The sequence below is a fragment of the Xiphophorus couchianus genome, chromosome 22 (genome assembly GCF_001444195.1).
Source record: "Xiphophorus couchianus chromosome 22, X_couchianus-1.0, whole genome shotgun sequence".
NCBI lineage: Eukaryota > Metazoa > Chordata > Actinopteri > Cyprinodontiformes > Poeciliidae > Xiphophorus > Xiphophorus couchianus.
In genome coordinates, this window is record NC_040249.1 from 12,893,653 (window position 1) to 13,182,010 (window position 288,358).

Consider the following 288,358-nt stretch of genomic DNA (forward strand, 5'->3'; position numbering starts at 1 on the left):
AAAAAACGCAGAGTGAGTTTGTATCTGACCCTTTTAACTCTGGTATATCAAAATAAGGTTTAGTACAATCAATTATCCTTTAAAGCCTAATTAGTAAAATGAGTCCACATTTGTGTACTCACAGGCATAAAAGCGTGTGAAAACCTTGGATGTTTGTTAGTGTTTAGTGAAACATGGAGCAGATCACGGTTTAGGGTTGCTTTTCTTCCTCAGGATCAGGAAAGCTGGTCAGAGGAGGTTCATCTTCCAGGATCATCATGGAAATCTTAGTTTAAAGCATATTTATGTGTTAGACACAATCAGAATCCACACCTAAAGCGAAAAGATAACCTGTGGCAAGACTTGTAGCTGTTACCTCAGCGAAAGGTGGTCCTAAACATGATTAACTAAAGGGAATAGAAAAACGTTTTTAAACCATGGATGCTCTTATTTCCAATTCAAAGTTATACACTACTTTGTGTTAGTCAAAACTCAAAAGAATAATTTGAAGTTTCTGTGGTTGTAATTGGACAATATGTGAAATAAAAATAAGCAGGATGATGACTTTCGCAAAGCAATGTAGGTACCAAGCGGTGAAATGTTTGTTACTTAAGATTATGTGTTTTGCTGTGAAAATGTACATTTATTTAAGTGAAGTGACATTTTATAAAAATTAGAACACAGTTAAGATCTGCTCATATGATCCCAAAATTTAGGCCACAAATCAGTGACCTCAGAAATTCTACCTTCATGGTTGCATGGATGCATGAAATGACTAAGGTTTCTGGGATAGATGGTTTACTATTAGAAGAATTGGACATCACTGGCCTCTGATCTCTCCAGCAACACTGAACTCCTGTTGTGTTTGACTCCTCAGGCTCTATTACAGGGACCACACTGAGCTACAGTTTGTTCAACATGGAGGTCCTTTCTCAGGGCTGTCCAAACCAAACAGAAGTTGTGTTCGACTCTCAGTGGGGGAATCGAGCGTTGAGAGGAATTAACCTTCCGGCATGTGTGAGACTGTGTGTGGTACAAGTAGCAATTGTTTTGGAATTTCTCCTTGTTTAACACCTTTAGATGGTTTTAGGTCAGACTTGGTGAATTACTTATTGTTTTCATGAACTCTTCTCCTCGCAGAATCACAACGGGGGCTTGTGCCTGTCTTCAGTAGTCATTGGGCGAGAGGCAGGGTACGCGCTGGACAGGTGACCGCCAGTCCATCACAGGGCGACACAGAGACAGACAACCAAACAAACACACCCCCACACACACACTTAAGGAAAATGTACCAACTTACCTAACAGTCATGTTTTTGGATCTATGGGAGGAAGCTGGAGTACCTGGAGAGAACCCATGCATGCACAGGGAAAACATGCAAACTCCATCCACAAAGAATACCATCCCTGCTATTTGCAGATCTTTCTGAAGTTTGGTGTGTGTGGACTTTTTTTCTGCACAATTATTTACAACGCTGAACAGGTTACCAGTCTATCAAACAATATCACAGAAACACAAAGGACAAGCCTTCATGAAAGAATTGCTTTCTAAATACTGACAAACTTCAGCTGATTTTTTTTCTATGCCGTTTTGCAGTTTCTCAATTACATGTTTTTGAATATTTACTTTCTTTATCATTATACTTTATTATAAATAACCAAATTTATGGAGTGTTACACGTATTCCTCCTGCTGTAACATAACTAATTCTTCCACGGTTAATCTTTGTTTTTAATTTTAGTATATTTATCCTCAGATACCTACATGTGACTTGAAACATTTTTTTTTAAGAAATAACAGTAAAAACAGGATATACTCTACGTTGAGTACTACACAGATCGCCTGCAACAGGCATTGGTTTTGGGCCAGACTCTGACACTGGTTGAGGGGTTATTAAGGACCTGGAATCCCACTATAGGAGTCTCACCCACTCTGCTTATATTGAGTGTGAGAACGAGCATGAGTGAGTGAGTTTGTGTCTATGGAGACTGTAGTTATGCTTGGGGGTGTAACTCTGTGACCCATTCACATGATTAACAAAACATTCATAGAAGCAGAGGAATGTTATGTTTTTTTGTGTAGGGGTGCACACGCCTGTGCACCCCGTCACGTGTAAGTGTGTGTTTGTGTGTCCTCGTGTCTGTGATGTTGGCCCCCCCTACAGTGACCCCACAGAGTGCACCATTCTGTCCACAAACAAAGGGCCAGCTGTTCACTCCATTTCACCTATGGACCGCTCCAAAACCGCCAACCGTTTGCCACAGAGTTAACCAAATATTTCCATTTCTGCTCTGAATTTGCCTCTACAAATAGTTTTGAGTTTTGGATTTCTCTGTCCCCTCTGGCTCTTTGATTTTGATTCTGAGCCCACAGGTGGTCATGTAATAAAAACTCAGAGTACAGCATGGGACCCTTAAATTTACCAGATTAGAAAAACTGAACAAAAACAATAACTGTCTGATAATTTCACCTCAAGTGACGTTTTAAGGTTTGGTGTGGAAAAATGAACAGACAGAGCTGCAGCTTGCTTTGGGAATATTTTTTCATGCTTAATTGGCTCATTCGGATTTGCTTTAGTTCCCTTCTGTCGTCAGTCTGTGGTAAAGCAGAGAAAGACATATTGTATTCAAAATCCCGCTGGTGGACTGTTTTTCTGAGCATGAATCAAACCACTTGACAGACACAAAGGCAGGCTGACACAAAATGAATAAAAATTTACCAGAGCTCCAGATTCTCTGCCCAGATCCTCCTTACAAATCAGATCTAGATCTCAATCTTAACCTGGTTAAATAAAGCAAAATTAATTAAATGAAAAATTTAACTGTTCACTCAGTGGAAAGCTTAGACTATTTAAGTGAATTTCTTTTAAATGGACATCAGCACTTAATAAAGTCTCTCTTGGTGACTTCAGTTGCTTAAATCAAAATTAGCTGATCCAGAAGGGGTGGAGCTAATAGCTCACCTGAGAGGGACCAAAGTGGACTTCTAACAACTAAAAATACCTTCAACCTTAAAAAGTCGTAGCAGTCTTTTCAAAAATTATTTACTGGACCTTTAAACCATCATTATGTGTGCATAGAAGTGGATCAATATTTACAGAGGAAAAGAAAAGGTGAGGCAGTGTGGCACCATTGATTCCTCTATGAAACAAGTACTTTGAATTGAGTATGGAAAAGATTTCCTATCAGGAGTACTGCCAAATATAAATGTAGATGATTGTAAAAGTTAAAAAAATATCACTTCTAAATCAAACACTTTGACCAGAAATTATTTACAATCGCCATTCACAGTATGGGTCTTTAATGGTTTTGTATTTCTGTGAGTATTTTTTAATTCCTTTGGTCTTTCCTGAAGATTATAGTTATGGTTATTTTTTTGTCTTTAGAACTCAGTTCCTGTTTTATTTAGACTTGTCTCTCCTGGAGCTCACTGTCCCATTTCCTTTGTGTTGTCCCCTGAGTTTCTCTATCCCCTTTTGGTTGATATTTTGATTCATTGTCTTGTTGTACTGTATTCTATTTCTGGTTTATTTTTTCCTTTGTGTTAATTTTGTTTCGGTACACTATTATGACAGTCCATGCATTCAGTTAAAGAACTCCTTTGAGGCATTTCAGTAATCCTCCTCGGTATGGAGTCATTCTTGTTGAATTTTACTAAGCCTCCTGTAATTTCCATTAATTGCAAAATTTATGTTTATTATTATTATTATTATATCTTATTATTAATAGAACCTCACTTTTGAGCTTCTCTTAGGCTGAACTTTTTACTCTATATTTAAGAGGTCATTTACGTGTTTTTGTCAAACTTTATTGTCCTCATAAATTCAATTAGCATTGTGCTACATTTTTTTCTTTTTAATGATTTATATATTAGTCATGTGTCCAAAGTTACGATTCTTTGAAAAAGCCTGGAAGGAAGCAGTAGTATTGAAGTTGCTGAGAGTTTGGTGTTTGGCTGGAATGCAGATCAATCTATAGAGAAGGTGCTTTGCTGTACTGCTTTGCTTACTCTGGCACCCATGATGTTCATTATGGGTAACACCATGTGCTGTTGCTTCCTGAATACATCCCATGAGTCCATGACCTTCACCCCTTTGCACAGGCTTCCCCAAAACACCTGAGGTCGGCAGCCAGGATGGAGGAAAGTACACTGGGAGGCCGATCAGAGAACTCTTTAATGATTCTAATTTTCACAATGGTGATTGAGTGTCACTCATGTATCATTGTGTTTAAAGAGATAAGAAATGTCCAGCCTATGTCAAAAATAAACTTACAATTCAACTTGAAGTTGCTGTGGTTTTTCAAAACTACAAAAAAACTTTATACCTGGGAAACTAGTCTGTTTCAGATGTGAAACAAATCAAAAGAGTCCAAGTTTTCACTGTGTTTATTTTTACCATGAGTCTTGAATAGGTGGTGCAATTACTTGTATTGAATTTAATTACAATTACATGGACTGAGGTTTTACCAGAATGTGACGTGGTCCCTGTGTTTGTTGTCATAGTTTAATCATCTTTAAAATTACATAATCTATAAAGATCCGCATCTATAAAGAGTGGAGATACTATACATATTATGGGACTACAATGACAGGGGCTTTTCAAAAGTCTTGATCGACGTGTCCTATTGACTCATGCTTTAATTTGAGTCTGTCGTCATCATTTAACAAGACATACTGTGATATTTCTCAATAAATTTACTCTCCTGGTGGAGTAGATAGCAGTGATATTCATTTCCCAGTTGTGGGGGGTTCAGGTCTCCCGTTGTGTTTCGAACTCTAATTGAATCTGACCGTTGCTCGGGTGAAGATATGTAAATGTGATTCCAGAAGTGAGAAGGCTAGTAGTGGTCACTGACTGATTAGTGAAAGCCAAGAACCCTCAAAATGGAGATAAAAAAATATAGATGTTTTTGTATTTCCAAGTCGTGTTGAATCAGTTTGACATTTCATGGTTTTGGCAATCATTCGCAGAAGACAAAACCATTTCTGCCAGAGGGATCTACAGTCTCTGGTGGTGTAATGTATGGGTGGCCAAAAGACTAAACATACAGTATGTCAATCTCTTCATGCCTGCTGTTGAAAATCAAGGCCAAAGCAGCAGCGGGCAATCACATGGGACTTAAGATTCAATAATATCAGTGAAAGAACTTTTCTGAAACCTTTTTTTTGTTTAAAGAAAAAGAAAGCCTTCAGTTTTCACCGTAGCAGTGCAGTATATTTAAAAGTCTCCATAAAACAAGTAAGAGATTGGTTTTAATTTATTAAAAACAAAAGGTAAATATGTTTACAATGCAAACTGTAACTTCAACTAAGTGTTATGCACAACAGAAAGGTGTTGTAAGGTGTTGTAATTGATGATTCAGTGCGGAAACAAGACAAGATTAGTCATCTTTTTCTTTTTTATTTATCTGATTGGAAATTTTAAATCAAGGCAAACAAGTTCTTATCTGACGTTCAGAACCAAACCAATGGGGTTCCTCAAGAGTCAGTTCTGAGTCATTTATTATTTCCTTTTTTACATCCATTCATTTGGGCAGATTTACAGATTCTATCATATCTATGCAACAGGTGGGTGGATGGATGGATGGATGGATGGATGGATGGATGAACTGTCTGCTTCTCTTCCTAGGACTTCACACCTCCAAGCTCTCAGACATCATTCAGCCCTGTTCACTTCAGAGGTCTTTACCCCATAGAACCAGAAACAACTATACTATATAAATCTGACTGGAAATTGAAAACCTTTTTCTTTAAAGAGTAAAACAGCGAACATGTCTGTTTTACCTATTGAAGGAATTGAGTGTAAATGTATGCTCTCACCATTTGTGTCAGAGCTTTGCCCTGGAAAAACCCATTAAAAAGAACTTAAATCATAGTAAACTGACTGTATGGAGGCTTGAGCAGGAGCTGTGATCTCACTACCAGAGTTGTGGGGCCACATCAGGGAGATAAAGCTGTAAAGGGACTACGGATTGGTCCGTGACAGTGTCAGGGGTGAGACATGTGGCACACACCAGAGTATGTCCGCTAACACCCTGACGCCTCCTGCGCCGAACAGAGCTCATTGTTTCATGGCTATGAGCCTTTCATTCAGCTCTTCTCTGGTCCATCACTGACCCAAAGAGGACTCCCCTACCCAAGGGTGACTAATGGTAAATGACAGGCAGACAGGGATCAAAGCTGCTCCAGATAGCCCCCCTGCTACATTTGGGGCAGGGGTGGAGAGGAGACGATAAGTGAAAAGACAGGAGCAGTATGCCTGGTCTGGAGCTGAGCCAAGGATCTGGCATTGCAGGACTTTATTAGCTTCATCAGAGACAATACGCTCTCCACAGTGGACCTCCACCATCATGCCAGATTATCTCATCTCCCTTTATAGCTTGGTATCCCAGCGCCACAATGCTGGAGTCCTGGAGCCATGTGGGAAATGCATGCCTGGTTAATGCTGTAGATTTAGAGGTACATCTGTTGCGCTAAGTTGCTATTATCAACCCCAGTTTGAATTTCTAGGAGTACAGAATCACATTTTTCTCCAGCATTTGTCATTGTTGTCATATCAAAGAGAACTCATTTTGTGCAAGATGTCCATTTCACAAACAAAACCATTTATGTCAATAAGCGTGAAAATACAGTCTGATACAGATGGCTTTGTTAGCCACAAAAAAATGACCAAAACCAGTAGCTCTATGTGTACCCAGCTGTTGGAATGAAATTATGTACTTTTGTTTTTAAATTGTTCCTCTTGACACATATGTTGGCACTTATAAAATCACATTTCATGTAATTCTGAACATAGGGAAACAAATTTCATAAAAGTATATGTATATTAAATATGTTTGATGCCAGTTTGAATAGTGCAAGTGTACTGGGTAAAGAGCAAAACATTATTACTGTCCTACTGTGTCAGGATGGGTTATAGGGACCACAAATTATTCCTTGAATAGTTAAATGCAAAAATTCTTGAGAGCCACTCTAAAACACAACTGCCTATTTTAATAAACAGCAAATATACATTGATATGCATTAATACAGACAGTGGAAGTCGTCTTAGCACTACCAAAAAAAGCTAATGTCTACAGTCTTTTTTATGTCTGCACTACAGGCGACGGCCAATCACACCAAGGAAAATAAATGACACTCCTGAAAAAAACAGCCAATAGTATTTCAAGTAGCATTGAGCCTAGGTACTTCAGCTTCCAAAGCTGTATTTTTCCAAAACAATATTTAAGATACTTTCTGTCACGATTTGCAGTCAGTGGTGGTGAGGAAGACGCTGAGGACCCAGGTTGGAATGAAGAAGTGATGATTTAATGATGAAAATACAAATTCAAAAAGTCCTAGCAGCCCAGATTGAGAGGGAGGCTAAAAGCTCAAATACTGGCACCAACTGGTTACAAAATAACTGACAGCAGGCACGACGTCAGACTAGACAGCTTGACACGACTAGACAGATATGACAAGGACCCAACAAAGAACAAGGAACTCAGGTGGAATTAAATACAAAGAGGGTACATAAGGTGACATTCCACAGAGAAATCTGCATTAGTGTCTCCTTTCTAATGCAGGACTGTACATTCAGTGCTGTGTACAAAACACATGAATGTCCCCAAGTGGTAAAACCGCTATTGCCTAAATTATTTTAAATGTGTGGGGTGAGCTTAAAACTGCTCCAAACATTTGTTATACCAAATTGAATGAATCTTATGTAAACTTTATCTGGATTTTAAAATCAACTTGACTTAATTAATTTTTTTATTTTTATTTTATTGCTTAGCCTTGCATTGTTCATTGTGTCTTTTCTGTTTCTTTGTTTTCTATTGACTCTTGCTTTTTGTCTTGGTTGCTCCATGTTAGCACTGCTGCTTTGCAGCAAGAAGATTCAGAATTCTGTTTTGAGATTTTCCGCATGTAGTCCGCATGCTCTCCTCAAAATAAACTAAATCTTATTTGTCTAAAAAACACACACCATATCAATTTGTGGCATGATATTGGTGAAGGGAACTAAAACAATTACCTTGGCCTGAAGTTAGTCAGTAACTTTATCTTCTATGCCTGGGTGATGAAAAGTTGCTAGGTAAGGTTTGTTCTATTTTAGAAAATATGTAATACTTTTGCTGATCTGCATGGCATCGTGTTTCTGGTTAAATAATTTTAGAACAGAATCTGTTTCACAAGGATGAAGTAAAGATTTGCAAGATACTCAAGAGATATCCTCTGATGAACTTCTCAACTCTACAGAGGACCCCCAAAAACTGCTTAAAGAAAATCACAGAGGGCTGAATGGTTCGTTCCAGAATGTGAAAATCGCTCCGAGGGGATTTACAAACGTAATAAGGAAGCTTTATCCTGAGCTGACACTACTTTGATGCCTGCCAGTAGTTTCCACTGCAAGGCCGGGGTTAAGGTATAGGAAGTGCTTGGTGACCTCTTTGGTCTGCCCCTCGAGGCAGGTTTTACGCTGAGCAGCATCCAGCGCTGCACCTCGGTGGCATTAACTGCTTGCATGAGCTCTGCTTTTAGAATGACCCTGATGTGATGGATGAATGAAAGCCACCTTGAAGCAGTCTGGGCCCGATTGTGTTTCTCTTCAGCCGCCATGTTGCCAGTACAAATCTGGAGAGGAAAAGACAAACAGGACAAAGGCTAGTGTGGCTTTCAAAAGAAGACATTGTTGTTGGTTTGACTACAAATACATATGATGTAATGAATAGACCAGCACAGTGTTTTTTTTTTACTATAAATAAGATGCAAAAAATAAGCTTTCACTCTAAGTGTAGTTTTGGCTGCAGTTTAACATTTTGGTCTGCATCTTTCATCATACAATTGTTTATGTTTATGTAATTATTTTCGTTTTGTGTGGAGCCGTAGTGTAGTGTTTTTTTTTAATGCTGCATTTGATCCGAAAAGCTTCAAACGTGTTCCCACAAATCCTGAGATGCAAATGACAGACCCAGAGGATTGCTGCGGTGCCTTGAGGTCTGAGTGCAGTTTTGATGGGGTGAAATTCAAAAGAATAATCATGGTTTTGAGGGGAAGAAAACTGAAATTGTAGCCAAGCTGGATCCGCTCTGAAGTGCTTCCGTATGCCTCCTGAGTCAAAGGACCCGTTTCATTGTTCAGCTGGTTGAGAATGCCTCCTGAGTTCATATCAGCCCTGTTATTATCCACCCAAATCAGCTCCATTAAGCCAACCTCTCCTTATTTCCCAAAAATAGACCCGGTGAAGCTCCAAAGGATGACTTCATCTCAACCTCCATTTGCAACAACGAAACTGTTACTGTGGCCCCAAGGCTTTCTCCTCAAATAGCATTCAGACACTAAGTGCCTCCTTTAATAGTAGACATCAGCTGAAGAGTCTTTGACAGCGAATATTTTGTGTTTCTCTGCAGCGCGGCTAACCACAGCTAGCAACTTAAACAGAATGTAAGATCAGATCCGCAAGGAACCCAAATGGCTCAAAGTGCCTGTCTGGATATGTTATTAAAAAGAAAATATTTATCTAGTTTATTTCAATGTGTCAAAATGGTTGAATTTAAACATGTTGATGCTATGATCTCCCTGAAAAGAAGGCTGTCAATTAATCCAATGATGTTTGGCTACACCTGATCTGGGAAGCAGAAACTGACTATATGAAAAGAAAAGAAAGCAAATACATTTGCTTCTTTAGTTGTATTTAGTAGCTGAATATAGACTTTTAAGAAATATGTGTTATAAGGTTTAACAATGCCTAAACCTGCATGATAATAGATAGAATATTTATTTAGTTTTTTATGCCAGATACAACAAGACATATACCTTGAAATAAAAATGCCATTTTTTTTGTCAGTCAATAGAACATTTGGCTTAAAATCTTGGTGATCATATAGACATTATTTCATAAGTGTCAGATGAACCTTTGTGTCATTGTGGGTCAGCAGTTTTTACCTTAAGTCATAGCCACAATAACTATGTGACGAGTGAGGGTGTTTTGACAATCAATCCGTTCAAACATCTAATTATTTCACTGTCTATCAAAACGGTTCACATTTAAAGTTTGACAGTAACTAGCAATATATAAATGCATTGAAATGTATGCTATGTTATGCATTGTTTTAAAGTTTTCTGGATTTTAAAATAAACAAAATTACATAGGATTTCTTTTGACTTATGAGGAATTTTCACTTTTCTTGACAGCTGTCATATACACAAAACGAAAAATAACTATGAGCAAGGCCATTTACTATAAAATCCTACTGGCAACATGCCATGCCACCCCATCTTCATCTGTACGACTGATCATTACAATTAATTGGGCTAATAGTTTGTTTTAATGAAAGCAACAATAAAAGTTTTAGGTAAAAACATTTGAGTTGTTTTTTTTTTTTAATTGCTGTGTTTATAGCTGCTGTACTTGATTTATTTTAGACAAAACAGTGTCAAAATGCCTCCTGCAGTCAGTCTGGCCAAAGCCCCACATCCCAGGCAGCTCTTGAACTCTGCACCATTACGTCATTACAACGCCATTATAAATGATTAAAAAGTGTGTGATGAGTACCACAGCGCCTTTCTTCTAAAAACCTGGCTGCTGCACGATCCCCCAGAGGAAGGAAGCAGGACTTTAGGAGAGATGACAGCTGACAGATGCATCTCCCTTGTGCCCACTCGTGCCTTTTTGTGGAATTGGACCAGGTTGAGGATCAACAGCCATTTGTTTCTGTTTACTTCAAAGAATATAGAAAAGCCAGGTTTTCAGGACCTTCTTCAGCAATCAGATTAGACATACATTTGGCCTTGAAAATTGAAAAATTGTCTCCTTTGTTTATACTATCCAATCAAGGCTCTGTTCTTCTGCTTGGGAACATTTTGTAAAGGCTTTAGCGGTGAACAGATCACGGGAATCACTTGAGCTCCAGTGTGAATGGCTGATTTGCCAAGAGCTCCAGAAAGGTGATGTAGTTCATCTGTTTTGTTTTCTTCCTTTAATTCTGTAAGTGATATGACCCACGATTAATTTGGATTCCTGAATCCTCAAAGTAGGCTTTTTTTTTTTTAGTCTTTGTGTTTTACTTTTTTTTTTTTATCTGTTGTGAGGCCGCTACTCACTGAAGGAGCTTTATCAGCCTCGATTTCCTGCTGGGAAGGTTTCAGAAAAAACCTGAGTTGAGTCTAATGAGTGCAGCTTGTTGATTTACTCTACTTTGAGATCCAAGTCCTTCGTGTCTCTTCAAGTAGGTGTGTTTAATTCTTTTTCTTAGGTCGGCTACGAAGGGAGAGAGGATAAAGCCAGCAAGTGAGTTTTATTCTGCTCTCAAAACATTCATACACACTTTGCCCACTCTCACCAGCTGGCAGCCTCAGATTGTGGTGCATGAGGGCTTTGTGACTGGGGCAGCCCGCTGAGTGCACTCCAAAACACACCCATGGTGCTTCAGGGGAGAGGAGCTGGGAAAGAGAGGCCCAAGAGAACAGAGACTTTCAAAATGAGAATGGCTGACATAGCTTTCTACAAAAGGTCTAAATTATTTCTCCAACATGGTTATAACACACAAAGAAGGAAAGTATTCTGCAGGGTTAGAATCGGTGCTAAGAAATAAAAGAGGCATTTTTTGAGGTAAATCCAAAGTGCTGCATTCATCATTTGAAAAAACAAGAAACCTCATAACAGACCTATGACTTCTGCAACTTCCTTCAAAGATTTAAACAAATAGCTATCAGTTACATGGACTGCAGGAAGTATATAATATTGCTACAAGTCAGTGTTGACTTTCGTTTCACACACGGGACAGAGAGTTTTACACATGCTATCTTTTTGGTACAAAACAGCTGTTTTTTACAGCTGGTGTCCAATCTGATGAGAGCAGAGAGAGTGAACAAAAACAGTTAAAACTCTGAGAGGAAGCTGAAGAGTTTGGTGATAACGGCCAGAGGGATCACCACCATGCAACATGTCTCACATTAACTTTAATAAATAACACAAATTTATATTCTCAGGACTTCCGTAAAGATCCTGAGAATATAGGAAAAGGTCAGGTGTTCCACAGGGACGTATAAATCTCTTTGTTTTTGTTGTCTTTTTCTTTAATCAAACCACAAAATGTCAGTTGTTGCACTGTAAAAGCAATGTATCGTAGAGCGAAACATAAAGCAAAGAACTGAATAAATGTGCTTGTGCAAAATGTTTTGAAACATCTGTGCACCTCACCTAGGAAATAAAATTATTGTCAAAACTAAATAAAAAAGCAAATCTAAACTTCATTTGAGTATTTTAAGAAGTAAATTTATTAATTTTGCCCAATGAGGGGGACCAGCAAGCAGGTATAGATAACGAATGGATTGGTGTGTTGTATCAAATTCTGCTCCATGGAAGTTTTGCCCGGTTCTTAGACTTGTGCATATTGTTAACATGTAACTGTATTTGTGCTGTTTGATTTGTTTCGTGTTGATTGCTTCGGTCTTTGTCCAAAACACTGAAACAGGTTATCTGCTTATCCATACAGTAACATAAGCCCTGACTGTATCAAACAATTTGAATTGTATTTTTAGAATAGTAAAATATTCTTAAGTAATTTCACTCAGGAGGTGAAACATATAATAATAATCATCATGTCAGACAAAGTCCTGGGTTTACTATGGAAACCCCTGAGAAAAGAGCAATACAATCACACATTTACTGGGTTACACACTGAAGCAGGAGTGTTTTATATTCCTCCATTAAACCTGAGAATGCAAATCTTTCTTTTCGGTAACATACACTTCATCACCAAGAGAATAAGTGGTTTTAATTAAATTGTCAGTAATTATTAATGACAACAGTAGGTTTTCACACAAGCTACATGGTGCACGTTTCACATTACATATAGATAATTTTACAAACTTATACCATTAATAAGAAATATTACCAGTAGTACACCTACTTTCCTGCTGTTATCATTTCTGTAGTGCTGCTGTCACACTGTTTCCTGTCTCGCCATATATGCTTCCACCTCTGGAAATGAGAACAACAACTTATTTTTTTTTAACTTTTGTGTCGAGGTCCCAAGTGCCAGGATAAACATGAGCTGAATTAATCATAAAGACGGTCAGGCAAAAAGGTTCACTTTTTGTTTCAAGCATCTAACATGCCACTTGAATGAATCTTCATCAGTGCTGGCAGCAAAATGTAGAATAAGTAATAACATTATTAGGTTATAATCATAGCAAAACCAACAGGGTTCAAAAATCAAACAGTTTAGAAGTGTAAGACATAAAAAGGTGACAGAAAATGCAACTGACAGTTAAACCAATCTGGGCATTTTCTGAAAGTGTAGAAAAAATAGATCACCCTCCCAAATCTATAACAAAATCCTTCTGTTCTTGCAGCCGTGGTTTGGGAATTTTGAAAATAACAACCTTTCAACTGGTGTCAGGCATTTCTACCAAACACACATTTCTGTTTTAAAAATATGGAACTTTATTCTTGTTTTTGCCACTTTGAAGAAAAGAACACATTTTCTGCAAGGTATTTTATTGGCTTCAAACCAACCAGGATTAATTTGGACAAGCAAACAAATAATGTTGTGATTCTGATGAAAAACTACCAGAAGAGCTGATGAGGAAAAATGAAACTGAGGATCTGAAAAGAAATGAGGAGCAGGAAGTGTGGAGCGGAGGAAGAAAACAACAAAATAACTCAGATGAGTGGACTCCAACAAGCCCAAGACATGAACCAAAGCCAAACTTCAAGCTAAAAAATTAACAACAAACCATTCACTGCCATAATGTGACTTTTCAGTGCTAACACTTGCTTTAATCCTTAATCTTAGCAGAATATATGAACTGAAATGGTCACTGTAGTATCATCATCACTGTGTGCAGTTTTGCAAAGAAAAGGCTTTTGTTCCACTTTAACTCTGGTGGTTTCCATGCAATATTTAAAGGCAACCTTTCTGTTATGATGTAAAGTCAAATTGCAGTATTTTCCTCCTCCCTGTACTCATTAAACAGGCTTTAAATTTCCACCCTCTGTTCTCTCTTGGGTCTTTACCTGTTAAAGAGCAGTAACATCTAAATTTGTGGAAAACATGTCTCACACGGGGGAAACTGTTCCCCATTGCCCAGCCGTTTTACAGCTAGCCGAAGAACACAGAATAAACATAAGAACTGAAAGTACAATATCAATTTAAGCGCTCAGAGCAGCAAGACCAACAGTTCAGCTAATTGGTGGCTTCATAAAATTATTAAGTACAAAGTTATATCTTTACGCACTCATCGTTTTTTTTCTGAGATGTCTTGCTGGTTTTGAATATCTCCATCTGATATATCATGTCCAAGCATGTCCTGTTACGGTGCTCTTGCTGCAGACCTCCCTTAAGAGACTGTTTAAGTCCTGAAAGTTTCTGGATATTCAAGCACAGATACACACAGGTATATTTACTGAACACAGACAAGACCTTTTCTGAAGAAGACAGATATTAATACCAATAACAGGATTTCTGCATGTATTTCAGGGCTTCTTGAACTTTTCAAGTCAACCTCCTTCAGTAAAAAAAAAAAAAAAAAAAATGTTCCAGCTCATATCCTCCACCTCACTATGACTGTAGAAAAATCTAGGTCAACTTTAGTTAAGCCAAAAGGAAAGAAAAGTCAAAATTCAATATATGTTTTTGAATTTATTTTACTATTTTCTTATCTTTTTAGTCACAAAATTTGGACCAAATATTGTATGTTTGTCCTTGCATTATGTTTATTCCATAGAAAAAAAACAAAATGTAAAAAAAAAAATAGAAAAGCAAAGAATTCTCTGTCTTAAAACAATAAAAGCACCAACACCTCTACTTATAAAATCTCAATATTACTCTGTTATGTTGACTATATTTATTATTGCATATGTCTGAGCCTGGAACATCTTCCTGCCATCACCCTAATTTCTTGTTATCTCCACAGGTTTTCCATCAGATTCAAGTTGCAAAACTGGAATATGTGTACATAAGTTACACTTGAAGTAAATAAATAAATAAAATCAGAATAAGAAAACAAAGACAGGTCTTTTTTGTCATAATACTGCCCCTCCCCTCACATGAGTATTTTTTGCTGTGAAACAAATAAAAGCTGTTTATGTGTTTTAAATTCACTTCTATTAATTTCACAGAGGGTAAGAAAAAAGTTGGGAAATGCTGATATATCCTAAGCAACACAACTCCCTGTATCCTGCACCATAAGACTCACTCATTGAAAATAACATCTAAGGTTGTTGCAGTGGCAGTCTTTTCAAAAAGTGACATCTGTAAATTATTTATATCACATGACCTATTCAATTTTGGAAATACCACAGATTCTGCTGTCGATAAATGGGTTTGAGGTCTAATTTAATGTGTCCATTTCTAAAGGCCTCCTTCCATTTTCACAAACAGAGCTGTAGCCCAGATGGCTACAAAAGACATTTGATTGATCGAGTGTATGGGTGGAGGGAGGAGGATGATGAATTTCTTGAAATGTTTTTGATTGTCAGCTCATAGCTCTCTGGACATGCGTGGGAAAATGTCAAGAAGTTTGGGCGAGGTCTCATGCTCTCAACCATCCTCCTGACGCCATACAAATATGCAATTACCACAGTCAACATAAAAAAATAACCATGCTCTTATTGTTTTCCTTACAAATGAATGATCAGTAATTTTTCACATTTTTTTTAAACAAAACCCTAATGTACTTTGCTTTAGATAAGTGGTTCTGCCAACCACTTTTTATGTGATAATGAACATGTTTAAATGTAAATAAATCTGAAAATATGAAAACGTAAAAAAATAAAATAAAATAAAATAAAAGACAAATTCTGTGCTTTCTGCAGCTGTAATCCTGACTCTTACACCATTAAATATTCCCGAATAAGTGGCAGGTAAATGCAAACCATGAACTCATAAACACACAGATGTATTAATGACAACTTGCTCCTCAAACACATCTCAATCTTCACCACTCCGCTCACTGTTACTGCCTGCTGCCTTCTCTTTGTGCTCTGAACAACGTCTTCCCATCTTAAAAGAAAGCCTCTCTGGGCCTCCTTGACATGCATTGTTTGCGCAGGAAAATATAGACCCCAAGTCCCTGGCCTTGGTCCTCATCTGCTTTCCAGTCATTGGCAGGGCTGCCACTGTGACTAATGTCTCATAGATTCTCTCCTCTGAGTGTCTTGGTGTTAGTATGTGGTTACATGTTTGTGTGTGCATCAAAGACCAAGGAGAAGTGTGACTAATGCCTACAGAATGGTATTTGTACATTAGGGGGCCATTAGTAGTTAAGTCTACTGATGAAACAGTAGGGAGTGGGACAGGCATTGTTGTGGCCACCATCACCTCTACAACCACCAGCCTCTGTCTTTCTTTCAGGCATCTTTAGGATGTAAAAAAAAACAAACACAGCAAACATTCATCTTACCTTTAGAATTTTGGTGACATTTTTTTTTTTACGGAAATGGCAAGTGGTGTCAAAATTTCCACATATAATTCAAATACAAAGCAAAATTTTTATTTATCAAAGCAGAAAGGTAGTTTTGCAATCCACAAGTCTGACATAATTAACCTGTGTGATTAGTAACCTTGTGCTCCTTTGTGAACCATATCTGGTCTTTCCCATCAAATTCATCAGTAGGTATTTTTTTTTGTTGAAGTTTTCAACTGTGGGACTCAGAGTAATTGAAGTTAAAAGCCTTTAAATTGTGTGAGTATGTAGATTATACAAATTGTGCAGGAGGGAGCAACTAAAACTGGAGTTTATCCTGTGCATCAACCAGGACCAATTACTCACAATTTCACAAAACACCAAAATTTTTTTTAGGATTTTCCAGTATGCAAGGCTTGGCCTCCAGTATCCACAATGTGTATATGGATATCCAGATGTGTGGGAGAGAAAGAGAGACATATTAACAAAAGGTAAAACAAAAATACCATACTACTCCAAAACTAACTCTCTCTTCCACAGTCTGACATTTACAGAGTCTTGGAGCATAGGGGGATGTAGCAGGTTGCTTTGTGGTGAGTATTCCTGCCCACTATGTGTATGAGGTTTCCCCTCCACTGAAGAGAAAAGCTCCATTGATGTAAGATGGTGCATCTGCTCTGAGTCGAGTGCAGAGTTGGGTCAGAAAGAAACTGGGATTTTCCACATATAAATAGGTGCATTGGTTTTTGTCTTTTTATGTCCCAGCCTGAAAAAAACAACATTATTTGACAACAGCATAGTTTTATGTTTAGGTGAATTAATTTCAGAAATTATTTTTTTTTTGCCATTTTTCTTTCCAATACAAAACTCTTTTCACTCCCCTTATTGTATCCTGGAAAAGTGTTCACACTCATTGAACCTTCTTCAAATTTTGTTGTGTTACAGCCACCAAACTTTAATATACTTTACTGGGAGTTAATGATCAGCGATGTAATTTACTTGGCGTGTCAAAATGAAAATGGCTGAATAACTATACCTGTAACAAATTTTAGATTTTGTATTGTAAAAAATTTGAAAACGCATATCTGATTAACATTTTACTTCACAATTACTTTATATGTTGCATTACTCTGTCACATTAAATCATAATAAAATACATGTTAGGTTGTTGCTATAATGAACCTCTTTGTCTGCCTTTTCAGGTTTTTCTCACCAAAGAACTGGCCAGGATAATGTCCTGGTCAGTCTCCATTGATAAAGTCGCTCACTTTATTCACTGGAGTAAATTACTGTGTTCAATAAATGAGCACTCAGCTTCTTCGCCCTCTGTGGCGCAGCATATTGTGACAGACTGGCAAATAAAGGAGCAGCCCATTCAGTGACCCGCCATGGTTGATCTTCATCACGCTGATACTGACCTACTTAACTATCATCTCTGACTGCATGTCAAAGAAATCCCTGCCTGACACCCTGATAAAGGCTTAGCCATTAATCAGGATGGACAAACAACCTTAAAACAACTCCTGGCCAAATAAAAGAGAGAGATTAGAATAAATCTGCTGTCAGTAGCAGCAGCTTTTCTGTGGGCTGTCTTTCAGAGCATAGTTTAATTTCCTCACAAAGGTGGTCAGAGCATAAACACACCCTTATACGGAGACCATCAAAGTTAATGTCTCAACTCGAATCAGACACAGATTGATGGCGTGGAGGCAAAACGAGGCTCCTTCACCTTATCTTTAACAAGAAGAGAATGTGGGAAGCAGTGACCCGGAGCAAAGGTCTCATCAGTGCCTGTCTCAGTTTGAGGCCGCCCTGCCTGTCAAAGTCACATTTTAATCGCAAACATAATTTGAATTTACACTAATGAATACAAATGACTCTCAGGACTCCACAAGCTGAAAGTAATAAATTATTATCGCTGCTAACAATTGCATTTCTCGAGCCTTTTTTCAATTAGACGCCCCTGTGGAGACGATCATAGAAGACCCACTCAAATGAAGACAAACGATGCCCCTCGCGCCGCCATGAGCCTGCTCCTCTGATTTAATAGGTTTCTAATTTAGAAACATTTTCAATGTGGCGAGGCATTTTGTTCTCCCTCCCAAACCTTGATGAGAAAGTCCCTTAATTGGAAGCAGGTGTTAATCAACCTTGCTCTGATGTGGCTTGTGATTTAGGAGGGAGTTTGACAAAGAGAACATCGTCCTTGCCACTCAGTGACACAGACCATTCAGCTCACAAAGGGGTCACATTGTAATTATCGTCAAGACATGTTGTTCCTATGACTGAAATTTAACTGCTTAAAAATATCTTTCATTGGTAAAATACCATTTAGCCAAATTTTAATTTCTTTCATTGCATTCATGTTTGCGTTGTGTCTTACTAAGACACAGAGAATCCGAAAGCTTTCGCTGATGACAGTTACTCATTTCCTCGCGCCGCTTGGGGAGGTCAATTACAGGGATTTGTGGTTGTGGAAAGGCAGATTCTCTAGAATGTCTTGGTCCTCTCGTTGTTGCAGCACACAAACCAAAGCAGTAAAACATCATATTGTTTTACTGCTTTGACCTAAAAGACAAATAAATAACGCAAATTAAAACATCTTTAGTCTCTTATTGTGGCGGCTGTGCGATATAAAATAAGATCACTGCTTTTACGTCAGCACACAGTATTGCATCTTTCAAGCATCTTATAATTGTTCTCTTTCACGAAGACTTAAGATGCTTTTAAACCAAAGTCCTTCAACTTGTATGCTACCATTCATCTCTAATTTAGCCAAAGAAGGACATAAACATTCAGATGAATAATGCATTTAGTTGAGTTGTTTAGTTTAAATACATTAGTGCAGCATTTCTTTCAGACTCGCTTAGGGAAGAGTTTAACACTCTTCTCAAAGTGGGGTTTTGTTGAGATATTAAGATATATAAATGTAGTAAATGAGTCTTTGGGTACCTTTACACATGACTCTGCTATTATGTAAATAAATAAATAAATAATAAAACAAACAAAAAGGCAAACAAGTAAAAGACAAAAATGGATTGTCTTTGCTGAGTTTGAATAGAGCAAATGGTTTCCTAAGAATTATGACAAAGTATTTGAGCTCTCCAAGACTTTCAGCAATATTTAGGCTGCATTGGTTTATTATTGTGGATGCAGTGGACGAAGAGGGGAGCTTAGGAAAAGCAGTGGTAATTTATTCATTATGTGGTTTCACTCATATCAATACATTTGGTGATCGGGAATTTGAACCAGGACTGCAGAAGTACCTGTATTTGTGGCAGTACTGCAAAATGCTACCAGGTTAAGCATTTTTTCCCCTAATTTCATTCAAATGAATATGTGAGTGTGATTGGATGAATGTGACTCCACTGTAAAGTGCTTTGAGTGATCATTATGACTATGTATACACTATGTATATCAGTCCAGTTTGCTAAGTAAGTAAGATTTATAGATGTTATATGCACATATTGTACACAAAGTACATTTCTCATTTTTATTCATTCCATACATATTTGATTTTTGCTTCAGAAACTTCTATAACATAAATAACACACAATGGTTCTAATGTAACTTTTATAAAATGTCCATGTTGAATTTATTTGCTGTTTGTCTTTTGATATTAACAAATGCTTCTTTGTAATATCATTAGGAAAAATTCAACAAGCTACTTGGAGATGATTATTTTCCATATCACATCTATGATTTAGATAAGCCTGGCATACACCTTCACGCAACTTGCTGATAAGATAAAGGATTATAACAGCATCCGTTTACACATATGAAAGGTTTGCTTCTTTTCAGAGATAGAAAAAAGGTGTGTGTGTGTCTGTATGTTGGTTTGTCAGCTAGCTCTCATAACAGAGGAATCTACTTAAAGGGTCGATTTACAGAGAGCATTGCCAGCAGTGATATATATAAACGCATTAGTGTCCATTTATTCTACACCTTGAACTCAGTGTAAAAGGATATAAAGACAGCTTTGTATTCAATTTCTTGGTGAACAAGTGACCACAGTGTGATGTAGATGTAATGTATAGAATAGGGAAAATGTGTTAGTTTTCAATGTATTTGTGACTTCCACCCTGTTTGCCAACCAAGTAGATCTGTATCACATGACCTTCCATCATCTTAAAAATTGACTTCAAGAGAAAAAGCTAAAGATAAGTTCACGAACTAAAATATAAACTATACTACACACATTCCCTTTAGCCCTAAAATTCATCCATCCATCCATGAAGAGGCTGGCGCCTATCTCCAGCAGTCATTGGGTGAGAGGCAAGGTACACCCTGGACAGTAGCCAGACCATTGCAACAAAACACAGAGGCAAAACCAGACACACACACCTAGAGACACATTTTTAGAGAAACCAACTGACCAAGCACTCATGTTTTTGGAATGTGGGAAGAAGCCAGAGTACCCAGAGAAAACCCAAACACGCACAGGGAGAACATGCAAACTTCACGCAGGCAGGGACTCGAACCCAGGTCCTTCTTACTGCATAACAGCAGTTTCAACAGTGATTTATATTGCATTTAATTATTAATTAAAATTTTCAAGAAATTTCAATGTCTAATTGATCAACTTATAGAAATATTTCTTAAATTAATTCTGTTGTGAAAGGGGACAGTGTTACATAGGATTTTGTGTTCAGTTATGCAGCAGCTCACAAATCATGTGCCGTTTCCTCATCAGCAAATAGAGAAAAAAGAAAACCTGCTTAAGTGTGTGTTACATGATGATCCCAACAGAGAGCAGGAGGAGATTTACTGAAAGCATATGCTCTCATTTCTGCAAGTTTCTCTGGATTTTAAATCACACTGTGAATGATGAGTCTTCTGTTAATGGCTTTATCAACAACTTCCTCCCTAGTAAAAAATGTTATTGCTAAATTGTGAGAATGAACAGGATAAGCTCAGATTACATGATTTGAAGTAGTCATCCTCCCTTCCTATATTTTCAAGGCAATAATTCTTAATTTCTCCAGTGATTTGAAGTCTACTGTTTGATTAAATGACTTATCCAGAAACAGGAATATCCCCTGAATATATTTAGCTGCTGTTGCTCTAGCAATAACTCACAGCAATAACGAGGCAGAATGAAGGAGCGTTAAGAAAAGGGTGACTGGGGGGATTGTGTATTTCTGTAAAATAAGTGTTGGTACATATAGTGCACAAGAATTGCAGGACTAGACATAAAGAGGAGAGCTGAAGTTAGCAAGTAAATCAGCTCTATGGCTTCAACGGCATCAGCTTTATGTGTGCAGAGTATGTAGTGTGTTTCCAGGGGTTTCCATGCTGTCACAAAAGGCCCCTGTGAGACTAGCTTATTTACCTTGCAGTAAAACCCAAGAGGGAGTGTACCCTGCAGTAAATGTGGAGAAAGGGGGTGTAGAGGAATTAGATTTAAGGCTGCCCCCGACTCTCTGTTCTCTGTGTGGCGTTGGGGAAAATCCTCTCTGCTACTCTTGTTCCGTTGTTTAACTTGAGTTATGTTGTGTGCAGGGAGTCAAGCGAGGGAAAGGGTGGTATAATACAGACAAACATGTTTCAGAATAGCTTTTAATTAAAGAGAGAGGTATTACATTGTTCTCAGTTATTGGTTACATAGTGGCTGGTAGTGTAACAAGATTTTTAATTTAGCATAAATAAGCAGTTGTGCAATTAATGATCACATTTCACAATGCCTTAGCATAAGCACTTGCTAGACTGTACAAGATGCACTTTCCCATATGAATGCAAAATGTGTTTCTGCTTATTCTATCCAAGATGTGAGGCAGAAAACATACCACCAGGATCTCACAGAGAACTTGCACATAACTTAGCTGTACAGTGAATTGGGAAAGTCTTCATACCCCTTGAGCTTTTTCACAAAATGTGAAAAAGTAAAAAAAAAATCTTAGTATCTTATTTAGATCAGAACAAAGCATCTAATGATTGTTATGTAGAAATAAAACTATATGTGACAAATTTGATGACAAAAAATCTGAAAAGTGTGGCATACATTACTCTGAAACCCACAAATAAAATCCAGTGCAACCAATTGCATTTAGAAGTCACCTAATGAGTTCACCTCTTTGTATACTGATCTCGGTGTCTTCTGTGAACAATTCTGAGGTTTTGTCAGAGAACATTAGCAAACTAACAGCATCATGAAAACCAAGGAACACAGCAGACAAGTCAGGGATAAACTTGTGTAGAAATTTAAAGCAAAGTCAGGTTTTAAAACAATATCACAAATTATAAATATTTTGTGAAGCACTATTTAATCCATCATTAAAAGATGGAAAACATGCGACACAACTGCAAACCTAACAAAACATGGCTGCCTACCTAAACTGACAGGCCTGGAAAGGAGAACATTAGTCAAAGAAGCAGCCAAGACTAGCACAGTAACTCTGGAAGAGCTAGAGAGATTCATATCCAAGTTGGGGAACTGTCTCGAAAGAACATCTATTTGTTGTGCACTCCACAAATCTGGCCTTTATAGTACAAAGAGATGAGGATGCAAGAAGAGAGCTATTGTTGAACGAACGCCACGATAAGTCCCATTTCAAGTTTACCCTCCAAGATGTGTCAGAGATATTTGGAAGAAAGGTGCTCGGATGAAACCTACATTGAACTTTGTAACCTATATGGAAAAAATGATGTAAAAATACACAACTGCATAGACTAAAGTCTGGACTGGAGGTTCACCTTTCGGCAGGACAGCAACTCTAAAGTTGTATTAGAATGGTTCAGATCAACTCATAGTCAAGTTTCAAAATGGTGGTAGAATAAAATATTAACTCAACTGGGCTGCTTAACAATGCATACCACGTTTTTAAATGTTTTCAATGAAAAATAAACCATGCATCATTTCTTCCCCTTCGCAATCATGCACTACTTGTGTTGCTCTATCACATGAAATTCCAAAGCAATACAATGACATTTGTGGTTCTAACATGACAAAATGTCAAAAGAGATCAAGGGGTATGAATACTTTTGCGATGCACTGCATGTGCATCAGAAAGGTTGATTGCTCTGCATGGCCACACACATGGCTAAAGTAAAGTGGTCCACGTGACTTTCCAGCATGCTCCAAACACTTTGGAAGATGTTTTCAAGGTAAGAAAAATGACATTCTTAATGCGCCTTCGTTTCGGAAGGAGTTGCATTTTTTACATTCCATATTTTTATCATTTTCAAGTAATTCAGTCAAACTGCAGGCTAGCACATCTGTACTTCTTGAGTCTACATGCAATAAAGAGCTGGTGTGTGTTGGTTAGCAGCTGAATGAACAAAGCTCACAAGCAATGACATCTGAGGTTGAAGTCCAACCCAGCAGCCATGAATCGTCTTTGATCTCTGACTCGGAGGTGTAAGTTGTGTTGCGCCGTACAACATCTAAAGTGGCAAAATGTAAAGTTTGTAAACCTCATAATATTTTTTGCATTTTTGGCTGAGTTTGTATTAAAATAGCTGTTGAATACAGATAAAGGATGTCATCACTTAACAAGTCTGGTTAATCATTTAAATTACAGTGAAATTTATACTTTACAAAAAAAAAAAAAAAAAAAAAATCTGGATACCTTGTTTGTAACACTTCCAAATTTTAGTAAAAATTTTCTGAAAATTTTATGAATTCACTGAAACATTTGTTACGAATAATCATTCTTCATCTGTATCAGAATATGCAAGTGGTGGTAATGTGATTCATCGTGACAATTTTCTGTATAAAACAAAAAAACAGAAGCTAAGAATAGGCGACGTGTGAACATCTCACTGCTTTTAAGTTAAACTACGAACCAAAATATGAGATGTAATCCTCCTCCGGTATGAATTGACAAAATGTTCATCTCAGACCCAGAACAGGCTGAAAACTTTACATTCACTCTAACCACCACCAGGTGCTATGTTAAGTTTCTCGTGTTTTGCCCTTGGTCACTTATAACAAGTGGTGTGGGTTTATCGTAAAGCAAGTGGGGTGTGTCTCTCCAAGGCACTTGATTCTTTTCATCTCCTCCTTCACAATGAAGTGAAACATAATTCATTTATTTTCTTCAGCTTACACACCCTTTTTCCGGAGTACAAATGCACTTAAATAAAATCATGTTGCTTCATAATTTTAACAAATGCGTAAAAGAAACATGTGAAGGTCTAAAACCTGGATGACGTTACAGGTAGATAGAAGATTTGAAGTTTACCAGAAGTTGAGATTTCATGCTGTCTGAGTTCAAACAAAAAGAAAAACTAACTTAAAACAGAAGGCAACTGATAAGCTGATATCATTAAAGCACCGTGAAGACATATGCAGAAAACAAAACAACTAATGAATTGAAAAGGAAAGTTTTCATTATAACAAAACTGACACTACATAACAAGATTTTACAGTTAACTAAAGGGAACAACCACCAAAGGAAGAAGAGCCACCTGTAAAATGTTTTGCTGTGATTGATCTCTCACAGCCTTTACTTTACAGGTAAATGTTGCTGAACTTGACAGGGAAACATTCAAACAATCTTGTGGTCTCTGGGACTTTCTGGTTGCCACTGGTTTCCTTGAAGTTGTAAAATTCCCTGTAAAACCTCCAACCAGACTTTGTAGCAGAAAAGATACTGTTCCTGTAAAAAAAGGGGGGAGCAAAGGCCATGTCAAGCTTTTATCTGCATGATAAACTTTAAACTTTTATCCTTTATTCCTTCTTTTTCCACCAACCTTGGTTTGAATCATGCCATGCCGCTGTAGCCTCATCTCTTTTACAATATCGCTTACATTAATCTAGAAACAGAGTAGCAAGCTGTCATGAACAACTCAAGCAGAGATTTGAACTGTCTGTAAGAATCTAAACACTAAATAAACGTTAAATATTAGATAAAAAATATTTGATTAATGTTCCACTTCTAAAATGCTCTATAAACAATCTGAAGGGGAAGTCTACTAGACTGCAAAACCCAATCAAGCACCAGTCAGCGGTGTGTGATTTCTGTGTTCTGTAACGTTTTGACCATCAGTATCAGAGTTTGGATGACTCAGATTTAAGAATGATCATATAAGAAGATATAAGTGCCATTATGTTTTCAGGGATTTTCTATTATTAAAATTCTGACCTGGACATTCCTAATTATTAGTAAGAACTGGCCTTCACTTACAGGCAGGTCATTCTCAATGAGATGGAGGATAATGTCGGTGCAGATGAGAACTCCTGTCCGTCCGATACCAGCGCTGCAGTGAACGGTGATCGGCCCCCCGTGGTGCACCGCTCTCATGTAGCGGATGAATCGAACCAGCTGCTCAGAGCTCTGTGGAACGCCGTGGTCCGGCCAGTGTGTGAACTTCAGGTGGTGAACAAAGTGCGTCTCACCAGTCTGAAATGACACAAAGCTCAGTCTCCCTACACTGAAATTCATCGCTGAACTCAATCAGTACTGGGCTGCTTTCTCACCTCCATTTCCACCATGCGGATGACCTTTATGTGGAAGTATTCCAGGAACTGTTGATTCTCGAGGTGCAACTGGTACCTGCCAGTGGTCAAAAGTGTGTTCTGCTTCTCTGGCCAATACTTGTGACATTTAATCCGTCCTCGTTCTACTTCCTGTGTCATCATGGCGATGATGTCAGATTTGTTTTCCCAGACCATTTGCCAGAAGGCCTGAACAGTGGAGGGCAGAGGGCCCTGGCAGGAGATGTAGAAGAACTCATCTGCTTCGACCTGTATGCGAATGTAGCTGGCATTGATGTAGTCCTGGTTCTCTCCGATGGCTACTCGTGTTTTATCATCTGCAGAAGTAGAGACAATACAGCTGTTGATTGTTCAAATATGAAAATGAATTAAACTAGAACTGTGAGCAGTTAAGAAAAGAGTCATCAATTTTGATCCACCTTCCATACCAAACTATCATCTTGGCAAACATTGCTGCTGAACAATGTAGATACAACAATCTGAATTTTACAGTAGCTTTTTAGAGTCAGGACATTGTGAATTTGAGATCTGGTTCACACAGAACAAGGTAGATGAAGGAAAATTATTTCAAACATTCTTCACAAGCTTACAGTTACTCTCAGTCTAAAATTTGCTTTCACCTGAAAAATCTTTTGTGAAAGTTAACTTTTTGCTTTTAGCATAATTATGTGTTCAACATGCACCTGTCTCTGTGAGTAGCCTCTGATTAACGTCCTGAAAACATGTGTCCAATTTTTGACAGAAAGCAAAAAATAATAAACAAAAAAGACAACAATAAGACCATGGCTTGTCTGAAAGGTGATGATCCAGTGATTCAGCTTTTGTTTTGTCAGTGTGATTTACTGTTTATCTACTTGTTGCTCTAAGTCAAAGCAACACCCAAATCGTTTTTGTCAGAGTTTTTTTTTATGGTTTAAACTCCTGTATGAGAATTATTGGCAAAGTTAAATAAAATAAGCAATTACAAAAAGGCTCCATGCTCCGCTAACATAGCTCCACAGCTTTGCATCAGTGGCTTTGTACCCATGATTAATATAAAAAAATGCTACATCCTTCAACATTGCTCTACAATCTCAACACTGGGTATCCAAATGCTGTGATATAAGCTCTTATTGATGGGACTGGTCATGGACCCATTGAGGTTGGGAATGTTACAGGTCTGGACATCCTGCTTGTGTGGTCATGAAAAAAGTGAAATATACACAAACTGGAAATTTGTCTCTTTTGAAAAAATACCTCCAAGCCGGGAACTAAAACAGAAAATTTCTATTTTCTTAACCAGTTAACAGGCATATGGCAAGATGTGGAAGTTTTAATTCCACTGGGAGTCACTTCTCCTTTTATCACACTCATTCATCTCAGTGTTGACCCTTCTCACCCCCACACACAGCCAGCGTGTGAGAAGAAAAACCGTCTGGACAGCTCTCAAGCACATCCATGTGTTTGGTAGCTATGCTTCCCTAGATAACCATCTGAGGCTACGTTTTTGGATATTAACACTCAATAACATAAGAGAAGTTATCTCCTTTAATCATTTTGCTGCGTATACTTGCAGTAAAATTTTTATATGATCGTGTTTTTTCTAAAACAATTTCCTTCTTAATTTATTAAAAACATAAATCTGGATAATTACAGGAATGGTCTTCATTACATGTCCATCAGGCTAAGAGAAAAGTGCACTGTAGTATTATTACTTAATCTATTACTACAGCAGCCTAATGTTTCTATTCTATTCTCCATACTGAATGAATGTAGTGAAATCATGAGACCCACCAAAGAAATCATTCTAAAGTTTTTTTGACACATCTATACAACGGGTACTAATAAGTTTGCCCAATACAACATCTCCACCTTGTCTGTTAAAAGGCTTCTAGTAACACTCAGCAAATATTATAGAAATTTGTGAACAATAATAACGTTAATAATGTCATCTAAAGCAAAGGAAGTCGTCTTACAGGGTAAGATATCTCTGTAGCGATTCTTGTCTCTGTTCTCAGGAGCTTTTCCAACCAAGCAGTTGTCCGAAGGTTTCAAATGCTCCAGAGCCTAAAGTTAACACAATACAAAAAATAAAAAGAACAAATAATACAACTGAATATAAAAGAAGTCAAAATATGTTCATGAGCTTGTTTGCTGCATACTGCCATGCTTTGAAATGTTTTTATCTTAAAGCACACCAGAAACTCTTTGACCAGTTCCTGCTGGTCCAGTTGATGCTGCAGGATCTTTATGAGAGCTTTGACTCTGGAGCCTGAGTACTGGCTGGTCGTGGCAGGAGTAATCAGTGCTAGACTGGCCAGTTCCTCCTGTGACACCAAAGGCGGACCTGGGGAGAAGAAAAAGGATTTTCTTTTAACACTCATGAAAGATAATGTGCACGATAAATTAAAAATTATAGTAAAGAATGAAAGATAGCTTAGGCACCTGTTTGTGGTGAGGAAACCTCCTGACACGCTGCATCAAATACGTCATCATCTTCGTCGCTGCTCCAACCATCTGATTGGGTTTTCCGGATATCCTTGCAAGACTGGTCCAACAGTTTGGTCACAATTTGTCTCCTAGATGAGCAGGTGGGGAAGAAATTAGGCCACAAACTTGTTTTCCTGTAGAGTGGACTAAAATGAACCAAGTAAAAGCTTCTTTACAGAACTACTGTTCACATCAAGTATAGGGCATGCTATGTTTTTAACGTAAAAGTGCTTTCAGAAATTTAAAAATATAAATATTATATAACAGTTATATAACACATAAAAAGAATAATTAATTAATGAAACTCAAGTCATTTAATGAATAATTAAAAATGCTTAATCATACTAAAAAGATACATTTGAATGATTTATATAGCAGGAACATTCAGTGTCTACCTTTGCCAAAGGTTTTTCCTTTTTCTACAACAGAATACATGGCTATTTCCAAAAGTATTCATACTTCTTAAACTTTCTTGAAGTTTCCATATGTGTCTTGGCTGCTTGTTATATTAATACTCTCTACTGGCCTGTTGTCAATTTAGGCTATGTCTTCATAAATGTACTGTTTTTGGATAACAGATTGATCACATGTGAGATGTTCAAACACCAGCTCTGCTTTAAACTACCCCACAACCTGACTGGTCTGCTTCACAGAACAGATTAATACTGAGCTTTAGTTACACACAGATTGAGTCAATTTAGCAGTTTTCTTACTTCCAAAGGCCAGCGGCTGAACTGAATCTCAATTAGGGTAATTAAAGTAAAGCTGGAAAAGTACAAAGTTAAACAACACTTATTAGATTTTTATTTGTAAGACATTTTGAAACCATGTTTCCTTTGCTTTCAACAGAACAATTATTTTCTACATTGTATAAGCTTATCCTCAAAAATCATTCTATAACATATTGAAATTTGTGGTTGCAATGTGACAAGATGTGAAAAAGTTCATAATTATTTAATTTCTAATATGAGATAAAAAAAAAAACAAAAAACAACCATTTTAATTAGATTTAAATCAGTAATCAATTATGATTTGCTTTATGTATGTTTTACATTTACATCATAACAGTCGATTTCCCTCTAAATGTGGACCTCAGACTTCAGAAAGTCCTTTCATCAAGCAAAGCAAACTCTGGTGACAAGTCAGGTGTTTTTGTACTTTTCTTCTTTTTATAGGAATCAATTCACATTGAGCAAAAGGTCGCTACATCTTACTTGTGCAGATTTAGAAAGGTTTTATTTAATTTCATTAAACCTGTCTATATAATTAGACTGATTATGTATTTCTGTATAAAAAGATTACCAATTTATCTTAGAATATGTTGAGATGGCTTTTGCTGTGAATTGGCATTATAAATAAACAGAACTGAAAAACATTTAATTTTAATTATTTTTCTTTTGTCCAACATTCAAATATATAATTCAGTTACATAACTTTTCAAACAGAATACATGTTTGTATTCTGTTCAGCTCTTTCATAAGTGTCAGCATACTGTCTTTTTCTTGAAAAAGATCAGTCCAATAAACCTATACTGAAAACTATTCTGGTCAGGTTAATGGTCAGCATTATTTGTTGCTCTCTGCTGTCCCCGTGTGGTTAAAAGCGGAACTCCAGTAAACAGAACAAGAACAGGAAGCTTAAGAAGGTGGAGAGAAGGACAACAGAGACGACATACAAGGACCAAGGACAAGTTGGAGCTGCCGATACCTGTCAGACGCTCCATGTAACATTTCAGTGACATTGAGGGATGGGCAGCAAGCTTGATGAGAGGGAGTGTTGTTACAACTCTCCTGTCCCACAGACAAGCAGCAAGAGGAAGCACCAGACAGGAGGAGGAAGATGTTAGTGCATGTTAGTAAAGAGGAATGGAACGTTAACTATTTTAAACAGACAGTTAAGTTAAATTATGAATTTAGGATTAGAGCATTTGTGTTATCAGTGTTACCTCCTGAACTGAAGTCTCATCCCTCATAACAGTAACTCTGAGAGGCGGAGGAGGCGGTGATGTGAGGATAACTTCAGTTTCATTCACCACAGGCTCTAAAGAGGCATCTGAAAATATATAGTTTCAGCTGTCAATATTACTCAAGATAACACTTTATTAAGGTTCAACAGCACCCTCCACAATTGTTGGAAATCTCTGTTCCTTTGTTTTTCCTGTGAAGCAGTCTGAATTACCCTAAATGTGAATCGTGTTGTGTAAATAAACCTGCCTTGCCTAAAAGTTTTAATAAATTAATCACTTGTGCTTTCAAAAGTTAGAAAAATTTAAACTTTTGGTACATTTATTCAGCTGGGGAATAACCTTCAATATTTCATAAAGTGGGATCACATAGAAAGAAAGATTTTTAAGTGTTCCTCTTTGCACAGTATCTCTTCCACAGTCTACTGTCCTTTCTGAGGCATTTCTCTCCAAATCACACATTTCCGATAATGATGAGGTCTGTGGACTGCGATGGTTTTTGTGTCTAAGACAATATGTTAGTTTATTCGGACATGTATATCACAGTACTATCCACATGAAAGATTAAATGAATGGGATAAAACTGGGATTTGGCTCTGCTATATAACATCCATGGAAAACATGAAGTGATTAATACTTAAAAATTCCTGAACACACTAATAAATCAAAAAGTAAAGTATAAATAAAAAATACACATTTCTTTTATCAGACAGTAGAAATAAAGCCATTAAAACTGACGCAGTGATATTAATGAAAATATTTCTTACTGAATACATGTAATTCAGTGAAAGACTAATTCAAGGCTTCCACATATTTACAGTAAAAGTGGAGGGAACTTGCAATGCAACATTTATCTTATTTAGTCAAATTGATAAAAAGAAAGACAGAAGCTGGATATCATACCAACAAGGCGCTCAGCTTCCCTATCCTGCAGGCTTTCAGGAGCTGAGCAGACATCAGAGTTGGACATATGAGCCGGCTGCTCTGCTAAAATAGCTTCAGTGTGAGCAGACATGTTTGGCGGAGTAGGTGACTCAGAGTAGGTCAGGGGCAGGATGTCCCTGCAAATAGTGAGCTGCACTGTCCCCTCAGCCTTCCGCAGAATATCCACCACTTTACTGTGGCTCAGGCCGGACACAATCACACCGTTCACCTGGTCGTGAAAAAGCAATAATCAGAAAACACAAAGGAGAAAACTAAACGGCGGTTCTGCATGATGGTTTGTCACCTCTAAAAGAATGTCCCCAACTTTCAGCCGGCCGTCTTGCTCAGCTACTCCACCTGAGCAGATTTCTCTAACTCGGAGCATGGTACCATTAGCTCCACCGACCAATGCGAAGCCGAGGCCTCCGCCTTCGGGTTTTTTGAACTCCACTTGCATGATGCAACTCTGAAGAGCAAAATTGATGAAATAAATGCTTTTTAACGTAAATTTAAGTTTACAAAACTTCATACATCAAGGCATGTGCTAACAAAAATTCCCAAGATGAAAATACTTTGCAATAAAGAGACACTAACAAAATTCATCTTTTAAAAGTGTCTGCAAACTGTCTGTGATTATGTTGACCACAAGATTGAATTTTCTGTGTCTATCTTTTAAAATCATATCGTACTTTCTTGTGTAAAACCTTATTATTGTTTATGCACATTATTCAGTTGATTGAATACAAGTTTTTCCACTTAGAATTTAAAGGCCCTTTCAAATCATTTGTTGTTCACAATAACTTAAAAGGCTCTGACATGAAATGGAGGGTTTAAGGTCCACCCACCAAGATGACACCCATGTTATACAATGGCAGGCAATAATAAACTTGTGAACTGTAATTCAGGACTATGGAACAAGGGTGATGGCATTCAAATGATAAAAGCAAAGACACAATATGTTAGAATGATCAGAATAATATGCAGATTTTGTGCAGACAATACGACTTTGAACACCGATTGTTTTTAAAGCAGTAAATGCATTTGCAAATGGAGCCAGATAGAGGGAAAATCCCTGACATATTTTACATCTTACACATGGCCCGTAACATGATCTCATTATAAGCCTGGTATGATATGTAAGTGATCCATAACTAGGGGGTGGCTCATGGTTACATGATTATTGCAGAGCTATGATGTGAAAGAGGCTGTGTCTGGATATTGTTAATTGGAAATATATTATGTGCTAAATTATCAACCTGATCAAATCATATTAAAAATATAGACATGCTAATTTCAGTCAAGATATTCCAGTGCAAATCTCTTTAGACTATGGCCTTATGTCTGAAGTAAGATGTTGTTAAAAGATATTCAATGAATCTCTGAGTGACTTGGATGACTTGTGGTCAGAATATTAAAGCAGGTTTCTCATTGTACTGTAGTTAAAAAGGACGAGAGACACTGAACAGTCCTGAACCTCACTGGTGAGCAAATGTAATACTGAATAAATATATTCAGCTATTTTACTTCACTTTAGAGTTTCCACAGAGTTACCTGAAATTGATTTTATTGACCTTGATGATGTATTGGTCTGGAAAGAAGCCTGATCTTCAACAAATCAGATAAATGCTCCCCAGAAAATCCTCTTTCAGGCTGACAAATGATAAATAGTTTGTTACAGGTTCTTCGAAAGATGAGCTAAAAATATTCAAGGAGCAGAAAGAGGTACACCAGCAGCAACTAACAACTAGAGAAAGACAAACAATACTCCAGAAACTTACATCCTGTCCTTGGGTGAGAGAGCGACATCTCAACCTCTCTGCAGTCCTACGCACAGCTTCAGCTGAAAGGCAAAAGTAATGGATGAAGTAATGCAAAACTAACCAAATCAGAAAGCATTCTGAAGGTATGATAAGGCTTCTTTAAAGATGATCTGAAAAGACTGGAAGTCTGGTTGGTCCCTTGCGTTAGGCCTCCTGTTCTCGTCTATGAAGCCCTTGAAAAACAAACAACACACCAACCTCCCACCTCTTCGGCCATTTTCAAAAAGAAGTGTTGATGGATGCGTCCTCTCTGCGACAGATCAACAAGGCTGATCTTTTCAGATCGACCCTCTGCACTGTCGTTTACCGTTCTATGTTCTGTCACCGGGCAACTGAGCTATCTGTCCAGTAGACCACTGCTTGCATGGGTCCTAGTGTGTGTGTAGGTGTGTGTAGCTGAGTGTGATGCCATTGGCTTTGCAGTCCAATACTCCAGTGGAGGGCTTGCTAATTATTAATTCCACTGTGTGAGCCCAGGATCTGTCTGTCAGCATTCAGAGCTCACACACACACACACACACACACACACACACACACAAAGAGGCAGAGAGACCTGAGCATCGAGCTCAGCTTCTTACTGATGGTGGGACAATAAGCTGAAAGCAGACATGAAATCTTAATATGAACAGAAAATGCTAATGGAGGGTCGGAGGAGATAAATGGAGAATTAAACGAGGGAAAGGAAAGAATAACTTACTATCTTCAACAGCAAACTCTCTCTCAGACGAGACAGTTTCCTCAAAACGAGCAAAGAACTTCTTGTCCTTTTTCCAGTCAAACAAACCTATTAATTAAAAGAACTATTTGAATATACAAAAGCCGTTGTCTTTGCAAACACAACAGGAGCACAGCATGCATAGACGAGCCAATATTCTGCGTTAAGGAACTCTTAACTGGTAATGATTGAACTCAAATAGTCATCTCTCAGCTCAACACAAACATATCTGGTTTCTAAGCAGTCCTTCAGTGCATATGATGCATTGCATACAAACTATCCTGCCATTAACTTTAAGCTATTTAACTCACCGTTCCACTTAGCTTTGGGAGTAACTGGTTGGTCTTCCCTGAGACACAGAAACCAAAAAGCCAAAGATTAATTTAAAAATATAAACACTGACATGGGACGGTATCTTTGTTTTCAGCCTAAGATGATCACATACCGAATAATTTTGAGTTTGACCTTACGAGGAGCGATCTCGCAGGCTTTGACTGCATCCTCTAACGTCATTCCCAGGGTGCACCTGCCACAGATGTACAGGATCTTGTCATTGGGCTTGACGCTGCCCTCCTCACTGGCTGGGGAGCCTGGCACCACCGCCAAGCAGTAGATGCCCTGCCATTTGCTGCCAATGCCACCTGTCAGCTTTATTCCTGGGAAGGACACAAGCACACATAGATTCAAATACCACTGACCGATTAAACTGGTGTGTCTAAGAAACTAACATTTATTGTATGGGCTCCCACCCAGCTGTCCTGAGGGGGTCTTGTGGAGAACTACGTCAGGCAAGCTGTCGCAGGGAGGCGGAGCCACCAGATTGCTGACCGCTCTGCCAAGGGTCATATTCAGCCTTCTAGGTGATGACCTGAGTATAGTCATGGCAAAATCATCTGCCACACAGGTGACATCGTGCCCATTTACCTGAAAGAAAAGTCATGGCACACATCTCATTCCTAGAAAGAGTTTTAAATGTGCAGACGTGTGCTTCGGAGCGTACTGTGATGAGCCTGTCCCCGGCCCTGAGTCGTCCATCTGCCTTGGCAGGGTTGTCCAGTATTTCCTGTATGTAGTAGCAATTATCAATCTTGCTACGAGTGATGGTGAACCCAAAGCTTCCGCTCCTGGACTTGGTCAAGACCACTGTGAGCTCAAACTCTTTAATCATTCCCTAAAATGTAGAAACATTGGCAATAAATACCTTGTTCAGAACCATCTATTTTTACAACTGTGTATTACACCAATATATTATTTGTACACTCACTAGTCACTTTTTGGTAAATTAATCAATTTTCAAAAATCAGGCGATTAAATTGTAGCATCTCAATGTATTTAGGCTTCTGGTCCTGATCAAAATCCCTTCCTAAAGTGGGAATCAGAAAACTGAGAAAAAGGAACGCTTCAGCTCCTTTCCCACATCGGAACCTGTCATGAACGTGCAAGCTATCTAGCATGGCCACCAATGACAGCGGATGAAAATGAATATTTATTCATTTTGTCCTGTAAAGGTAAGTTGTTTTTCCACCATTACTACAACTGGAACTTATACATGAGCATGGTTGACAGTGCTCAGATCCTCCTGCTGGTTCTGATTGGTTGTTACTGACTGGCAGCAGTGTATTTTTTGCAGACAAATGTAGGACAGCAAGGAGAAGAAAGAGCAGATTGATTTTTTCACACTATCTCTCTCATGTTATGCTTTTAAATAATATCTAACAATATAATCACGTGTTATAGATTTTATTTTTAACACTGAAACTTTGAGAACTGAATAGCAGTGAACTATTTCTTGCCTTCCTCCGACTCTCTTCCTCCTCCTCATCCAGTTCTTCATCAAAATCATCCTTGTATTCCCTTCCCTTCCTCTCCGGTTCTTCTCTTAGCTGGGGCTGAATCTGGGCAGAACAGGTCAGCACTGTGGAAGGCAGTGTTGGAGTGGGCGCTCCAGTGCAGGGAGGCACTGAGGAAATAATCTGGGCTGTGATTGGCGTTATGGGCGGAGGCTGTGGGGGAAGCACCGCAGGCCGAACGTTCTTGGATGTCGCTTTGAAGTGGCTGGGAAGAAGGCCCTGTTGTATTGGGTGATGCTTTGTTTTCGGGGGTTGTGTTGTGAGTGGCTGGGCTGGGTAGACAAGGGGGCAAGTGGTTGGTGTGTCGGATGAGAAGTTAAGTGGCGCAATGTTGGGAGTGGTGGGGACATGATGGGAAAAGTTTGGAGTCTGAAAGCTGTTCTGAGTTTGAGAGTCGTGGGTTTCGATGGTCGTTGGTGTAGTGTGGGAGGGAATGCTGTGGGCAGGCTCTAAGGTGGAGCTGATGGTCAAGTACTCTTCGTCGGCCATGATGGTCAGTCCATTTCCCATAAGGCAGTAGGTCACACTTCCATCTGATTCCTCTCTGACCCCACTGCAAATTCACAAGCACAAATGTAAGTCAGTTAAAAAATATCTCTATTTTTTTTATTAATATACATAATGTGAAAAGACACATAGGGGGGGCATGAGAGCCCCTCATATATCAGGAACTGCCACTGTTCTGAGATATAAAATGGCAAACTTTTTTATTTAGTACTGAAAGCAAAATGGGAGCAATATAAAAACATTAATTGTAAGCTGAGCCTGGTATAAATTGTAAGAGTACCTGGTATAAACAGGTTTAGAGGCAGTTTTTGCATAAACATCCATAAGGATCAAAGCTGAGCTCAGTGTTGCTGAAGCTTCCTCTTCTTCTTCCGTTTTCCTCCTCTCAGCTTCTCCTTCCTCCTGTTCTTCCTGTTTCCCAGCAGCTGATTGTGGCTCTGGTGGAATCGGTGGCGAGGTGGGAGGAGGTGAAGAAGGTGAGGTGGGTGATAGTGGTGAGACTGGTGATGGCGGAGATGTGGGTGATGTTGGGGAGGGAGGTGTTCGAGGAGGAGATGGGGGAGGAGGGAAGTCCTGATCCATATCATTCTCCAGGCTCATTTCACTTTCTGAAGGTGGTAAAATTGTTGGAGGATCTGGGATTTTCTCTGTGCTGTTGGTCAGACCCTCTTCCTCGTTGGGGAGCAGCAGCTGCTCACGTATGTTGACATCACTTGGAGATTTAAGGAGCTGGCTGTAGTCCTCTCCGAGCCGGATGTCAAGAGATCTGGATCGAATACCACGTATGGGGGCAGGACTCTACAGGGTTGGACAAATAGTTGGACCATTGCTATAAATTACTTTATGCATTGCAACTTTTTTAGCCGTGATATTTGAACTTTTATACTACCAGTGTGTTGTCATCTACTTCATAAAGTACTCCAGGAGGAGGCCGACAGATCACTAGGTGGACTTCAGATGGGGCTCCTCGCAGCAGGAACAAAACTCTCTGGAATGAAGAAGAAAAGGGTGATGGTCCAAAAAAAAAAAAACCTTAAGGGAGAACTGAATCAGTCAGACACAAAACCCAATTAATCATATAAATATGAAATCTCACCAATTTGTTCTGTATATCCTTAGCCCAAGTTTACTGGGATTTTAAGTGAACAACAGTGTGGTTTGCATTTGTGTTCATCCCCTTGTTAAAATTCTAAACAACCAATCTCTTCAGAAAAGAGAGTATTTAAAATCAGACTCAATACTAGAGGTTGCAAGCCTAGTTATAAAATGGTCCAGTCAAAGTCCACACCTAAATTTAACAAAGTAACTGTGACAAGATTTCAAAGCTGATCTTGCCTTTCACACTTCCAGGATTCATTTCTTAAAATCAAAATAAATGCTTTGGAGTTACATCCATTATTTTTTTAAAAGATTAAGGTTATCAAAAAAATTTAAGAGCATATATACTGTGATGCAACAAAATTGATTATCATCGTTAATAGATTAACAAATAGGTGTCTCTGTGACAAGGGTGTACAGAGAACAGGGCCATTGATCTCACTAATAACATATTATCGAAGCCAGAGAAAACACTGCTGTTATGCAACAAGTTCACTGATGTATTACATTTAGAATCCATGAACACTATAGTCATGATGGTATTTTAAAAGTGGAAACTCAACCTGGTAGGAGAGATCTTTCACATGTTCTCCGTTGACAGATAAAATGATGTCCCCCTCTCGCAGCTGGCCGCTCTCTTGAGCTGGCTGACCTGGGAACAGGCGTTTGATGCGAACCACGCTACCACGGTCTGCTCCCGAGCGCAGATGTGATATGTAGAAGCTGAAGCCAAGACCAGACAAACTCTTTTTCAGAACCACTTCATGGGTATTTTCTGTGAAAGAGAGAAGACGTAACAGAAAAAAAAATTTGATTTGAAACAGTCCATCTGTAAATTTTTAAATGTATATTTTGCACATTTTCTTTTAATATTCCAACTAAGAAAACTGAAGGTTTATAAAGACAGTGAACTGTTCCTTTACTCAGACAAGAAATGGGCAGCTTCAAGGTTTCAGTGAATGCAATCTCAAGGGACTGAGGCAGCATCAGTTCTGGATGCCTCTGACAACTAGCACAATGTAGCTGTCAGATGAGTCACAGTCACCCCTGGGCCCTGTGTCTTGTGTGTAAGTTTTTTTTTTTTTTATCTGAGATGGTGGATTTGCCCCTTTCTCTTTTCTCTCACCATCCGTCACAAAGCTGTAGTCCTTGGCTCGACCACTCAAGGTTGTTTCCATGGAGACCTCTGTCCTGGGGGTCGACTGAGTGTATGATGGACTGTGAATCAAGGGGAAGCAGGGAGAGTCAGGTCTGTGCTCCAAGACAACAGTAGGCTCCCTTTCCAGCAGCAGGCTCACCACCTTCAAGGAACAGATTGACAACTGTAAACCTCTTCATGTCTTTAAAATGCACCAGAAAAGAATCAGTCTGAAGCACAAACAGTGGGTAATTAGTAGTACAATCTTTAAAACAAAAGTCTGACACTGAAGTTGTTTGATCTACGAAACAGATGATAAAAACACTTTTTGCAATAGCTAACTGTTGGCTAATGGGGAGAAAACTGTGGCAATTTCAATATTTATTAATATTAATAAATATACATAAAGCAAGCTTAAAAAAAATTTAATTTAACCAACATGTTTCTTCTGGCTGGAAGTAATATCAATGTTTTGGAAAATCTGAGGAGGGAGATTAAAGATTATGTTGGCATGAATCCTTCCAACCTCAGAAACTGTCAAAATACCAGCGGAAACGTGCAAAAAAACTGATCAGCAATTACAGATTGGAATACTGTTATGCCATTAGGAATATTTGCAGCGACAATTGGGAAAGAGTTTCTGACGTGACTGGGTTTTTTGGGGGGGGAAAAATATCCTTTTTTAAATGGTAGTTTGGCATTTGTTTTATTGCCTTTTGAAGGGCCTTGTCTTATTTTCCTATCTGACACAAATTTCTCAGTGGAATGGAAATACATGTGTATAGATCAGCATGAATAGTTTTGGAGATATAAAAGAAATTAAAACAAGCTACTTAATGTCATTCTGTTGTAGAAGTTTAATGAATTCAGGTGGGAGGCAAATTAAAAACTGGTCTCCTCTACTTAATGTTCAAAAACGTTTCAACCATCATCAGCCAGATATTTGAAGAGCCACTTTGGAGAGTTAAAAACTCTGAAGCCTGTGTTGTGGTTTAAAAGAATAAGCATCCTAATGCTTTGCGGTCTTAAGGAAAATTAATTATCCATTTAAGCCTCAAACTTCTGTCTTTCAGAAAATATTTTGGATTTGAACATGTTAGCGTCCTTTCAAAGGTAATAATCTACTTTTTAGGGGAATATACATTGAAGTTGCTCTTTTATGTTGTTAGCTGTACTAACCATCCAATGTTGAATCTGGCTCTAATGTAAATTATGAATTCCTATCCCATTAGCAGGAAGGCTTGAATAAATATTTTACGGGCTACTCTTGTAGCTTTTTATGTTCTTATCCAAAAAGAGTTTGAAGAATCAGGAGAAGCAAAAATTGGAATTGAACCTCAAAGCCTGACATTGAAAATCAGTCAGAAAATTTGACTGTTTCAGCTCTAAAATGATTCATAACACAAACGTGAATTGAAGCTCTTCTTTCCTGGAAAACATAACCAATTAAGAACATCATCAGGTTTACATTTTTTACAGAGCTTGTGTGCATATTTTTGTTTGTGAATACCTCCCCAGTCCTTTTTAGACACTCGACAGCCTGTTGGTGAGTCACTCCCCTCAGGTTGGTCCCATCAACCTCCAGCAGTCTGTCTCCTGCCGTGTGCACAAAAACAAATATCCTTACAATTAGCAGTGTCAACATATAGATGGTTTGCATCTGTGTCAACAAACAGAGATTGTTTCTTGTCCAATTTTAATCTCTTGAATGTGCGAAATACATTATATACACAGAATTATGGGGAAATGTGTGTTTGTTGAAGGACAGCAATCAATATTTATATCTAAGGAAATGCACATCGAGGTAGGAACCATTAGGGTAGTTAGTCTCTAATTTCATATAAATCAGAAAACATTCCAGTAATTTAATTTCTATTCTAAACCTTCAAGCTAATTTTTTAAAAACAAGCTATTGAAACTGACATGAAAGAGTGATAATTCACAACTTAGAGCTGAAAATTTTGAATTTTAAACGTGATCTATTTAAATATTTTGTTTCGCAATTTTATTTCACTGTTTAACATGAAAGATTAAAGGAATACCAGTCTGAATGCGTCCATCTTGCTCAGCAGCTCCTCCTGGCACCAAACTCTTTATATAAATGCCTCCAAATTGCACATTTGTGTTTATTCCACCCTTTTTGGAGCAGAGAAAAAAAGATGTAATTATTCAATGTCATGGGCCTGAACTGAGCCTAACCATCCAAACTCAATAAGCATGGAGGCGTTAGGATTTCTGCACTGTCTACCCTGCTACATTTAGGCTATTCCCCTTAAGTCTTTACAGTTATTTTTCTAGTTAGAAGAACATTTCTCTTACTTCTTATTCCTTAAATGTTTTTAAACCTTCTCCAAAATAGTTAAGACAATAAAATCAAAACAGATTAAAAGCAGAAAAGAGGTAACTCACAGTGACACTTAATCCAAGGCTCCCACTGCTTTTCTTTATATCTATAGTAAAACGATCTCCTGTTTTGAGGCTTAAGATGGACGGAGACCTTGGAGACGCGTCCTAGAAGGGAAGCAGAAAAGAAAAACAGTTTCTAAGAAAAACAAGACTGCCCACTTTTTGTCTGCAAAGTAAAAGTAGGACACAAAGAAAGGCCCAAAACATTATCATCAAATAAGAATTTTTAGAATTGACTTTAAACCTCTCAATTTTACAATTTTCAATTAACATACATACTGTTTTCTTATTTTCTTTTATCTGTTTTGAAATGACATTTGTTATGAAGCTGAGCTCCATTCAATTCAGTTTATTTCTATTTAGTTCAACTAGTTTCAGTTTGGCTCAGTTCCAAACCAATTTAATCCATCAAATTCAAATTACTACAAAGGCCATTTTCAGATAGTTTACAAACAGTACAATTCGATACAATCCACTCATATTGGACAATAGAGTATAAATAAAGTCTGTAGCTCATTTAACACCAATTAGCAAACAATTATCTGTTTAAGGAAGGCCATTTAAAGTGCATTGCATCACTGACTTTACTGCAATCCTTTCTCCCAATCAAGCATGTTTACTCAAGTATTGTTTCTGAAACCAGAGGATGACGCGGAGCTTCATCCAATTATTAGGAGCACCTAATCAGTTTAGCACTGGAAACTGTCTGACCTGTTAAACATCTTCCATGGAAATAAAGTCAATTGCCCCTGCGAAACAGTGCCTCCTACCTGAGCATCTTGTATTCGGACAACAGGAATGTGGAGCTTCCTGTTATGCTTCGGAGTGGCCATGCTGGACAAGATGATGGCCTCCTCCAGCTCCTCCACAGGGGGGCGAAACTCTGTGCCACTCAGGGTGGTCTGTGACCCAAAACTCCTCTCTAATGACAAACCTAGAGTGCTCTGACTCAAGGAGCCCTGTCTGTCCTTTAGTGAGTCTGCAAGGAAAGAAGCCAAGAGAGATTACACAACTTAACCCTGAAGTTGCCGTACTATAGAGATTACAGAGAAAACACAGCAGAGTAACTCTTACGTTTAGGCTGTGAAACGATGAGCTCTACTTCATCAGGACTGTTCTGAAGGATGGCAGCAGCATCGCTGAATGTGACTCCTTCTAAACTGGTCTTGTTAAGAGAAATGAGACGTCCACCTAGAAAAGCAGCATATTCCAAATAGATACTGGTGAAAAGTTGAGATGTTTATCACACTGCATCTTTGATTTTTTGTGAAGTCTTACACACAGTGCTGTGAAAAATGATTTATTCCCTTTCAGATTGTTCTGTTTTTGCCTTTTTTGTCACACTTAAAGGTCAGAATGTGTTTATAAAAAGTATACAAAAGAAAAATTCAGTTTTCCAGTTATGACTTCAAGTAAAAACAAACCAATCTAGCTCTAGTTCTTCATGAACTGGATGGCTTGACACAATTGAAAGAGCTAAAAATTCTGTTCTAAATTTTGTAGAAATATGTCAATCATGATTGGGTTATGCATCAGGATAAATCAGCAAGTTCACCTCCGAGTGTCTCGAAAATGTCTTGATTTAGCCTAGTCAAAGTCTGGGCACAGATTCCATTGAGCTGCTCTGGGATGACATTAAGAAACTGTTAATGCTGAAAATCTGCTCAGTATTTATAAACTAAATAAATTCTGCAAACAGTATTAGGCCAAACTTTCTCTAATGCAATATGCAAGACTTTTAATCAGTTATCCAAATATTTGATGGCAGTTGTTGCTGCCAAATGTAGCAAAACCAACTGTTGGGTTTGGGAAGCTTTTTTCACAGTTGGTTTGAATATGTTTATTTTTTTCAGTGGGCCTTTCTTTCTCTGGCTTTTTGCATTTACTCTTTGCTTATCTTTGTCTCACATTAAAATCAGCTACAGGATCTAAAACAATTAAGTGTGACAGAAAAAACCCCTGAGAAATCAGCATCAGGATCAAAGATTTTTTCAGGTTTTGCTTATTTCAGCAGTAAATCAAATGTTTCCAAGTCTCATTCCTCCTTACCAGGTTTGATTCGTCCATCTTTGTCTGCAGGGCCATCAGGCACAATGGAAGCAATGAATATCCCCAGGTCAAGTTTTCCTGTGTTGTCCTCTCCTACTATCACAAAGCCTGAAAGAAACATGGCAAGGAGGCAACCTGCTTAGGATTAAACTGCAAAAACCACAAACACTGTAATCTTTTCATTTTTTTAAATATTCAAGTGTGATTAGGAAATGCTCACCAAAACCCAGTTTGGGATCTTTTTTCAGTATCACACAAACTATCTCTCTCTCAGGTGGTGTCCGTGTTGGAGTATCAACTAGTAGAAAAAAAAAAAACGTATTTACTTATAAATGCACTTACTATAAATTGGATTATTTGTTCTAAAAAAAAAAAACAACAAAAAAAACAAGGATTGAGAGGATCCTTTAATAAAATAAAGATAAAAAACATGTTTATCCTAATGGAGATGACCAGTTCAGACTGAGTCTATGTGAAGTAGATGTGTTTTAGCAGAATTATGGATTCTTCTTTTGATGGATTTGTCTTCCCGATGTCTGTGTTGGAACTCTACAACGTTCCTATACTTAATTAAGACCAACAATAAGGAGAGGGAATATTATCATCAAACAGGAAAAAAAAAATATGATTGTTGTGTTGTTTTCTAACATGCAACTATAAACTAAACCTAATCAAGCAAACTTCATTACAAAGCTTGACTTGACAAACGTTTGTACTTTGGTTGTTAAATATGTGCAACTGTATGCAAAGAAAAGATTTATTATTGTCACCTCTTAGAGAAGAAGAGGCATCAGAGTCCTGCTTTTGTAGTGAGACGCTGGACAGCCGTCTGGGAATCCCTGGAGAGCTACAATATACAGTATATGAGTATATTTATTTATATCACAAGAACGCCAGTGACCAAAGAGACAGTTCTTGTTATCATAATCATAAATTACCTCCAATTCTGTCGCTCTTTCCCATCCCTGAGGTCTCCCGTTCCAGGCAATTCCTTGTTCAGATCTCTGCCCATCTCTCTCCTCATTTCTCTCTGCTGGCGCAGTCGAGCTTCCAGCTTGGCAGTAAGATCGTCACAGGACTTGGAGAGGGCGTCGGCCTGGCCAGATGTCAAACCTACATGGTTCAGCATGCCCTCTGAGCAAGATATCCGCTTCAGGCTCATGTTACGGGCCCGGTATGCAGATATGTTTTCATCTGGAGAACAAGAGACAAATTGTTTTTATTTTTGTCTTTGTTGTGACATTCCTGTTCAGTTTTGTTTTGTGTGTGGGTGTGTGAAACAACAGTGGAAAGTACGGTAATATATTTGGCGAAATAACTAAAGCCGTCCCACCAGGTATCATCGTGTGGTTGAGCTGTCGAGATGTCATCTCGCTGTGAAATTTGTGCTGTGCTGAGCAGAGGTTCAGGAGGTACTGTGCAATTTTAGAGGTTTCTGTTACAAAGATGTGCTTTTTACCGCTGGGTCCACCGCACTCTATGATCAGCTTACGACGCTGAAACACAAACACGGGTCAGGGTCATGACTATGAACTGTAAATATAATTGTTTTGAAACACTTTAAGTGAAGATTAAAACATAACAAAATTATGACGTATTGCAAAAATTCTCATACACTTCAAATATTACTTGATACACCAACAGATGCTTTATGAACAAACACAAAGTGTAATTCATAAATGCAAATTAAAAACTTGGGAAATGTGGCATGCAAATGTATATAGTCCCCTTTAGTTTGACTCCCCTGAAGAAATTAGTGGGATAACTATTAGCCACAAATCTGGTCCTTTATGGAGGAATAGGAAGAATAAAAATATGGTTGAAAGAACACTGCTGTTCACAGTCACTCTTCACTCAAAGTCAAATGCAATAACACTTTATTGATCCCAAAGGGAAATTAAATTTTTTTTGAAACTCGTATTAATTCAAATTCTTCAAAGAGTTATTGTAGCTAGTGATGGCTGTTGGCAGGGAAAATCTCTTGTAGCGGTTTGTATTACAGCAAAATACAACTGGTGAAACATTGGCAGTGATTAAAATCACCATATATTGCCACAAATACAGATTTGTCTGAGCATGAAATGTACTACAAAGTCCCATTCTCAGTTCACCACATGCAAGCATGTTGAAGCAGGAATAATTTTGTTGTAAAACCAAAAATACTTCCTTTGCAACATTTTCTAGAAACAGTTTGAAACAAAACCTAAGTGGAATGTCACTTATTATTTTACCCCAGTGGATATAGAGTCTGTTTCCCTCCACAGAAAGCGTCTGGTGACAGTACGCAGGTGGTTCTTTGTCTCATAGACGATGATTCCTTTGGCGCACACTCCCAGAACTAATTCTCCTATCAATGGTCTTTTCTCTCTTCCTACACGGTGGAACATAACTCCATACTCCGGCAACTGTTGGACAATCTGAGGGGGAATTATTATGAAAAAGTTCACACAATCACCTTTCAAATTAGCATGTCATAAGGGAAAAGTAAGGGAAGGGTGCATTTACCTTTAGGTACTCTGTTTCTGCCTCTTCAGGCAGCAAATGGGCATGACTTGCATGATGTCTCGGCAACTCCTCTCTGATGATGGGCACAGCGAGCTTCTCCAGCATTCTCTTGGATACATAATGCTCAGGTTGATAATAGTCTTTACCATACAACTAGACAGATACAAAAAAAACACACTATTGGTCACACTCTGACTCATAAAGTAGGTATTTAAAATATTTTATTATTTTTCTGTGTTTCATCTGTACCTCTGCCATATAATCACCAAACTCAGCCTGCAGAGCGAGAGCAGCCAGGAACAAGCCTGTCTCCTCGTTACAGTAAAGTCTGTCCTCCAGGATATCTTTACGCAGCTGTAAGTAATACTGGTGCTGAGTCAGTCTGTGCCTAGACAGTGAAGGAGCAATTATTATTCAGGCACTATTTACTGTCACTAATTAACAAATTAAAGCAATTATTGATGTCATTTCTGGGATATATATTGATGAATAAATACAGCATAAAATAAAGGATAAGAAACTGAGTTTAGAGACCTGAGTTTAAACTTTCAATGAATGTCCTATTAAATTATGTCAAAAACCTGCACATTTTACACATTTCATGTGCACAGGTTGAGAAGGTTTACTTGGCGTACCTGAATTACCTGAATTGCAGGAGGATTTTTTTTTTCTTTTTTGCAGATACAAATGTCTGTATTGGTCTGAAAACCAATACAAAATTGTTTTGTAAAATTTTGCCTGTCATCTGCATGTTGTCTCTAATTACATCAAATTCTGTTCTCTGTTGTTTGAAATTGTCACAATGCTTCCATTTTTAAGATTGGTCTCTTTCTGTGTCCTGCTTGGATTTTGAGAGCATTTCTTGTCATTTTTTCCAAGCTGATTTTTTTTCACTGACATTTAATGTCATTGAAGCTTTGCTACTCAAAAGCAAATAATGCTGAAAAAAGGCATCAACTCTACGCAAAAGTAATGAACTTGAAAATGTTGCACTTACAGAATGAAGGCAATATCATCAACAAAATATTTGACTCGAAGAAACACCAAGAAGGAAGACATCTGCCCTTTTTTCCAACTGTCAGGTGCAACTTTGGAGATTTTTGTATCGTGTTCCAAAAAGAAATATTCATCATCTGCAAAACAGGACAACAACAAAAACAATCAAACCCTTTCTTTATCTCTCTGCAATTACTACGGTAATTTCTACAAAACAAATGTTCAATTAGAATCATATTTATGACATTTTAAATATAATTTCTGATTTGGTCACTTTTATACAGACAGATTAGGTCCAATTTGACATGTCCTCTTACCATCTAGGAAGGAAAGACCAAAGTAAAAGTGCTCCACCAAGTTTGCGTGAGCCACCACCATGTCAAACACATCTCTTGCCCTGGATTTAATGTCACAGCGAACAACCACGTACTGTCCGTTAGGCAGCACTACAGTCACTTCTCGCTGAGAGGAACTTGAATGGCCCTTTTTGGACTGTGGTGTGCAAACACAGAGAAATGCATGCACATAGAAAAAACAACAACAACAGACACACTGAGAAGGTTGTAACAAACATGCAACTAAGCATGTAGACAGGTCAACGTGCGAGAACAACAACTTAAAGAGTGTGGAAGAACATACAAATACACCGATAAGGGGTAGAGAGAGAAACAGGAAGACTTGAAATCAATAATTTACCACGATAGATCCTGGAAGCTCAAGAAGAATTTGCTGCTCATCTGGCATTCTCATAAACTCCGGACCCAATGCCTGAAGTATACAACATATAATTAAAAACCTTATAGAATAATACACCTATTTTATGCTGTTTTTCTTAACTGTCTGTTGCTAAATTAAAATTTTCCCAGTGTTAACAAGTTCGATCTCAAAAAGGGTCATATTCCCTTGCATCTTTTGCTCCTACAAAGCATTTTAAGTCTATTTATCATAACAAAAGAGCTCCTGTTCTTACCTTAGCTTTTCTCTGGCTCAGGCTGAGTGAGGATTCACTGAAGGTAATGGAAGGACTGTGAGATCTGCCTGATGCTTTTGGAGAGAAATCGTGGTGGGGGCTCCTACCAATCCAGCTGCAGTTGCTGTCCCTGCGGCGTACCCTCCGAGGGAGCCTGATGGGACAGAGGCAGGATAGGAAGGACAGAATGAGTAATCGTTGTGTGGACGAGCTGAAAAGTCAAACAACAGCAGTGAGAGTCACGTCCCTCCAAAGTCAGCGCAGACGATGAGAGAGACAAAATGAGGAAGGGAAATATTTACTTGCATTTCTGCTTGGAAAATGACTTTCACTCATTCTTTCTGTTAATGCTACATTAACTTCAAACTTTTGAAGTAACATTTTAATTTTCATTGCTCTTTGGTGGGTCAAAATTACATCAATATACTTACAACTTCAAATGATTTTCTAAAAAATTAAAAAAGATGCAAAAGTTTATACATCTCCAAGGAGCATTAATGTCCCTGATATATAATCATTAACAATTGATTAAATATTCCTAATTGCCCCTTGACCACATGCTTTTTGTAGCCACCAACAAGCTTCTGACATAATTCCGGTTAATTGTTTGATCAATCTTAATGTTGTTGTAGACCTCCTTTAAAGTTGTTGGTTTTCTTTGAGCATTGTCCAAAAATTTTCAATATGAGATGGAGGTTTTGGAAATGCCATAATCTTAATGTTAGTTCATTTCATTGTTTTTTTATATAGAAGTACAGAGGCATATAGACCCCAAGATAACTGTAGAAACTGTCAAGCATGGTGGTGGTAGCATCATTAACAAGTTAATTGATTGTAGCTTAAACACAGTATGAATAAATCTGACTCACATAAACCTAAAAAATGTTCCAACCTTAACTTTGATGAAAATGTCTTACTATTCAGGAATTAGTCATAAGTCTTACCAGAATTATGCCAGAAACTTTGTGGCTTTTGCAAAGAAACATTTAACCAAATATTTTTGGGATGCTATTAAAATTTGAAACGTTTGAAAATAACTTCCAACTTGTGAATGAAAATCTTGTATTTAAAAAATACAAGTGAATGGTTGTGTTATTTTATGCAAGAAAATAAAAAGAGTGGAGTAAAACCTATAAGGTCTCAAACAAATATAATATTCATGACCGCGATGAGTATATGTAAACGTCTGACACAAGCAGTAAGTATGCACAGCTTACACAGAGATAATGAAAATAGTAGAAACTCTCTGTCTCCCAGTGAAGATGTGCTGATGGGTATGATACATGCCTGTCTAAAGAAGACTGGTACAACAGCGTGGGTGAGCTTCTTGGTCTTTGTCTCCAAGGTCTTTGAGGTAAACTCCCTAAACCAGAAAAATTAAACAAATTACTTCTATACATTTTACTTTATGTCATGTAAAAAAAAATCAACTGTGAAATTACGAGATAAGCAAGTATAAGATAGTAACTTAGAAACAATAAAGAACAGCTCTAAAGCATCTTTTGTGTTGTGTGTTTACCTGACTTTGAGTCAGAGTCCGTTGAGTACCTCCGCCCTTCAGCGCTTCCTTCACTGAAGTCCGATAATGGCCCTCTCTTTCCTGTCAGGCAGGTAGGAGATGAAAGATGACAGCAACATTTGATTTTTGTCAGCCTCCGAGCTCCTCTAAGACACTTATGTGTATGAATGCAACTGAAGGATGATGAAGGTTTATTCTGGAGCATCCTGCATGCTCTGTATCTGATTACTGGCTCCAACTGAACTCTAATCCCAGGCTTGCTTGAGGTTAAGATCTTAATCCTGTTGACCTCTATTCTATCTTGAGTCAAAATGTAACTGTAAGGTAATTTCTAGGATAATACACATGTGTGAGTTAAAGTTTTCTGCAGTTCAAGGCACAACTAAATAATTTTTGTATCATTTGAACTGTATACAAGAGAAGATTATTTATCAGAAGCTAAAAAGGCATACTCACTGTGAAGTCTCTCCCTGATCATTTGGCTCCTGCCACTCAGAGGAATGTTGCTGTCTGGCAGAGAACCATCCACCTAAAAATGAAGGAAAGCTGTCATGCCTTTTGATTTTGGACACATAATGTATAAAATTGGTTGCAGAGAAGGTGCAAAGCCAGAAAGGAAGAACATGCAGTCCTCTGATATCTACGACTCACTGATTCGTGAAAAACCTCCTCCACGAGCTGTCGAACAACTTTGGTGGGCGGCAGCAGGTTGGAGGCCTTATGCTGGGATTCACAGGCCTCCAGAATTGATGTGAGATTTACCCTGCGGTGGGCCAGGTCCTCACACATGCTGAGGAGGATGCTGTTTAGATGGTCACTCAACTGAACTGGCTGAAAAGGTTTTAAAATACCATCACAAATGGCTAAGCCAGTGGACTGTGGAACCAGGAAAAAGGAAAAGTTTTGTTTCAGGGACTCTCACCTGATTTTGAGGTAGCTGAAAATCAACCGACCAGTAGAGAGTCATTCCCAGCGAATATACCAACATCTGTGTAACGAAGTATATTTGTTGAGGAACAACACAGCATGTTTCTAGAACTAAGACAGAGATAACTGGCTCTAAAAAACATATGTTAACTGTCAGGATCTGTGTTTTTCTGTGTATTTATTTAGAGTTTTCTGTGTCCCCGAGTCTTCGTGTTGTCCTGTCTTCCCCTTGATTGTTTCCCAGGTGTGTCTCATTTCTGTGATACCCTCCCGTGTATTTAATGTCACCTGTGTCTCAGCGTCTCTGTCGGGTCCTTGTCAATGTGTCTTGTCCATGCGTGTAGCCTGTTGCTACCAGTGCTGAGCCCTAGCCTTCCGCTCTACTGTGCTGCCAGGTTTTGTGGACTTTTGGAATTATTTAAGTCTATTTTCATCATTAAACTTCCATCATTCATCTCATCTGGGTCTGCTGCGTCTCCCTCACCGCTTCCACCACAACAGTTCATGACATTAACTTTATAAGGAATATGTAGCTATCTTTCCTTGGATTTGACATTTATTATACTTTTAACTGTTTTTCTAAGTGGACTTTCAAAATATCCTCAGAACCACCAGTGTGTTGAAAACAGTTATTTATTCCTTATATGGCTTTGAATATGCAAAATACAAGGCGCATTTGGCAACACTAGGTTGTCTAAGTCAAGTTGTTTATCCGAAAGACAGATAAATCTGCTAAGATTTCTCAGAAAAAGAGATAAAAAAGGTTTAAATGAGGTCAATTGGCTAATTCAGAAATTCAAAAAGCTTTCAGTTGATTAATGATTATTCATAACTTTAAATATTGATTTTATGCAGTGGACTGATTACATGTTTGAAAAGCTGAACTGTAAAACAGTTTCAGATATGAGATGGTTGTTAAGCATTATAATGAAAGACATGTGGGCCAATAATGAAAAATGTTTTGGACATCTAAATACCATTAAAAAATAAATGAAATAGATTCAATTTATCACTAGTTATAATACATAATTGTGATAATTTCTCCTCTGGAAGTAAATTTTTTGAAGAAGCTGAGATCTGAGGGTCAGACTGAATGTCACAACTGAAGAAGAAAACTTGTCCAATTGGGTCAGAGAGAACAAATCAAACATTTGAGATCTGTTTGTAATTAATCTCCCCTTTACACACACGTTAAGAATCCTTTGAGCTGATCTTAACACGTGTCACCAAGAGGACCTTCCGACTGTCATATAAATAAATAATGTTTTTTTGTGGTCGTTCTGGTACTGAAGGCTAAATGCTGTTTGTGGTTTTTAGCGACATCTCTACTTTTTCTTTTGTTTTCACTCATCTATCTCAGAGAATAGACTTTAACACACTTTTGTTAGTTTATAAATCACTGAACGACTTAAATGCCCTGCGACAGTCTGGCGACCTGTCCAGGGTGTACCCCGCCTCCCGCCTGGAACGTAGCTGGAGATGGGCACCAGCAACCCTCCCGACCCCATTAGGGACAAGGGTGCACAGAAAATGGATGGATGGATGGATGAACGACTTAAAACCAAAATAATTTTAAGACCTGTTGTCAATGTGTCAACCTTCCAGACTTTTCAGGTATTCTGCTCCTGGTCTAAATTGCTTACAGCTGGCTTTCATTAATAATAACTGTAGTTTGCTTTCCAGCTTTTTACCACTTTATTTTGCCACTGCATTGTAACGTTTCTTACTTGTTTGTTGTATGTTTTCATAATGTAAAACACTTTAATTGCCTAGTAGCAAATATGTGCTGGCCTTGCCTTGCTAGCTTTCTAGCTTTGAGTAAGACTCATTCTATTTTTAAACTATTTTAAAAAATAACTCATGTTCCTCAGATGCATAATTTAACCAACAGAATCAACAGGATGATAGATTTCATCAAAGGAAACTCTTATCCACACAGATGATGACCAGCGACTTTTAAACAGCTGTATAATGATTTGCTTTGTTGTTATTGGCTGGTTTGTTTGCAAATAGCCTAGAAATGTCCAGCCATCATATTGTTAAGGACATAGACAAGTTCTGTATCCCAAAAATTAAAATGTTTATGTATGAAATCTGTGCTTCTGCCTCAAAGAAAAGAAAAGACCTTGTGAAGATTCTGACATAAGTTGGTAAGAAAGCCTTGCATGGACTGAAAGCTCAATCAGACAGGAAAAACTCATTACTCGAAAACAACATAAAGTCTAAGGGAGAAAAACTTTCATTTTTGATTAATATAGACTAAGCCCAGTTTTGCATTTTTGGCCATATTATTGAGACACTTGGATAAAAATGGGGGAAATTTGCAAGTTTGAAGACACCCTCATCATGAGGTATGTTGGTGGCAGCATTTTGTTGTGGGGCTGTTTTTCTGCAGAAGGAACTGAAATGACATTATGAAGAAATATTTAAGCAACATGATGACATCAGCAGTGAAATTAAAGATTGGGTGCAAATGGGTCTTCCAAATGGACAATTCAAAAAGCATACAGCAAACGTGGTTACAAAGTGAATTAAGGGTAACAAAGTCAGTGTTTTGGAGAAACCATCACAAAGCAAAGCCCTGATGTCAGTCCAATAAAAAATATTCTAGGCAGAACTTGAGCAAAGTGGCCTAAAATCCGGACTAACTTACACCAATTTAGTCAAAATTCTAACAAACTACTGCAAGAAGCCATGCAAAACGTCAGATCAACATCTTATGCTTTTATAAAAATATGTATGTAAACTATTGAATGTAAGTAAAGTTAACAGTATTTTCTAAAAAAATATCTGGCAAATTATTCTGTCATTTAGAAAACAAAAATAACTTTGGTAACCATCCCTGACCCAAAACACAAACAATATTTCTGATTTTACTTGAAAAAAGAAAATATATGTTCCTCTTAATGCAGTGTATGATTACTGCATGTATCAGCTGTGTCTTTGAAGTAATTTTGTAAGTTCTTGTGATTTTTGTGTGAATTAAAAATACTATAATGTATTTAAATTATTTTAAAATTAATTTATTTCTAATTATATTAAATAATTTATTATACATCCAAAACCACAATTTAAAAAAAATTATGTTGCCTATATCAGCCACTAGGCGGCGTATTTACTCCTTAGTTGACCTTCAGTTTCTCTTGTCCTGAGATTTTGCATTCACAGGAAAACCACATCTGCTTATGAGAGCCCTGACTTGGTAATCAGTTCTGTCAGTTGTAAGGTGAAAAGGTCCTGATATGAAAAAAAAACAACAAGCAACAACAAAAAACAGCAATTGCTACATAGCTGCTGCTTCTAACACGAAGGTCTTTTAATCTTTTAAACGAGGTAGTAAGGCAGGGATTAGGACTCAAGCACTGACCCTATCAGTGGCAGGTTTGGTTGACCCAGCACGGTCCTGCAGCATCTCGGGAGCAGCAAACGCAGATACCTCATCTGATAGGCCACAGTTCTTAAAAGCTAAGGAGCCAGTGGCTGACAACAGCAAGGAGGTGGGGCTGATGATGCTGCACATGTTGTTGTGACCTGAAAAAGACAAGAAGTCCAGGAAAATAGTATGCACAAAGATGTCATTCCACAACTAAGTGACTGTGGGTCGAACTCATTTCAAAACAACACGGGAACGACAATAAGGTGTGGTCACAGCAAAGAAGCGTGTTAAGTGAGCCAGTAATGAGGAGAGGCTATCGGAAACGCTTTACCCTTATAAGAGACATCCATTAAACACTCTGCAGCGCCCAGCAGCAGGGACCAGATCTCCTCCTCCAGCAGAGGTCCCCCCCGGGCCTCCAGCACCTCAGCTAATGTAACAAATGTGCTGCTCATTCTGGCCACATTCCACACACACACCTGGAAACACAAAGAGCACAAATAAAAGCTGAGATGTCATTCTTAACATAAATACCTGTAAATTAGATCAATGTTTTGTAATGTTAAATGTAAATGGAGCTAAATACAAAAATAAAGAACCACCCCAAATTGGAAAAGCACTGGAATGATTATCAGGTTTTCAGCAGATACATTATTTAAATCAGAGTGATGCAGTAAACATGCATGTTGTAAACCCCCACAGATCATTAGTTTTTATTAAGATGCACTACAGCAGAAACTAGGATTAGTGTTCTGATATTGTAAAGAGAGAATCCTTAGAAATAAGATAAGAATAACAAAGACTCTGTTGGTAAACACATATGCTGGATTTTCCATGGATCTCAGCACTTTAATGAAATTAGACTAATCAATTACTGAGGTAGCTCTTTTCAAGTAGCATTCAGTTGTCATGCTTGCTCCATCAGATCTTTTTTGTTACTTTCACTGAGTTTACCTACATTTTTCATTGCAATAATACAATTGTTGGTCTGCTTTTAATGTAACAAAGTAACTCAATTACTTTAGGCCTCAATTAATCCCTCTCTTTAAAATGAACTTGTCCTTGAGTTACAGGATTAAATGTGTGGCAGAATAAAACAAACACACTTATCACTAATTACATTGTAATGCTAAGAGTTACAACGTGAACATTGTATTGAATTGAAATCCTACTTTTTAGTGCTGCCGAGTACATTGCTATTATGATAACGTTTACCAAAGTCTCCTATAAGAAGTACTAAGGGGAGCCAGTGTTGTACCACCGTTTTACAGCCATAGTTTGGCTCTAAACCATGTCATTGTAGCTCTGACTGTTACGAGTAGTCAAAGAAGAAAATAGGAGGTTCACAGGTGTTCCCACACAGTCATCAGTGAAAACCTCTGTAGCTGTGCTTCTTCAAAATGTTATTTTGAGGATCTAACTTTTAAGGAATGCAACAAGCACCAAAATGTGTACTAGATTTACTAGCTGATCTTCAAAGCAAGTTCTGAAAGCTTGTTTTGCACTTAACTTTGAGCTGCACAATGTATATCAAATCAAAGTGATCTTCTTATTATCAGTATGTGCAAACCTGCAACAGCAAAGGATTGTTTGGATGCTATCTTTAATAACAATTTAAATTTCAAGGTTCTTGCATTCACACTTTACGTCCCAGTAATATATTTGGCCAGCTGGATCCACTTCCCCTACTCCCAATCTCCTCACCTCATACTTTGTTGATGGAAAAAAAGGAAGAGCAGGGAGACTCTAGCTTAACTGCAACTGAAATTTCCATTACAGCATTCAAAAATGATACTGCAATAGCATGCGTTCCTAATGTCATGTAGCCCTACCAACCGGCATTAAAATTTTATTTGAAAGCATTATTATAAATGAGAACATTTACAACTAGAATTAGTATTTAACTAGAGTATCTAACTAGAGTATCTAACTATTAGTATCTAACTAGAATTTTGAATTAGAACTAGTCAGGGATTGTATTGCATCCAATTGATTTTATCATGTAATTCTAAATTAGAGAAGTAGAGATGCAACTACAAGGCCAATACCAAGTTCTGTCTTTCTATAACATCTGGGAGTTTGAGATTTTAAATTCCTTTTAAAGAAAAAAGTGTGACACAAAAGATAAATAAAAACCCTGTTTGTATTAGATGCATAGTTTTGGATGAAGGGGTCAGAAGAAATGTTATTTAGCTCAAAAAAACTTAATCAAATCCCATTTTGCTGGTTTGCTGATTTATGGACTGCTAACAATTGATGTTCTTCAATTTTACACACTTACACACACTCAAATAAAAGGTCAGAGCTGATGAAGGAAAAACAGGCTGATTGTTTCCTGGCCTGTTGATTGCTGCATTTCCATATCTGTACAACTGAATATGAATTAGGCTGGTTTTTCTTATAAACAACCTGAAGATAGTATATTGTTGATAAACATACTGAATAGAAGTGAATAGGATTGAACTGCATCTGATTCAACAGAGTTGAATTAAACTAAACTGAACTGAAACAAATCATATTAAAGTTTATTTTCTTCTTTGTTTAATCTCAAAATCTGCAATACATTTTCTATTTATGTATCTCTATTTCTCAAGAACTAGATCATATAATCAGACACATCTGAAGTCATCTTCAGGTGTCTGGAAGACATTTTTTGTGGCAACTGCAACAATGCTTCTTTTATAAGTTGTTTACCACAACTAGCTCAGTCATTTCTCTAGACCTCTGTAGCTCTAAACCTGTCTATTGCAAAAACACTCGATGAATGTCTGATAAATAAAATAGGAAACACACATTAACACAGACCGAGGTATATAGAAGAGCTAAAGTGTGCTTAGAGTAAATTAGGCCAACATGCCTCCTTGGATCCAGCTCTCCTAAAACTCAATGTTACAAGTTACTTATGGGATGAATCACATGAGCATCTAGACTGTTTATTTTTTGCTCTGATAAGCACTAACATAAAGGCTTTACTATGCAGTGTCAACACTGGGTGTCTCATTCTGTCTCAAATCTACATTAACCAACAGATCACCATTATAAAACTGTAAATAGACCAATTGCAGCCAATTGCCAGAAAACACACTGAAACGAAGGTGACACAGTAAAAATAAAATAAAATAATTACCTGGCAGCATATGTAACCAGTTTCTGATCTTGTGTAGATTATTTATCTTCAGTGCTCCCACCACAGATCCAAAGCAATCTCTGCGATCATCGCAATGCCGCTGTGATGTCCTCCCAGTAAAGGCTGCTCGCTCCTGGCAGGTGATTCATCAATGACATTAACTATACATGGAGCCTGAACCGTTTGCTCTCTACACCCCAAGCAGATCTTCTGCCGAAGAAATCAAACTTTTCTCTCTCTCTCTCTCTTTTTTTTTTTTTTTTTACAGCAATTGCCTCTATTCTTAGCCTCTCTGCTTTTAAACACTTGATTGGATTAACATCGCGGTTTGACAGCGACAGGTCAGAGCCACCAATAAGCGGGTGGTATGAGATCAGCTACACCGATTTAACTAAATCCGTCTGACGCCCAAAGGTGCGGTGGATCCCCGGGGATAGATGCGCTGCTACGCTGACGCCTGGGAAGGACGAAGCATCCCGCTGCTGCAGGGCAGCTCCCCGACGATGATCATAACACTGCGGGCTCTCTTCGAACAAGGGGTAAGAAAATGTAGTAGCTCTGCCTTGCTGCTGGGAGTCCTGTCCATGCCGCTGCGCTCAGCGTCTCTCTGCAGGCCCCGGGATATCTGCACAGAGGCAGGATTTAAATTAAAAAAAAAAAAAAAACGATCCGGGGTTACGAGGTATGTGCAGGGAGCATGTGTCCTGCTGCTGAGCGCGGAGTTAACGCAAATTTACCGAATGTCCTCCTTGGCACCGCTTTGGAGTCACATGCGCAGAGCATGGCACGGCCGTTGTAGCGTACAGAAATGATGCATGAGCTGTAGATGGTGCCCTCACGTTGTTCTACTATGCTGTTCAGATTTCTGCAGAGCCAATGAATGTCCTTGTCCTCAATTTAGACCCCACTCTGAACAGATTTAAAAATATGCCTTTACAGATCAGACCATTGAAAATATGACATTAAATTGAAATTAAAGGCAGGTGATGACTGTAATGTTATTAGCCTGCAAATCTAATAAGAAGTTTACTGACAGCTCTTTGATGTTATAAAGTGTCCACATAAAACGCTGTAAAACCAAATTGTCTTCTTGAACTTTTTCAAATGTTGACACAATCACAAAAGTCAATGTAGTTTATTGGGATTTGCTTTGATAGACATAAAGGTGTGGTAGGTTTTAAGAACTTTTACAAATAAAATATCAGTGCGAGATGTGCATTCGTTTATGACAGAAGAACCATTAGTCACGCAAGAAAGAAGCTTTTGTTCAGCTCAAGCCACCACATATTGGGGACCAAGAAAACATCTGGTAGAAGGTGCTCTGGAAATGGAACCAGGATTTTACTTTGTAGGCTTCATAGAAAATGCACATTACCCTCAATATACCATTCCTCTAGGAAAACATCGAGGGAGTAGTAAAATCATGGTGTGGGAATACTTTTCTTCATGATCTCTGCTAACCAGAAAAAACACTGCTAACCATTGACAGGAAGATGGAAAAGGTAAATACAGGGATACTAACAAAACCTATTGGAGGGCCTTTAATGTTACTTTGAGATCTTGCAACAGATTATTAGCTTAGTAAATATAAGCAGTTTAATGTGGAAAACCCCAAAAAGATTAGGTGACGCTCGTTGATCTTTGCTTAATCAAGAATGACTTAAGAGATAACAAGAATGGAAACATTTCCAGAACTTTCAGTACAAAAAGTGAATAACAGTGACCCAGGAACAAGCTCTAGCAAGGGACGTTAGACCACTAGATATAAAGGTGTGCATTTATAACTTACAAATATGTTCATGGGTTTGTGTGTAAGTTAGGATAGTTGAAAATACACAGTAAGCTATTCATTTATAGTGTTCACGTGTCCAATTTCACTGTCTTTGCAAGTTTCTACCTATATCATATATGATATCTGAAGTACCTCCTAGGAGCTTGAACAACACTAAACCTAACTTTATTGCATCCCATTTCATGAGTTGCAAGAAATGTAAAACCGTGCATCACTTTGAACACACCATCCTGACAGCATCATGCTGTGGGAATGCTTGTCTTCAGCAGGCGCAGAAGCTGGTCAGGGTTGACGGGAAGAGGGATGGAGTTCCAAGCAGGACATTTCTAGTCACAAACCTCTCAGAAATGGCACAAGAACTGAGGCATGATGCCGAAATTCACTTTCCAACTGGGCGATGTGCCTAAATATATAGACAGGCTGCAAAAGAACAGTTTACATAAAACATATCTATATATTAGAATGGTCCAATCAAAGGGCAGACCTAAATCTGATTGAGAATGTATGGCAAGACTTCAACATTTTTTGTTGACATTACACCATTACCCCTATCTGTGCATGAGGTATACAAGACATGAAATATTTCAATGTCCAAACATACCACAGAGACCTCAAGTTGTAATTGTGACACTTAATCCAACAATGTAGTTATTGTAGGGGGTTGAACACATAATCAAGCCACACTTTTCAGATTTTTATTTGTAAAAATGTTTTTTGAAAATCATATATTGTTTCATGCAACAATTATGCAGTGCTTTGTGTTGGTCACATACAATTTAAAGAAATTATCCTGGAGTTTGTGGGTTTAATGTATCAAATTGTCCTAAGAGTACAATGCCAGAGTTTTTCTCTGAATTGCCCAATTGGAGGACATTGACTTTCAAATACAGGTTGCAGAGGGATCAGTTTTCCCTGGAATTTCGTATTTTCAGACATGATAAACATGTTTTTGACCTCCTGACTGCTCAGTGATTCGTATCACTTCCTCCCGGGTCGTCTTTGTCAAAATTGCCTGACATATAAAAATTTGCATGCAGTGGTAATATGCAGCCTCGACTTGTAGCATAATTGGAAACAGGAAGTAACTATTCAAAGCGGAGCCAGACACAGAAAGATTAACATAACCTATCAAGAAGAGAACGGAAGTAGACCAAAACATTGTTTCATTTGCATAGATGGGCAGACGGAAGGAAGGCTGGAAGGATGGATGCATGGAGGAGGAGGCGGTGGGTGTGTCTCTGCCTGTGTGTGACGCGCTGCTGGGACGCATGCCCTGTGTGCGCATTGCGAGTTCTGGCCTGTCAGTAGCAGCCGGTTGGAAACGTAGGCAATGAAATTGGTGAGGTCACGTATTTTTAAGCCGCACGACGGGATAGACCATCCTTCAGCCGCGGCATAAACAATCGGGGAGCCGCTCCGGATCGGTTCGAAGTTCGCCGGATGGGCTTTAGAACAGGATCGATCCCTTGTTGATTTGATGACAGAGGTAAGATAAGGATTCACACCTCAGCTCCTCAGACTGCGCTGCTCATTGTTTGGGCCGTGGGGGGAGGGTCGTAAATCGTTGCGTGCATGCTGCTTCAGCCCCTTACTTTTACATTGCAGCTCCATTTATCCCCCGATTAATGATTATTCCCGCCGTTGCATGATAATATAGCTGCAGCTTTCAAATTAGCCACAGGCTATACAGTCAGCACCAACAGCGCACTCTGTCATATTACCATATGGGTGCCATTATTATCGCTGCCATAAAAATGTGCCTGTGTGCGGCGTCCAGCCGGCTTAATCTGGCTGCATCAGTTCAGTATGCATGTCTGTCTCCTGATGCAGCACTTCAGTCATTTTCCTTCAACCGACTCCATCAGGACGAAAAGGGGCTACTGCTGTCAACTTAGCTTTTACAATCAAAGTAACAGTGGGATTTATCTTGATTTCCTTTCAGGATAAAGGATTTAGAAGCAGGAGATCTCCTATTTTTATTTTATTTGCTAGGCTAATAATTCCTACGAAAAAAAGAACAGTATTTTTCAAGAATATTTATCGTTTTTAAATAGTTTCAAGCAGTAGTATTTTGTGAACAGTTATAACCTACATCATGTGCACACCGTCATTGATTCTCTCTAGGACACTTGAGCCACAAAAGGTCATTACAAAAGAAGCTTTCTCTTCAGAAGGTTGTATTGAGAGTATTAATGGAAAGTTAAGTGGAAGAAAAAAATGGAGTAGGAACAGGTGCAGAAGTGGAGTCACACAGTATATCAAATGACAATCATCCTCATAACTTTATGCATTATCGCAGTTGTGAAAGAATGCTTAGATGTAGTGTTTTGGAGGTTATTTATTTCAGGGCAGATGCAATCAAACCAGTTGGATGGAAAACTTGGCAACCTGGTCTATCAGTAGAATGGCATTTCTGTGTTAATCCCCTTTTTATTGTGTTTTGTAATATTACATTTTTTCCTAAGAAACTAAATGAGGTATTCATTAGCTGTAAGCTATAAGTGAATCAACAATAAATGAGTGCAAAGCATCACTCTGTGTTATGAATCTACATTAAGGAATTGCAAAAACAAACTTCCTCATGTTATTCTAATTTGTTAAAATGCTTATGTAAATTATGTGTTTTAGTCATTGGTTTTATTCAGCATTTTATATAAACCAAGATTTTAGTCAGTTTTAAGCATTAAATTTACAAAGCAACTTTACAGTATATTTCTGTTTTTGCAGCAAACATTTCACATGATTTACCTCCTTCCATTTCAAATTAATTTCTGGGTAAACTGAGTGGCTTGCTGCATCATGAGAGGAATTCTGTGTGTTAAAAATATGGGTATAAAATAGATAAAAAATGAGAAGTCAGAACATAAAATAAGTCTAGTAATGTAAAGCACATTATCTTGAAAAGACTTGAACCAGGGAGGCTGTGCAGGAGGCTGAAGGTTCTGCTTTTGATGTTTGCTTCATGGCAGCATGTCAAAGTTAATGGAAAGTGTTTGACGAGACATGTTTCTGCATCCACTCTGAAAAAATCCTGGACTGAAGGTGGACACTCCAGTGACCCTTTAAGCTCCCGTCACCGTCCTTTGCAGGGCCTTGTTGTATGTCATATTGCAGCTGGAGTACCAGGCTCAGATTGTGTATTCAAGAGATGTTTTAGAGCACTGATGTGACTGTTTGTGTGTGACTGACCCAAAAATGCAATCTGAAAGTGTGTAATTGATTTCAGGAGAATTTGTTGATGCAGCATGCAGCTGCTTGCATCAGTACATATGATCTCATTAATATTTACGGCTGTGAGTGTGTCTGTTGGAATTTATGGCATCTAAAGCTGCAAAGTGAGAATACCTCTTTGTAATGCTTTAATTTTGATTCCTTTCACTGACAACCGCAAAAACAAAACATCAAGCGAATTCAAGACATCACAACTCCAATAAGCCCAGCTGCTTTCCTGTCTGTATTATAAAAAGAAGCTGCATGTCTATTTTCATTTCTGTGAGGGAGGTGGATGTTATGGACGTCTTTGTGACGTTGGCGGAACAGAAGGGGAGCTGACTCACTTCGTTCTGGCAATTATTTCCCTCATATGGACTCGGTGTCGGCTGTGTGGATGAACGAGGAGGGTGGTGGCATTGTTTATGCAAGAGCTGGAGAAAATGAAAGATCTGTTTGAGCTTCTTGTAATCAAACAGTCAACGGTCTCCACTGGCACAAACCTTCGTTTTGTGTTTTAGGTGCGGCCACAGTGCCTTTGTGCAAATGCAAATGTACCTGTAAAAGACCCCGCTTGTAGAAGTGAGCTGTCTTGGGCTGCACTAAAAAAACTCAGAGGAATTATCACCATGGTTGGTTTTCCAGCGTGGCACAGTCACCTGGAGTTCTGTTACATGTGATGGAGCAGAACTCTGATTTGCTTGCTGTTCTGCCATCGCAAATGATGACATCCAATCTTTACTCCATGTGGGTTTCCAGGATTTGCTGAGAAAGGAAACTGCATTGCATCAGTGTGAAATGCAGCAGTGTCTAAACAGTTTTCTTGAGTGCAGGATTTTCTTCTTCTGTTGCTGTTTTTTGCTACTTGCCACTCACCTCAGCAACTCCTACGATATCCGTGGAATCAGTCTCGCTCTGCCGGATACTCAAACTTGTTTCCTTCTTCACAGAGGACATTTTTGGATGCACAGAAAGCAGTAATCGAAGACTTTGCCATGAACAAAAACAAGAGAGACAGAGAGTTCTACAGTGTAGACGTTGGGGATTCAACATTTACAGTACTGAAGCGATACCAGAATCTAAGACCCATCGGCTCAGGAGCACAGGGAATCGTCTGGTGAGTGGTTCAGCATCCTCCTTGTTCTGCTAACACCTATGCTGTGGAAAAAAGCTTAGTTCAGCCACTTAAAAACCGTAAAATCATGCTCTGGCCCAATCACTGATTGTACCATACAAAGTGCCAGCTCTAGCTGACAATAATGCTTTTCAAAGTGAAAAAACACACTGTTGGCTATTTTCAGTATCATAATATCAGAGAAGAAGTCGTTTAAAAGAAAACTGTATATTCTACATGTTGACATGTCTACGGTTCATTTTAGCTGCGAGAGAGAGCATGACTTTCAGCAGATACTAGGAAGCCTCAATAGTCAAGTTGTTTTTTATCCTTTAAAGCCAAAAATGTTAGAGGTATTGCCAACCTTTTTGAAATCTGTGTCAAAAGAAGAATCTAAATGTATTTTGTACCTTATGCTGAGTCTGCTGTTCAGTTTAGTTGTTGCACAAATCATGGTATTGGGTGGTAAGACCAGTCTAAGATGGCGACTCCATGAACTTTTTTTATTTTCACATTTTACAACAACTACATTGTCTCACACAAGCATGTTGACATTTAATTTCCGTATGTAATAATTGACTGTTCATATCAGTAAGACTGAAGAGAGCAGTTCTTCAGTCTTCTTAAATTAAAGTTTCTAAAGAGAAATTTGAATTGGCTTAAATTTAAATTGGTCAGTCAAACCTATACGAAAACAGTGGGAAAAAAATTGCAACAAAAATCAGAATGGTACATCTCTATGTTTTATTTCTTTGGGCATATTTGAGAGAGTAAAGGCCTTGTTGTCAGCTGTTGCCTTTTTTTGATGCATTTATCTTGCTGTCTTTGCCCTTCAGCTCTGCTTATGACCAAATCCTTGAACGAAATGTTGCCATCAAGAAGCTGAGTCGACCCTTTCAAAATCAAACCCATGCTAAGAGGGCGTACAGAGAGCTAGTCCTAATGAAATGTGTCAATCACAAAAATGTAAGTGTGCTACTATTTTAACATGCAAAATATCTGTGTCCTCTATTTCACAAGTAGATGACACAGAGAAAGCATTTTGTGTGGTCTGAGCATGTTTATATGGATGTGAAATCACAAGATAGTTATTTCTCTTGATTTCTATTCACAGATCATTGGCCTATTAAATGTATTCACGCCACAAAAATCGCTAGAAGATTTCCAAGATGTGTAAGTAAATAAAAATAGCCAGTGCAGTTACGGGAATCAGACCTTGCTGTACCTGTTGCCAAGATGACTCTCTGCCGGGATCATGAACCCTTTTCTTTTCTATCAGATACTTGGTAATGGAGCTGATGGATGCCAACCTGTGTCAAGTGATTCAAATGGAGCTGGACCATGAGAGGTTGTCGTACCTGCTCTATCAGATGTTGTGTGGCATCAAACACCTCCACGGTGCCGGGATCATACACAGGGTGAGCAGCAGCTGGCCACGAATACACAGCCTGAAGTCGGGCCAATGTTCTGAGGTGTAAAGTCCTGAGCTGGTAAACTTGCTGTGATACGTGACACTGAAGTGTAAGGGCAAGCAGTCAAATGGCATGATTACTGGATGAATATAGTCCTTTAACTACTGACAAAAGCATTTAAAAAACTCTAGGTACAATGTAAAGTAACTATTTGGTATTGTAATTATTGCTGCTAAAAATATGTATGTATAAAATGTTACCAGACCAAGCCTAAAATCAGAGTGGCCAATCTCAAATGTCAAATGACCTTGAACAAACTACAGAATTTCCTGCACATTTTGTGTAGCTGACATCAGCTGATACAGACTACTAGCCTCCAAATTGACAATGACAGGTAGATGTATCATTTTGCCATATGGATCAGTAACTAGAAGGGCACTCAGAGAGCATATCCTCTTTGAAGGCCAGGGCTGAGCCCTCACAGTTTGAAAGAAAACAGACCAGTTTTCCTGAACCAGAAACGGCATTGATTCTGTATAAGTGAGAATCTCAGCTGCGTGTCAGATACAGCCCCTTTCTAACTGATTACCCTGATTATTGACAGGATCTGAAGCCCAGTAATATAGTTGTCAAGTCTGATTGCACGCTGAAGATTTTGGATTTTGGCTTGGCTCGGACAGCAGCCACAGGCCTTCTGATGACGCCATATGTGGTTACACGCTACTACAGAGCACCAGAAGTAATCCTGGGCATGGGCTACCAGGCCAACGGTGAGTGATTAGTTTAACATATCTGTTGTCCAATGTTTCTATTTTGGGAACCGAAATGTATATACATATATATTTATTGAACTAAATCTAGCTGTAACTCGGTGATCCACTTGATGCCTGTTCTAAAAACAAAAGCTAATTGTAGGAAAATGCTCACTAACAAGCTTGTATGTGTAACTAACCTGTTGTAATGCATTCCTTACTTTTACTGACTCTGGTTAATGTGGTCCACTTCATTAGTGGACATATGGTCTGTGGGCTGCATTCTGGCAGAAATGGTTCGCCATAAAATCCTTTTCCCTGGAAGGGACTGTATCCTTCTGTCTGCTGAGTATTTCCTCTATGTTAAGAGTATTCATAAAGGCTTTATTGATTGTGTTCAATTTTTTCTTGTTTGTTTTGTAAAACTATTTGGTTTGAAATTACATAAAAATGCTAATACACAAGTCAATTCATCTCCAATTGGTAGTTGTTGGTTGCACATAAATTTTGACATGTACAAGGCCTCTAGCTTTTTTTCTCTCGTGCAGCTTGCTCATTGCTGAATGGTCTACATTTTCATCATTGCACCTTTGCCATTGTCTTTGGTTTTCTCTTACGTTATTTGTTTTTATGTAATTTTTTCTCTCTTTATCATTTATTTGCATGTTCACCTGTCTGTCTTCCTAATGTCCATCCAAAGTGGATGTGTGGTCAGTGGGCTGCATTGTGGCTGAGATGATCAGGGGGAGTGTTTTGTTCCCTGGCACTGATCGTATCCTTCCCCTCATTGATCAACATGTCATCATTTCATTATGAAGACGTCCACCACCATCATGAATGCTTCTTCTGTTATGGTTTTCTATCCATCACACTCTCCCTGACCTACATTGCTTGTGCTATTGCACCCACCTATGAAACCCTGAAGTCACCTTGAAGATCAAGGGTACTAGTGAGTGAGTGGTATCTGCTTTATTTTGTGTTGAATGCCTGTAGAGTTGCTTGAAAGTTTCTGAAACTCTTACAATTGGCCGTGTCTCTATATAAATAAGTATTTGGATGTAACAGCCAATGGTTTTTCACAAGCCCCTTAAATGTAATTCAAGTGTTCCCAATTAAAACTGGAGGAGTTGGGAGAAAAAGTCATTTGGTCATTGTAACTATTTAGGCAAAATGCATTTGATGGGGAGAATTTTGTGCATCTAAAGAACTTATAATGTTTTTTCATTATGTCCTCACTTTTAATTTGGGTTTAAAAATGAAATAATATACGGTTAATCATTACTATTAACTTTCTGCTCTTAATATTACACTGCGTGTGTTTTTCTGTATCTATATGAACTCACAGAGTTGCATTTAACTTTTTCACCTCAAAGCAAAGTTAAATGTCAAGCTGCTCTTCCGGTAGCGTGTGTTTGTGTGAGGTCTTTTCCTTTAACATTTCCACATCAGATATCGACCAGTGGAATAAGGTGATTGAGCAGCTGGGCACTCCATCTCAGGATTTTCTAATGAAACTGAATCACTCAGTGAGAACGTATGTGGAAAACAGACCACGGTACGCCGGATACAGTTTTGAGAAGCTCTTCCCAGATGTGCTCTTCCCTGCTGACTCTGATCACAACAAACTGAAAGGTATGTAACATCCTCTGTATAATACATGCAAATTTTAACCATGATTTTTCTTTATTTTTTATGAATACCATTGCACCATGTCTGCTTGTTGTATCTTGTTGCAGCAAGCCAAGCCAGAGACCTGTTATCCAAGATGCTTGTGATTGATGCGTCAAAGCGCATCTCTGTGGAAGAAGCCTTGCACCACCCATATATTAATGTTTGGTACGATCCTGCTGAAGTGGAAGCGGTGAGTGGATCTCTGGAGAGATGAGCAGAATACACAAGCGTTTGTTACATTGCATAACGTGCCATTTCTCTTCTTATACCAGGATGCCGTTCAAATCAAATTTGCTTTTCTGTTCTGGTTTTATTTTTAGCCGCCCCCAAAGATCCCAGACAGGACACTGGATGAAAGAGAGCACACTGTGGAGGAGTGGAAAGGTTAGACAACCTGGTTATCTTTCTGGCTCTGCACTTAACAAATTCACTTGTTGTTGACTTAGTTTGAAACGCATAAATAAAGATGCATCAATGTTTCTATCCCTGAAAATCCTCCAAGCAAACATTTTTTGCTTGCCTTTATCATTTAAACTTAGTTTAAAAAATACAAATAATAGTAATAATAAACAGTTAACAGTTATTTTAAGGTAAATTATATTAAAAAAAACATGACATTGGAATGGAAAACTATTTCTATCTTTGAATCTTAAGTGTATATTACCCATTTTCACAATTTTTAGTAGTGCAGTAGTAGTAATTGAGAAATAGGAGGAATTGGAAAGCGTGGCTTGCCTTTATTTCACTCAATAGAGTAGAAGCACTTCTTGCTACTAAAAGAGCAGAATATTAAGCACTGTGAAATGGGATAGAGAGCATATTTTCAAATGATTCCCCCAGTTGAATTACCCAGATTTCTGTCTGGATTTTAACTGGGACACATGCTATTCTAACAGATTTTCTTCCAGATGTCTTATATTTAGCTCCATCTATATTACCATCAACTGTCACCAGCTTCCCTCTTATCACTGAAGAAAAGCATCCCTGCAGCATAATGCTGCCACCAACATGTGTCACTGTGGGGACGGTGTGTTCAGAGTATCGAATAGTAACTCCTCCAGTTACCATGAGCCTCTTGGCTTCTTCTCTGGTTAATCCTCCCCTTAGTCAGTCTCTTAGTCTAGGTGGATGGACATATCTTGATAGGTTTAAAGTTGTAAATGCTATTTATTTTGGGATGGTGGATTAAACATTTCTCTGTTTGGCATTCATTAACCTAACCCTTCTTTAAACCTTGCCAAAACTTTATTTCCAACCTCTTGGGTTGCTCCTTGGCGGTGGTGGCTCTCATGTGAATTGTACCCTGGGGAGCCCATCATTCTGCTGTTCCACAAACAGTTGGATGTGAAAATGATTTGAGATTTCAGGGCAGGATAAAATGCAATACTGTCCCACAGAGAGCAGGTAACCTAGTATCCACATTCTCAGCAGCAAGCATGAGATCCTAATCAACACACCAGAGTTGCATAGAATCAAAAGAAAACGTTTTAAGGGCACATTTGAAATATTATCTTAATTTTGTGTGCTACCCTATCAAATGCTACCATGGCAAACTGCCCCCTTGATTTACACTACTGTTTTTTTCTGTTAAGTTATCTAACAAATCTCTGAGATATTCATATAACTGCTGTTTAACTGAGATTAAGTTACACAAGTTGATGTACAACTAAGTCAGACGACTTCTGGAGGTAATTGGTTTTACGAGATTATTGGTTCTGGGAGAAGGTAGTTAAACGCAAGTGCATGCCACACTTATGGGATTTTTATTGATAAAATAGTATGAAAACATTTCACTTCCACTGTATAATTAAACACTAATTTTATCCCAAAAATTCCAATAAGTTATATAGTATTATGTGATTGTAGCATGAGAAAATGTGAAAAAGTTGAGGGGTGTGAAAACATTTGCAAGGTATTATATGTATTAAAAAGAATAACTGGATTATTTTTTCACATTTGGACTTGTTACAAGTTCTAAGCATTTTAAAAGCCTGGTTTATGTTTTTCTACTCTGAGGAATAGGATTCTGTCTTGCATAGGAAAGACTGTGACTAAATATCAGTTTCAATCGTGCAGCAAGATGAGCTCATCTCAATGCCTGTCAGGTGATAATGACCCTCTCACTCATTTTTAGAAGGGTCACACACCAGCATGCCCAGTCCAAATTAGAATGTGATGTTGTTTTGGGATGAGCAGTATGTTATGCACCCCAACCTTAGGTAAAAGACTTGATGTTCCTGAATATACCCATTGACAATTTCCATTAAACCACTGAGCTTACCTTGACCCTTTGCTGCACTTTTTGTTTTCCAGAGCTAATTTATAAGGAAGTGATCGAATGGGAGGAACGAACAAAAAATGGAGTGATCAGAGGTCAACCCACTGCTTTAGGTGAGTAATCCCTATAACATGGGTTAGTTAAAATATGGGAGATTTAAAGTAGATGCACAACCATGTTAACTATGTAAACTTATGTCATTGAGATTAAATATTTGGCAAAGATTCCTTATTTTGCAATTATATCAAACCAAGAATAATGTGCTGTGCAGCCCCAAGGTAAATGTAAAATTTTACAATGACACTGCCTAATATATATTTATTTTGATACAACACAAGAAAGGGATTCTTTCTTCTTCAAAACTGCCACAGCTGATAAATATTGGTAGTTGTTTGGTGTATTTTAAGAACAGGACTTTAAGCTCTTTTTATTCTTTCCAGTTGTGTTTGAGCCACGATTTCCACTCTGAAAGAAGAACATGCAGCTCTGCTGAAAGCTGCAGAATTTTGTCACATTAGTCTCTGCAGCTGAGTTAAGCATGGTTTTATGGTTGTGCTGAGGAATGCAGAATCTTTTTTTGTTTTTACAGCATTTTATAAAGGCACGCTTTTTATTTTTGAAGATTTATTCAGTTAAATAAGTGCAATAAATTGTGGTATAATTATGAATGAAGTAATTTCACCAGTTTTTGCTCATTGTAACATAACCTACTTATGAGAAAATAGCTGGAAATGAAAACATTTGTAACATTTTTTTTATGGTTTTATGAATTTTTAAAAGACCGTAACACTTTTAAGTCAATTTTTTTATTTTCTTTATGTTCTAAATTTTGCAAAATTTACAATTTTACATTTAGATGTTTAGCTGCTATGGTCCCCCTCTATAGTCTGAGCTCATCAGAAAATGGCAGTGCTCTTTATATTTCAGTGAAACCTATGCGTTTGCCTGTTTTTCGCAGCACAGGTGCAGCAGTGATCGACAGTCCTCCTCAGCCCACATCTTCCTCCTCCTCCTCGGCCAACGATGTCTCCTCCATGTCTACAGAGCCGACCGATCCCGGCAGTGACCCCGCTTTGGGCTCGGAGACAGACAGCAGCTTGGACAGCCACACCTCCCTCAGTGCGCTGGCCTGCTGCAGATAACTACACAAGCACACATCTACTGTACATGTTCAAAACAAACCTTTCCTCATGAGCGTGTGTGTATGTGTGATGGGAGAGTGTTAAGGTAATTGTTAGTTTATAGAGTTGAGGATTTGATGTACAGTTTGTTCTTTGTCCCTCCCATCCCTCTACCTGACCTGTTCTGCTGTAAATTATTGTGGTTTGAATAAGGTGATATCATGATTACTGTATTTTTGCTGCAAGAGGCAAAATGCGAAAATGTTTTGATGTGAAACTGTGATGTATGTTATGGGAAGGATATGAGTGTACTTTATCTACTGCTGTTTTTTTTTTGTTTTTTTTACTTACTACTGCAGTCAAAAACCATAATGTATTGACTGGAATATCATGTTGAATATATTTTTTGCTTTTTTGTGAACTTTGGAAGGAACATATATCAGTTCTCTCAGACAGTAGTTTATAGCACATTTCATCTTGAACTGTAATGATGCAAATGAATGATTTTATTTTCAAGCTGTTACTAAGTTTTCTTGTAGAAAACAGATCTTGGTGTGTCCAAGTTAATATATTACTTTTTACAAACCTGTCTCAGTGTGTGTATCTGAACATTCTGATGACAGGGTTTTATTTTTTACTATAAAATAGTATAATTATAATTTTTCCTTATTTGCAGACATAAATGTAATTTGTAAGTGAAATGTCGTTAGATGGGAAGAAGGGGTGAATGTAGAGCAAAAAAAAAACTGATTTATAAGGAGCAGGGAAGTGCTTGAACCCTTGACTTGAAATTTTGATTAAAAATTCAACCTCAAGAACAATTACTTTGTATGTGTGAGGGCAGGGGATAATTCATTTTAATAGCATTGATACCAATATTAGTACTTGCTCTTTTCCCAATATTTATAAATGTTTCATCTTCTGAAAATCTAAAGGAAAGGGACTTGTTACCCTGAACCATCAGGTGACTCTATGAGCTGTTCTACTAAGTCAGTTAAACAGAAGCACAGTTCTCTAGGACAAATTAGATGCTCTTGCTCATTAACTTGAATAAGTAAAGCATCATAAAACAACTTCAGGTATGTGTATATTAAAGGCATTGTTAAGGGTACATATAAATGGTCCGTTTGTGATTTGGTTAACAATTATTTCTTAATGGCAGATGTACTCATTTTGTGTTTTTCTCAAATTTTCAATGTAAGATTGTGCAGCTCTGACACTAATTTAATTGGTGGCTGCTTCTATAGCATCTGCACATTGTTACCAGACAATAAATTTGTCCAAATCTGTAATGTCTTCAATGACTAGAGTAGGGTACTATAATTTAAGACATCAGAAACTAAGTCCAAATACGTCACTCCACCCTTTTCCGTATAAAGTGCCCTTACTCAGTTCAGTGGTTCTCAGATTCTCCTCAGTTCCATGACTTCATACCATTAACCACTCAGACACTTTCATTTTTAAATATACAATATAGTGGTACATATTGACTGAAAACAAAAGCTAAGAAGATTTTATTTTGTTTCACATTATTTATTTCAAGCTAGAAGACATCTAGTACATAATGTACATCGGATTTGGGGATATTCATATCCATTTTGTTTCTGTTTTAAGTAATATAGTTTTTGAACTAGTGTAGCCAGAGATCTGTCTGCATTTGACTGAAGATGAGTTTTCTGAGCATCATAAAGTGCTTCTTTTCCAATCTCTGCCATGGTGAGCTCTGGATATGTTTCATGGCTCAGATTCTCAATGGCTCCAGCTTTTAACCCTTTAGTACCATCTCCCTAAATGCACTTTGTAGATTATGAGAGTCGTCCTGAGTCATCTGTTCTTTCATTACAAGTCAGGCACTACCTTCAGTAAGATTTTACTCACATTTGGGTGCATCTCAATAAATTAATTGACTTTGAAAAGTTAATTTATTTGAGTAACTGATTTTAAAATGTGAATCCAATGTGAACATGCAAAGTCATATATTTCAAGCATTCATTTCTATTCATTTTGAACTGCTTAAAGCTTTAATAACTCACATTTTCTATAAAATTAAATTATTTTAGACACATTTTTAAAAAGGTTTTCATAGAGAAATTGTCATTTTGTCTGACTGATGACAAGCTTTCATTCAGGAAAGTTGAGTGGAAGAAATGGTTCAGTAGAAAAAGATGAAGAACCAAAACACAGCCTTGGGAGGTAGTATTCATGCACAAGGAACACAAGTCATGTATTGAGTCCATATATTGCATAATAACAGGCAGTTTCAGTATGCAGAAATTTTCCTATTAAACATTCTTCTTATTGTCATATGTAATATAACATTTTTTGACAATGTGAATTTTGGGTTTGCGTGAGCCGTTATCAAATATATCAGAAATGAACACTTGAAATACTGCATATTTCTCTGTGTTTAATGAGTTTAAAGTTTTGAATAGAATTACCCTTTTGGTGATATTATAATTTATTGTGATGCACTAGGATATTGTTTAAAAGGCAATGCTGCCAAAACAGTCCTTCACAACTTCTCTTAGCATTAGTGCAGGTACATTTTGAAGAAACAAAAAATGCTATCTAGTACCTATTGTATGATGTAGCAGTCTACTTAGAGTTCGACAAACACTGTCAACAAAGCCATCCTCAAGTGGCATGATTTTTCGAAAGGTTAGCTGAGTGGCTTTTGACCTATAAATCTGAAATCACCCAACTAAGAAAGTTACTGTTAAAGTCTTACATTTTTCTTTCATTCGAAGTCAAGATGAAACAGGACTTAAAATTGTATGGATGGTAATGCTACAGCACTTTAGGATTCCTTGTCATTCAGGCAGAAATTTAGACTGTATTCTTGAGATATATTTTATGGAATGACAAAATTCATTCTTGGTCCAGGGAAGTTCTTGTTTGGCACCAGTACTGGTCCGCATAGGCACATGACAGCCATACTGAAGTGGAAAACATGGCTATCAGCATTGCACTAGAGGTAAGTTTTCTAAAAAGCTTTGAGACTGGTTGGTCCTCCCAGTAACTGAGTGCCTGCAGGACCAAATAAAGGCAGTTTGGTCAGGTCTAGTTGGTCCTTGCTGCTCCTGTTGTTAGATCTCCAAAAGTCTTAAAGAATTCCTCCATTTCTCTCTGGAGGAGAATGTTTCGGTTTTCTGCATCCTGATGTGCCCGCTCTGAATTCCTGAGTCGGATCTCCAACATGTGACACTTCTTCCTCTCCTGGTCCAGGTCCTCTTCGAGGCGGCTTACCTGGCACTGGTATTTCGAACAGGACTCCTCCAGCCTCAAAGGAGAGAGAAAGATGCATTATTAATTTAGCAAATTTGATGATATTTGAGTAAGTCAGTATAAATTGATAAGTCTTACTTGCGAATGCGGGTTTCATAGTTCACTTTCTGTGTTTTCAGCTCCTGCTTTAGTTGGGTCAGCTTGTTTGGGATTTCTTCATTTGTTCCTGCAACTTCCTCATCATTTGTACCATTTCTCACCTCAGTGTTTCTCTCTTCATCTTGTTCTAGCTTTGTTGACTTATTGCTTCCTTCTGTGTCCAACAGCGAGATCTTAAAGGGTGTCCAGATAGACGAAGTGTCAGCAGGCAGGCTTAGGCTGGAAGGAGCTACATTGTCATAGGCAGAGAGTCTGTGAGATTTGTGGAGAACTCTGTGAGAGTGGGATGTTTGAGGGGATTCTAGGTCATAGTCTCTTTGTGTGTCCTTGAGTTGTAGAGTGGTTTCTTTAAGAGACTGGGTTGAATCCTTAAGAGACAATGTAGAGTCTTTCACTCTTTCACCGGACGAGGTCGTGCGTCTATGTGCTCGGAGGGATGACAGACCATTCATCAGCCAGTTGCTCCCACCAGATGCCGACACGTCCCCTGCTGAGCCTCCCATTTTCCCCTTTGACCCTCCAGAGACTACATTGCCCTTGAAGGAGCACCTCCATGAAGGTAGAGCTTTGGCCTGTTTGCTTGGGCTAACAGCAACTTCGCTTTCCCCTTCAGTTTTGATATTTTCTTTTTCATCTGCTTTTTCATTCAGTGTGTTTACATCATTGCCCTTAGACTGGCTGTTCTCATCCTTCTCACATGCAAGAGGATTTGATGTAGGCAGCTCACTGTCCATCAAAACACTGGAAGGTGTGTGGTTTTCTTTGAGATTTGTAGAGTTTACACTTGTAGTATTTGGTAGGTCAGTTTCTTCTTGTGAAACCCATTGTACTTTGGATCGTTTGAGCTCATGTTGGGGTGGGAGAGATTTGATGTCAGTTTTGGAATCCTCATTTGGGTATAGTCGCAAGTGTTCACTGATCAGGACAGTCATCAAATGTTGCACTTGGGAACTTCCTAGATACATTAGAAAATATCAATACTTGAGACATGTAGTGAGCATTAAATGGAAGGTGTTAAAGAGATACAAATTGGCTTTCACATATCAGGCATCACATTATGACCAACTTCCTAAACCTTTTGTTGCAAAAACAGTCCTGACACCTCAGGTGTAGTCTTTGATCACTACTTACAATAATGTGGTTTGGCTGCCCATACACCTATTGCCAGTTCACCACAAGTTGTTTGTCTCTTGGACAACATTTGTTGCTAGCACATCAACTTTGAGTACAAAATATGTGCCCACCCAATAACAGGTGCCATAAAGAACAGATAATTATGCAACCTGCCAGTGGTCATAATGGTAAGCCGGATTTGTGTAGCTTATGCTAAATAATCTCCAACCTTCCATCATTGTAACAGGATCCTCCACTCTTGGCCGAAGAATATTAGGTCCAAAAACGGTGGCCAAGTTCTGAACGCTCATCTTATTGTCAATGGACTGCAACTGAACCTCATCCAAAAACCTGAAAAGATAACCAGAAGAACAGCAGTATATAGCATTAGTTAATGTTTGCTGTATGCAACTGTTAATCAACACACCAAAACTGCTTATTAGCTAACCACAATATTTTAGCTATTGATAAATAACCAATCAAGAATACTCTGATGTCTTTTGTGCGTGACATCAGAGTATATATAGCTGCAACAGTAAGCACAATGGCATAGGCCTATATTTGAATCATAGCTGTACAATGCAGTTTGTAACAGCTGTTGCATGGTTGGCTAATTTTAGTAGCAACCTAGACATTTGTAGATTACCTCACCAGTGTTTTATAAGGAAAGCTAGCATGCTAATTTTACCATTTTAACTCACATCTGAATGTAAGCTGCAGATAACATAGAAGGTGATAGCAGTGATTAGCTACTGTTAGCTAACATACTGTTTGAAGCTTTCAGTTCAAAACTAGCATAACAGCTAAGGTGAGTAACGTCTTTTGTATAAGCTAGTTTCTGTTTGTATGTTTGCTGATGTTAACATTTTTTAAAATATAACTTATAGATCCCTTATGTGGCTCAAAGCTTTAAAATGATGAATTCTGGACTTAGTTTTTCAACAAAACCTGAGTCTTTTTGTGATTGGTATTATAGCCTACACCAAGTGGCTGGCAGAATCAAAATTATTTCAGAAATGTTAAGGCCATTGTTTCTGCTACAGCTATTGAAAGAAGGGTTGAGTTATGTGGTTGGTGTGTGTGGGCTCAGCCTGTTATTTAGTGATTCAGAAGACAGAATAGACATCATGAAGTCAATGATGTCCTCTGGTGACAATGATGTGGGTGTGAATGAAAGTAATTTCTCAGATTTCTAAATCATAAAGTGGCAACAAGACTATTGCAATCACAACAAAATACTTTCACAGATGCATAAGTTAAACTTACTTGCAGATGTATTTCAAGAGGTTGTAGTTGACCTGAGGGAGGGATTTCACCTGTTTACTTAGTTCTGTGATGGCCTTTAACAAAAGAATCAACCAAATGACATGTTCATGTCCAGGAAAACGTTGAAACAATAAGATGAAAAGAGTTCAAATGAGAATTGTACCGTTTCTTTGTCCTTGCTAAGAAGCTGAGCACAGGATAGAAACTGTGTGTATTTGGAGAATGGGATTATAGGCTCTGGCAGCTCTCGTATGTACAGCTTTAACAGTGATGCCACTGTGTGGACGTCTGTGGAACTGTAGGGGGAAAATGGTGTACATTTTAAAATAACAACTAACATGCATAATGGAATAACATGTTGTACGCATAATATGACCCCTTCTGCTCTCTCACCTGTCGAAAACAGGGATTTTGCCACGGTCAAAAACATCCTGCAGTTCTCGAACATGATTGGTCTGCCCAGGTGCTCTGAAAAGACCCTCCTCCTTGAGTCCTTGTTCACGTATAAAGCTCGCACACATTTCGACTAAAACGGGGACCACTCGCTGAGGGCCACACTGTGACTCATATGACATTATCGCCTGTAGATGCTGACCGAAAACACCTGCAGTCACACAACACAAAAAACTAAGCTAATAGATTTATATTTTCTGTTATGCGCACTCCAAAAGAGTGTTGTTTAGTGGATTAATAGAAATGTGTGTTGATGTAATCACACCTCCACCAAGTGGAGCCCAGATGGCTCTGCGTATGGCTCTGACCCATTCTTCCATGTCACTCTGTGAGTTGGCCATTAGCAGGAATGATTCATGACCTGTGTTACTACGATCCTTTTCTCCAGCTCCCCCTGAAAACACAGATTAGAGGGAATAAAAAAGATAAAATGGGATACAGTTCCTAACACTTTTTATGTCTCTTGGACATTTTATCACACTTCCACCACTCACTCCATTTTTGGGATTTTATGTAAAAGACTAATACTAAGTTATCAGTCAATCAATAATTATCAGTACCAGTGTTTTCAATAACCTTTGAAAACCAAGTGCCCATGTAAAGTACAAAGCATGGCATGAGCTCAGTCTCTTTCTTGTTAGTTCAGTCAGCAGGAGATCATCCTGTTTGACATTTCGCTTTGGCATTTGTTTTATCTCACGACAGCTTTGACTTCCCTTTAAGTGCCTTTGTGAACATAAAGGACTACCTAACTTTGGAAAGAAAATAAAACAAAATTTGGAATACAGGCATAAAAATTTTTTATTAGTGGTACGGCAGGCCAACATATGCTTTCGGGAATTGGATTTTTACATATGATTATGTGCACTTATTGTTATGCCCTGCATTGCGGTTTATAGTGTGCTTTGTGTGTAGGGGAACCAACCTAGAAAGGGTTGTGTTCCCTGGAGACAGCAGCAGCTACTGCATCATGCCTCTCACTCAGTTCTTTCTGTCCAGGAATCTGCCCTCTGTATTTTCTCACTCTACTATCTCCATAATACAAACACTGGCTGCATTTCCTATATTAAAATTGGGTGGGATTTTGCAAATATAAACCCACATTTTACAAATTACTTTCTAAGCATAATTTCTGTGCTTTTGTATGCAATTTACCAAAATCACATAGAAAAGCGTGTGGTTTTCATGCCACTGTGAGGCAATCTGAAACCTACACTTAGTGGAAGGTTGTGAATTATTGGGGAAAGGTAGGAAAGGTGCACTTTGACAGTAAGAATCTTGCAAAGAAACACCATTAAAGGAATATTTATTTCAAGTTCATGTACGAACCAAAAGCATACCTGTGTAAAGACATAAAAAAAGGCATCAGCTAATATGTGGAAAAGATCCAAAGGTCTTGCAAGGCATCTGTTGTTTTAGTCCAGTGTTAAGTGAAACGAATAATAGGAAAGAACTACAAATATTTAGAATTAGAAATATCATTTACACAGTTTAAAAATAATTTTGTTTTGCAAATTAGCTGCAATGCAGTTTGAAAAAAATGCCCATGTGTAGCTTACCTTACCATATCTATTCATAAAGCAGTTAAAAATACATATGGTAGACCATAGTGCTGCACAAAAGGTAAAACACAAGACAGAGACCATGAAAATTTAAATTTTAAAAATACTATCAATTTTGTTATGTTTTCAAATAGGGTTAAAATACATTGACTGAAGGAGCATGGCATGTAGTGCAAAGCATTTTGGGGTGCTCTGGACTTGATAAAGTACTACACAAGGACAGGCTGTTTACCATTTGTCTTATGTGCAAAGAAAATTTGATCCACCACTTTGGGGCCACAAAAAAAAACTAAAGCAAAGTTATCAGAGCAGGAGCAATATCGCAATGAGTTAATATATATTTTAAAAATCTCCAGAGCTTTGGTCAAGACAGAATCTCTGCAAATTAAGATTCACCAGCATCACCTGGTCAGCTGAGAAATGGCCTGGATGACTTAGAAATCATTGAGCAAATCATGAATACCTCTGTAAACATAAATGACCAGAGGTATTCTGGTCATTTCAGAATTATTACTGGTGACAAGAATATGATTTGCTGTGTATTAAGTGGGATAATTTATACTAGGTACAAATGTCATACCAACAATGACCATCTACTGTGGCTGTCAAAAACAAACCACATTCATGTTTCAGAGGAATAGATTAAGTAGCCGGCAATACAAATAAACACATTCTACACATTTCAGTACCTTTTGCAATAGCAATAACAACTGAAACCGTGGTTTCTTCATATGAATGTGGAATTTTAGATGTTTTTGAAATAAAGTCAAATCCCGCATAAAATCTTAAAACAAATATCTCTATTTATATTTTAAAATGTGTTTTGAACAATAATTATGAAAAATGATAGTTGGAATCCTTGTTCAAGTATCCCTTAAATAAGGATTACTGTACAACTTTACACAACAGACATGGTACTCTGCCAACTCACCTGGAACAATTTCAAAAAGATGGCGACCTGGCTCATCTTGATGGGCTGAGACCTCATTGACCTGACTGCCCTGAAGAGGAATGCAGCCCTGTAGGAGAAATGAAACAGCAGTGAGATAGAGGGAAAGACAAGCAGAGGGGTAGACTTGAATGTGAAGTGCATGTTAAACATTGTGGAGTAGTGAGCATACAGGATGCTGGGCAACTGTCCAACAGCGAGAGGTAATTGAGATTAAAGCAAGAATGACTCAGGGGAACTTCTCTTCATCTACTTATCCCTGGGGTGGTTCCGGATGTACCGTAAGATGGCTAAAAGTCAGCCTCTTATATGACAAACCAGTTTCTTAAAGCATTACTAATGAATAGGTCTTAACATAATACAAAACACTGTATGTAACATTTTAAATCAAAATCAAGCTGTTGTATTACTTTGGATGAGCATGTACACTCTTAAGCTACTTGTTTGTTATAGGACTTGCTAAGTCTTTTGTAGTATTCTTTTCTAGGATCCACACTGCATGATGGGTCCCCTACCATGCTTCCATGGCAAGCATGGTTTTCTTTTGAGGTGGAATATTGTTTTTGACAAATAAGTCTTTTGATATTGTTGCTCAATTTCTGTTTTTTATCAAACCGTAGCACATCTTTGAAAAGGGATTTGGAGTTGTTGTTGCCAAAGCTTGATGTTTTGTTTGGAAGATAAAACCTTTTTTTTTCCAACCATGTTTCTTAGCTCAGACGATGGGGAACACGTAACATTTTACTAAAAAAAGGCACTTTAATTGTGGTGTATCATGTTTGTACCCACTGCATGTGATTTTTTTGTTGTTGGTATTATCACCTGTGCCTTGCTTTCATCTTGGTCTTTGTAAAAGTACAGAGCTTCAGACCTCAGGACAAACCATCGCAGCTGCCAGTTTTTCATGATACTTCTCTGCCTCTTCAGCCAGCCTGCCTTCAAGGGTTTCTCTTGATCCTGAGGAGAGCAAGGCCTGGAGAGTCGAGACAATTCTCCAAGCACCATGCTCTTGGATCGTGCTGCATGGACACAAACATTGAGGTAACATTGAGGTATTAAGATAATCAGAATTACAATAAGGACACAGTACCCTGAGGAAATTGTCATCCCATTTGAACTTTTTCACTTTTTATAGAATAAGTTAAATCAAGTCAGTTCTATTTCGCATAGCCCATTGTAGCAACAAGGCAGATAAAATTCTTAACACGCTAAAAAACATAACACAATAAACAAACAAAAAGGAAATGTCACATTAATGAAAAAATAAAGAAAAGTAATAAATGAGAAAATTGATGTTCTCTCTTTATTAAACAAAGGCAACTCTAAACAAATGGGATTTTAGCCTTGATTTAAAGGACCTTTGTGTTTCTCAGTTGGTAGAGTTGTGTAATTTTCTCTACATTTGTTTTAAATGGACATAGCGTTGGTACTGGATATACAACCACAAAGTTCAATGCCTTTTGTTTGGAATTGATCTGATAAACCAACACAGAGTAGCATATAACTGTGCAGTGAATGAAAACATTTTTTTCAAATAAAATCTTGCTGGGGTATCTGGACAATGCCAGATACCACACCTTTAACTGAAATCCAGGCTTTACATGTTTTGTAGATTTTATTTGTTTCCTTCAAATACCAATAAACAAGCTTGGAGTTGCACCACTGCAGACAGGACACCTCTGCTTTGGATCATATTGTTCTTCACATGGCACAGAGTAATTACAAGTATGGATTATATATTAGCATCTATATGCCGAATCTCTAGAGCAAAAAGCAGTGCCAGTGTAATAATCCCCAGGGAGTCATGGAGAGACATAAGCAGAATGCAGTGGGAGAGGGAAAGAAAAACGGGAGGAATCAATGGCGTCTTTTTTTGCTTTTAATTGCATCCTGCATTCTGCTGAGGACAGCAGGGAAGGTATCTGTAAGGGCCTGGACAGAAATCTCTCTTTCCATTTCTCCCTCCTGCCTCATCCAGTCTCGTATATCAGCTCTGTGTTTGGACTTCAGTTTCTCCTCTTTCTGGATGTCCTTTCTTTTTGCAGTGTCATACATGCTGAGAGGAGAGAAGACTGTAACGTTCACAGAGCAGTCATTAGTAAAACTGTATGCTGACATCAGAAGCAGGCGGAGCATGACCTATATTTATAGCAGACATGGCCACATCTTGGACATCTTCATTACAGCGACAGAAAATCTAAAGGAGGAACTGATTTTTCACAATCAGTGAATACATCATAGTGAACTGCAAGTTCATATGAAAGTGTGAGTTTATATGAACACTCTTCAGTGTGGAAGATTTTGCAGAAGAAGGAAAACTCCAAAGTTAGTTATTTTCATCATGAGTGAGGTGTGTGTGAAAGATAGATTGCAGTGATAATTTCTTTTTTTTGTCTATTTTATTGATTTTTTTAGTGTTTTTCATCTTACAAATTACAAATCTGTCTGCGGTTTTGGGTATGGAAATGGGTCATCTGCCATGGATCTGACTTCAGCAGCATGCTCGATTAGTGAATTTAAAATCTTCAAGGGTTTTCATTTTTAGCCAGATGAAAAGTAAAGATACTTTAATGGAAATGCCAGGAGGAAGGGCAACAACTACAAGCCACTCCACTTAAAACAGCATGCATGAATGATCCAGGAACCACCTGCAGTGAAGACCACACCAAGTATCTATACTCTGCTTCATTACAACTTCTGAGGCAGGAGCTGTTCATCTGATTTACAGCTTCCATATCCATCTCTGCACATTCACACTGGCCTGCTTTTTCCATTTGTTCGCATACATGGATTTTCCTCTGCATTAGAGGAACTATGTTTGACAGTCAGCTGTTGTGATTTTAGAGGAGGAAGAGAGTCAAGAGTTGCTCCGATCTAGAATTTGTCACCTGTTAAGAGCTGCAACCAACCAGCTGGGGTACACCCTGAAAAACACATAGGATGTGCAGGGCATTGTTGAAGGCTGCCAGCAGCCATGTTTACTACAACCCATGTACAGCAAAATCAAATTTGATGGGTAATAATTTAATCAATTGTGGGAGACATGACAGATTAGATCACCCCTGTAGTAGAGCATATTAACTATTACTGAATACTGGGAAAAACTGAAGGTTCAAGGACTTTGGAAAATAAAATTAAATAAAACTCTGCAAATTACAGTTTACAATGATGACCTAGGATGCAAACTAGCATAGTGTGCAGATTTAACTATAGTATTGAAGCACTCACACTGATGCCTTTATCAATGAAAGCACTAACAGCCGGGAATATTATAAAGACATAACAGATGGAGCTTTGCAGAGACAGTGAGAGGAAGACATGAGAAAGCAGGAGTGACAGAGAGAGTAAAAGGAAGAGAAAAGGAGGAGGGATTGTGCTTACCCCGGCGTGCCTGTTTTATCTTGGGGCTCAGCATGGTTACCGTTGCTGTGCTGCTCCCTCTCACAGAGACATGACTGCATCCCTCACACACTAACCCTCACACACAAACACACTTAGCGCCTCTTGCAGTTGCCTCACCCTGTTACTCCTCATCCTCTCCCGGCATCTCACTCTGATTTCATACTGATACATGCAATCACTCACGCATACACACTTACAGGCACTTAAGCATGCACTCTCCTCTCCCTCCTCTCTTCTCGTTTCTCTGATTCCGTCTCTGTCCCACTGCCCTGATGTGCCGTTGTTCTCCCATACCTAAAGCCCAACCCACTGCCTCTCTTTTCGCTCCCTATCGGTTTCTCCGCCTTTTGCCGCACACTTGCAGTATCAGTTTCTCACCTTCTATAAATATGTCCGACTATGTGTCCTCTATCTTGTCACCTATTTCTTAATTTTGCTCCAGTCTGTTTCATAGCCTCTGCTCCCTGTAATCTGTCCATGGAGATTTGGTCTGATGCTTGCCTGAAGTAAAACCTCAGATCAATATATTTATATTAATGGGCAACGTTCTCAGCAGTAAATGTTGCAGAACCAGTAGACATGGCATTGTTCTCACTGACCACTTTGCATTCTCTGTACTACTTCAGTATAAGGCAATGCTATCTGAATGATGGATTTTTTCAGGTGAAAGTTGTTATTTCACCAAATTTTCATTGAGAGAAAAACTCAATGAAAAACTAAATTTCACACTGAAAACAGCTCAAACTTGCAAGTATTTAGCTTTTTTTTTCAAAACCAATTAAGCCTATATAAGGAATGCAAAGACTTTAAAACAGTTCTGTATCCCATACTTTTTCAGTAAACCATTCAAAAGATCTCAGGGGACATAAACCTTCTCCAAATCAACAAAGCACTTGTAGATCTGACAACCAAGCTCCCTTGACATCACTGCCTGAAATGGACCAGCGCTGTTGCTCATCTTGTCAATTGATGGACACAGTAAGAAGAAGGATCTTCAGATGGGAAATTAAATAGTTAGATTGTCACAAAACAAACAAAATACATAAAAAAGTGACTCAGCAAGACAAAACTATGGTTATGTTTGGCAAAAATAAAAATTTAATTTAGATTTAGGTTGAGAACTGGCTTTAGTTATGTTACGTATTTTTATCAAAACCAACATGAACTAAGTATTTCAGTCCTCGCTGCTCTTTGAGCTCCTACTTTTCTTTTCTCTATGTTTTAGTCTTTACCTTTCATTTGCATACCATACATCATCTAGGCAGTCAAAAATTCAATTATTAGCTTGATTTCAAATAGAACGAGGCAAAAAGGTTATCCATAAATAAATTTTGTTTTGTAGAACAGACATTTCCACAAACATTGTTTGTAATTTATTTTTTTGTATAAAATATTTCTGTGCAACTGTATCATCAATTGAACATGAAAAGAGGGCTACTCAGTTTTGGTAGGAGATGTGCTCTGTACATCACTGACAGCCAGGACCCTGACTCATTCAGGATGAGGTTTACAGTCTGACAAAAACTGCTACACTTCTCAGGCGCTCTGTAGTCTGTGTGGTCGGAGCCACAACACTCAGGGGAGTGATGTTCTTGTTTCTTTCTGGTTTGCTGTCAATGGATGTGTTAAAATGTTTAAATGTTTTTCATCAGGCTGGCACACAAAATGCAGCACATAGAAGCTATTAGCACAAAAAGCTTTCTAAGGCTTCAGCACTTTGTAGTTATTAAAGACAAATTACCAATCACACTAATTAAAGGCTTTAGAGAGGAGTAAAAGCAAATTAGTACTAATACAACTATTGTGAAGTAATTGCCATTGATTTTAGCAGATAGGCTAAAGCAACAAAAATCCTTACCTGACATAATTATTTACAAAACCAAACTAATCTCTGTGCCTCACCTGATTGTTGTTTTGAATTTTTTCGGATCTGAAGAGTTCTGGATGACTTCATGACACTGAGCTCGTCTGTACAGTTATGTCCTTTTCAAATGTCGCCATTTCTGAAGCCACGACAAAAACACATGCAAATCCATTAGTCTCGGGGCCCAAATAATGTCATTTCCAACATTGTGTTTCTCCAGCCTATAAACAAGCTACAACTCAAACTCAAATGATGTTCACACAGAGAAAGAAGCACTATAGTCGCCATAATTAACACAAATAACACGTGGCTAAGGAATGCTGATGTGAATAGACTCTAGCAGAAGGAAGTAGAGACGATCATGCGAGGATTACTTGCCATGTCAGTTCGGCTGGGTTTCCCAGACAACTCCTATTCTTAAGAAAGGCTCTGTTTGCAGCTCAAGATTGCTCACATAGTTCTAGGTAGCCTCTTTCATTGGAGTTACCCATCTGTATATATAAAAAACTAAAAAGAAAATCTAAACGTGAAATGCTCTCCTACAGTGTTCCTGCACTGAATCATCCACAGAGGAAGTGAGCTGCGCTGATGGAGAAGTGAAAACTGATGACTTGAAAGAAAATTACATAATGGGTTTCTCCCTCTGATGTTATTACTGCACACTTCTCCTGGCTCCAGATGAGCTAAAAAAAAAAAGCTCTGCCTCCTGATGCTTTACAATTCAAAAGGAGAGTCTAGCATTTGAGAGGTTTGACCAAGTATGAGACAGACTCGAAACAAAGTGTATTTAAAAAACAATACATTTTAATAAACATGATTTCTATCACATAAAAAACATCACCATAAATAAAACAGTCATTTAGGAAAAACACAGGAGGCACAATATTGAAATGAGAAAATACATTGCACTGTCAACGACTTGCAAATGTATTCATACAACTAGAACTTTTACATTTTGTCATGTTACAACTACAAACCTCTACTTTAATTAAATGTGATGTAACAGACTGACACAATGTAGAGCACAAATATGAAGTGGAATAATTATACATTTTCAAAATGTTTTGCAGACAAACTCCTGAAAAGTATGACAGTGTTTTCCTCCTGAAGACTCAGGAACACACTAAGACAGGGATAGTTCTAGAGATTATGCCACCACCATAATACATGGTAGTTGCAGCATCATGCTGTGGTGATCATTTTTTTCACAGAGAAAAAGTAAGTTGGTCAGAAATTGATGGGAAGATTGATGGAGCCACTTACTGAGCAATCCAGGAAGAAAATCTCTTACAGGCTGCGACTTACAAAGGTTGGTAGCTGTTCACATACATCTAAGATGCTAAGCGCGTTGTAGGTGCCCACTCAAAATCTGGAAGTAAATCCAACTAAAGATCTGTGATATAGTATGAAGGTCACTGCTCACAGATGACATGTCCATCCAATCTGAATGAGCCACTTTTTAAAAGGACAAAAATGTCAAGCTCTAAAAAGGCAAAGCTATACATGTACCAAAAGACTTGAACATGTAATTATAGGTGAAAAATTATTTGACAAAATAAAGATTTAGGTAGTTGAATAAAAATGCACACCACACCAATAACAACAGAAAAAAACATACACTTTCTACTTTACAGTTTGTGTTCTATCACATAAAATCTCCATAAAGAAATCTAGTTTGTGACTGTAATTTGACAAAATGTGAAAAAAAACCCCAAACATTCAAGTTATAGGAATACTTTGACAAAGTACTATATTCATGAACAGAGAAATACTATAAAAAGTACTTGGTTTCAGTCTTAAATGTGCTCAGCTTCATCACTTCACATGGATGAGAGGCAGTACAGCAGACACTAAATCAGCGTATGTGACGTAGCCACTCACACAGTCCAGACACACCAGTCTCTGAGGGGTGTGGGGACTATCATCTATAATCTGGAAATATGGTCCTGTGAGACATGTAGGAAATGAGTGTTTGATTCACGTCCCATTAGCCAGAGCAAAAAAAATAAAAAATGTGAGGGTAGAAAAGTCTTGAAGCAGATGAAATTAGAAAGACGTCTCTTAGTGCATCTTGGTCTGGAGTTTACCCAACAGTTCATATAAAAACCTTCTTTAAAAAATAAAAATTACATTAAAAGTACCTGTAAACAATGTCACTAAAAATGTTTAGTTAGTTATTTGGTAAACCACAATCAGCATGTCAGCTGGTAAATCTACTTTTTTTCAATAAATGCAATATTTTCTAAACATACTTTTCCAGAGATATTTGTTCTGCTTAGTCTACTTTTAAAAGTATAAATACAAAACTTTCCTTGATTGTATGGCAGATGATTCTACAATGGTCATCATGGAAATATGGACCCTGCATAATGGACCCTCTTCATCTACAGAGAGAAAAAAGGAAGGAAGGACTTGAACAAAGTGGGGATGGAAAAAGGTAGGAAGAAAGAACAAAGGAATGAAAGGACAAAGAAGAAATACAGAAGAAAAAAACTAAAAAGAAATGGAGATACTGAAGGAATGAACAAAGGAAAATCTAATGAACAAATAATGAATGAACAAAACCAAAAGACAAGAACGAATGTCTTCAAATTGATGAATGATGAATGGAAAAAGTTTTTTGGTAATAAAATGAAAAACTAATTCTGTATATACATTTTTTATCATCTGTTCATTTTTCCCAGATGTATCCAGACTTTCATGGTTATAACGCATTTATTGTTTCAAAACATTGATGCAATGCATAAGGTGTTGAGATGCAATCATTAGTTCTTGTGTTTCTTGAAGATTCTAGGTTTCAGTTTGCTAGTTCCTTCTGGATTTCCTTATTACTTCTTTGCTTTCATATTTTGAATCATGCATGAGTTTGGTTAAATTTGCTTAATAATTAATTTTACTGGTTTCTGTTTCTGGTCCATTCATGCCATCCGTTTTTCCCAGTACGACAGATTCAGCTACTATTAGAAAATCCTATATTAAAAATATTAAATGGCACTGGAAAGAGGGAAACATTGTCAGTACAGTGTTGGAACAATCCAAGGCTTTAAATCTGCACATGAGAAACAGTACTAAGGTCAACAGGACAGCTTTAAATGGGCCAAACTGGCAGTGTTAAATATCTATGGCGGTTTTGTCTTCTGTAATTTGTCTGCCACCCACAGATCGACGTCCCTCCAGGAGAAAGGCTGCTACAACCACCAACCGTTGTCCCAGTGACCTCTGCTGCGCAGTGCCCTCACTGTGTCTGAAGTAGGTGGTTGTTCTGGCGCCGATGGCGTCAAACTGTTCTGTCAGAAGCCACACCTCCCACAGGAGCGTCAGTGCATTCATAATAATCAGAGCCATAACCCAGAACTCCTCCCCTAACAACGTGAGCCACAGTGAGAAGCTGGGACTAGACTCAGACGAGCTGCCATACAGGTAACTTGCCCCCGAAGCGATAAAAAGAAGGTGGGCGGTAACCATGGAGAGGATGAAGATGAGGAAGAGTCTGTGGTTACCCTGACCAATGCAGCGGTTGAGGAAAAGGCAGTGGTGGTCGTAGTCTTTAATGCACACTTCACACAGCTTACAGTGTTTTGTATAGTCAGGCTGGAACAGCTGGGAGGAACACAGGGGCAGGGTAAGAAACAAAGCAACAGAGAAGAGATTCAATGTCAGCTACAAGTCCAGATTGTTTTACCTCACAGTATGGACAGAACCTGTGAGGGCTCTGGTTGTTTTCCACCAGGTCAGCAATGCAGGAGAAGCGGGGATCTGCATCTGCTCTGTCTAAAACCCCGGGATCTTGAGTCAGAACCTTGTAGAAGAGACTTGCTAGTATGAGGAAGTGGAGCAAGGACACCTGAGCCAAAGTGCTTATGGGCCACACACATTCGCAAGGTCAAGGATAAAACTACTTATTTGTTATATGCAGCTCAGTAGTTTGCAAATATGTATATATTTCACCACAGAAGCACTTATTCAGACCTCTTTTGCCAAAAGAACAACAGTTATTCTTCTATGATTACATTTCATAAATATGGAGCATACAGAGCAGAGAGTCTTTCTTTGACAATCAATTTTTACACAAACCAGAGATTCTCCTCTGTCCTCTCTTACACTTTTTTTGTGAGCTCACCCCACAGATTTTCTCTAGAATTTCAGTCTGGGGACTTGGAGTCTCCAATAAGAACAAAAAAAATCGCTGTATTTGTCAGTAGACACTTATTTGAAGAAATAATTGCTGAGTGTCAGAAAATGACTAAAACAGACCATGACCATAGAACAAGAATAATTTTTATCTCTGGCAAATCCATCATATGAAAAACTGAGTAATTTTCAATTTACAAGCAATTTTTATTAAACAATATCCTGGTGTTTCAAAGACTTCATGATGCCATGAAATCCAACAAGACTTCAATGTATTTTAGAAGTGAAACATGTCTGCATTATCACAGATTTTCCACCATACTTAATAGTGCTAGACAGGATGCTTCTAAACATTCATGCCAAACCCACCTGGTACATTTGATGCTGAAAAGTCTGTATATACTACTTTGTCAATCAAAGCACATAATTCAAGTAGAAGTCCAGTCAGAGAATAGCGAATACGGTCACATTTGTTATTGCAGCAAAGAAAAGCCATTTTTATAAAATGGGTGTTATTCGTGAGCACTCAGCAGAGTGCCATCCTACTGACATTTTCTGAGTTCCACTGCTCATCATTTCATGATAAATTTGGGTCCTGGTCCAGCCTTTGTAGATATTTTCCAAATCCAAATCTAAATATTGGTCTAATGAACAAGTCCAAGCAAGCAGCTATTTTCTTACTTATGGATATCCCACATGTGCCTTCTATGTACGACACGTTCTGTGGGCTTTCCCATTTTCAAAATTTGGCCAAAAGATCAATTATCAATTTTGCACAGAGAAAGTGCTAAATCCTTAAGGCACAATTCATGCAGAACAAACAGGAAAATAACTAAGAAGAAGCTTTTGGAATAAACCTAAATATACTCCCTTTTTTAAGGATATTAGGCATCATTTTTCCGTAGAAGCACAGCAGGGAATGGATGATGCCAGCCAACAGTGTCCCCAAGTATATTGGATTAGCTAGCCTAAAGACAAAGACAGGAGACGTCAACTGGGAGTTGACACAAACAATGCAGTATGGTTACCTACATGCTGATAGTTTGTAGTTTACATGCAAATACCTCTGGTATGTGGTCATGCGGTAGTACTGGGTGAAAATGCTTCTAGCCAGCCATGGGAAGAGGAACGCACAGATGAGGCCTCCATAGCCTCCAAACATGGCAGCTATCAGCAGGATGGCAGCTCCACTTAGAAATGGAAAAAACAGGGTCCAATAGTACAGACCTGGAGAGAAATAGCACAAGCACACATGGGTCAACACAGAGAAAGGACGTTTAATGGTAGAATTCTATTACTACCATAAGCAATATTTGTTGTTCATTGCTTACAATAAAACTAATATAATAAGTACCATGAGACTCTCTGGGCTTGTGATGTATTGGCTCATTTATGTACTGCTTTAACAGTTTGCTGAGTTGCTGATGCCTGAAAACATCATAAGCAGATTTTAATCAGCACCAAGAACTCAAGAAATGTACAAAAACGGTTCATTTGTTTTTACATATTGTTCACCTGAATGTCTTGCCCTGCTTGCAGAGATCCAGTGGTGTGAGGCCGCTGTAGTTCTTCTGATGAAGCACTATGCAGCCAGTCTTCTGCAGCAGAGCCCAACACACTTCTACTCCACCCCTCTCTGCAGCAACATGGAGCGCTGTTGCTCCCTGCTGGTCAACTGCGTTCACAACACACCGCTGGACAAGAAAACCAATAACCCCACCCCCACAATTTATGCCACTGCTTGAAGATCTGACATTGTTAAATTTTTATGCTATATATTTATAGTTTAATGTTTGTTTTAATTATGTTAAATTTGCAGCATCACAGGCTACAGCACAAACATCAGAGCAAAAAGTTAAAACTGTGTAAATTTAGAATATTTCATACCTGATCTTTGAGCAAATAGCGAATCATGTCAATGTTGCCGGTGGATGCAGCGAGATGCAGAGGCGTCACCTTGTACATATCCGTGTCAGAGAATCGGAACACTCCTGTCTCCCACAGATAGTGCACAGCGACTCTTAGAGAGGTGAGCAACAGTTAGAGCATACAAAAAAATAAATAAAAACTATTTGTTCTGAAACGTTTCTTCCGCTTACATGTTGCCCCCGGTAACTGCATGATGCATGGATGTTTTGCCCTGCAAGTCCACAAGCCGCAAGTCTGCACCATATTGCATCATTTTATGCATGTTGTAGATGTTTCCCTGCCTGTTGATGGAGCACATGCAAATATGTGTATCCTGGGTTTTCGTTTGAGAAGGTAAAAACAGCAACTTGTGGAAGATTCATATCGCTTGAATGGTTCGACATTTTGTCCTGTTACAACTGCAAACCTGAAAGTTTTACATTGAAAAAAAAACCCCAACAAAATTCATAGAGGTGAGATGGAAAAATTACTTGATAGTATAAAAGGTTTTTATCAAATGTTCTTATTTTCCATCATCTCAGACAAATCAGGCCTACAGCATGATATGGTCACCATCACGATTTCACTGCAGGAATGTTATGCTGAAGTTAATGTTCAGTACTTTGCATGTACTGCAAAAATATGACCAGAGCATCTTCTTCTACATGTTTATCATTTCCTTTGTGTGCATCTTGGGTTTTTGTTTTGAAAATACTAAACATATCTCATATGTTTAGTATTTTCATTGGTCTTCAAGATAGTTTGTTCACTAATCTTTTCTATGAAACGTCTGACAACATTCGCTTCAAATGTTATAAAGGTTTTGTTTATTCAAGATTGCACTGATTTCCGGTCACACATATGTATTTTGTGCAAATGCCAGTAATGTCAGTTTTGGTCTCATGTGCCCAGAAAAACTTATTTTGCTTGTTTGAGGTCTTCCCTACACAGTGTACCACCTACAAGAAAAAAAAAACTGAATCTGTAATTTCCCAACTATGAGCTACTTTGAGATAGATTATCATATAAAATCATTGTAAAATACACTTAAGTTTGTAATTGTAACTGGAAAATGTGAAAAACGATCAACAGGTATGAAAACGTTTGCAAGGAAATGGGTGCAGCTTCTGCTCACCTGCAGGTAAAATGAAAAGCTGTCTGCCCTGAATCACACGTCATATTAGGGTCCGCACCAGAACTGAGGAAGAAGTCTACAAGGGAGCGGTTTCCATGGAGAGCAGCATAATGAAGAGGACTGAATCCACCCCAGCCTAAATAAACACATGCACATCACAGTCAGGATGGAAGACGTCCCTCTTCACTGAAGTTACATGGACTTAAGCATGCTTTAGTTCAGTTTGAGTTTGTGCTGTCCATCTATCTACCACAGGACCGGTACCAGAACATCATACAGGTTAACTACAGCAGAGTTGGGTTTCCTCCTGGCACCATCACAAAATCACACATGGAGAACCACCAGGCATGCAGTTAACAGTGAGAAATAACAGCTGTGTTGGTGTAGTAGTCCTAACCTATAATGTAGATTATGCAGACATTTCACACAGATATAAAAAGTATTTTTTTCCCTAGAAATTATAAGGAAGAGGTTAAACCCTCCTGACAGAAAAACAGAAGAAAGTGACTTCCTCATTCAAAGCAATGCATGATTTAATACATTTTAAGTTTACACTGCATCTAATGTTACCTTACCTTTGTGCTTGAGGATTGTTCGTTCATTTTGCACGAAGAGTATGCACTGTTCAACATCCCCTCTTTGTATACAGTCAAATATGTCTCCACCACTAATGGTGCACAGAGGCATCGCATGCATTGTGATGGGGGCACAAAATTTGTCCTCCACGATTTCCATCGGCTTGAAAATGGAACGACACTGAAATCAGATCAGCAAAAAACGCGCCATTACATCACGATGCAAAGCGAAACAGAGGATCATCTTTCCTCGTAATCACCCAGAATCTTTTTTTGTGTGTTAAATGTAGACCGCTCCCTAAGCCCCCCATTGGTTGAAACAGGTCACGTGACTTACTGCTACTGAGCTTGAGATCACTATGCACTAGATGACGTATACATTATTATGCTAATGAGATACATGCAAACGAAAACAACAGCCTAAACAGCATATTTCGGTTCACTTATGGAATAGAATCAATTTAGTAGTAGTTAAAGTGAAAGCCATTATGTTTCATGCTTTTACTTACATTTTAACACATTTTAAATTATGTATCACAAACTACAAAGACGGACTGCTGAGCTTCTAAAAGGTTAGCCACGACACCAGCCCCTCATTGTGAGGGGTTTATTTCACTTAAACAGCTTGAAAAGCAAACATTTGTAATGAAACAGCAGGTGTGGTTCTGTGAACTCAGACTCTCTAACATTCAGTAATGGGCAAATTAAATAGGTCATTTTAACTGACTCCCTCTCAAGTTGTTAGGACAAAAACATGGCTCTGTTAATCTACACCTGCCGAGTTATAGAGTCATCTTCTGTAAAGAAGTGCTAAGGAGAAAATAAAAAAAAATCAACGTTACAGGTGAGTGAACCTTTCCTAAATGTCCCATAAAGGTTACTTTTTAATCGTTTTGAACTTTTGCATGGCCTGGAAGTTCCCAAAATGCAGAGGTGGGGACTCGAGTCACATGACTTGGACTCGAGTCAGACTCGAGTCGTTAAAATCACGACTTGAGACTTGACTTGAAAAAATGCTCAAAGACTCGGACTTGACTTTGACTTTCATGCCATTGACTTGGGACTTGACTCGACTTGAAGCTGTTTACTTGAAAAGACTTGATATTTTTTACTCAAAGTCTTAAAATTTAAAACACATTATTTATAAAGTGGCGTCATTAATTAATTTCACTCATTCCGTATCAATATGCGCAGACCGTCACTATGGTTTTCCTCTCTCCTTATGTATGTATGTGTACGTAGCTGCAGCACAACCAATCAAATTAACAGGATTTGGACGTTTAAAAAAACGCGGCAAAGCTACAGAGCTCAGGGAACGAAATACGAAATAACCGCTCGAATATGCTTCCGCGAGTAATTTCTTTTGGCTACGTAGGTTATGAACTTTCGACTAAAAAACGAACTGCAACTTGTAAAACATGCAAGAAGAGAATATCGGATGGAGATGCCACGACGTCCAACTTTGTCCGGCATTTGAAGCTTCACAAAGATCGGTAGGTGGCGCTTTTCTTTTGCTGTAAGATAGCTGACTTTAGCTAACTTCGTGTTAGCATGTGTACTCCGGGTTAAATTGGTGATTGTTTACCATAAATCCGGTCCTTCAAATGCCTCCACAAATAATGTGCACCGTTTTAGCTCAGGAAGCCGGTGGATAGTGAGCGGGGCTCCGGAACAGAAAGCAGATTCTGGACCTGAACACAGGGAACAGTCTCTCTGTCCCATCATGATGATGAGCCGGGTCTAGTATCATCTAAGGATGGTTGGTGTGTTTGAAGACATCTACGTTGGGAAATTATATTGACAATATATTGTTTTGGCAGGTCAGAGAAAAGAGGAAAAAACTGCTGTTATGGTTCTTTGTATTGTGCTGTGGAAATGTCAGCATTTTCGTCTTTTTTTTTATTGAATATCAAGTTTAACAGAACTGGGCAATAAAGTGGTCCAATTTAAAAATGTTTTTATACTTTGTGTTCAGCTACACATGTTCTATCATTTGAGATAAATACATATTTTAAAACAAACAAATGGTCTATTATTTGAATTTTTTGTATAATTGCAAATTATAAAAATAAAATAAAATAAAAACGACTCGAAATGACTTGAAATTAAAGGTTCCTGACTTGAGAATTGACTCGACTTTTGCCTGTCTTTACTTGAGACTTGACTCGGACTTGAGGACAAAGACTTGAGACTTACTTGAGACTTGCAACACAGTGACTTGGTCACACCTCTGCCAAAATGTACCGTACTGTAAAGTAATTGTCAAAGAATGTTACCTAAAAGTTCTCCAAAGTGTGACAGCAGTAGGTACTTTCAGAAAGCACTTATGCCTTAAATTCACTGTGAACCTCCCAGGAACATTTAAGGATTGTTTCCTAAAGGCCCTGGGATGGTCAGATTTTGAGTGTTGTAGGGAATTTAAAGAGATCTTACTGATGGTCACAGAAGGTCTCGTTATAAGGTGCAAACCCACAGGAAAACTTTAAGAAACCTTCCATATGAAGTATTTTCCATATGGACTGAAAATACTATGAAGGCCACATTATAAAATTAGTAGGCAGGATTTAGCGAACCATTGCAGGACATTTCTTGATAGATCCTAGAAGTTCTGGTGTCAGTGCTGAAATCAAACATCAGGGAACCTTATCATTAAGTGCTCTGAAGTTTGTCCAAATATTAGAAAATGTTGACATTTGGAGCCCATTTTCTGAAGGTTTTCATCTGTGCAGCCCTTAGAAAATATCCCCTGAAGATTTTAACAAGGTTAGCCTGTGCCACACAAGGTGTCTTCAGTAATAATTACCTGCTTGAAGTCTAAGAGACACTATTTCAGTCTATTTATTGTCAGACTGGTGTATCATTTCTACCCACAGGATGGCGTTGTTTACTCACATTTCCTCTGTCACTTTTTGTTTCGTTGAAGTTCAAAATTCACTAATTTTCTTACAAGATCCAAATCTAGGTCAGTTGAAATGTTTTCTGTTACTGTTAAATGTCATCTACATGCCCTGGCTTGAAAATTAAACATTACAATTTTTTTTCACCAAGTTTGTTACTGATCTTTTAGGTGATCAGTAAGTATAAGTTTATAAAGTCCTCTCAGCAAGACATGTCGTTGTTGCTCAAGATCTGTGGTAACAGTTTCGTTCTTTAGAGCTCCTATGCAAAGTGTTACAGATAAAAATACACGCTCAGCTACAGTAAATCATGTCTGTCACACCAACTTAGAAGTCAAAATTGTTTCAGAAGAAAGTATTCAGTTTCACATCAAGCTAGGGAAGTGTGTTGTATTTCTTGATTTCTCTGGTGATTGATTAGATCTTAATGTGACTCATTAAAGTGTGACATGGCAAGCATTTAAAAACAACAGCTCCTCTTTGTCTTGCAGGGAGGGCCTCATCCAACCAGCCAAGCAACAGTCTTTCACTTCTGCTTCTCTGAGGAAGTGAGAAAGCACATGACCTGAACCAGCTGACACAAGTTACAGTGCTTGTTCAAAGTCTCTTAAGTGCAGATTAGAAAGGGGCGTGCTTTTCCGCAGCAGGGTCTTGTGGCGTGCGTTACTCGTCATGCAATAGCAGGTCCTGGCATGTCTTTCCCCTGACATGGGAACACAGGCAGACCACTCACTCCTTCGGAAAAACACAACACATATGATTTGATTCTTTAGCAGCCGGGAAGCCTCTTTATGGCTCTGACACAACTACAGGTAAGGATTTTCTGTCAGTTTCATGAATGGTTTTTCTTGTGAAATGTGTATCAGTCATGCAGTTATTATGTTTCGCAGCATTCTTGCATTTTCTGATTCATAAAACAAACCAAAAACAATAAAAATAAATGTATATGAAATGAGTTATTACTGGGATTCTTTAAAAAATTGTTATTCACATTCTTTAACTTGGTGCATTTTATCAGATTACCTCTTAAGTACAAATTTCCCATCATTGTGGGTCATAATCCTGCCTTAAATAGAAAAGTTGCAAAGTAATACCATGTGACGAGGAAACAGTGTTCCAAATCTGTTTGGCAGCAAGTCTCCAAATCTCTTTACCTGTTCATGTAGTGTAAAGCTCACATTGGCACCCATAGGGAAGTATTCTTCTTCTTCTACTAAACGACACACTGGGATAACAACACAATCTGTACCAATGTTGTCAAATGATCCTTGTTAAAAGTTGCCTAGGACGCTTTGGTATACAAAGGACAAAATAGAGGGTTTTTAGAACTAGGGTTTACTGGTGTTAATGATATTTAAGGTTTAGGAACAGCATGCTGATTCCTCATAGAGGCCACCTTTGTGAATAAGAATGGCACATGACTGCCAGAAGCCAGTTTGTTATCTTATTTATCAGTTCCAACATGTGCTGAGAAGAGCAGAAAAAGAGGTTCGGTTTGGGACAAATTCAGATGAGGAAGTGAGACAGATCAAGGAAATATGATTAAGTGTATCTCCAAATATTACAGAAACTCGTGGCACCTAAAAATAGAACAAACATTTTCAAGACTTCTCCATATTTTCTCTCCAGGACCAAACTATGAAGAGAGAGAGGATCAATAAGGAAACAGGAGAGCTGAGTGTTTCGGGCGAGTTATCTGTATCGGTGGAGGCGAAAGAAGAGAAGGTGGAGGGTTCTTCTGGAAACCCTCAGCTCCTTCAGGTGCTCAGAGAGCAGCTACAGGCGCTGGGGATTTACACGTACTCTAGCCAAGACCACAAAACCAGCCATCATCGTTTGAAGCAACTAGAGCAGCACCTGCCTAAAATCCTCCATCTCCACACACAGGTATAATGTCTCCATCTTTGGTCTCACATTTTAACCTGTTTGCACATTTCAAACCATTATATTTGTCAACAATGTGACTCATTCTTTTGCTACTCTGAAAAAGAATCCTACTAGATAATAATTTATATTATCTAAATGGATAGACAACATTTATTAGCTTAGCTTTCAAAAGGTTAAGTGGATGCCACAAAACAACTGGGTCTCCAGAACCACATAAAATACCAAGAAGCTGCATTAGATGCTTGGCCTTCAGCTGATTTCAGCACTAGCCTGTACTGAACCTCTACAATATCTCTCTGCAAACTTGAGACAAACTTCTGTCATATGAAATACGAGTATTGCATTACACTCATAGCTCCAGGTCTACCTTTGATTAGCTGTGACAACAGAGCATTCTCTTTGCTCAAACTTAGTGACAGCTAAATTAAACCTCACTCTTGTTTTTTTCCCTCACTCCTAGATTCATGGTAATTCCATCTCTGCATATGTAACACTGCTGAGCCAGTGTTACACATGCAGATGTAATCAGCCTTTGGTCTGTGTGCAGCTCTGTGTCTGCACTGGTGAATGAAAAAGTCTCATGACCAGAGATTTGACCTGATTTTATGGCCTCTCTTAAGAACAGCAAATTCAGCGTAATTTAATATCTTTCTATAGGATTACAAAGACGACTTAGGATGTCATGAATTCTTTATTATCTAATAAATACTTCTGTTTTACTGTGCTTTTCCCAAAATGACCAATTTAAATAAATATATTCAGGTCATCAAACGCCATTAAATGTGCTTTTCAAAGACATATTTGTACCTGCTCGCCAGCTTCTTGAAAACCTATTGGAAAACATTTTGTTCGAGAACTGCAGAAACTGTAAATGTACAAGAGAAACTATTTAAGAGATTGAACTGTCAGCTTTTTATACCTATTTATAGTGCTAGCCAGACATTCATACTCTGCATGAATATTACACTAGCTTATGCATTTTAATTAGGCATTTAAATTACGCATTACTGAATAAGGATACAACACACAACCTTTGAGAAGGTTAAAGGTTCACTGCACAAGTAAATACTTATTTGTGTTTTCTCTAAAAAATTGTTTCTAAGTGTTAATATCCTAACCTTACATCTTTTTAATCTTATTGTTTTAACATACATTAGATGAAATGTTTTCAGTTTTAGGTCAGTTAGGATCACCAAAATGATCTTGATTTCCTAAATGCAGAGAATTTGTGTTTTTTTTGTTTGTTTTATTCAGAACGTTACATACAATTGCTAGCATTTGTTAAAATTGTTTAACTCTATGATTCGGGTAATTTTTTATTAAATGACCCAGTTAGACCGAAGCTTTAATGTTCATGCTAATATGCTGTGATCTAGCCTCAAAATTTCCACATAATCTTCTTTCTCATTACAGTGAACCCTCGTATTTCACGGGGGTTACATTCCAAAAAGAACCCGTGATAGGCGAAATCCGCGAAGTAGTAACCTTTTTTTTTTTTTTTTTACAATTATTATACAATGAAATACTCCATAATACATTGAAACCAAAGAACAAAACCTTTTTAAAGGCCCAAGCATTTGTTTAACAAATAAAAGTACTGTATAAACATTTTTTTTTTTTTTTTTTACAAATAACTACTGTACTGTAAAATAATCATTTTAATCATCAATACGAACTGAAGGCTTCAAATTGCGGAGATCAGCACAGCCACACCGCGACCCAAGTCATTGGATTAGAACGGGAGAAAATGAAAAATGATTATGAAAAAAAACAACAAATTACAGTAGGACAAATAGTGACTCACATGTATTTCACTGCTCTTCTGACTGAGCAGTGATGCTGCATCCTGCATCCTGACTCCGCTCTGTAGCATTTTTTTCTTCTAAAGCCCGCTGTGCAGGTGTGTTTTTTCGAGAGAAGAACATAGTTATCGGTAGATGTTGTCGCTCTTTTTTCTTCTGGGCAAAAAGATTCTTGAAATTGGCAAGCTGTTTTACGTACGTGTACATATTAAACCGCAACATTATTGACACACAGGTAGAGAAGAAGCTGAGAGACTGTTTAGCCAATCAGAATTCAGAACACAATGCACGATGCAAATCCGTGAAGCAGAGAGACCGTGAAAGGTGAACTGCGATATAGCGAGGGTTCACTGTATGTCATTTCCCCTTTTAGCCAAACACTGTGGCCACATTAAACGGCTCCCCCACGCTTAAAAATAATGTGACATTCATTGCAATAATAGCTGTGTGGAAACTTCTGATCACCACTGCTATTCCCTGACACCAGTTAGTTGGGTGCTAATTATGGACACTGACAGACATCCTATTACAATGACACCTGGCTGTAGGGGGGGACATATCATATGGTTGCCGGCTCATGAGGGTTGTTGGTTATTTTCCATGTGCAGGGTTGTTTAAAGGTGCTCTACCTGGAGAATAATGGTAATTCATTGGCTGAAGCTGAAATTGTAGAACATGTTAGTGCTGGTTTTAAATGACATTTTATTAAAACATACAGTCTGTTGGTGTTTGTTGAGTATTCTGGTAATGTGATAACAAGTAATTTAAAATACTAAGGCAACTATGAGGCACATTTAAGCACTATGCCTGAGCCATTCTGCAGTGGAAGAAGGCCCTGTTTTAAAGTTTAGTTTTGGTAACTGTTCATATATGGGTCAGTGGATGTTAAACTGGAATGGGCATGTCAAGATGATGTACTGTGGAAAAAAAGTGTTATTCTAGGAATGCTTTGCTGTGAAACTTTTGCAGTCACTACTTATGTGAACATCAGTATGACACATAGCAGTCCAGTCATCTCAGCTATGTTTATGACCAAGTTTCCCTCTACAATTTAATAACAGTCTTCAGAAGTAGGAAGATTTCTGTCCGCAACATGACAAAAATAACTCAGAAATGGCTTTAGCAATGCCTCACAAAGGGTTCAGTTGGACTCTTAATTCTCCAGACTCTAAATCAATTTGACAGTCTGTAAAATAAACACTAAGGAAGGTGGTCATCATCATCATCTAGTTTATTTGTATATCACATTTAAACAACAAGGCAATTCAAAATTCACTACATGATAAAACATACCACAATAACCAAACAAACAAAAAAACATGACACTACTTTGGAAATATAAAAAGATGTAATGAAAAGTTGCCTGTGTTCTTCTCTCAACTTCATCCTAAATGTTTTTGATGAAGTTAAGGTCAGGTGGTCAAGTTCTTCCTCACCAAACTCACTTCACAGGTCTTTCTGAGCCTTCATGGTTATGCACACAATCCCCTTTGCACTAAGCTTCTTGCCACACTCCAGCAGAACCCACAATGCAGCTGCTCGGCCATGGAATTTCATTCCACTGAGTTCTTTAAACACATTTTTAATAAATTTTGACACCATGCTGGTTGTCATTCGTTTTTTTTTTTACTGAGATTAGCTGATTTTACCACCTGGTTTGGGACAAGACAAATACATTAAAGCAGCCTTCACTTGTCAAAACCACTGAAATTATGATTTGAAGTTTAACATTACCAGTTTTTTTTCTTTTCTTGCATCAGTATTTGCTACAATGTGGACTAGTATGCTACTCCAATGACAGAAATCAGAAATAAAGAACTGAAGTATTTACATATTTCACAAGAATGTCTTTAGTGGCTTATTCTAATGTGCTTTCTCCTCTCTTATCACAGGTTTGTGAAGAAGGCGCCAGAGTTGATGGTGCAGATATAAAGGGCCTTGCGGCTCTCACTGCTGACTCTGTCATACATAATATCTACAAAAGGCTAGAAGGACGACCCGCAGGTACTACCCTGTGTTCATATCAGCAGATGCGCTGCTGGTAATTCAAAGCAGAGGGTCTTTCTCCCTGCTTCTCTATTTTCCCCTTGTGCCTCTAATCTTTCTATGTCAGTCATAATTTTGAAAATGGACAGCAATAAAGAGCAAGACCATCTTGCAACTTTTCAGTTTCATAATGATGTTCTGTCCAGATCCACTTTAGTGGGTTGTATTTGTGCAAGTTTGTTTATAGATTGGGTAAGGTTCTTTAGGGAAGTGCCTGGTTCTGTTTTTGATACATGTCTCAACAAAGGCGAAATTTTGTTTGTTGTAAATATTTGACACAAAAAAACTAACTCTTGTGTCCTAATTTTTGATCCAGCTGCTCAAACACATCCGAACTGGTGCTTTGTCTACAGATGACAAGAAAATAAAAGTTACTTTTTCTACAATGTTATATGACTTTCATTGAAATAACTACCTGTGTTCTTCTGAGTACCAGTTTGTTAAAATAAAGTCTTGTTCATGCAAAGGTTTTAAACTTTCATGCTAATTTATTCCCTTATAATGACTAATTTATGTGTAACTGTGTGACTTGTTTTAGTTTTGTGGTCAAGAAAATCTTTTTAAAGTTAGAGCCCCACTGCCTTTTGGTTTTGCGTTAGTCTGTTGTGGTTTCATGTTGCTGAATATCTTTTATTTTTTTAGAGCAGGCCCGTGAAGAGGTCGTTCACTTCCTCAATAGACCAGATGGAAACACAAGTTGTAGAGCAGAGACATGTTCTGGGTGGCACCTGTTAAAGTCCCTTCTGTTGCTCACATCAGACTCTGCAGTAAGTGATGCACACCAATTCTATTCTGTTATTACAGATAAATTACAAAAAAACAACAACAAAAAACCCCCAATCCATTCTGAATGTTGCCTTTGCTTTTATGTGTTTGCAGGAAATATTATCTTATTTAAACCCAGAGCTGCCTGCTGCTTTGGTGAAATGTCTGTACCTGCTGGTGTGCCTTCCTGCAAAAAAGGAGAACACATCCATAGAGCAGACCTTCCAGAAGCCTCTAACACAGGTCAGTAAGCAGTGAAATGACACTCATCATTTGTATATGTTCCACTTTAAACGAGTAATTTTTCTTATCTTCTTTATCAACAGTTGCTTAGGTAATACCAATAGCTTTTCTTCAGGTTTATGACGCTTTCCTACTAATTTTCAGACAATGGTTTTACTATTCAATCACTATAAAATGAACATAAATTAGTGAACAAAACGTCCAAACCGGGGTTTTTTCTACAGATGACGAAGAAATAAAAGTAACTTGATACACAATGGTGCAAGTAATTTTTTTGTACCATTGTTTTGCATCACTCTAAATCAAAAACTTAAGAGATAAATTATTACTGCTCCATGTTGTTTCCCAAAGGTCAGTTTTCCAAAGGAAGGTGGGTGGATTACATGAAAGAAAGTGAATCCTTCAAGTCCAATTACATCTTTGATGTACTGTCCTTCTGCTCTTAATACATTTAAGGACCACAAATGTTCTTCATTTAATCTTTTTTAACTTCCTTCATTATTTTAGGACAAATTTGACTGAAAGGTTTTTGCCGTTTTTTTATAGTATTATTCTTTTCTATTTTTTCCTTGTCTCCACAGAACAGAGGTTCATCCTTTGACTTAAGACATATTTTAAATACTTTATTAACTGATTCAAAACAATAGGTCAAAATTACAAAATCTTATTCTTTTTGGGAGGCCTTTAGAGTTTTAAACAGTACTGTTGTTTTGTTTAATTGTCTCAAACTCAGATCACACCTAAAATATTCTGGTTTTAAGATAGATGGCACAAATATTTTACCATCTATCTATAAACATAAATATGTTTAGCATAAATAAAGATATTTATGCAAACTATCAATATTATACATTTCTTTTTTACTTATGCATTTAAATACTGAAGGAATATTCTCTCATAGATAGCATACAGTACGATGTGTACTTCTGTTTTTGTGTGATGAAACATCAGAAATACCAATTAATAGTTTATTTCTGCAATTTTGACAGTGCTGATGCAGGTTTAAAATGAATACGAAGTTTATTGTATTCCAAATTTGGGCTCAGGAAAGTCCAATTTTCTATGTTGGAATTAAAACTTTTGCTTGGGTTTTACAAGCTGGACCTCAAAAATTCATAATTCTAACAGTGCAACACAATTTTTAAAAATATATTCTCTGGATATTGCACAGACATCTGCTGTACTTTCCTAGTAATATTTTTCCATCTGCATATGTTTTTGCAGATTTTCCTTCAACTTTCCAAGTACCCACACAACGTGGAACAGCTGGTAGAGACTGAGGAGCTGCAGTGTCTCATCATCGGACTCACATCGTTATGCGATCAGACCAGTCCACAGTGGAGGCACCAGGCGTCATGCGTTCTCAAAGCTGTCTCTTCTGTACCAACAAACAAAACGGTTCCAAGTTTATTACGTAAGTTAACCAAAAACAAATGATGATACGTAATGTTTTGTTGTTTTATTCATTGTCAGTTAGGTGTTAACTGACAAAAGTTGAATAAAAATATGTGATTTAAAAAGGATGTTATTGTGCTTGGTGTCTTTTAGAGGTGAGGTAACCTTTCTGAATACATACATATTATATCATATGAATACATATATATTGTAGCTAAATCTGCTCATTCACGAACTTTGTCTTTTTTATTGAAGGTTATTATGAAACCACTCCAGCTTGATGTTTTATTTTCCTAACTTTTCAGCCCTTTTATGTGGAATAATATTTAGGAGCCTAATGAAATGTATTATTGCTTAAAATTTTTGCGTTTTTGCATTTTTCTCCAAAGGCAAAAACTGTGTTCGAATATGTATCCAGAACCTGGTGCACATCAAAGCCAAAGTTTCAGGATCACTGCTAGCTGAGGTGGCCGTGGCTGTGTTTAGCTTTGTAAGAGACACTTATCACCTGAATCCAGCTCTCTTTACTGAGTTTGACACCAACAACGGCTACAAGGCCCTGAAAAACATCCTCAAACGGTAAGATTATATGTTGTAGACAGAAAGGAGGAATGAATGGAATTTTAAAAAAAGATCAACTCCACAAAAATAATCAGGCTTTTGTTTCTCTAACTAAGCTATGCAGTGCCTTGCAGAAGCACTCACACTCTTTAAGCATTAAATGTAGCTGTCTACCTAAACTGACAGAATACACAAGCTAATATCAGAGAGGTAGCACAGCATCTCCAAACAAAACATGATGGTGGCAAGATAATGGTTTGGGAAGCTTTTTTCAACAGTGAAGTTGATCAGAAGATTGATGGAAGTGATAACAGGGCAATTCTGGAAGAAATCTGGAATATACAAAGACTTGAGTCTAAACATAACCAGAACCACAATAAAAGTATATTTATGGGTTAAAGTTAAGCAGTCCAAGTCCAGAACTTAATTCAACCGAAACATTCAGAAAGTTGTGACTGCAGATGCTTCCCATCCAATCTGACTGAGCTTTTGCAAATATTCACATTTTAGTCTTAAACATGCAAATAAAACCACAATCATGAGGTTTTATCAGTATAAAATTACCCTGAAGGTTTTGATTTTGAACATATAAAAATGCAATTAAAAATGATAAGGGGAGGGAATGCTTTTGCAAAGCACTGCAGTAGACAGCAAGATCAAGATGAAAGAACTAATTGGTATATTGCGTTTTAAATGTGCAGTTATTTACAGACAGATTTGTCAGCATCCTGAGTTAGAATGATGACATTTTTATTCATCCTTGCTATTAATTGGTCTTTTTCCCCTCCTGACTTTCCAATAATAAGCTGTGAAGAAGGCGTGCCCTTGGATCAGTTTCAGCCGGTGGACGAATTGTTGGCTCTGATCGCAGATTTCACTCTCCTTGGAAAAGCAGAACTGAAAGTGGCTCTTTGTGTGCCCAATCCCCAGCCTGCAGGCTTCAAGTTCGATCCGCCACTCACTAAAGGTTGGTCAAGTTTTTCTAAGACCTTCTCTATTGTTATTCTCTTGCCAACTCCATCTTATTATCTCTGCTTGTTTCATGAGGATAAACTATGAACTACTCCTTACAAATTACTATGTAATTAGTATCACATGCATGGCTCAGCAAAGATGGACTCAGGGAGGGGGAAGCCTACTCAAAGGAACCACAGACTTCATCCCTACTTTGCACTTTTGCCCTCGTATAATACACCTAAACTGCATCAACCCCCCTCAGCTGATTTCCCACAGACCCTGACTCTTCTCTCCCCGTACCGCTGCCCCCTTTGCAGTCTGCAGCCTCCCTCAAGTTAACAGGAAGCTGAGGTGATTATGTCTGGGATGATGAAGTGGAGGCTCCCCCTCTAACTCTGTTAGGATGCCCCACATCCATTCACCACTGGCCTACAGCAGCCAGTCATCTATCATCGACGCACACACACTTCCATCCAGCACTCATAAATAGAGCGTTTATAATATACATACACAGATCGAGCCGCTCTGTAGCTATCCATCACATCAAGGAGCAGATCTGTTTCCAGCAGAGGGACCTGGTGCTGTTTTTAAAAACTTAACGTGATACAGTTTTAAGAGTGGAAATGAATCCCATTATTAAATAGATTTATGTTTATTTACAAGCAAAAGTTTGTTTTTTTGCACGTTAAATGTAGGACTTTTTCTAAATATTTTGACAAGGCACCAGACAAATGCTATTAGGGCAGATTATAATACAGTCTTTGCATTTATGGCCGGAAATCTGTTTGTTTTGATGCAATCAGAGCACATAAAACTTAGCTCATCTTTTTGATCCTGCATGCTGTGTATTATAAAGACCTTATGTATTTGTCTGTAATATTAGCTGTTTGACCTTATCAGAGAAAACTCTTACAGAAGAAGTTTGTCTGAGCATGGATTGGTATTATGCAGGTTGAATTAGGTTATCACACCAATCTAAGAGATGCATATCAGTCCAGAGTGAAATATATATTATCAGTTTAAAAAAACCTGAAACTTATTTACAAAGCAAAAGTTAACAATACATTTAAAAATCTCCAGGTCTGGCAGTAAAGAACCTTCCTGCCTTCCACCTGCTGCAGGCCTCTTTGCTGCGTTCCCAGGATTCTCACTTCTGCTGTCAGCTGCTTCGAACCCTGCAGACAATCTGGGAGAAGGACCCGGCTAATTTTTTTCTCTTAGAGTGGACTGTCCAATCGATGGCCCAACTAGCGACCCGTGTGTGCCGTAAACCGCTGCCTGTCCAGAAAATCTTCTTTTCTATGCTGGAAATGGTATGGATTTTCACCATGAATGACTTGTTTTAGTTTTTGAAATGATTTGTTTTAACCACCTTGTTGTCTTTCAGGTGGTGTTTAAGTTGAGCTATATACCCCATGAGACACTGCGAGCGCTGCTAGGTGTACTGAAGCAGAACTGGGCTGGGACCGGTGGAGCAGCAAGGACAGAATTTAATGTGGTGACAGTTCAGTGTTTTCACAAGTGAGAAATTAAATTTTTTAACAGGATTTACAGAATAGCATACTGTATTTGAATAGAATTTTTTTTTTTATATATACAAGTTTGTTCTTTGTCTGGATTTTTGTCTTTTTCTTTGAATCAGGTAAAGTAGAATGAAGTTATCCTCGGAAAAGTATTTTATTTCTCCTTGTTGTTATCTCTCTATAGGTATAGTAAAAGCCGTCTCTTTCTCCTTTTTTGTAGAATGATTGTACACAGCACTATGCTAACAGAGGTTCTATGTGACTGGGGGTTACTTGAGCTGCTGCTTGGAGAACTTCGCAGGAGGGCTAAGATCCTGAGAAAGGCTGGTAATGTTTCTAATGTAATCTTTATACATAACAGCTGAAACTCATGCTAAATATTTATCTTTTATACACAAATATTAAAAAAGCTTATCCACACTTGTTTTAGCTCACTAAAGATGTGAAAGTCTCTTAACATTATAAACTGAAGCCAAAAGTAATTTTTCTTAACTGCTCGCACTTTTAAATGAATTTTCCTTTTTTCTTTTCAGATCCTTTGCAGCTGCAGTCTGTGGAGGAAAATGAGAGACAGCTCACTACATGCATGCTTCAACTTGTTTCAACCCTTACTTTGCGATCTATTAAAAATACAGGTATGTTGTTTCAGTTAATTTTATTCAGACATTTTTTTAATAGATGTATGAAGTTCTATTTTGGATTTGATATATTTCATGAAAGTGTATACAGCTTTCTTAAAATTGAAATAAATCCTGCTGCATTCATTTCATTTATATTATCTGCTTATATAAATGTATGTAATTTTATTTATTTTTCTATTGATTTATTATTTTATTAGTTATAAACAGCTTTGTTTGATTAATACAGCTTAACAGAGTTTTGAGTTGTACAGGTGAGCACAAATTACTGTGTGTAACTGTGTTTTATTTTATTGTTTTCATACAGATAAATACAAGTAATCTTATCCGCAGAGGCATTCTGTATGCCCTTTAGGTTTTTTTAATCCATTAAAGTGTAAATAATTATCTCATGTTTTATCTTTTTTCTCATCTACATATAATAATGTGTCATTTTTAATTCAAGTGTTTTCCATGTGTTTTCTAGTTTCATTGCGGGATCTCGGGATGGTGCCCTACATAAAGATCTTCTTGGATGACGATCAGTATCGGGGTCCGACTCTCAGCATTTTGGAGCAGCTCGCTGAAATCAACCCAGACGAATTCATGAGCACAGCAGTCGGAGCCCTCTGCTCCTCCACGCAGCAGGAGCTCAGGTTGAAGCTGGACCTCTTGCAGGTATGCAGCACATGCACAGACAAGCAGAGATGACAGCTCACACACACACTTATCCAGACGCACTCAGATGCTTGGAGATCTCAGCTGAGCTCTAAATGCAGTTTCGGTCCACATTCAATTGTAACAATTTGTAATGCACTTAAAGCATGATAAGCTTGTGAATTTATTTTCTGAGCATGTGGGACTTTGATTACATTACAGACAAATGCAGATTGATTTGCTAAAACTGATTTAGCTGTTAACTCTGAACCGATTTGATTAGGCCGGCAGCCTTGTGCTGTGTAGCTCTGAAGATTACCACCTCTATCGGATCAGTGAATGGGACAAAGATCTCATTAAAGCCTAACTAAGTTACACACCTACTGTATGTGTCCATTTTTATAGATGCCAGCAAAAGAAGCACCCACACATGAACGCTCTTCTTGTCTTCGCGTGTGCACACTTGCACAAGCTGGACTGAATGTTTGTGCGACTCTTCGTGCTAACGCAGTTATAGCAGGTGGCAATCAGATTGGCTACGACCTGGGTTGGCGAGTGTTGAGAGCCATTGTGATTACTCCAGTTTCATTTAATCACATTTTTCCCTGCGTTCTGTCTCGCACATTACCTACCTGATGGATTAGCTCTCCAAATTCAATAAAGATAATGTGATTTTGTTCACAACCAAAAACTAGTTACTAGAAATGATTTATGATTTATCTGTATGTTTCATCTGTTTTTCATGACACTTTTTTAATTGACTAAGAAGATACGCTACGAGCCAAGACTTAGAGAAAAGCTTAGTCTTCTTAAATTTCTTTTTCAACCAAAAGAATGAATTGCTTGATTCATATGTGTTGTAACTGTGTTTGTCCATTGCTCTGTCTCATTAGTCTGTGCTGAGAGTGTTGGAGAACCCCAACACCTGGGACGCCTTTAGGAAGGCAGGAGGCTTCAGTGGACTGCTGTCTCTGATGGTGGACATGGAGGGAGCTCTGTCTGATCCTCCTAATGGAGATGTGTGGAAGACTCTGGGGCATCAGCAACTGCTGGAGCTGCTTCTCCTCATTCTGCACATCATGGCTCTGGCTGTCCATCTTCACATTGTAAATGCTCACCATTTTCAAACTGAGGGATTTTATGAGAGGCTCTCAGATGCTCTTCTCCAACTGGGCTGCTTCCATACTGAAGGCCAAAAGTGGGAAGGAGAAAAATGCTCCTGCCCTCAGACGTCAGATGAAAGCCAGACTTCAAGTTTTTTTCAGTTTGTTGAGCTGGCAGAAGCCTTGGCAGCTCCTAAGAGTTGCTCCGGTTCACCTCAGCAAAATCTGCCCATCGCTCTTCAGATGTGCATACGGCTGCTGTCTTATCTAGACCAGTTTGCCACAGGGACCTACTCTCCTCAGGCCTTAAAACTGGGACAAGAGTCTGATGGAGACTGTGACGAAAATAGCAAGACACTACATGGACCAGAAGGACATGAAGGAGTTAATTCTGGACCTCCATCAGTTCTGTCAGGTTCAGGTCCACAGTCCACAGAGGAGAAACTAGGAAGTTTCAAAAACACAGCACCCAGCAGTCCCACCATGAGTACAGTGACCCAGTTTAGGTAGATATTACTAGATTCCTTTAAATTTATATGTTGTATTTTTTAACCAAGCGGTTAACAAAGACTGCTTGTTTATAATGTCACATTGAGAATAATTTATTTAATTTTTATGCTTTACAGTAAATTCACATGTGATCAGGTTATTCTTCATCCAGGAGCAGTCACAGTGATCATGACTCTCCTCCCACATGTGTTTGCTCCAGAAGACCCACAGGTAACTGCGGTAGCTTTGGTTAAATAAGATACGATTAACACAGTCCTTCTAATTTACACAAATAATTATGAACTAAATGTGAAATCAGGTGTTTCATTTGTAAACAGCTTGGCCTGTAGCATGATTGACTAAAGCCTCCAGTTATGTGGGCAATATTGTTTCTAAGGAGTTTTGCTTATTCCTCTAATGTTTAACCAAACATGTAATGATCTTTTTTTTATTTAACCAATAAGGTTTCATTTAGATTTAAAACTTCTTTTCAAGGGGGAGCTGACTAAGATATACAGCAGTAATCAAAACATGGTTACAAAAATGACACAATTGAATACACTCTGACAGGCAAAAAAAAGAGAGAAAAAATTACCTAAAAATAATTCAGTTGAAATGACAAGAAGTCTAAATTAATTTGTTGAATGTTAGTTTTAAGGGATCTTAGTTTTGATTTAAGCACACTCAATAAAATAAACTTGCAAAATTGCAAAAAGGCTTGAATTCAATTCAGTCTTTCTTCCTTTTTGCAGCTCTCTATGGAGGTGCAGTGCTCGCTGGCTCACCACATCCTATCTATGGTCAAATCGGAGCGAAACCGACAGATAATGTGTGAGGGGGGACTGGTGTCCACTCTCCTGACTCATTGCCGCAGCATACTGCTGTCTCCCAACCACCATCTGCATCTACCTGTGACGCGGATTTTTGAGAAGCTCTCCTCCCAGGCCATCTCGCACTCTGAGTTCAGGTGAGACACAGCCTGTTACTATGGTTTAATGTTTGAGTGTTTGTGCTGAAGTTTTCTGTATTTACATCCTCTCAGACAGTTCCTGTGCTTAGGAGACCCTCTCATGTGTTTGGCAGACGAAACATCCAAACAGGTTCAGACAGAAAACAACCCAACACTTCAGGCATCACATTCAAAGGGTAAACATTTCACTTAAAATGAAATGATTGTTGTATAAGATTTAGAAGGCCTAAAAGGCAAGTGAAAATATTTCTGTCATTGATCTGTTTTTTAAGTCTGACAAAAAGTTGTCTTTTCTTGACCTTAAAGTATGTTTTAATGCACAGATATTTTTTCTTGAACAAAATCTGAGATTGTTTGAATAAAACATTTGGAAGTCTTTTGCACTTTGTACTCATCTCGACATCTGGCAGAATAACAAACGCTGAAAAATAAACGTGGTCTAATTAGTCTTTTGTATGAAAGTTTTTGGACACCTGGGTTTTTAAAAATTTCCCTTTTTTCTGTATTTCCTAAGGTTTGTGTATCTACGTGCAAGGCAGGTTAGGTCATTGCGTTAATATCTGTCCTTGAGGGGATTATTTATAACTGTTCCTTCACTTTTAATCTTAATAAAAACCAAATACACATTTCATAACCAAGAAAACTCCAGGGATATTTGTTAAGGAAACAAATCACATTGGGCTACATCAGAGATGGGTTCTTCAAAAACAATTTTTCTCGCTTGCCTCTCAGAGCTCCTGCAGACATCTGGTCCCTCCTTAAACTTTCTCTTCTTTAAACCAGATGAGAACACAGATGCTGAATCTTCTAGGAAAACACTGAAACGGTCCTTCAGCTTGTTGCAGCCTTCGACATCATTCGGTTCTGCCATTCCTGTCCACCAGATTGTCAGTCTGGTTTCCATGACGGCACCACGCACCTTCAGACCACACAGAGTGTCTTCCTCACCTGCCTTTGTAGAGTTTGATATGAGCGAGAGTGGATATGGGTGAGTTGTTTACAAAAAAATGTAGTTGCAATAAGATCTGCAGCAGAAAATCAATCATTTAACTAATGTCATGTTTGCTTGTAGGTGTCTTTTCCTTCCCTCTGTAGCCACGGTGAAAGGCGTGACTTCTGATTCTATCGCAACTGGTGGAATTGGAGGAGGTAATTAATAATTCACACTGTTGAACTACTTTGTGTGTTATCTAGTGATATATAAAATGTTAAATACTCTCTCATGTTCAAGAATGCAGAGGCTTTCCGCCAACATCCGGCCTGTCATTTACCTGCTGGTTCCAGATCAACAGGTTCAGCTCAGCTTGTGACTCCCACCCGATCCGTCTGCTGACAGTGGTCCGCCACATGTCGCGAACTGAACAACAGTATATCTGTTTGTCAATCTCCTTCTCAGCCTATGATGGCTGTCTGGTCATCTCCACAGAGGAGGAAGCATTCACATACCTAGGTAGGAGAAGCGGAAGTTGGTTTTTGTTTGTCTTTTTTTATTTGTCAGAACTGTCAGGAAGCCCAAGTAGACCCATTCACTGTTTCTTTTGTTCAGATATGATGGAGCCAGAAGTTTGCTCTCCGACTTCTTTGACCTCGTCGCTCAGGTTCCGCTGCTCCAGCATGTTGGTCCCTGGCCAGTGGCACCATTTGGCTGTCGTCATGGCCAAAGATGTGAAGAAAAGCTGTTTGACCTCAGCCTACTTCAATGGAAAGGCAGTGGGAACAGGAAAGGTAGATGGGAGACGTGAGAGAGAGCTGATAATTGAACAAATGAATCTAGTGTTTTACATCATTTAATTTCATTATACCTGTTTTCCTCAGATGAAGTATATTCAGCCATTCCCAGGTCAGTTTGTCTCCATGGACCCCACAGCTGTGATTGATGTGTATGGACTGATAGGGACTCCAGCGATGTGGAAAGATCATGCAGCGTTGGTGTGGCGTGTGGGTCCCTGCCACCTGTTTGAAGAGGTGTTGAGCTCAGAGACTGTGGCTGTGGTTTACACACAAGGCACTGCCTACCTAGGGAACTTCCTGGCTCTGCGTAACATGGGTGAGTCTGTGTTTCCCAAGAGATCGGAAACAAGTCATTTGTTTATTTTGAAGAAGTACCCGAAGTTAAAATCTTTAAATGTGCTTTGTTTTTAGTTTTTATAGAGTGAGAAGGCATATTTGTGTATATTCATGACAGTCAAGTCTAATCAGTTACTTTCATGTTTATCTGTTATGTACATTTATTTTAGAAAAAATGCAGCACAAGATCAACAACTGAACATTGTAGTTTCCAAACCTGTCTTGGTGTTATGGTTACATGTTTAGCGGTTGTTTCCAGGCTCTGATCCGAATGCCGAGTCTTCGTTGCTCAGACTTGTTTATGAGGAGAGGGTCTCTTTTGGCATCAACCCTGCAGTTTCCACTTTAACAAATGTGGTGCAGATTAGAGAGGATTACAATGAGGTGGATTGCAGACTCATTGCGAAAGAGGTACAGCTGAGGCGAATCCTTTCTGAACATAATTCTGTTGTTGTCATGAAGAATAACAGTAATTTTATGTAATTACAGATGGGGATAACATCTCGAGATCACTCAACACCTGTTTTTTTCCTTCAAAACATTAGCAAGCACCTGAGTGGTACAGCTCGCACCATAGGTGCTGCTATGGTTGGACGTTTTGGTAAGCAAGATAAGATTTTGAAAAGTTCTTTGAAAAGTCTTTGAGTTTTATTTTTTAATCTCTGGAGTCTCTTTTTTTCCAGGTGTCCGAACTTTCATCCCCAAGTCTGCTTCCACTGGTTTTCTGTATGTTGGTGGACCTGCCGTTGTTCTCAGTCTTGTTGCCATGGCAGCAGATGACGGCTCTTTGTATGCGGCTATTAAAGTTGTTCTCTCAGTGCTGGAAACAAACTCCGCAATGCAAGCCGAAATGAACCGCATCAATGGATACAAGGTTTTTCTGAGCTTATCAACACATCTGTAAAATAACTTTTGTTTCAGGCATGAACATTTTCTTACAGTTTGAGTCTGTTTTGTTGTATTTTGTACTTTATCTAGCTGTTAGCCTTCCTGCTAAAGATGAAGAGCAGTCTTATCAGCCATCGAACCTTTCAGCTGGCTTTGTGCCTCTCAAGTTCAGTGGAGATGAGCTGTGGTACTGGCTACCTACAGAACACGCCTGCTTTCCAGGCTCTGCTATGTGACTTGGAGGTAAAAATCAGCATAGCTTTAAAAATGTAACATATGTGCAAAAGTTTATTTTTTTGCTGTTTTTTTTTTTTAACTGAAATAAAAACTTGAAGCTTTTACTTTATCCCTCATTTTTAGGTGTGGCGGGATACGCCAGACAGTCTGGACCTCTCAGTCCTAAAACACTTTGCTGATATCCTGAAATCCTCCAGGTAATCCTCAAAGTTAACAGCATGTGGCTTGCTGTAACTCAGAGCTTTATAAGTCCATATCCAGTCTAATACTATACCACAACAATTAAAATTGTCCAGAACATTGATAGTCTTCTACCCCCTGTTACTCACAAAGCAGCTTGAAAGTTTTGACACTTACTTGAGTATTTTCAAAGCTTTCTCTGTGAGATTGCTTTAGTATGTTTCTGTGTTTGCCATTTTGACAAAATAAAGCCTTTTCATTGTATTTAGTGATAAGAAGGGAGGTGACAGTTATAAGGAAAGACACTGATGTTGTGATGATTTTACAATAGTTGAGTCCTCAAAAGTAGGTGTAATCTGTGCCAGGTTGAAATTTGTTGTAAATGACATTCTTGGCAGAATGCTTTTAGAGTTAGCATTGTGACTGGGTCAGCAGGACATTAAAATCACAATAAGGTAATGCCTACCTTCACACTGAAATGAGTTTTTCAAACTTTGCCATGATCTAGCATTGTTTAGTTGGTGGTGGAGATCTTGGAGACTGGTATTCTTAATCCTGTATGAAGAAGGGCTAAACATATTTAGATTTACTGTTAATTGTCACAGCCAACAAATCATGTAAAACAATAAAGAGGACCTTGTTCTGAACTGACAGCTTTTATTGGCTGTTCTGTCAATGCACAGAGAAGCCTGTCATCAATATCACAAAATTGCAGAGCAGAAAATAGTCAAGGGAACGTTCAGCAGAATCAGTCAGGAAGGTTGAGGAGAGGACTGAATGCTTGTATGGATTGTTGAATTAGATTTTCTGTCTGTGGGAACAAATTGTGATTGATATCGGTGCTGTTTCTGTTTCCCTCATCATAACCGAGCAGTGACAGCAGGAATGCAGTGGTCATGCACAGCGTGGGCCTGCTGCCAAAGCTGCTGTTTGATTTCTGTGATCCTGCGGTGACCCTCCAAAGGGTCCACATTATCTCTGACATCATCACTTTACTCCTGAAGGCTCACATGACTTCTTCAGACATAAGCAGGTAGAGTCTGAAGTTGTTGTTTTTTAAAAAATACTAACAACCTATTTTATAATTTAATGCTTTCTGCATGTGTCTTTTTGTGTGATAAGACTTGGGCTTTTCCTGGTTTACACACTCCCTCCTTCCAGTGAAATTTATGAAGGCAGTGAGATAGTGGACTGTGAGGTTTCAAATGACATGTCAGGTACACAATTAACAATCCCATGCATACAATGACAATACATGTCTGACATCTGTGTCTGATAGAGGGTTGTTTTCTGCCATTCAGGTCCAGCTAGCATCATCTGCATCCGTAACAAGATGCTGCTTGTAATTTCTGAAATCCTTAAATCAGACAGCCTTCAAAAATGGTGAGGATGAATACTTTTTACTCTTTGTTAAACATCAGTGTATAAATAGAAGGTAGCATATGTCTTTTTTGACATAAAGTCATATCATGGCAGGAATACTTATCCAAATTAATCTGTTTTTTTTATCCCCCAGTCACCAGGCCACAGTTTTCCAATCTCTCGGCAGCGATTGGTTCCTGCTCTTCCTTCAGGCCCACCTCCACCCGTCCACTTTGAAACTGGGCCTCATCCTGCTCACACAGTTCCTGTCCAATCCAGGACAGCAGAGCAGCTTCAGAGAGGGAGTGATGCCAGGAACGCTCATAGAGGGCATAGAGGAACCATTTGTTATCATGGGTAGACAAAATTTGATTATTTTTTACATTATTATTCTTATTTATTCCATTGGAATTTTGTGGGTTTTAATGGTTATTTGAATTATTTTTGAGATACAGTCCTATTTAGACTAAATCAAGTGGTGCTACACTCTATTTAAATAATACCGTTCAATCTTAGATCAACTCTCAGTTCTAGACACCACAGCAAAACAAATACAAAAAAAAGCAACAAACGTGGCAATTTTATTTTAGAAAAACTAAAATTTCAGTTATTGTGCCATTTTGTTTATCTGCAGTTTGTGCTTTTTAAGGCACAAAAGGAGTCGCTTGCAAAATAATCTTTGTTCGTATCAGTTGATTACATTAAAAAGGTCAGACTATTTTGTTAATTAATCAAATAGGTATATCATGGTTCTCACACCAGTTAATGATAGTTTTTAAAAATAAATCTTACTTTTTGTTAGTCACTGACTTATTGCCTTCTTATCAGACAACCTTCGAGTCCACTCTTGGTCCCAGGAGTGCCTCAGCACCACTTGTCCAGGTTTTGATGTTCTCCAGGAGTTGTTAGTCAGACACACTCACGTGCCACAGGTATATGAAGCTCTAGCTGCTCTTCTACTTGGGAGGAGCACCAGTCACATGACAGCCAGAGAGGTGGGTTACTCTGCACAGTTTTGAATCCTCCCCTGCAGTACCAGTTTGTCATCATCCTTTCATTGAATCTCTCATACAGCTCGATTTGGATGATGCCCTGCAGGAATTAATTGAGAGCCAAAGGGAAGCTCCCTCTCAACAACTTTGTGTTGAAGCTGCTATGACGCTCCTAGAGCTGGTTAAAGTTATCATCTCTCAGGTTGAAAGAACTTAGAAGAATCTAGATTCTCATAAGTATTTTTAAAGAAAATTTACAGTGAAGAACATGTGTTTCTGTTCTTGTTTCAAAAGCCTTTATCTACAGATGAATCTGACAGTGAGGCACCATGGGAAGTGCAGCTCCCATCCAGTGTAATGCAGTTCCTTTGTCTCCTTCACAATCTCCGACCAAGAGACCCACTGTGGGCATCACCCAAGTTCCTGCGTTCACTCGCCAGCGTTGTTTATCCTGTGGAGATTTCAGAGGTTTCTTGTGTGGTTATGGTTTTATAAAGCTCTCCTATAAGTTATCATCTGTGGAGTTTCATTGTCTGGTTTTCTTTCTTACCGTAGGTTAACCCTTGCAAAATAAATAAGAGAGAGGGCACATTCAGCACTCATCCAACAAGGAAGCCGGTGCTCGACTTCATGCGTATTCTGCTGATGGACAGTCTTCTAAACGTGTGTTCAAGCTCCAACACACATCCCACAGTTCTGCTGCTGGAGGTGAATTTCCAGCCATGCCATCAGTCACCTTGCTGCTCAGGAAAACATGAATGTCAAAATAATTTGGGACTTTTAAGGATTTGGAGTTTGAACAGTCTTTTTTATCTGAGACTTGATCCCAACACATCATAACTGGTTTTATAATGAACATATATCTAAACATAGGAGTGTATTTTTTAAGAGTAGATGTATCTGTGTGACTGTTTGAGGGACAGAGAAACTCTTTAACCTTCAATATTTGCTTTCAACATCAGGAACTTCAGGCTTGTACTATGCGTATCTTATATTATTCAGTTTGTAGATTCCAGTCACGATCAAGTGATGAATGCTACAGCAGAAAGTTGTTTTTATTTCACTGAAAACTCCTTTTCAGTTTGACCAAATTCTGCAAAACTCTTTTTTCTCCAGAAGGTGCCACTCTATGCTCATTTACCAAACAAAGCAGAGCTAAGGTGTTTTTGATCGAATTATTCACCACTAGGAGGAAAAAAAGCACCTAGATGGCCAAAACAGCACATTTCCTCACACGTGTTTTCACTCACATCATCTATGCACTTGCCGTTAGATAAAAGATTTTTTACTTCTGGCCTAGTTTTGTCCTGATGGCACGTCGCTGGAGCAAAGGCAGACTTTTCAATCTGAATTAGTGGAGCTGATCATGAACATCATCCATATGCTCAGCCATGAGGACGATAACAACACCCATCTTACCTCACAAGGTAACATCACACTACATTACTTTTTTACACCTAAATCTGTACTCAACAGAAATGAAATAATAATTTTATTTTTTCTGTTAGTCTGCAATAATCAGAATGCCGAAGGAGAGATGGGTACTCTGATGGACAATGTGGTGCTCTTCTGTAAGACTATGCTGCAGAAGCTTCACAGTGGAACATTTGCTGGAGATCCTGAAAGTTTGCTCGACTTCCTGGCTGATCAGATTATGGTGGTGAGACGCAGACAGACGGCTTTCACAAAGTTTATTAGATAAATTCATATCAGCATGTCATTAACTTAGAGAGCCTTTCAGCAATAAGAGATACATCTTTAACATAAAAAATAATGTAGATCAAGTTTTTCAGGCATCGTCTGTCTGATTCTAGGCTGTGGGGAAAGCTCTCACTCAAAGGGAGAGGGCTGTGTCTGCCCTCTACTCGTGCACCAATAAAGTCCTGCTTCACTTCCTGTCCCAACCGCGTCATTCCCAAGAAGAGAGGGAAGTTGTCATCAGAGCAATGCAGACCTTCATGGGACGCTGGGATGTTTTCATGGCAACCTACAATGCTAATGTGAACTTCATCACCTGCCTACTTCACTGTCTGCTGCTGATTCGCTCTGGCAGGTAAAAAAATATATGCAAAACTACTAGACAGATACAGCATTATATGCCATAGTATAAATACAATTCTTTCACAGTATCAAAGTATTGTGACAAAAATGTTTGGTAGAGAAAATTGTAAACATTTTAAATAAACTCATACCAAAATTAGGGGTAGTTTTTAAGTGCTTATTGCTTAGAATATTAAATATATTTTGCCGGTCTGCTCTGTATCGTACAACTCTGCTGGCTCCCTTGATATTTGTTTATTTATGTATTACCTCCAAAACCTTAGGTTTAATACTTTTCACAGGCTGAAGGTACCTTTTGTTTTACACTCACAGGTTCACAATTAGTACACACGTGATGGGGAAAAAAGTTAGTTTTTTCTAAAAAAAGAAAAGATGTTTTAACCAATAAAACTGGCAGGTGAGGAGTTAAAAAATATGTTGGGGTTAGGAAACTGTAGGTACCAGATAGCCAAAAAATATCTTGGTCATGTTGAAACTGTATCTGGCTTCTTTTTGAAAGAACTATAAGCCTTAAGAATGGGCACATTTTTTGTCGCTTTTTTAAAACTTTAATATGCCTCAATACCAGAAACTTCTGCCTTTTTCACCTAGTAAATATTTTACTAGATTTTTCTAAATTGACACATATCCTTCTTTTGTAGCTACCCAGAAGGTTTTGGATGTGTGGCACAAAAGGGTCACAAAAAGAAATCAAGCCCTTTGCCTCGCAGAAGTAAAAGCCCTTCCAACCTCAGTAATGGAGCAGACATTACAACAGGTTTGATCCCCTTTTTTAGGGATTTTATGTTTATTTCACTCCTCAGAAAATACAAAATGTGTGTTTTTGTGTGTTTTCTAGATGACAAACAACTCGTGTCCTTAGCAGAGGCCTGCTGGTCAAAGGTAATATCAGAAAGACAACACATACTTGAAGAGAGCTACAAGGTTGAAATCTCAGCGAGCAGTACGACGGAGACGAAGCCGGTGAGCATGACTGAAATCAGCCCCCTATGGGAGGAAATGGCACACAAAGCTTGGCAGCTGTACACAGGTAAGCTCACATTCTGCAGACAACACAGAGGGTGAAAAAGCATGACTGTAAGCGCCCAGGTATTGATATTTATGGCTTCTCAGAATCTCAGAAGACAAAAGCAGTCAGCAGATCTCAGAGGACGCTCGATGTCATCAGTAGTGCTCTTCGCTCTGCTTTGGGAAAAGGTCACGAGTCAATAAAAGCAGAGGTACGTCTACATTGCCTCACATGTTTTCATCTTGTGATGTTAACACACGCAAGTTTTAATGTATCTTTGCAGAGGGAAAGTACTATAAGGTTTCATCTAACTCAAAAACAGTTCACAAATCTTATCTTTGTGGAAGAGTCGCTTGAAGAAATTTAGCATTGAAAGAATACCACAAAATCATGTAGAAGATACTGAAAACATGTTAAAACTTGCTGGCTGTGACAAAAAGCTAACTGCAAAACACAGACCACCCCGTGTTCACACCCACATGTGATGGTAGTGGTGGCATCATACTGTGGGGATGCTTTTTTGTTTTTTCTATTTTTATCAGTTAAAAAATTAAAACCCTCCATGCTTTTTTCCATTTTAGTTTTGTACTACTTTGTGTTGTTGTATTAATATACATTTTAGATTAAGGTTTCCATGTGACACAATGGGAAAGGTTCAAGTGGTATGAATAGATATACAGAGTTCTTCAGCATAGAGTTTTTCAACTCTAGATTTGTCTCCACACAAGACACACAGTTTTCTCCTTTGAGGTATCTGGGGTTGTTACCTTCTCCCAGATCCCAGAGGACTGTGCCAAAAGTCCATCGAAAGACAACAATGTGCTTATGCTGTGGGCCATCCAGCCCTGCGGGGGTGTTTATTTTTTTAAATAGATTTGGATTATCACAGCTGATTGCCCCTGAGTGGGCTTTGTAATTGATATCTGTTAGGCCCATCCATGGGAACACTAGCCACAGCACACCGTTTGCCGCTGAAGGTTAAAGACGCCTTTATTGTTGTTTTTTCTCCCCCGAAACACGTGGCCCACATCATTAGTTCCCCCACAACGCTTAAGACGTTGAGCCATCTGGAGCAGGGAGCAGGGACATATTACTCAGGCACACAGGCATGAAATTACAGCGTCTGTGTGTCTGTCTCACACTCCCCAAAAGTGTACGTGTACGCTCTTGTTTGTGCATGTGTCTTGCCCACAGAAATCATGCTGGCAATTACAGTGGTAGCAATCTGATGAAAACATTACTCATTTGATGTTATTCTTTATCATATCAGTTTCTGACAGGCTATCAGAGAAGGTGATGAATTGTTTTTCCATCTGAGATGCAGGGAAGAGGATGGCAGGAGGTTTTAGTTCTTCATCCTTACGGTGTTTTGCTGCATAAATGTTGCAGAATGTTGGTAGTGTTTAAATTAGAGATGTGGAAACAATCATCAGCTATAGTCAGCTGCTCCTCTCACCTTTTCATCCATCTTCTTGAAGTAATAAAAGCCATTAATTAAATTTGTAGATCATCAACTTATGACCTTTATTTAACAACTTGTATGCTTTTGATGAGCTTCTTTGCAGCACAGTGAATCATCTCTCTCAACAGTATACAGACCCCCTTTAAAATGACACCATTATTGTTTATTTCTTAACCATCTCCCATGTTTAAACATTTTGTACAATTTAAAATAAAACGCCAACAAATACAGTTTAATGAAAAAAAAAAAACTGTGGAAATATTCCAGTTTATGGGGTAAGTTCAGCATATTTTATTTTTCAGTAAGTGAGATGTGCCCACTCTTACCTTGCAAAAGCTTTCCAAATTTCTCAAACTGTTGTAATGCACCTGGTCTACAGCCCTCTTTTGGTCATGTCACAGATGTTCTGTCAGCTTTAGTTCTCCAACTCTGTCTTGATTTTGAGCTGGGCCTGGTAGACCTGGACTCATTGTGATGCTGAAAAAATAAAATCTCTCTTCATTATCTGCTTCCATCTCAACCAAAACTTCAGTTTTATTTGAAGAAAAGTAGCCCAGGCCCATAGCATGATGCTGCCACCACCATCCTCACAGTGGGTTTAAGGTTCTTTTAAAAGTGTGCAGTATTGTTTTGTGCCAAATCATTTGAAAATATGTCCCAAAAATTACATTTCGGTCTGGTCAGACACATTCCTACACAACACTTTAAGACTTTTTGCCAGCCTGGATGTCATCTTTTGATGAAAATAGTTATGTACAGTTTTGTAAATTGTGGCTTTGTCTTAAGGATAAAAATCAGCAAATGGTAGAAAGATCCTGGAAGAGCTCTTTCAGGATCTTTAGGTTGATCAGCTTTACCACAGTTGAGGCAGGTGTAAACTGAAGAAGACTGAATGCTAAAATTAAATCAACAGGTGCATCAGCAACACATTAGTATAAGGGTGTATACGTGTATGCATCTAGGCTATTACATGTTTTTATTTATTTTGTTATTTCATCATAGGATATATATCATTAAAGGTGGAATACATTGTGAGAAAATTTCACCAAAGTCATTTTTTTAAGAACTTGCTTTTTTGAGAGAGCACTTTTGAAAGCAAATGCATCTACATTTATTAACCAAATAAATAGGTTTATTGTAGGTAATGGAGGAGAATATAAAAACTGATAAGCAGACTTTGTCCTCAGTTAAGCTTCAGTGCAATCCTTCCAGAGATTTATTTCATCAGCGAATGCAGTTTCCATAATCATATCTGTGTCCTCATATTAGAAAGATAATTAACAGCACTAATGATCACGTTAAGTTCATTACACATTCACTGCCAGCTCAGAATGAAGTTGACATTATGTTGCTTTATCATCAAAGGTGGCGTATTGTTGGGAAGTCATTAAAATGGAAATGAGCGCAATGTTCTGATGTTAATTGCAGAGGGAAAAGATGAGTTATGTATTTAATGCAGCATTTTAAAAAGCCAATGAGGTTCCTATCTGCTAAATAGGGTAATTAATGCTATATATTACTTATGTTTGTCCAAATGAAGGAATGAAATTAGAGACGATGACGCCAAGTTGCTGTTTATTTGTCACAACGCGGCTCTAGTCTGCAAACTTCATTGTTACTCATATTTCTATAATCTCCCTTCAAATTCTTCTTTTATTCCCTTCGCGACGCAACTTCTCATTTGGATAGGCAGCCGGCCATTTAAGGAAACAATTTGTTTTCTCCGAAGAGCCTGTCAAAGTTTGTCAACTTTCATGAACATGTTCACTCTGTAACCTATCTAGAATTAGTCCATCTGCTCTTCTGCAAAAGTGTTCTTGCCTTTTTACTCTGGTCGAAATGAACGAATTAATTCTTTCAGTGGGTTTATTCCACGGAACACAAAATTAGCATGTGTAAATAAAACTCGATATAAAGAGTTACTGCGTGCTCGCTCGCTCAATTAAATGGCTTTCCTGGGTCAGCTGTGAAGATGGACACATGTTGTTTCACTAGTCTCAGAGCGAGCACCGCTGTGATGATGGGTTTAATGAAGCAGTTAACAGTCAGAATATGATCCCAGTGTGTCTGAACATGAGCATTGTGCAGTGTCAACACACGGCTCTGTTTGGGGGGTTTTTCATTGCTTTTCTCTTTTAATCGTCCTTAAAAAAAAAGAAAAGCACCCATACACTCGCATGCTCACGCACAATAAAGGTGCTCACACAAACCAACCTTGGCGCTGACTGTGGCGAGGCTCCGTGATATTAATGTTTATGTTAATTAGATCACACCAACAAATGATTACATTTGAACACAGGGTTATTGTAAGACTGTAGCCACTAGCTTGTTTTGCCCAGTGAATGCAATTTAACACAGATGTAATTGTGTGAATGCATTGTAATTGCATGAGGAAACAACAATGCCATTATGTATGTGTGCATTTGTTTGTGCGTGTTGGGGTGTGTGTGTGTGTGCAGTCTGAACTCAAACGAGTCACTGTGCTTTCCCTCTTTTTATTTGCAGCTGTTTTCACTCTGGTTTTCTTGCAGGAGTTCCTGTCCAACATGGAGTCGCATAGGCATCGAGGTCACAGTGTGTTTGAGAACATGAGGACGAACCACTTACAGGTAGGATATCATAGTTAAATGTGTTTCAGAGATGAAAATAGGAGTGTGACAAAATTATTTGTTCCCTTTTTGTCCCAGTTGCAAACCACCAAGTGGGAGCTTGTGAGCTCTCAGTGGTTGCATGTGGAGGCCGAGCTACTAAGAGAGCGAGCTGTATTTGGCCCTGGCCCTGGGGTGTTGTTGAGCCAAGACTGGGTGCAAGAATCTGCGGAAGGACCAAAACGGACCAAGCTACGCATACGCAGAAAAATCATGAGACAATCCAACCGGGTAAATCCTCTCAGATTAGAGAAGGAGATTTTACTCTGAATTTTATGACATGTACATCGCCTTGCTGCAGTATTCATACATGAATAACTTGGTGGGTCCTAAGTGACCAGCTTTGGTCTCATATAATTAGAGAAACTTAATCTACATGTTTATTGTGCCCCTACTTAGCTGGTAGAAAAATTTATATCTGCCTTCTTGTGGCTCCTGTCAGAGGCCAGATTCTTAGCGTGGAAGGCTAAGATACATCCTTTAAATAGATTCTTCCACCTGAGGTGTGAACCTCTGTTGTTCCCCCAGAGTTACAATGGGGCTATTGGGTGCTTCTCTGATTAAAACTCTCCCTGCCTTGTGTGTCATCACCATGCACCTCATCCACATATCATCCACTTTGCAATCCTGCACTACTATGTGTTTATCTATCTCAAGTTCCAAAGAAATACATTGAGGATTATAAAAATAGTTGCAAGATGTGCTACATGTCATTAAAAATGTTTTTAATGCAGATTATGCCACTTTTATTTTAAATGTGACAAATGTTTTTCCTGCAGCTGCTGGGAGCACTGGGTTTCGGTCTAAAGTCTGAGGAGTCCAGTAGCAGATCAGATGGTGATGCAGGTAAAGATTATTTTGAATTGCTTGCATTCTGAAATTTCACCACAAGATGTCACTAAGTTCTACTAATTTTTCTGTTTAACTCTTAATTTCTGTCCTGGACACTCAGAATATATTTTTTTTCATAGAGCCAAAGATCTTGTGTGACTTTGATGCAGAGGGTAAAGAGGACGAAGCAGAGGGGGAACAAAGCCTGACGTTTTTCCCTGCTTTAAATGAGACACCATCATTTGCTGAGGGTTTATCTGACCCTTCCACCCCTAAACCCTGCTCACACACACGAGACTGCCCTGACATGCGTATAGTCCTCCAAGAGCTGCACCCTGAAGAGAAGGTACCGTGGCACTGGATGACGTTTTGGTCTCTCAGCTCTGAATAAAAGTAAAACTACTCCCCGCCCTTCCAACACTCACATTCATAATTATCTGATGCAGACGAAGGGATTCCAGTAGCTCAGCGCTGCTATCAGAATTTTATCTTTCCTCATTAGTTAAATATTTTAATGTTGAGGCTCAGCACAGCTCCCCTCATTGTTACAGCGAGTTAGAAACTACGCACATGTTGACAGGGCCCTCTGATCGCTCCGGCAACCAGCCGCGTCTTTTAATGTTTCTGACAGAAGTATTAATAAAAGCAGTAGGAGGTGATGCAAGCTGTCTTACATCCGCTTAGCGAGTGTGTGATGTGTGCTGGTGTGTCCTGTTGCCTTGCAGTTGTTCCGCGCTCAGCTCCTGCTGAGCTTCTTGTCAAATGAACACAGTCATTAGCTCTGAAAAATGCACACACACTCACAACCGAACATTCACACAAAGGGAGACCCACTCATAATTAGCTTGCCAGCGCCAATAGTGTGATTATGACAATAATGTGTGTGGGGAGAAATCAATGGTCTGACATTAGGCTCTCAGTCAATAAAAGTCCTCCTTTTCCCTCCTCCTTCTACATCGCCGGCTAAATCGCTCGCAGGCTGATAGCGCGTATCTGTCTGGACCGCAGATAAGGAAATGAGTTTATTGTTATGTATTTAATTTTTGATGGCAATAAATTCAACTAGTTTAATCTGCTCGTTATTGGTGACAGTTGGTGCTGACTGATGTCATCTACCATGATATAGCCTAGCGAAGACTCACTCACCTTGACTCCTCTTAAACACCTTCACATGATAAGTGACCGTATCCATCACAGCGTGTCTCTGTGTGTGCTTTAAGACAAGAGCTTCTGATCACTAATCAGCTTTACCATTGTGTGTGTGGCAGTGATTAATTCTCCTAATAATGCCCAGGCAGGACCTCCTCCTCGTCCAGTGTGTGGCTGTGTGTCTGGGGGTAGGGACCCTGATTTGATTAGTATAAATTGTGCGGGCCCTGCGGCTGTGTTGGAACCCCATATGTTTTTGCTTTTTTGGGAGGGTTGGGGGGTGCTTGTCTCCCAGTGGACTCGGTGCATGGAAACGGCCAGGTGCACGCACTCATTGTGAAATCAAGGGAGACAATAAAATTATCCACACATTATCACGATGCAGTTAGCATTAGCTGCAACCAGCGCTGAAAGCAGCATGTGGATTCACTGTGGCCGAGGATGAAAAGGGGCCGGTACTTCTCCTCCTCATCAATCAGATCTGATAATGAAGTGTACAATGGTGTCTTTTTAATAAGGATTAAAATATGTGATTAAAATGATCAATCAAGTAAAGCCTGAACCGATATCTGATATGTCATGCCCTGAGAGAATAATGCTGTGGTGTGTATGGAGTGTCTTATATAAGGCTTTTGGTATAAGCCTTATATAACCCCCCTTTACTGGGGGTTACTGTTGGCACCCCCAGTAAAGATTTGTGTGGAACATTAAAATAAATTATTACAGTTGTATAATCTCAAATTAATAATCCAACTTTCAATTTAAATACATTTACTTAACGTGAAAAAAAATCACTTGTTAAGAAACACTTATTGTTAAAATCACTTTAAAATAAATGTGACTGAAACATCTATTCAATTTATGCTTTACTTTTTTAAGATAATCCAAGTTTCCAGAGCCTTCTAATTAGTAACACAGCTTCCTTGAGGTATGGATGTAACTTGCCTCATCCATACCTCTGTTTCTGGCAGCAGCTGGTCACTCAGTGAGACAAACAGTGAGGAGGAAGATAAGGAAGATAATGAATAAGATAAAAAAAAAACATTTCTGCTGCATCTTGGATTCATAAAATGTTTCACATGCCTACGATTGTTTGAGAGTAATACTAGGGAAAATCATTTTCTGTCATACAACCACAAACATAAACATATCATGAAACTGTGTGATCTGTACAAATGAGACTAATATTGAGCCTTTCTGCCAACACTTTAGATGGGTTTAGGCTAAATCAAAGGTTGAGAATGTACAAAAGCAGCTCTTTCTGACAGTTGAGTATGGTTGAGAGTCCATGATGCTGGGGGCCAATTTCTCTTCCTGGGGACAGAAATAGGCTTTCAGGCTGATAGCACCAATAGTGACTCTAATATGTTGGAGTACGCTAGAACATTACCTCTTTATAATTGCAGAAGGCATTGAAGAAAAATCCAGTAGACTACCAGTAAAGTAAAACCGAAATAGGTTTTTCAATTGCATAATGATCTGGAACATTTGATCACGTAAGTCATAATTGATCCACCAGATACATATTCAACTTTCTTTTATGACCATCTGACTTTTAATTTTAAATCATATAGTTATTTCTCTCTCTATGCTTCATTCTTGTGGCATGTTTTATGTTAAAGACATAAGTGTTTTGTTTTGTTTTTTTGTTTGTTTTTTTGTGGCTAAAAAGAGTTGTAAAAACTAAGTAACAGGGGTGCCCATAATTGTTTAACTGGAGATTTGTGTTTATTTCCTAACAACATGGGCTACTTTAACAATGTTGTAAATTTACTCATATTAATAGTTGGATTATTTAGTTTCAGATTATGCAACTACAAAAAAACATTTATTTTTTAGGCTTTGTACACACATTTACAAGGGCTGCTGCTAACAAATGGTGTGCCTCTGTATGTTTCTTATCATGTAGATAAAGGCAAAGATGTGCGTGGTGATGGTGAGTGGCCTGAGGATGACAGAAGGTTTGCTTCTGTTTGGAAAGGAGAGTCTGCTGTTGTGTGAGGGATTCACTCTGAACTCCACTGGAGACGTTTGCTGCAGGAGACACCACCCAAGCAGGTACTGTCACCCTGTGAGGGCTGCACACTTTTCTTTGCTACAAAAAAAGGTAAATATGACATATTCTATGTCCCCTTCTTCCAGTGTGAAGGATTCCTTTATTTCCACTGTGCTGAACAAAGAGCTTCCGTCAGCTACTTGCAGACGCTGGCTTTATGAGGATATCAAGGAGGCTCGCTTCATGCGGTTCCTTTTAGAGGTCAGCCATCAAATTAATCTCACAGATATTTTTGATATATAGCAGCTGCAGAAATTTAAACTAAAATGTAACCACTTGTTATACATGAATGCTTATTTAAATTAGAATATACTTTTCGAGGCTCGTCTGTCAGGTTAAAAGTAACTTTTGAAAATTACAACATTTAACCAGGCATTAGACAAACTTTTAAAAAAAACATGCAGTGAAAGAAACACAAGAAATTGCAGTCAATAGTATTCGTTCAAGCTTGTTTGCTGCTCTGCATTTTTTACATTTATACACATAAGCTTTTAATTAGAAACACAATACATAATCTAGATATTATATCTATATGTATCTATATCCATTAGTTACCCCATTTTCTATTATCTAATAGTTTATGACAAGATTAAAAGTAAATTAGAAATTAAGAAAGATTAGCTAAAAATAACAATGTGAATACATTGAAAAGAAATAAATAAATTTGCTAATTTTAAGGAGGACCTTTAAATCATACCTTTTGAGCTGTTCTATCAAAGGACTTTTTTTTACACTGAGACTGTATAAACTGTAATATTTGCAATCCAAACATTGCAGTTATTGCTTTCTGCTGGTTGAATGTTGTTTAAACCTGTTTTATTTTATTTCATATATTAAGGCAAATTGATTTATACATCACATTTCAGCAAAAGAGCAACTCAAAGTTCTTTACCTGATTAAAAAGAAGTTTAAAAAAAAAACAAGCTAAGTATTACATTGTAGAAGCGAAATAGAGGTAAGCAACGAGAGGCTGAAAAACATACTTTATTTATAATTTATTAATTTATAGTGTGTTTTTCCAGTTTTTATTAACCAGCAGCTCTAAACAGATGAGCTTTGAGACTTGATGTAAAATAACTCAGTTTTTATTTTTGCAGTTTTTTTTAGAAGTTTGTTCCAGATTGGAAGAGCATATAAACATAATGCTGTTTCTCCATGTTTGGTTGTGATTCTGAGCATGCAGGGCAGACATAAACCAAAAGACCTCAGAGGTCTGGAAGGTTGATATGACAACAGATCTGAAAAGTTAGCTTCAGAGATGAATAAAAACATCTGTGCAGGAAATAAGTCAGAAGTCTGACTGGGCTACTCCAAAACATAATTATTACTTCCAGTTAGTAAAATTTTAAATATATATTTTAAACCTAAATCTGAAAGAGTTTAATTTGGGGCTTATCTGTATTTTTTATACTCTGTGATCTTGCATATTTAGCAGGAGCAGTAAATATGCAATGCCACAAATGCATAACATATAAACATAATATAATAAATGTTATCATATACATTTTACTGTCTCTTTCTGCTCAACTAGGACAATACTATTGAGATTTTCATGAAAAATGGACACTCGGCATTCCTCGTATTTATGAATAAAGACCATGTCTCTGCATATAAAAGGTAACTAATTTAGAGTTACTGGATATTCGCCGATTTTTCAGCCAACAGTCTTTGACCTTTATTGTTTTTCTCCGGCTTCAGACTGAGCAGAGTGGTGCCGGCATTAAAAGGCAGAGCAGTTGCTGATGTCATCACTAATGCAAAGTAAGTGTAATCTTTTTATTTTTTTCCATGTAAATTTGTTTTACTGGCGTGATTTCCATTCGCTGTGGTGAGGCGGATACAGACTAAATGAGATTGCTACAAGGTGAAAGACTTGGTATCCATCTGGCTCAGATTGAGGTTGAAACTCAACACCTTTACTTGGCTTATCAACTCTGTTTTATTTGTGTGAAAACATGAGGAAATTGTTGTGTAAAATAAAAGTACATAATTTAAACACACTAAGCATTTCAGATTGTTTTTATTTGGGCTCTCTACCATCATTTCTAATCGATGAAAAATTGAAATTGGCAGATGGTTAATCAGTTCACAGTTTCCTTCTGATTCTCCACACATCCTGGGTGACTGCAGCCACTGAGTTTGGTGTCATCAACCCTGCAAATCTTTTCCTTTCCTCCTCACACTCTTCAGGCTTTTCAGGTATTTTCTCTTCTTTTCTTTCGTTTCTTAAAATTTCTCTTTCCTCTGTTCTACATTTTTGGAGGCATCCCTTGCACAAGCTGTTTTCATCCACCAGATACAGCTCCTCTTTCTCATCTAACTTTTCCTCACTTTGGGCCTCGGTATATGGATTTCTTTCCAAATTCAGCTTAATAAGGTTTTGAAGATTTGGCACAAACTCAGGTACTTCGGTGAAACAGTTATCAAACAGGCCTAATTCTTGGAGAACCTCTAACTGCTCCAAGGTGGAAGGCAATTCATCTATCTGATTTAGTCCAAGGTTGAGACTCTTTAGGTTGCAGAGTAAACCCAGTGAGGATGGTAAACTAGCAGATGTTAAGCAGTTGTTTGCCAGGTTGAGGTGGGTAAGTCCAATCAGGCTACCTATGGACTCGGGCAGAGACTCCAGCTTGTTGCTGTGCAGATCGAGGCTTGTTAGTGAAATTAAGGCTCCCATAGCTTCAGGAAGTTTCTGGATCTGGTTTCGACTGAGGTCCAACTCATTCAGATCGCTCATCTTGAGGAGAAACCTTGGGACGGTGATTAAGCCCATTTTGCTGAGTGCGAGTCTACGCTTTCCATCTTGGGTTATATTTATCGCTTTCTTGGCAAATTTCTTGAGTTCTTTTTCGGATCGGCTCCCTTTTTTCTGGGATTGAAAAGATAAGAAAACAGATCAGTTCAGCCTTCTTTTTTTTTTTTTGACATTCGCTGCGAGAGTAGTGAATAGTGCTGTGAAAAATTATTTACCCTCTAGAGATTTCCTATGATTTAGCTTTTTTTGTTGTACTTATATGTTTGAGATCATTAAAACAATAGTTGATATTGAATGAAGATACAAATGATTCCATTTATGAAAAGAAAAAGTGATCAAAACCAATAAATCAAGAAGTAATTTAAATATAACTTGTCTCACAACATGAAGCAGGCTAACAAATTAAAGTGCAAAAAATATATTCAATAATAGATAGAAATGATGTCACCCCTAATCAATCTTAAAAGTGTTATAAAGCCATTTGTAAGGCTTTGCGACTGCTTTTGAACTGCACTGAAATGGAGAAACAGTAGTGAACCTTCCCAGGAGTGACTGGCCTAAAAAGAGTTCCCCAATATCCTGTCAATGTCTCATTCAGGAGGTTAGAAAAAACAACATCTAGACATCTTCAGGCCTCACTGGGCTCTGTGAAGGTCATGATTCAACATGAAGAAAGAGACAGAGCAAAAAAGTTGCATCACAGAGCAAGTTCCAACATAAAGGCCCATCTATAGTTTTCCAAAATGTAACACTGATGATTGCCAAGACATTTGACATGTTTGTAACTCTATAGATTCTTATTTCCTAACAGATGAAATCATCATATTACAGTCAATCAATCAATCAAATTTTATTTGTATAGCACATTTCAGCAGCAAGGCATTTCAAAGTGCTTTACATCATAACAAACACAAACTCATGCAACATAGAAACAACAATCAAAACATGATATTAAGTCAAGTGCCATCATTAAATTTGTAACTGATTACGTTTCGAATACAATTCTAAACAGGTGGGTTTTTAGTTGAGATTTAAAGGCGAGATTTACAACTGCTTTTTTTATCTACCAAACTTATGTAAATTTGTTATTAAAATGTCTTTGGTGACCTTAAACATTTCAACGTAACCAAAAAAAGCTAAAACCGAAGAAATTAATAAGTGGACACATACTTTTTTCCCCCCATAACGCTCTCTGATAGGTATTTTCCTTTCAGTAATTTAGGAAATGGACGTGTTCTGTGTATGTTAAGGTGTAAGTATGCATGTGTGAGGCTGATGTGATTTATTCAAGACAAGGGCCTATGTATGGCCTGGGGCAGTGGGGAAAGCATGCACTCTGAGGAATGAGAACTTGAGCAGCGTGTGTGTCACAGTGTTGTGTCTGCATTAGAGTGTGCTCACCCTCGGTTGCCCATGGGGGTATTTAAGAGCACGACTCTCTAATTAAGGCTAATGCAGGGGAACAATAGGAGCGCGGCGACAGCAAGGAAACACACGAGCGCTGATGTTCTCTCCACTCAACTGATTTAGTTTTTTGGCTCTTTTTGAGAAAGGAAAATAAAACGTGTGTATTTTTGATGGACAACCATGCAATGTGCTATATGTGTGTTTGTGTACACAAAGAGTAAAATCAGGACTTTGATAAATGATAGTTTTGGAGTGTTGGGAGTGTAATGAGGGCTTTGCTCTTCTCCCCTCCCTGTCTAAAAGAGCAAGGTGTGTTTCTGTTTGTGTCTGCGTAACACCCCAAGGCCCTCTCTCGCCTCATTCATCATCCTCAGGATGAGAGAGGTTATCTGCTGGTGCTTGTTCTTATTATAACCTCCTATAGGAAACTATTGCATGAAATTATTGCCTCCAATTAGATAACACATACCGAGCCAAATGCAATGATTGATTTAGTGTAGAGCTACAAAATAATTTTATCGATGTTAGGTGGTGGATAAATTTAAAATACACACACACCATTTAAACACATTTGTTTTTTATAGTTGAAACGTAATATTTAAAGTGTTTAAAAACAATTTTTTTACTGTTTGCCTGGCATTAAATCAGACTAAAATTTTCTTTTTTCAATTTAATTAAGATAATCAAAATTGTTTCCATTTGATAAATGTCAGAATAATAAGTTTTGGCATTTTAATTCTTGCTTTCTTTAATTCTAGGTTTCCTTCCATAAACCTTTTCACATTAGTTTGCTTGAATATCACATGAGACAGAAGTGATATACCTGAGTCACATTTGAAGGCCATAGTGATCTGCACGCATATTCTGAGTTCAGAGTTTCGTAATGGCCAATTTAAAACATTGACCTTGTTGTCCTTTATTTCACTTTGTAGGCATCGAGCCAGTATGCTTACGGTCGCTGTCCATTTGACAGTGGACAGTGAAAGATTTGAAAGATCTATTTTTGCCCAAACTTAAACCTTTGGGCTGATGTCTGATAAAGTTCAGTATTTCTGCTCAAGGTTCTCTCATCAGGATGTCATCATTTTTTCTTGATTTCCCCTGGATGAGCTGGATCTAGGGGAAAATAGGATCTAGTTGTAACCTGGATCATGTTCCTTCTACATCGAAACACTCACACACTTTTATGCTGCCACACCCATACCTCATTGAGGGGATGGTGTTCTAAAGTTTTCAAGCTTCCCTCTTTTTCCTCCAAATCTAACAATAATTATTATAGCTAACTTCTTCAATTTTAGTTTAACCAGACCACATGGCATGTCTCCAAAATTTAAGGACACATTTGCAAACTATAACCTAGCTTTTCATTTTCCTTTTAAAGTAAAACTCACCCCAAATCAACCATTTTTGTTGATAAACTCTCTAAGATTATATCTTTATGTTTTTGTGTGAATTTCAAAATTTTTGTGCATTATTTGGCCTAAAACCGTCTCACTGACCTCCTTTAGTCAACCGACTCTTAGGCAGTAGAATCTAACTATTGGTTGCAGTGTTACAGCTTGGTACAACTTCGTCTCATCCTCGTGTTTGAGTATAAAAGCACAGCGCTCCCTGACAAAGTGGATATGTTTACAACAGTGCTTCTTTCTCTATGATCACAACCCCATTTACCCCCTCCATTCATCCCCACACTCAGCTGTGTTTATTGGCTTTTTTTTGTACTTACCATACTTTAGCTGCTTTTTTTCCACTATGTTGTTAAGCTTGATCAGATTTTGTTTTAGTGGTCAAACTAACCTTGGTCTTTGTTTTTGTAAGCGATCCTTGTAAATGTTGCAAAAATAGTTCGTACAGTACTCACTAATCCTTTCAAAGGGACATATAACAGTTTGCATACAGAGCCTTCTTTCCCCAAACCAAGAAAGATTTCTCTTGTTTATTACTGTTGCTTAGCAACTGAGGTGCTTTGACTTTATGGTCCTGTTACTAGCCCACAGAGAAGGAGGAGATTTCAGAAACAGTGGACCACTTTTACAATTTAGATTAGATGTGTTTGGATAGTTGTTTCAGAAATAATGAAATGTTCAGCGTTGTTGCCATTTGATATAGATGCTTTTTCAAGCTAGTTGCATATCCTGATAAAATAATTTTTAAGTGGGTAAATTCTACACTTTTTGGAAGATTTTTTGTTGTTGTAATGTGAGCTTTTATCTGACTGAAAGACGGAACAAAAATGAATGATATAAAAAGACTAGAAAATTCCAGAAGAAATTTAACCAGGGCCTGCCAAAGTGTGCCCGTCAGTTGGAAACCAGCAATTTGATGCTAAAAATCAATGGTAAGCTTAGCTAAATTGTAGTCAGTAACATGTGGAGAGTCACAAGTATGTTGACTAACATGGACTTGCACCATTCAGTTTCATTTCATATTTGTTTTCTAAGCTGTGAAGTAGGAGATCCTTTGACTGTGCAAGTCAATCCACTTTAGCTGAACCCACCTCCATAACTGTTCCTAAAGCTATGTACACTGTCTCTGTTTCCTGAGTCTCACATCGATTTTCTGCTGCTGCTTCTGAACTCTGGCCTGGTTACATTTAAATTCTTGCTGTCAGGCAACAGAGCATGCAAAGGAAACCTGTGCTGGTAAGGGCTGTTCAGTACTCACTCTGTTGCTAATTCAAAGTGTTTGCTTTTATTGTTCTTTAGAAAGACTCCAGTGGTTGAAAAGACAGCCCTTGTTAAATGGCAGGTAATGTAAAAAGCATAATGTTGTGCTCAAAAATGCATTACATCCTCATTTTGGCAGAGTATTATTCATTGTGGTATTTAGAAAGTTTTATGTTGTGTGTTTTCCTTCTAGAAAGGCGAGATGAGCAACTTTGAGTATTTGATGCACCTGAACACTATTGCCGGGAGGACATATAATGACTTGATGCAGTATCCGGTTTTCCCCTGGATCCTGGCTGACTATCAGTCAGAGGTAGAATCCCACACATGTTTTAGACCAGAGGTCTGCAACCTGTGGCTCTTTAACCAAATGCAAAACTTCAGCCTTTCTGCTTTGGTCCCCTGAAACTTTGAGCTGAATTGACATGAACTCTTAACAATGTTTTAAGATCAAGTGCTGTTGTCGGTCTTATTCAAATTTTCTGAGAAACAGATGTTTTTTAAATAACCCCAAGTCGTAATCACCAAAATAACTTAAATGAATGCTTAAAACATATTGAGTATTGTTAGAAAAGTTATGTTTTGTTGTTATTCTTGCATAAGTAGTTACCAGTTTGCTCTTCATTTATAGGTTAATTATATGTGTGAGACAGAGCTAACCTTTCTTTAACCCTTAAAACATGTTCTTTGAAGATGGTCTTCTGAGAGTTTTCCCTAGTCGTAAACCTGTGTTTGTTTATACTCTGTGCCCCCTACGTAGAGATTCCTTAGTCGTAAAACTGCGTTTGTAATGTGTTAGTTCCTGAGTGACTGCTGAAAATCTACAAACTCAAACGTTGTCTGTGGTTCTTTCTTTGTATTATAGGTACATAAAAATACCTATCAGTATTTCAAGAATCTACATGAATTTCTGAGATATTTAAGTGCATTTTATGAAAATTTTTAATTAGATTCTAAATGAAAATTATGTTTTTCTTTGAAAAGCATGACATCCCAAAAATGTATGTATAAAAAGGGAAAATCTGAAATAAGACCTGACTTTTTACTTGTTGTAGACAAGTGTAAATGTTGTAGACTGTCTTACACATTTTCATCGTGCAATGGATTAAAGATTTTTTTTTTAATCCCTGACCTCAACAGACACTAGATCTGTCAAATCCCACAACTTTCCGTGACTTGTCCAAGCCAATGGGAGCCCAGACAGAGAAAAGGAAACAGATGTTTATGGAGAGATATGATGAGGTAGAAAACGCTGGGGATGAAGGTATATTGACTTCTTTTCATTTTTAAAGCCTACCATTTAAAAGTTTTATTGTTAAAAACCTGATCTCACTGTTCTAATATGTTTCTCTCTCAGTGGCAGATATGTCAGCACGTTGCCACTACTGCACACACTACTCATCTGCCATCATTGTGTCCTCCTTCCTTGTAAGGATGGAGCCTTTTTCACACACTTTCCAGGCTCTTCAGGTGAGACCAGACAGACCAGTGAATGAAAATTTTAATATTTGGTATGTTTTAACACCTGGCTTAAACCAATGAGTTATTAGCAAGCTTCTGCAGAACCTAATGACAGACTTAATAATAATTCAACTATTTCATTCATCTCTGCTGGAACAGAGATATAAAACATGCAAAACAATGTATCCATCTCCTTTCACTTCACAGTTCTTCCCAAAGAAATACACTGAAATTTGATTATTTTGTGACAAAATGTGAAAAGGAATAGGAGGTGAAGAGCTGAAGGACACACTACTCTCTTTGAAAATGAATTGGCATTTTAACAAAAACGGCATAAAATGTTGCTATTATTCTTAAAGGAATAACTATGTACTGACTTAGTGTCATACACCATATGACAGTAAGTCATACTGTCATATGACTTATTGTCATACTGTTTTGTCTTGATTCGTCTTACACGTGAAGAAAGTCTGTACTAAGTTGTCTTCAGTTACCCACAGGAAACAAAGAGCTCTGGATTCTCATTGACATTCATCATTATGTCATTTTTAAACTTATTTTCCAACATTATTGAGCTAATACCGTGGATCTAATATCAGCTGTTTTCAGTGTACTTTTTTGATGTGAAAGCAAATTATAGAGAGATTTTTAATATATATGCAAATAATTACAAACAGCACATAAAAGGAAGCCTATCCAAATGGCCACAGATGTTGGCAATTTACAATCGAGCATCCAGTTGATTATAATGAAAAGGCATGCATATTTGATAGTCTGAATAAAGCAATAAAGATGTTCATCTGGTGAACTGGGATGCCTTTTTGTCTTCTAAAGCACATAACAGGCGTGCAGTAATATCCATAACTGAATTTGCATCTTTAACTGAGTTTACTGCTGTATATGCTATTTTCATTCATTGAGGTAATTGTTTTATTTCAAATTACATTCCCTCTCATGAGATCTGCACTGAAATTATGGAATTTTACATTATTATGAAAAGCTTTTTTCTTATAGCGGGAAATATCCATGTAAAATATGGTTCAGTGAATAAAATTTGATTTTATTTTTTTCAGCACGCTTGTTGAAAAGTTGAGCCCAGAAGTGTGCTGAGAGTCTGACAGTGATGTTTTTCATTCTGCTGCAGGGAGGGTTTGACATCCCTGAGCGGATGTTCTTCAGTGTAAAGAAAGAGTGGGAGTCGGCGTCCAGAGACAACATGGGAGATGTCAGAGAACTGATCCCAGAGTTCTTCTACCTACCTGACTTTCTGCTCAACTCCAACCACATCCTTCTTGGTCAGCAGCCAAATCCTTCTCTGTATCTATATTATAAATTGCCAAAAGTGAAGAAAAAAAAAAAAAATTAACATCACTTTTTCATAATTATGGAATCAAAAAGTTCAAAACATTTGTTGCTATAAATATCTGAACTTGTTTGCAGATGTTTAATGACAAATATCACAATTTTGAGTTTCTACTGTCAGTATTCTGGCTAACTTATTTTTCACAGTTTTTTGGTTATTTGTTCAATGTGTTTTCACAATAATATTTGTAAAATGATGATTAAAAAAACTTAAAGTCCCATCTCTCCTGTGAGGTGGTAAATATTCATGAAATTACCCCCGTAAGCATATTTATGGAGCATACATAAAAAAACCGTCACATAATGCAATTTCACACTTACATGTATGAAATTTTTATATTTTATTTCACATGGATCCAAGACTGCAGCACGTATTCCACAAGTGAAGTTTTGAGAAATATTTCAGGAGAACCACAAATTGTGTCAATTTTGTCAGTTTGATTCAGAATTGAATAGAATTTCTTTTCATGATTGAGATAAGACATGATGCCACGAAGCCATTGAGCATGGGCGGGTGGAGCAGCAGTCCTCCATCTCAGTAATAAGGCACATGTGACCAAGATAATAAATAATGTATCTTCATCTTCCTTAACCACTGTTACAAACTTTATAACACTTGTTGCTAATGAGCTTAAAACAGCATGACTACGCAGCATCAAAGACAAATGTGCTTATTTGTATTTAATGAGCTTCATTGGGCAGAAATGTTTTATATCTATTGCATACAGGGGGAAAACATCAAGTTTGTTATATGAACTACACTTATTCTAGGTATGAGCTGATTAAGACACTTTACAAGACAAACAGATCCAATTTATATACAACTAAGCAGATTAGATCTGAGCCAGTAGTGCAAGCTGTGAAGACAGAGTACAAATAGTTACTGGGAACAATAACTCCTGCAATGATTTTGTCTAGGAGAGAGGCAAGATTAAACACAGAAACATGTGGCCAAGGCGATCATTTGCAAAGGAAATTGATATTAACAGCAGAAGGGCAGCCAGTGGGCCCCCTGGAGGAAGGTATCACAGAAACATCAGGCCAGGTCTAACCTCTATGAAGACAGAAAACAGAAAAATAACATAAAATTAATTATATATATTTTTAAAGAAAGTTGCAAATGCTGTTTTTTAACCTCTGTTTTCTAAGACAAAAACTGTAATAATAGTAGCACTATTATCAAATTATCAAAATATGCTAGATTTCCAGGATTTATTTGCTGCATTTCATTTGTAGACTTAAATGCATTGCAATGACGTTACTTTGACTTTGGAAACCATTGTCCAACGTTTTGTAGCATGTTTCGTCTGAAGTGGTGTACATGTGCAATTTGGATGTTGTGTGAAAGCTCTGGTAGTCAGGTTGCAGAAAATCCATGACAGATTGGCTTAACTGTTGTTCAAATTGTTTATGCTATGGTGTTAAATCTGTAGGAAGAACATTTGGGAGCATTATTTATAGTCAAAAATACTTTAGTATAATTGACTTTTAAGATTGAGCAATGCCACGTGGTATTGGTGTAAAGCTAGGGGTCTGGAAAAGGAACATTATGCTCATCATTTAGTTTGGCGAATCTGTTAATCTTTTAAAGGCCTTGGGAGCCTTTTTAGAGTACACGGCATTATGGACTCTCTGAAATACCAGGAGATTTTAGATACGTCTACCAACCTCCACCAGTAAACTGTGGAGGACAATGATCCCAAACATATGGTCAAACTACGACAGAGATGGTTCACCAGACACATAATCAACCTGTTTCCATCAACATCATAGAACTCAAATCTAAATCCAACAAAGATGGGATGAGCAAAGAAGAACTGTACAAAGACTTAACAGCAGTAATGCCAACATTGCGTTTAAAGTTATAGCTGTATTTTTCCCTCCTCTAAATCATTCTACTCACATTAAACTCCTACTAAGGAAAATAGTCAATAGGAGTTTAGTCTTCTGCAATAAAAGTTGAATTTATTAGAGTACTTTTTTACATCTTCACCTGGGTTACTAATAAATGTGGCTAGCTCTGCATGCATTAGGTTCTACTGCATTGCATCTTTATCCAGTAAGACTCGCTTGAGATGGGGAACAAAAATCCAAAATATTTCTGTACAGTTTAAACTAAATGTTCTTTCCATACATTTTTTGAAATTCTCTATTGGCAACAGACTGTTTTTATCACATTGTTTTTAAAGCTCCACAGCTTGCAGGGAAGTTGCCTCAGTTTGATGCGATATATCCATATGTTTTCAGGTTGTATGGAGGACGGTACTGCTTTGGGAGATGTGGAACTGCCTCCATGGGCCAAAGGTGACCCCCAGGAGTTCATTAGGATCCATCGAGAGGTCAGTAACACCTGACCTCACTAGGTTTCCCAGCTCCAATTGGTCAGTCTGACCAGTTCTAAGCGGGATGTTTCCCACAAGGCCTAATGTTTGCCAATACTGTCTGATTTATTTAGACAGAAGGTTCACTGTTTTGGTATCTCTAAACAAATATCCGCTGTGCACATGACAGCATAACTGTTTGCCTTCATTCTTTCAGCTACAATATGTGAGTTTTTCATAGCAGTCATTGTCTTATTCTTTAGATTCTTTCAGCTGTTTTGTCTCATTGATATCTGTGCTGTTCTCAAACATAAAGCCTAGTTTTCTTTTTCCTTTCCAAGAAACTGCATAAATAGCCATGTTAGGTTCGGATTATGACAGCATGCCTATTTAAAGTGATTCATGCAGGCACAAGACTTTCTCTTTTTCATAAGGCCATTATTTCAGCCAGTTGTTAATGAGCTGAATGTTCTCTGTGTTCTCTGTCAGCCTCCTGTTTTCTTTCCCTGTGTGGGGGTTTCTGTGTTTCTTTGTCGCTCTGATTTCTTTAGTGTGACCCTCCCTTTTTTCATTCCTTGGGCATCTATGATGGTTATCACTCTGTAATCTACTGAACTTCCCATATTCCCTACATTCTCATAAAATTAGTGACTTCAAAAGATTGTGGTTTTTTTTCTTCCACAGACAAATTAACTCAAGACAAAATATCCTTGTTGTAATGTTTTGTTTTTCACGATGGGTTTATTACAGCAAGGATGTAGCTGGTCATAATGCCCACTTTCCCTTATTAACTCTTTCAAACCAATCTCTGGCTAATTCCCCCCAAATCATTCTCTAATTCTAGTATATGGATAAGCTCATAACACAGCTCTACAATCTTCTTCTGTTTCTGAACTTCTAAATTGACTTTAGGAAGAAATCATTGTGCACCTGAATAGCATTATCGCCTGTGCAATCTGAAAGAAGTTTTGCATTTTGCAAACTTTGATACTACCAGTTTCAGTGGTGGTTCTTATTCAACAATGGCAATTGTAGTTGCAACACAAATCTGAACTTTTGTAATATTGTCTAACTAGTCGTTTCTTCTGCTCTAACTCCTGTTGCGTTTTCACTAGGCCCTAGAAAGTGACTATGTGAGTTCTAACCTCCACCTGTGGATCGACCTGATCTTTGGATACAGACAACAAGGTCCGGCGGCAGTGGAAAGTGTCAATACGTTCCACCCTTATTTCTACGCCCAGAGAGGCCGACAAGATGCAAAAGACCCCATGATAAGGAGCACTATCTTAGGCTATGTCAGCAACTTTGGCCAGATTCCCAGACAGGTAACATTGCAATATATTTGCTTATGTGCTACATGTTTTAATATATGCATAATATTGTCCTTTCATAGAAAACTTTGTAGTTATTAGTCTGTATATTTCCCATAGCTTTTCACCAAGCCTCATGCCCCTCGCAGTGGCTCTAAGAAAGATGGATTGACTCCCTCTCATCCAACTCCATTTTTTTTCAACCTGGATACACTGAGGACACCTTCACAACCGTTCAGAGGTACAGCTTCACCATTACAGAAGGGTTAGATGGGATGTAAGATGTAGGAGCGTAATGTATTCAGGTAAAAGTTCCTGTTACTACAAATACTGTGCCTTCTTTTGCGTCTGGGGAGATTACTTTTTAATTCTCATCATTTGCTTTTAAAGTAATAAAAAAGGTCCTAAAACAAACGCTTTGGCACTCTTGTCTATGCTCAGTAATTTCCTTTGGGTGCAAATCAGATTTTTCGGATGTTTGCAGCAGCTCAAATTTCAGCAAACCATTAAATTTTGGCTTACAGAGAGCACCCACAAACATCCAGATGCAACTTGTATAACAGCAGTGTAACGTCTCCCCCAAGGCGAGGTATGATTCTTTGGGTCCCACACAGTTCCTTTAAGCTGCTTGAGTACTCTGTATAGTTTACTTATCTTCACAATTACATATTGTCTCTGACAAACAAGCATGTTTACCAAAAGTATTAAGTTTACTCACAGTTAAAAACAAGATTGCTTTTAATTTAAATTACTTAAAATATTTGGCAGACATTTTTTGCTCCTGTTTCAGTGTATTTTTATATGAAATAAACATTCTCCTGACATATAGAGAATGATGAGGCATGGACCGCATGTATCTCCTTTTTAACCCAGGCTGTCCAAAGCTTTTTGGACATAAAATGTGTGGCTTGAGTATCACAACTTAGAAATGCTGTGTGTTCTACAAATTGCGTAAAATGCAAAGCAAATGTTGCATCAATGAAGTAAAAATTGCATCACTAAATTTCAGGTTGCGCTATGCTATGCAGACACTCTGTCTGCATTGGTGAAGAATCACTCACCACATCATGTCAAATGTTTAGAGTTGCCAGCGGGCAAATAACCTTATTTTCTCATTAATTCATCTGATAAATATCTGACCACTTGGGGCACTTATAGACTGTGAGCAGGGCATTGAACTTGAACCACATCTCTAAAGTCATTTTAAATAATTGAGCACTCTAAGTAAGCCAATTTATAGTTCTGTCCTTATTTTTTTCCATAGAAAAGAAATAAACCCAATTTTCTTTTCTTTTAATTAATTTTTTTTGTTGTACTCTTTTTTAAAATTATTTTATAGCGAACAAAGTACAGTGGAGCTTTGATATTTGGGGAGGATTACGAACCACAACTGTCCGTGAATGGCAAAAATCCGCAAATACTTGAGACCCCCTCTAAAAACGCATACAGCAGCCTAATTTATTACACAAAACCGCAAATATAACTTAATATGCATCAATGCACACAGTGGAAACTATTTTCGCAATACCTTAAAAGCTAATATATAGTTTTCATTTTCTCTACTCTTGTGGTTTCAGCCAATCAGCACCAAGCAGTCTGGATTGGCCTCTTTGCAAACGCTAGCCAATAGTGTCCCAAGTATTGTGTTTAACAATTGGACACAATGCTAACTGTTTTGTTACTATTGATATAGCATATTCAGATTTTCCTGAATATGCTGTATCTCACTGTGTTTGTTGTACCTCTTTTAATTTATACCTTACCATTATATGTCTGTTATTATACACTGGATGTACTCGGGTCTCGAGGGATTGATTGAAACGCAGTGAGAACGTCCATAGATTAATTTATCCTACAGAAGGGTAGACAGAGCTATCTGTTGGAGCTACAATATGGAGATGACTCTTCAGCTGAGCTCTACTTAATAATCTGAATATCCCTACAGGCCCACTGAAGCAGAAGAGATGAATCTGCGAATGCTTAGGGAGAGATTCCTGCATATTACATTTCATATTAAATCTTGGAGTGTCTGATCTGATCAATAAGGAGATGGAGATGAATAGGAGGAGGAACGTTAAGACCAGTACAAACGGAAGTTCTTTCAGGGGATTTTAGACGCAGATCTGGCAAATGGATGTAATGATTTCTGCCTTTTCCTGTATGAATAGGTCAATTACAGGCACAATTACAGCCTCTTGTAAGTTTTCTCACCCACATCTGCCTGCTTTCATCCTGTCTCGGATGCAGGTGCCCCCCAGGACAAAGCTCTGCTTCTTGTAAACTGGGAGAAGCTGTTTTAATTGCCCAGTTTTTTCTGGTCAGTTCAATGAAATTCTTTGCAAGTTTATGGACTTACTGAACTCTTTAATGTGAGGCTTTGAAGAGCTATTAGTTTTATTTGGCCTGATGTGTTCACAGACACTCGCCAAATACAAGATTACCTTTTTACATACAGCCTTACTCCATATCTTTATGGTATTCCTGCTAGGCAGTAACAGATTTTGTTTTGTAATTTCAAATCCTTTTGCTTTTACTAATAAAGTAGTTCTGAACCTTATTGCAGAGCTACCAAGAGGTCCAGTGGGTCAAATATTATGTCATGAAAAAGAAGTTTTGGTCGTGGAGAAGAACCGGTTACTCATGTCGCCTCCATCTGGCTGCTTCTTCAGCTGGGGATTTCCAGACAACAGCTGCGCCTTTGGAAACTATGCCACAGAGAAGGTATGCACCGTACGCTGGCTCCCTAGAGTGGACACCCCTGTTAAAATGCCCTGGTTTTGTTGTGTAAAAAAATGCTTTCAAAGCTTTTTCATCTTTAATTTGACACTTAAGCCATACAGTTAAGTTGAAAAACAAATAAATGTGTTTAGATTGAAATTGTTCAAACTAAAAAGGTACAAGGAACTGGCTGCAAACATGCACACATTTTTAAGCTAATGTTTTTTTGGGGGGGGGGGTTGCCTTTAGTGTTTTTTTTTTGTTTGTTTGTTTGTTTTAGTTAGCCCCTCCAGTAACTTGTAGTAAATCCGATCACCCTAAATTAAAGTTCACTTTATCTCTAGGATTTTTCACTGATATTTGCTCATTTTCATTCTTCAGCTAAAGCCATGTTTTTCAGAGAGGTCACAAAGGATCAAATTTATCTCATTGTGCAAGTATATCTGTCAGGAAAAGGGTACAGAAAATTCTACATATTACATGTAGCTACTCCATGGAAAAAGGAAGAAAGTTATTAATAACTGGAGAAAATATGAGACACCAGTGAATTTGCAAAATGTGAAGATTTTACTCAAACTTTAAAAAAAAAACTGACAGGATGAACTAAGCATAGATTCGTTCAAGAGGATTCCAGCATCGTTAAAGGAGCTGCATTAATTTCTGAGAAGTGCCACTTGTGTTTTATGTCCAACAACAAAATATGTTTTGGTCCAAGTTTGGTTGTAAGGTTTGATTCTAGAGCTCTAGACCGGGACCATTTGCTGCATGTCTTCTTTCTCTCTTTACACTCTCCACCTGATTTCAAGAAAATACTTTTCAATTAAGTGTGTGCACACAGGTTATCACTCTTCTTCATTTCTTATATATTTTTACTCTAAAAATTTATTTCTCTTTTAGCTGAACTGTATATAAAATATATAACGTTAAGGAAGAAAATTAATCTGAAAGTATCATTGTCTCATTTCTTTAAGCTGCTCAAGCAGGCGTATATTTTTACAGCTTTGTAAATTCATTGCTTGTGGTTGTTTGAGCTGCACAAGTTAGGTGATGCATTTTATGTCTTACTTGCAAGCTCTTGTAATTGCTTCAATTAAATTAAGATAAAGCAAGTATTTTATTTTATTTTTTCAATTGGCTTCAGAGGTTGGACATGATTAAACTTTGTTACCGGAGCTAAAACAGTTTTGTAAACCTCTACATAGAGATAATTTATCGATCTTTTTCATCCTCCTGTGAACTCGATAAAGTCAACAGATGCTGTATTTCAGAACTATTGAAATTCTTCTAATTGACAATATTTGCCAATGTGAGCCTTTACACACCTTGTGCACATTTTATTTCTGTGATATTTGTTCTCAATAGCTTTGGGATTTTTTTTTAATTGTTCCTATTTATTTTATTGGCTTTGTTTATATTGGTCCTTGCCTTATCAAGTAATAAAACTACAAGATTAGTTGACTATAAGAGGATAAAAACGATAGAATAATAATTGAGCACTTAAAAAAGGCCTAAAATATAGAAATCCAATTTATTACCAAAATAATATTTTGTGATCTGAACAAAATTACTATTACATAATTTTCTCATGCTGCTCTTCATGCTTGAATTATGAAAAAAAATATTTGAAGAAGCTATTTTTTTTTCATAAACAACATAAATATTTAAGAGAATTAATTTGGCCCAGATGTTTCTGTTTCCACATTTCAGATGTTTTTCCCAGCAGGATTTAGAACTTTTTGTCAGATTTAAGTCTTTCCACAGAACATACTGTAAGACATGACACAAAAACTATTGTGTGTAATTGTGCTGTCATTATTAGACATACAAGTAGTTTAAGGTTTCTTTAATACACAGAAGCTAGAGAAATAAAAACATAGTTTAGACAGGAAGCAAAGAAAACAGTCAATGTTAAAAGTCCACACATTTTGAAAGATTTGCTACTATATATAGATAGTGAGACAATAATCCCACCTGATAATCTTGTCCACATTATTAAGTGGTTAGGTTGAAAAGTAAAAATTAGGGGAGAAGTCTGCAGATATTTGGAGTCAAGACTTTTAAAAAAAGCCAGTAAATAAACACCTAAAAAATCTCTATCTGAATGTATAAAATTAAGTAAACAGAAGTTCCTTTTTGATTTTGTTTGGTTGTTTTTAGTTTTAAGATTGATTTTTATTGCTACAGCTTTTATTCGAAAGGTTAAAAATTCTAAAATTGTTACAATTGTCCATACAAAGACTTTTCATAATTTGATATCATTAACAGATAAATGAATATTTCCAGCACTTTGCAGTAAGTGAAAGTTTGTGTGACTGGGGGGAGACGTTGTGCGCCGCCTGCCCAAACATGACCACCGTCATCACTGCAGGAAGCAGCACTGTTGTGTGTGTGTGGGAAGTGGCTGTCAGCAAGGACAAACCTTCTCACATGAAACTCAGACAGGTGAGTCTGTCTGCTAGTTTATTCACTCTAGCTACTTAGCAGTGCTTCTCTCTGACTCTCCTGTGTTTCGCAGCCCTTATACGGTCACACAGACGCGGTGACATGCCTGGCTGTGTCTGAGGGCCACAGCTTGATAGTGAGCGGCTCCCGTGACCTCACTTGCATCCTCTGGGATTTGGAGGAGCTAAGTTATGTCACCCAGTTAGCAGGACACGAGGGCAGCATCTCTGCTCTGGCTATCAATGATCTCACTGTAAGTCCACCCCCTCTCTGTATTTTAATTGTACGTCCATGAAATTAGCCCACAGCGTAAAGAAGGGAGGATCCTCACTGCTGACAGTGGGCATATCCTCTTTGTGTTTTGCTTGTTTTTTGCACTCTTGTGTTCGCACGTTTTAACGTCAACACCTTTCTACTTTGTCCAAGGGTGAGATTGTGTCCTGTGTGGGTCCTCTGCTTTACCTGTGGACCATGAAGGGCCAGCTGCTGGCTTCCACAGGAACTTCCTCCGGGCCTCAGACAGACATCCTGTGTGTCAGCTTCACACAGCAACATGAGTGGGATTCCAGGAATGTTATTGTCACAGGCTGTACAGATGGCATTATTCGGGTAGGTTCTCTCTATTTAGGCATAGTGCCTAGCAGAACTGTTTATAACTCATGTATGTTATTTTTTTTTAAAATATATATATACGTAAGTAAAATGCATCATGAAGGTCAAGGATACATTTGCAGAGAACTTTATAGCAAAGTTTGGGTTATAAAAGAGTATTATGTTAATTAATCAACTTTTAGCTGTGCATTTACAAATATGACCTTTATGAACGACTGACTGTCCTGCTTACACATAGAAAGTGTCCTGACCAGTTCCTCCCTTTATTAAAACATGGAGGTGGCAGCATCATGTTGTGGGACTGCTTTTTTTCCCACAAGAACAGGAATTTGAAGGAAAGATGAATGAAGGTACATTGATGAAAATCCAAAATGAAATGGTGTGGGAGGCCCAGTGGGGGCTGAATACAAATGTATGTCATACTTTTTTAGGATTTTATTTGTAAAAGATGTAAAAATATGTATAATTTTTCTATCCCAATAAAAACATTGAGGTTTGTTGTTATAATATGACAAAATTAGTAATGGTTCAAGAAGTATAAATTCTTTTGCAGAGCACTGTGTACAGTAAGTCAGACTCATTTCTCTTTTCACTGTTTTTATGTAGTCTACTTTCCACTGTTCTGCCATGTAGTCATTACCTTGATATTATCCTCACATATGCCCACTTGAATGTCCACTGAAGTTATTAATGACAACATAAAAGTGGCGTGTGTGTCGGCTGAGTGTTTTTACTCAGGATTAATATTACCACATGCCGCCTCCTTGCAATCAAAGCGCCAAAATCTGAATTGTGCTTCGCTTGGAGAGTGTGTGTGTGTCCGTGCCACGTGCACGGGGTGCACACACAAACACTACCCTTACCAAATCATTACACTGGTAGTGTGAGGTGGATGTGTTCAAGTGTGAGCGTGCTTGTTATTATGTTGAATTATATCTATAATTTTGCCACTCGTTATGTGTCTCTCATACAGATATGGAGGACAGAGTACACCAGAACACAATTACCTGGCCCTCCAGAAGAGCCCATGTCCCCAGGGCAGGACCAGATAGAGAGAAACGGTAATGTTACTGACAGTGCTATAAGATATGAGTGTGTGTGTTTTATTTATAACAGTACAAATATATGCAGTTGACTGTAAGAAAACTCTGAAACCATCTCATATGCAACTGTGGAAAAAGGGGTCATACTCACCTTAATGAAATAAATCGTTATGATGGCGTCTAACTGCTTAGCTCAGCGCTAGACTCTGTCTTTTCCAGACCAGCGCTCCTAGTTCTCACCCTACCCCTCGCTAGCATTATGGCTAGCAAGAATTATGTTGTTATAAAGTTATTAAACATAGAGGCAGTAAACACTGATGAATAATTCTGCTGACGTGCCCGTATGGGTGTGTGTGTGTGTGTTTGTATAATTTAGAAAGCAATAATACCCAGATCCAATTTAGCATACGTTGGTTACAGCCTCACGTCACCTCATAGGAGTATTATGCTTTCCAATTACATTGAGACAAGTCTTTACGTAACCCTGAAGCTTTTATATTTGAGGGAATTTTCTCCCTTTTACTGCCCGCTGACTGGAGATGGACATGCGTTAATGTACAGTTTAATTGTTTTGTGAGGACCGCTGGGTGCCACAACGTTAAGCTCACTGGTTATTTTGGAGTAAGTGGATGTGCTCTCTTGATGGGTCTGCAGGGAGCGCCTCGGGCCGGGGGAAAAGCTGGAGGAGATGCCTGGTGTTATGTCGGGAGCTGAGCAGAGGTCAGAGTGTGTCACAACGCCGCTCCAACGATAGCCCCGCCATCACCGCCCTGGCCATGTCCAGGTACAGACACCACGCACAAACTCTCAGCAACGGAAATGATTGCATTTTGCTGTGTTTAATTATTGTGATCTACACTAAAGCTCACTATTACTAATAATCCTGATTTTGCTCTACAGTTATTTTAATTTAATCAATAAGTTTGTTTGTGATTGGACATGAGACAGGCATTTCAAAACATGATAAAATAATTTTCAGATGTTTTTTTTTTATTAAAATAGCTGTATTCTTTTTATTTACCACTAAAAACATGATATGTCAAAAGTTATTTATACCATTTTCAATTATCAACAAAAAAAATACTAAATATTAAAGTTACTGAGTTTGTTTGGAGCAGAGATAGTTATAAAGTTTTAAAGATCCTGGGAGGAAGGATCTGTAGTAATCCTCCTTTGTGCACAAATTATTTGACGAGGCAAAAATCTGGATATTTGTTTTTATAGGTTTTAATATTGAAGAAACCAACATCTATTTATTTCCTCTGACTAGTAAAATCTTTATTGAATGTAATTTTTAATGATAAGAATGTTGTCAAATTTGCTTCCACTGGATGCTTCACATTTGTGCAGGACTCATGCGACCCTGCTGGCTGGAGACGCTTGGGGCAGAGTTTTCACCTGGGTCTGTGACTGAGCGATTGTTGCTGTGGAAATGTCTGAGTACCATGATGCTCCATGAGGAAAGAATTTGACAGAAAAACTCTCAGGTGTGACACTGGCTCAGCAGTAGAAACTGTTCTACATCTGTTGTCTTGTAGATATAGTTGTTACACATCAAGTTATACATAAAACAATATTTTCCACTTATAAGCATATTTAATTATGTAATTTGCTGTGTAAATAATGGATGCTAGTGAATATAAATAAAATCATGAACAGACATTTTGTGAGATCATTTCTTACGCCTCTCTTCATAAGACCTGACACTGGTCTTATGAAAAAGACCAGGGTCAGGTTGTTCAAACTTCTTAAAAGTGAAACCAGAGGGATACCAGCAAATGTTTGTTTTAATAAACAAAAAAGTATGTGTAATAAATAAAAAAAAGCTTTGGTAGAGCAAGAGAAGTGACCAAGGTCTGTAGTTGACGTTTATTAAAAAAAACTATTAGATTGTCCATCCATCCATCCATCCATCCATCCATTTTCTGTTCACCCTTGTCCCTAATGGGGTCGGGAGGGTTGCTGGTGCCCATCCCCAGCTACGTTCCGGGCGAGAGGCGGGGTACACCCTGGACAGGTCGCCAGTCTGTCGCAGAACTATTAGATTGCCTTCTACAATTTCAGTTTTAAGTTGTAGAAGAGGCTGTGAGTGAATACAGACAACGTGGTGTATTTAAGTGGTTTTATAGTGAATAATTACCGGTATAAAGTAATATATTATGACATAATTATTAGGTCATTTTTCAAGATAATAAAAAACGATGCACACAAGTTTGCATGTTACACTACAAGATGTTTTCTGTAGTGAATGTTTGTGGCGTGCAGAGTTCAGGATGTTTGTCAGACAGGAACTGGGTTTTGTTTTTCACAATGTGTTTCTACTTTGCTTCATAATGCGGTACTTAGGAGAATTTAACTGTTTCCTCGGATCATAATTCTTGGTGTGGAGTTTTGGATGTGGGGGGATTTAAAATGTGTTTGGGTCTTGTTGAGGGATGCTTTATGCTCGTCGCAGATTATTTGCATGTCTATGGTTTCCCAAAGACAAATATGTCTCTTTAGATCCGTCGCTGAGGGACTAACCACAAAGTCCTGCTTTGAATCTCAGCCATTTAACAAGAAGCAGCTTGAAAGTTCATTCCTAACTGAAATTATTAACCTGAAAGTTCATTCTGCTGTAACACAGCAGACAGGTCAGAGATAGAGTTGTGCGAATAGTTTAAAACCAGGTCAGGTTGTAGAGTGATATCCAAAGCTTTGAACATCTCAAACAGCTCTATTCAATCCATCATCTGCCCATGGTAACTGTAGAAGACCAACATGAATTCACAGCTAAGGCTGGACAATCTGGAGACAGGACAACTGAACTGTGCAGTTCACAAATTTGGCTTGTATGGAGAAATAGCTAGAAAAAGAGGTTTTACCTTTCTGAAAGAGAATAACACAAAAAACAGACAGAATAACAAGTCAGGGTGTCAAAATCAAATACACAACAGGCCAAAATTAAATACCTAAAGGGAGGAAATGTCAAATAAGACACAATAAAAAGTCAAATAAATCTCAGACATTCTTATTTTTTTAAAATCCTTGTGAGCTAAGTTTCAATTTAACGACCCAGCAGAGAAATCAGGAAGTTGTCTTCTTTGTAAGGCAATGTGCTTTGTCCCAGCAGCCCATGGTCTAGCAAACATCTGGAATAATCTTGTGGGTCAAATATGATTGAGTCTGAATTTGTCATCTATGGTTTGGAAGAAAGCACATTCAAGTTCAAAATCCAGATCTAAATTCAACAGATAATCTAAGGCAAGGCTTAAATACTAATGATGTTTTCCATCCAACCTGACCAAGCTTGAGTTATTTTTCAAATAAGAAAGAGCAAACATTCCAGTCTCTTGTTGTGCAAAGCTAAATGATTTGTAACTGTGAGGTGGTTCTACATGGAGTTGACACAACTGGATACAAATGTATGTCATACTTTTCAGGTTTTTGTTTAAAAAAAATTGAAAACTACGTATGAGTTTTCCCTCCGCATCTCATCTGTTACTTTGTGACGGTTTATCACATAAAAGGCAGTAAACAAGTACTCATGCTGGATTGTGGAAACTCTGGAGTCCTGCTTGTGTTACGTTTGTTGTTGTGACTCTCAAGCAAATGCACCACTCCTCCGTCATAAAGGACTCGGCCCCTCTCTTTAACCTTTGTGTGTGTGGCTAATTGTGCTAAGTGGAGTGGCTTAATAGAGTGGAAAATAGTCCTCATAATTTTCCCAGAGAGCGAGCGTTGACCTTCTCTAAAGACAACAGCCATCTCCATTCTCTCTACACGGCTGGTTTTATGATATGAGATGTCAAACCACTGGGTTCCTCAGAATAATTAAATCAAATAAATTATTGCACCTAGGCAGAACCATCTTGTAGCCTAACCCAATTATAATGCACTGTAAAGCTAATTATTAACCATGATTACAATTAGTCTAATTTGAATAAATGTAGTCATTAGCGGGTTCATCCCAGTCAGTGTGAACCGTGGGGGATGATGGTCTCTCTGTCTCTCTCCCACTCGCTATAAAAGGAGTGTAGATGTGCATCATTCTCTTTTTGGAGGCACCTCCATCTTCATTCCATTCTTCACACTGACCTTCACAAACTGCCTTGCACCCTTCACCTTCCCTGTATGTACTGCTTTCTGGATTTAATACGTCAGTTTTACGCGCTGATTGGACTAATTTCTGGTATTTTATGAAAGATTTATCAAAACAATGACCCAAGAGGAGGGTCTTTGGCTTTTTGTGTCATGAATCAGATAAAAAATACAGAGAAAAGTCCTTCATGCTCTAATGAATGTAGCCAATTTCTTTGTTTTCCACAAAGAAAAAATGTCCAATAATAGTTATCTTTGGCAGAGTTACAAATGCAGTAATTTCTAATAATTTCCAGTAATTTCTAAATGTGAGGAAATGAAAGTAGTGCTGCACAATATATTGCAAATTTTTCATAATTTGTAATATTAATGCACAGATTATGCATATTGGGGGGAAGTGCAATAAAATGATTGAATTACCATATTCAAGCACCATATTTTCAGGCTACCTAAGCCTGCAGCACATTGGTGCTTACACTATATTGCATAAATCTAACTAGAAGGATTCTACTGTTAAAAAGCCAAAACAGCAACAATATGCAACCTTTTCAATAACTTTGTTCTTGACCTGGAAATCATATACATTTTTGTGACAAAATAGATTGGACTTTCATACGTTGGAGCCATTTCAACCCTGTAGATGAATTATCATCCCCATAGACATAGTGTCTGCGTAACTTGACAAAAGATTGAATTTTTGGAGTTGGGTTCTGTTAATAGGTCATAGGATGTCAATATCTTACCTGTTACTGGTTAACCACCTGCTTCAGAAATTATCCAGTTTCTTCTTTATGCATGCTCAATACACTCTTTTGTGGTGGCATATTAGTCTTCACTTATTTATAGGTGTAGCACCAAAGAGTTCATAAAGCACAGAGGTTCTCAGTGTCAATTCAGTAAATGTGTGATTATTATAACAGGCACAAAGAAGGAAACTTAGTTTAGCTACAAACCATTTAGTTCAAAAACACACTATATACTGTATGTCTCACTATGTATAATCAGCTATCAAAATAAACCGGTTTACTTCTTTTCAAGTTGCACCCATGGCCGATCCTACTGGAAAAACAGGTAGAAATGTGAGGTCTCAAAGACGGTCATGCAGAAGAATATTTTGACATTCCCCAAATAATTATTAGTTATCTTATCAGATGCATTCGGAATGTAATGCTGGAATTGTATTCACCTAATCCAGTGTATCTTTCGCCATTGTAGAAACAAAAGGCGGTTATGCAATATTGTTTGCTAGGTGTATTTCTATTATTTCAGTCTGCACTTTTCTAAATTAAAGACTTCAGACCACAGCATATAATAATATTGAGTTTTAATACAGTAATAATGAGTTTGCTTAAAAAGCTGATTGTTAAAGTGACATGATGCTGCGGTAAAAAAAGAAATTCTAGACAATAGTTTATTTCAACACAGTCTCATAGGCTTATAGACAATAGTTGACAGTAAATCTGGGCTATAAACAACAGACTCACTGGCCAGTGACCACGTCAATAAGCAAAGGACCCCAATAAAATAGATGTGCAGGACTGGACCTGCACAGAGCACACTCCAAACCACTCACTTACCCTCAAACATGGCGTCTTTCATCAAAAACAGCTAAATATCATGCTCATAGTTTATAAATATGTTCCTTTAGATGCTGCTTAGTTCAGTTTTGGGTGGAGAACTGGATCTCTGCCCTCACCAGGAGGTGCTGAGCTGCCAGGTCTATAGCTTTTCTTCCTGGAAGAGGATCTGAGCATACACAGTTTCGGAGCTGGAGGGTGTGGCGTCAGGGCTGGGAGAGACTGGTGGCTCCTGCCGCGGTCGGACTAACTCCAGCTCTGCGTATGTCAGGCTGTCTTCATGTGAAACTCGGGACTAGAGGAGGAACAGAAAAACAAGAGAGGAATTTAGCTGGCAGATAACGCAGATGAGAAACGTAGTCTGTTCAGCATTCTCCCGCTAAGCATCTCGTCAGCTGCAGAAACTATGCGTTCACTCTTTTTGCAGGAGCTTTGGGAACATTCAGTTTACTTGAAAACATTTGCTGCCAAAGGAGTCCTATTCAGCACCTTCAGATCTTTCTAATTGCACTAATCTGATCCGCATGTGAACGCTTACATCTCCGGTGCTTCTTTTCACAGCGAAATCTCAAGTACAGCACAAGTAGAGACACTGGTGGTCCTGATTTTGAGTTAGTTTGCCTCTGAATGTACTCGTTTGAGGCTTTCATTGTGGATATTAAACCAATGAAGCACTCTAAGTAAATAATTGAGTTTCTGAAGCAATAATGCTAAATAGAATTATCAAGCTCATAACTGAATGAAGCGACGGCAATAAACTCTGGTAGACAATCACGCGGTCGTGAAACATATTCCCTCTTGTGCGTATTTCAATAACAAATCTGCTCTTGAAGAACAAAATAAAAGGAAAAACATCTTTTAAAAAAAAATTAAAAATGCATAATGAAGCGCTGCAAGTGTTTATGGCATCCAGAAAGCAGACAGAGGACTTACGGTAGCAGATCTCCTCGGCTGAGTCTTCAACCTTCTGGGCTTCTGAGGTCTCTTTGCTGCGACAGGCGCTGCAAGAACAGAATGTGAGAAACTTAATTGTGTGAAAAACAACAGCCTGGAGATTTGAATCCACAAATGTCACTGTGTGTGTTGAAGTCAACGTCTAACTCAAGCAAGATGTTGCTTAGAAGTGAAACAAGACCATGGTTTAGTCTTTCGGCGTAGATTTAATGTCTGCTCTTAGTTGGCGATATTTTTTTTGTGGGCTTTGACCTCTTTCTGCCCTTTGGGACTTTTTAATACTTCCACATGTGTTAGGAATGAGACATGAAATTTAACCGCAAGAAAGAGAAGAGAAACTGAACCAAGCTTTCTTTTTCATTCGGAGCTGGAGAAGTTTTCTTCTAATAATCTTTTACTTTTATCCACATTGAGATAATGGCTTTTCAACAGGATCTACAGGGTAAATAGGCTGAGTGCTGAAGGCATATGTAGTTACTTCTAAGAGTTAAAACACAATCGTATACCTCTGATGGGTGGCTGAAACAGTGGCTCTTCAGATGGTGTCAGTTTTGGTCCTCTGTCAACCTGCTGTCTTGTCTCTTTTCTTCGTGTTCTTGGGGGAGAATTGGAGCAGCTGCTGGAGCTGGTAACAGTCTCTCCAGAACTGCAAAGAACAGAAGATCCAAAGATCACCCGTAATTTCCCTATAAAAAGTAATTTCCCTATAAAAAAGTGGATGTTTAAGCCTTTTGTTTTCTTGTATTAAAGCTACATACTGATCTACCCTGTTGTTCCCTATTATTTCTTAACCTATTGGATAGATTTTGCCTTTCTTGATATAGATTTTTATTTTTTCATAGCAGTTTTCAGCAACAGTATTGCAGTTACATGTTTTCCTGATTTCATGGAGATGCTGTAGTAGTGAAATAAAAAAAAGGTCTGTAAAACCGAAACGTCACATTACCTAATGCAATTTGATTTAGCTAACTTGGTAAAAAAAAAAAAAACCAAACATGTAAGATTGAGACTTGCACAGGAGTGGGAACAAAAATCCTCTGCTTAATTAGGCTTAGAAATTAACTTGGTGACAAAATATCTTCTACAAATGCTTCAGTCCTCCTGACTTCTATTAAAAATCCTTTAAGCATATTGTTCCTCGAGCAACCTATAGACTTTGTTTTGATGGAAAGACAGGATTACAACTGCAAAGTGATACAAAAGGAATGACCTAATTATGACCTTTCATGAGTATGATACATAAGAGATATGTATGATTGCACCAAACATTTAAATGTTCATTTTGTTTACCATTTTGATTTGTCAACATGTTTTGTAAGTGTCTTAAAAAACAACATAGTACCTGCTTTCTGGACACTTGACGAAAAGATAACTGGCTGTGGAGAAATCAGAAGAAAGATCATTGTGAATGTAATAATTTGTTGTAAGAACTACAGGTGACACTTCATTTTTTTTTTTACATATTAGTTGCTGTAGAGAAAAAAAGTGTGGATTTACCTTTCAATCTGTGTCTCCTGTGGAAGTACTGGCATGTTAAAACGAGGGAGAACAAAAAGATGGAAAGCAGGCCCATTGAGCAGATCAACACGGCACACAAATACACATCTGAATCAGAGACAAAAAAATATTGTCAAGGTTATGCATGATTAAAGGTTATATGAAGGTCTAGAGATTTAAGACATTACCTGCAAATAAAACCCAGAGCCCCTCGCTGCTGCCATCCTCAGGAGTAAAGTGCACTATAGAAACAAACGTTGCAGTAAGTCAGCAGAACACAGCACTTAAAGAACATAAAATTTCCAAGTCTATCTTTATAAATTGCTGATGTCTGTGGGCACTGACCCAATGGAGCAGACAACCTCAGTGGTTTATGGAAATATCCAAACCACTGCTGTGAAGAAAAAAAAAGAGAAACTGCTCAAAAGCATCGGCCAAACCCACAGTGGGGACATCCACAAAGCTGCAGGCCTCACTGGGCAGCTGCTCTCGGATAAAAATGAGGAGATTTTCTTTTATTCTGTGTATTCGCTTTTGACTGTCACTTCACAGTTGTTTTGTTGATGCACATAAAAGATATTCAAAAAAAGCATTAAATCAGATTAACTTCACAATCATTTCCAGCCCCATCCACCCATCCATTCATCCATATATAAATAACTCTGGACATTGGGCTAGAGGCGAGGTCCACCCTGGTCAGATGTTTCCAGACCACTAGATTTCATTCAAAATCAAATCTGCTTTGTTTGCCATCTAATAGCTTTCTCTGTTTTGTTTTTTTTTCTAAGTAAAGTTGCATATTGTTTTATGTTCCGTGTGAGGAATGATGTGGTTGGGATTTTCTTCTTAAAAACCTGTTTGCAAACTGCATTGACTGAACTTGAAAACTGACAAACTTTTGTCATGTACAGGTATGTGGCATGAAAAGCTACATTATTTTAAAAAATCGGAAAAGAAAAAAGTTATTTTAACTATTTTACATTTGCACAGCAAATTCACTCTTTTTATTTTTAAAGAGTTAGACGTAGAAACTTCAAAATCATCTTACATTGTCAATGTTGTTATAAAGATGCTTTTTCTTGGTAAAACATACAGCGAAAAGATGCTAGTAAAAGTAAAAACTTTTAATTTATTTCTGTAGCATAATCTGTACCCCAATTGTCCAGTCTCCAATGACCTTTTGTGAATAAATGGATACGCATATGAATAACCTCTTGAGTCTGAACTTTGAGTGCTCAGCTGATGGAATAAAGACTCAAGTTGAGAAATGGTTGTTTTTAACCCACACAGTCTGAGGTCAACAGGTTGGCTATCAGGAGCTGTTATATGTACATATGCTATACAGATGTGTCTGCAAAATGCTGACTGTACACCAAATGGCGCCACGTTTATGCTAAAACATATATATATACAGTCCAGAATGAACATGTTGCAGCTGTTGGCTCATCTGCACTCATCCAGAAAGGAAAAGTGAAGATGTGGAAAGTGTTGTAAATCTAAAGCCAGTGCTCAGAGAGATTCAGCCCGTTGATACAAAACGTAGCAGACAGCACTCAAACGTTTGGTTTAAATGGCTTAATTGGGAATGTAATAAAGCAAACATTGGTCTTGTTTGGCAGAATCTTTGGGATATGAATAATTCCTAAATTTAAGTGTTGAGTGAAGGTTGAAAACTGGAAACTAAGGGGTTCCCTGGATTACAGCTTTTTATTCTCGCCATTGTTTACCCTTATAATATCAGCTCTTGTGTTTCCTGGCTCTGTGGTCAATGCATCTCTGGGATGCCTGAGGTTGCGTGGCTTCCTAAGCGTGCCCTGAATATAGGGCAGGGCGTTGTCAGATGGCTCTGTCTGACCTGAACCTTTATGCTTTTCTAGTAAAAAATAAGCAAAATGTGCGGTGCCTTGCAAAAGCTTTCATACCCCTTGAACTCCACAAATCTTGCCTTTGTGGAAGAGGAGAATAGTAGATGACTACTATTAAGAGAATAATTTTTTGGTTTGCCACAGGCCAAATATGGGTGACCAAACATACTGCCAAAGCTACAATGAAATCATTAAGATTGTAACACATTCGTGTCACCACAGAGCCTAGTGAAAGTCTGGACATGAATTGAATTAGAAAGAGTGGCAAGACATTTATCATCCAATCTAAAAGCTGGAGCTATTTTTAAGACTAAATGACATAAATATCAGTCTCTAGTTGTTCAAACAGACATACTCCAAAAAGCTTTCACCTAAACAGGGGTGCCCAAAGTCGATCCTTGAGGGTGGGCATCCTGCATGTTTTAATTCTCTCCCTGGTGGTAGTAACAACCATTTCAGCAAGTCAGTGTTCTTCTTAGGCCTCTAATGGGCCATCATTTGATCCAGCTGCGTTAAACCAGGGAAAGAACTAAGACACGCAGGATGCCGGCCCCCGAGGACCGACTTTGGGCACCCCTGACCTAAAACAACAACAAAGGATGGCTACACTTCTTATCTATGATGTTCTTTTAGCTTTTACATTTATTACTACTGTGCATTGGTCTAATTTTGTGTGGCTAATTGTATTGGGCACACAAAACTGCAATAAAAAACCCAGAGGTTTGTAGGTATAAGATGAAAAAATGTCACGATTCTGGCCTGTCTGCCTGCTTTGTTTTTCTCCTCAGCCTTCACCTCTCCAATCAAGCTCATCTGGTTCACCTGCATGCTGCTGCGCTGCAGCACAATCAGGCTCATGTCATCCACCTGTTCACCAGCAGTTATAGTCAGCTCTCAGGCAGGCAGATGGTGCCAGATTTTTGAAACCTGTCAGTGTGAGTAGGTATCCAGCGGGACTGCCTTTGCCTAACCATGCTCATGACCATGTTTCTTGACTCCTGGATTTCCTTGCCTTGCCCACATCAGACACTTCACTGGCTTCTGATTTCTGGACACGACCCTGTTCCTGCCTCTCTGCCTCGCCCCTGGATGTGCCTGACCTGTTTCTGTTCCCTGAATTCTGATTTTCCCCTAAGCTCATTACCTGCTACCAGTGTTCACCCTCTGGATCAGTCTCCATCTTGCAGAGGTATTCTGTTCTCTACAACCAAGCCCTGCGATGACTGCTCACCACCACTTCCCTGAGGAACCAGAAACCTTGCCCTGTTCTCCACAGCACCTTGAGAAGGTTAGTGGCTTTCTCTATTGAGCCTTGAAACCCAAGATTAAAAGACACTAACCTGGTTCTCTGCCCTCAGCGGTTCCTATCCTAATGCTGGTGGTTACCTGTCCCATACCCTGATTATAAATAAACCAGTTGCGTTTCCACTTTGTGCCTGGCTGAAATTTTGGGCCCTCTGTTCTGAATATTACAAAAAAAAATGTGCAAAAGTCCAAACGGTATGAGAAGCTTAGCTTAGGAATCAAACAATATTAAGTCGGCCATGTATAGCCACATAAAAATGTAGCTGTGCTTTTCATCAGGTACAAACCACAAAATGATGCCTGGATTGATCATATTTTTAAAAATGGGACTTTAAGGGCATTAAAGTCACATTTAATGTGATTAAATCTGTAGCGCTTTCCCCATTTGAGTTTTCCTGACTGTATAAAAATGGACTTCACCAGATAAACATTTGGCAACAGCTAAATGTTTAAGATTTCCAATAAAAGTTCTACTTTTGTGTAATAAATCTGACTATCCCGTCATGATCTCAGTTAAAGTCTTGTGGAGAATTATTTACTGTTACGTGCTTTTTAAATTACCTCATTTAATCCTTCAAGGTCCGTTTAATCTCTGGGGGATTTGACCATGGCTAAAGCAGCTGAAACTTAATTCTCCAGGAATATTTCTGAGTCTTGGTGACTTAAAACTGCAGTTATCCCAGAATGCTGACATCATTTGAGTTCAAGAACATTGCCAGTTCAGCACCATTACCTTTTCCCCCTCATATTCATACAGTTATACTGTTGGCTGTGTGAGATCATTGTTTTGGGATGGAAATGCCTAAGAACTGGGTTCACACTCAAGTCCAATTCCTCCTGCAGTTACTTGAAAAACACTTGGTTTTTCTTGCTCTTTCTGAAAAAAAAAAAAAAAACTAAATATGGACCAGTTTTGTATTGATAGAATAGAGGAAGAATATGTCTCAACATGATGCATTCAGTTCTAAACAAATTCTTTCAGGATAATTATAGGAGAAATCCCCATTTTGCTTTCTACGATTTGTTGAAGAGCAGTGCTCAGCAGACACCTGTAGAGAGGCCAGATGGTGCAGGACACTATTTCTATTAATATATGTAGGAATGTGAAATAACTTGTCATGCTGTCTGAATTACAGTTAATCTGTTTAGTCTAAAAATTGACGAAGTTATGGCAATCAGATTCTAAAACATTGCGTTTTTTGGCTTTTTTCCACTTTTTCATTTTATTTTTTTATTTATTTATTTTTTTTACATGAAATTCTCAAAAATGAACCGACCTGTTGGGCTCATTGATAATTCTTTGAAAATGCCAAAGGTAGTTTTGTAAATTGTTCCCATACTGCGTAAAATATGGTGATCACATAAATGATAATTATGTGATCACTGAATTTTAATTAAAACTGTTCCAGTAACAAACAAAAGCTTTTAATCAAGTGTTTATCTACCCAAACTAACCCCTAACTTTATTTAAAAGCTTCCCCAAATGGTTTATTTTCCTACACTGAAAAGGAAGCAAACAGTTTGAGCTGTTGACCACTGGGGTCAGTAGATCAGGAGGCTTGTCTTCCTCCTACATGAGAGGAAAAGTGAGGGAACCCTGATTGGATAAACAGAGGCGTAGCATTGATTTGTTTCTCATACATCCAGAAATACCCAATTAGCCATATGCGCCTTAACTTGTCATGTAAACTACAAGATTTGGTTCAATCAATGCCAGGAGAGAATTACAAAACTTATGATTCTGCAAGGAAGGATTTTTGAAGTGAGATCAAATTTTACACACAGTAAATGACTCCCTTGGCATCTTTATTAAGGATAAACCCAGAATGGTTGCAGCCAAGAGCCTGAAGCTCAGAACTAGTCCAAAAGGGGTTAGGGCCAAAGTGGACTTATGTCATCTTAAATCAACTCCAAACACAAAAAAATAAAAGAATTGTAGGGGTGCTTGAGTCTAACTTCAGCAGTAAATGTGCAAGAGGCGGGGTGCACACTTGAGAGATCGCCAGTCTATCACACGGCAACAGAGAAATACACAGAACAAACAACATGCATGCACACACATATCTAATGGCAATTTACAGACCATCTAACCTAACAGTCATGATTTTGGACTGTGGGAGGAAACCACAGAAACCATACATGGGGAAAACATCTAACCACTGTGCTCCCAGGCTGGGAACCTTTTTTGCTGAAAGGCAGCAGCGCCGCTAACGACACCACCATGTAGTTCTAAAAGTAGTTTATTTAAACACTATTTAATAAATGTTTGAACTGTCCTTGTGTTTGCATTGGGGAGTTATTTACAAAGAAGCCATTGATTATTTTCACAGGAAACAGGTTAGAGTTTGTGTGTCATCAGTAATCTTGCTGTGTGAAAAAATACTGATAATGGAACATGTATGAGCACTCTGCCATAAATATGGGCAACACTTATCTCTATAATATTTTATGGTACTTTTCTATCAAACTCTGATTAAAATTGCTTCACTTGTTTTTTTCAAAGTATGTGTATCACACAGACAGATTGTTGGTGGTGGAACTTAATAATCTTTCTCTTCTGGTCTGAGTATCTGTTCAGTGGAAATCCAACAAAGGTCAGAGGTCCATAAAAAGCTTTTAGATAAAATCCTATTTTCTTAGGTTTATGGTGTTTTTATGCTGCCTCCTTTTATGGACATCATGAGAGTTATCTACTGACATGGGCATAGAGTGGCAAGAAATTATCATGGTATGATGAATACATGTAAAAATGTCACATTTTCTTTCATGTATTTACGAAAAAACCCTACAAAAGATTAGAAGCCACAATTTACAATACAATTAACTGTAAATTTATCTAATCAATTAATGTTGATTAGATAAAGATTTTGATACATAAGCTTAAGATACTCAGTACTGATCTGCATTTTTTTTAAACAAATATTTTGCCCAATATTATGCTGCTTTGGCCTTCTGCTATGTTATAGTTTAAAAAGTTTAACAACGTGGTTTCATTAGTCAGTCTATCTATTCAGATACACAGGCTGCTGTTTAATAGCCAACAGTGTTAAAGTGCTACCTTACCCAGTGGGAGGTGTTCCTTTAGTTTCCAAACTATAACTGTGTGTGTTTTTCTTTTTTTCAACTGGAAATATTTCCAAGCAGTCCCATTTGTTTTTCAGATTCTTTTCCATTCTATTGTATGTTTGTCTTTTTTTTTTTCTATGCAAACCAAGTTTTAGCTATAGAGGAAAAAGAGGCTGAAATTTATTTTTCAGTTACCTGTCAGCTGTGTGGTGCTGGAGCCATTGGACGAGGCTCTCCAAGTGTTTTTGTATTTTCGGATTTCCTGAACTCTACAGCTATAAAAGCCCTGATCCGTCCCTGTGATATTGATGATGAGCAACCGGTACACTTTTCCCCCTTCATCGTCAAATAAATGAAACTTTGGCTGGGGGAAGTGACGGCTGTAGTTCCCATACTGCTGTATCTTCTTGATCCCTATCCTTACAATCAGAAACTGGGAGGGTGGGAGTGCAGTTGGAGAAGTGGTCGGTAAAGGAGGAGGTCTGAGTGTCGGAGGAGTCAAAGGCAAGTAGAACCATCGGAGAATGAGGACACTGTTGCTCCACTTTTTTTCAGACACCAGACAGGACAAAGTCAAGTTGTCTCTCTCTGCGACTAAGACCAAAGGCCCAGGGGTGACCGTCACATTCAAGGTGTGGCATACCTCTGTTGGCAAAAAGCAGAGCAGAGTTCACATAAACAGTTCATTCAATGCTTGCAACACTGCATACAACAGGAAAATTATGGTTTATAAAATGTCTATAAGTAAAAGTTCAGAAATATGAGTGTATTTGTATTCTTCCGTACCAAGACATTACTTTGTAGAAACAACTTCTAAAGCAGTTGCAATTACAAGTCTACAAGTTTTAACAGCAAGGGACTAACATTTTTGGCCATTCTTCTTAGCAAGGTAGCCCAAACTAAGACAGACTTGATAGAAAACGTCTGGGAAAATATCTTTTCAAGTCTTGCCACAGATTGTGATTGGATTAAGGCCTGGACTTTGACTGGGCCATTTCAGCATATGTGTATGTAATGAAGATGTAATCTAATCTACTATAGCTTTGGCTGCATGTTTTAGATTATTTAATATTCTGGAAGATGAACTTCTGCCACAGTCTAAAGTCTTTTGCAGCCTCCAACAGTTTACTTTTTCAGGATTTTCCTGTACTTAGCTGCATCCACGATGTGAAGATTGTTGGCCAAAAATGTATATTTTGAGGATGTTGTGTTATAGCCTCACTTTCCTGACAACTTCTCCACTTCCACCACTATATCCCAGAGTGCCTGGGTCTTCATTGTGCTGTTTGTTCACTGATGTTTACTAACAAACCTTTAAGAATAAAGAGGAAGCTGAATACAAATGCACAGCACACTGTTAATATTTTAAATTTGCAAGAAATTACAAGAAATGAAAACGGTGTCAATAAGTAAATTGAGAAGAGAACAAAAATACTCATTGCTCTCTCAAAATGAGAAGTCCAGAGAAAAACTATAAAAGATCTTGAGAAATTATGGAGAAATTTCATTAAAGTTGAGTTTAAAAATAAATGGTTTCCTCATGTATCTCTTAAATTTATGTTTTGTTTCTTAAAGTCTTAATAAAAAAATGTACAGTGTTCAAAAACACACTCCTTTGCCATAGTATGTCAGACAGTCACTGAATGACTCAGCTTGCGTGACTCTTTCTTGCTTTTTTCAATTAGTAAATTACAGGAGTTGAAAATGTGCTCCCCTTGGAATGGTCTGAGATCATTCTTTATAACAATGTGTTCCCTGACAGTTACAGCTAATTGTAGCATTTACACAAACTAGGCTTGTACACACACCCACAGTGGCTTGAAGGATTTATGCTGTCAAAAGCATAAAGTATGACTGGCTCTGCTTATGTGTCTTCCATCACCAAAAGGGAATTTTGCCTGTACCGCTAAGAAGCAATTCTGGTCAAGAGGGAAATCAACCAGTCATACGTTCTGCACAACTGTTATTTTTTCCCCTGCTTACTTTTGTTTTCTTCTGATGGAAGCAGAGTCGCACAGAATGAGTCGATAAGTGTGATTAGACAGGCAAAGATTTGCTACAGGTGGGAAACATTGATCTTCTGTGCAGTAAAACCCAATCCCAGCAGGCAGGATAACTTGGAACATCTGCTGCTGCTTTTTTGTTTGTTGTTGTTCTTGTTATGTCAGTTGGGAATCTGCCCCAGGTTAGGTCCAACGTTATATAAAGCAACATGATAAGCAGAAAAAGTTTCTAGAACATATTAATGTGCAGTTCAAGCTTCTGGAAAAAGCTTACTCGTCAACTTTAGTACAAAATGTATGATTGATCATAGATACCAAAACTTTCTTAAGACTAAAACATTTTGCTAAATAAGAATTACCTTTCCATGTGTGGCACATTTTCACCTCTTGACTGGGCCAAGAGGTGGCCCAGTCAATTTAAAAACGCTGGGTCAAGTCATGCAGACTTTATCAATCTGTGTGAAATATACATGTGATTTATGATTGTCTTGATTTGTCAAAAACCAAGAGAAACATAAGTCTAGCACTTACAAGAATCACTTTAAATGCATGCAAAAAAAACAGTTAAACATGCAAGTTTTTTCCTTTGCATCTTTTGTAAAAATAAGATATTCATACTAAAAGTAAACAGAGGTATCTGTTTTACATATCGCTGTGTGCCCTAATTGCTACTCGGTTTCACCCCTTCTTTCAATTCTGCTGAGCTTCATTGCGGCAAACAAAGTAAACTTACCTGTGACCAGAGTCTTAGTCAGGACCAGGACCACTATAGAGAAGTACATTTTCCACAGTCAGCGAATCCATAAACCTAGACAACTGCACAGCACTTTCAAAAGCAGCTACATTCAAAACAGAGGCTGGCTGCACAAACCACCAGAGCCCTTACCCACCATTAACTCCTCTCCTCTTTCTCCTCTTTTCTCTGTAATATGAAACAGAAAAAGCTCTGTTCCCACTTAGAAACTCCCACTCTCTCCCTCGCTCTCCCCTCTGAGCTGTCTCCGTCAACCTCTCTCTGTCTTTCCCTCTGTGTCCTGCTAAACTTAGGAAATGTCATTTCCTGTGTTCCTGAGAGTGGGTGTTGGATCAGGGCCCAACACCCCTGAACTTAGAGATGATGGCCGTATCTCATCTTGAGGGTTTGCCCTTTGCATATTCATGTTTATGGTCATCTAAACATGATACATTTTCTTTCCGTTGTTTTCTGTTTGTGCACACACAGATGTGGGATGTCTCCGTGTCTCTGGCTGCTGGACGGAGTGGCATGGGCTTGTCTCTGGCTGCGGTTGTCAGACTGTCCCAGTGGTATGAAGCCTGCTGCTTTATTGGGCAGGCTAAACTGCTGAGGCAGGGCTTCTACTGGCTGCTTTCAGCTCTGCCTAAGCCAAATGAAATTACACAACACATTTAACCCTTCAAACAGTGTGTAGGATTTCTATGAAAACCATGGAATCAGTGGAAAGTGTTCTGGCTGTGTTCCTAGAGTGCTTTAATTCCTTCTCACCTTGAGAACTTCTTTTAAAACTCAGGACATGCAAACTGAAGTGCTTCTGCAGTTTAAACTTAGGCCATTTATCACAGGTTTTATGAATTAAAGGTTGTGTTTACATGTGCTAAAATGATACTTCATTTGGGATTTCCCTCATGTTTTCCTTCTCCTGTGTCCCAAATTCAAGTGAGGGGCTCGCTCTGCTCTGCCACATAGTGGTCAAAACTAGTTACTGCGTCTTAGGGGAATCATCAACACATCAATTAAGTGCAAAACAATTACAGGTTTTCTATTTGTTAAACATTATGCAATGTGCAATCAAATACTATAAAAATCTATGCTTTTGCCCAGAATTACTTGTAAAATTAGTTCTCATGTTTGCCTTATTTTGAACTGGTTGAAAATATTAATTAATACATTTTTCAATATGGAAAAAAATATTCTGTTTTCAACAGTGTATCTGAAGGTTGTTCAGTACAATAAGTACTTTATTATTCTGTTCTGAGGTTGCTCCTCCCTTGAGTGTTTGGATATTTTTATACTCCCACAGTCTGGATTCAAATCAAAGTGTGAGGAGGAGGAAAACTGGGGTGGGAAACATCGCAACATGGATTATCAAAATTTCCTGCCTGTAATGTGTTTCTTGTAAGCTATTTAATGGTATTATGGTATGCCCTATAAATGATAAAATTAACAAATTATGTTTGTTTGATCTTGAGGAACATATTTCAGAACAATTGTACACTGTTTTGTATGATATTTCTGGACCATTTTAATCTGTCATCCCAGGAACGGACCAAAGACTGATTAAACTCCGGACATGTTGCCAGTTTAACACAGGGTTATGAGAATTCTTACACCATTATTCGTTTTATACTTGTGTTGCATAAAGTTTTTTAGTCAGTTTTACTGCTATCTGCTAGCATCAGCAGGTAGCAGATTTACCAGTGGAGGGAGGACACAGTGCCATTGGGCCCAGTGAGATAGCCCCATGAAGGTCAAGAGGAATGGATTCCCACCTGAGCCCAGCTCAGTCTGTAGCGCCATAGGCCGTCTGCCAGGAACCAACCACTCAGTAATGAGGCCTAAATACCCCACAGAAACAATATCACACCAACTAGACTTATCTCACCCTTGCTCAAATTACCAAAGTGGAGGCCATGGTAAGGTACCCCACATAAAAGAACTCCCACAAAGTGGTTTCCTTCAGATAGACGGAGTGAACCTGGGCCTAAAGAGCTTCCTTCCAACAGCCTACATAACCCAGGACACCCCTAGACCAGCAGACCCCAGCTGGTGCACCCAGATTCTTGCCCCCCTGCCAGCCCAACTTAAGGTACTCCACACCTCCACCTAACCACTACCCAAATCCCACCCATTTAATGCACCTTCTCAACATCCAAAGTAAAAGCTTCAAGAATGCAGTCTTCCCCCTTTTTAAAGCATTGTAAAAATAAAAAGAACCTATTGTGAAATCTTTCAGAAATCTTGTTTTATTTTTAATCCTCAAAAGAAAAAAAATTAACAATCACATGGTGGGAAATATCTGTGTTAAATGTGTTTTTGTTGTCTGAAAAAGTCCATGTCATGCTACATTCACAGCAACACAAAAGCACTCCTAGAAACATCCATCTTATAAAACAGAGTACTGTATAACTTTAAAACAATCGTAACACTTCCGTGTGACCATGTTCATTTTGACACTCTTGCTGCATAGACAAACTATGTTGTATACCATTTGAAGATCTTTGACTTTGAAGAGTTATTTCATGCATTGGAAGGCTTTCACAACAGGAGAGGTAAAACAGACCAGCCATTGTTTGTAATGCAAAATAAATGCATAATCTTCCATAAACGACCAAGCACTTTATGATGGGGCAGTTCACAATGTGTTTATGTAAGGTATGTTCACCATACCAGGAAATGAGATACAGATGTCACTGTTAACACGGGAGATATGTTAGCTTCAGACATTCAAAGTCAAATGGAATGGTAACAATAAATATAGAATACAAATACAAAATAAAACAGTTAATCTCTGAAAAAGACATCAGCAGCAGTTTAAGAGCATGTCACAGTGACCTATACAATCAAAAACAAATTTGTTGCAGATGACAGGTTTCTTAAACTTTGTATTGCATTATTTATACACTGTATGTTTCAGGTATTATAATTTCAGGAAAAACTTCTTTACTTTAATGTCAGTCTTTTTTCTCACCAGTCAGACACCTCCATGAAATCTTCTAATTCACTTATGGCAATAATGTCACGAGGCTGATACTCCAAGTTAGTTGAGTGATCGTTTTCACAAATAGAACTTTTACCAATCGGGCTGTTTGTGTCACACTCGGGGAAAGGGTTGCATGAGTCCCGCGTGCTATTCACCAAGTTGTATGTCTTGGTAATGTCATTAACTGTGTCCATGTATGGTGTTTTCTCTGGACTGTAGCGATGGCCCTCGGAGTTCTGATCAATTTCAGGAACTGGAGTTCTGCAGCTGTGGTTTTCTCTTGAGGCCTGCTGGTTTTGGTGTAGAACTGCTGGGACTGATGAGCTGCTTTCATGCACAGAGTTGACAACAGCTGCCTGGTAGTTTTGGGGAGAACTGTGGTAGCCTTGATCAAACCTTAAAGGCTTGCTAGCAACCGTGGTGACAGAGGAGAGGGACGGTGGTTGCTGCTTGCCTTGCAGTTGTCCTTGAGCCTGTTGGTATTTTTGGTGAAGTTGAGGTTGAGAAATATTCTGACCAGTCTGGCGCACATTCAGCTGAACATATTTTCCTGTCTCAGGATCAAAGAAAGTTTTTCTTTTTACTTGAACAGGCACATCTACGACAAAGAACTGACCAGATCCCAGATCCTGCAAAACCTTCCGCTGAGTCAATGGATAGTTGTTTGACTCTACATGGTATTGTGTCACAGGAGTGGCTGGGTGATTGACATGATGGAGAGTGGGAGAAGAGGATACATGAGCAACTGCTTGAAGAGCTGCAGGTTTGGAAGCAGGGCTAGAAGCATGAAGAGACACAACAGAACCAGCATGAGGCGAAGGACTAGGGATAGAAATGGGGCCAGTGGCATGAGGAGAAGCATGAAAAGAGCAATGAGAGGATTTGCGATCTTTATGAGAGGAAGGCAAGCTGGATCCAGTAGCCGAAGCAAGAGCAAAGGAAACAGGTTGAGAAAAATGGGGGGAAGCTACAACATGGTGATTGGAGGAGCATACCTCATTGGAGGAGGATGATGAAGAAGGAAAACTGGAGACCTCTTTCCCAACTCCCGGAGGGTTTCCTTCTGCAGCCTTGGAAAGTTCTTTCTTCATCCTTCGAGAAGTTAACCTTTGAGCTCTCCGTAAGGCTTTTTCACTTTTCGGTGGAACAGCTGGAGGTTTGCCCAGAGACTGCGACACATCACTGCTGAAACTGCATGTCGATTCAGATCTGTCCAAATCAAACAGGCCATGCATTTCGGTCAGATCTGCTGCACTTGTCGCAAAGCTCTCCACATCCTCTGACATGCTACTGATGACAGAGCGAGATTCATCATCATCCGTTGCCATGCTTCTCCTAGAATAGGGTCTCAGGTGAGGGGTAGTGTTTGAGTAATCTTGTAATGAAGACTCAGTGATGGCAGCAAAACGACTTAAAGGGGTCCCTGCATTTCGTCTGAGTATCTCCTGGTCATCCTCTGCTTTATCTGATGCCCTGTCAAATGTTGAACCCATTAAGAAGTCCTCTCCAAAGTTCTTATGGAAGAGTGGCTTGATAGACTTTGTGAGAGAGGAACCTCTGATGGTGTTGTCCTTTACTCTGAACATCAAGGGCTTGGCTCCTAGCGCAGGAGAGGAGGTATTGGAGCGAGGCAGAGTTGGAGCTGGAGATGCAGCAGCATGAGGTCTGTAATATCTGTGGTACAACAAGTCATTGGGTGAGTCAAGCTCCCCTTGTTTCTTATTTTGTTGTTGTAAAGGAAAAGGGGGGGACAACTGTTTTTCTCTGGATCTTCTCTCTCTGTTGGTTGAGGTGACTGCAAAATACTGGAGCGCATTCGTCTTCTGTGCTGCTCCTTTGTCCATCTCTTGATGGTCTCTTGCTTTTACTTTGAGAGATGATACCTGCTCATCATCTTCCGTCTTGTTAGCTTGACTTTCATTATCTGTTTTAGTTGGTGTCAATTCTTTAGCATTCTCCTGCTTGAAATGTGTTTCTATTCTCTGTTCGCCCATGATTTCTTCCTTTTCAGCAGCTATGTTCACATTTTTCAACATTTTTCGTGATGCAGTTTTCTCCTCTTCCACAAGACTTTCATTCATTGGCACTTCATTCAGATGTTGGATTTTGTTAAGTTCTTGTGTCTGTTGGACACTTTCCTTCTCTGAAATGAAAACATTTATTCCTTCTCTTGCTTTTCCTTTTGTTTCTTTTTCAGTATTTCTAACTATTTGCTCTTTTACTTGCCTTTGCTCCTCAATCAGAGATGCTATCCTTTGCTGCTTTTCTTGTGCAAGCCTTTTCCGGTGCTCTTCCACATCACTTTGTTGTTGCTCCTTCTGTGCAACTCTCCTGTGTTGCTTCTCATGTGTTGCTTTTCTTTCCTGCTCATCTAACTCTCCTCTCTTTTGTTCTTCTGCTGAAAGCATCCTTTGCTTGTCCTCTTGAGAAAGTCCCTTTTGTTGCACCTCTACATTTCTTCTTTGCTTGTCATGTTGGGCAGTTTGCCTTTGTTGCTCATGTTCTTTTTCTCTCTGTTCTAATCGTAAATCTCTTCTTTGATTCAGTTCTATTGCTTTCCTTTGTTGGTCATTTGGACTTTGAGGTGCTTTCCTTTGTTGCTGTTCTGTTTCTCTTTTTTGTTGTACGATTTTCCCCTCCTCCTCTTCTTGTGCGGCTTTTCTCATTTGTGGGCCTTCCCTGAGCCTTCTTTCTTGCTCCAATTGTCCAGCTCTCCTCAGCTGCTCTTCAACTGCTAAACTCTGTTGTTCATGTAAAATTTTTGTCTGTTGATCTTCTTTTGCAATCCTCCTTTGCTGTGCTTCTACTTCTCTTCTTTGTTGTCCTTGGTGTGCATCTTGTCTTCTTGGCTCTTCTTCAGCAGTCCTCCTGTGAAAATCAATTTGTGTAGCTCTCTTTTGCTGCTCTTCTGCTGTCTTTTTGTGTTGTTTTTCATGAGAAGCTATCCTCTGCTGCTCTTCTTCTGCAGTCCTTCTTTGCTGAGCAAATTGTGAAGCCCTCAATTGTTGCCTCTCTGCTGCTCTTCTCTGTTGCTCTTCATGAGCATGTTTCCTCTGTTGCTCCTCTGCAGTCCTTCTTTGTTGAACCAGTTGTGCAGCCATTCTTTGCTGCTCCTCCACCTCTCTTTTCTGTTGTTCTTCATGAGCAGCCATCTTTCTTTGTTCCTCCTCTGTAATCCTCCTTTGCTTTTCCTCTGCTGATTTCTTTTGTTCATCATAAGCTGATTTCCTTCTCTGCTCCTCTTCTGCAATCCTTTGCTGCTCTGCAGCTTTCCACTGTTGCTCTTCTTCTGCGATCCTTCTTTTTTGCTCCAGTAGTGCAGCCCTTCTTTGCTGCTCCTCCACTTTTCTTCTCTGTTGTTCTTCATGGGCAGCTTTCTTTCTTTGTTCCTCCACAATCCTCCGTTGCTCTTCCTCTGCTGCTCTCCTCTGTTCTTTTTGTGCGATCCTCATTTGCTGCTCCTCTGCTAATCTTCTCTGGTGTTCTTCATGTGCAGCTTTTCTCTGTTGCTCTTCTTCTGCAATTCTTCTTTGTTGCTCAAGTTGTGCAGCCTGTCTTCGCTGTTCCTCTGCTGCATTTCTTTGTTGTTCTTCATATGCAGCTTTCCTTCTTTGCTCCTCTTCCTCAAGCCTCTTTCTCTGCTCTTCTGCTACTCTTCTCTGTTGTTCTTCATATGTAGCTTTCCTTCTTTGCTCCTCTTCCTCAATTCTCCTTTGCTGCTCTTCCACTATTCTTCTTTGTTGTTCTTCATGTAGAGCCTTCCTCTGTTGCTCTTCTTCTGCAATCCTTCTCTTTTGTTCCAGTTGTGCAGCCTGTCTTTGCTGTTCCTCTGCTGCTTTACTTTGTTGTTCTTCATATGCAGCCTTCCTTCTTTGCTCCTCTTCCTCAATCCTCTTTCTCTGCTCTTCTGCTACTCTTCTCTGTTGTTCTTCATATGCAGCTTTCCTTCTTTGCTCCTCTTCCTCAATCCTCTTTCTCTGCTCTTCTGCTACTTTTCTCTGTTGTTCTTCATATGCAGCTTTCCTTCTTTGCTCCTCTTCCTCAATTCTCCTTTGCTGCTCTTCCACTATTCTTCTTTGTTGTTCTTCATGTAGAGCCTTCCTCTGTTGCTCTTCTTCTGCAATCCTTCTCTTTTGCTCCAGTTGTGCAGCCTGTCTTTGCTGTTCCTCTGCTGCTTTTCTTTGTTGTTCTTCATATGCAGCCTTCCTTCTTTGCTCCACTTCCTCAATCGTCCTCCGCTGCTCCTCTGCTACTCTTCTCTGTTGTTTTTCGTGTAGAGCCTTTCTCTGTTGCTCCTTTTCTGCAATCCTTTGTTGAGCTTGTTGTGCAGTCCTCCTGTACTGCTCCTCCACTGCTCCTCTCCGTTGTATCTCATATGGAACTTTCATCTGTTGCTCTTCTTCTACTGCCCTCCATTGATGCTCCTCTGCTGCTTGAGCCACTAATTCTGTCTTATCTATGGGGGAGTTCTTTGTATCGATCTGATTTGGATCTTTGTCTACATAGACAGTCATTTGGGCATTCAGAGGTGGTTTTTCTTGTCTTTCTTTGTCTCCAAGCTTGAACATTCCAGTTCTTTGGTGCTCCTTCTCCATGATAGGAAATGCTACCGATTTGGACTCTTTGTTAACAGTGGCTGTTGTCTCTGTCTTATTTGGTAAGCTTTGGGTTTTAACAGAGTGGTCTTGTGGGTAATCAGTAAACACAGGGCGTCTGCTATGACGGGTCTGTATTAGTGGGAAGAACCCTTCCTTCTTGTTGGGAGGGAATTGCTGAAGTGGCTGCTCTTCTTTATCCTCTGAAACAATCACCTTTAATCTGGCATAGTCTGCAATAGCTGATATTTCTGGTATTGCAGGCACTCGTTCTCTTGGATTTGGCTTAGCTTCCGAATGTGTGTTTGTTAAATTTTGATTACCCAAATTCTGTCTTTCCGTTGCACAGGACTCCAACTGGTTTACCTCATCATATGTTCTGGTGGGATTAGATTGGCTTGCATCTACATTTTTTATTTTATTCCAACTCTCCATGGAACCACCAGGCTGTTTTGAAGTAACTGTATTATCACCAGTTTCCAAATTTTTACCTGTCAAGTTCTCACCATCAATAATTTCTGAACTTGACTGATCTGTCTTTTGTTCACTTGGATCTATGGTGAACACAACGACATCACTTTGTTGTTTCTTGTGCAGTTCAGTGCCAATAAATGTCTCGTTTGGTAATAACTTTAGGACGTCGTTTCCCTTTGAATCTTTTCCAGCGGTGATATTGTTAGGAGACATGTTGCTCGTCTTCGCTGGTCCTTGTACTTGAAAATAATCTGCTTCCACCAGCTGTACACTAGATTCTGAGTTTTTGTCTCCAGCTTTAATGCATTCCCTGGTTGTACTTGCATCGTTCTGTTTCTCACTTGCCTTCAATGAGTCAGACAGTTTCCTGACACTGGATAATACATACTGTACAGCTAATTTTTCTTCCAGACTGTCTTTCATCTTCTGCTCACTGTTTTCTTGAATCAAGTTTTCAAAATGATGTCCATGATTTGAAATCTGTGGTTTTCCTTCACTACTGGATGTGACAACCTGATTCTGTTCAGAGGAAGACCCCACATTCAGAGGAACAGCTTTCATGTCACATTTTTCCAACGTGTCCATGTTATCTGTTTTACTTTCAGTTGGCACAACTCTGATGGCAATGTTATCAATATGCACACTAGTATCTTCTTGATCCTGTTCTTTACTGAATGTTTCAGTGGATTGCTGGTTTTGAGACACAATCCTAGTGTTATCCATGCATGAGTCATTGAAGGGGCTTGGTGGAGTAGAAGGGCAGGTGTTGTCTTCTGGTACTAGTGCAAACTGCCCATCATTGTTACTGCTTTTGGAAATATTTTTAACTGTTGTCATGTCGTCTGTCATTGGCTGATCATTTTTGGCTTTGTTGACTTTATCGTGGGATATTTCATTGATGAGGGGCTTTTGCATTTCATGTTGTCTTCCCTTGTCTCCTGCCTCTGGGTGGCCAGAGGTTTCTGACAAATTTTCATTTGGCATGTTAACACTTACATCCTTTGTTTCGTTTAGAATTGTGTCCATTTGGTGGAGAACTGGTTGAGTTTTGGCCAAGAATTCGTCTTTAGAAGGTATAGACCCGGCTTCTGGTTGTCTCTTCTTCTGTAGTTCTGTATTTGTGGCACAACTGTTGATTTGGAGATCTAAGTTTTCAGCTGATATTTCTCTGTTCATTTCTTTCCAGTTTAAAGTTTCTTTCACATTATCTGAATAGTTATTCTTACCAAGAGAATCTTCATTTTCTTTCATAACACAGGGACTCTTTTTTGAGTCCGTTGCCTTCACTAATACTTCTGCTTCTTCTTGGCTGGAATTCTCTGTACCTGAATCTGATGTATTACTCTCTGCCTTTACTGAATTGTTCTGTTTTTCAGTGTTGTTATTCTGTGGGCCACTATTGACTGTTGGATTTCTTTCTACTACAGTTACCATAATCCCCATAATCAGCACACTGTCATCTGTTACAGAGGATTCTTTTTGAGTCACATAATCTTCTGTTTCTGAGTCTTTATGAGCTTCTTCTTTAGTGGCCTCTGCGGTCACAGGTTTGGACATACCTGTAGCGTGTGCTTTGTCCTTTGTTTTGGTGAGAGTTTCATCATTTTCCACTTGTTGCATTTCCCCGCTCAGTCTTCCAAATGTTCCTGTGTGATTTGCTTCGTTTTGTTTGTTTTGCACACAGATGTTAGTTGTGCTCACAGAGGTACCGTGGGGTACTGTGGGGAGGATTGTTTTTGTGGATTTTTCTGAATGATCAGCTGCTGCTTCACCACACACTGTATCAGAGCTCAGAGATGAAGCAGACTTGCTTGGTTCTTTTTGCACTCCTGAAGGCTCCAGCTGGTGCTTTGCTGTGATTTTATTGGACACTGTGGTTTCATGCTTCTTAGGCACTTCTTGCGATGAAGGCCTCTGTCGAATATTAACACTCTGACCACTTGCTAACAGCATGGCCGAGCTTTTGCTTATAAAGCCTTCTGGTAAAGCAAATCCCTTTTCTTTTATTGCGGAAATCTCTTTTTCAGCATGTGCTTTTATTTTGGATGTCAGTATTTCCTGCTTAGTTTGAGCTTTCTCCCTTTGAGATAAAGCTCTAAGTGGAGCAACAGCCGTGTCTTTGCCTCTGTTAATTCGCTGATCAGTGAACTTTCTTTCATGTTTAGCTGAAACAGAGTATTTTTGCAAGGAAGCTGTGTCTTTATTAACATCACTTTTTTGTAATTTCTGACCACTGTCGTCCTTCAGTTTGTCAGATACATTTTCTCTGTTTGCTTTATCATATGAATTTGTTAGAAGAGAATGGCAGCTACCTAATTGTGGTTTATTTAATGGCTCATTGCAATCACTCTCCTGTACTGTCTCGTTACTGTCTTTAAAGTTTCTACCTCCCTCCTTATTTGCTGTCTCTGGTGTCAAAAACGAGTCACTAACACAAGGTCTGTCGGTTGATATCAAATTATTTCTAATTTCAACTTTGTTTTCTTTGGCTTGTTCGTTATTTTTTGCAGCTGACACTTTGGTGCTGTTTGCAGATGTTGGATATGTAAAACCATATTTTTCCCTAAGCCTTTCATAATCATCAGTCGCTGCATGAGTTTGTGTTTCCAGTGGGTGGTTCTGGCTTTTGTTGCTGGCGTTTTCACCAGTATTAAAATCATCATTCTTTAAAAAACCTTCTTCTTTGGTGAAAAGAATGTTTCTCACTTTTTCTTTTTGCTCTCCTCTCATTTTCTCCTTTATTTTAGCTAACTCTGCTTTGGCTTTCGCTAATTCTGTCTTAACTTGCTCAACTCTGTCCGGTTCCTGTCTGGCCTGCTGTGTTGTTGCAAGCTTGGCTGTGAGTTTAGCTGACCTCTCCAGCAGGTTTTCTGTTTTTGATTGCTCAGATTCCTTTTGCTCCAGGTTTTCTTCCAGTTTTGTCTTTTCTCCTCGTGTGTCTTCTGTGCCACATGTACCTGATGTGGCCTTCTCTAAATTAATTTGACATGCATGACTTGAATCTTTCTCATTCCTACCTTCCCTGACATCCTCGACTTTCATGTGGTCTGTTTTGACCTCCAACACCTCCATTCCCATTCTCTTCACATCAATTGTTTTAGTTTGCAGCTCTTTTATCTGCTCTCTTTGTTCACCTCTGATCTGTTGTTCTTTAACCATTTCCATATTGCTTTTCTCTGCATCCATCTGCTCTCCCCCTGCTTTTTCTGTGCTCTGCTGTTTTTTCTCTGCTTGCATGCCATTGGCCTGTTCATGTTTAACTTGGTCTATTCTGACCTGCTCAGGCGCCTCGGTCTTTGCCAGTTTGGTTTTTATGTGTTCCTCTTTAAGCTTCTCCTTTTCAGCTTGTTCTGTTTTGAGCTTCTTAGGGACTTTTTCTGTGACATTTGTTGGCTCGTCTGTTAGCTTCAAAACCCTTTCTTTTTCACCCTTCATCTGTTTCTCTTCTTCCTGCTGAAAATATGTGTCTCTTGACTTTTCTTTTTGTTCATTTTTCCTCTCTTCCACTTTAGTTATATGATGATCTTTGACTTGTCTTATATTTTGCAACTCTTGCATTTTGACCATTTCTAATGCAGGTTGCCTTGACGAAATAAACTTTGCTATTTCTGTTTTTGGTGGTTCTGCATGATCTTTCTGTTGGGTTTTGGCCGTTTCTGCTTGGGGATATTGTGGTTTCCTGTGGGACTCCATCACCTGTTCACATTTGGTGTCTACAGTCTGTGTGTTCTTTACATGATTTGTCATTGCGACGGTCGATGCATTTTCTTCAATAAATGTTGGATTCGGCTGATTTTTCTTTTCAAACCGAGGTTTAGGTTGTATGTTTTCATTTGGAGCTGGTTTATTTAGTTTAGTCTGACCTGTTGTCATCATGTCCATTGTTTTATCTGATGAAATATTTTGTTGGCCTCTACCATACTGATCAGTAAATCTGTTATAATTCTGTGTTAAATTAGCATCCTTTACTTCTTCTTTTTCTCCACCACACAAATTTTCTTGCTTTAAGCGTTCTACTAAAGACACTGTCTCATGTTTCACTGGGGGGACATTTGTTTTGAGATGGATATTTTCTGTATCTTGGACGCTTGCTTGTCTCCAGTTATCCTGGGAGGACACATTTTTGTAATTGTGTTTGTTTTCTGCGAGCTGCTCATATCTGTCCACCTTTACGAACACTCCTCCTTGCGTTGCATTTGCTTTGCCTATTAGATGTTCTCTGTGTTGAATGTTGTCAACACTCAGTCTTGTTGTGTCCTCAGCTGAGTAAGACTGCTTGACTTTGTCTGCAGATCCATAAGTATCTTGCCTATAGGGAGTAAATGATGCAAAATATTTATTAGGAGTCTGCCCATTTCCCAGCAGCTGATTGTTGGAGTAATTTGAAGTTACAAAGCCACTGAATCCAGAGCCATGGCTTTGCATCTGAGCTACCTGGTAATCATTTGCAGTGTTTTCTGAATAGTGGCCTGAGTTTACTCTAGTGGGGTGAGATGTCTGGGCAGTAAGTGATAGTCCGGGGATGTGATGCTGGTTTATAGCAGCGTTTGCACTTTTTGGTGCTTCTGACTGGAGACACTGAACATCTGAACTAGTAAGTGCAGTTTCGTGTGGCTCCTGGCTGTAGGACTGTTGGTTCCTCTCCGCTGTATCTAAGCCTTTGAACTTGGTTGGACTGTAGGTGCTTTTTACTCTTTTTCTGTTGTCTTTCAGGTTGAAGAGCAGGCTTGTGGCTCGAGATCTATAGCTGGACATCCTGACATCGGGAGTTGCTCCTCGGCTTTCGGCTCTCACTGGAGGATGCTCTACTGGTTGAGGGGAGACTTCATGCTGGTGTAAGCGGGATGTGTCTACATCCTGATGTTGTTGGACTGAAGGTGTGAGCTGCTGGCCAATTCTAAAGGAATTTGCTTTGTTACTTCCAACAATGTTTGTCTCTGCTGTCAATGTGTTCTTTTCTGAGTTAAACCAACTTTCATTCCTACTGAATGTTTCTTGTTGATTAGTTGTGTTATACTCTGACATCATTTTAACCTTTTGCTGCAGAGCTTTGACAGAGCTGATGGTGTCTCTGACACGTCGAGACATCTCAGTAGAGGGTGACGCAGTTGACGGGCGGTGGGGTGGAAGTTTGTTAGTCCCCAGGCTCTGTGTCCACTTCCTGTGAGGATGATGAACCGCCAGCTCTGACTCACAGCGTTTCTCCACAGCTGACGCTCTCTGGATCTGAGAGGAAGTTGAGATGGAGCGTGGAGCTGTCAGAGGAACCGGATATCCCAGGTGATTCCTAGGTTGTCTGATGTCTCTATGACAGCCGTGTGCTTGATTTTCAAGAGAAAGTTCATTGTACATTGGTGTCTGATACCATTTAGGAAACTCATGCATAAAGCCTGAGACTTCTGCTTGCTGAAACGGAAACCTGTTGTAATCTCTCCACAACTGGAAGGGACTGAACTCACTGTGGATGAAAAAATTGGAGTTGCAGTTGGCCTGTGCAGACATGATGTGTTTGGTTTGTGATGACCTCATGTAGCTGTGAGACATTTGGGCCACTGATTCTGCTTCAGAAGAATAGAAGTTTGGATCTCGACATGAAAACGCCCCGCCAGGATGGAAATGATGGTTGAAATTTTGCTGGTATGAGAATTCAGAAAGTTCTCTCTGAATACTCATGAGAGCTGATTTGTCCCAACTCGTCCCATCATCCCGCTCTCTGATGTTATCTTCCGCTCCTGCTGCATCTCTGTGTCCGTCAGAGTTAAACGCCCTGATGAGAGACGAAACTCTCGAGTGGCTTCTGCGTTGCTGTGAACTCAACTCTGTGGCTCCGTTGCTGTGGAAGGACAGCTCCTCTTCCCTCAGAGACTTGCCCAGCTGTGAGGTTTCCACTAAGGAGTGCTGGAATGTGGCAGAAACCATCCCCTGTGTGATGTCCCCATAAGCCTCCCACTGAGCATCTCTCTGGATCTCTGCTCCATACATCCCTGCCGTGATCCAGTCCTGTCCATATTGCTGCACACTGAGGTTAAAATTCTCCTGTGCAGCTCTCTTTCGGTCTTCCCTTTCTCTCTCCTCTCTGTCTCTGCAGAAAGCCAACTGTCTATCGGAGTAGGTGCTAGGTGAAGACAAACTGAGGTCAGAGTCATTATAAACAGCCTCATCTCCAATACAAAGGCTTCTGAACGCTCTGTCCGTCAGATTGCTGACTTCCCGATCAGTCTCATCCAGGAAAGAGCCCCCACTCGACATGTCACTGAAGCCTCCATCACTGTGCTTCCTGTGCCCACTGCTCTTCCGACTCGAGCGACGCTTCTCAACTGAGGTCATGACGCAGACTTACAAAAAAAAAAATTATTGCTTTTTAGTCGTTGGGTCATTCATGCAAATATAGACCTTAAAGTTTCAATCCGTTTCTTCTGGTAGAGCTGCTGCACCCGAAGTTTGGGGCCTCTGTTCAGAATTTTCTCCAGAGGCATTGTTTGTTTCAGTTTGGCTCTGCACAAATGATCCTTCAATTTGCTGCTTTCCTGGAAGAAATAAAAGAGAATAGAATCAGCCTGGATGTGATAATGTAAACACTAACTCCAAAAAAACAGAGCTTTGATTTGTAAGAAAGGTATGTTTTAAGCGTGATGCAAAACTTGAATTGCTGTGCCTTTCAAATGTATTCAGGCTTATTGAAACTTTGCACATTTTGTCACATAATGAAAATTTGTCATTTATAATTTATTTGACAGACATACAGTAAAGAACATAATGGTGAATTACAATGAAAATTATTCAGTTTTTTCTCTTTTTTTACTAATCTGAAGTGTATTTGTATTTGTCTCCTATGAATTGTTTTGCATCTAAATCAAAATCACTGCTTTGAAACCAATTGCAAAGCAAAGTCACCTAATTATCAAATAGAGTGCCCCTGTGTGTACATCAGTCTCAGAACAAATAAAGTTGTTCTGTAAAAGCTCCTAGATTTGCAGCTTAGAATATTTTAAGATCTTTGAAGTTATTCAATAAATCAACATCAAAATACTAGTGTGGCAAAAAGCTAATCCTGCACATCACCCTGAACACACTACTCCTAATGTTAAACTTAATGGTGGCAGCATCATAGGGGGTGAGGGGGGTGTTGGAAGCTGGTAAAAGATGGTTAGAAATAAATGTAGGAAAATCCTGAAGAACATGAGTCAGAGGCTTCAAAAGCCTTCAGAATAAGGCAGAATTTTTCCTATCAGACAGCCACAGCCACAATTAATTCATTCTCTGCCATTGCAATGTTTTACTTATGATAACTGATTTTCTTTCCCGTTTGAACTAAGCAGCAATGTACTGTATGTGGTTCTGAAAACAGCTCTGTAAATCCTTTCACTCAGTCACTATGACCTTCAGCGACATGTTGTGAAGCAAAGCAGCCTGTTGCTAGGCTCAGAAAAGATGGACTCACGTGAGTTATTTTGGGTGATCAAGATACATCAGTGCAGGTTTGACAGGGCACACACACACGCATACAAGTTGATATTGTACCTAAAGAAAGATATTGATGCCGATTTGGCAATAACTTGATGCTTGGACAAAATGAAATGTTTAATTTACTATTGACAACAAGAATTTGGAAGAAATAATAAAGACATATATGGTTTGGGAACAGTGACGTATGACCTACCTAAACCTAATCTTGGAAAAGTCATTCTGTTTATTACAGAGAGAACAGGTGGAAAGTAGATTTTCCCCTGTACCAGAAGTACTTTAAAGATTAGGCATTAGAGGAAAGATTGGAGGCTAACTTCAGATAAATTTAGAAAATTCAAACTCTGTTTTATATGACACTTAATGATGCCATAAAAATGTTTAATACAAAATGAATCAGGTTTAATGAGTTCTATAAAGTCATTTCTTTAATGATTAAATGATTGTCTAGATTTACAAATGTTAACTATACACTACACGGCAAAAGATTAGTGAGTTTAGATTTATAACTGTAAAGCTGACTGCTGTATCAACATTACTTCACTGAACTTGCAGCTTCCACTCATCTATATTTACAATTGATATACAAAATAATAACAGTATGTGCTAACATACCACTAGTATTATATTTGCCTCTCTTGAAGTCTCACTTTAAGACATCATGCATGAATTTTATACAAAATATTAATATATTTTGAGGTAACTTAGTATTATCATGTGCATCATGCGCCTAAATAAGTGACTGCCAAGCAGACGTCACTTTGCCCAGAATATCCGGAGTGAATCATTAATATTCTCTGATCTGGAGGCCTTTCATTTCATATACATCTTCACACATGCTCAGTCAGCACTAAACCTTTGACCAGTTGAACTAATACTTTTGTTTTGATTTGAACTTTTTACTGCTAACTTTAAATTAAGAAAACAGTCCAAAATAATTCTGCCTTTCAACAGCAGCACATCAATATTGGCAACAAAACCCACATTCTTCATGGAACATGAAATAAAATCATGCAGAGCTATGACAAGTTTCCTTATTGTGAGTGTTTTATGCAGCAATAATCTCCCCTCTAGCTGTCAAGATGATTTCTTTTCATTCTTGCATGTGGCAGGTTTATTTTTGTCCAATGACGAGCTTGCAGCTCTAAAACCTGACACCAAAGAGGAGTAAATTTCAGCTTTGGTTCGATGGCGAACTGTAACAGCTTCATAGCTTCTGAGAATAGAATGAACTAAATGCTTTTAAATGGCAGCAAGGTTAAAATAAACATCAGCCAGATGAGGTTAGGATTAAAGAATAACTTTTATAGTTTTGTTTTTTAAATTTGCATTTACTTAAATTTCTACAACTCAGATTTTACTCAATTCAACATTTCTCTAATGTGCTTTTTAGATTTTTTTATATGAAACAATACACAGCAAACCCATAATCTTACCTTCCAGGTTTATAATCCATAATTTGGGAACTGTTTATTATGTCCCTCTCTGCTTGTTTTGTCCCTCTCCCCAAAAGGAGGCCCTATTGATCTAATGCTCAACTGTCACCTCACACATCCACTCTCTGGGAGATCCAGGCTCTTTCTTTTGAGAATAATCCAAATCCAATTTGAGGTCCACTGTGAGATCTCTGAGGATCTGACCAGCAGCAGGCAGTGGAAGTCAGGACAGGAGATAAGACAAAAATAGAGGAGCTGTTCCACAGAGAGTGTCCACCATGAGGCCATAGAATGAGGGCTTGAGCTTAGCATTTGGCTCTGTGAGATCCTTTGGTGTCGAGTGTCAGACGGATGAAACAAACAGCCTCTAAACTATTTATAAATCTGGACAGCTATGTCGGCCATTAGCAGTGACAGCTAACTGTGAGTAAACTGGGGAAGTCACAGTGAGACGGTTGAGTAGGTGAACACACACGGTGAGGGGATAAAACTACATTTTCTGAAGATGTGTTGATGGGTGAAGGGTAGGTGAGGGTTTCCCCAGGAGGGTTGTAATTCAGAGATATAAATATCTCAAAGAATCACAGTGTAATCCTCTTCACCGAACAGAGCAGACAGGAAGTGGATGGGTTATAAACATCTGGCCTTTAGTTACCACCCACAACATCACAGGAAAGGTGGTTGAAGCATAAGACAAAGTGAGATTTTGTTTGACAAAATTATTCTCACAACTTTTCACATTTCTAACAACAAATCTCAACGTAGAATTTGACAGATAAACACAAAGTAGTGGATAATTGTGAGATGGATGGAAAATCACGTATGATTTTGAAATTTCGTTTACAAGCACTACTTCAAATAATGTTCTCCTTAATAAAGCATATTAAACATGTACTTTTTACCAATTTTAGATGATAGCTTAACTAGCTGTCTATAATAAACTTTTAGTTATAGATCTGTAATCCCAACCTGCTTGAAAAATCGACATCATTTTCTCCCTGACCCTTTTGCTGTGTTTCTTGCTCTTTATGTTGCTATTTGTTCACTAATGTTCCCTAACATTCCTCTATTTATTAATTAAGTGAATTCTGAAGACACCTGGTTGCACTGGACTTTGTTTGGGATAATCAAACTAAATGTGAATAAATGAAACACACACCACACTCTTTGGGTTTTATTTGTAAAAAAAAAAAAAATCAATCCACTTTATTACTTTGAGTTGGTCTATCTATCATCTAAAATCTCAATAACTGAGCAACACTGAAGCTTTTGGTTGCACTGAGGCAAAATGTGAAGGTTTCTGAATAACTTTGCAGTTTGTGGATATATTTTAACAAGATCTTGGCTTTTCGTGCTATATAGAAACACTTCCAAGAATTTAGTTTTCACACCAACTCCCCGCCAACTGTAATAAAAGACTTATTGTCTGATCTCCCTAACTACAACCTTCCTCACCCCAATAAAAAAATACCATAGGGTACAGAAAGGGGAGGAACTGTACCTCCCTCTTTAACTCCCTTCTTCCTCCTCTCCAACCGCCCGCTGCTATAATAGGAGATCGCTGCAGCGGATTGCTCTCTGGGATTGTTGGCGGCGGCTGCAGAGCTGCCCGGGTGGGATGATGGACACACACACATGGGCGTTAATGGAGACACACTTGTTCACGTATGCATGCACAAGCACACATACAAGCTCAGAGTGCAAGAGGAAAGGCTGAGGCAGTAGAATAATCGCTCTTCTCCTTTTAAAATATCAAATAGCCTACGTCCATTTCTAACTAATTAAGAAATTACTTTTCATTGATGATTATTTGTTTTACCTTTTTCTTTTTCTGTAAAGCACTTAATAGTATGCTATGCAAATTTTATTAATGTCATAAAGCAAATAAAAAAAAACATAAAATAACCTGCTGACTGTCTCCCTTTTAAATATTCAGGTTTCCCGGAGAAGCCTGAGATTCGCTCACGAAGTACGGACAGGATTCCTGCTCACTGAGTCCCTCTAGTGGATAAAATAAGTCACAAATCTAAAAAGATTTCACTCTGCAGAAAATGCTTTTTTGAAAAAGCATGTCAGGTTATTGCACCTTGCAGTTCTGCATCCCCCTTTCTAAATAGTTTTAGTGAGAAGCCACTGAGCCCTGCGAGCATTGATCACAAACGCTGATGATGCTCCTCCCTGGGCTGAGTCAGGAGAAAGGGAGAGCTGTGGTTATGTGGCAGACAGTAGACAGGCACATTACTCGCTGCATTAAGATGTGCTTTGTTTGTATAATCTCCATTCAGATATGAACTCCACTGATTCTAATTGATTGTGTTATTGATCAGCTCTGTTGCAGGAATTAAAAGCAGAGATGATGTGTTAGTAGGCCATTTTGGGGCCTTCAGAGGAACAGGCCTGACTGCGAGTACGGAGTTATGTCTAACTTAAAATTTTGTGCAAAGATTTGCTGGGTCTTCTCCAGTGTGCGGCGTCTCTGTTTGTAGATGCAGATGGTTGCGTGAGCACATTTTACTGCTTCTTTGCAGGACAAAAAAAAAAAATATTTCATTACTGCAACAAAAGAAGCCCATTAACTGCAATGTAAGAACAGAGTTCAGCTGTTGTCCCCCAGCATTCACAGTGTTTGTCTGCTTTTCTGGACGCTCTCCAGCTAATTTGATATAACAATGCTCGGCAAAACATCCCCAGGACTTTTTTTTTTAGGTGACAGAGAATTATCAATGATGCCACATGCACAAGCTGAATGTCAACAACCAACTTGACTTGTTTATGAAATATTAAAGCGGTGAATTATGGGCACCATGCAGAACTTAATGATGATCGGAGTCATTATGACTCCAGCTTCCTTTGTTTTGGCAAATGATTAAATTCCACAGCTACTGTAGTCAATTTTGGGGAGATTGAATGTGTTTTTTGGTGCCTTTTGTATGAGGTCTGCTATCCAATCTGCCACATTGTGAAGTGAAGCTGATTTATTGTGTTATCGTTAGCTGCCATGTCACTCGGCTTAACATGGTGGCTCTCCCATTGACTTAAAACAAAACCATTATGTGAGAACAAGATGTTTTCAGTGAATCCAATAGAGTACCTGCAACAGAAACCAAACATGCACTGATAGGCATCTCATGTTTAAAACTTTAGGGTTTTTTTTCAAACTAATCAAGCCTTTTTTCTGGGTTATCTGATGCTTCGGTAAAATGAAAATCTTATCGAATCTTGAAGTCCGGTACATGAATGCATCACTTTATTGTTATAGCTGTAAGATATTTACAACATGCACACACAATGGAGTTATAATAATAATAATAATAGTGAACTGAGAATTGTGAGTGCTCTGTGTACAATCTGGTACGACTTCTGACATTATCTCCCTCTACCATGTCACGGGTGGGGGTGTCTCCTCATCAATTATTGAACCGGTACTTCATGGTAATACATAATTTCCCATCAATTATTCACGATAATGTGTGTGTAGTTTACTTAATTGTGTTATTGACTATCAAAAGTAATTTCCTGGAAATCCTCAAGGACGCAAATTGAATCAGGCAAACTACTGGCCGTTGTGCTCTGCAGTTAAGTACAATCAGTCCGATCAGCTGACCCCATTATTCAAGAGATGGGAAAAAGAGAAGGTGACAAACATGTGGACAGAAATTTTAAATTCAACATAATTAATAGAATAAACTTCTTTTTTTTTTTTAATGGTTGGAATTTATTTAAAAAATGTTTAGTAGCAGGAACAGAGGGCGTTCCTAAAAGTAAATAAATGATAAGTGTCCTCTCCCGGCTTTAAGAGTGGCTCATAAATAATGTATCAGAACAGATGGCTGGAGCGAGAGGCAACAGGAGAGGAACATGAGTGACTACATCTTTAATTGTTTTAAAGAACATGTCACAACAGGACTGGTGTGTTCTCTGTCTGCTGCCACTACAGATGTGCTAACAGAGAGCGAGGGATAACTGAATACACACACTGACAATGTCAATTACTTTTTCTTTTTTTTACAAGGAGCACAGCTGATTATTACTAAAGTGCACTTTCACTTTAAATTAATTTTAAAAAATCAATGGAAATCATTGTTTTGTGTCACTGCTGACTTAAAAAAAATATCGTCAGTCCTACCATCATTTTATCTTTATAAAATGATACACTCTTCATGCACTGACATTCAAAATGTTAGCAACGGTCCCCACAGGATTATTTAAATTCACATTATCAAATAGGCCTCTGCGTCATACATAATGCATCTATGTTATAGATAATATAGCCCAAGAGTGCATGTAGATGGATAAAGGTAAAAAAAAACACAGTTTTGTCTTTTCAAGCGTAATAACAACCCAGTTATTCAGCGTTTCTCACAAGGATATGTTACAATCAAATAAATACATTTATGTTTGCATCCATACAAAACGTCTGTCCCAGGATTTTTCTGGAGTCAGCCAGTAGTTGTGCTTTGTTGCTCAGTTCGGAGCAGAAAAGAAAAAGAATAAAGGAGGCAAAAATCACAGATTATCAGCAACATCCACGTTTGTGTCCAGCTCTTCACTTCTTCTCCAGAGGTTCCTTGGAGCAGTGAGGATGTTTGTCAGGACTACCGCCCAGGATTGGAACTTTAGTAGCCGTGCCAGGACTGGAGCTGTCTCCCCCTCTCAGGCCACCGCCGGGCACCTCAATGGCGGGTCCCACAGACGGCCGGACCACCCCGGCCGAGCCCACACTTGAAAGGACCCCCACGCTGGCTCCTGGTGTGGCTGCGGCTCCGAGCAGGTTGGCGGACTGCAGCACGGCCTCTGAATGCTCGCGGGCCTTCATGCGCAGGGCGGCGACGCTGGCTGTGCGGTTTCCCTGACAGCCGTAGGGAGGCAGGAAGGACAAGCCCATGGGGTCAGAGACGCAGCACGAGCACAAACCATTCCCTGGAAAATAATAATAATAATAAGAAAGATAAATTCATAACGAGTTGCTAAAAGCAATAACAAGATCATCGGACAGGTAATGAGAATCATATTCACCTTTGAGCGTAGCGACATGTGAGAGGGCCTGGGCGTAGGTGGCAGAGTTGAGGAGCGTGCCTGGAATACATGATGGGAAAAATGGACCACCTGGACCCACCGTCCTGTTGATGCTGGAGACAAGAGACAAACTGCACCTTAATAATGCATTGAAGATTATATGCTTATTATAATAATGTACAACAGCATAACAATTAATATGATTTATAACTATTCGACATCAAGGCATAATTTATTGTCCATAATAGGGAAAATGTTATTTACAGTACTTCATGTAGTTGCAAAAACTAGTCCCATCACATATGTACACAAACAAATTCAAAATAAAACTTAAAAAAACTGGGAAAAAGAATACAGCGAGGGTCCATCAGAGATACCTATTCTGATTAATTTCCACTACAAATCTCCAGCCGTTTTCACGACATTTCTGTGTCTGTCTTCCTTTACCTCTGCTGTAACTCCAGAGGTTCTTTCTGTTTCCTGCCGTGGTCCACCGGAGACTGAGAGTTGATGCTGCGAGATGGAGTGGTGCCATCGCTCAGCGGCTCCTTCCCTGCTTCAGGTTCTGAACCCCCTCGCTCTGTTTTCCTCCACTTTGCTCTGCGGTTCTGAAACCAAACCTGGAAACCAGTAAATGTAAAGCATTAGAGACATTTTGAGGCTTTTATCCATTTTGACTGAGCATAAATATCTAACTTGTAAAGATTTTCTGCTGCAAACTATGTTAGCATGTCACAGGTGGAATATATATTATTTAAATATAGTGCAATAGACAACTACCCAAAACATACATGTAATAGCATATAGATTAAAAACACATGCACATTACTGCAAAAATTGAAATTTGATTTGCAATAATGTAATGTGTGATAAAATATTGTTCATTCTCCATCAAAATCACTTAAAGAAATCCTCCTTGACTGTATTTAGATGAGCAAGAAGGTAACTCCAAGAATATGCACTTTAGTTTGGTTTGTATAATCATCAGTTTCTCAATTTAAATTAATTTAAAATCAAGTTAAAAAAGGATGGAGATATTAATGACTTCCAATTTTATAATATGTGTCTTTAAGACACTGACAGACATTGCTGTCTTCAGCAGGTGTGATGTCGACTAAGAGGAACGAAAAAAAGAGTGATTTTTTGGATTCTGGATGAAAATTCTTAACATTAATTTTAAAATAATAGCCAAATAATTTGGACAAATACTGGTATTTGTCAGCGATACCAGTTTCTTTCTTTATTTTGATAAAGAAAGAAGCCTGAAAAATTAAAAAACATGAGAAATTTACATTATAAAAACTGAATAATTTTTTAAAAAACATTTTGAATTTGAAATATCCCAACAAATCCTCTCTTTTTTGCGTCAAAAAATAAAATAATGCATGCACTAAAAAGCTCATGGCAGAAGTCCTCTAAAAATAAGTAAACAAACAAAAAAAAAACAGATTTGACCAATAAAAATGCCTGTATACATAAAACATAACAACTGATGCAGGAAAATATTTTATGTTAGAGCAAGTTATGTATAACTGTATTAAAGATTCATTTAAATAATGACAAAAAAATTTTAACATATGTTTAACCTGCTCCATATGAAAAGCAGGATTGTGTAATTTATAAAATCTTTGTTTCTTAGAAGGTTCGTGTGGCCATCTTGGATTCAGTACTACAGATATATATATATATATTTTTTTTAAAAGGACCAGCTTTGTCAAATAGAGGGTTTGATAAATGTGTGTATCAAAAATTTTACATCTGGCATATAGAGTTTAAAAAGGCTTATAGCACAGCATTGTTAGGCAACACACAAAGAGAAGGGAACAACACTAGACTGCATGTCTCTTTAAATATATGATCACTAGATCACTTTCTGGTCTTTTTTTTAGTTGGTCTTTTAGTAAAAGTATTTTCACATCAAAGTTATTTATATATATATATATATATATATATATATATATATATAGTTGGAAACCTTCAAAATGACCAGGTTTGGACACGTATATACAACAAATCCTTACATTTCCTAACTTTTCTAGTTAATTTTAAAATACAAGTAGCTTACAATTAATAAATACTTCATTAAGTATTTATTGATGGCAGTTTTAGAAGAATTTTGATCACGAGGCATAAGCCCCAGTAAACTGGCTTTGACATACATGTGATTATGACTGCGTGCCCTCATGCTGCATTATGTCTAGGGACGGCCCTGTCCCTGTCGAGCATAATATTGAGTTTTGTAATCAGAAAAGCTGAATCAGATGAGCTCAGTTGGTATGAAGTAGGTGTTTGAACCCACCAAGTGCTCTAATTTCCCACCTTCCCCTAATTTATCCCCAAAAACTTCACGTCCACACAGCAAAGAACACATATAGCCAAGTTCTTGGGATCTTAATCGACTGAAGGTCAATGCCTATAACAACATTTAATTGAGCAATTTTTCATTATCATATTTTAATGACTTCCCACTGACAGTTGTGCTGCCCGAGAGAGAGGCAGCTAAGATGAAGTCGTTTATTTCCCTATTTAGTGATTGTTTGACAACATCAGATTCGATTAGGACTTGGTTCTAGCAGGCATTAATCATGGTGTGTGAATGGAGGTTAAAGTCTGCGTGCATGCGCTCTGCATCCTCCCCATTGTGGCGGAGGGTATAAATGATGTCAACAGCCAAACAAAACGCATGCATTCATTCTGTAGAGAAAGGGACAACATTTTCGTGGCAGGACAACAATACATCCAATGGACTTATCTCACCCCTGCACCTTCCAGCTAGAAGTCGCGCCCCCCCCACACGCACCCATCTCTGAATGGGCTATAATTGCTCCATTAATCTCAATTTGCTGCGTGCTCTTAATGCGGGGGAGGGCCCATTGACACTTTACAAAAAGGAGAGGGGGGCAACAACACTACAAGAGAAAGGAAATTTATTTTCTAATAATAATGTAAGTTTAATATCCCCTGCATAGTGCGGTGGATTCATGTTCAGATTTAATAATAGGAATGCGGTAATCGGATTAGGAGGGGGAATAATTTGTTTACAATCCCTAATTTACAGCGCTGGATTCCATTATCAAGCCCCGCCATTGGGTTTAAGCGATAGTAAAGATGACCCTGGGGAACAAAAAGCCAAACTATTATATTTCCTACAATTAGATCTGCTGCGCACAACAAAACCCAAAAGCAAATCTGGAATGCAGGGAAATTACATACAGGACGCCTAACTTAATTACATCTGGCCAAGTTTATAACGGCGCACATGTGCAGGGCAGGAGCCGAATATCAATTGTTACATTTTAAGTCGTGAGTGTGGGACAGTCAGAGAGAGTTTGTGGGGAATCTGACTTTCTGTCCGCTCCTTAAAAAACAACAACAAAAAAAGAAAAACGAGGAAAAACAAACACACAGTGTGTGTGCGTCACCGGATCTGCACGGATGATGTATTCCTGCCTCAGCAGACGCGGACAAATTAGTGCCGAACATTATCGCTGCTTAATTATGAATGACCGATTAATCAAGCTAATCTAATATTCACCATTACGTTGATGTTATTAAAGTGTATCGTTGAGATGACAGAGTGGCTTCATTTGTCCCCCCCCCCCCCCCATCCTCACTAGCCTGGTCAAACTGTGCCCGGTGACAGGACACGGCAGCCTGCATGCGGCTCACCTGCACCCTGGCCTCGGTCAGGTTGATTTTCATCGCCAGCTCCTCCCGGGTGAACACGTCCGGGTAGTGAGTCTGTGCAAAGACAGCCTCCAAAGCCTCCAACTGCAGGGACACAAAATAAGGTTGCACACAACTTTCAGTTCAATATTATACAACTAATTGAATGTCCATTATGCTTCTTTCTTTCTGTGAAAAAACTCAAACCTTTAACCTTCTCGATCAATCTAAAACTAAATATGCAATACCAAAGAGACACGAAAATAGGTTTATTTTTTATGTGATTAGCTTGAACCGGAGAAAGACCCTCAACTTTATTGATGTCAAGGGTAAAACTCCAGTTTTAAAACTTTGCCAACTTTTCATCGATTTTTGCGTCGCAATGAATTTTCCTTTGCTCGTATTTGCCCTGTAGCCGTCAACTCGATCGTAGATCTGTCCTCATATTTGGCTGCAGAAAAAAAGAAGAAAAGTTATTACCTGTTGTAAGGTGAATGTTGTTCTGTTCCTGCGTTGCTTCCTCCGCAAAAACCCATCGTCGAAATCAGTCGGGGCGTGGTTTCCAAAACCGCCGGAATTAACTGAGATCATAAAATAAGATTTAAAAAAATTACAGAAACAGATGATTGACATTTTTCATTTTATAAAATGTTAGAAACTAGTTTTGTAATTCAGCTTTGTGTATGTTTTATTTTTTTATTTTTTTTTAAAGCATATGAGGTGCATTTTGAACTAGTCTATTTGTTTTTAATTAAATAAAAAAAAGAAGGCCCCCAAAAATTGGCCAACTGGTCATATTTTGTCTCCATTTGTTTCATGAAACATTGATGCGGAGAGTCTAAAGGGAACCATGACGGACTAAGAGCCATGACACCCAACATCTGTGCCCGGGACAAAGCGGGCCCCACTGCCCCGGGGCCAAACCACCAGCGCTTCTCACTAACGCAGCCAACAAACTGCCACAAGCAGAGAGGGAAAATTCCGCTTAACCCTTTATATCCACCTTTGGATTTATGACAAACACAAAGCAGCCAGTTTTTTTTGTTTGTTTGTTTTTTGTTTTTTTTATATATTATTTTTTAAATAAAGCAAACGATTTGAATTAGTTTATGAAGGGGAAGAAAATCGTACTACTGGAAACAGCAGCAACAGTAATAAAGCAGCAACAGTAATAACGCTTTTGCAACATTTATTTATATGATGGAAAGATAATGAATAAAATAAGGCGGCCTGCAAGGAGCAGACTGGGCGCACAGGCGCTAAACAAAACTTCATTAGTGGAAATATTTTAGAGCAGCTCACACTTTGAATGAAAACGACAAGGGAAGGGGGAGTGGGGGGTGGGGGGAGGGAAACTCACGCGTGTTGGAGCGACAACACTCTCCGTCAAGTTGAGGCGGGCAGTGAAAGTAGAACATCCTTGATGGCGAACCTCGGAACCTGGAACACAGAGAAAAAGTTTCAGCCTCTCCCCACCTCAGACGTCCTCAGTGCTATCACTCTGATCTTCCGGCAGATTAAAACAAAACGGAGGAGACGGATTCAGAGCTGAAACCTGAACGCATCCTACCTGCAAGTGAGGATGCTGATGAGAGTGAGTTTGCGCTCTGGAGAGAGAGGCGGCTGATGCTGCGCTCCCACTGACTCTCTGCTTGGGAGTGTCCAGATCCCTCCTGCTCTCTCCTCTCTTTCTCCAACACACACACACACGCACACGCACTCCAACACACACGCACTCACGCACACAAACTCTCTCTCTCTCTCTCTCTCTGGGAGTGTCCAGATGTCTCTATAACTGTATAACTGTCTACACAGTGTTAAGGCTTTCAGCTAGTGTCGCAGAATCTCACGCCTAATTGGTCCTAATCGGATTATCACGGCTTTGTCTCTCTCACCCCGAACCCCTGGTGTGTGCGTGTGTGTGCGTGTGTGTATGTGTTTATGTTGTGTGTGGAAAGACAGAAATAAAGGAAGAGGAAGAGGAAGCGGGGAGACATGCCCAAGGTGCCTAAAAAAATTCATCACAAGTGATTGTTATTTCAGAGTCAGGCATATTCCCTAACCATAAACATCCACACATACCCGCTGCACTTTTTATTTGGTTCTTTCATATATTAAAAAAAGGAGGATGACTGCTTTTGGGTTTTAGATTGACTGTCGGGCGGGTTAATTGCTCGTCAGGGTGTGTTAGGGGGTCCACTTTACAAGGGCTTGCGCATGTAGAGCACTCACAAGGCCAAATTTTTGATTTTGTTCACAGCAAGGGGTCCCGCGATTTATTTCGCTTCCTCAGATAAATGATCTGCTGCGGGACCCTTTCAATTAGTTTTAAAGCGCTTCTGGGACGGCAGAGCGCAGACGCCATGCGTCTCTGAGGTGGAGACAAAATGAGGCTTCGAGAAGCAGCTGAAATTTAGAAGAGGAGTGCGGGATTGGACTAAACCACATAAAGTGCAGAAAATCCCTTCTAATGGCGCGTAATTGGTTCTGTAATATCATTACAGGCGGATAATGGCCAGTTACAGGGCCCCGCGCTATTAAGGGTTTCCCTGGCGTGCAGCGTTTATGTTATTAAAGGGGGAATATAATGATATTTTAGTTATTAAATGCGCGTAATTAATTTATGCACCACTGAAAATAAAGTTGTTATTATGACCTCGGTGAAGTGCGTGGAGAAAATTGAAATCAAATAAGAGTTGATAACTTTATCCCAACATTTGGTCTAGACTACTCTGACAGAAGCGCAGGGCTGAAGTGTGATTGTTTTCTGTCAGCGACATTTCTCTGAATCCTCCGATGATTATTCAAGCGCCTGTAACGACATTACAGAGCTCCGTGTCAGCGGGCAGGAATTTTTTTTTTCTTTTTTTTTTACAATTAGACCCACTAGTCTTGCTAATTTTGTGACCCGAATTAGGACCTGCACCTGACATTTCTCAGATAACTTAAGAAATCATTATTTCTACAGTTTTCCGATATGCTGCACAACCAGAGGCTGATCTTCATAGGTAAAATATGGCTCACTGCTCAGGGCGCTATAGATTAGGGGACACCTCAAGCACTCATAAAAAAAAGTTAGCAGTCTTTTTTTTTTTTGTAATTTGCATGTCTGATAAATGACAGGATTTCTACAGGGTCTTAAGATGGAAATGTAATGATCTCAGTTTTAGGCCTCAAAGAACATGTGGAGTGGAGATTTTCATCATCTATTGTAAAATCAATTTAGTCATGGCTGGGATTTATGTACCACTTGCTTTTTTTTCTCCATTTGATTTTTACAGTGTGCAACATTTCTTTAAGCTTTTAAAAGGAGATATGCATGGTGCCAGGTTATAGCAAAAATCCCTAATTGCTCCCTGAAGCTCCTGGACATCTGATCGTAATCAAATATGATCCAACAGTTTATGAATTGGTAAAAAAAAACAATAAAATTATTAATTACATTCATTAGTCAAATCTCACCAAAACCAAGCTAAACAATCAAACTAGAGTCCTACAGACAGTTCATAAAAGCATTGCTTTGCCTTCATCAATAATGAAAACAAATCTACTTAACAGCCTTTTTTTTTTTGCTAAATGTGCAAACATTTTATAACTAGGACATTTGGCAAAATGATACAGTCTAGTAAATAAATCAAATTACTGCATACATTTTCTACGTGTGTTGTAGTTCTGGCTAAGGAATTGCTATATTACACCATGACGGCATCATTTAAAGAGCAAATAACTCTGAAAGAAGGAATTTATCGGCCTATTTTACTGCAAACCTGAACAGAAATCGGCTCCATACGCTAGTCAGTTGTTTAACAGAAATAAAATCAAAACATGTTGTCACCTCACAGTAGAGTATATTAATGTCTGACTTGAAAACCACATATTTCAGTACCTACAACCACCTATTGATATACGTTATGATTGTTACTGTTTGGGCTTCAGCTCAAAAAAGTGGAGGCCTGAAGAACGATGATTCCACAATGAGTATTTTGTCCTTGTGTTTCATGTTGATAGCAAAATAAAAAAATGCAAAAAAAAATTCTCATATATTAGCCATGTCTCTAACCTGATTCCTGATTTTTGTTTTTACGAAGAATTTTGAGAAGAAATGTCAAAAATCTGAGATTAAAGTGAGAATTCTTCTTTTTTTCAGTGAGTGTCATCTTCTTCCAAATAGTCACCATAAAAACATTACTTACCCTAATTCAATGTAACTATAAATGTTAAGAACACATTCAAGTAAAATCTGACCCCCCTTTCATTTTTTATATAAAAACATGAACTTACAGATGTTTATTGCACAAAAAAAATGCAAGAAAAGACAAGAGGTTCAATTCAAGTAAAATATAGTTACTAATTTACTACCGTATTTTGCATTTTACCTACAAAAAGGCAGGTAGAATTTTTTTCCCCCACATGAAGCAACTTAAAGTCCGTTTATTCAGACAGACGGATCAGTCAGTCATTAGAAAATTCACCCAAATCTGCTGTACAGTAATATTTATAAAGTGGCACATTTTCCCCTTGATAGAAAAATATCACAAATCCAACAAAAGTGAGGTGGTTTAAGTGGAAACAATTCACCTGACAGCATATGAGGTAATAAGGCTTGACAATATGACACAAAAACGAATTCAGACAGCTAGATTAAAATGAACAAAAATCATGGAGACGTGTGCAACAGAGCTACAACTTAAGTTTCAGACAGAAAACTGGCTTTCCTAGAAAGAGTCCCTAAAGCACCATTTAAATGTTGTATTCCTGATTGATGTCATAATATTTTTATCGCTGTTTGGTGAGTATTTCACAAATAAAAACATTTACAAAAAGACATAAGCTTCATCATAAGAGGCTAATAGCTGGAAGTTTTTTGTTTTTTGTTTCCCCTGTAGTTGACAGTCATTCCTCTGCTTCAGCGAAAGTTCTCCTTCAGCCTCCAGATGCCCTCCTGACCGCAGGTCCGGTGAAAGTCACAGATGCTCCTGAGCAGCTCTCTGAAGACGGGCGCCTGTTTCTGGGTCAGTCTGGGTTTGAAATACTCCAGCACCTCCTGCGTGGTGGCCTCGCCATCCACACTCGCCTGGAAGGCCACAAAGTTGCGCAGATCCACCAGCAGCTCGTCGTGCTCAGTGGGGGGAGCAGGAGGAGAGCTTGTTCCTGGAGCTCCAGGGCCATTCTCCTCCTGTTCCTCTTCTTCCTCCTCAGCTGCTGCTGCTGCTCCCTGGGAGGAAGGCTTAGCGATGTGGTTTCGAGCTTTCATCTTGGCCAGCAGTGAAGTGGACGACAGCAGGGCTGAGTTTGAATCATTATCTGCTCCTTCCCCACTAAAATGAGCTCCTGAAGTTGGCTTCTTTGAGATAGACTTCTTCACAACAGCAGCATCCTAAAAACAGGAAATATTTAAGTGAACACACAAGTTTACAAATTTGAAATCGACTAAGTACAGAAACGTGTGATGCCGTTACCTTGCATTTAACAGAAGTGGCGACAGGCTGAGCAGAAGACGTGACTAAGAGTGAATTCTTCTTTTGTCCAAAACGTTTTCTGAGAAAAAAAAGAAAAAGAAAAGCAAAATATAATGTTTGTTTGAAATGGAACAAGCAAAGCTCCTGGTAAACTCAGCAGAAACACTTACTTAGTAGGCGGAGGAGGAGGAGGTCTGTTATAAGCCAACCTGCACTGCTGCCGAGAAATCTTAAGGGCTTTGAGTGCATCTTTAGCCACCCTGTTGGCTTCTGCTTCCACTAGAACATAATCCGGGTTGGATGACTCCATGATACTGTCATGTTGCATCACACTGTGGATACCTGAGGAAGACCAAGTAGGATGAATAACCCAGCCAAACATAAGATCCCCATCAAATACTACAGATGCGCATTGAGCCTACCGGATTTCCTAAAGAGCTTTGCCAAGACATAATCGTCGCATTTCTTCTGGTCTTCTGTCGAAGTCTCTTCATTTTCTTGTTTATTGAAAGTACGTTTCTTCACCAGATGAGAGATGCGGTGGCCTTCGAACCGAGCATCCCGGGAGTGCTTCCGTTTTTTATGCCTGTGTCTGTCCGTACCCGTGGAGTCACAGTGCTTTCTTTTTTCCCTGTGCTTTCCTCTGTCTTTGTCTCTGTGCTGGTGGCAGCTGGTCGAGGTTGGGCTTTTGTTTGCTCTCTCAACTAAACCCGAATCATTACCATCTCTTACAAGAAGCGTATTTGGAGAATTACTCATCTCTATATTTTTTGCATTTTGGTTTGTGCTCCGACTGTCTGTTGGCATGCTTGATTTACCCTGAGAGTTTCCACTGGATGGAGATATGGTGGAGTGTCCTAATGATAATGCGTTTCTGTTCTCTGCACCGGATTCTCTCTGTTTTCCTGCAGATGGTCTATAATCATGGCTGATGCCGTTGATGGAGGGTGAGGACTTTAACCTGTCAGGTTTCTTGGGTACTTTTACGTCAGACCCAGTGCCTGTTGAAAGACAAAAACTTAACTTGGTAAGTTTGTTCTTACATCTTGTTCGGAAGATTGTCACAGGTGCATCTCCATTATACAGAATATCTACAAACACTTCATTTATTTTTCTAATTCAACTCAAACAGTGAAATTGATACATTATATTGTGACGCATCTGCAGTGTTATTTGTTAACTTTTGATGAATATGGCTTTGAAAATGTACTTTCACTGAAAATGTTATTATTCTATTAGCGCAATTTTAAAATTTTAGTAAAGAAATATTAAATGTTGACTCCGCATGGGTCATGTCATCTGCTGGACTTGGCCCACTGTGGATTTTTAAAGTCCAAAAGTCTGAGCCACCATCTAATAGGACATTTTGGACAATTTGATTCTTCCCTCTGTAGACAAGTTTTATGGAGACATTGATTTTGTTGTCCCACAGGGCTTGGCTCCAGCCTCCAGTCAAAAGTACCAATAAAGACCATAGCCACTGTGATTCACTGACCAACAGACAGAGACCTAAATCTCACCGATAATCTATGAAGTATTTTCAAGAGGAAGATGAGAATTACCAAACACAATACAGAGAAGATGAAGGTGGCTACTAAAACCTGGACTTCCTTAACATCTCCACATAGCATCAAGCTAATCACCAGCTTTGATGCAGTAATTCATGCAAAAAATGCCCTGAAAGAATATACTCTGTAATACTTATGGAGTATATTCTTTTCTTCCTTTTGTATACTTTTATGTTATTGCTTAAGTTTCTAAGAAACTGATTTTTGTGGTTCTCATTGTCTGTAAGTCACAATCATCAAAATGATCAGTAATAAACACTGCATTAAATTTATGCATAATTTGCACTTTTTCAGTTGAATAACTACACTAAATTACCTTTTTGATTATCTTCTAACACATTTAAATGTACCAGCATACAGTTTTTACATTAAAAAGCACCATAAAACGTTTCTCTGGTAACAGAATAAACAGACAGACCTGCAAATATGGCACTGGTCTCTGTTCCCTGCGTTCCGTCGGGATCAGCCAAAGTAAAAAGCTCGTAGATGTCATTAGACTTGAAAAACCGTCTTTGTTTGGGATCCTTTAGAATGCGATTGGTGAGAAATTGCTTGAAGATTTGCCTGGATGGCAACAGATATAATACAGAATTAGACACTTGTATCTAATTAGTTTTTCCTTTTTAACTCAGCAGGCAATTTTGATCATGTCACCGCAGAGTAGTTTGGCTGATGGATGAGAAAATTAAATAAGTTCACTGCTGCAGGTATCAAAATAGAATCCCTGCAGCTCTTCAATCTGCTTTTTTTTCCAAGAGCTCCGCACCGACACAAGCCAAACACAGCAACAGTTTCAGACTCCTCAATTGGCCATTTAATATTGTAGGAAAGCGTTTCAATTACCGAGAAGTGGGACAGTGCAAATAGTAAAACTGAACTGAGGTAAACGGTAAGAAACGGGGATCTGTGAGGTCAAAGGGGAACAAAACTAAATACAAAAATGTGTTAAAATCTCAGGTTTTCTGGAATCTATTATGTGTGTGTAACAGAGCGATCACACACATGTTTAAAGTAGGTATTAAATCACCTGTGGTAGATTTTCTCTTCAATGGTCCCTGCAGTCAGCAGCCTGTAGATTGTTACCTGCTGCTTTTGACCAATCCTCCACGCTCGCTCTCGAGCCTGTGAACGACAGATCACATCGCATCGAATCAAGCACAGTCAGTATGAAAGATGAAAATGCTCTGTATTGAGAAGCAGCTACAGTAACAGAGACAGACACGTAGATATAAATATCTGGAAGAAAATAAAGACAGGTAAAATAGAAACAATGGCCAAACGTTTGATTGATCTCAGCATCACGTAACACTGGTAGAAATGCCATCTGTATCCATCTGTCTTTTATTTTAAAAAAGTTTGCATTCATTTGTATTCAGCACCAGTGACTTTTTCAATCAGATTTAGGTCTGGACTTTAACTGGGCCATGAATAGGCTTTGATCTAAACCAGGGGTCTCAAACTCCAGGCCTCGAGGGCCGCAGTCCTGCAGTTTTTAGATGTGCCACAGGTACAAAACACTGGAATGAAATGACTTAATGACCTCCTCCTTGTGTAGATCAGTTTTCCAGAGCCTTAGTGACCTAATTATTCTGTTCAGGTGTGGTGCAGCAGAGGCACATCTAAAAGTTGCAGGACTGCAGCCCTCGAGGACTGGAGTTTGAGACCCTTGATCTAAACCATTCAGTTGTAGCTCTGTGGGTTTGTTTAGTGTTGCTGTACCACTGAAAGGTGAACCTCAAGTCTCAAGTCTTCTGCAGCATGTCATTTTATTCCTGATTGCCATTCATTTAGCTTCACTCATCTTTCTATAAACTCCATGACAAAATTTCCTGTTCCTGGTGAATGAAAGCGTCCCCACAGCATGATACTGTCACCACCACGTCTTATGGCAGGTATGATGTGCCTGAATGAGCACAAATCACGTGTTGCATGAAGTCCTAAACACACTTTGGTCTCCTCTGACTGGAGGACCGTCTTCCATGTTTGCTGCGTCCTCTTCTCGTGGCAGTTTGCCACACAGCATGCCGGATTAGCTCTCCTGTTGACACACCTGAGCAATGGATACCTGCAGCTTCTGCTGCAGGTATCCATTGCACCGGAGGCCCGCGGTGCAGTGTCACCACCGGCCTCCTGGCTGATTAGGTATGGAACTGATAAGGGCTTTTTCTTTAGCTGGGCAGACATGTCTTGGTATGTTTGCAGACGTTCAAACTCCTTGTCAGATGTTCACAAAGTGGGATGTGGTTTTAAAACCTAAATCTGCTTTAAACTTCTCCAAATCTTGACCCCTGACCTGTCTGCTTTAAGATGCTGTTTGTTCACTAATGAGCTCTGAGGCCTTCACAGACCTGGATTTATACTAATTACAAACAGGAAGACTACATATTAAGTAACTTCTGAAGGCAAACTAGCATTAACCAGAAGTTGCATTTATTTCCCAATTGAAAATATGTACATAAATTCCCAAGAAAGTAAAACTGTAGTTTGTTGTGACAAAGTTTAAGAGGCATGGCTACACTAGCGAAGGTCTATATCACCAGAGTAATAATGCAGCTGCTAAGTGTTTTATTTGAATTATAGTATGCAAGTGTCCAACCTGTGTGTCGGTGCTGGGGTTCCAGTCTGGATCATAAATGATAACTCTGTTGGCTCCAGTCAGATTGACTCCCAGACCACCAACTTTAGTGGTCAGCAGGAAGATAAAAATGGATTTGTCCTGTAACAAAGCGCAGCCAGGGTAAAATGTCAGTGGTTAATAAGCAGCATTTCAACAGTTTCTACACATATTATTGTGATAATCATTGGCAAAAATTACATTTCATCACAACATCTCAAACTCCTGACGTTAATAAAGTAGTTCATCCTTTTAGAGCACTAAGCAATAATTAAAACACATTACAGTTCTAAAGTACCTTTAAAGATAAACATGTGCGCCGAGCGATATTTCCACTAATCACACACAGATTAAAGAAGAATTTCCACTCTGAACAACAGATTGAACATCAATTAGTGTCTCCACCTCAGGCTGAGCAGCGGTCCACAGCAGCACTGTGTCCCTAAGGACGGGATTTTCATGGGAAACACTCAGAGCCATTAGGGAAGGTTAATCCTTACCTCGTTGTAGCGAGCAATGAGCGGCTGTCGGGAAGCAATTGCGGTCGTACCGTCCATTTTCAGGTACGAGTAGTCCTTCTCCCTCACAAACACCTCCAAGATGTCCAGCATCTGTACATGAGGGAGACGGTGAAGAAGACGGGGAGGGGGAGAGAGCAGGGTTTGAGGTCTGGATTAGGTCTAAAAGGATTAGAGCAGATTAATATTACATGGACAGAGATGCCGACAGGGAGGGTCTCAGGTTTCCTCTGAGGTTTAATCTCATTGGTATTGACTGCAACAGCTGGGGCCTCTGTCACATGCACACACTTCCTCTGTCTACGACACACTTACGCCAGGAAATGTGACATCACGATCTAATAAGAACAAAAAATAAACTCTTTATTCTGCAGGGTTCTGACATATTTTTAATCTCTAAATTTCGTACTTTTCCAAAGAAGAGAATTTTGGATACAAATACAAAACTCCTTGACGAAAGTGTTTACAGTGGTCAGGATTTAAAAAGAGAGAAATGCAAAAATAAGCAATGACTGACAAATTTTAAACTTTTTCAAAGGGAATAGTCTGAAAATGTAAATATTATTCAGTACCCTCTTTCTTTCCTCCTTACTTAGCATGACCTGAGAAATACCTAAATCAAATTCTTTTAAGAAGCCTTATTCTCTTAATAAGAAGAAGGAAATATTTGTGTTTGCGTTCCTGACCTGTCTAGACTGAGTGAAGAGCAGGACCCGCTGGCCCTGTTTGAACCAGAGGCGCAGCAGCGACTCAACCACCATCAGCTTGCCCGAGCGTTTCCAAAAGCCAAAGTGTTCCTCCTCGGTCAGCTGGTCCTCTGGGATTCCCCTCAGGATTCGGGGCCCGCCGGAGAAAAGGTCCGGGTGGTTGCAGATCTTACGCAGCGCAATCAAACCCGAGAAAACCTACGGAGCAGAGGAACTGTTCATTTTGAGGTTGTGCAGTGCTGTGCTTTTAAACAAATAAGCCCATTTACTTTAGTCAACAGGAATGAATTAAATTATTTATTTACAGACAATAAAGGCTGTGTTTCATGATGAGGGCCCAGTGATCACTGCATTACTAATGGTGGTTAATGGACTGAGAGTGACCACTGAATATGTCTTCAGGGGGAGTGGGCGTGTGTGTGTGCAAACAATCTGGTCACCCATGGCTCTTCAACCACGTCCAGTTGGTCAGTTGTGATAAATGGGAGCTTCTATTTCATTTATTAAAATATACATGTTAGGATATTTCAGAAGTAAGATTCATGTGGATTTTTCATTTAATTCCTCAGTGCTGCTAATCTCCAGGGGCTTCGGTTTAATTATGAATCCAAACGCCTCAGAGCCCAAGATATCAGAAAAAAGAAAGAAACAAAGAAAGATCCACTTGTTTGGCTCACATTCTTGGCTCTGATCAAGAGTTTGAGAAATTTTTCCACATTCTTACAAGCTGAACCAGACAAAAATATCCAGCATTTCTGGTCTGAGAACACATGAAATGTTGATTAATTCAAATCAGACAAATTTAAGGGACACAGTCTTGTAATTCCTTAATTTCGAGCTGGATTCAAAATTAATACTTTCATAAAACAACTTGCGGCATTTTTTTTCCTCTTTTGTACTTTGTAGTCCTGGCTCAAACCTCAAAAACTTAAATCTCATAGAAAAACAGAAACAGCACCAAAAAAGCAGATTGGTGCTTCTCTGTACATTGCAAAAAACATATACAAAATATATATTTTCTTTGTCCACAACTTGATTTTACTTTAGTCGTAATACATAAAGAAAGTTCAAATCACAAATTGTCTGCCTAAGAAATTTGTTGTCAATATATTAACCATTAGAATTTTTGTCCTGCAGAGGATAGCGAGGGGAGCTGAAATGACTTTTGGACAGACCCAACCTGCTCATTCGTCTCACCCACTCAAGAAACTTTTTCAGCTGCTGCCAATCCGACAAACGATATCAGGAACTTTAAGACATTGAACTTCTGGTGAGATCAGGGGCCTCATGCATAAAGCGTGCGTGCGCACAAAAAATGTGTGGCGTTGCATTTTCCGCACAAGTCGGCATGTATAAAAATTTACCTTGCATCAAAGTTTCCGTAAATATACGCAAATTTTTTCACTGGCGTGAAAATGTGCGGCAGCCACGCAAACTTTTTCTGTAAATATACAACTTATGTACATGGTTCCACTATTTAGAATAAACGTCTACATTCCCACTCAAATGACTCTCTGACTCTCTGTCTGCCCGGCTGAAAGTGCTACTGTTCAAACAGGCATTTGCATGATCCCTTTATTGTTTTATTTGGATTTTTTTTTCTTTAAAATGTATTATTTTTATTTTTGTGAGGAGACCTTATGTGTCCTGAAAGCACCTTTTAAATAAAATATATAATTATTATTATTATAAATACGTATACTGCGTCAAACAAGGACGATGCCATGGTTATAGCTTCACGTGTTGGCAAACTTCCGGGTGTTTATACTAATTTACATATGTATTTATGGGTGGCGACAGGGCGGACCAGCAGCTGCGCTCAATTTCCCACAACTCAGGATGTATAAAAGAAAGGAGCGTAGCCACGTGCATGTGCGCGGTTTTATACATTTTTTGTGTGCCGCACTTGTCTAAATTTTTCTATACGCCAAGTTTTAGTGTGAAAACTGTGCACTCTTTTATGCATGAGGCCCCTGGTGATTTACAAAGCTCCACTCATTTACAGTGGAGTTTTGAGTGGATATCCAAAATCCACTAAAACGGATTTTGGATATCCATTTTATCCAAAATGGATAAAAGATAAAATATTTTAGCCATTTTGTGTTTTAATCCATTTGTGTTACATTTATTTCATATTTTTTCTACTTTCTCACTTTGTTTATATTGTTTGGTATTCAGTCAAGTGATGAAATGTTCAGACTTGATGACTAATTCCAGCAAAAAGCAAAGAAGAAGACGTTTAACTCTTAGAGTTAAATATGCAGATTAGAGATTTAAGAAGAAAGCAACATATATCCTGAATAAGTTTTAAACTTTTGTGTTAAAAAAAATAAAAGAATTAAAAGGAGTTCCAAAAACCAGAATTATGATATATGATATTTTATGAGTTTTAAATTAGACTTACCTGCATGTCACCATTTAGTATTTGGTAGACTTCTTTGGAATCTAAGAAGCTTTGATAAACCTGCCGCTGCTCATCTGTTAATCTGCAGAACAGCACCTGGACACACAAACATATCAGGACAGAGTAACGGGCAGTGAATGTCCACTTTAAAGGCCCCTGATGAAGTGAAGTGAGTGAAAGGAGAAATTAGTGGGAGCAATGTGATTTTGCTTTTTTTTGTTGTTGTTGAAGAAAACACCTTCCTGTGGGACTGATTTAATGAGCTGAAGTGGACTGAGCAGTCAAGCAGCATCAGCCACGAGGACAGACCAGAGACCAGCCACTTTAATGAATACCAGCTCCTTTTACTTTACAGGGACTTTATTAGCTGGGTTCACCTGACAGCAGCCATGCTAGGTCATCAGATGCTCAAAGACTGGAAACGTAACAGAAAAACAGGGACATAGTGGAGAGGATTTAGGTTTGAGGAGTACCTGCTCGTTTTTGTCAGGCAAGGAGAGGTTGGCCTTGACGTCGTCCTTCATTCTCCTGAGCAGGTAAGGATTTATTGTGTCCCTCAACACACATGCACACTTGAACGCCGTCTGGACCTACAAAAAATGACAACAGGCAAATCTCAGACATGAACACACACTTCAAAGTGTTTCAGACTTCACAGTTTGAGTGGCTTGATTGTCTTGTTTTGACCCTTGTGTTGCCGTCCCTCTCAGGACGGCCAGTAAACATTGACCAGAACACTTCCACTCTCAGGGGACTCGCGCCCTCCTCTTTCATCCTTGGGACTGATCAGCTTTATTGGAAACAGAGGGGGAGCTCCTGGTTCCATCCTCAGGAACCCCCGCTGTAAACACTCTGCTACACTTTATCTAAAGCTAGCGCTAAAAGCCAGTTAGCCTTTTAAACATTAACTCACTGGGGGACCTGGAGGGGGATCAAAGACACCACTGGCGATGCTGGAGGGGAAAATAAAAAGGAGGGATCCAGAGCTAAATGGAGGTCAGAGAGGGAAAGAATCAGAGGAGGGCAGTAGAGGATCCAGCGATCTCAGCACAAGCTGCTGAGTGGAGCCACACGGGGCTGCGAGCAACAAGCTCCGATAATGGATCCCATTTCCACACACTCATCAAGTCCAGCCCCAAACACGTATGTTTTCACTCACATCTGTCTGTACATACGTGCTTTTAATGTAGCATCGAGCGGCTGCTCTGCGACTTTCAAGATTAGGATAAAGCAGCAGAGCATTGCCCTCTCTGACCATTTAATAACATTAATAATTAGTAAAGGTTTTTATTATCGACAGCGGAAGAAGCATCAATAGCCATCTTAAATAATTAAATCTATACAGTCAGTGGGTTATTAACGATTAGACGCTAATGACAAAGAGCTACAATTTAGCTCGCTGGCTCTTCATCCTCTTCCACTCTCACACATTAGGGAAGAACTCAAGTTTCTTTGCACAGACCTACATTATCCAGGCTTAATAGCTCTGTTGCTCCACTCTCCTTCCTTCTGACCGGCTTCAGTCCAGCCACGCAGAAGTGTGCAGAAATGCATTCATGTGAGTTTGCTTGCCACCTCTCCTTGTCATCAAGTTAAAAGGGATTAAACGCCTGACAGACCACCTTCATCACACAGCAGCGTCATGTACCTGGACAGGTGATGCGTTGCTATATCCTCCCATAGTTATTGGCACAGAAAACTGCTCCATGAAAACAGGAAGTGTCCCTAGTTTGCCAGGGAAGACGAAGTCAAACAGAGACCACAGCTCCTTCAAGTTGTTCTGCATCGGTGAGCCGGACAGGATGAATCTGTGAGGAGTGCGAAACTACAGGGAAGAAAGCAAGAATATGGGTCCACATATTAACGACACAATTAATGGCAGAAAACTCCTCAATGCTTCTTATTGTCTCACATCATTGATCTATTAATGCTTTAAAAAGAGCAACGCCTCATCGACAACACAGCGGTCCCACTTTTGTCTGTTTTCTCTCTCTTTTACATGACTTACTTTCACTTTAATTGAAGCAAATAAAGATAAATTAAATTGAAATCTATTTTATTCTTAAAAATGTACTTCTCATTGTGATGACTAGTGAGTTTGCTGATTGGTGGAGGGTTATCTGTTTAATGAGTGTGTTAAGATGCGTTCTGGCAGACAGAGACTCTAATCTAGACAAAGCTTGGTCACAATTTGATATGTTTGATAATTTTTGTAAAATGAAAGCATTTGAAATATTTCTCACCTAATCTAGATTGCCTTTCAACATTCTCATGATGGCTTCTTCTTTTCACACTGAAAACTTATTTGTACTGCAATAAAGAAACTTCAGTACATTACCTACTACCTATAAAAGATGGAACATTACTGAACTTTGTGCATCCTCATTAGTGTGTATGCGTGCGTGTACGTGTGTGTGTGTGTGAGTGAGTGAGTGAGTGAGTGAGTGAGTGAGTGAGTGAGTGAGTGAGTGAGTGAGTGATACCTGTTTGCAGGCGACAGTCACACCAGCATTTGGGTTCCTGATCTTGTGGCCCTCATCCAGTATAACATAGTGCCAGTCATAGCGCTGTAAGATGTCTTGCAAATTTCTCACTGCTGAATATGATGTGATCAGGATGCCATGACCCGCTGCTATCTCTGGAATCAACTTTTCCTGCAGCATAGAAGTGTAAAACAACTTTTTTATTTTTATTTTCTATGCTGCAAATGATGAGCACTGGAAGGGCAAACCCAGACCGGAACCAAACTCTCTACATACAGACCTCTAGTGCCTCCCAGAGGACATTAAACACTTTAAGCTAAAACATGGACACCAGCACACACAAATAAAAACATTACCTTGTTGCTGGTGAAAGAGCCGGTTTCATGCAGGACCGCCACTCTGAAAGGAGGCCACCAGGTGTGGAACTCCTTCACCCACTGGTGCATCACAGTGGCTGGGCACACGATCACCGTTGGACCTAAACCGACGTATCTGGAACCAAGCACGAGAGAGAAATGTTTCAGCCCAGACAGGTGATCGAGAGGTAAATGAAAAACGGAAAATGAGCTCGGTTTGCATGCAACTTCATACTTCTTAAAAGAAACAACACAAAGTTTTTCTGCAACTGTGTCTCTAACTTAAGAATCAAAGGAATTAATGGGACATATCCTCAGCTCTTCTGTAAAGATTTACAATTCCATTGTCAAACACACAACAACGTGTACTAATGGGCTGGTATGACCCTCTGACTGGTGGAAGCTATTGATACTGGGCCATAATTGAGTTTGCAAACAATCAATTTGTGGGCGTCTATAGTAGACACAGTATTGACCATCTGGGAGACTCCACCCATCAAACGCACAAAGTGTCATTTGTGCAGCGAAACCCGATTATCTCCAACACTATGCCGCGCTTTCTGTGGCTGATTAGCCGTCCTGCCCCGCCTACATTTCACGAGTCAAAAGGTTCATTTTAGGAAGCCATGAAGACGCTAACAGTCTTCCTCAAACACACACAGGCAGAGCGTAAGTGTTTTCTCTTATGTCTGCAGTAAGAAAGTGAGGAGTCTGATAATTGAAACACGTTTAATAATTCAGACGAACACTCTCAAGCAGAAATCCTCCTGATCAAATATTCATACCATACAGACACACAGTCTCTGGACACAGTTTATATGTGCAAGTGTGTGTGTATATATGCGTGTACCTGTAGTTGGACCCTCTAGTCCTTAGTTTACTGTAGCTTAGTCCTGCCAGAAAGCTGATGACCTGGATGGTTTTGCCCAATCCCATCTCGTCTCCCAGGATGCCTCCTGCCTGCTGACAGTGGAGTTCCCACATCCACCGCACACCGGTCTGCTGGTACCTAGAGGTGTTATTAATATGTTGCAGGGACCAAACACATCCAAGTTAACAGATGTTAAGGAGTTGGCTGACAAAACACACACATTCTCCCGACAGATTTCTTTTTTCGTAACCACTAATAAATTATCAATGAACCCATTCGTTTCTTTCCAAGTTATCGAAATATTCCTGTTTATTATCATCTTATAACAGACAACCAGAACAGTGGGAGAACTCTATGACAAAGTACACTGATAACATTAGTGGATATATAGTGTGTAAGCATTTGTGGATACCTTATGATCTTCCTAATTGTAAATGTTCACACTGAACCTACTTGTACAGTTTTTTCCAAAGGAAACCAGGAACTTTGAAGCCTTCGTCAAACTCTGCGTCACTGTCGTCTGTAAGCTCCTCCCCTCTTTCTCGCTTCTCCTCTCGTTCTCGAATCCGCTGTCGCTTCCATTTCCTAAAACAAGGAAATCAATAATGAGCATGTCTGCACAGTAAATCAGTTTACATATAACAACAATTGTATTTATTAATGAATTTGCAATGCACTTTAAGAAAATGTATTGATTGATTACAGATACGTGGATGTTTTCATATGTTAGTGGGCCGTAAGTACTTACGCTGAGCACAGTGGAGATTTTGCAACAAAATAAGTTATTTTAAAGAGGAGAGTCTTAACAGTGCAGGGGAGAGGGCAGTTAAAGGCACAGTCGTCATCCAGCAAATGAAGATTGATACAGACAATTAGCAGTGTGAGTTCCCCAGAAAGGTGTGAGGTGTGCAGGATAAGAATCCATCTTCATTTGGGCCCGGTCCTGTCACCCTGTTACAAAACCGGTCCTTTAGCTGGGCCTGGGAGACCGCACTCTCTAATTAAGTCAAGACTAAGCATTGGTTCAGTTAATTACACTTTTCTGCCCCCACCCCGCTTCACCCCCTGCAACCCAACCAGAAATCCAGCCCACTCTAATAATATCATTCTTCACATGAGCCCAGCCTCACCACCATGACATGTCTGCCCATTTGTATTGACATTTAGTTGCTGAGAGTCGAGAAAAATACATGTGCCAACACAATTTATTTGGCAGCTATAAATATGAAATCTCATTAGGGCTGCTCTTCCATTTATTTGAGCATCGGGGTGAATGAGAGCATAAAACCATGTGCAGAAGGATAATTAGGCCAGTGCAAGAGCAGAGAAGAGAAGAACCGATAGTGAATTTGCTTAGTCAAGAAACAGCTGCCAATCTCATCTGGGATTAACTCTCTCTCTCTGCACTACAGAGCCAGCAAAACCAACTGCTTTTCACCTTAAATAAAGTCAAGAACAATAGCCTATTTACAAAATTGCCATTGCAAATTCGATGCAAAAAAACAAAAAAAGTCTAAATCTTTTCCTGGTTGAAAATTTACAAACATGACTTGATGCATAAGAGTAGCTGATACAAAAACTTTTTTTTTAACCTCTGCATACACTCGTAATTTGAGAGAACTAATCTTACCTTATTCGCTGCCTGTAGTAGTCCACATCCCCGTCGTCTTTATGTTTTTTTGATCTACCCCGGTTATTGTCGTCGTCGTCTGAACTCTCAGGGGAGTATTCATCCTCACTGTCGTTTTTCTTCATTTTCTTCCTTCCTGTCCCCACAGTTTTCTTCTTGTACGGTTTTAGTTCATATTCGTCATCCTCATTGCTGTCCCCAAAGCTCTCATTCATGGCTTCCCTTTCCTCCAGGTCCAAGTCCAGTCCCTCGTCACTGGGCAGGTACTCTGACCCCTCGCTGTCTGTCTGCTCTCCCTCTGTGTGTTGTTTCCTCCTAGGCTTAGGAAGTTTTGGCTCAGCCTTGGGTCGAGCCTTAGGATGGGTTTTCAAAGCATTTATCTGCAGCTTTCGCATGCGCTTCTTCAGTTTTTTGTCCTTGGGTGAGGAGACGGTTTTTCCTGTTTTGGTCCTCTCATGAAGGTGGAGTGCGGAACTTTTCTTCTTCTTAAGAAGAGGTACCTTCTTCCGCTCTGTGGCCAACTTGGCCTGGTCCGCGAGGTACTGGTCAAACGCAGAGTTCTCAGCCAGCATCAGTTTCCGAGGCTCCTTCTTTACCTCCTTCTGTGGGATTCGGGTACCGAAAGGAGTCATGTGACCTTTCCGGATGAGTTCCTCCCATTCGGTCTCCTGTGCCGGCATGAGCATGCTGCCAAGCGTGGATGGTCCAGATTCTGGTAAAACACACAAAAATGCATAGTTAGATACATTGATATTACACTCCTATGGTATGCTTTTGGTATCTGAAACCAATATGTTAGCCAGAACTTTGTGTTCCTGTAGGTTGCCAGGCAGATCGGACTTGCTTGTTGGGTCACAATTCAGAGAACATATTAACGCCTCAAACTTTTTGTCGTACTGCTCAAACCATCCCTGAACCGTCTTTTGTTTTGAGGCATGGCAAATTATCCCGACAAGAGAGACAACAGTCATTTCTGAATATGATTTCCATGAAATGGTGCAAAAGGTAGGTGATACTTGTCAAGTTAAAATCCACTTGGATGTAAAGCCTCAAAGTTTCCCAACAAAACACAACCTAAAGACACAAATTCGTTTTCTTCCCATATTGTCTCTTGATGCCATGTGTCTGCAACTCTATCACAGTTTTCAACCAGTAAACTGAATGACACTTAACGGTGCAAACATAAATAACAGTAACAATAGAAAAGATTATAAAAAGGACTTTTTCTAGAAACTGCCTTTAGTAAAGCGGGGCATTTTTATTTTAAATAACTAAATGTGTTAATTGCTTGCCATTGAGCCTCAACAGCTACAGTGTATAATAATTTTATTGCGTTACATAACTGTTGCTCTGTTTTCATGTTAAGATAAAATCTTTTATCTCCATCACACCTAATAGGCAGCAACAAACAGGATCCAAAGTCCTTTGCAAATGTGTGATGACACAACTGACTGGAAACAAACCACAGACAACATTGTTTTTTTCCAAACAAGGTTTATGTTATTTTCTCTCTCCCAAGTAAAGTCTACAAAAACAGTAAATCTGGAGAAAATGGGAATCATATATTGTGATCAGGTAGCCTTCTTTTGTGCTTTAAGTTATTAATTTTCAGCTAGGAATAATTTTTAAGCTAGTCCTTTCAGATAGTTTTCGTTTTCCATATGTAAAACCATCTGAACTGAATTACATAAAAATAATTTCTGCCTACTTGGAAATATTCGAGATATTTGCGTCAAAATATTTTTAAAAATCACATAAGGCATCTCTCAGCAGTGTATACATTTCTTAGAAAGTACATGTGAAAGCAGCGAAATGTAAAAACATAAAACACATCACCTTCTTCTTCATCATCTTCTGCCAACAACTCAGCTTCCACTCTCTGAATGTCCTCTCCTCCAAGTATGGCCTGAAGTCGCTTCTGTTTCGCTCTTACTTTTTTCAACTGTTTCTCCTGAAACACATTTTTTGTGCAATTAGTGTCACTGTTTTTATTGATCAGTTATTTGGCGTGGAATGTATACATATCAGGTTTACCTTATTTTCTTTCTGTCGTTTTACAGACTCAATTTTCCTGCTGATATCCTTGCTGGAGGCTGCATAGGGAGACAGCTGCTCAATAATCTTGTTGATGTGTTTTAAAGATGATGTAACAGACCTGCAAGACACACGAGCAAAGCAGAATAAGCTTTATCAGTAAACTGCTGACTGTTGCTTAAAGATAACAAAACAAACTGACAAAACAGCAATGCAAAGTTTCTATCCAGGTGAAAATGCCTTAAAATTCCATACATTTCCAGTCTGAAATTTAGATGGATGGATGAACAACAGCTAAATGGATGGGCAAACAAGTAGATGGATAGAAGAATACAACTATTCAGACAATAGGACACACACTAACAGCTAGACACATATTTTCACAGATTTTCTTTCCACAAATACCCAGAGTTGGAAAATTTTTTAATAAGTCTTCATACTTTCACAACACACAAGGGTTTTTCTCTATATGGCCTTATTTTTTAACATATTGGTCACTAAACACATAGATAACAGTTGTTTTCTCAGAAAAATCTCAATAAAACACTTCATTAAAACATAAAAACATAGCAAAGAACCAAATCCAACCATTTACAAACAGTGTTCCTCACCTGACATCATCTAGCACAGACTGGTACTCCTTCTCAGCCTCAGCTTTCGCCGCAGCCTGACTCGCTTCATGGATCGCCTCATCCACTTGCTGCAGAACACCTTGCTCGAGGACATCCTGATCATACACAAACACACCAAGGCCTTGCAGCTCATCTGCTCCGGAGCTGGCAGATGCCACTTGGATGCGCTGACGGTCGATCTGCAGCAAGGTCCCCGACCGTTTGCCAGCTAGACGTGCCACACATATCATGTCAGTAGATTAATTGAATCCGTTTTTTGAGATTTTCTTCTTCTTACATCAGTTATTCCTGCCAACACGTAGCATAGCTTACCAATGTTACCCTCCCCGGGTCCAGTGTTGGCAGGGTAGGCTGCAGCTGCCTCAGAACCATGACCGTTCTCAGGGAAAGTGCAGACTGCAGATCCTCTTGCAGATCCATCCTCCTCCAAACTTCCAGGAGTGAGAGCAGCACTAACCGGGCTGGAGAAGGAGGAGGACGCCTGGGGCTCTGCAGCTTCTACAGGCATGATGATGAAGCTGCAAACAGAGCAATTAGGATGTGGAAAATACGTTCCTAATTTTAAACAACATGTTTCTTCAAGTATCTATGAACAATAAAACTGAAGAAAATCAGTATTGGTCTATATATTACATTGTCCAAAAGAGACATTTTTACAAGTAGTTCACAATTAGCAGCACTAAACGTTAGCTTTCCATACCATACATGAACTGCTTTTGAGACATATAAATTATTAAGGGATCAGTAATACATAAATACTGATCAACTTTAATAACACCGGCACTAAACACATTGTATAATAGAGAACCGAACAACATATGAAGTTACAGGTGTGGATATAAAAGAGTAATAAACGTCAGACCATTGAAAGGTCTTCTATTGTTTATGTGGCTGTGCATATGTGCTAGCCGGCTAAGCTAACAGAGAGCGGAACACATCATCAGCTGTTCGGCTAAGATCGCTAATCTGCTCTTCAGCGTCAGTTAGCTAATCATAAATTACAGGATAAATGAAACATCAGAACGGTCTGTAATAACGTCGGTACATTAAATACAGTAACTAAGCAACGATTTAAAATGTCACTCACAAGAAATGTAGTTACACAACATCACCAGCTCGTATTATGTCATGTTGCTTGCTAGGCTTCCTCAAAGCTTCCTTGCATAGACAGACGTCCCATGAGCGTCGATGATACGTCATCGTGGCTGCCATATTGCGAGTGGCATTTTTTCTTTTGTTGTTGTTGTTGAACCGTCACAGAAAGTTTCAATCAAACTGTGACTTTTGTGATCTGTTGTGAAACTGCAAGGCATTAGGAGCATAAGTCCAATATGCTTACAGTTGATGATAAATAAATAAAAATAAAATTCTTGATGTGTTATAGATCATGCCAAAAACCGCTACAGATCCGGATAAAAATATAGTTCGACCAGTTTTTTGCTGTTTATTTTAAATATGCAACAATTAACATAAGCAATTTCTTCGAATAAAAGGAAGGTATAGTCTTCTGCTTATTAATGAGCATTTCTACCCCAACTTGCATTGGCTTGCAAGGTGAACTTGCCACCCACAACATGATGAAACCCAGTTATTAAAAACTCTGTTTTTACAGCTTTTATGCCACTTGGCCTCTAGATGGCGCCATAAAACAACTTATTTTAGTTAAAGGTGACCCGGCTAGACTTTAAACCATAGACTTAAACAAGTGGCTCTGTGCGAATCTTAGTGGAAGTGAAATTGAGATGGAAGTGTATGCTTTATTTATTTAAAAGTATGTTACTTGTTTTACTATTTTACAGTTTTATAAAGTCGTTAATTTGTTGGTGGTAAAAAATAACATCTGTATAAATTTACCATGTGTTTCTAATTTTCTCTTCCGTGACTGTTCAATCTATTATGTTGTAATTAGACAAATCATGAGATTAAATGCTGTAATGTTGTTTCATACCACTGACCTCCCAGGGACTACAAATGGAAATTGGTCTATGTGGCTAAATATGCTGAATAATGAAAAGCACAGTGGAGTTAAATAAAGCAAAGTAAGGTTAACAACTCACAACAAATGTGGTAAAGACTGACGGAATGTGGTGTGGATTTACCTTCAGAGGACTTCTAAATATAATTGGTTGCAAACTTTTTGGTGAAACAATGGAAAATATAGGATGAGAATTTTTTGTACATTTACCTATGTTATGTATAAACAGCTTTGGAAGAAGATTAATTGATCAGCCCACATTGTTCTGGCCACACCTTGAAAATGCACTGCAAACACTAAAAAAAAAATACATTGCAAAAACATTTTTATATAATGTTTCAGTTCTTGCAGACCATGCATGTTGCAAATTTAAATATTGCCAAGTATTAGCATTCTGAGAGGAAGTTTATTTCCAGTTTCTTGCAACAATAAATGAAAGACTTAATTAAAAATATCTTTCTTGCTTTGCAGTAGGGTGGTTGAGCAGAGTAAAGTTATCTTTACAAATTGCATTATCTGTGTAAGCAAACAGAGCTATATAGGGGTACGTTGCTGTCACACTTGGATTAGAAAGTGCTGCTCGATGTGGGTCGCCTTCAGTGGAATTTCTCCAGAGAAGCTGGAGGGGATTTAGATTTAAAAAGTACTGAACCACATAAAAAGTGTGTCATAGCAAGATGTGGGAGTTTAATTTGTGGAGGAGCTTGTAGTGCTGAAGAGATCAGGTTATCAAAAGATGTCTTAGAGATACATAAACTTAAACAAACTATCCAGTTTGAGATAAATCACCTATGATCAGAAATAGCAAATGAATCCCTTCACACAATGTTGTTATTGTTTGGTTGAGTTGCAAGGAGGAATGTATGTAAACCAGTGGATATAAACCTCCATCTTTCACATTGCCAGCCAGTACTCACCAACCTTTATCTCCTGTGAGGAGGAGATAATATTTATGAATTGGTTGTGTTTTCATCACATCATAATTTAGGCAAATTTCCTCAGGTTAAGCTTAGGTGACAGACCACACCAGGCTCACAGGATTTACTGCATAACAAAGATGTTAGTCTGAACTTTATGCTTTCTTTTGTTTGCAACTCCCAGCAGTTTGTGTGCTGGGGGTTTGCAGATTTATAAGGTGTACAAGGGCAGGGTGCAAATCTCAGAGGGACGCACTGAAGGTTCTGTTAATGCTGTCACTTTACATTGTGACAGTAGAATAACAAGCACAGAAAGATTTAAAGAGAAACTTTTGTAAGTTTACATTTAGGAACGTTTGTCAGGTTTGCATTTCAGCTCTTTTCCATCAACTTATAGCTCCAACAACATGCTGGATGTTTGTGTACACAGAGCAGTCTGTGAGTCACCGTAAATGGACTGGAGCAAGTGTGACTTTTGGTTTTCTCTGTATTCTTTTGGATAGTCGCAAAAATACAGAAGTGTTTCACATTTTTTATCCCTACACACATTGTAAGATAAGATTGTTTAAAATCGTATGGCCTTCTGCTCCTGTATGTTTTAAGTATAAGATAACCTGAAATGAAATTTAGTTGGGCTTCTGTACAATAACAACAAAGGCATTTTGATGCTGATTGTGAGTTTATAAAAATATTCTTAAGACGGGGGGAAAAAGTCAAAAGTCTGTTCCTAATAAAATTGTTTATCTCTACTGTCAGTATTTTACTTTGTTTGTAAATTGTATTTATTCTTTGAAGAGTTTCAAACATTTCCACTGGAAGATTTTGAGTTTATCTTGACAGCTCCAATGATTAACTTAATCTGGTTTTATACTCATGTTGAATCTTCTTTATTTAATTTTTTTTCTTTATAGAAATGCTCTTGTTTTGGAGTTTGCGTCTCCTAAAAAAGACACGGGTACTTCTTGGTGTTACAAAACCAAATATATTCCTAACTAATGTATTTAATGATTAAGGCCAAATTATTTTGTTTCTTTTTAGATTTCAATGAAATTTTATAAGTCTTACAAGGAGGCTTTGTTATTTCTCAGTTTGTGTAAATTTCCTTTTTGCAATTCAAAATTCCTACATAGTCTAAAGACAGACAATGTAATAGAACTATAGCTACAAAGGCTTTAGTTTTCACATACAGGAAGGAAAGAGCAGAAAATTGTAACTAATATTACGCAGTAATGACATACAGTGCTACCAAATGCCCCATTCTGCAGCTGCTTATTTTCTAACTAATTAGCTAATAATTATAACTTGGGGCACCTGTAGACCTCATAAGTTCCCAGTTGGTCAGAATATGATTAAGTATATTAAAACAAAATATATATATTAGGGTAAATTTAGCACAACCCTTTTTGTCAATGTAGAACTTTATAAACTTTACAACTTTCATTCTGAAGCACATCTCAACCTATTTTGAAAGGCAAACGGGTCCAGTTCATTTCCAAATATATGAAGGGAAATCATTAAAATTCATTCAAATCACATAGAAATACTCAACTTCAGCAATGATGCAATATAGTTAATTCAGTGTCAAAACTGTGTGTTGTGGGTAGGAATCACTACAAGCAGCTAAGTGGGACAATTACTTTGCCACAAGCAAACGTCTGAGGACATAATGGGTCGACATGAGGACTATGATGCCAAGCAAAGCCACAGAACTGTCAATAAATCAACAACCGTAAAACCTTATCATGTCTATATTAATGTATGCTCTAGCCAGACTTTGCTCAGCACATGAACTGGCGAGTTTGCAGGGCTAATACCTCCCATGTGCTCTCCTGTCTCTCTTAATGTGTGTCTCATTTTGTGTCTGACAGTAATTACAGAGGTGCTCTGGGTTCTCATTGTCTGGGTTCTCATCTGGGTCCATCAGACCTCAGTCATGCTGCAGCAGAAGGTTTGGGTCCATCTGGTTGCCATTTAACTGAGCAACAGGTGTGTGTTTATGTTTCCAAACTGCCACATTACAACCTTACACTACTGTGCTCCTGTAAACATCACAAAACTGGTTTAGGAGATTAACTTTTTTAAAAGACTGAGCCTAAGGCAAAAGAGGACAATCTTCATCTCACTAAAAAGGTTTATTGCAATCCCAAATCACACATAGCTGCCTGAAAGCTGGATTCCACATTCATTCTGTCTATCTGTTCAAGGACAGCCTGTGTCGGTGGATTACTGAGAGTTCACGCAAAACTGTGTATTTAGCGGACCCCAACACAGCAGAGACAAACCACACCAAGAGAAATCAGGATGAGGCCAGTGTGGTGATCTGACATGTCTCACAAAAACCACAAGTACCCTAGTTAGGCCTCCGTCTTCTCTGTATACACTTTTCTCTGGCGATACCATCTCCCGTTTGATGTGTGTTGGAGGAATTGAACTTGCAATAGTTGCAGGCCACAGGAATGCAGTCTGAACTGTTTGGATGATGTGCAGTGGCAGCGGTGCCCCTACTTGAGTCTGGCCTGAAACAAGAGCTGATACAAGTTGAAGAAATACAGAGCAGAAACTGCTAGACTGGTGACTCCTGAGTTCAATTCAACGTTGCTTTTCATGGTTGCTGTTTCGAAGTGTTTATTTCGCAAACTTTAAAATGGAGCTCCACAATTGTCAAGCTGGTGATGGATTCACTGACAGGTTCCTTTTGTTTAAACAAAAACAGCTTATCTGTCAAGTCCTGGAGAAGTTATGGAGGTTGATAAGTGGACAGAGTATGGACTCCCTCCAACAGGCAAACATCCAGCTTATTAAGGTTTGGTAAATCTCCCAGTGCATTAAACTGGGTTATGGCTATCTAATTTGTTAAAGTCCCACAGGGAGAAGGGATAAAGGGTCTGGCTTTGTCAGCAATTTCAGTGAGTTCTCAAATGGATCCATAATTATGTGTGCAACATGCTTCTGTCATTAAACTGTCCAGTGTTCACAACATAACCTGCAGCTTTGTGTTACTAAAACAGTAACTGGGTGAGAATCTGGGTGTAGATGTGGGGAGGCAAGCAGCTGAATGGCTGATAGAATACACAGTGAACAGGGAAGCAAAATATAAATACCAAAGATCATGACATCAAGACTTATATAGTGAAAATTAATATTCCTTTATTAATTGTTTTGCCAGTTTAACAACAAAAATGTCAATGTATTTTATTGAGATTTTATTTGATTCCATAGAAGTGCAAAATTTGCTTGAAGAAAAATTGTACCTGGTTTTCAAAATAAATTTAAAAATAAAAATCTGGGGCTGCACAGTTGGTAGCACTGTTGCCTTGCAGCTTGGTTCCCAGGTCTTTCTGGATGGAGTTTGCATGTTGTCCTTGTGCATGACGGGTTCTCTCCGGGTACTCCGGCTTCCTCCCACAGTCCAAAAACATGACTGTCAGGTAAATTGGTCTTTCTAAATTCTCCCTAGGTGTGAGAGTGTGTGTGCATGGTTGTGTGTCCTGTCTGTTTCTGTGTTGCCCTGCGACAGACTGGCAACCTGTCCAGGGTGAACCCCGCCTCTCGCCCAAAACGTTAGCTGGAGATAAGCACCAGCACCCCTCCTAACCCTTCTAGGGACAAGGGTGTTAGAAAATGGATGGATGGATGAATAAAAATCTGAAAAATGTGGCATGCAGACATAAAACCTTTTTTACAGTAACATTGTAGGAGTGTATTTCTATTTGCTTTGCACTTCTGTTGTCTGAATTGTTTTCTCCTTCTCGCTTCCAAATAACCCAAGCTCAGTTAGGTTGTGTAGGGAGTATTTGTGAACATCAATATCACAAATATTGTGATATTTGCAATATACCCTTTGATCTAGGGTACGGACTTTGACTGAGCTGTTCTAATATATAAATATGTGAATGTGAATCTCTTAAAAGCAAAGCTTGTAGTGTTATGTTATTTTTTTTACCTAATCCTTCTTTAAACATCTCTATATATCCCTGACCTTTCTGTCATGCTGAAATTAAATTACACACAGATGAACTCCATTTACTAATTAGTCCACTTATAATAGCAATGTGCTTGATTTTATTGAGGGTTTTCAGTGTAAGGGGGCCTGAATAAAGTTTGAATGCAAAAAATGTGAAAAAGTTATATGGGTAAGAAGACTTTTGAAAGGTAATATGGAACTACAAATAATAATAATAATAATAATAATAATAATAATAATAATAATAATAATAATAATAATAATAATAATAAAATCTAAATTATGTTTTCACACAAATGAATGTGTGAAAAAAGAAATGTAATAAATTTGTCTGTAAAATCCAAGCCTCACAATACAAAATATTAGAGTCAGATCATTTGCAGATAGATTTTATGGAATTGTTCCCACATGGAATACATCTATTTGAACAGCTCTATTGTTTGTTGTGTTTTCGGTGTCTTTCCAATGAAAACCATGTGCACCATCAGCGTAAATATGTGCCGAGTACACAGAACTGTGACTGAGCGACCTCTGCACCCCGGAGGCATCATTCAGTGAGAAGATACTGTACATAGGCACAATAATAGATTCCCAATAAGCCTGAGAAAGAAAGCACATCAGGAGTCTGTGGTGTTGACACTTAACTTACCCAGTGATTTAATGACACTTTGGTTCATAGAGGATAAGAAACAATGCAAGTGACTGAACTTTTTATTGAAGTTCTATGTGTATAAACTCAATTTAGATAATAAAAAAGTGACAAAAGTCAGGTCAAATTTCAAGTTCACATAATTTTCCTGTCACTTCAGTGAGACACAATGTAGATGTCCTGGGAACAGGAAATACCACAATGCTTCTTGCCAATGTTACAACTTCAAGTAGTCCATAAATCTGAACTTTAAGGAAGCTTTATGATTTGTCAAGCAGACTTATTTTTGAAAAACAACTTTGTTAAAAGCATAAATCATTTTAGGTTGTCTGATAAGAAGTCTCTGGGAAATGACTAGAGACATTTTTTATTTTTTTTTACTTAGGGATGTTTTACACCTGCAGTGGACAGTGAAAAAAATGTTAGTGTGGTAATTTGAACTGCAATATAATGGGATATGATATTAGCTTATTTGGCCTTTTCAGGAGTCATATCACAATAGAGATTCAGTTTCTACTTATACATGAATTAAACAGATGAATTTTATCAGCTTAAGGTTTTGCAAAGCTTGCAATAGTCATTCAATAGAGAATGTGTGGAAGCTGATGGTTGAGGAAAGCTATAATCTAAGCACCCATAGCACAACCAGTAGTCGAGTGTTTTTGGGCCCTTGTCTTTGAGGTTTAGTCATGGTTCAGTATTCCCAAGTGCACTTTGTGCAGAGATTTCCCTTATGTTTCTTTGCATTGCTTACAGGCTTTTAGTTTAGTTCCTGGCCATTCTTCCTCAGTGCCTCTGGTTCACCCTAACACCATCTGCAGCACATTGATTTATTTAAATACATCTATTTGTTGTTTCATTAATCATCTTTCTTAGTATTTAAACACCTGGTGCTTGTTGGACTCTCTTGTTGCTGTCTTGATGGTCTGCTTGTTGTTGTTTTTCTCTCAGTCTCACTTGTCGTTTTGTTAAATCCATTCTGGGTTTGGGTCATCCTCAACCTCTGTAGATTACAAACAGAATAAAGAACAAACAGCCATTTATTTCTAGCTTTTTTCCTTTAATACATATTTTTTAAATTAGTGGGTTAGAATTGTTAGCGTCATGAGAGATTACATCCCATTCTGCACATAAAGTGACACAAATGATAAACTTCACACAGGGAAGTCTGAGGTGACATATTGTTGCCCCAACCAGGCAGTGATAACCAATTTGCCCTACAACCTTACTGCAATAAGCTCAACTCTCAGTTGACATTGGCATTTTCTTCGTAAGATAGGTTTCAGGCGTGTGCTAAATCTTTGTCTCTGCCCAAAAATACTCCAAAGAGATAGTACAGTTACATGAGATGAAGCTGTCTGAGTCCCTGAGGGAGTTTTGTCTCAGTGGGGTTTTTTGTCCACTCTTTCTGTCCGCCTGTCCATTCTATCTGATGCGCAGCTGATTTACAGCAGGTGCATGGATTGTAGTCAGGATGACATTCTGCGTTGGGCACCACTGAATGCCACAAAGATTAGATTGGCTAATTTACTCCACGAAAGGCCAATGTCATCGGGCAAAAAGGTTCCTCAGGCCAAGGTGTTAGAACTAAACCCCCATCTGGGGGTCATAAATTAGCCTAAAGCTTTGTGAGTCTCATTTCTTTCCCCTTCTCCTTTCTGCCACATGTACCCTTTATCCTCAATAAATTGGCCCCTGTCCTCACTCAGCATGATTGGAAACACTCCCCACACTGACTCACTGGGTATGCAGCTGAGATCCAGAAGATTGCTGGAAAGCTTTGTTGGTTTCTTGCTCTATCCAGTGGTTGAAAAGCAAAGAAAGATCACGGTTTCCCTGCTAGCAAGTTGCCTGCAGTTGTTATTTACACTTGCAGAGTTTTGGAAAACTGACTGAGGTATGAAAATGCTTGTATGTGATTACCTAATCTCAGAAGTTGAGCAAATCAAACACACTAATGTCTTCTGAGACCCCCCGCCCCTTTCCATTTGCTCACTCAGAAGTATTTCCAGCTGCATAAAGATATCATATGTGGGAGGCCATGACCAATCTTGTAAAACAACCTCATACATTAGAACTATATGAAGTGCTACACCAAATCCTTTTAATAAAATGTCAGATCCAAGGTCATAGGTAACATACAGGGCGATAATAAGTCTTCTCAGTCACTGTCCAATAATGTAGATTTTCTCCCAGTATAGTCTGGTTTCTAGACTTTCACTAGAAGCTTGGCAAATCTACTGAACATCAGGCCCTGATTACAGCTGTATCGTGTGTCCTATCGTTGTATAAAAAGTACATTGAATTAGTTGGACAAGCACAAAATCTACTGTGCAAACACTCAGAGGATCTGAGGTTGTGGCCATGAAGTGACCCCCCTTACTGTGGGGTTTGATGCAACGGCACAATCCTTGCCAGGATCTTACTGGACTCAGGCACAATGGATTTATCTCTATACACGAGAGACTTGTGCAGATAAATGGAGAGCAATGGTGGGAAAGTGAAAGTAAGACTCTGGAATAGATAAAGTGCCATACCAGACAGCCAAGAGTCTGTTAGCAGACATATATGACCCACTCAAATATCACTTCTGTTCCTGTAAAAGCGTTGTGTAGGGGAGTAAAAATGAAACTCTCAACTTTCAGGACAGCAGGAAAGAAAAAGCGTAGGAAACTTACATAAACTGAGGGCTTATCCTCTCCATTTTATTTTTGCATTGTGTGTTCTCTACCACATCCTTTGTGCCACCAGTTTGAACTTTAATACAAACAAGAGACACGACCATGGAAAATTCTGTTCTTTGCTCTACTCAGCCATGTCCCTTTCCTTCCTTCCTGACTGTTGTCACTCAGCACTGTTAGCATCCTTTGTCAGAGGCTGTTAATTGATGAGGTTGGCCACATATCCACACCCACTAAAAGTGCTTTGCAGAAGTCCTTGTAGCATAAAATAACATAAAATGTTATTAAATTAAATAAAGTTTTATTAAATTAAATTTTATTTCAGAGTAAATAAAATTTACTGCAAATGGTTACAAATGCACATCACATTTTTCAGGTTTTGCTGAAAAAATCTGTTCATTCATTCAGTGCAATTTAGAGTCTAAGGTTTTTCTGACTTGATTTAAGCTAACTGATTAAATTTTAGGGCAGTTTACCTAGTTGTTCTTTTTGCTGTTTTCTGTTGCAGAACTATTTGTTTGATCCATTTGGGTCGTTTTACAAAACTTTTGCAAATGAGATTTCAAATTTCATTTCTTTTTTTGTTAAATGTGGCAAGTTTGGTGAGTTTTATTTAATCTTTTATGTTTAATATGTTCATTTGAACCCACATTTCAACCCACAAATATTGTTTTACAATGCTGACAGCTCAATGAAACTACCAGTTTATAAAAAGCCAACACCACATTTGATATGTTGTTCTTTTTGTAGCATTTTGAAACAATATAAACAGAACACAATGAACAGAGCCGCCAATATACCAAACTGGCCTTTTAAATTGATTATCCTGTTTGTTGACATAAGTCTTATGAAGCAGTTTCCTGTTTCACTGCAAGAAGAGTCCCAGACCAGCTTTTATGTTGTTCTATAACAAATCATTATTGTTTGTCCTCAGTTGAGATTGATTGTATTTTTGGTCGTGTTTTGTCATTTTGATTATTTTTAATGAAAGTGTTGCAAGAATTCTACTTTCTTATGTTAGACCTTATGACTCCAGTACCCATTTACCATTTGCTTTCAGACTAAGTTTAGAGAGATGTCCTCAAGGTCATGCCATTTTATTGTGACTTTTCCTCATAACCCACTGTGTTTTCCTGTCAGGACATTTTTTTATTGTTTAGAATAAGTTTTCCCTCACTCAGTAATATCCCAGAGGGGAGTCATAATTCTGGTTAATGGGGGTCTTGCTATCTTGCCACATGTTTGTGATAGCCATGACTCTACGCAGAGTGATTGTGCGGGGAAACTCCAAGCTGACAACAGTGATTCATGATGAAAGGCAAAAGTGGGAGAGTAGAGAGCATCAGAGGAATGCTTCACATCTTTACAGTGTAAACAAAGCAATTCGTGGAACACACTGTCCACATGTATTTAAACAATAACCTATATTTATTAGTTGACCATATTTTCAATTGCTTTTAACCACATTTTTCAATCCCTGCAAAACACTGAGATACAAACTATAAAGATTTTATCATACAGTAATGGAGCCTCTGTTCATTTAAAAGGTTTTCTAGGTTCAGATTGGTCCACCTTTCAGTGCTGTGAGTCTTCATGCAATTTACTATAAATGTCAAGTGTATGCACATAAACATTAAATAATTGCAACCTTGCAGGCAACAAGAGGAGGAAATGTTGCAGTGCTTTGCATTTAGCAAGGTCAGCATATTTCATTACAGTTAAATGGCATGATGCCATTTAAATGCTTTCTTATTATCACATGGTTGAAAATGAGATTGCACAGAAGGAAACACAGGGACAGGAAGATGGAGAACTGAGATAGTTTCAGAGCAAAACATTTCCCAACAAACTGTGATCATCCTGAACTCCACGCTTCACTGGTATTTATCACAGAAAGACTTGTGCTGATTCTTATATGGATAGTTTGGTAGAGAACTATTATTATTATTATTATTATTATTATTATTATTATTATTATTATTATTATTATTATTATTATTTTGGAAGACTAATTTTGGAAGACTAGACAGATAAATATGCAATATTAATAACAACTCAGCTCTTGGCTATGCACTCCAAAAATCTGATTTGTACAATTGAGTGCCGAGAAGAAAGCCATTGTTTGAAAAATAAGCCATAAGAAGGCTTTGTCTTCTCTGAAATATCTTCTATAAGTATTTTTGTAATGCAAATCACATAATTTGTGTTAGTTTTAAAATACTCTATTTATTTTATCCAAAAGGTAAAAGATAGACATCCTTTGTCACAGCGAATCTTTTAAAATTACTGATGACTAAAGTACTTTGGGGGAAAAATAAATCTATACTTGCTTGTGCTTCTCTTTTAAAGATATGTGTTGCTCCAGACAGAAATAAACCCTGCAGGGTAGAAGTTGTGTCGAAAAGGTTTGTTTTCCTTGGAAGACATAAGACATTGTTTATTTTCTTAGTCTTGAGAGCCTAAAATTGATGACATTTATCTTTCATTTCACACATGGGGGGTATTTATGACACAGTATCATTTCCCATATCTTGATTTGTAGAGGACACAGACCAGTTTATGCCCCAACTTTTAAACTGTTTGAAATGAGACACTAATCAAACACGTCTTGAGCAACCAGAGGGAATGACTATTCCAGTAAGTCTGTGCTTGCAGAGAAAATAAAACTGTATTTATCTACTTGATCTGTTTTACTCACAGTTGCTGTGCATCAACATAACTGTGTGAGGTCCCACCTGTCCATCAACTGCCCCATCAGGCCACATTGACTAGAAACTTATTCTGATAAGTACCTGTAAGACAGCAGCTGATTTAACACTATGGCCATCTACTGTTTGAAAATAGTGATTTTTAGAAAGACTGTCACAGTAGTCTTAGGGGAAGAGAATTGAGTGAAGAAAAAAAATATTGTAATATCACTGCTTATATAATCCAATACAACCCCTTGGTGCTCTTATTTTATCGGTGCCTTAAAGAGTTGGCACAAACGTTTGTTTTTTCATTCAACATTAAGATTTATTTCTCAATAGAGACATGCTGTTCCAACAGCTTGATGTCTATTGAGAAATCCCTTACAAGCTGAGTTCATGTGAAAAAAGTATGGATTTAAGTAACAAGCTGACAATAAGATCTGCCCTGAGCTGGGTTGAGATTTGGCCAAGGACAAACTGTGATGAACACTTATCGGTTCGGAAGTGTTCTTTTTAATTTTTTTTACGATATTATATTTGGCTTGAATGATCATTTTAAAAATAGAAGCACTCTATGTTTTACTTTTCCATTATTTTAGTTTTGGCATAAAACTCAATATGTAGAACTCTGTTTGTCCTGCTAAAAGGGTTTTTTGTATTTTAGAAAACTTTCCATCCCCACACAATTTCTCTGGCTCTCGCTGCTTTTGATGTAATTCCAGATGAAAGTTTAAAAAACCTTCTGAGGTACTGCGCAAAATCAAAATCAATCATCTGAACGCATGACCCATGAAAAAAATAAAAGTATATTTAGTCAAAATCAGATAAAGACACGTGTTTCATGTTATTTTCCATTTATCTGTCATATTTAAATTATAGAAACCTAGAATCTATATTTCTTTACAATCACTGTTCTGTGTTTCTCTGTCACAATTGTTGTGACAGAGGCAACAATTAGCCTTATATTTACAATATTTACTTTATTTTCCCCTAAAAATTTAACTTCACATGGATGATGCCTCTAATCTATTAATTGACCCTTAAAGCAATACTCCCAATATATGACTATCAACTCTGATTTTTATGCCTACTCATTACGGAGAAGTACGTAAAGTTATGCAAATAAAAACTTTGTTGGTCAGGTCATATTGTTTTTGAAAGGGCATAAACCACTTAAATATTCTCACTTGTCTGTGATGAGAGGGATTTTTCACACGTTTTTGTTTTCTCGTGCCTTGTTGTTTACTCAGCTGGCGTCAGTCGAGTTCTGCTGGCAGACAGAACCTCTCATTTGTCCTGCTGTTATCCACCAACAGACACTAAAGCCTCTTAAGTCTGTCTTTATTATCATTAACACTTATTGAAGGCCACACTCTGCCTTCCTGTGCTCTCTCAGCTCCCCCATTATCTCATGGCCTCTTTATACATTTACATGTATCTTTGTGTTAAAAAAACAGGAGTGCCCTCTGTGTTTTAAGAGCCCCATTGAGAGGTTGAAGGTCAGGGGGTCTTGTGGTTCCCCCGATGCCAATTCCCTCTAAGCCGTCGGGGTTCCTCTAACAAAATATTTAAACATCCTTTTTAATACTGGCAGTTTGCATCAGACCCAATCTCCAAGAGTTTGCTTATATTTCTTAAGCGAAATATTATGGTTATAATTAATCACAGGAATCTCTGCTCTGTTGAAAAAGCTCCTTACACTCATAATGCAGTTTACTTTAACATTAAACCTATGAAATGCATAGTTTGCCATTTTTGAAAGTGCATCAAAAGTCATGTCAGACTATGTCCAAAGTTAGTTGTTCACCTTAAAACTTGGTTGTTGTTTGCTGCTATCATCTCGTGTTCGTTCTTAAAAACTCTTATGACAAGGGGCAAGTGGTGAGGTCAAACACGGGCAACATTCAGTCAGTAAGCTCCTTTGCTTGTATAAAGAACTGATTCTGTAATATATTCAACTTTCCGACATGAGATTTTTTTCAAATCAAGCAAATCACATTTGGTCTTTTTGGGATCCACTATCTAAGTTATTTTTATTTTCTTTCTGAAGAATTCTGTACATAGAGAATACAATTGTTTACTAAACTTTTCAGGACTGCAGAACTGATATTTTGACATTCTTCCTGATCCTAAAAGTTTCCCAACTCTCAACAACTCTTGTGGCCTCTAGCCAGACTGTCTGAATGTCTGAACATCACTATGTAAATAAATTCCAGGGCAAAGTGAAAATATTTTCAATTGGGAATATCTATCCAGTTATTGGCAATTAGTTTCTTCTCTATACAGTATTTCTTGAACCCATCAACTGAGTCAAATCTGGAGGTGTGTTTGGACTAAATGCAATCCAAAAACTTGATCCTCAAAGTTACCAAGCTGACCAACACAGGTTACTGTCACTTGACATGGATTTAGCCTGCTTGCCTAAATCTCAACACAGTTTTTCTTGCGAGGACCTGCAACAGCTAGAGGTTGTACCACGTATGTAACAGAGGTGTTTCATGGGATTATGATGATCAGTAGCAAAAGGACCTTGGGTGAATCCTTCAGACTTAAGACTTTGATGAAAGACAAATAAACCTGCACTCCAGCTCCCCCACAGTTACATCTGAAAACAGATCCTCTCCCCCTCCCACAGGTACAACAACAAACTCGGTATCTGTTTTAACAGATACCAGCCTTCCCCAGAGAGCCGATTATTCTGGAAAAACAATGAATCCTGTTCCCTTATTTCTCAACGGTGATCCTGCAAATTCCCTAAACTGCATGATGAGCTGCTAAAATATGACACATATGGCCACTTGGCTTACTTAGGTGCTCTAATGGAAGACGTATGCTTCACTTTAAAGCTAAGAAGGTCATAACCCAAACAATAAGTCACAACAATCTGCCCTTGTTAATATCGTCAACTGATTTAGATTAAGTTTTACCTCCTGTACAAATTCTGTGTATTTCTTTTCTTTTGGAAAAAACTTCAAAGTGTTTTTCTCCAGCTTTAGATGTTCGAAAACTGACCTGAGTGAAGACCTAGAGAAAAGATCCCTAAAGCATCTGAACGTGTGCCGTGACCTCCTTTGTTTACACAAGAAAAATGTTTCTTTACAGCCGGCACGTGTTTAGTTGCCAAGTATTGTGTTATTTTCCGTTCGTATGGAGAGAGTCAAAATTTTATAGTTCCCTATGGGACAGTTTATCCAGAAGACACGACAAAGACATTTTTTCCAGCACTGAAAGTTGGAGGGACATCAATGTAAAATATTAATAAAATTCTTTCAGTCTCATGGGTAATAACTAGTTAAAGTTTTGATAAAAACTTTTGTTTATTCATTGTAGAAAACAAGCCAAATACAAAGTGCTGTGAATTTTATTTTTGCCTCTTTCCTGTTTCTTCTTTTTGCTTTTTTTACATCTCAGACTCCATTTGCTGCTCCTTTCTCTGCTTCTAGTCTACCATGCACTAAAATTAAATCTTAAACTTGTTACTTTGGTGTTTATAAAACAGCAGGGTATATGAACTTTACTAGTCAATTTATAGACTTAAAAAATTGTAAACACTGAAAAATAGAGGCATCTACTTGAAAAACATTAGTTATCATTGGCTACATCTGATATCCAGCCATTTTGCAGCTTGGAAAAAATCTGAAAAATGTTTTTGTTGAAAAAGAAAAAAAAAAAAACAATTGTTAACCTGTACAATACATCCATTTTTTACATACATCTATGACATTCTCAGATTTCTATTTTGGACACACGTTTTGGTCTGTTGTAAAGTCAGACAAGGATCAACACTCTTTAAAATAAGTAGTTTGTCATGGAAATTAAGTCAACGTTATGTTTTTTGTAAACAAAAATGAAACATAGTAATCTACAAAGTGTCTCCAGACCATAATAATTTTACCTGACTAATTATCTAAATAAGTGCAAAAGAATCAGAGCAACCAGTTTTAAAACATTCATCAGTTTGGTTAACAAAACACAGTTTTTTATAAAGAGAATGAGAACATATTTGTTTGATAAAGCAGGAAGTCAACCTGATGATAGATTAATCTTCCGGACAAAGAAAAGAAAGCAGAACCCCTTGGATGGGGGTAAGAATGTTTTCCAAGAACCTGAGAAAACGAAATGAAGGGTTAGAATTCCTCAGAGCTCAGTCTCTGCAGTGTAATTCTTCTTCACCAGCGCTTTTGTGCAAGTTCGTCTACTTTTTCTTCCTAAATAAAAACTTTTTTTCTCTTCCCTCAGTGGTGCTTTATCTTTCTTCCGCCTTTGGTGTCAGGGACCAGTAGAGTCTCACTGCAAGACTAAACTGTGTTCCACGCTCTAGATCTCAGAGTCTGTGGTTGTCTGTAAAGAGAGCAGTGATTCCACCCAGGAGTCTACTCAAAACACAGCTCTCATTTTTCATAAACATATTCTGGGGTTTTTTTTCAAACAGCTTTTAAGCTCTAATTTTAGGATTTGCCATTTCTCGTGAATGTTTGTCTGTTGTCCTTTTACAATTGAGTTCAAATACAGTTTCAGTTTGATATAAAAAGCTTTATTTGCTTCTCCGATGATGCAGTGAGTACAAAAAATACCATGACAGCGCAATCACATATGGGTTTTTCTTTTTGTATTTTCTTACTTGTATGACTGACTCATGATAATCTATTTAAATGATTCATTGATGTGACTGTTTCTTTTCTATAATGCCAAAAAGTAAGACAAATCTACCATAGCAAGAGGCTTTTTGATCCAAAACAAAATAGGTAAAATGATAAAGCTTGAAAGCATGATTCATGATGCCCAATACATGAACCTTGTAATTCAACTTTTCTTTTACCTTTAACATTAAACCTCTGAAACTGTACGAGATTTTCAAGAGCAACATTATCATTGTTGGGCTTTTTGCTTTACTTATTTTGTATTTACTTTCTGTCTTCTCAGTGGATTTTGTCTGAGTACTCCAACTTCTTCCCACAGTCCAAAAAACATTAGTTTTTTGTTTGACCTATGAATGTCAGACACACTCTTAACAAGTGGCAGCTGGGCAAAGGCTCCCAACCCTCCAATGCTCTTAAAAGAATAAGGTGGGAATGAAAATAAATAGGATAATGCTAATACATTAGCACTGTTTGTTTGTTGACATTCAACCTTCCAGCGTCTTTAAACCTGCTGAAGCTGCACGATGTAAATGAAACGTTCAGGTCATAATTATAGTTGTTTATCGTGTGGATCAACAGTGAGCTCTTCTAATCTGAACCCTGAGAATTTCAGTTGCTAGTATTAAGCTATGTGGGAAATGTCAAGATTACCTGTGCTGGGAAAAATATTCAATGTTGGTATGAGAATTGTATTAGCTTTCACATATACGCTTTGAGATTTATGAGCAAAAAACATTCAGGAAGAGAGTATTTTAAGACAGGAATTAGGCATGGTCTTCGTCCCTGATGAAATGTGGTGGAATCCACCTTAACATTGGATCAACCCTGAAAGCCATGTATTTGTGGTAAAAAATAAAAAGTGCACTTTCTGTCAGCTCTAAGGCTTGTGCATTGAAACTTAGCCCTGATCTGCATCAGGATCTCAAATTATTCAGATCTAACCTCAGCTGTACAAAATGACAAACCACAGACCACACCGTATCAACACAGAGATCAACTTAAATGGAAAATGCTTTGAAAGAGGATGTGAAGATATACTACTCAAGATTTTTTTTCGTTCCAAATCTGCCAGGTCATGTATGATTATGGAGTTCAATCATCCAACATGAAGAGAGCACAGATTTGCTGACTATATGCTGTGTGCGCTCCATGGCATGTCTCTGATAAACATCTCAGTAATATGAAGTGCTTCAAATGACCAGCTGTCTTCCTCTTGGTAGCCACTGTTTCTGTGATACTGTGCTGTCAATAAAGTTCTATGTGCCCAGCTTGCTGCCATGCTTAGAACCGGTATCACCCTCCACTTTTGTTGTATTTATTTGCATTCTCATGTGAAACAATGCTTTTTCATTTTCTTCAAACATTTTCCCTATTGCTTGTTTATATGTGCTACAGTATCAGACATGTAAATGTAACCAGGTGAAAAATGGGTACATGTCATGCGAAGGGCCGAACCTTTCTTTAGCAGTTGCGGTTCTGCAGTAACTTCTCCTCACAGCCAGTCTAAATCTTGTCTACAGCTGTGAGGGCACGCCCGGTAGTGACGTCAGTGAAGGTGAAGCAGAGAGAAACGTGAAGCAGGAGGTACCGGGGCTTTGAGGTGCGTCACGGAGACAGCCTGATATAAACACAGCAGGATGCTGTCTCTCGATACAGTTTAGAGAGTGCTGTATCGAGAGACAGCACTCTCTGTAAACTAAGATTAAACGTATATAAACTCTCTATAAGTTTATGGAGAGACAGCACCCTGATGTTTTTATACCAGGCTGTCTGACCGAGCGGAGGAACCGACTAGGACTGCATATGTTTTTCTCCCTGCCTGCACAGGGCTTTTAGGGGGTTCGGGGAGGGGCTTTCCCCGCTACTGCCAGGAACAACAAGGAAAGTAAATAAAAATATTTTTTTGTGACTTCAACATCATAATCTACGTTTTTATTCACAAACAAGTCTATGTTATTAGACTTCTTTGAATTTATGAATTGAGAGCCACAGACAAGCATCCATATAGGTGCATAAAATAATGCAAAAAAAGAAAAAAAAGGCACTTGAGGCATCAATGAAAGGGGCAGGTGTTAAAACCCCTTCTGCCCCCTCTGCAAGTGCCTGACGGTAAAAAGTAAAATACACCTTCAAATTTTAAGGTTAACATATTAATGCCCTGGTCATTGTTAGTTTCTAAAATTATTTAAACTTTATTTCATTAACATGAAACTTAACATGACATTTTTAAAATAATTTTTGCATTTATTAAATATATATATATAACATCCCAATAACCATATGTAGAGATGATATACATGAAATATGTAAAAACCAAAAAATTTGAAGAATGTTGCTTTCTTTTAACAACTTTAAGTCTGATAGCTTCACATGTTTACTAGTTTGATTTTTGTAAAATCTGTTCAACACCTCTCACACACCATTTCTTTATGAACAGCTTTGTCTGTTGTTGACCCCCATGACCATAAAACAAAGAGAAGGACAAACTTCTGTCCTAAGATCTTTCGCTGATGAAACTCATAAAAGGCCCTTTTTTTTCAATTGTTGTGAGTTTTGTTTTGACATTTATTAACCACAGCTTTTTACTTTTGTGTCAGTGTATTTTGTATGGAAATTCACTGTTGACATATTGACAATAATCTATTTCTTTTAATATGTCTTGATGGTTGGATGCAAGTTTTAAAATCTCAGCAGGGGATGGCGGCCAAAACGAACTGTGTGTTGAGCCAACCATCAAAAGAAACCGAATAATAGATGTCAAAGCAACATTTTTCACAAAACTGAATTCAACTTGTCCGTTATCCTGCAATAGCTAGCCCCGCCCACTTCGTCACAACCCTCCGGGGCTGACTACTGACCAGTTCTCTGTCTAACAGGTCCGGAAAATCTCTAAGACCTGGGTATTACCCTAAAAGAGATCTATAAGAGATAATCTATTTAAACTGGTGTCGAAAGTGATTCGTCTAGCTCTAACTACCTCCAATCCAGAAGTTACGACCCTTTTCAGTTAAGAAACAATCAGCTGAGTAGCCCTCACAGCTGCATAATTCCAATAACCACTTCTGTTAACGGTAGCTCGCTTTCTAAAATATAACTAGCTCTTGGAACCGACTAGACTAGATTTAGTGACTTGGATGTAAGTCCCTGGGTCATTATTTTATTCTCACCAAAGGAAATTATGAAGCCTCCTCTTTACTAGAACCATGTACATTAGTTTTACCTTTATTAAAAGAACTGAAAAATGAGTAAATGACTCAATTAATTCCAATGTCCACCAACCTCATTAGAATTTTAGAGTATGAATTTATTAAGCAAGCTTAAGCAGGGATATGTGACATACAAATCAATAATCAATTGTATATAATTCAAGAGCAGTATAATAAAATCAACATGTATAATCATACCCTACTGTCTCTTTTCCCTAACCTATGTCGCAGATTCTGAGATAGCTTTTTAGGAAGCAAGTTCGACTCATACCCAGTTGGTGGTGGATCTTTAGCAACAGGAACGTCCGAAAACCTTGGTCTGAATCTTTGTCCTTTGTGTGGAAAATCCTCTTTAGAATAGAAGCAAAGTAGAGAGGGTTCAATTGTTTTGAAAACCCAACTCCTTATCCCTCCGGAACCTTTGTCTTTTCTCCAAGTCTGTTGCAATGTTTGGGTTGAGGCAAGACCGACGATCGAATCAGGAACCCGGGTTGGACGATTGGAACTTGTCTCCCTTTGGCGGCAAGAAGCTTCAGCTTTTCCCGTGGCTCCAGGGTGTGGTCTGCTGTTGTTTCCTCGATCTGCTTCTTCTGTTAGCTCTACTTCGGTGCCGCAGACAAAGAACAAGAACTTCTCCTTTTCCGTCTGCTTATATACAGTTCTCTGCCATGTATGTGTATGGGGAGTGTTAGTTTACGTGGTTTCCTGAACATCTGCTGATTTCACGGAAACCCCCGTCGGCCCCTCCTGTCTGCTGGCTGGGATGGAAAGTACCGTCCTTTCCTCAGCGTGTTGTTCTTAGCCAACCATACCGCCCCACCCATCCTGTGCGTCTGGCCATCTGTTCAGAACTGCTTGCGACAGCAGGAACTCACAAGTTCCCCTTCTCCTTTTTCCCCTTTTCCTTTTAACATTAAAAACTATGTGCTTTTCTCTGATTAACTTTTAAACACAGTCAAATATTAAAAACTATGTGCTGATTTCCATTAAGCATTAATCATAAGCATTAATCACCTCTTTCACTTATTATAAATCATCAAACCTTAATCATTTCATTGTTGTCATGTTATTACAGATCATGATTCGTACACTTCAGAATCATTCAGTGATTACTTACATACAGTCATTTTACCTATTGTATTCATCCATGTTCAACTTAATCATTATCAAAACACTCAATCATTATAAATCAAAACACAAGATTGCTTTATTTCCTTCAGGCCTTCATGCACCTTTTTCTGTGTGTACCTGGATAGATCTCAAACCTCATACCAGTTTTCTTGACAAACTCCTACCGCTATGGAAGAACAGAGAGATTTGTCCGCAACTGTGAAAATTACAGGCCCCTTTTGATGGAGAGAGGGGCATTTTCAGCAGTGGGGGTTTGCGTCATGTCAGTAAAAGAGGCTGTGATGTCTGAAAGGGTTGTTTCTGTTAGTAAAGTACTGAAATGCTGGCAAGTTTATGAAAGAATAATATTGTTGGCTGCTTTGTGTTAGACAGAGAAACAAACCGTTTAGTGAGAATTTAGCTTCTTGCCTCTTGATGAAAGACAGCAGAGCTACGGCTCCAAAAGAAAAAATACTTTTTCACATTAAAGAAAGAGTTCATGGTCATACACCTTCATGTGGTTGGATAAGAAGATGGAAACCTTTTGTGCACTCTGCTGAACTTTCTCATTTTTTAAACTGCACCAACAGACTGATGAAAACTACAATAATCTGGAGTCCAATAGCCTAATTAAAATGTTAGCTTTCAGCATGTAGCAAATGAGTTAATAAGGAGAAATACTGAACTACTTATTTAAATGCGATTAGAATAACCTTTTCTGCTTTGGGAAAATGACTTATTTAAATGCGATTAGAATAACCTTTTCTGCTTTGGGAAAATGTGGGAGGGAAATAACTTACATCCAGCATGGCTTGATACAGTATATGAATTATGGAAGTTTTTGTGTAAATTTACTGCAGTTTGTACATACTATCAACCATGAATAGCTTGTTTGTCCAAGCTGAAGACAAAGGAATTCTGTCAGTATTGACTTTCTCCTGACCTTTCTTCAATAAGGACTAGTTCGTTGACTGCAGATATAATACTTCATGGGTCAATAGATTCTTCCACCTGAGACCTGAATATGTGCAGCTCCTCCAGAGCAACCACAGGAATGTTGGCTGCTTCTCTGAATAATGCTGTTCTTGCCTGGCCTCTCAGTAGAAACACATCCATCCGTCCATACTTCAATAGCAATTCACAAACAAATTAAGGTAAGGTTGGTAAATTAAGGTTGTAAACGACCTTCTGCACAGTCCAAAACTGGCAACTGATTTTTTCAGTCACCATTTTTTAGCTTGTGAAGACAAAATAAGTGATAGAAAGAGAGTGTGATTTTTTTTTTTAATGCTTGTGACAGTGTGAGAGGAAACAGTTCACAGTACAGCCGGGGGAAACATCTCACCTGCCACTCAAAGTGTAGAGGATCCACATCCTGGCAGCTATATAAACTTTTACTTTCACATTTCCTTTTTAGGAAAGCAAAGCATCCCTCTTTGAAACTAGCATGAAAAAAAAAGAGTATTGAAATTTCTTTATGAAATGCGGTGGTGAATGAGTAAGAAAATATTTTTTTCCCTATCAGTTTTGAGTTAAGTGATTTATAATTTCCTTTGGTGTTAGGAAGGTAGTTTTATTTTCTTGTTTTCTTTTTTGTACTTTATCAGTCAAATGCTTTTGGTTTTGAATTTAGATATTGACATAAATTGAAACTCCTAATTAAGAATTTATTACCCACAATTGTGGCCCTATTCCAACAATGTAACCAAAAGTGGATTTCCATGTATGAATTGAATCTTTGTGAATATGAATGTGTAATTATAATTTGTGAAAACACTAGTTGTTCTTAGTAGCTTTTTTTCTTGTTTCTTAGTATCTGTTCAAGGTTTTTTTGCAGCTGTTAGATGTCAGGAAGTCCAGAGCATGTCTCATTTTCTTTGTGTTCTCTTTTTTATCTATACATGAGTGATTTTGTCTCATTGCCAAAGTTCATATAACTTACATGCCAATATGAATGGAAAGTGTTAAGTCTGATGAAGAACTGTACCATATGTATAATCATTTAAATTTTGAGAAAACATTCCTATCAAGCCAAGTTTGAGATAAATTTGTGCCAAATCTATCTTTGTAATTTCCTGTTTATTGTATTTCGCCAGCTTGTTCAGTAACATTAAGGTTAATCTCTGAACCTTTTAAATTGACTGCACTTCTATAGATTTGTAACTGGGCTGGAGTGAATTTGATTAATCATTTTGTGCTTTAAAAAAAGGCTTTATGCATCAAATCTTTCTTACCAGACTGATCAATAATTTGTTTCAGTCTGGTTGCTAAAAAGCCTTTGTTCTAGATTCTTTGACGTGGTTTTTGGTCAACTGCAGTAGAAAAGTGGTTTGTCTGTCTGTGAGGTTGGATTCGCCACTAACAAGGTTTTGTGAAATCTGTCAGATGGATGGAAACAAATTTGGCAGAAAGATTTCAAGCTGGACAATTTTTACAAGAAGCTTCTCTTAAGCCTGCAGCTTTGCTTATTTTTTGTGCATCCTGTGGTTTACATGTTGAATACATGGCCTTGGGGGAAGCTTGTGAAAGAAGAGAGGTGAAGCTGGAACTGCCTTCTGTGAAATGTGAAGTGTTGCTGAATTGGGTTGTTGCTCTTCAGTCACTGCAGGCCAAGATTTCTCACATCATGAAATAAGAACCTCTCCGTGATTTAGATGTTTGAAAATGATCTTTGCTTTGGCCAAACTGTGAAGATACACAGGAATTTTATGATTCACTCTTTTGATTAGACAGGATGTGCGTGAATGGCAAAAATATTACTAAACACAGCCTTTCTTTTATAAATGGTAAATGGCCTGTACTTGAATAGTTCTTTATCTAGTCCAAATGACTCTAAGCTCTTTACAGTACATTCAGTCATTCACACAGCTATTAGACACTAATAATAATTATAGATGAACCACAATATAATTGAGAATAATTTGGTTATTAACCTTAACTGTGTATATTATGTTTATTTGCAATGTTTCATATTCAGTTGTGTATCTTGAAATGCATTCATTTCCATGACGAAAGAAAGAATGAAAGAGTTGCCAAAGGGTGATGTCATTACGATTTAAACCCTTGGGCATCAATGGGCCAACACAATGGGACCCCAAATGGAAAACCTCTAACTCAAATGTCTTTGTTTGTTGAAAGATTTAAATGCCAATTCATCCGATGAGGAGGATGACATAATCAGAAATCTTAATAATAAATAAAATGTATTATTATTATCAAATAAAATTGATAATGATCAGTTTTATTAATAATGGCTTTTATATCTCAAATTGTAATCTCAAAGGACACATTCACACACTGATGATGATATGCTACTGGATTGTAGCTACAGCTGCCCTGGGGCAGGCTTACAGAAGCAAGGCTGCAGTTTTGCACCATTGGCCCTTGTGTCTCCTCTGAGAGTAATAGTGTGGAACAATGACAAACCAGAAAATGCCACCCAGAAAATTAAAAATTCTGAATGACCACTTGTACAAAAATTAAGAACAACAAAACATCAAAATCTTGGCATTATTCATTGTAATTTTGCTCTTAACCTGATAAGCTGATACCAAAATAACTTGTCATGCAGTGGTTGTCTAAAGCTCACTTTTCTACACATTATATGGCTGTATTTTGCTCATTAGGTTTTTATTGTATTATAGTAAAGGGGCTATAGGTATTCTGAGGACATCATCCGCTAGACAACTCAAAATCTATACTTCAGTCGACAGTTTTCTTACAACATGTTTAGTTGTAAAAATCACTTGAAGTTAATGCTACATGTGGTGATTTGGCATCAAGTTGAAATGTCGATATAGCAGCAGTCCACAACAGTCTCCGCTTTATTTGTGCGGTTCTAGAAAACATGTCATCATGTGTCTGACTTACTTCCTTCCAAATTCAGTTTTTCTATACTATACATATGAAAAATAACCAAGTGGTTTTGAACAGAAGTCCTTAAAGAAATATAATATCAATGAGATATTTTAGGATTCTTGAAGTAAGATTCTCTTAAAGTACTATAAACAGTTTATTAGAGGGGAGTGGTTCCAACGCCTCTAAAGTATGTTTTCTAGTTATTTATTTGTTTTCTAAAACAGTAGAAAGACTGAGTGTAATTTATTTATGTTTTATACTTTTGGGTTTTCTGGCTTTAAAACATGTAAATAGGCCTATATTATTCAATAGCTCTGACAAACTTGAACGGTAATCAAGTTTTGGTTTGGTTTACCAAAACCCAAGGTTTTGGGTGTAAACACAAAAACCTATTTGAACAATCCTTAAACATCTGCATAGGAACATGCTCATCTCCAACTTACTTTAAATAACCCCTTTCCAATTTAAAATCGGCTCAAAGTAGCAACACTAACTACCTAATGGAATAAAGGCAAACCCGAATAGTTTGCGGGGTGTCAGTTACATCGAAATGACATTCAGATGTGTTGTGACTGGAACTGAGGTTTGCTCACTTTGTTTCTACAAAATAAAATTGTCTGAGGGGGGGGCAATGTTGGTGGATGCTGTTAGCTATCGGACCTCCCTGACCGGCACATATGGGCGACATGCTCAAGCACTGACTCACATTTTAGGCCGACAGAAGGCTCTCTATAGAATCACTCATGGTTGAAAAGAAAAAGCTCTGAGATGAGACCAGTACAGTCTGCTGGCTTCATCTTTAGATAATAGTATGATTGTGCCTTTTTTCTTTATGGCTGGTCTCATCCTTTACGGTCTTAATTCTCCTTCTCTTTGAGTGTCACATAGAGAGTAGAGCCTCATACTGGTGACATTCAGCATATCATTCACAGACAGATCTGACAATGATGATGTGGGTGATAATCCTAAGAGGAATGGAGATGAGGGGGAAGCACAGTGTGAGATATGTGGGTGAAGCTTAAAGTTGATAATGTTTCAGCTTCTCTGGGCCCCACAGAAAGAGGCCTCCTACTGTCCCCTTCAGAATGTGACCCCTCTGTGTGTCATCCACACCCAGTATTCCACATTTGGATTTGAAAACACATCCAAAGATTTTCAACTACGGCTGATGTTTTCACGTGATGGAAAGGCTGCCCTCGGAGCAAACATCTGTGCGGAGATGGATGGTGTTGGTGCTTCTAACCTTGGTGATATTAGCACATGAAAGGTAGAGAGACTGCAGGAGGGCCAATTTTACCTCTCATAGAGGCCCCTCCATTAGCCCCCCAACTTTTCGCAAACAGACACACACATGATGCTGCTGTTACACGGTGCATGTTGGTCACTTTCAACATCCGCTGCTCAAGCTGAATAATTTTGTCATAATTATGATTAATGTACTGCTGGGTCAATGGCAGTGTTAACGCACTTCACAACACTGACTGCCCCTCCTTCACACAATCAGCAGGTCATTTACAAATCATTACTTTGAGTTGCGGTAATGGCCAACAAGTCATTTGACACTAGAACAGCTACAAGTCTTCTAATGTTTCCCTTTGGGAGCGTGAACTTAGTGCACATGGCGCCCCAGGACAGTGGCCTGGTGTGGGGCAGGGGAGTTTAATGACAAAAGAAAAGAGAAGGAGGTTAAAAAAGAGCAGGAAAAATAGTGATTTTAAATAATTAAAAAGGTTGTCGACAAGCAGAAATCAAAGTCAGTAATGAAAAGACGGATCCGGTGCTAATGACTACACATAAAAAAGTCTGAAAAGTGCTCTGGTCAGCAAATTCCCAAACTAACTTGTCTACATGCCAGATAGCAGCAAGGTTTTCTGTTTGACTTACTTCCTACCAAACTCTGATTTTCTATATATATGCTATACATACTGTATAAAAAATAATCAAATGCTTTTTAACAGCAATCTTTAAGGAAAAATAATAATATCAATGAGATATTTTAGGATTTTTGAAGTGAGGTTCTCTTAAAGTACTATAATATTTTTCTGCAGCAGATAACTCTCACTGAATTTTTTTACATATTAATCCAACTAGATTGGGCCAAAGTTGACTTCCTACTATCTTAAAACAAGTTTGACCTCAAAAATGTTGTAGCAGTTTGCCTTGTAAACTGCTACAACATTCTCATTCCAAGGGCTACAAAAACCCATGTAGATTGTTGTATCTAGATACAACAATCTACATGGGTTTTTGTATTAAAAACCCAATATTTTGGGTAATTAGGCAACACTTACTTTGATGGCAAATGCTTTGCATGTTGTAACCTTCCTAATGGCCTAAGTCATTTTTCCAGAAGTGCCTTGTATTGCCTAAATCATGTTGTGGCCATAAATAGGGTTGATTTTTAAAAAACAAAAATCATTTTTGGCAAAAAAGGAAGGTGACAATATACTATTCTCAGTATACCTTTCACTGAGGCGCATAATCTTCCTCCATTTCCCAAGTAAATAATCCTTGGCATTTTTGTAAATAGCCAGCTAGTTAAACTGTGATTTTTGGTTCAGAGATTCAAAATTCGTATTTGAACCATAGTTTTCCTACCACTAGCCATTCCTAGATAACAGATTATTTAAAACTGCAAGTACAAAAGCAATACTCACAGGTGAGACATTCCTGTGTTTTGCTTTTAACTAGCTTTATATCACCTTTACAAAATACCATTGATTTCAGCCAACATCCTTCTATCCAAACAGCAAAACCTCTGGGTCTGCTATAAACTGTATATATTCTTAAACTATGGTGCAAATCTGAGTTTTAAAGCTGAAGCAGTGATGGGGGCAGGTGTAGTAAAAGTTGAGTCCTCCACTACCCACCATCCAGTACAGGAATCAGTAATCATGGGAACTTAACAGAGGTCAAAAAGAGGTCAGACATCGCTAACCAAAGCACCTCATTATAGGTGACATTTCTCAGAAGATGTGATAAATGTTGCGCCGCTCTGAAAAAATGTCTCAACAAAAGAAAAATGGGAACATCTGAATAATTAAAAAATATATTATGTTACGTATACAAAATCACAAATTACTGTTTACTTATTAAAAGTGGATTAAAATGTTTATTTGATTTAAATGAACTTCACAATGTGGAAAAGATTTACAGAAGCCTCTGGCTAAGGTCTAAAGCAATGTCAGTTTTCCTTTTTTTAGGACTTCAAGTCAAATTAATTTGATCATGAAATCCTTCCCTGTCTTTGCCCTATTGCTCTGTGTTGGAGTTTTAAACAGAGTACTAAGGGATTTGGAAGGAAAGACAAACATTCAACCGGAAAAAAGCAAAGATCAATCCAACATGACATCCAAGTGTCTGCCCGGCAGTAGCTGACCTTGTGCTCTGAGCTAATTGGAAACTGGGGTCAAAGAGAAAATGTCAGGTTTCCCAAAGGGAGCTCAGGAGTCAAAAGGAAAATTATTTCCTCCTTCCTTATGAAAATGTTTACTGCAGCACAAAGTGTTGTGCACATATCCAACAACACATTAGCTTTTTGAATAAAGATTTCATTATAAAGATATGAAAAGAGGAATTTTCTTCCACAAATTGCATTTTACAAAAGATATGAGTACATTTACAGCTTTTTTAAACAAGTTAATTATCTCCAAATGTGTGACATCCAGGCTTCAAAGTTTTCCCAGGGATATTATTTCTGTGTTTATTTAATACCTTATGTGAAAATATGCTAAAATAGTGTACTCAACTTCTTGTCTGACAAGACAGACCTAAATTCTATTTAATTTATTCAGATATAATTTTTTATGACCATGTGTGCCTGAAATACTGTATGTACAGCACATGTAGCTACTTAAAATCTGACCTTGGTCAACATTACCATTTTGCTGTTTTTAATATAAACATACATATTTGAAAGCTATGTTCTGTGGGACCTTCTTGAAATGGCTTTTTATGACCCCCATTTCCCCCTTCCACACATGAACACACAGACACACTAATATTTTACATTTCCATGGTTTAAATTCATGATGAATAACTGATAAGTAGAGTTTCATTGACAGAACATCTGGGAGCTCTTGCAGCTAAAAACGGTGGGAATACGTGCCATAAGTTAGACTATCACAGATACTCACCACGTCCCTCATTATATTGTCATTCTTTCCATATCACACGACAGATCTTTCTTCATTTTTCAAGGTGTCAAATTTTCCCCCAACATTGTGGTTAAACTCTAAATCCCAGCAGAATTTTGAAGAATATACTGGATATGGATTTCATCTGTCTTCTTATGTCTTGCTCATTCCTGAGCCATTATCTCTTTCCAAAAACGATGTGCTTGTGTCTGGTTCTTTGGTTTTCTGAATATTTTCTAAAATCTTTTGCAATTCTGTCAGTCACAAAACCCATCTACATACTGTTTGATGACATTGCCTCTGGTGAAAACACTGCTGCCAAAGGTTTTCAATTTAGAGTGTAGTCTGGGATCAGATATACCAGCTCAGCTGGCAAACATATGTAGACAGATTATTCTTTTTGATGACTTGAAGAATCTTTCAGTGTCGGTGTATGTCACCTTTTTATTCTTAAAAAATGTTGCCATGTCCCCATATATTTATTCTTGCTGCTTATGCTACTACCATCCTGTCAAAATGGTTTGATTATTACATTTACAAGATGATGTTTCCCCACAATCTGTAGGATTTCAATGCAAATGTGGAAGGTTTTGACACCTCAACCACATGTTTGAGCCTTACTGTGGAGAAGGAAACACATATCAGCTTATCATCTGCATGAAAAAATGCAGGTGAGGGGATTATTTTGAATAGATTTGTATGCATCACTGAGAATGGCATTTTGCACAATAATCATGATTCAGTACTTTCACATTCAGTCTATTAACTGATATGTACAGTTTGGAAATTTAGCACGAATACCCATCTTGTAGCTCGAATTCAATGAAAGTGCAGCTAATGCTGATCATCATCAGTATTAGCAAGGAACTTAAGAATTACATTTTTGGATGTGTGTGCTGGTTTTTTTCTTGGTGTTTATGTTTTTTCAGTGATTGCATGTTGTTGTAGCCTGGTAAAAACCAGCTCTTTGTACTGCATTTTGCTTCACATGGAGGGTCTGGGCTCTTGGCTTTTGAGAAACAATTGCTTCCTGTTGGCATAAACTATATTGAAATTCAAAATTTTATCCAATCTCTAATGTTTGCCTTACATGCATGTAATGCGTCAGGTCAACGATAACAAACTTACCAGAAATTGCCTCTTTGTCCTTCACTTCAAAGACAGAAGTGCTGATCCGAACGAGACAGCTGTTAATGTTAATTCAATATTTGGAAGAGTGGCCAACACAGATGGCTTCCTTCACTTCCTCCATTGCTAAAACTACAGGCAGACTATAATTCTCAAATAGCGTGGAAAATCGACGTCATCATTCACAACTTCTTCTGTTTGCTGATTGGCCCAATCAAAAATTGACTGGAGACAATTCATGTCAAGCGGAGAAAGCCTAGACAGTGCTGTAAGCGAGATTTTTTTTTTTTTCGAGTGGAATTGCAGGTTGACTGCATCTATCTTGCGCCTACTATGCAATAACATGCATGCTAAATTAAATGGTGTCTTCTAATGGTCCCCAGGTATGTGTGTATACATGATTGTTTGTCTTGTTTCCCTCTGAAGGGCTGGAGAATTGCTCAATGTACATCCCAGTTCTTGCCCACTGACCCAGATAGGCACCACCCACAGCATGCACAGTGTGACCATCCAAGAATAAGCAGGTATAGACAGGTATCATGGAGGAATGTATGATTTTTTAAATTTTTTTGAAGAGTATGCTTCAGCAACTTGAGATCCTTCTTATTGTAGAGTGTTAGGTCCTCATAGCAATACTTGACATTAATTATGTGTGGTGTGATTAGATTCTACTCTTAAAATGTGGATAGAATTTAAAATCCTCATGCAAATTCATTATGTGGATCCACATGGCTTGTAATGATAGGTAACCTGAGATTTCTTCTTCACCTCAGAAGTTTTGAACTTGATTAAAACAGTCAAAAAACCCACACTTTTATTATTCATAATGGCGCAGTGTACTTGAAACAACCCTTATGGACCTCTCAAAGATCCTGCAGAGACCATCCATGTCTTGACTGCTTTTCTCCTCTGTGATATGGTCTTAGTGCAGTGTGAAGGGGAGGCTGTCGTCTGCAAAAGCTAACTAGTAAACATCCTTTGGCAAAAACTCACTAAGTATATATTTAAATCCATATTTGCATAAGCAATTTATTTCACAAAAACAAATCCATATTTGTTGGAACAGATATGGACTTAAATATAAACTATTTTAAAATTTAACAATAGTATGTTTACTATGGACTTTTAGACTGGATTTTTATTTAAATTTTAGCTCTTTAAGGTACTATTTATCATCTACAACAATTCATCAAGCCACAAAGGATTACATTTTCAATAAGGGCTTGTCTCTCTCTACCAGTGGAGACTATGAGAGACACCATGGATGTCCAGATCTATAGTTTGTTTATTTAGGATCACTACCCAGTTAGCTTCACTTTCAAACTAGGCCCCGTGATGATGTCTGCCAAACATTTATATAATCACAATGTTCTGTTCCACTTCAGCAAATGTGATTTAGAGATGGATTAGTTTTTTTAAATACATCTCCTTAACTTTCCATAACATTTTGTTTTTTCAAGACTATCCTGCAGAAACATTAGTACATGGCACATTATATATGAATACAATGGTTATTAACGCTTTACACTTTGAAAATTGCTCAGGTGTATTTACCCTAGTATTTTCAGTTTAAAAGCATATTTGATGTGCTCATAAAATTGAAAGTTTAATCTTTTACACCCACACTTTACATTTCCTGAGGCTTTGAGAAACCAGTTTCAACACCTGCACAGTTTAACTGGTGGGTGGATGCATTGATCCTCACAGCACAATGAACACAACTTTTTTGTATTATATATATATATATATATATATTAAAGTGTTTCTGGGCGGTCTGCTCTCATTTGTCAGTACTGTAGTCATTTAGGATAAATCAAGATGTAGGTGATAAAAGGAAAATAACATGCAACTTTGTAATTATTAAAGTGAAATAATTGGAAGCAGTTTAAGTGAACAAATACAGGTGTTGACAATTTTGTTGTTAACCTTCCACAATTAACAGAAACTAAAAATCTTTGAAAAATCTAGAACTGACAAAAGTTTGTTACTCCCTTTAATATTTTTGCACTTCCAACAGGTTGCTTGGTCAGAGCAGACCTATGACTGTAGGATTAAGATGTGAGGGTCATTCAGGAATAGTGTTCTTCTTTCTCTGCCATTTTTTTAGCTGTATGCTTTGGGTTGTTATCCTGTTGGAGGACCTATGAACTGCATATAAGACAGCTTTCTGGTAGTGGGTGGGAAGCCTTGGAAATCTCCAGACTTCACTGTGCTCTGCAAAGATTAAAGATTCCTCATGCCAGACAAAGCATGGCCACACCAAAACAAAACCAAGCCCACCCCATGTTTATAGTTTACATAGTGTTTCTTACTCTGGAAGCTGATTTTTTTTCAGCTTTCATCTTCAATTTCTCACCAAAAAAGCACCAATTTTGTCTCATGAATCCAAAGATTTTTCTCCTAGAACTTTTGTGACATCTATTTCTTGCCAGGTTTTTTTTGTTGTTTTTCTGTCAATGGCAAAGCCCTCCTGGGTTTTCTTCACTGGAGCCCATTGTGGTTCATAATGTAATCCATGATGTGATCAGAAAATGACAAACCCCTCAAAAAGATTGACAGGGGAGATCCAAATTATAGAGCCCATTGTGTGCGCAAGTCGCTGAATCTTAACATCACTGTTTTGACCGGCAGCTTTCTGTGAGTTTAGTTCAAAGCAGCCTTTCAGTTCGGTGATTATGTCTAATTATTTTTCCAGTCTTGCCTGTTGGTATGGTGCTACTGTTTAACTCGCTATGGCTCAACCTGGACATCAATGCCAATTAGCTCCAAAATGGGCCACCACTTGCATCCCTTTATCTATCCTTTATGCTTCAGTCAGCACACAACCCTCACATCAAAATGCCCTCGGAGGGAAGTTAAAAGTTCATCTCTTTTAGCTCTAATGTTTTCCTAATAGCTGCTTGTTGAGTTAATAGTTAAATCACAGTCAGGATCCCAGTCTTTGCCTTTAATTTGGCCTTGCAAGGAGAGCCAAACACATGTTCTTACATAAAAGACTTAGTCTCTGACCTTTCCATACGGTAAAAATTCAGCAGCTGCACGTTGACACTGAATGTAAAGAGTGACCTAGATAAGGAGTGTTTTAGTTTCTGTGCTGTTGTGTGCAAGTGTAATTATGTAGCATGTACAGGAAATCACACATTAAAACTTTACAAAGATTTTCTCTTTTTTTTTTTTACTCAACAGATGTATACAAGTTTCACGATATAAAAAAGCTGCATGGCTCAGTTGTGAGAGTACAAGTCCTTCATTTTAAATGTTTAAACGTGTAAGAGTACAAAAATAAAACATTTGTATATCATTAATATTACATATGAGCAGGACAATTAAATGAATACATGGATGCATCTCCCAAATTTAACGTTTGCTGCAGCTAAACATTCAGTGACCAAAATAGAAAGAATATAAACTAAAAAAAAGACAGACGTAAATAGGCATGGTTAGAAAAGTTTTCTGTCAACACAGGAATACGTCACATTTAAAGTGCATCGCTACATGCGTGGCGGTTATAGATAGTCACATTCATGTACATTTTAGTACTGCTTTCTGTACAGCTCGCAGTGTTTCTCTCTGTGTTAATTGCCAGTGGAGAAACTGCTGCCAAACTGTTATGCATCATTGTTTAACACAAACCAAACGGAAATACAAAGGCTCCCAGATGTGACCAGGGATCACTGTGATTTGTTCTCCAGGCTTCTTGTTAACTGATTCAACTTTATAGTTCCAGTACATTTTAATTTATAGGCTGCTCAATTAAAACTTTTTGGAAACCAGATGTTTTTTTTGCTTTGTTTTGTTGTTTTGTCTTTTTATTTGCCATGAGTTAAGAAAAAATTACAAATGGATCAATTACATAATCGCAGTCAGAGTTCAGGAAATGCTCCATCTTTATAGGTCTCCAAAGTTCCATTAAAAACATTCAGAATTGAAATTTTTATTAGGATATTATGTACATTTTACGTTCAATCAAGGCGTAGCTGGCACCCACTGGAATTCCTTGGAGCCAATTAGCTTGTGTTTTTCTTTAGTTTTTTATTTTTGGATAAGGAGCAGCTCGTTCGTCACAAACCATCAGGATAAGCATGTTTACAATTACCTGTATTTCCTGGTTGACAAACACAGGAGATGTTGCGACATACATCCCTCATCTTTAAACACTCAGGGCCCAGTTTTTTTTGTTGTTCTTTAATGACAGACAGGCCAGAGGAACAACTGAATCTTAAAAAATATCTCTTTACTGTTAAATGGAAAGTCCAAAAATATATACAATGTATTTAGCAAAACATACACTCTAAAGATACACTAAAGATATTTGTTAAAAGTCGTGATGAAGAAGATAATTCCAGGAACTGCTGCTCATGAAGAGTTGGGAGATTCAATCCATGCAAAAAGGCTGCAGCAGAGCAGCTAACATAAGTGCTGTATGACATACCAGAAGATCTTTCGATTTATGTTTATATATGTGATGAAGGCCAAAATCCTCTGCAGTGACTCAGGAGAATCTCTTGCAGAAATGTTAGTTGGGCTGCTTGAATTTCTTCATCCTGGAACAGAAAAGAAAAATTAATATGAGTACAATGATTATAACTATAAGGCAAGTTTGTTTGTACATAATCATTTATACACAAGGTAATTTAAAAGTCTTGGTGAGGTAATAAAGACACAAAGATAAAGGAAATTACATTAAATTTACACACTGCATTACAAAAAGTGTTCAAATGCTACCTTAAAACAATTTCCAGGGAATTCTGGATCTGAGAAGTGTAGAAACTAAATGCTGCCACTTTGTGTTTTGTTGAATTCCTGAAAACACTGAATAAACCCGCGTCTGATGATCTGCTGCAGGATCTTTAAAGGTTCATATCTGGCAGCTGTGAAATGTATTTAAATCAAGGAGTGTATATATATATATATATACGTATATAGACCAGTGTAAAACACCACTTTCTCAGTGTTGGACAGGACTCCAGAAGCAGCATTTGGATGAGCTGGAATTGCCTAATCGATCATTCAACATGGACATGAAAATACATAACACTGCAAAATTCTAAACTCCTAAAAAAAAATTTGCCTGGAAATCCTTTCATCAGTAAATAAAAGTATGATTAATACAGTTTCTACACATCCTTTGTGGTTTTTAGCATCACTGAATTTAGTGAAATGCTTATTTCTAACCTTGTGTGCGTGCAAGTAACAAATTTATGACTTCCTGTGACCCATTTAATCATTGATATAATGGATACACTGACTCAGTGGATTGTGGTCGCATGGTGGATTTCTCCTGGTTTTACAGCCTTGAGGCTGGAGAGACTGATACAAACATTTAATGGAGTTATGGTGTGAATGATGACTGAGACAGCTTTTATCTCTGATGTCTACACATTCAAAAGAAAATTCTTACAACCATAAGCATAACCGAACACACATGGCATTAATACCAAAAACTATCAAAATGATTGTATTTGAAAATGGAAAGCAACACTGCCTACACTGCTGCTGCTAAAATAAAATATAATAATTTTGGTCTTTGATATTTGTGGATTACTTTGATACATGTGCACACTTGCAGTCACTCTTTAAAATCAGTTACCTGTTTCATCCCAATCAGTTTCTTTCTGAATTGGAAATTGGAAAAATCAAGACTTAAATTGTACATCGGTTACAGCGCCGCATTGTTTCTTATATCGAATATAAAACTGACATGATCTTCAAATGAAGAGCTTTTATTGTACTCCATAAACTGACCAAAGGGAGGGGATGCAGGAAGTGGGTGGTATACAGATATTGATTAATAGTGAGCCAAGAATTAAGCTTTGAGGTGCCTCTCAAAGAATTTAAAATTGACTTCTAAGCAATAAACACCAACTTGAAAATGAATATTTATTTTTGCAAGAAGCTGAATAAATCTTGTTCCAGACTGTCAAAAACAAAAAGCTGTCTCACTGTAAATCTATTTTTTTACTATTTTAAATTAAGAACAAAACATCTGGCATTTCAAACATGTTTTCATTAACATTTGAGTAGCGGCACGTTTGGTATTACGCTTTGACATAATATTAAATTTCTAAAAATGAATGTCACATTCAGCTGCAGAAAGTATTTAATAGCATATATTTTCAACTTGGGGTAGCTTTTTATTTAATGAAAAAAAAAAAGTAACAATTGTTTGTTTTAGTAGAGCAGCATAATGAATGAGGTTCAGGTTTGTGAATTTCTCACATTATAAAAAAGTTTATTCTTTTCTACTCCCCTTTGGCTAAATGTGTAATTGGAAACACATTAGGTTCTGATCTATTGCAAACAGGGAATGATCTGCTCTTTAAGCAAGCCGCTTTCTGTTATGCAGTCAGCAGTTCACACGTTGCAAATCGAGGTCTCAGAAATCACCCCTTAGCCAGCCTGACTGCAGAACTGTGAGTGCATCCGTCAAGTTATGGGTATAGTTAAATAGATGCAAGAGTGTGTTAGAGTTTTGCATTTTTTTCTGCTGTACATTTGACATTTTATTGGTTGCATTATGTTGTTCTGTTGATTTGTATGGTAAATGAGAGTAAAGTAATAAAATTGGTCAAATACTGTTTCTAAACACGTCTTATAAATTGATGTAGTGCAGTTTCTTTCCTAATAGTTGCAAACATGAACCCAAGAACACCATTGATTTTAAAGTTCATATTTCAGTTTACCGTCTAGAATAAAAGTATAAAACTGAAATGTTCTATTAATTAAATGACATGTCCAATTAGATGACTTTTCTTGTCATGTTGTTGTAACAAATTATTTGTTACAACATGAGGTCTTGAACTCAAAGAAGTGTTGCCTTCTGTAATAACTGAGACAAGTGTAATATTTTAACTCATTTCTCCTCCAGGAACAGCATTTTCCCCCATCAGATTCAACTAAATAAGATTTAGAAAGTGGGTGTCTTGTCCCTCATCAAACCACAGCTTTTGTGCTAAAGTGGAATTAGTTCATACTCCCACTTGGTCGTGTAGCTGCATGTTTTGAGTTTGAGCATTTGAAACCTGTCTTTCCAACAAAAATCTCTCAATGGCTTGTCCAGATGCGCATTTGTGTGTTTTCTGCTTTAAGTCTCCCAATTTGAAGTGAGTTAACGGCACATCAAATGAGCTACAAGTTAAACCTCAACAGCTGCAGACGGAAATGTGTATTGTGTTGCTGGTACTCACTTGGTGATGGCGTTCCTCAGATAATTCTTCAGCCACCGCATCTCTGGGTTCAAACACACCTCCTTGTTTGACTTCAGCTTGGCACTGATTGGAAAAAGAAAGATCTTTTTTGTTGTTTTTTTAAAAGCAAAAAGTAAAATAGTTATGCAAATCAAATCAGCATCAGCAGTGGGTATTTTATCAAACAGACTAAATTAACCAGTATTTTATCAAACAGACTAAATTAACCAGTATTTTATCAAACAGACTAAATTAACATGGTCTGGTTAGCTTGACCCAGGCAAATAAAAGGCTTTTTGCAGAAATTCCTGTGACCTGAGATAGTGTTAATAAATTAGGTTTGCTTATGCAGATTAAAGAAATTTGATTGAAATATCTCATGCAAAGTAAAGAAAATTGCCAAGATGAAGGACACATTTCTTTTTAAGCAAACTGGGTGATATTTAGGGGCTCACTTGCTCTTTATGTGGATTTATAAGACCTGCCAATAATTTTTAATACAGATGCACCAACACATTAGCACATCAGTAACATGTTGACTGGAATCAGTCAACTTACAGCTTGGCCCTTCCTGACTAGTTAGAATCTCATAAATCCAATTTTTTGGGATCAATGAACCATACCGGGTCATGCTAACAGGAACACACTTCACTTTTCTTGTTACGACTACTATTACCAATGTAAGATGACTCAATGTCAGCTAATGTCGATATCAGTAAGGTTTTTAAAGTCAATTCAAAGCACAGAGATGTAAGAAGCTTATCATCTTGAACTACTGTATTTGTATTATCTACATGTCAAGACTTGTCTGTATTTTATGTAGGCAGCAAAAGACCAAGACAGAGCAAGTATTACAGGAGATAACAATAAAGATGAATTGAGAAGAACAAAGGTGTTTTCTCTTGTGGAATGTGCTGGATTAAGACAATTTGGTAGCTTTTTGGAAACCTTTGGAAGCCTTAATGTAAGGATTTGCATTTCATCACAAAATAATCCTAATCACGCTTATTGCTAATTTAAGATAGAAACAACAGCTTAAAATATCAAGTGATGTTTAAGAAAAAGACACACTTTACAGCAAGTGATAAGCCACATTTTGGGTATCAATCACAAAGAAAACATGGTCAAACCCTCCTGCAAGTATAAATAATCAATGATGCCTCAAGAAAAGAAAGCTGGAACATTTTGGGGGGATGATTTTAGATTGAATCATCTAAAACTGATATTGGTAGTTTTGTCTGTACAAAACCAGAAATTACAAGCTACCTAAAAAACTGCTGTGTTTCTAGTATTTTCCTCTCAAATGATCTATGAAGGTCTTACTTGTTTAACAGATCATTTTGTGCTTTCAGTGCAATTTGCAGTTGTAAATAAATGGCCTACAAAAACTGTAAGAATTAACAAACCCCCCTTATTAATGTTTTCCTGCTAAAAGCCAACCTGCATATATTTCTGTCTAAATTTTCACCCCCAAACCTACTCTAAAGGATCACTTCCTGTGGATGCCTCAGTGAGCCAGTTGTACAAACGTTTCACTTTTTCTGAGTGTATGTGTGAGCGAGTGACAGAGGGGAGTGTGTGTGTGTACATATGCATGCGCAACTCCTTTCTCTGGCCTGTCACTTCTCCGAGATTGATGGTGAGAAATACCCGAAGACAAGACAAACTGACTGAGTTTTCATAGTGGAGTAAGAAAACTATTTGCCTTTGAACTCAACATTAATAATAATAATAATAAGAAGAAAAAAAATAAACCACTTACATCACTTGGAAGGGGCAGTTAGGAGTATGGAGGAATCTGAGCTCTCGGATAAAACTTTTCGGGAGGCTGTTAATGGTTGCACGGCAGTAGCATCGTTCCACCAGGCTGATGGGCTTTGCTGTGAAAGCAAAGGGGGACATAAGTCAGATGAGACAGAATTTAGAGGAAAGGATCTTTACAGCAAGTGATAAAAGATTAAACCATTGATTGTATCAGGAAACTTTAGATTATAAATGTCCTGTTGAAATGAAGAAAGAAGAAAAACATTTACTAGACCAATAGATAGCCTGAAGGTTATTCAGGACAAAAAAAGGAAAATCACTCTTTGATGGCCTAACAAGCTGAAGCAAGAGTGAAGCATTCTAATCGATGTCAGGCATCGTTCTGTTTAGATTTGAACTTCATTTTTACAGCTCATTACTTTTCCTCCTACGCGGTCACGAAATCTGCGTGATGACCACCTCTGAAAAACATTCAGTCTTCTCCATCACTGATCCATGTTTTGATTTCACGCAGAGGAAGCATCAAGATGCAAAAATGCAGAGGTCTTTGCGTAGTCTTGCACTGTGTGGTCTCTCTTGTGATAAAAGGGCATTCCGTTACAGCGTTAGGTTTCCTGTTTACGCGTAAACGTTCATGGCTGATCTACGTGAAAAAATAAATACAGCACGTTTCCTCAAATTTCCTTCATTTGGATGGAAAATTTTAATAATAAAATTATGTGAACTCCGCGCAGATGCGGTTGATGGAATTAAAAAGTACATGCTTTAATGACCTTTTGTCTGTATGCAAAGATTTGTTCAAACTAGCCACATTTCACGCCGCGGCGCAGCAAATGGTTGAATGTGTCACAACAGATTAAATCCTATGCAAATTATTTTTTACACCTGATCTAAGGGGTGCTACCAGGATAACAATAGAGTATCAGTCAACATACGGGATGACCGGTGACGCCGCGCTGGCTAGCGCTCGTACGTTTCACTTGTGCGTAATTAAAGAAAAACAAAGAGGACATGAGCTGATAAGATGTTGCTCAGTGACCAAACTGGGATTTGGCTTTCTCCTGCTGCCGCAGCCACATGTGTGGAGAGTTGGCGCTTTTACGCACGGCATAAATATGCACCTCTCCACGCTTGAGAAACCCACACGCTCATTAAATAAACAACTAAAAGTTAAAATAGGAATTAATGGTTCAGCATTATAAAAGCTGTACTAAACCTACACTTAAAAAGTGCGAAAAGCTGTGTGTTCACTTAACAGAAACGTGAATTCAATTACAATTTCTGTTTAACTTTTATAACAGCAACAATCCAACTGAAATTACACTTTTTGTTGCATTTCTATGCATTTTTAATTTCTACTATTTTGTGAACGTTTGTAATTAATCGAAAAAACTTGCAGATTCCTAATAAATTCAGCAAACTAATGATCAAACGGAACCTAATTAAGCAAACCGTACCTTCTGATGGAGGCGAGTATATCACCACTGTCAGTGCAGCCACGACGGCCAGTAGCTTCATATCCATGATTCTGCGTTAAAATCTCCGCGACCCGATCGTGTTCAGGGTAAAGTCCAGAGGAACTGTGGCAATGGGGGCTCTGGCGGAGAGCTAAATTACGCACCACAGTCAAGCCACACCGACAAAAGGAGACGACTTCCGGTAGATGTAAAAGTAAAAGTCACCAAACGGAACAGGTGGCGTAATGAAGGAACTATATCAAGATATCATAATGTGGAGTACCAGCAGAATAAGAGTGATTTACATGCTATTTTTGTATTAGGTGACCAGATTTAAAATGCATCTTGATGACAACCTTCTTTTCAGGGGAATGTAAAGTAGAGTTCGTAGCATATGTATTTAAGTGCAGTTGCTATTTGCTAAAAAAAAAATTAAATAAATAATGTAAATTAAATGAATAAAAAATGAAACACACTGAAAAATTTAAATACAAACCAGAAAAAAGGAAACTTCCAGAAAACGTACTTGAGTCATTGTGTTTAGATGAACTTCAGGATCCCAAAATAATTAAAATATTTAATTGTTATTGAATAAGACTTATAAGATGCTATCTCACTTTGATTGCTCTAAAACATAAAATGTGATGAACCAACAAACTGGCACCTATTAGCTCCAGGATAATAAATGACTAAATTGTTCTCAGTTTAAGTGAATTCCTAAAGAATTGGCTTAGTAAAACCGTGTTAAAATACTCCAATGTGTGCATGTGCCAGTATGGGTGTGGGTGCTTGCAGAATGTTGGTGTTTAAGGTGTTATTGGAGCATTAAACGGGATGCAGATGTTAGTCTTCAGATGTTTGTCTTTCATCTTCCTTTACAAATGGTTCACACTGCATGCTAAAGCGTGCATAATACGCTGCCTTGCAAAAGTATTCACACCTCCTCAACTTTTCTAGATTTAGTCAGGTCACAGTCACTCACTGCTGCAGGTTTCATATGAGACACAACCAACACGTGGCAGCACATAATTGCTAGGTGGAAGCTAAAAAGATTTTAAAATAAAATCCGAAACTTGTAGCAAGCATTTATACTTTGCCTCATTTACTCTGACAATCCTAAATCCAACCAAACACAACCAACTGCTTCCAGAAGTCAACTTATAAATAAAGTCCACCTGTCTCATATTTAACCTCAATATAAACAGAAGAGTTATCCGAAAGCCTCAGAAGTTTGTTAGAGGACGTTCTCTAACAAACTTGTGGTAAGATTTAAGAGATATAAATACTTTTGCTGTTTATTGTTCACAACACAACGGAACCTTAGAGCTTAGGGTAAATATTTCTTATATGCCAAGTCATGCATTAATGCCTGACTTGCCTTTTTAGAGACTTTTGTAGAGAAACACACACAACCAGACTAAGTGGAACCCCACAATGTAAATATAACCTGAAACCTCTCTGTTGGAGGATCACAAAAGCTTTTATTTACACAGACTGCGGATGTGTTTGTGCTACATTTCTGTCTGGATCTCAGAGCAACATGAATAATATGAATAAATCTTTGGTTTTGGATTTTCTATTCGGCCTTTTATTCACCAATCTGGGGACGTACCTACACATCCATCAACTGTGAGAACGGACACCACTTTATGACAGCACAATTCAACATAAAAATATGTGAAATGGAATAGAAAAGAATAACTCAAGAGGAATAAGTGTGTTTTACACCAGTGTGTCCAAGGAATGTAAATACATACATATGATATTTGTCTAATTGATTGATAAAATGTTAACTTATCTTTAAAAAGTCAACTTGTCAGCATTTCTGGGTCTGATGTTTATCATCTTTCTCTTGATAATGCACTCCCTGTGGCCTTTTAAGCACAGTGACACCATGGACATTTTAAAACAGTCATCGGTACTTTTGGCAGTGTGAAAAGGTGTCAAGATCGCCATAATAACGCTCTATAAATGCAATGGAGATCCACCAGCAGATGTCACTAACTATGAAAACTTCACTCTGGACATCAAGCAACTTGGCATTTGTCCACTTTTCCTCCAGATTCTTGGACTTTAATTTTCAAATATAGTGGAAAATTTTCTTTTATCTGCAAGGAGGAGTTTGAACCACTAAGCAACAATCCAGTTCTTTTTTTATTTGGGTCAGAGAGGACGCTTCTGACGTTGCCTCCTGTCCTGGATGTGTCTTTGTTGCAGCTCCCAAAGCACAGTCACCAGTCCTGCATCATTTGAAATGGGCTTTGCATCAAAATCTCTAATTTCTGTTGCTTTCTGGTGACCTTTTTCAGTCCACTCATCTTTCCATAAATTCGCTGGAACTTTGTTAATGTTCCCCTTATCTACGAATGACCTTTTGTGGCTTACCTGTCTTGTATTTGTGTCAATTGGACAACTGTCAAGTCAGCAGTCTTGTTTAGGCCATGACAACGCTACATCTAAAATAATTTTTTATTGTCATTTTGATATCCTAATATTAAGAGAGCCTCGCCATTATGTTCTGCTTTTATTAGTTTTAATAGAAGTAGACTTAGAAACAGAAATCCATTTATTATTAAGCCATAATCATTACCATATACACAAAAAACACTCCAATCTGTGAGAAATATGTGTAATATATAAAATATGTTTTTACAAATGTAAGTACTAAAATAAATTAACTTTTCAATTATTGACACCAAATTCTTTGTTCAAGAACTTAGTAAATGTATTGTTGTAAATTGTTTGCTCTGTCTTGTGTCTTGAACAGTTCTGTGAATGAAGCCATGGAGACCAGACAGACAGACAGAGATGTGAAGAAGTCAAAACCAGCTGACAGCTGAGAGGACATATTGACTTCTCTCACAAGCAACAAAAGCTGTCTACACGTGTGCCTGGGTGTGTGAGTGAAAGTCAGTGTTTAAGTTAGATTCTCTCAGCCTGGGTTGAAGTTTAGCACCTAAATTTTTCAGATCAAAGTGTTGCCGTCTCACCATCCCATCCGCATGCAGCTGCCTCACACAGGATGCCGCCCTTAGTTTCTTTACTTCTATTATTTCTGCACTAAAAAGAAATGTGCGAGTCTGTGCAAACAACAAATGCCCATGTTGGGCTTTTGTGCAAGCACTTGTGCAATTGGAAGTGATTTCTTTTAAACACCCACATTCATGCAGGCACAAGCATATGAAAACTGTAAATGACAAGACAACCAGCAGCATGTCATGGGAGAGAAATCAGAGCACATCCAAGTATTTCAACATTACTGTCACACTGGGAGAGATTTATTTTCTCCTAATGAGGCCAACAAACTTGTCGAGTGGTTACATAAGCACATTTAGCAGCACATGTTCTTGCCCAATTGTTTCACTCTTGAATTTGCAACGACTGTGAGTGTTTTAAAGAAAAGACTAGAAATGAAACAGCTGGTTTCCCGGTATGTTATTTCAGTAAAAGCGAAACTTGTTTGAGAATGAAACTGAAATACAATTTCCGATAATTGTATTTGTCTATAGGACCAAAGTTGTGGTAATATTGTGTGTGAGTCATTAAACTACCTGTGACACACATTTAAAAAATGCACAGTACCTGTTATGTGTTTCACACACCTGTCCACTGTCCAGCTTCTGTTTGAGTTGTGGTGTGGTGCTCTGTTCACCATGTGTCTCACGGCCTGCTGAGGAAGGTCTCACTGCAGGGGTCCATCTCCTGCTCTCTGCAGGAGCCACTTCCTACTGTAGTCTCAAAAAGCCTCTCTTTGACAGCAGAGGCAAATCATATGCTGTTTTACTTAGACTTTTTTTTTGTCCCTGAAGCTAAAGAAAATTAGCAGGTATCGTTCAACTTTTTAAAATACCCTGACTTATTTAGTTAATAAATTATGTTTTTTTGTTTTGTCTTATTACGATTATATGACAACCGAGGACATATGTTGTAGTGTGTGAAGAGTAACCATAGAGGAAAATGGGAAAAAAAATGAAAAAGACAGTTATGGTAGTATTCGGTTTTTGTGTTCTGGTGTTTTGTCAGGTAACTTATGCAGTACTGATCAGAAATTAAGAGAAGGATTTTCTGCTACTAAAAACTGAAGTAAAGAATGACCTTTAGCATGTCATTGTTTAAAAGAACATTTAAAAACTTTTCAAAAGTATTTATAAACCTCTTTGTCATATTTTGCCCCATTTGAACCACAAAAATCAATATATTTTGATACGCAGAGTTAGATTTCTGTCTTGGTAGATTTGCAGATGTGTTATATCATGTTTTGCGTGATAGACCACATCTATTTCATTTCAAATATGAGTTGGAAACAGCTTCTCAGAGATGCCTGGGCAATAATAACTGTGCGCTGGCTACGACAGCATCTTGTTCAAACGTGAAGAAGGAGCAGTACGCCAAGTTTGGCTCCAGAGGGACTGCACTAATACTGGCACTTGGAGGACCTGATGCAAATCTAATGGATGAGGGTGGTTTCATTATTTGTTGACAGACTGGCAGTCTAAACATAAGCTGTGGCTCCTAAACTGTAGCTAGTTTTAATAGCTGTCAATAAACACAGATTAAGCAAAGATTAAAGAGTACAGAATACTTGTAAAGAGAAAACAGTAGCACACCGATGCTATGTAATTAATGGATGATTAAAAGAAAACACGATGAATACAGGAAAAATAATCAGAAAGTGAAAGAGGGAATTCACCAGGAATAAGCAGGAATACTAAAAATAATTTTTGTTAAGGACTCCATGTATCTTAACTATCTCCAGGGTGAAGTGACCTAATTAATGTTAATCATCAGAGATATTAGTGAACTTTATTCCCATTACATGGTGTGGGATTTGGCACCTTCATAATACACGGTACCACTTTTGGATAACATAAAGTCCACTCTTAGATTAAGTTCTATCATTTAAACAATCTGATATTGACACGGTTTCCACAGTGTCATTAAAGCTGTTTAATGACACTGTGGAATCTCTAGAGCATAAAATTGAGGCTGGTTTTAATCAGTCAAAAAAGACAAAGCCAAAATGGAAAAATTAAAACACACAAACCTTTCAACATGTTTGTAGCTGCAAAACTCAATTCAGACTTGATAAAAGAAACAGCAACTCAAAATGGCGCCAAAGCTGCTTGCACTTTTCTCTATTTTGCCTGTTAGCATATATTTAAACGTTTTTTGTGGGTGTAGATGTATAAAAATGAAGTGTTGTTTGTAAATAGCAAGTCCTCTTGCATATAAGATAAAGAGTGTAAAATGTACAATGTGCACCTGTGTCAGGACATTCAGTTTGTCTTGCCATGATATGGGCATATGTAATAAACCTAACTAGTTCTCATACAAAAAGCCTAGTGTATGCCCAGCAAAAATCAGTAACACATTTTTGCTACATACTGTATTTAATTATTTCTGGCTGATTCTCTGATTTCTCTTTCCCAGATTCTGTCAAGACGTTTGAGTTCCAAACCTGTCAATTTAATGTCAATTTACTACATTTTATAAATCAGTTTAAAATTTTTTTGATCAAATTATTGAAAAAAAAAAGGCACATGGCTTCCATTGCTATGGTAATAAAGAAATCTTGAATAGCGTTGATGATGAAACAGAAAAACACAAATGTCTCACATGCCAGTAGCTTGTTCTTGTTAAACATTCCTTAAGAGCCATTTACTTTTAAAAAGAGACCGTGTGGCCCAGAGGGGGATGCTTGAGTATGGATGGCTGAACGTATTAAGGTTGGAGTTGCCAGTTTCCATAGATCAGACTTTAGTTTGAGGACTTACAGACAACTGGACCCAGTAGGGGATCGCCCACCGCTCCATTGAAGCTCTGAGTGGCCAAGGCCCTGCTGGCTCCATCTTTTGTCTGGTTTTCCCTACATCCTCAAGAGAGTCACGAGCCTTGTTCACCATGCCACCATATGGACCATCTCAATAGGCTGTCAGGAAAGTCTTTAGCCAGGGGTGTTAAACTAATGAACAAAAATGCAGTAGAAAATATTTGCTTCATATCAAAAATCTTTAAGATACAACAAAAATGGAAAAAACTGCCAATTTTGCTGCTTTCTCTCTGTCCTGTCTTTTTGATATTTAATTTTCTGGCAAAACCCAGAATATGTTTTCCCTTTACAGCATTGTCATCACCTATAGTTCTGCTTTAAGTATTTACTGCTAACTGCTTGTAAGCGTGACTCAAAAACTATTGCCTGGAGACGCAACAGACATAAACACACGGTTTGCATTCTCCTAATCCTTGAGATTCGGTGAGAAAGAGCTCACTTTACAACTCGCTATAAAGTGAGATTTAAAGCAAATGTCGGTTGTTATGGTTTTTATGATTTCAGCTGTGCGTTTATGCCAGTGAAAACCACATGAAAGACAGCTGGTGTGTAGCTGGTGGGTTCACTGGTTGATGGTGAATCCATTGAGTTTGACACCTGGTGCTGAATGACCACGGGAAAAAGAGCCCCTCAGCTGCTCCAGTGATGTTCTCCAGGCGGAGCTGAGAAAAAACTCAAAGGCACATTAACCTTCAAAGTCACACTACTGAATCAACTTTTTGAAATCAAGTATCATGATATGTTGTTGTCGTACAGCAGTTTTGCTTTCTTTCTTTCTTTTTTTTTGCAGTTTAAAACTCCAGCTGCAATACATCTTGAGTCTTTTCAGAATTTTTCTCTCCCTAGTTTAAAAATATTTGAGGTTTGCTGTCGGAAAAAATCACAGACACATCGTAAAAGTGGAGTTTCAGATTTGAACAAAATGTCCTCAGTCTAATCTCATCTGTTAAACACATCAGCTCAGCTTTGCTCCTTCGTAGAGGTTTCTCAATTCTGCGTAAGTAGCAATCAGTGAACCGCAAACTCGTATATATAGAAGAATTTGTCAACTAGATTTTTCCTCATGTTGCAACGACACATAAACACGCATTAAATACAGGGACAGAAATGCAAACACAAACACACTTTTTCTCACAAGCAAAAGCTCCTGTAGTTTATTCTATCACTGAAATCAAAAACCACAACACAAACAATACGGACCGCTCCTCGGCCCCGGCCACATGTTTAAACCTTGACAAAGGGAACGACACAAAACCCCCTTCCACTTTTAACTCCTTGTTCTTGAAGTCTCTTCATCACTTGTGTTATACAGTTTATCTGACAGTTTATATTTTTAGATGCAGTACCAAATCTTTTTTATGTGATTTAAAAAAGTCTACAAATAGTAAGAGAGATGGTACAGACCTTATTTGTGGAATGTTTCTGCTTTTGTCTGCTGCGTTTATGGGATGTGTAAAAATTTGGGACAAACAGAGTTGTAAAATCAGTTGTATGTTATGTGGAACAATGTTACTGAGAGTCTCCTCGATTGTAAAATGAAACTGGTTTCCTGATTTTCAGCTTGATGCACAATGAAAATAGATAGTTCCGCTGAGAAGTGTCAGCCCCCCAAAGATTGTCTTACTAATCAATAATGGTCCCTAACAAAGACTTACTTTTGGTAAATTAGAGCATTACTAAATATTCAGTTAAACAGTAATATATGAAGTGCAGAAATCTCTCATCTGCCAACAGACTCCCAGAGAGACGTATCTGCAATTTGGAAATCGCATCAGAAACTCATCGAAGGCTAATGAGAAGATTGAGAAAAATTGTGTTTGCTAACAAAGGAAAATAAATTTCTGTCTCAGCTTCAGCACAGCTTGCAGATTTTCCAGATTAAAAATAATTGCAAATGGTGCAATCAAAATAGCCACTGGACTCGAGTGCTGAAGTTTTTTTTTAAAGAGTGCTGGACATATCTGGTTTCCAAGACTTATCAGTTATAGTTGCATCAGTGCATATTTGCTTCCCCAATTTAGGCACATTTTAACCCCTTTCTGCTCACTTGCTCTGTTTTAGGGAACAACCCGCCCCGAGGTCTTTCTATTCTCGGCCGTCCGTTGAGCCGTAACGTCACAGCTGCTGTCCTTTTAGTGCTTCTTTATGCCCATGTCCCAACATTAAACACTCAAAGGGCATTAAAGGGAAGAGGCTACAGCTGTCAGTCAGAATGATTGAGTGTCTAAACATGACTGTCACTTTTATGCGCTTCCTTTGTAACTTAGCTGGCTATAATAGTAGGCGGCCCAGTGTTTCCCGGGCACGGGGCTGCGGCTGCAATCAAATACCCATTAATCAGACAGGGGAAAAGGCAACGCCAGGAAAGCGAAGACATACTGTCTTGTCGTCTTTTACTTTGACAAATATGAGATATTGTTACATGTAATCCATCCTCCGCGGTGCTTTTGATGTAATTCCCAAGCTGGAGAATGGAGGGCTATTTATCACGAGTGGATAAGTGAACATGAACGGGATCATGTGTACAAGTTGGCTTGCATGTGCCAGAACACAAAAAAACACCTGAAAGTAAAGGTGTGCAAGCATTTTAAGACGGGTTTATTTATTGGACATAGTGCTGTAGAAGAACAAATCTTACATGATAATTGTGATTGCCTGAGCCACAAGTGTTGACATGTTGGTTGGGTGGCTTGAAGGCATTTGCCTCTGCTCATCTGCTGTTCCTAAAAACCCGTATGATCACAGAGAACTCCATTTGACTTAAGCAGAAAAGTAGGCGTGTGTGTGTGTGTGTGTCACCAGCACAGTGAGAAAGAAGAGTGACAAATGAACGTGATAGGAGAGAAAAGATAGAAAAGGATGAAAACAGGAAGCTGAGTCAATGATGGGTGAAGAGAAAGGAAGGGGAGAGTTTCATGTGATTTACAAGAAAGGCAAAGTAACCTGAAGTGAGAGAGAAAAATGAGCAGGTCTGTTTCCAGAGCTGGCTTTGATTAGCGACTGTAACCGCGCTCTGTTCCTCATTACCTCGCCACGGTGCAGGCTCTTTCTGGGAGGTTAGACAGTGGGCCTAAATTCATCCGCCGCATCTTTCCACCTTTAAGACAAGGGTTGCCATAATTCAAAAACAGCTTCTGATCTGATTGTAGTTTCCTCTCTGGGATTCATGCCCACTGCTGATCTAAAATATACCCCCTGGAATAAAGCGATCATCACTGAGCAGCCTGTGATCACATCTGCAAAGAAGCACACTGGCATCTCTATCGGAGAGAAGAAGATTTAAGGAATGTCAGTTTTACAGATCTTTATCACAGCTGGCTCCTGAAGTGAGGAGAGAAAAGTAGACATCAACTTGTGTGCATGTAGCAGTAAGCAGAGATGCAGGATTATTTCTTTAATCGAGGGGTCTCAAACTCCAGTCCTCCAGGGCCGCAGTCCTGCAACTTTTAGATGTGCCTCTGCTGCACCACACCTGAATAGAATAATTACCGTAGGTCATTAGCCAGGCTCTGGAGAACTTATCTACACAAGAAGGAGGTAATTAAGCCATTTCATTCCAGCGTTTTGTACCTGTGGCACATCTAAAAACTGCAGGACAGCGGCCCTCGAGGACTGGAGTTTGAGACCCCTGCTTTAATCCAATTGATGGGTAATGATATTAATGTTAGTATTTTACCTACTGGTGACACATAGACTCTAGTGCTTGCTAGGCTCGCAATTTGTCCAAAGAATTAGTCAGAAAGGTCTCACTGACCATATTATTAAATACACCTGTTAAAATTGCTTGTCAAACAAGCAGTAAATCAGTCAATCACAAGACAGGTATCCTGCCTCTCACTCATTGCCCGCTAAAGACAGGCACCATGGTTTCCTTTCAGTCCACTCAGAGAATAAGCACTTTTAAGCATTTTTGGGTTGAAAACATTTTTTGTCCAACTTAGTCCTAGATTGGTCTATGTTAAATCCGTGCCTGGCTTAGAAACTCTGTTCAAATCAGTAGTTTTTAGAGTAAATCAACAAATTACAATAGTTTTAATTTAACTAGTTGTATAGAATTTACTATAAAAATGATTAGACAGCAGATAATCTAAAAAATGATAAATGAGTCATTTGTTTCTTTTCTTAGTATATGTGCTTGATTTATATTATTATTGTTGAATTGTTTCTTAAAGCTGTTGCTGATCTGAAGAGCTCCTTCAGAGACAGACTGCTGCATCCTAAGTGCACAAAGTAGTATTACAGGAGATCCCTACTTCCATCAAACAAACTCAATAAATGTTTTTGTACCTGCCGTTATTTGCAAAGTTTTACTAATTGTAGAATATATCTCTGCACACCTCTGTTGTTTGCACAGTTATTTTCATTTTCATATACTATAAATAATATTCTGTTTTTAATGAACAAATACAAATGGACATTTTAAAGTTTTCTCTTTTTATGAGTAATTTTCCTACTCAGTTTCACATTCCTTGGGCTTGTAGTATGCCATTTCTGAAACTTCACACTATTGTATGTCATAATCTTGCCTTTAGTGCACATAATAATATTCTTAATTTAGATTTTTATATATTTTAAATACAGAAGCTGTGGCAAGATTCTCTTTCTGCTCAAGCTTTCCACCTATTTGTAGTCTCTTCCTAAAAGGCACTGAAGACAAGAGTCAGTATTCAAACTGGAGCATGCAGTCTAATTATGGGTGGTCTTTGAAGTAGCCAGATTGACCACTGAAAGTACTCCTTTTCAACTGTCTCCACATGTGGCATGAACACTTGAGAAAGCATGAAACTTTATGCTTTATAGCTCGTAAATGGCAAGAATGTGACACACACCTGCATCAAGAAGTCAATGTTCTGCTCATATAAGCAGGTGTATCTAAACACTGAGATGAAGTGGAACATACGTTGTTAATTGTTTTATTATGAGAGGATTTATTTCTGTCACACAATTAGGCAAATAATTTCAAGATCCTTTCTGTAAATAGAAGTATGCTGCTTCGGACATTGGTTACTTATTACACCTTGCTCCTATTTTTGTGATTGCAATTGTTTATATGTTTGTTGCAAAGGGAATTGTGTTGATGCACAAAGATCCTAAAGGTTCCCAGCAGCCTTGTCTTCCCAGCCTAACAGGACTTTGTTAACCCCAAACTCTTCACACAAAAGCAGCTTTGTGTCTGCAGTCTGCAAGTGCAGTGAAAAGGGTTTTTTTTTTCTGGGGAGGTGAATTTGAAATAAGTTCTCTCTTTTCTTCTAATTCTACTATGTCTTTCACTTCCCTGCTTTACAAATGTGTGGCTGCCAGTTATAGGGAATCAAGACCATTCAAAAGGTGTACAATAGCCAAGAAGCTGTGATAATCCACAGTTCAGATGTTGGCTGGCTGTTGAAATTTGAGCTGGCTAGAACTGTGTCTTTCTTTGGACTGTGTGGCAGACATTCAGTAACAGCGACTTTAACTTGAATCCTATTAAAGGGGACACAAAAAAAGTACAGAGTTTCTGTATTCCCTCCCATCACCTAAATCTCTTTTAGAGATCTTGTTCTTTCTGTCTTAATATGTCCATAACATCTAATAATAGTAAATCGGGGAAAAATAGGCTCTATTTTGTAGTTTGCACATATTATTTGTATGACTCACATGTATACCTGGAACATTTTCCTCTCTCTAGTTTTGGCTACGGTTTATTGGCTAATGAAGAAGTCAAGGTTGAGCTTCGAGGCCCCATGTGGAGAACTTGATCACATCAAATTCTGACATATTGACATATTTTAAACAAATACTACAAACCTGTGAGTGTTGAGAAATAAGAGCAGCATTTGGTTTTTCACACTGACGAGCTTTGATGGCATAATTAAATTGTTGGCCTCTATCACATCATTAACATATCTAGAGATCATTAGAGTTTAGTCTCCAGATCAAACTCTTTATGCTAATTTACTCTTTGATGCTTCTCTTCCTTTTTATAAGTGACTGGTTCCTTCAATCTCTGCTGTCTCCTCTGCTTTATCTGTATTACTGCTATCAGGTGAGATTGATTAGCAGCTCTGTGTCACACTGGGACTTTGATAAGAGACATTTGACTCCCAGACCTGCATAAAGAGGCACTAAATGAGCCTGTATTATCTTCCTGTTGCCCAAGAGTTCAGAGGAAATTACATGACAATATAATATGCCATTGCATTGAAGAGAAGCATGGCTGTACTCTGTGTGCTCATTCATGTGACACTTGTTAAGTTTCAGAGACTTAGATGCCAGAACGTTTTTTATTCCTCTGTGCTGGGATTCATTATGAAAGCCAGAGCCACACAGACTTCACTGGACGATTTTATTACATGTGTGAGTGACTAAAAGAGGAGATTATGTTGTGGAAAAACAGAAACAATCTAATTCAAGTTTAACTACAATGCTTACCTTGTGAAAACAGAGCCCTTGCCTACTTTCCTAAGAATTTGCGAACCGAAAGGAGGTGTCATCACCATGTAGATGAGTGTGCTTTCAAACATCACATAATGATCAAGGCTGAAAAAGCATTGGTGGTTGGTGAGGTGTGTGTTTGACTTCTGGTTCAAAGCAGATCAACTTTGATCCCCTCTTTGCCTCCATACCTTTCAAACACAATTGCATAGCAGGTTTGTATCTGTGGTAATCGATAGAGCAGACACAGGCTCATTTTGGCTTAAAAACATTCAAATGTAGTAGATAAATAGCTTTCCCAAAACCAAGACAGTAAGAAAATGCACTAAAGTAGCTTTAATTCAGAAGGATTTATCCAGAAAATCTACAGAAAGTTAAAGAGAAACTGCTAAAACAGGGTTTTATGTTTTTTAAACACATTAGAATAAATATTTCATGCAGCTCTGAGGGTTTTTGTAGACACCCTCGTATCACAGAGCTTTGGGGGCAAAAGGCAAAGGAAGCACATTGCTGATCTTCCTCACTTAAAGGTAAAGGTAATTTTATTTATATAGCACATTTTCAGCAACAGGGCAATATAAAGTGCTTTACAGGATTTAACAAGGAAATACAAGCAAAATAACAAACCAAAAGAAAGAGCAAAAGAAGAAAAAGCTAATAATGTTGATCCAAAGTAAATAAACTAGATACTCCTATTCAGGGTTGGTAGATAAGTATAAGTAAGTATCCATCCATTCATCCATCCATCCATCAATCCATTTTCTAACACCCTTGTCCCTAGTGGGGTCGGGAGGTGCTGGTGCCAATCTCCAGCTAACTTTGCGGGCGAGAGGCGGGGTTCACCCTGAATAGGTCGCCAGTCTGTCGCAGTAAGTAAGTATCTTCTGGTCTAATTCCTTTTCTGGTTTGTAAGAATAGGAGTCTAAAAAGTAGTTGCTAAGGTAGTTTTTCTGAATTCCAAGTTCCAATCCTTGTTCTGGGTTGCTAAATAAGTGTAAGTAAGTAAGTAAGTAAGTAAGTAAGTATCCTCTAGTCTCTGTTATGTTTTTTTTAAGCTTAATATATATGACAAAGTAAAAGTCTGAGAGCAAAGGGTAAAATAGAAGTTATGGTACTATTAATATATGTGGCATCAAGTTTTAATTTCTTATGACTTTAAAGTAGCATTACCAACTTATTGTCATGGAGTCCTAGAGACATAGAGGTAACAATTGCAGACATGGTTCAGTTCAATATCTTGAAGAATAAACGCTTCATTACCATATGTCATTATTACTCAAAAGATGTTTTTTTTGTTGTTTCTATAGCTGCTTCTGGAAGAGATTAGGGACCCTGCCTGCCACTGGCTCCATATCTATGAGTTTGGCTCCTCTTGGCAGTAACCGTTGTCTTGAAATCATAAAGTTTCTCCTCTACGGATTGCATTTGAACTCCAACTGCATTACCTTGTCTTTCACTCCGTGCCAAAGGGCTGCAGTATGAAATGAAATCCATACTCCCTGTGGGTAAATTGCTCGTATTTGCGCAGCTGGTCCATGCTGCAAGAACAGACTTGGGTATTTGGACAACTAGGCAATGTTAATTTGAAACCTATTAACATTCTGCATTAGTTTGAGTTGACAGAGATATTTCCAGTGAACACTGAGAGCAACATTTGTTTCCTGTTGAGGTGGCTTAAATCTTTATCTGTGAAATTCTCTTATGTTTAATATATGGCCACATGTCCAGAGAGGGTATGTGTCTGAGGCAGTATTTTTATTTCTGTGTTATGTTATCGTTGGTAAGGTAATTAATTTTTTCTTTAATCAAATCTGTCTGGAGCTTAATAGCTTGATCCTGACAGATTAAGTTGGTTTCCTGTCATGCTGCTCCCCGCCCCCCAAAAGCACATGTAGTGGTATGGACTAAGTAACTATGACCTAAACTGTAAAAACATCCCAAGGTGAAGTGTTCAAAAGGTCAAAGAGTCTAGAAAAGGAGTTTAAATTCACTTCCTGTAGTTTGGATTACCAACACAAATTCAAGATCTGAGCTCAGAGAAGGACGGAGCAATAACCACGTTTAAAACAGCTTTAACTGTGACAAAGACCCAAGTTTGACGTTTAGAGGCCAAGGTTTAAAGGGGTGGGGGGAATAATTACATTTCAATGAGTCCCGTCACCAAAATCATACACATCAAATATGTTGGTCAATGTTTCATTTATTATGGTTCAAAAGCAATTCAAAACAGGTGGGTTTAAAAGAGCTCAGTGTTTCAGCTGTTTCACAGTTTCCTGAAAGTTTGTTCCAGATTTGTGGTGCATAGAAACTGAATGCTGAATCCACAGTAAACACATTTGAGAAACTAAACAGTAGCTCAGTTGCAGCATTCACTAAACAGATTATTTTAATGCTCAAATGTTTAAAAAGAAACTGTAAAAATTATCCTTTTGCTGATGCTTCACCTCTCCACCATGTTTTAAGAAAGAAACAAATTGCTTTAGTCAATTAAAGTATTGAAGTTATTGGGCACAATTTAAACATTTGTTGGTTTTATGATTTACTTAGTAAATACAAAACTTATGCTTTAAGTTTTATTTGATTAAATATAGTAGTAAATATGTGGTAAACTGTTTTCCTACTAACTTCTAAAGTTTTTTACCGAGTACTTTTGAGATATTTAAGAGTTTCTTTATAAATATCTGGATGTGCTCAGTGTATCTGAATGTGTTTGCTGGAGGCTTATCTGTCTGGAATTTGTTTAGACTGTGATCAGCCGTTTCTTATGCAATCCACAGAGAGACTTCTCAAACTCAGACTCGTTTTATGAAACAAATCTACTCTCTTCAACTAAAATAGAATTGTTTTCCTCCTTTTGTTTTTGGTCCTTGTCCAGTGTGGGCGAGATTCTACATCAAGCAGGGAGATGGAGAGGAAGGCCACAGGGATGGGTTTTTCTGGAAAGGTGTTAGTAGAAATACGTCTTACATTTTATTGCTTTGATTTTACTTCCCAGTCATGAAATTGTCATGCGTATAAAGCAACTTACATTGTGCATGACAATTTTATGAAGCGTGTTGCTTTATGCAATCAACAAGAGAAACATTTTGCTAAAAGCCTATTTGCACTACGGAGTATGATTTTTATTTGCTCAATTTAATGAGCCTTTAAACAGTCCTATTAAGAAAATGATCAACTTTGACATGGAGGCATAAAAGTGTGTTGAGTAACTTTTTATCATTTTTTTGTACAGAAAATTCAATGGATAAAATTTCTGTCAAAACACTAGTTTATTCTGATTAATGTTTTTTTGTGTGTTTCATCTTCTATGACAAATGGTTTAATTTGTTATTGTAAGAAAAACAATGACCCCCTTCATCAGTTATCACAGTCTGCTATCTACATCTAGAAAAATAATTAGATTAGTGTGATAAAATAAATAAAACTTGCCATTTTTAAATCAGTTTGATTCTTTCCCTCTTTGAACAATGGCATTGTTTTTTACAGAATACTGTAAATAAAGATAAGGCCTCTTGTGTGACAGCGCTAAGGCAACGTGTTCTGCGACTGTCAACAGCAATTCTCTCACTGTGATCCCACATCATGTTTGGATCACTCATTCGCCATTTCTACGCACTCACCAGAGGCCGGAGTGTCAAAGGTCACAAGTGTAAAGCTATATCACAGCGCGACCCCCATCAAACAAAGTAACCGTGAAATCTAGACAAGGTGTGGTATCGGGCATCACACATGGTCTAATCGACAAATTCCTCTCAACACTTGGAATGCCAAGATTGAAGAAAGCTTGCTGGATTCTCCTGAGGTCATGGGAAGCATTCCTCTGAGTGTTAAAGCATGTTTCTTTGGATTAAAGAGCTAAAAAAATATTGATTATAAGTTTACATGAGTTAAGTGTGTTTATATAGCAACAAATGTCATCATCATTCTACAGCAAGTTTTTTTTTTAGATAATTTTGATATAGCTCAATCCAATTCATCCAAGTACAGTCCAATCGTATAGTCACACATTGGGTGTGACTCAACAGATTTGATCATAATTCATATTTTATTGGTATTGTTTTAAATATATTGCAGTATATGTTCATCACTTTATATTTACCTTCATTGTTTATTCTTGTGTTCTTAGATCATTTGTCAGATTTCTTTTCTTCTTTTGGTCTTAGATCCTTTGAGTCCCTATTCAATCCAGTTCTGTTTTAGTGTTCATTTACATTTCCTCATTCCGCCTTCTCTCCCAGCTGCACCCTGTTTGTAATCGAACACGTGCATCTTGTCAGTAATCAAGCTCTCCTGTAATCAATCTCCTCATTTTCTCCCATTCCATGCTGGATTCTTCCATTGTATATCTATCATTTTCTTTTTAGAAGTGTCCCTTTCTTTTGCTCATTAAAATACTCTAGTTTATCGCAAGTGAGCTCGGACTGCACAATATTCTTTCACAAAACCTCAAATCTTGACGTGTTCAGATTTAAGTACATACAGTCTGATTCAATCTCTTTCATAGAACTATACATGTAAATTCAGATGATTATATCAAGCCAGGTGATAAAATGTTATCTGTGTAGCAGACTGCGTGGAGTCATTGCTTTTACACCAATTCTTGTTTCTCTCAACTTTGTGACAGAGTTTCCTTATTGGCCAGTATCACAGTTTAGATTCACCACTCATTTAAAATTTAAACTTTAAAACTTACATTTTAACAAGCATCTTCAAGTTCATAGAAGAATTTGCTTTTTTTTTTTTAAATAACAAACCAAGTCCCATTTTTCTGGATACATTAAGTCGCAAGTGTGAGAATTTATCAGTTATTGCTAACTCTTGTGCTTGTCTGAATAACTTTGTTTTACAGATTTAATGAACATTACGATCAACCTTTGTATCACTTTTTGCACTTTGGGAATGTTAATATCACCAGGACATGAAAATGTATAAACCTTACGATATTTCGGGTAGTTAGACTAATATGGATTGCAGAAGGACTTAACCAGCTGTGTTTCTGTCCCCTCTTATGATAAATAGCAGAATGAGTTAGAAGATATCGACACGAGTTTAAAGACTTTATTTTTAGTTTTAGGATGTTTTCTCTGTACAGGTGGATTTCAGAGGTGATGAAAGTCACAGTTTTTGCAGTGTCTCACAGAAAACTTAGCTTTGCTCAGATGAAAACCAGACATGCTCTAATCAGGCGCTGATGTTTATGTGCTGACGATATTTGGAGTTTGAGTTATGCTGCAGATTCATGTTATAGTAAAGTAAATAATCAGGATTTAAGTTTTCTTTTCAGTGGAAACCCGCCTTTCTTGCAGGTTTTGTCAGCGATCGACGCCGGGCACAACGGGGAAACAATTAAAGTCGTTACTAGCAATGTTAGAAGTGTAACCGAATCGTGTTCTCTCTTATTTACCCAACCATTTACCACCCTGGCGCCTGTTTAACTCAGGATATGCTTTGTTGCTCCATATTGTTAGGCATGGATACAAATTTCATACATGACTTAATGTGCTGAGTTTCTTCATTCTGACATATGATACAGGCAAAGAGAGGCCTGAGGAATTTTGCACCTCACATTCACCAGATCCAATGAACCCAAGACATTTAGACAAACCTTACAGACCTTGCATGATTCTTTACACTTTTTCCTTCACATTATACCATAAATCGCTGTGCTGTTGCTCCATTTCAACAGGACTTGCTGCTGAACCAAAGACTCAAGACCAACTCTCATTATACTTGGAGATAGAAAACAAAAATAAATTAAAATTATATATCAGAAAAATTACCAGCCTTTTCAGTATTCCTCTCAGTTGGCAAGTAAATTAAGACAAATTTTCACATTTTTTTCTTACCTTTTTTTGCCTTTTTACTCACACCCTGCAAATAAGAAGCAAGTTTTGTAATGACAAAATTGATTGTTTTCCTCATAAAGACAAATTTGTTAACAATCATATGTTAAAAGATGTAGTCTGCATTTTTATGAGATAGATTGTCTGTGAAGGAAAAGTGGATGAGTTTTGCACATAAGAACATGCTTTTGTTTATGATTGATTTTTGAGTGTTTTCTACCCAATACATATGCTGATACCCCCAGATTGTGCTGATAAATACATCAACAACTTCACTCTGCATTAAACAATTGTACCTGTTTTTTCTCTTTGTCTCAAACAAACAATTGAGGGAACACTTAACTGCAGCAGTACCTTGATTTTACGTTGACATTATAGTTTCCTGTCCACCCGCACATGTGCAGCATTAGCTTGAAGTGAATGTCAAGTTAGCCTGAAGAAAGAAACAAACTTATAGAATTTGGCTCACATGAAGCATAGTATCTTTAAAATAACATTTAAACAACATTACTCAGTCTTCATGAGTAAACACAGACTGATTATGTGTAAAAAAGGTGAGACCTGCACATCAGCGCATGCTTCACATAAATGAAATAAGATATTCTGGTGACATAACTGTTGGGTGAAAAGTTCTGATGCAGAAATTGTAATGTTTGACTGAACATTGCCAATTATGAATGAAGGCTGCCAATAATGAAGTGTTTCAAACTGCAGTTTTTATCACAAGTGGTCATTCTTTGCTGTGGTGGTTTACGCATCAGAGCACTTTTAAATCCATCCACAGGTTTCTGGGTTGCTTGGTTTATAAAAACTAAAATCCGAAAACTCCCTTCTTTACACTGTCTAAATCACAATGTAAATGTTAACTTTATGGAAACTTTGCTTTGCTTCCTTTTCTTGGGTTGCCATTATTTTATGCATCGATGGCCAAATTTGGTCTTTTAATTGTAACATTTTCATTTTCAGCAACTTTGGGCTGTGATCTCAGCTACGTTGTGCTTGCTTGCCATTTGTTACAGTTTTCTACATATTTCTTGATGTAGGACATTGGAATTATAATAAGCATAGTGAACTCCAAGTCTGAAGACATCTGAAAAGGAAAAGTTGTAAAAAATGATTTGATTATGTATGCCCCTTAACACCTTAGAGGTGGACCAACAGAGAGGGCTAAAACTCGGTCATGACCCTGCCAGTGCAGTGCTTGTGTGTGGTCATAGAGGGTCAGGGGTTCAGCAAGGATCAGTGAAAGGTGAGGCGGGGGTTACAGGACACCAACAAATCTATCAAGTGCATGGAGAAAACATGTTTGTTTTTTTTTGTTTGTTTTGTTTTTATGCAATGTTGATTTTGCAAAAAGCAACACATAGCAAACATCATAAAAGTTAGGCATTTTTGGTCTTCTGGCATAGTTTATATGAAAGCAGTTCCTGCCTCCTGGTATTTGATTTATAGAGTTTGTCGTCACTCAAACCTTGTTAGCAAATCAAGCTATTAAAGTGAGTAATAATAGAACATTCTTCCCCGAGTGTCCTCTTATTTCTGATGAGATTTATAGAGGTGACAGGTGTCAGCAAATATACAACCTCTCTGTACTAAAGCACATTCCCACCACTGTGATGTTAAAACCTCACTGAAGAAAACCTTTGATTCTCTCTGAATTTGTTTGTACCGGAACATATTGGTTTTTAAATTTCTCTTAACATTACAAATTTAGTTTTTTAAGAACTTAATATTCATGCTTGGATACCTGAACTGTATCCCAGTGGCCCGCCTGTACTTTCTCTTTATTTTAAACTAATCTAACAACAGATTTAAAAAACCAACCTTTTTACAACAATTTGTATTTAATTTGAATGCTCATCATGTCCTAAAATCTCAATCATTATCATGTGCATGTGTGCAAATCTTTGCCATTTTTTCCATTCACACAATCCTTTTGTTGCAGCCAAAACAATCTTTTTTTTTTTTGTACAAATTGTCCTTGTTCAGGCCTCATCCCATTGGTACAATTACATAAGCAGTTAAAGTTAGCAAATTCAGTCGGCCTGGAAACGTTTAAGCAAGCTGAAGGATGGCCCTCACCCTGAACACCACACAAATCTATAAAATCCAGCCACATGTAGAGGATTTGTGAGGATGATGACTTCCCTTTGGATAGTGACAATGAAGACAGCAGGCATGTCAAATAACTTGGTATTTATGGGATATTATATGACATGACTCCCTTTCTTATGTGGATCTTGAATTCATCCATCCAATTTATTAGCCATCTTAATAGCAGATTTAATGACTAAATGTCAACCACCAGATGAGAAATGGTGCTTTTGGAGAGTTCAGCTGTTATTTTTACTGGAATAAATCCATGGTCTGTTTTTTTTCCCAGCAATGCTAATTTTATTTTATTAAATCTCAGAGCTTTTCAAACACTGAAATTACAGTATAACGTCAAACAGAAGCAATGCTGGACACGGTATTATTTGTTCATGACTGTGTGAAAGTTTAAATAAATTTTGGTCTGGTTTGTGGCCATGGTCAACATTTACAGCAGGGTTGTCCAAAGTCGGTCCTCAAGAACTGGAGTCCCTGATTCACACTTGAATCAAGTGACGGCTCGCTAGCAGAACATTGACATGCTGAGGTAGTGGTAGCTACCTCAGCATGAGGGAACTAAAATATGCAGGATACCAGTCGTGGAGCGCTGACTTTTGACATCGCTCATTTAGAGAAAACATAAACTTGCATGGCTACTGTACTCCATTGTAGCTCAAATTGGGTGGGATGCCAGGTTGGCTAGATTGTCACAGTACAAATTACAACAAGTGCAAATCGTGTCTTTTAAGCTTTCACTGTTTTTTCCTCCTGTGAAACGCACAAGCACTGCTTTTTCACAATAACCTCGTGGTTCAAACCTGTAGACCAGGGGTCTCCAAAGTTATTAAGGGCTTGTATCCTGGATGTTTTAGCTGTTTCCCTTGTTTGACTTAATAAATCAAATGGTAGCTCATTAGCAGATCCTCTGTAGAACTTTTACATACTGAGCTAGTTGGACCATTTGAATCATTTGTGCTGGAGCTAAAACTGACAGAACACCGCAGCCCTGAAGGAGTTTGCAGATATATTGTGTAATAAGTGCCTTGAAAACTAGCATTAAAACATGTTCTAACCACAAGCTTTATCACATTATGCTAGGATTTTACATGATTACATTGTTGATTTTTTTTTTTTTTTTTTGACTAAAAGTCTATTTGTATTTCCATACCAGTTTTACACATGTAAAGATATTTTTGGCCATTGTTCTTTGCAATATAGCTTCATTGAGCAGAGGCTTTGCCATATGTTAGATTTAGCTCTGGACTTTTATTGCGCTATTCTATATTTTGATCTAAACCAGAAGCTTTCAAAGAAGCATGGTACCTCTCAACCAAGGTCCTCAAAGTCTACTATCCTTCATGTTTAAAATATATGTCCTCCAGAACGCCAAATTCAGATGATTGCACCACCATTTCATTTATTCCAGGTGTGTGGCAGCGGGGTGTCATGTTGGGAGGACAGAGGACAGAGACGGGTTCATGTTGGAGAGTGAACAGTTTATAGACCAAAACCTAAGTAATTTATAGAAACACAAAAGAAACTCAAGACAGAAGAGACCCTAATGATAAAAGCTATAAAATACAAACACAAGTGAGAGATAAGAAACAAACAATTTTGAATCACAACACACAGAAATATTTGCTTCCACCATTTAGCACAATTTAGTCTTTTACCTTGACAGGATTTCCCAAACTATCCCTAAGGTATTAAACTGTTAATATTCAAGTTTCAGTATCTCCAAACTTGTTTTACTACAAAAGCCAAAGCCCTGCATGCACATACTCTCAGTGCACTGGGACTCTGAAGATAGTTTAAAGTTTGCATGTATTCTCTTTCTGAAATATTTTCCTAAATTTATCCTATTTGGCAGTGGTGTTTTGCATGAGAACCATTTACAACTCCCACATGCACAATAAAGTGGGCGTTTTTTCCACTGAAACCCCAAATAGACCCTTGATGTTTTATGCAATGTGAGCACAAATGCTCAGGTTTGCTCTGTGGCCCTCGTGGAGACGACTGATGTATACATCAGGATTTCCCACAAGAGTGAACCTATCACATCAACTGTCGTATTATTATAATGTATTGCACTCCAAAGTATCATTTAGTTTTGCTTTCTTTATCAGCTCTTTCTTCTTTGAAAGCTTCTTGATTTCTAAAGAACAGCTTATGACTGTGTGGACCTCTTTTGACACCAGTGCCAGAACCTTGTGAAATTTATTTTTGAGCTGAATGGAGAATAAAAAAAATATTCAAATGAAAAGCAGATTTGCCTCTACAGTTTGGATATCATTAAACAACTTTATTGTATTTTTTTTTCTATTTGTCCTGAAATTCAGCACCTTCTCGGATCTTATCAGCCTGGAGATGAGGGGATGTGCTTTACAAGGTTTGAAGGGAAAATATTCTGGCTCTCATTGAATCTTTTATCCATGTTTTCTAATTCATTTTAGATCCACATCCTTATGTCTAATTTGTATAGTTTAAAGAGCTGAGTGTCACAAAATATCGCATAGGCGATATGAGGGTGCAGAGAGTCTGAATGAGACATTAAGACCTTGCGTTGGTTGAAAAACCTCTCGGTTAAAATGACAAGTGTTTGGTGCTTAAATACTCTGAATCCTTATCACAAATGTTAATCAGACTAAAATTATTCATTATTCTCTGTTCTAACATGAAAACAAAGGGAACTTATCAGATTTCTTTCGTACAAAGGTCAAGCACTGCTTGCTGGTTTGTTTCACTGTGTGAATCTGAATGTGAGCTTTTATGTGTGAGTTTAAGCTTGAGTTGGGTTGCCCCCTAATACCACATTCCTGAACCTTGCCTCTGCTACACAACATATGAGGGCACTGCAGCTCTGTAAGTGCTCAAGACGACGGTCAGGTTTAGGAAACATTAGACTCCGCCGGGGTCTCTTGTCACCCTCCTGTCGGCCAAATGGAAGATCCTTTCTTATCTATTCAGCTCATCTGACTTCATTTGTCAGATGAAGTAGAATAAAAGAGTTACATTGTTCCTTTTAATTAGTCCCATATGAAAGATGAAAGTATTTGCATTCAGAATTTGACATAAAATGAACAAGATCACATTGAAATGAAAGGTTGCTGTCTTGACATTATAGGCTTCTCTTATCTCAGAACATGCGAGTCTCTGTGCTGAGGTCTCCTTAAATCATGCAAGGGTGGAATGGGAGTTAAAAAAAGAGCCAGGGACTTTCTCCTCAATAGTCCAGATAACTGGATGTGTACAAAAAGCTTCTGACAGAGTTGTCATGATTTTCTGTGTGCAATACAATATGAAACATTTCCATGCTTGTATTGAAAAAGCCCTGTGATGTGGCCTGTTTCAAGCTGCTTGCCTGTTTGATCGACATTTTCCCACCAGTTATTTCACTCACAAAAGGACTCCTTTCATCAGGGTTGGCTAATATGAAACAAATTTCTCAACACTGCTTGCCGTCCTCCACATGTTAGTGATTAATACCACTATTATAATAACTGTCAGAGACAGGGTGTTTAAAATGTAACATAGAGCCAACATATTTGATCGTTCCTGTTGTTACACTGTCACTTTTTTGTACTGCAGTTGTGCAGTTGTTATAAACCTGATTTAACAAGTCAAACAAATAGTTTCTTGTAGGCAAGACGTTTGCATCCATGGATTCTCACTGGGTTCCTCACACTGCCCAGAAGCATGTCTGTCAATTAAATTGACTTCTCTTGTTTGTTTGCATGTGTGTGCGTACATGGTTGTCTGTCTCTGTGTTGTGGTGGACTGTCCAGGATAAACTCTGTCCCTTGTCCAAAAGTCGCTGCAGAAAGGCAGCAGTTCACCTGGATTCTGCAGTGTAAATAGCTGAAGGCACTGCTTGTAAGGATAAATATTACAGATTTGGTCATACTAAGAAATATAATTTTAAAAATGACCAATTATTTCAAATAATTTTAAAATATGGCTTTCAAACAATACCCTCTGCTTAATTGTCATGATAATAACTAAGCACCTCTGCAAAAGAGGCTTTGACGGATAACTAGTTTTATATAAGCTTTTTTTTTTTAATGAACTCTGTTTAAATATTCAAAAGCCAAATCAGAGAGCCTACTGGATAAGTAAAACTGTTGTATTTGCTGAAATGTTTTCATTTGATGTTCCTGGCGCTGAAGGACCGGCTGCATGACAAAACATGGCAAAAGATTGCAGAGAAAATAAGTGTTTGTCCAGCTTGAGATCACAATAACGGAGTTGATAACATAGGAGCAATTGCTACATTTCCAGATAGGAATATTTCTTACAAAATAATCCATCAGTCTTTCTTCAACTGTCAGAATTTTTTTTTACTCATAGTTATCCATATAATGCATGATTATAGTTTACAATGTAGAATGAATCAGGTGTTATTGCAGGTTTTATTAAGGTTTTATAGCAGGTAAGCTAAGAAAACCCTCAACATTATTTAAAAGATTTCTCTTTGATTAAGTAAGGAACTCTCCAAAATAAAGATTAAATCTGCATAATTGAGTCCACCATGCTGGTAAATAAAATACAGTTCATTAAATGAGCAGATTAAATTTGCCTTTTTTTTTACTGCTGCAAACTTAATCCAATTAATTTATAGCAGTGCTGTTTTGAATTCCTGATTATGTCTGATTAGAAAATTATTTGAATAGTTTATTATTAATTATTATCATTAATTATTATGAATTATTATTTAATCTTTTGAATCTTTAAATTGTGGAAATAAAAACCCCTGAAAAACTTTGACAGAGATCTATTATGTCTGCACTCATGAAAAACAGACAGCTTTATCTGGAAAGCCGTGGGAGATGTGACTTAGAGATTCGTGATTAAACTAGACGTTTTAATAACGTATCCGAGGACAACCATCTGTTGTTAGATCACCACCCAACATTGCTCTCTCTGTCTCTTTCTTTATCTACAGAGAGGGAAGGCTATACCTGTACACAGGGGCGCAGTATAGGGGGGGAAATTATAACAATTCTATGGGCCCCTGACCGACAGGGGGGCCCTCCATGATTTATTTATTTATTTTTTGTTCATAGAAATAAAAAAATTAAAAAAATGAGGCCCTGTCAATTACAAAATTAATCATATTGTGTTTTCAAAGATTGTTTTTAGCAGTAAAAATTTTATATTCCCACTCCCAGACCAAAAAGCAGACATCCACATTTGCCCTGACCACCCCCCTGGATCTGCATGAAATGTTTGTTCCTGCTTGGCGCACTTGACGGTGGCGGTGTTCAGCAGCAGACAGATAGGAAGACAAGAATGACTATGGTGGTTACTATGCTGCTAAGAAAAATTATAAAATCAAGAAAAAAATAGAGAGAGGGAGAGAGAGAGAAAGGTAAGAGTGTCAATTTGTAACCCAGTTTTTCTCCGAGAGGTGGACAGACTATGTGAGAATATCAACCTTTTCGCATAATTAGCTTAGCTACAGACTACTGTTTGCCTCCTTTTTACTAGCATTTAATGAATTAAGGCAAAAAAAATTACATATTCATATATTTAACCTGTCCCTTGTATTTTTTGTCAGGGAGCCCAAGATTTCTGGTGGCGCCCCTGCCTCTACAGTTGAAGTGAAAACACTCAGCTGCCTAACCGGTATGGCTCTCAATGCTGTGGTATTTTTACAGCAGCAAATAAAGAAATGAATTATATCAGTCTTCAAGCCTCACAAAGCCTGCAAAGCTCTGAAAAGCTCTGAAAAGCTCTGAAAAGCTCTGCAAAGACCGCCGGCAGCGGTCCAAGAAGTTGGACAAGTCCAATAATATGACAAAAGCCTCACTGTGAGACCGCTCAGTAACGACAAAAAACTGCCACAAATAATGCAAACAGTCTGCAGGTACAAATACACAAAGTAGGATCAGGTTAGTTAACACTAAAAATACATTCAACATGAAAAATGGCCATGTTGTTTTCTATGGAGGTGTTCTATGTTTATTTTATTGTTCCCTTTCCACACCTTAATGATGCAAACCATTTGTATTTTGTTTTAGTGTGAAAGACTTTGACCCAATCAATCACTTGTGTAGTTTTCTGCAGACATCTTGTAAACTGTGAGGAGCTGAACCAGTGCATTTTAACGCATGATAATGATTAACATAATTTGAGATTACGGTAAAATACTGAGCAGAATGACATGACATATCTTTTCTGTCTTCGCAAAATCTTTGTGCATGATTTGTTTCTGTTTCACAACCTCTGATTTCCTGCTCCTCCCATGTCTGCTCTTCATCTCTCTGCAGTTGCCCTTTGTTGTTCTTATTAGAAGCATCTGAAAAGGGGGGAAAGAAAACATTCCTTCCTGTAAATGTCTGTATTTGTTGCTGATCAGTAAGCATCAGTTTCTGTGCTGAATTGTACCAGTACTTCTCAACCACTAGGTGACTCCCTGCATTGGTATTTGTAGAACTGTCGCCTGGTTGCTGCAGAATAACTGGTAACCTGTAAAGCACAGTTAGGCGAAATTTGCTTTTACACCATATGAAAGCTATTGTGCTTTTCTTACTTATTTAAAAGTGTAAACATTTGAGGCACATTTAGTGCAATACATTAATGTAAATATAAAAACTGAAAAAAGTACCTTTTAATATTTTCTGTAAATGGATTTTTTAAACAAAACACAATTTCTTGTGAAGAACTAGTTTCATTCCAAACTAATTACTTAAAATTGAACACAGCTGTATCACACCTGACACACAATTAGAATACCATTACTTACCATATTTGAAGGAGGCTTACCCTGTCTAAACCTCAGACATTCAGTTTGGTATGCACTTGATTGTTAAAGTGACAATCCACTAAATCCATGGTGAGATGATAAGAGCTGTCTGAGGCCTTTGAAAAGAGGATTGTACTGGGATTTAACATCACCCATTGCACTGTCTGGAAAGTAGTCTGCAAGTGAAAAACATCAGAAACAACTTCCAGTACATCTAGGGCAGGTTTTCTAAGCAGGACCACCCTGAATACGTCGCAAAAGATGATAAACAAAAAATCCCCTCAAAATGTCAGTACAGGACGTTCAAGAGATTCCTCTTATTGTTGAAATGAAAATGCATGTCAGTACAATCAGACGGCACATGTACCGGTTTAATGTTTGTTGGGACAGTATGCAAACTGGAAACATTTACTCTCTAAGAAAAAAACATTAAGACAAAGACCAGCACTTCTGGAACAATGTTGGTTGCACAGAAGACACTTAGAGCTGAATTATGTGGACATTCGAAAGCATTCCAGGAACAGAAGCCCAATACCGACTGCAAAGAACTGAAGAGGAAGTGCCATGATCTGGGAATGTTTGTTGCAAGAACACCTGACCAGCTTACCCAAAAGCCATCATTATTTTTTGCTGTGTATTGGAGAATGCTTTAGTAAAACGAGAGACCATCTGCTAAAAAAATAGACCTGAAGCAGATAATTTACAATATGTAAATAAGCTACTGTGATAAAAGGTTATTGAATTTGAGGTTTTTGCCACACATTTACCAGAGATGTGCAAAAAGTGTGGAGGGCACTGAAATATGCTGTGATCGTTCTGCTTCTAAAAGAAGACTTGTTTATTGATTTATCAGATCACTGGAGCAGGGTAATAAAGCTGCTTGTGTAATTAAGATTAGAGCTGTTTTTACTGGTTCTGACACATACCAGACACCCACGCCGGGCTGAATGTGACTGAGCAGGGAAAAACAAGAGAGAGGTCTCAGAGAGCAAAGCCTGGTTAATCTCATGTCTAATACCAATAGGCACATTTGGAAAAAAAAGACTGAGAATGCAAAATGGTGATAATAAAAAGTCTTAGGATAATGCATAATGTGGAAGGAACTATGGGGTGATGGGGAGAGGGAAGAAACCAAGAGGATGTAGAGGATCTGGTGGTCAGTGATGTTGTCTACAATTCTGCTACACAGAAATGAAAACAAAGGAACATATTTAAGCCGTAGCATTAGACTACAGTCTCATAAAAATTGGCAGTTTCCAAGAGGACTTCCCTCAGGCATACTCTAATAATTGGTCAATAAACACACAAAAAAGGCAACAAATTAGTTTCAGGAAGCAATATATGGAGATGCAAGGGACTAAATCGCACTTAAGGATGATTGAAAAGCAATGTTACTTCTTACAATGTATAAAGAATTACACACTATGAATATTCCAAGCATAATACTACAAAAACAATCTAGTCTTCAGAGCTGCAGACACTATGGCATGGCTTAGACAGTACACATTCTTGACTCATCTTTGTTTATTATTTTCTAAGCGTACAATACTCGACAGTCAAAACATCCATTTGACTCATTCAAGATGTCCTCAGAATTTCATTGTTTTATGCTATCATTTTCTGCACACCATCTACACAAGAAGAGTTTGTGGTTCAGTCTCCTCTCGTTCAAAGATCAGATAACTTTCAACAGTGAAGCTGAACCATATTTGCTTCACAGATTGATTTTTTTTTGACACCATCTGTTTATCGTAATTTCCAAAAGCATCCACACTTTGTTTCATTCCAACCACAAGCTTCAAAGCATTTAATTAGAATTTAATTAGTCATACCTACAAATACCAGCAGATAATTATAAGCTAGAAGGAAGAGAATAGATGGGTTTAAAAGTATTTTACAAGAAAAATCTCAAAAGTCTAAATATAGAACCCAGTGTATGCCTTTTGAAGTCACTTAGTTAAAAAACGGAGGGAATTGTTTCTTTTTGTTTTGTTTTGTTAGAATATATATTATTTACCAACATTTTGAAATTCAGATTGGTCTGCAACATGCGGTTCTGAAGCCATCTGAAGTTCTTTCTGTCCTTCACATTGTCTCTAACATCAGCCCAAACTGATACAATGTTGTGCAGAATTGATTAATAAAACCTACAAAAAGACACATTTGAGTAGTTTTTCCATTCTTCAGTAATGTGTGTAAATGTAAATAGGATACATTAAAGTTTGTGATTATATGTGACTGATGAGAGAGTGCACAGATCAAGGCACTTTGAGAATGTTTAAGAAAATTCTGAATAAATGTGAAGCTACTGAAACTGGTAGAAATAATTTCAAGTAACAAAGGTCTAATCTTGGCTCAGTCTTTTGATGATGTGGCTTTCAAGTACCAAGATGGCTGGTTTCTTCCTTTAAAGCAGAGTGTCTCACTTCTAGTCCTCAGGGACGACTGCCTGCATGGTGTCAACATTCTTCCATACACCTGACTTGAACAGGTGGGTAATTAACAGGCTTCTGTAGCACTTGATGGCAGGCAGAGGAGATCTTGCAATCATTTGAATAACATGTTCTGATTCAAATCACATGTCTAAAATACGCAGGGCAGTAGTCTCTGAGGACCAGAATTGATAAACATTGCTTTTATAGATGCGGGTTCTGAATCAGGAGTGTAGATAAAAAGCGTTCATACTTTAGCAATTTTACAACATTACGTTCTGCTCTTTATACCCTTTGCACCCTTTATAACCATAATGAGTTAGACATTTGAAGACATAAACAGTCTATTAAACACATGTAAATGCATATAAGTAAAAATGCTTGTAGAACATTTTTTAAAACACACCACAGATTGCAAGATATTTCAATGAAGACCAGTTAAACATATGTGTAATGCAAAGGCTGCATATTTTGGTGTCATGATCCAGTCTGTGAATCACTTCGAACAATTTTGTTGTCTTTGGTGCAACTGACTGAGCAGCTTTTTAAGCAGCTTGGCTAATGGCCAATCAGATTGTGTTGCTGACTATGTGCTTATTGCGTCACTGCAAAATGGCAGAAATGTCCACCACCAAGTATTACCTTAAAATCTAACTGCAATCGTTTAACATGGCAAATTTTACAGCAATAAATGTGACTGTGTTTTATCAAGACCATAAGGGAACAAGTGAAAATGAAGGAGTATATATTATTCAGTGTCACTTACAGGATTAGTTTCCTTTTTCATATTTCCTGTCTGCAGTTTTGGCCACACACCTTCTCAGTGGCAACCCACAAATAACCTGATTCCTAAGCTAGAAACAAGCAGAACTGGTACAATAACACAAAAGGGTCTTTGTTGAAGATTTAGAGAGATTTATTTAGCTTACTTTGGCCTGTTCCAGGAATCCGTGTGTGTTTGCATTTGTGAACTTTGTGACTTTGTTTTCTTGTTCCAGAAGACTTTTGCTGTGCCTGAACAAGTTCACACCTCCGCCAAGTTTCAGGCCTGCCAGTTATTTGTTCTGACTTTCATGCATGTGTGAATATGTCAGAGGCAGTCCGTTTGTTTCTGTGCTGCTTTGTCCCTCATCCATTAATCTACTCCTAATACACAGTTTCACTGGTGCGTTAAAGTGAATTTTGTTTATGATATCTCTAAAACTGTAGAAGCTGCTTTTATGTATGCTGACGCAAGTTGTAGTTTGCATGCCGTCAGAGCACACTCATGCTGAAACAGAGCTGCAATCAGTGAGCTTGTAGGCACTGATGGATGCCTTTAAGATGGGCAGATAACACTGCTTGGAAATGTTTTAAAATAACCAGAGAAAAAGGGGGAATAAAGGAGTTCTGGTCATTTATTTCTTTTAGTTTTCAAAGTTTTACTGGAGTTATTGTTAATGCTGTATATGTGCATGTAGGGCAGTTTCATATTAGTTCTTCAGAGGTAATTTTTAACCAGCTTAAATGCAAAATGCGACTGGCTGATCAAATGACCCTGAGCTGAACAGTTTCACCTTGGTGCAAGAGCAGAAAGCCTTTGTAAAACTTGTGCTGCGTGCTTGTGTGAGAGTGATTAGCAGTTACTGGAGCAACAGGAGCAGTGAGCCACAAACTTTCTTTAGGTGAGTTTGTCCTCTCCGGGGGGCTTCGCATCACGACACTGATGGATTACACGACTTTCGCTGTTACTGTTCGCCAAACTATCAGTCAACTGTCCATGTAGAATGCATCTTTTGAGACGAGACTCTGAGAGCACAAATAGAGGCTGAATTTGAAAACAACAAAAAAAACCAGTGAAAATAATATGGGAAACTCCGGGAGCGTATGGTGGACTGTGGTGGAGTGCGCTTGCAGGATCCTTGGTGTTTCTACAGCAACAGGTAAGACTTGTGGGCCTTATTGAAAAGTGTTGCAAAAAAAAAATGTCTAAAGAGGGATTCAGTTAAAATTAAAGGGATTTATTTACCAATTCATGGTAACCCTGTGAACTTTTGGGGATCAAGGCAGCAAAAATAGGCTATTAAAAATTCAGAACATGCAGTACACCAGGGCTTTTGTTTTAACTGCTGCTATGACTGAAAGGATATTCTAAATTGCAAAGTGCTTTACAAAACTATTTATACAAATATATTTTCTTTCTACTTTTGAAATGTCACAGTCATTATACTTAATGTCTTTTACTAGGATTTTATGTTTTGAACAAAATTAGTGCCTAATTATGAAGAGGAAGGAGAAAAATTGATTTCTTTAAAAACACTGAAAAAACTTCTAAAAACTGTGTGCATTTGGATGTAGGTCACCCATTTAGTAAATAAATGTGTCTAATTTAATCACAATACAAATCCAGTTTTTCTGTGTAGATCTGAGAGGTTTGCTAGAGAACGTTAGCACTCAAACCACATCAATGAAGACTAAAGAGCACAGAAGACAAAATACAGCTATGAAGAAGTCTAATGCAAAGTTTGGTTATAAAAAAATATTTTGAAAGAGCAATGTTTAAACCATAATCTAAAACAGGAAACAGTATTACACAACTGTCCACATGCTGAAAAAATGGTTTTGCCACCTCAGTTAATAGGTCAGAAAAGGACAGCATTATTTGGAGAAGAAGCCAGGAGTTTTGCAGTAAAGTATCTAAAAGGTCTAAGATGAAAGATGGCCATAAGGTATTCTGGTCAGACGAGATGTTTCTGTTTAAATGCAAAACACTATCTATGGAGGAAAACTCGCATAACTCTTCTGAGCGCATCTCATGGTGATGGAAGCACAGCATGTTGTTATGATGCTTTTTTAAGCAATAAAAGGAAAGCAAGTGAGGGTAGATTATTGGAAGATGAAGTGGAGTATATGCAGGGCAATCCTGACAGAAAACTTACCTAACTATCATTATCCAAGGTGCTAAGCTCCTCCCAATTAACTCCCTGCTCTGAGAGGTTAACACCTGGCCAGATCTCCATCTAACAGGTGCTGAGATTCCTAAATCTGCTAAGTATTTACCTGTTCTGGATTTATAGAAAATGTGAATTATCGTAGAAGACTTCTTCAACTTTCTAAAGTTTATAAATCGCATTAAATTATTTAATATGTTGACCTTTGTGGTTACAATGTAAGGACAATGTGAAAAGTTCAAGGTGTAAGCATATTTTTACAAGACATTGTATTACAATAACAGATCATATTTCAACAAAGATCAACTGTATTCCTGACCCCAAAGGACACCACTCTGTTGATATATACTGTAGCACACATAAAAGCACACTTGATGGTAAGCTATCATTGTTCCTCCTCCTGTGGTTTCCTCAGACACCCCATTACCCACAACACAGTAAACCTACATGGAAGAAGCAGCTCTTAGGTTCCTCCTTGAAAAACATGGGACCCCCATTCTTAAATTCAGACAGCTGCAGACAATTAACATTAACTTGGAGACATGTGCCTCACATCATACCAGCGATAAGTCTCATATCCAGCTGGGTTATAGGGCTTAACTGAACAAGCTGTTTTACATTTACGCCCACAACAGGATTGTGTGCATTGTTTTTTTTTTATGTGTAAAAACATATGTACTGTATGTATGCTTATGGTGCGTGTGTGCATGTGCCTCTGTTTGAGCAGCTGCCCTGTTCACGCGTCTCCACGTCTGAGTCACCCCTTTGGCCTCTGTGTGTGTTCGCTGTAGACATTAATGCAGGGAGCGCATGTATGTTAATGTCCAGCTGAGCTATATGCAGCGTTAATTCCCCTCTCACTCTCCAAACTACCAGAACATGTTTAAGTCACATTCCCACAGCTTACCTCCAGCAAAGATTGCATCTCTGGATTTTGGAGAACACCAGCCAAAGAAATTGCTTCCATGTGCTAAACAGCGATCGTTGCGTTGCCAAGCTTATCTCATAGGGAAAATACAGGTTATTATACAAAGAGGGTTTTACAGTCATTTCAAAGATGTTTTAGTCAGTAATCAAATTTGCAGGATATCCATTTAGAGTTGTGAGTGAAGTGGCCTGAAGAAAATTCACAAGTAACATTTTTACAGTATTATAAAAAAGCAGCTAAAAAAGGAGATGTCCTGATTTTTAAAGGCAAAAAAGTAACGTATTATTTCCTCAATATGCTAATATAATTCTTTTTTTTTTTTTATTAGTGTTAGATTTGGAACAAAATCTTAGTTGCCATTGGACATGGTCAATGTTCAGAAACAACCCCTTTGGCAAGTATCACAGCTTGTAAACGCTCCTTTAAAACCAGGAAGGAATTTCTCACCTATTCTGTGGGCTTTTTTCTGCTTTTTAGAAGGTTTATGCTCCAACTTTAATTCAAGGCTATTTTTGTCTTTCTTACTGATATTTTCAATTGAAATAAGACATGTGCTGCATAAATAGATAATTTAAGTAGAGTCAGTTTTACTCTGGTTTTGATCAGTTAGGATTACAAGAGAACCCTTATTTGCAAAATTTGTAATATTTTTTAATAATAGTTTGCAAAGTCAGTCTGTAAACAATCTTACAGAAATTTAGGCATTTTTATGTTGTTTTTGAACAAGCTGGTGCTTGGTGTTTCATATGTATTTTCTTCTTTTTCTACTTCAAAATTAATTATACTGAAGTTTTGATTGAGAAAACTTTCTAAAGATCTTACATGAGCAACTTATGATTTTTCACCTCTTTGGCAATTCAATACCTATGTTCTTCATTTATCTTTTCTTCCAAAGTTCATTTTGAAATATGTGATACCAGATAGCATTGCTCTAGCTTATTTGCAAGAATGTAGAAATGGACAGTATTGTTAGCATTACTGAGGAGCCAACATCTCTTGATGTTTACAAATCAAGTTTTTATGAATTGATGTGATTACAAACCACTGAATTGTCCAAGACTTTTTTTCTTGTCATGATTGTGTACAAGCTGGTTTGAATCTCAGACATCTGGATGTTGTTATGAGAGCACAAATCTAATTTAATGCACAGACTTTTGGCATGATGCAGCATTCCTTTTCTAGAAAATTGGGCAAACTGGCTTTGTGACACTGGACTTGTCATTGACTCATTGTGAAGTCATTTGTTGACACCAATGCTTGAGTCTTTTTCCAAGCATGAGCAAGCTATTATCAAAGTTCTGTGACAATGAGAGAATAAATAGAAACAATTACAAAAAATACTGGTACTTAATTTAATGGATGATTTTAAGTTGGCTCTGTTTGAGGGGGTTAGAATGAAAAAATAGGCTTTAAGGCAAAGTTTAGGTTAGTTTTTATGTTATGCTAATTATACACAAACTAAAAAGAAAAACAGAAGAGCCTCAAGAAAGACTGCGAAAAACACAGAAAAGTATTGTTGGGAAATATAGTGGGAAAAACAGAGAACAAAGTCCGCCTGTGAAAATATTAAACATATTTATCTTAGTTTGAGGTCTTTATCCTAGTCCAGCAGAACCTCCAGCAAATAATGATCTTACTCTGACATCTGGTGGAAGAAATTTGCTAATTACTCCAACACTAAGTAAGTCATTTAATCTTTTATTGTTCAGTGTTGTGCGCGGTGGGAGTAGAGACAGTCCAACAGGGAGAATTCAACAGCCTTGGCATCTACCTGATGTAAGTGCTTACATTTTTAAGCTACTTCATGCTGCATTATTTCTACAAAACTTAATTCTGTTCTACTTTTGTACCACTTATTTGCAACATATGGCATATCAAAGAATTAAAGTGGTTTGTGGGCTTTTAAAAAAGTTACTTTTGATTATAATCTGTCTTATAATGATAACACTTGAAGGCTTGCAAAAGAGATGGGAAGGAGTCAAAAGGCTAAACAGAGGTGCAGAGTGCAGAAGGGGGAGTTGTCTTCCTCCTCCTCCTCCTCCTAATATTATTCTGTATCAAAGCCAAACTCCCACAAAGCTGGAGGAAAATGTCTCTCTTGGGACAGAGACAGTTTATTTTGTTTTTACACAACACAAGCTGTCTCCACACAAAATATAATTTACAAGTGTCTGCAAAAATGCAAAACCAAGCTATTTATATGCAGTTTATAGCACATAAAAATTGTTGCATCACTGACATGCTGCTTGTTGACATGATTCTCCCTTTCGGCAGAACATCCTCTGTCGGCATCATGATGTTTGAGTTGGCATACTTTCTGGATTCCCTACTGTCCATGTGTATTCCGTAAGTACACAACCATCCTAAAAATATTTGTTTGGAACTTTTGAATAAGGAACATACATAACGATGGAGTAACGTCCAGTTAAATTTGGGTTTTAGATAGGTGACAGTACTTAGTTAAGCTCAGTCTTGTAGCAAATTGGAAAACCTTTTGAATTCACTAACTTGTCATCTTGTATTTTTATTTTATTTTTTTTCACTTGATTCCCTTCTGTTTTAAAGCGTTTTAGAAATGAATGTGTGAATGAATGAGTAATATTAGGAGTACCAGCTAATAACAGCATATCTCCCTTCATTTGGAGAACACTAAAGGACCGTGTTCACTGCTTTATGTCATGTTTGGCTCTAATTTAGTGACATAAAAACCACCAGAAGTGCAAATATGTAGTTTGCACTGGTTAAATTGAATGTGTTTTACATGCAAAGCAGCCATTTTCAATTGAACTCTGGGTTACTTTGAGACCCAACTGCAGGGTGTTGGTTTGTTTATTTAAACAATTTTGAACTTTGAAAATGTGAATTTTAAGGACAAATTGAATGCACCATAAACCACACAGCTGTGAGACAAATTCTATCATCAACAAAACTCTAAGATAAACCTTCTGGCACTTAAAGTGACCACAGTCTTACTATGTGTTTTAATATTGTTCACTTTTGATTGAGAGTTTTTATCATTTTTGTTAAAAAAATAATAATTCTAATGTTTTGAGTTCACATCTAACAGTTATTTTTTATGATCTGTCTTACAAATGATCATTTATCTCCCCCCAACTGAGAATGTGAAAAAAGACCAGTTTGTCATTCTCAGTTTAACCAGGATTGTTGTTGCTGTGGATTTTGACCATCTGCTTGCAAGACAAGGCTGATCAGTGTTGGAATGCATTAGCATCTCCCATGCAGCTGCAAATTACTCATAGCTAACTGGATGTGGCCAATATGGGAACGTTAACAAGAGCAGAAACAACAGTGGAAATTTATACAAATGCCTGCTGATTAAACATAACATTGTGTCAAACTGCTTGTGTCATTTAAGGCTATATTCTTTTAGTTTGAGAAACGTTCCTACTAGGATCCGTCCCAAGAAGAAATAAGAATGTCACACTGATTCTCCAAGTAGGTGCTGTTTACTCTCACTGCATGTAAGATACTGTCTACTAAACCTCTACACACAATCTCAGCTGAAAGCATCTGGAGCACATGTTCTGGTTTATTACTGAACTTGAATGTCCAGGAGAG

At 38.2% G+C, this 288,358-nt stretch overlaps 11 protein-coding genes across 24 annotated transcripts in view; 3 read left to right on the forward strand and 8 right to left on the reverse strand.

Moving 5' to 3' along the window:
• Positions 1–21,911: 21,911 nt before the first annotated feature.
• Positions 21,912–56,274, reverse strand: ptpn20 (protein tyrosine phosphatase non-receptor type 20). Of its 4 annotated transcripts, none has more exons than XM_028006421.1 (47): positions 56,169–56,274; positions 53,373–53,520; positions 53,033–53,196; positions 49,661–49,726; positions 49,390–49,569; positions 49,195–49,267; positions 48,739–48,819; positions 48,507–48,582; positions 47,220–47,373; positions 46,946–47,017; positions 46,567–46,741; positions 46,251–46,386; positions 45,503–45,641; positions 45,254–45,406; positions 44,980–45,165; positions 44,082–44,244; positions 43,687–43,942; positions 43,519–43,595; positions 42,969–43,046; positions 42,749–42,856; positions 41,774–41,890; positions 41,470–41,678; positions 40,703–40,804; positions 40,336–40,429; positions 39,804–39,889; positions 38,282–38,456; positions 37,719–37,930; positions 36,965–37,045; positions 36,338–36,855; positions 35,494–36,103; positions 34,701–34,871; positions 34,450–34,624; positions 34,146–34,356; positions 34,012–34,049; positions 33,683–33,769; positions 32,944–33,005; positions 31,470–31,631; positions 31,145–31,394; positions 30,224–30,330; positions 29,986–30,068; positions 28,234–28,367; positions 27,987–28,135; positions 27,765–27,855; positions 25,792–26,126; positions 25,499–25,714; positions 25,065–25,127; positions 21,912–24,970 (listed from the first exon to the last, which is right to left on the reverse strand). In XM_028006421.1, the coding sequence occupies exons 2-47, from the start codon at positions 53,494–53,496 to the stop codon at positions 24,860–24,862; spliced, it is 7,110 nt and encodes a 2,369-aa protein (XP_027862222.1). In that variant the 5' UTR covers positions 53,497–53,520; positions 56,169–56,274; the 3' UTR covers positions 21,912–24,859. The 4 variants fall into 4 exon arrangements, with proteins under 4 accessions (XP_027862222.1, XP_027862221.1, XP_027862224.1 ...); XM_028006420.1 differs by having other exon boundaries at positions 36,947–37,045; XM_028006422.1 differs by lacking the exons at positions 21,912–24,970; positions 25,065–25,127; positions 25,499–25,714; ... (1 more) ...; positions 27,765–27,855; positions 29,986–30,068 and having other exon boundaries at positions 28,009–28,135; positions 36,947–37,045.
• Positions 56,275–56,507: 233 nt separating this feature from the next.
• mapk8a (mitogen-activated protein kinase 8a) lies at positions 56,508–70,339 on the forward strand. Of its 4 annotated transcripts, none has more exons than XM_028006428.1 (12): positions 56,508–56,707; positions 62,121–62,287; positions 63,121–63,250; positions 63,399–63,457; positions 63,564–63,702; positions 64,301–64,466; positions 64,707–64,778; positions 65,898–66,080; positions 66,185–66,309; positions 66,440–66,503; positions 68,433–68,510; positions 69,361–70,339. In XM_028006428.1, the coding sequence occupies exons 1-12, from the start codon at positions 56,606–56,608 to the stop codon at positions 69,537–69,539; spliced, it is 1,464 nt and encodes a 487-aa protein (XP_027862229.1). In that variant the 5' UTR covers positions 56,508–56,605; the 3' UTR covers positions 69,540–70,339. The 4 variants fall into 4 exon arrangements, with proteins under 4 accessions (XP_027862229.1, XP_027862230.1, XP_027862232.1 ...); XM_028006429.1 differs by lacking the exon at positions 64,707–64,778 and adding an exon at positions 65,149–65,220; XM_028006431.1 differs by having other exon boundaries at positions 69,356–69,529.
• A 691-nt stretch (positions 70,340–71,030) lies between these two features.
• On the reverse strand, positions 71,031–84,085 carry arhgap22a (Rho GTPase activating protein 22a). Of its 3 annotated transcripts, XM_028006424.1 has the most exons (11): positions 83,890–84,085; positions 83,550–83,650; positions 79,068–79,264; positions 78,228–78,315; positions 76,000–76,128; positions 75,675–75,885; positions 75,445–75,577; positions 75,282–75,355; positions 74,245–74,366; positions 72,882–73,857; positions 71,031–72,798 (listed from the first exon to the last, which is right to left on the reverse strand). In XM_028006424.1, the coding sequence occupies exons 2-11, from the start codon at positions 83,599–83,601 to the stop codon at positions 72,579–72,581; spliced, it is 2,202 nt and encodes a 733-aa protein (XP_027862225.1). In that variant the 5' UTR covers positions 83,602–83,650; positions 83,890–84,085; the 3' UTR covers positions 71,031–72,578. The 3 variants fall into 3 exon arrangements, with proteins under 3 accessions (XP_027862225.1, XP_027862226.1, XP_027862227.1); XM_028006425.1 differs by lacking the exon at positions 83,890–84,085 and having other exon boundaries at positions 83,550–83,788; XM_028006426.1 differs by lacking the exons at positions 83,550–83,650; positions 83,890–84,085 and adding an exon at positions 81,627–82,415.
• Positions 84,086–84,297: 212 nt separating this feature from the next.
• Positions 84,298–91,570, reverse strand: LOC114137668 (putative ZDHHC-type palmitoyltransferase 6). Its single transcript, XM_028006427.1, has 10 exons — positions 91,261–91,570; positions 90,686–90,821; positions 89,742–89,852; positions 89,530–89,662; positions 89,158–89,336; positions 88,997–89,070; positions 88,707–88,869; positions 88,528–88,610; positions 87,194–87,384; positions 84,298–87,111 (listed from the first exon to the last, which is right to left on the reverse strand). The coding sequence occupies exons 1-10, from the start codon at positions 91,418–91,420 to the stop codon at positions 86,623–86,625; spliced, it is 1,719 nt and encodes a 572-aa protein (XP_027862228.1). The 5' UTR covers positions 91,421–91,570; the 3' UTR covers positions 84,298–86,622.
• Positions 91,571–94,752: 3,182 nt separating this feature from the next.
• wdfy4 (WDFY family member 4) lies at positions 94,753–147,873 on the forward strand. Of its 5 annotated transcripts, none has more exons than XM_028007226.1 (64): positions 94,760–94,969; positions 95,787–96,044; positions 99,739–99,850; positions 100,535–100,659; positions 100,772–100,900; positions 102,125–102,314; positions 102,685–102,874; positions 103,663–103,823; positions 104,894–105,126; positions 105,201–105,334; positions 105,557–105,663; positions 105,870–105,971; positions 106,441–106,631; positions 107,504–108,219; positions 108,340–108,433; positions 108,955–109,169; positions 109,245–109,348; positions 109,956–110,160; positions 110,245–110,321; positions 110,404–110,622; positions 110,719–110,897; positions 110,988–111,219; positions 111,499–111,650; positions 111,729–111,840; positions 111,923–112,113; positions 112,218–112,370; positions 112,488–112,561; positions 113,419–113,577; positions 113,667–113,761; positions 113,846–113,927; positions 114,061–114,263; positions 114,735–114,901; positions 114,981–115,100; positions 115,193–115,366; positions 115,454–115,606; positions 116,199–116,325; positions 116,407–116,558; positions 116,713–116,951; positions 117,601–117,716; positions 117,798–117,989; positions 118,073–118,179; positions 121,962–122,039; positions 122,118–122,309; positions 122,858–122,924; positions 123,050–123,255; positions 125,968–126,116; positions 126,201–126,315; positions 127,646–127,731; positions 127,813–127,875; positions 132,982–133,024; positions 133,136–133,255; positions 134,083–134,206; positions 134,300–134,412; positions 135,548–135,698; positions 138,013–138,104; positions 139,202–139,411; positions 139,517–139,637; positions 141,960–142,117; positions 144,380–144,556; positions 144,630–144,809; positions 144,983–145,165; positions 146,142–146,229; positions 146,866–146,995; positions 147,562–147,873. In XM_028007226.1, the coding sequence occupies exons 1-64, from the start codon at positions 94,949–94,951 to the stop codon at positions 147,623–147,625; spliced, it is 9,672 nt and encodes a 3,223-aa protein (XP_027863027.1). In that variant the 5' UTR covers positions 94,760–94,948; the 3' UTR covers positions 147,626–147,873. The 5 variants fall into 5 exon arrangements, 3 of the variants coding, with proteins under 3 accessions (XP_027863029.1, XP_027863027.1, XP_027863028.1); XM_028007227.1 differs by having other exon boundaries at positions 94,761–94,969; positions 144,398–144,556; XR_003594163.1 differs by lacking the exons at positions 146,866–146,995; positions 147,562–147,873 and adding an exon at positions 145,407–145,518 and having other exon boundaries at positions 94,759–94,969.
• A 3,725-nt stretch (positions 147,874–151,598) lies between these two features.
• vstm4a (V-set and transmembrane domain containing 4a) lies at positions 151,599–163,576 on the reverse strand. Its single transcript, XM_028006781.1, has 8 exons — positions 163,292–163,576; positions 160,751–161,200; positions 154,508–154,561; positions 154,320–154,427; positions 154,165–154,198; positions 153,329–153,468; positions 152,802–152,869; positions 151,599–152,163 (listed from the first exon to the last, which is right to left on the reverse strand). The coding sequence occupies exons 1-8, from the start codon at positions 163,338–163,340 to the stop codon at positions 152,011–152,013; spliced, it is 1,056 nt and encodes a 351-aa protein (XP_027862582.1). The 5' UTR covers positions 163,341–163,576; the 3' UTR covers positions 151,599–152,010.
• A 1,941-nt stretch (positions 163,577–165,517) lies between these two features.
• Positions 165,518–181,054, reverse strand: c22h10orf71 (chromosome 22 C10orf71 homolog). The gene is made up of 2 exons (XM_028006780.1): positions 180,247–181,054; positions 165,518–177,873 (listed from the first exon to the last, which is right to left on the reverse strand). The coding sequence occupies exon 2, from the start codon at positions 177,671–177,673 to the stop codon at positions 166,262–166,264; it is 11,412 nt and encodes a 3,803-aa protein (XP_027862581.1). The 5' UTR covers positions 177,674–177,873; positions 180,247–181,054; the 3' UTR covers positions 165,518–166,261.
• Positions 181,055–183,479: 2,425 nt separating this feature from the next.
• drgx (dorsal root ganglia homeobox) lies at positions 183,480–190,654 on the reverse strand. Its single transcript, XM_028007379.1, has 7 exons — positions 190,499–190,654; positions 190,289–190,368; positions 189,409–189,509; positions 188,932–189,033; positions 185,710–185,882; positions 185,263–185,375; positions 183,480–185,166 (listed from the first exon to the last, which is right to left on the reverse strand). Exons 2-7 carry the CDS (start codon positions 190,344–190,346, stop codon positions 184,793–184,795), a joined length of 921 nt encoding a protein of 306 aa, XP_027863180.1. The 5' UTR covers positions 190,347–190,368; positions 190,499–190,654; the 3' UTR covers positions 183,480–184,792.
• A 2,393-nt stretch (positions 190,655–193,047) lies between these two features.
• On the reverse strand, positions 193,048–211,377 carry ercc6 (excision repair cross-complementation group 6). Of its 2 annotated transcripts, none has more exons than XM_028007381.1 (22): positions 211,292–211,377; positions 210,517–210,722; positions 210,184–210,412; positions 209,573–209,693; positions 209,380–209,489; positions 207,539–208,252; positions 206,362–206,493; positions 205,888–206,046; positions 205,038–205,173; positions 204,682–204,852; positions 203,847–204,023; positions 202,672–202,788; positions 202,199–202,294; positions 199,774–199,992; positions 199,070–199,180; positions 198,552–198,671; positions 196,983–197,077; positions 196,374–196,519; positions 194,810–195,388; positions 194,558–194,729; positions 194,388–194,466; positions 193,048–194,305 (listed from the first exon to the last, which is right to left on the reverse strand). In XM_028007381.1, the coding sequence occupies exons 2-22, from the start codon at positions 210,710–210,712 to the stop codon at positions 193,835–193,837; spliced, it is 4,350 nt and encodes a 1,449-aa protein (XP_027863182.1). In that variant the 5' UTR covers positions 210,713–210,722; positions 211,292–211,377; the 3' UTR covers positions 193,048–193,834. The 2 variants fall into 2 exon arrangements, with proteins under 2 accessions (XP_027863182.1, XP_027863181.1); XM_028007380.1 differs by having other exon boundaries at positions 207,539–208,250; positions 209,375–209,489.
• A 32,934-nt stretch (positions 211,378–244,311) lies between these two features.
• Positions 244,312–251,720, reverse strand: cxcl12a (chemokine (C-X-C motif) ligand 12a (stromal cell-derived factor 1)). The gene is made up of 4 exons (XM_028007553.1): positions 251,567–251,720; positions 250,108–250,225; positions 248,346–248,429; positions 244,312–245,702 (listed from the first exon to the last, which is right to left on the reverse strand). Exons 1-4 carry the CDS (start codon positions 251,631–251,633, stop codon positions 245,675–245,677), a joined length of 297 nt encoding a protein of 98 aa, XP_027863354.1. The 5' UTR covers positions 251,634–251,720; the 3' UTR covers positions 244,312–245,674.
• Positions 251,721–282,488: 30,768 nt separating this feature from the next.
• tmem72 (transmembrane protein 72) overlaps positions 282,489–288,358 on the forward strand; it is a 7,603-nt gene continuing 1,733 nt past the window's right edge. Inside the window, exons 1-3 of the mRNA XM_028006621.1 lie at positions 282,489–282,843; positions 286,489–286,555; positions 287,054–287,125. Coding sequence (XP_027862422.1) covers positions 282,768–282,843; positions 286,489–286,555; positions 287,054–287,125 — 215 coding nt within the window. The 5' untranslated portion in view covers positions 282,489–282,767. The remainder of the gene's footprint in view (positions 282,844–286,488; positions 286,556–287,053; positions 287,126–288,358) is intronic.

Bases quoted from the DNA above. Each gene is read 5' to 3' on its own strand.
- ptpn20 (XM_028006420.1), bottom strand. From the start codon at position 53,496: ATGAGCAGCACATTTGTTACATTAGCTGAGGTGCTGGAGGCCCGGGGG. The intron at 46,742-46,945 runs GTAAATTATTGA...TGCACACCACAG, and splicing joins AGCTTCCAGGATCTATCGTG to TCCAAAAAGGGCCATTCAAG. The intron at 40,430-40,702 runs GTGAGTTACCTC...TGCTCCAAAAAG, and splicing joins GCCTTGGATTAAGTGTCACT to GGTGGAATAAACACAAATGT.
- mapk8a (XM_028006428.1), top strand. From the start codon at position 56,606: ATGCGCTGCTACGCTGACGCCTGGGAAGGACGAAGCATCCCGCTGCTG. The intron at 63,251-63,398 runs GTAAGTGTGCTA...TTCTATTCACAG, and splicing joins AATGTGTCAATCACAAAAAT to ATCATTGGCCTATTAAATGT. The intron at 68,511-69,360 runs GTGAGTAATCCC...TTCGCAGCACAG, and splicing joins AGGTCAACCCACTGCTTTAG to GTGCAGCAGTGATCGACAGT.
- arhgap22a (XM_028006424.1), bottom strand. From the start codon at position 83,601: ATGAAGTCATCCAGAACTCTTCAGATCCGAAAAAATTCAAAACAACAA. The intron at 76,129-78,227 runs GTGAGTTGGCAG...CTGTGTTTTCAG, and splicing joins TCTTTTTGAAATTGTTCCAG to GGGGAGCTGGAGAAAAGGAT. The intron at 75,578-75,674 runs GTGAGAGAGCAG...TTCCCCCTACAG, and splicing joins AAAATCCCTGTTTTCGACAG to TTCCACAGACGTCCACACAG.
- LOC114137668 (XM_028006427.1), bottom strand. From the start codon at position 91,420: ATGGAAATCGTGGAGGACAAATTTTGTGCCCCCATCACAATGCATGCG. The intron at 90,822-91,260 runs GTAAGGTAACAT...GTGTTTATTTAG, and splicing joins AACAATCCTCAAGCACAAAG to GCTGGGGTGGATTCAGTCCT. The intron at 89,853-90,685 runs GTGAGCAGAAGC...CTCCATCAACAG, and splicing joins GCTTTTCATTTTACCTGCAG to GCAGGGAAACATCTACAACA.
- wdfy4 (XM_028007226.1), top strand. From the start codon at position 94,949: ATGGCTCTGACACAACTACAG. The intron at 134,413-135,547 runs GTGAGACCAGAC...ATTCTGCTGCAG, and splicing joins ACACTTTCCAGGCTCTTCAG to GGAGGGTTTGACATCCCTGA. The intron at 142,118-144,379 runs GTATGCACCGTA...TATCATTAACAG, and splicing joins GAAACTATGCCACAGAGAAG to ATAAATGAATATTTCCAGCA.
- vstm4a (XM_028006781.1), bottom strand. From the start codon at position 163,340: ATGTACTTCTCTATAGTGGTCCTGGTCCTGACTAAGACTCTGGTCACA. The intron at 161,201-163,291 runs GTAAGTTTACTT...TTTTGCCAACAG, and splicing joins GACTAAGACTCTGGTCACAG to AGGTATGCCACACCTTGAAT. The intron at 154,562-160,750 runs GTAACTGAAAAA...TTGTTTCTATAG, and splicing joins CAGCACCACACAGCTGACAG to TGCACTTTACTCCTGAGGAT.
- c22h10orf71 (XM_028006780.1), bottom strand. From the start codon at position 177,673: ATGACCTCAGTTGAGAAGCGTCGCTCGAGTCGGAAGAGCAGTGGGCAC.
- drgx (XM_028007379.1), bottom strand. From the start codon at position 190,346: ATGTTCTACTTTCACTGCCCGCCTCAACTTGACGGAGAGTGTTGTCGC. The intron at 189,034-189,408 runs GTAATAACTTTT...GTGTCCCTGCAG, and splicing joins CAACATTCACCTTACAACAG to TTGGAGGCTTTGGAGGCTGT. The intron at 185,167-185,262 runs GTGAATATGATT...ATTATTTTCCAG, and splicing joins ACATGTCGCTACGCTCAAAG to GGAATGGTTTGTGCTCGTGC.
- ercc6 (XM_028007380.1), bottom strand. From the start codon at position 210,712: ATGCCTGTAGAAGCTGCAGAGCCCCAGGCGTCCTCCTCCTTCTCCAGC. The intron at 208,251-209,374 runs GTGATGTGTTTT...GTGTTTTACCAG, and splicing joins AGAAGATGATGAAGAAGAAG to AATCTGGACCATCCACGCTT. The intron at 197,078-198,551 runs GTTGGACACTTG...TGTCGTTCACAG, and splicing joins ACCCCAGCACCGACACACAG to GCTCGAGAGCGAGCGTGGAG.
- cxcl12a (XM_028007553.1), bottom strand. From the start codon at position 251,633: ATGGATATGAAGCTACTGGCCGTCGTGGCTGCACTGACAGTGGTGATA. The intron at 248,430-250,107 runs GTAAGTGGTTTA...TTTTCCAATCAG, and splicing joins AACTGCCCCTTCCAAGTGAT to TGCCAAGCTGAAGTCAAACA. The intron at 245,703-248,345 runs GTGAGTACCAGC...TTTCTGTTCCAG, and splicing joins CTGAGGAACGCCATCACCAA to GATGAAGAAATTCAAGCAGC.